At 39.3% G+C, this 283,849-nt stretch overlaps 32 protein-coding genes across 47 annotated transcripts in view; 19 read left to right on the top strand and 13 right to left on the bottom strand.

Moving 5' to 3' along the window:
* The window catches only part of LOC137578774 (TOM1-like protein 2), a 4,395-nt gene extending 1,402 nt beyond the window's left edge, over window positions 1–2,993 (bottom strand). Inside the window, exons 1-3 of one of the 2 annotated variants that reach the window (XM_068292337.1) lie at window positions 2,749–2,993; window positions 756–1,207; window positions 1–692 (exon numbers count right to left, since the gene is read on the bottom strand). The exon at window positions 1–692 is cut by the window's left edge and continues 57 nt beyond it. In XM_068292337.1, coding sequence (XP_068148438.1) covers window positions 1–692; window positions 756–1,207; window positions 2,749–2,815 — 1,211 coding nt within the window. In that variant the 5' untranslated portion in view covers window positions 2,816–2,993. The remainder of the gene's footprint in view (window positions 693–755; window positions 1,208–2,748) is intronic. The other variant, XM_068292336.1, reaches the window with a different exon arrangement.
* A 389-nt stretch (window positions 2,994–3,382) lies between these two features.
* On the top strand, window positions 3,383–5,174 carry Nf-YA (nuclear factor Y-box A). The gene is made up of 2 exons (XM_068292312.1): window positions 3,383–3,525; window positions 3,666–5,174. Exon 2 carries the CDS (start codon window positions 3,720–3,722, stop codon window positions 4,911–4,913), a length of 1,194 nt encoding a protein of 397 aa, XP_068148413.1. The 5' UTR covers window positions 3,383–3,525; window positions 3,666–3,719; the 3' UTR covers window positions 4,914–5,174.
* On the top strand, window positions 3,385–6,941 carry Bet3 (blocked early in transport 3). The gene is made up of 3 exons (XM_068292313.1): window positions 3,385–3,525; window positions 5,588–5,998; window positions 6,125–6,941. The coding sequence occupies exons 1-3, from the start codon at window positions 3,487–3,489 to the stop codon at window positions 6,209–6,211; spliced, it is 537 nt and encodes a 178-aa protein (XP_068148414.1). The 5' UTR covers window positions 3,385–3,486; the 3' UTR covers window positions 6,212–6,941.
* Window positions 6,622–14,475, bottom strand: MTF-1 (Metal response element-binding Transcription Factor-1). 2 transcript variants are annotated; one of them, XM_068292310.1, is made up of 5 exons: window positions 13,294–14,475; window positions 10,316–10,436; window positions 9,780–9,882; window positions 9,317–9,467; window positions 6,622–9,205 (listed from the first exon to the last, which is right to left on the bottom strand). In XM_068292310.1, the coding sequence occupies exons 1-5, from the start codon at window positions 14,223–14,225 to the stop codon at window positions 7,366–7,368; spliced, it is 3,147 nt and encodes a 1,048-aa protein (XP_068148411.1). In that variant the 5' UTR covers window positions 14,226–14,475; the 3' UTR covers window positions 6,622–7,365. The 2 variants fall into 2 exon arrangements, with proteins under 2 accessions (XP_068148411.1, XP_068148412.1); XM_068292311.1 differs by lacking the exon at window positions 10,316–10,436 and having other exon boundaries at window positions 13,878–14,475.
* A 462-nt stretch (window positions 14,476–14,937) lies between these two features.
* Window positions 14,938–16,513, bottom strand: RpS9 (ribosomal protein S9). The gene is made up of 4 exons (XM_068292410.1): window positions 16,412–16,513; window positions 15,948–16,176; window positions 15,495–15,681; window positions 14,938–15,203 (listed from the first exon to the last, which is right to left on the bottom strand). Exons 2-4 carry the CDS (start codon window positions 16,168–16,170, stop codon window positions 15,026–15,028), a joined length of 588 nt encoding a protein of 195 aa, XP_068148511.1. The 5' UTR covers window positions 16,171–16,176; window positions 16,412–16,513; the 3' UTR covers window positions 14,938–15,025.
* Window positions 16,514–38,884: 22,371 nt separating this feature from the next.
* On the bottom strand, window positions 38,885–40,354 carry Ir67a (Ionotropic receptor 67a). Its single transcript, XM_068292926.1, has one exon. The coding sequence runs from the start codon at window positions 40,352–40,354 to the stop codon at window positions 38,885–38,887; it is 1,470 nt and encodes a 489-aa protein (XP_068149027.1).
* Window positions 40,355–44,805: 4,451 nt separating this feature from the next.
* Window positions 44,806–99,018, top strand: LOC137579033 (capon-like protein). 6 transcript variants are annotated; one of them, XM_068292705.1, is made up of 10 exons: window positions 44,806–44,990; window positions 50,497–51,259; window positions 79,779–79,850; window positions 81,275–81,370; window positions 81,431–81,598; window positions 90,072–90,279; window positions 94,042–94,151; window positions 94,687–94,857; window positions 94,935–95,057; window positions 98,242–99,018. In XM_068292705.1, exons 2-10 carry the CDS (start codon window positions 51,158–51,160, stop codon window positions 98,593–98,595), a joined length of 1,404 nt encoding a protein of 467 aa, XP_068148806.1. In that variant the 5' UTR covers window positions 44,806–44,990; window positions 50,497–51,157; the 3' UTR covers window positions 98,596–99,018. The 6 variants fall into 6 exon arrangements, with proteins under 6 accessions (XP_068148806.1, XP_068148804.1, XP_068148805.1 ...); XM_068292703.1 differs by lacking the exon at window positions 98,242–99,018 and adding an exon at window positions 95,348–97,688 and having other exon boundaries at window positions 44,811–44,990; XM_068292704.1 differs by lacking the exons at window positions 44,806–44,990; window positions 98,242–99,018 and adding exons at window positions 45,012–45,405; window positions 95,348–97,688.
* Window positions 99,019–103,339: 4,321 nt separating this feature from the next.
* LOC137579221 (radial spoke head 1 homolog) lies at window positions 103,340–104,434 on the top strand. The gene has a single exon (XM_068292925.1). The coding sequence runs from the start codon at window positions 103,340–103,342 to the stop codon at window positions 104,432–104,434; it is 1,095 nt and encodes a 364-aa protein (XP_068149026.1).
* Window positions 104,435–104,572: 138 nt separating this feature from the next.
* LOC137579061 (MORN repeat-containing protein 5) lies at window positions 104,573–105,790 on the top strand. Its single transcript, XM_068292743.1, is given in 2 exon segments — window positions 104,573–105,012; window positions 105,014–105,790. Coding segments are annotated over 2 exon segments (933 nt in total). The 5' UTR covers window positions 104,573–104,691; the 3' UTR covers window positions 105,626–105,790.
* A 1,889-nt stretch (window positions 105,791–107,679) lies between these two features.
* Tmc (Transmembrane channel-like) lies at window positions 107,680–119,264 on the top strand. The gene is made up of 19 exons (XM_068292924.1): window positions 107,680–107,735; window positions 108,252–108,292; window positions 108,371–108,679; window positions 109,121–109,248; window positions 109,646–109,750; window positions 110,291–110,479; window positions 110,578–110,708; window positions 110,924–111,034; window positions 111,667–111,761; window positions 111,853–111,949; window positions 112,027–112,119; window positions 112,185–112,340; window positions 112,407–113,130; window positions 113,315–114,460; window positions 116,240–116,344; window positions 116,413–116,594; window positions 116,681–116,857; window positions 116,964–117,286; window positions 117,456–119,264. Exons 1-19 carry the CDS (start codon window positions 107,680–107,682, stop codon window positions 119,180–119,182), a joined length of 5,895 nt encoding a protein of 1,964 aa, XP_068149025.1. The 3' UTR covers window positions 119,183–119,264.
* Window positions 119,265–120,449: 1,185 nt separating this feature from the next.
* Window positions 120,450–129,972, top strand: LanB2 (laminin subunit gamma-1). Its single transcript, XM_068292605.1, has 10 exons — window positions 120,450–120,536; window positions 123,322–123,825; window positions 124,186–124,319; window positions 124,377–124,504; window positions 124,581–125,195; window positions 125,592–126,003; window positions 126,120–128,708; window positions 128,767–129,103; window positions 129,175–129,475; window positions 129,543–129,972. The coding sequence occupies exons 2-10, from the start codon at window positions 123,595–123,597 to the stop codon at window positions 129,752–129,754; spliced, it is 4,959 nt and encodes a 1,652-aa protein (XP_068148706.1). The 5' UTR covers window positions 120,450–120,536; window positions 123,322–123,594; the 3' UTR covers window positions 129,755–129,972.
* A 599-nt stretch (window positions 129,973–130,571) lies between these two features.
* Or67b (Odorant receptor 67b) lies at window positions 130,572–132,392 on the bottom strand. The gene is made up of 9 exons (XM_068292796.1): window positions 132,187–132,392; window positions 132,031–132,130; window positions 131,836–131,974; window positions 131,569–131,763; window positions 131,393–131,497; window positions 131,159–131,327; window positions 130,997–131,102; window positions 130,669–130,926; window positions 130,572–130,613 (listed from the first exon to the last, which is right to left on the bottom strand). Exons 1-9 carry the CDS (start codon window positions 132,321–132,323, stop codon window positions 130,572–130,574), a joined length of 1,251 nt encoding a protein of 416 aa, XP_068148897.1. The 5' UTR covers window positions 132,324–132,392.
* A 1,276-nt stretch (window positions 132,393–133,668) lies between these two features.
* On the top strand, window positions 133,669–135,672 carry Cyp40 (Cyclophilin 40). Its single transcript, XM_068293193.1, has 4 exons — window positions 133,669–134,038; window positions 134,157–134,401; window positions 134,466–134,786; window positions 134,882–135,672. The coding sequence occupies exons 1-4, from the start codon at window positions 133,957–133,959 to the stop codon at window positions 135,395–135,397; spliced, it is 1,164 nt and encodes a 387-aa protein (XP_068149294.1). The 5' UTR covers window positions 133,669–133,956; the 3' UTR covers window positions 135,398–135,672.
* Window positions 135,570–202,685, bottom strand: fry (Protein furry). The gene is given in 30 exon segments (XM_068293187.1): window positions 135,570–136,198; window positions 136,265–136,631; window positions 136,692–136,937; window positions 137,012–137,971; window positions 138,118–138,168; window positions 138,826–138,855; window positions 139,317–140,099; window positions 140,208–142,305; window positions 146,704–147,054; window positions 147,121–147,226; window positions 147,290–147,461; window positions 147,523–147,657; window positions 147,720–147,818; window positions 147,895–148,028; window positions 148,095–148,214; window positions 181,979–182,142; window positions 183,540–183,694; window positions 183,776–183,886; window positions 184,034–184,188; window positions 184,257–184,426; window positions 185,250–185,399; window positions 185,539–185,645; window positions 185,647–185,707; window positions 187,406–187,549; window positions 189,767–189,949; window positions 190,009–190,261; window positions 190,333–191,819; window positions 191,887–192,227; window positions 192,309–193,918; window positions 202,145–202,685. Coding segments are annotated over 30 exon segments (11,043 nt in total). The 5' UTR covers window positions 202,254–202,685; the 3' UTR covers window positions 135,570–136,007.
* LOC137579029 (serine protease 1-like) lies at window positions 142,670–143,533 on the top strand. Its single transcript, XM_068292696.1, has one exon. It carries the CDS (start codon window positions 142,670–142,672, stop codon window positions 143,444–143,446), a length of 777 nt encoding a protein of 258 aa, XP_068148797.1. The 3' UTR covers window positions 143,447–143,533.
* CNMaR (CNMamide Receptor) lies at window positions 159,277–173,821 on the top strand. Its single transcript, XM_068292587.1, has 7 exons — window positions 159,277–159,337; window positions 159,617–159,759; window positions 159,853–160,142; window positions 160,976–161,097; window positions 163,376–163,494; window positions 163,853–163,920; window positions 173,382–173,821. Exons 2-7 carry the CDS (start codon window positions 159,749–159,751, stop codon window positions 173,477–173,479), a joined length of 708 nt encoding a protein of 235 aa, XP_068148688.1. The 5' UTR covers window positions 159,277–159,337; window positions 159,617–159,748; the 3' UTR covers window positions 173,480–173,821.
* Window positions 202,686–202,828: 143 nt separating the features above from the next.
* On the top strand, window positions 202,829–204,325 carry LOC137579420 (UPF0046 protein C25E10.12). The gene is made up of 3 exons (XM_068293194.1): window positions 202,829–203,006; window positions 203,076–203,537; window positions 203,596–204,325. Exons 2-3 carry the CDS (start codon window positions 203,134–203,136, stop codon window positions 204,122–204,124), a joined length of 933 nt encoding a protein of 310 aa, XP_068149295.1. The 5' UTR covers window positions 202,829–203,006; window positions 203,076–203,133; the 3' UTR covers window positions 204,125–204,325.
* A 304-nt stretch (window positions 204,326–204,629) lies between these two features.
* On the top strand, window positions 204,630–206,317 carry alphaTub67C (alpha-Tubulin at 67C). The gene is made up of 2 exons (XM_068293188.1): window positions 204,630–204,791; window positions 204,923–206,317. Exons 1-2 carry the CDS (start codon window positions 204,789–204,791, stop codon window positions 206,306–206,308), a joined length of 1,389 nt encoding a protein of 462 aa, XP_068149289.1. The 5' UTR covers window positions 204,630–204,788; the 3' UTR covers window positions 206,309–206,317.
* Window positions 206,318–207,289: 972 nt separating this feature from the next.
* Window positions 207,290–221,500, bottom strand: Prps (phosphoribosyl pyrophosphate synthetase). 4 transcript variants are annotated; one of them, XM_068293190.1, is made up of 9 exons: window positions 221,344–221,500; window positions 218,596–218,821; window positions 213,858–214,041; window positions 213,011–213,079; window positions 209,812–209,910; window positions 208,342–208,466; window positions 208,080–208,278; window positions 207,730–207,864; window positions 207,290–207,654 (listed from the first exon to the last, which is right to left on the bottom strand). In XM_068293190.1, the coding sequence occupies exons 2-9, from the start codon at window positions 218,811–218,813 to the stop codon at window positions 207,562–207,564; spliced, it is 1,122 nt and encodes a 373-aa protein (XP_068149291.1). In that variant the 5' UTR covers window positions 218,814–218,821; window positions 221,344–221,500; the 3' UTR covers window positions 207,290–207,561. The 4 variants fall into 4 exon arrangements, with proteins under 4 accessions (XP_068149291.1, XP_068149290.1, XP_068149292.1 ...); XM_068293189.1 differs by lacking the exon at window positions 221,344–221,500 and adding an exon at window positions 219,875–220,142; XM_068293191.1 differs by lacking the exons at window positions 213,011–213,079; window positions 221,344–221,500 and adding an exon at window positions 219,875–220,137 and having other exon boundaries at window positions 209,812–209,923; window positions 213,859–214,041.
* On the top strand, window positions 208,503–209,543 carry LOC137579149 (sperm flagellar protein 1). 2 transcript variants are annotated; one of them, XM_068292850.1, is made up of 2 exons: window positions 208,503–209,318; window positions 209,392–209,543. In XM_068292850.1, the coding sequence occupies exons 1-2, from the start codon at window positions 208,605–208,607 to the stop codon at window positions 209,407–209,409; spliced, it is 732 nt and encodes a 243-aa protein (XP_068148951.1). In that variant the 5' UTR covers window positions 208,503–208,604; the 3' UTR covers window positions 209,410–209,543. The 2 variants fall into 2 exon arrangements, with proteins under 2 accessions (XP_068148951.1, XP_068148950.1); XM_068292849.1 differs by having other exon boundaries at window positions 209,389–209,543.
* Window positions 221,501–223,606: 2,106 nt separating the features above from the next.
* Window positions 223,607–225,626, top strand: Ubc4 (ubiquitin conjugating enzyme 4). 2 transcript variants are annotated; one of them, XR_011032776.1, is made up of 4 exons: window positions 223,607–224,085; window positions 224,207–224,359; window positions 224,573–225,271; window positions 225,419–225,626. XR_011032776.1 is itself a non-coding variant. In XM_068292592.1 (3 exons), the coding sequence occupies exons 1-3, from the start codon at window positions 224,023–224,025 to the stop codon at window positions 224,954–224,956; spliced, it is 600 nt and encodes a 199-aa protein (XP_068148693.1). In that variant the 5' UTR covers window positions 223,607–224,022; the 3' UTR covers window positions 224,957–225,626. The 2 variants fall into 2 exon arrangements, 1 of the variants encoding a protein (XP_068148693.1); XM_068292592.1 differs by having other exon boundaries at window positions 224,573–225,626.
* Window positions 225,627–225,957: 331 nt separating this feature from the next.
* On the bottom strand, window positions 225,958–229,467 carry LOC137578955 (SANT and BTB domain regulator of class switch recombination). Its single transcript, XM_068292591.1, has 6 exons — window positions 228,305–229,467; window positions 227,555–228,228; window positions 227,205–227,485; window positions 226,913–227,135; window positions 226,610–226,847; window positions 225,958–226,550 (listed from the first exon to the last, which is right to left on the bottom strand). The coding sequence occupies exons 1-6, from the start codon at window positions 229,327–229,329 to the stop codon at window positions 226,097–226,099; spliced, it is 2,895 nt and encodes a 964-aa protein (XP_068148692.1). The 5' UTR covers window positions 229,330–229,467; the 3' UTR covers window positions 225,958–226,096.
* Window positions 229,468–230,130: 663 nt separating this feature from the next.
* On the top strand, window positions 230,131–231,083 carry RpS17 (ribosomal protein S17). The gene is made up of 3 exons (XM_068292633.1): window positions 230,131–230,288; window positions 230,491–230,642; window positions 230,722–231,083. The coding sequence occupies exons 1-3, from the start codon at window positions 230,286–230,288 to the stop codon at window positions 230,960–230,962; spliced, it is 396 nt and encodes a 131-aa protein (XP_068148734.1). The 5' UTR covers window positions 230,131–230,285; the 3' UTR covers window positions 230,963–231,083.
* Window positions 231,084–231,615: 532 nt separating this feature from the next.
* On the bottom strand, window positions 231,616–233,759 carry Shc (SHC-adaptor protein). The gene is made up of 2 exons (XM_068292632.1): window positions 233,314–233,759; window positions 231,616–233,237 (listed from the first exon to the last, which is right to left on the bottom strand). Exons 1-2 carry the CDS (start codon window positions 233,502–233,504, stop codon window positions 232,082–232,084), a joined length of 1,347 nt encoding a protein of 448 aa, XP_068148733.1. The 5' UTR covers window positions 233,505–233,759; the 3' UTR covers window positions 231,616–232,081.
* Window positions 233,760–233,932: 173 nt separating this feature from the next.
* On the top strand, window positions 233,933–235,767 carry LOC137578905 (uncharacterized). Its single transcript, XM_068292518.1, has 3 exons — window positions 233,933–234,065; window positions 234,132–234,655; window positions 234,722–235,767. Exons 1-3 carry the CDS (start codon window positions 234,027–234,029, stop codon window positions 235,494–235,496), a joined length of 1,338 nt encoding a protein of 445 aa, XP_068148619.1. The 5' UTR covers window positions 233,933–234,026; the 3' UTR covers window positions 235,497–235,767.
* Window positions 235,768–236,309: 542 nt separating this feature from the next.
* Window positions 236,310–239,394, bottom strand: LOC137578904 (protein FAM91A1). The gene is made up of 2 exons (XM_068292517.1): window positions 237,410–239,394; window positions 236,310–237,347 (listed from the first exon to the last, which is right to left on the bottom strand). The coding sequence occupies exons 1-2, from the start codon at window positions 239,175–239,177 to the stop codon at window positions 236,341–236,343; spliced, it is 2,775 nt and encodes a 924-aa protein (XP_068148618.1). The 5' UTR covers window positions 239,178–239,394; the 3' UTR covers window positions 236,310–236,340.
* A 457-nt stretch (window positions 239,395–239,851) lies between these two features.
* Window positions 239,852–244,147, top strand: Ube3a (ubiquitin protein ligase E3A). The gene is given in 9 exon segments (XM_068292795.1): window positions 239,852–240,339; window positions 240,400–240,705; window positions 240,766–241,288; window positions 241,290–241,743; window positions 241,816–242,057; window positions 242,122–242,727; window positions 242,795–242,976; window positions 243,035–243,527; window positions 243,625–244,147. Coding segments are annotated over 9 exon segments (3,189 nt in total). The 5' UTR covers window positions 239,852–240,295; the 3' UTR covers window positions 243,964–244,147.
* A 631-nt stretch (window positions 244,148–244,778) lies between these two features.
* Window positions 244,779–250,091, top strand: LOC137579246 (uncharacterized). 2 transcript variants are annotated; one of them, XM_068292953.1, is made up of 6 exons: window positions 244,779–244,965; window positions 245,040–245,460; window positions 245,559–245,770; window positions 245,830–246,426; window positions 246,494–247,322; window positions 247,394–250,091. In XM_068292953.1, exons 1-6 carry the CDS (start codon window positions 244,879–244,881, stop codon window positions 248,923–248,925), a joined length of 3,678 nt encoding a protein of 1,225 aa, XP_068149054.1. In that variant the 5' UTR covers window positions 244,779–244,878; the 3' UTR covers window positions 248,926–250,091. The 2 variants fall into 2 exon arrangements, with proteins under 2 accessions (XP_068149054.1, XP_068149053.1); XM_068292952.1 differs by having other exon boundaries at window positions 245,520–245,770.
* A 1,240-nt stretch (window positions 250,092–251,331) lies between these two features.
* Window positions 251,332–253,205, top strand: tap (Basic helix-loop-helix neural transcription factor tap). Its single transcript, XM_068292923.1, has one exon. The coding sequence runs from the start codon at window positions 251,931–251,933 to the stop codon at window positions 253,203–253,205; it is 1,275 nt and encodes a 424-aa protein (XP_068149024.1). The 5' UTR covers window positions 251,332–251,930.
* Window positions 253,206–260,642: 7,437 nt separating this feature from the next.
* Cad74A (cadherin-74A) lies at window positions 260,643–274,568 on the bottom strand. Of its 3 annotated transcripts, none has more exons than XM_068292627.1 (9): window positions 274,431–274,568; window positions 273,195–273,556; window positions 266,264–266,628; window positions 264,700–266,200; window positions 264,373–264,634; window positions 262,690–264,310; window positions 262,327–262,629; window positions 261,122–262,263; window positions 260,643–261,055 (listed from the first exon to the last, which is right to left on the bottom strand). In XM_068292627.1, the coding sequence occupies exons 2-9, from the start codon at window positions 273,349–273,351 to the stop codon at window positions 260,929–260,931; spliced, it is 5,478 nt and encodes a 1,825-aa protein (XP_068148728.1). In that variant the 5' UTR covers window positions 273,352–273,556; window positions 274,431–274,568; the 3' UTR covers window positions 260,643–260,928. The 3 variants fall into 3 exon arrangements, with proteins under 3 accessions (XP_068148728.1, XP_068148731.1, XP_068148730.1); XM_068292630.1 differs by having other exon boundaries at window positions 273,195–273,383; window positions 274,431–274,562; XM_068292629.1 differs by having other exon boundaries at window positions 273,195–273,453; window positions 274,431–274,557.
* Window positions 274,569–274,867: 299 nt separating this feature from the next.
* LOC137579217 (uncharacterized) lies at window positions 274,868–277,202 on the bottom strand. Its single transcript, XM_068292922.1, is given in 4 exon segments — window positions 274,868–275,120; window positions 275,122–275,541; window positions 275,584–276,983; window positions 277,065–277,202. Coding segments are annotated over 4 exon segments (2,211 nt in total).
* Window positions 277,203–278,947: 1,745 nt separating this feature from the next.
* LOC137579216 (uncharacterized) lies at window positions 278,948–280,993 on the bottom strand. Its single transcript, XM_068292921.1, is given in 4 exon segments — window positions 278,948–279,196; window positions 279,247–279,462; window positions 279,464–280,953; window positions 280,987–280,993. Coding segments are annotated over 4 exon segments (1,962 nt in total).
* Window positions 280,994–283,849: the final 2,856 nt, after the last annotated feature.

The following is a 283,849-nucleotide window of genomic DNA, read 5'->3' as shown; positions in this document are numbered from 1 at the left end:
CCTTTTTGAGCTGTAGATGCCGCAGCAGCTCCGCCACCAGCACCAGCACCTAAACTGAGCTGGGCAAAGCTTTGGGGCAATTGTGGCTGCTGCTCTTCGCTACTTTCAATCAAATCAATCAAAAGCTGATCACTTTGGGGTGTGTTACTAGCGGCAGCGGCAGCCGTTACGGCTGATGATGCAGGCGGCGGAGGCAGAGTAGGTGCTGTTGTTGCAGCTGCTGGAGGTACGCCCATGGCAGCGCCCAGCACTGCCGCAGGGGATGTAACTCCTGGCCCGGCTCCGCTCTGACATTGCTCACGGTTCTTTTCGTAACGCTGATGCCGTAGGAATAGATTATTGAGCTCATCATTGATGCGCAGAAATTCGGCGGTTAATTCATCATCCTGAACGCGACCAATTAAATCTACAATACGCGACTGCATCTCCTTGCAGGTGGAGGTCAGTTCAGTGAGCAAGGCATAATCATCCGGAGACTCGTAGCCGGGTTTTAATACACTCAGCATTTCACTCAATATGGACATATTATTGGTCACTATTTCTAATTCTGCCCGCAGCTTGGCTGCCTGTTCCGGTGTCAGATGTAAGGGCCCAGTGCTGCTGCTTGGTGGCCCAGTGTTAACCGCAGCTGCCACCATCTGTTGATGCTGTGGCGAAACGGCATGATGTTGTGCATGGACCTCCGGCACACTCTAAATAGAGAAACATAATCAATCATGATTCGATACGATACTTATTATCATTATCACACTTACCCTTTGTGGCGTATAGATCGGAGCCATGGCATCCAAATCGGTGGCTGGAAACTCAATTCCCTTGTTTTTTAGTTCCATGTACATTTGCGTTACGCCATTGAGATCCGGTTGATTTTTAAAGGCATCTGCCCAGATTTGTATAAGACTTAAAACCTTCTCCTGCATTATAGCCGGCGGATCATTTTTCGGTCCAATCAATTTGACCAGATCATTGATGAAGTCCTTTTGGGATACCAGCACATGGAAGGCCTTGCCGCAGTTCTTCACGCAGGTCTCCAGCACAGTGAGTGTATACATTATCACCTGATTGTTTTTGCCGGCATTCTGTGAGAGTCGTTTCCGTATGGCACGCATGGCATCGCGGGCCGTATCGGAGGATTCGTTTATCATATCGCAGATTTCCATATTGGCTGCCCAATTCTCGGAGGCCAAACTGGCATCGGTGGCAGCCTCTGGAATTATGAAAGACATTCAATAATCACTAACGGTTGTTTAAATTAAATTTAGCCTTTTTTTTGGTTTTGGAATTTCAAATTCGGCTAGTAAAATTGCCAGCACTGAAATGCAGCGGTATTATTTGTAATAATTTGTTTTTATTTTTTTGTATATTTTGTTTTCACTGTATTAGTGATGGGGGTCATTCTCCCTCTTTCGGGCGCGCTCTCTTTCTCTTTATTGCAACAACAATATAATTAGAAAGATTTTGTAATCTAATCAAAACATAACTGCACTGAATATAAGTTAAGAGTGAATTGGAAAGAGACAAAAGCAGTCGCAATAAGCTAGAGGGAATGAAACGGAAAAGGCATGGGAAGATTTTGGGGTAAAGGGGAGACAAAAATGAAGCAACAAATTAGCAAGGCAACACACACACACACACGCAGAGACAGAAAAACGCACAAACAAATATATTGCACAGTCATGCCTAAAATGAGTAGGAAAATGGAATGAAATAAATTCACACATTTATTTTATGTAACTAAGTCAAACCAAAAAAGCTATGACGAATTGTGTTGCCTTTAGTATTCCTATTAGTAGAAAAATAATTTTGGGTTTAATAGGCCAAAAATTAGCGGAGAGCGGGCGTGCCGGAGGTAACAGGAGCGCGCTATGAGCTGTAATCAAAAAAGCTGCGGACAGGTGAGCAGGAGCAGCTGGATAAGAAGGAAAGTGAAAAAATAGTCTCAGGCTTGAGGAGTCTTAAGGAAGGAAAACAAACCATGAGGCAATAAGGCAGTATGGAAGTGTAAAAGCCAACTGACTAATCGTCATCAAAATGGACTAATAAAAAAAACAAAAACGTAATAGCCCAATCATTCCCTTGCCTATGCCAATAAGTAAATACAAAATATATATGAGTTAATATTGATGAGCAACAAAGTACTCACACATACACAAACCCAACTCCGTCCCAACCAACAACCGCCAACAATTTCAAATGTAATCTTATCAGAAGAAGCCAATTGCCACCAACTTGGCTCATACTCAGTTACTGAGAGATTCTTGCGGTGAATTTTGCCATTGTGATACGTACATATGTATGTATGTACGTATTTATGTACATATGTACATATGTATGAAAAATAAAAAAAGAGGCAACAACAAATCCATTTTCCATTTTCCCTTTACTTTTTAGGCTTTGGTTTGTTGTTTCTTTTTTTTTTTGTGGTGGGCGGGCGGTTTAGGTGCAAGATGTGTGTGCGTGCCACATATTGGGGCCAGAATGAAAGTTGTGAAAATTCAATTTTCCAGTGTTCCCTCGGCCCGTCAGTCAATTTAAAGGAAATTCTGGATTTTTTGACATTTCCAAGCAAAATTAAAATGCGCAAATATTTGCTAAATAAATACATATATAGTGCAATATTGTCAGAGCATCTGGATTGAATCACTCAAACACCCCCACACACACAGACATTAGCAGCGGCAGCAAAGCATGGCTGGGAGTGGAGCGGGGCAACGTTCGTAGCTTTTAGTTTTCCATTTCCCCACTCACCGATACGTTGTCCTATGGGAGTTGAGAATACATTCCCCAGAGCGCCCACATTGAAGAACGAAGCCATTTTTGAATATTATTTTAACTGTTGTAGTCTTTGTTCGCGCACTTCACCTGACACTGGTTCGAATAAAAAAAAATTATATGTTTCCAAAAAATTTCCGTATTGTTTTTCTTATTTACTCTGCTGACACCTGGAGCTCTGAGCAAATTGTTTATACGCTCTCTGCGTTGTTGTTGTTCTGATTGTTGTTGTTGCTGTATGTGCTCTAATCAACGCAGGGTTGATTTATTTTGGGTTCATCGCAAGCAACATAAACGGAAGGTAGCACAAACAAATGAGGGCGCGAGACCAGACTCTTATTTTGATAATACATCATTTTTCCTGTACGGCTAGCAATTAGCAGCGAGAATATTTTCAATTTAATAGAAATTGACTTGTCCACAATAGTTGGTGTAGGTGCAAACCTAAACAACCCTATACTGGTTGACGCCTCTTATTGTTGACGTCACACTAACGGATATGTGTGGCGCTCCTTTGAATTATCTTCTGACATTATCCAGAGACTTCGTCACTAGAAAAACTATCGATATATGCAGAAACAAGCACATGCAACCCTGAACCAAGAACTGTACCTGGCAACTCTGTATGCTTTGCGTGAAAATAGGAGGAAAAACTGACATTTCTAAAAGAAAACAAAACGCCGTCTTACTGCACATAAAAAAAACAGCACAAAAATGTCGCGACAAGCCACTCGACTTGATGCCAAAAAAGTGGTAAGTTAAAAAGAGAGTAAATTGTTAAGAGAAGAGGGGATCCTAACTATAGGTTAGCTTTAGTTTCGGCTAGTTAGTTCTTTTTTTTTTGTCAAGTGACACCTCAAAAATCGGCTTCATATTCCGTTCCGCTTTTCCAGTAAGTTGGTAAATGTGTGTAATGTGTGAGAGAGGGACACGAAACGAGGAAACACATGGAAAACCATTTTAACAGTAACCAACAACAACGTACCTCAACTAACGGATCAGCGCTTAGAATGAGCTCCGCCGCAGCCGGTAACAGCAGCACCAATAACAACAATACCCACAATCAGCAGCAACAGCAGCAGAACAACAGCAATGCCGCCGCCCAAGCTGCCGTCGCTGCCCAACAAGCTGCTACTAACGCTCAACCCATACAGGTGATTCCGATGCCATTGCTGCCGACAGGGGCGGCACAAATCATAATTGGACAGCAACCGCAGACACAGACGGCCACTGCAGGACTGCAGCCGCAGTTGATACCCTTGCAGGCCAATCAGATCATGCTCCAGGCGCAGCAACAGCCGCAGATGCAAGTGATGCAGCTGCCTGACGGCCAAACCATATTTTATCAGGCCCCTACTATAGCCGCCTTAGATCCAAATGCAGCAGCGGCAGTGGCTGCCCAACCCACGCCCCACTATCTCAATATAAATGGTCAGCTAGTACAGATAACACCAGCCGCAAATACGAATCCAGGAGCGCAGGCTGGCGGTCAGCAGATCATAATGGTTCCACAGACAACCATGGCAGCAGTTAATGCAGCCCAAGGGGGAGCCGCCAATGTGATCACTCAGCAGCAACAGCAACAGCAGCAGCAACATCAAGTCCAGCAGGTGCATCAGCTTCAAACTCAGGTCCAGGCAGTTGCAACCACCTCCACGGCAGGTGTTGGTGCTGCTTCCGTCGTTGGTGCTACCGCTGCAGCTGCCGCTTCGGCGGCGAATAACATCAGTGCCGATGTTAGCACCAGCACCACTGGCACCAATACCACCAGCGAAGACGAGAATTCTAAGGGTGAAGCCGATGAGGAGCCCCTCTATGTGAATGCCAAGCAATACAAACGCATTCTGATTCGGCGGCAGGCCAGAGCGAAATTGGAGTCCCGCATTCCCAAGGAACGTTGCAAATATTTGCATGAATCTCGCCATCGGCACGCCATGAATCGGGCGCGGGGCGAAGGCGGTCGCTTCCATTCCGCCCAAGAGAAGGGCGGCGATTCCAGTGGTCTAGACGGTGGAGGTAGCCTTCAGATGGCCCCAAGCGGCGGGGCCACACTCAGTCGGGGAACTGCGCGCGCTCCCCCAAAACTGATTGCTCCACATCAGACGCCAAGCATAACGATAACGGCCATAAAGACGGAATAACAGCCGGATAGTTCGTTCACTCGTTCGTTTAGACCGTGTCTCTAACTCTTCGCCTAAAATACAGCTATGTTTGTGTAAAATGTATATTTATCTCTTATATTTAGTTGTAAAAGCTGATGAAATAGTTCAAAACAGATAACAGATATCCATGGAATATTATAATTTTTAACTCTCTATTATGTCATTAGATTTAAAACACACATAAGAAATCATCAGAAAAATTGTATAAATAATAAATCAAATTATATCGAATCCAACAAACTGCAAAGTCTTCTCCAAACTGTTGGCTAAAACCTTTTTAATTTTCAAACTCAGAAGAATTGTTTTCTCGCAGAATTCGGACAAATTTAGCATTATAAGAATGCATCCGGTTTAAATTTGGCTATATGAAATAGTTGCAAACTTAATAATATTTTATAACTACAGAAAATTCAAATAATTCTAAGAAACTGAGCCAAACGACTCAAGTACATTTTTAAATGGAGTTTACCTTTTTTTCTTATCGTGCCCAATCCGATTCGAGTAATCAATAGTTCCATTCTTTTTCTATTTTTCTTCTTCCAAATTTGTTTTTCAAATTTTTATTTTTTCTTTTATGTTTTTTCTTTCCTCTTCTTTCCATTCCATGCCGTTATTTGGTTTTTTTCTGCCTACTTCCTTGGCTCCTCTGGAAGAACTCCGAATTCCTGACCCTCACCTATGGCGCTCTGGTCACCCAAATGCTGCGTGACTTTGAGAATGTCGAGGATGTGAACAAACAATTGGAGCGCATTGGCTACAACATGGGCATGCGTCTGATCGAGGACTTTCTGGCCCGCACTTCGGCGCCCCGCTGCCTGGAGATGCGGGAGACAGCCGATCGGATACAGCAGGCATTTCGCATATATCTCAATATACAGCCGACTATATCGAATTGGTCGGCGGCCAGTGATGAGTTCTCGCTTATCTTTGACTCGAATCCATTGACGGAATTTGTTGAGCTGCCAGCGGACTTGACCAATTTGCGTTATTCGGCCATACTAAGTGGTTGCATACGTGGTGCCCTGGAGATGGTACAATTAGAGGTGCAGTGCTGGTTTGTACAGGTAAGGATGTCTGACTCTCTCTTTCTGTGTGTATGGGGGTGTGGGATTGATGTGTGTGTGTGTGTGTGGATTTTGTGGAATACTTTTTTGTTATCTTGAATCTTCTAATATTTGGTTTCTTGGCAGGATCAGCTCAAAGGCGACAATGTGACGGAGTTGCGCGTAAAGTTTGTGCGACGTCTCGAGGAGGTCATACCAGCTGGAGAGGATTAAAACAATACAAAATATACAGAGAAGCAGATCAGAAGAAGAACAACAACAACAACAACAATGAAGGAGATATATATATATATAGAGAGAAAATTTGATAATATGTTTAAGACGTTAGGCAGAGAGCTGGCTGGAGGCGTTAGAAGAAGCTGCATTCCGGAGCAAAAACAACAACAACAACAAAAAACAATAAGTTTTAGTTTTATGTTTTATTCGACTTTATACAAAAAATGATTTCCATTTTTACTGGATAATACCATAACAATATAATATAGTAAAAATATATATACACAAAATATATATATATTTAATAATTTTTTGCATATAATATACAAATTATTAATTATGTGTATAGATGTGTATATATATGTATAGAGATATACAAAAAAGAAAAATCAACAAGTATCGAAATAGAATTAATTGTACGATTAGTTTTTTTTTTTTTTTTTTGTTGCAAAGTGTTATGATGAATTTCATTTGGTTTTTTTTATTTGTTCGGAAATTAACAATAACAAATAGGTAAAATTTAGTTTAAAGCTCAGTTTTTAATGGTTAAGGTTTTAAGGAATAATTCCCTATTTTGGTTCTCTCGGTTTTTTATTCTCTGATTTCTTGATTGGTTTACTCTCTGTCTCTAAATGCATTTTGCACAGTCGTGCAAAAGATATACCCATGGCTAACTGAAGAAAAATGTGATAAACTTTGCTGTGTATATATACAATTAGTCAGCCGACTTCTATGAACATCGCTTACCATTATCATTATTTGGGTTAATCGCTGTACTGGGTAAATGATTAAGTTCAGCTAAATGATCTCAACATTTTGCTTTATTTTACTATAGATAAGCAAGACTGGGAGCGATTTCTTGATGTTTGTATCTTTGTATCCAGCTGAATGAGTTTCACACATTGTCATGCCACTTTTTCTCAAACTAAATCAAACGGAAGCATTCTGAAACTACATTAGCCCGGACAATACTGTATATCTTTGGTCAATTTGCCAGATCTACGATCAATTAATTGGGTGAGGAGATATTTTGATGGCCTGTGGTGTGTGGGTTGGATTGGGATAAGTTAGTTAACTAAACCAACTAAATTGATCACTTGCTGATAATAGTTTAATTGAAGAGTTGAATTACGGGTTGGTTTACGATTGGTTTAGTTCTGCTGTGGACAAAGCATTAGGTTTAGATTCCGGCGCGTTAGGACTTTGCGTAGAGCTTGCAGCGTTTTAATGCAGATTACAACACAACAGCCATTGGCCACGCCTTCGGCAGGACTCTTGCAGGTGCACGAGTTGCTCTTTATTGCGGTAGCTGCAGCAGTAGGCGGGGCAGATCTGCGACTGGAATCGGAGTTGGCGTTGTTTTGATTTGACTGCTGGCAACAGTTAGAGGAAGCTGGTGAAGTGGTAGTAGCTGGTGCCTTCTGGCCACAGCAGCCAGTAGAAGCAACAGCAGTAACAGGAGGAGGAGTAGTAGGGCTGGGATTAGATACTCCGCTGCAACAATTGCTAACTGGAGGAGGTGCAGGCGGAGCAGCAGCAGCACCACCACCACAGCATTTGTTGGTGGTGACGGGTGGAGGAGTAGGCGTCGTCGTTGCACAGCCACAACCACCGCTCTTGGCAACAGTGGCCGTTGGTGGCTGCGGTGTGGATTTGGCACCACCTCCACCGCAGCAGCCACCGCCGCTGGCTACCTTGCCAGTCCCCATGGAAGCCAAATTTTGCAATAGCAAAGCAACATCCTCGATATTCTGATTCATTTCCTCTTGACGTTTACTCACTTTTTTGCCGCACATGCGTTTGCCACCAGTGGCAGTTGTGGTTACCTTTGTGGTGACCTTGCTAGTGGACGCCCTCTCACTGCCGCCAGCCGCCGCTGCTGCACCGCAGTCTCCGCCATGACAACTCTTCGTTTGATCACATTTACAATTGGTGCAATTACAGATGCCCGCATCTGCTGTGATCTGTTTGAGAGTCGGCTTATTGTCCCTAATATCCAGCTCAATCAATCCTGAGGCGTCGCTGGGCACTTGGGAAGCCTGATGCAAGGTCGCTTGGAGTAGCGCACTATTGTTGTCAATGGTCATTAGGATGTCATTGAGCAGGGATTCCGTTTCCATGTCCTCGTCATTCTCAAAGCTATCATCTTTCAGTAGTTCATCGATATTCTGTTGAGTCAACTCCAAAGGTGACGACGTGGAGGCAGCATCCACTTCCATTTGCCCACTGACCGCGGCATTGCCATAGCTTGGCTTCAGATCCACAAAACTGGGCATCTCGGTGGGCAGGGCCACCCCGCAGGTGTCTGTGAGTGGAGCCATGGGCATAATGGGTTTAGGTACAAGTATCGCCGCATCTATCCAAGGTCTGGGCAACTCCTCCTCGGCAGCATAGGACAATTGGAAGGCCTGTGATGTCTCTGCTGGCAGGCTCAAGGGCTGCTCTTCCTGCAGCACAAGCACATTGTTGGCAGTGGGTATCAAATCAGAAGGCATTTGGTCCATGATCGTCCCACCGGGCATGCTCTGGACAACGACCACACCACTGTCCGAACTAGTGCTCTCTGAATTGTGACTACCGGAATCCAGGCTTCCATCCAGTGGCGCTTGCTCCTGATCCAAATCTTGCTGGGCCCCTTCTTCGTTGTGGCCCCTTTGGCTATTCCGTTTCGATTTCTTTTTGCCCTTGTTCAACAGTTGCCTCTGATGGGTCTTCTTGTGCGACTTCAAACTGTGCGAGGTACTAAAGGACTTCTGGCAACTGTCTTCTTGGCAGGGATACGGCTTCTCCCCAGTGTGAGTGCGCCTATGTGTCTTTAGATGATGCGATGCTGTAAATGCCTTGCCGCAATCATCTTCCGGACATTTGTAGGGACGCTCCTGCGTATGGGTGCGCATATGCTTCTTCAGGTCACTGAGCGTGGTGAAACATTTCTGGCACGTTTCACAATTGAATGTCTCGCCATTGTGTAGACGCAAGTGGGCGTGCAATCTGATAAGAATTTGTTTATACACATATAATACCTCGTACATACATAGTATACGTATATTTACTTACACATACATGCATATAAATATCAGTCTATAGTCATTTCTTGCTCACCTGTAGCGTGTGTTGAAGGCCTTATCACAGCCGGTGACTTCACACTCGTAGGGCTTGACCTTGGTATGGACACGTACATGGATTTTCAGGCTATACGAGGTGAGGAACGCCTTATTGCAGCCCTTCTCTGTGCACTTGAAGCTATAGTCGCCTGAAATGAGGGTCGCCAAGAAGTGGGTGAGCTGTCTTGAAATCTCTCTTGGCATCTCAATAGAATACATTAGACTATTCTTTTTCTGACACTCAAGTGTACTGAAACTTCCGAAACTAAGATAACATATCATTTTTATTAAAACATTGACTTGATTTGTCCAAAAACATTTCAAACTAAACTGATACCGAGGCTGATAAGTAGTTCTGAAATGAATTCTGATATCATTTCTCTCTCTCTCTTTCTATCTCCCTTCATGACTAAAGAGGATCTACGAACGGAGGATACTGAGAGAGGATAATGAGAACTTACCTGTATGTGTTTTTAAATGCGTACGCAGATTCCCAATTGTACTGTAGCTGCGATAACAGTTCTCATAGTTGCATCTATAGCGACTGAGGGCCTCATCGGAACTCTAGAAAAATGTGTGTAAACTAGATATTAGTTGAGATAATTTTGTTGTTTGCTTTGAGTTAAAAGAAGAACACTATATACAATAGTCCTTTGGGTAGGTCATGTTCTAAATCTTCGATTGTCATTTTTGTCATGCATTTGAATATGTTTATGAATGGAGAAAGAGGGAGATAGCGAGAACGAGTGAGATAGAGTGACAATTATGCTAAAACTACGCACCACAAGTTAAGGCTTAACACAAATTTGATTGATTCGATTGACTGACTGACTGATTGATTGATTGGGATTGATTGCCTCCTTTAAACGCTACAAAAAGCATTAGTAAAACGGCAAGTTAAGTTAAAGAAACAAACATAGACACTCAATTAAAAAGAGAGCCACAGATCGTTTTGGCGGAATGCGGTGGATTGGTTGGCGGTGTGCAGGGGGTATACCTCATAGGCCATGGCCATAAGTTGATCCTCATCTTCACGCTCCCTATGCAGTTCAACCGGACGTATGCAGTGAGCCAAATCAACATCCTCATCGTCGGGCTCATTTGTATCATCTACATAGCTATAAAATATAGTATCACAAAGATCAAAATATATCGCCAGAGAGATATACATACATATGTATATACATATGAAATATATATAGAAAGCATTTAGAGTCAATATGGAACACAATTTGCATACAATTTCAGTGGGTCAGTGGGAACAAAGTCTATATATGTATGTACATACATTCATACATACATATGTACATATGTGGATATAGACGAAAGTCTAGCAGATTAGTGACATTAATTTTCTGTTTTGGTTAACTTTTCACTGTAAGCCTTTTCTAATCAGATTAATTAATATTTAATATTGTCATGGCCAAAAACACAAAACGAGCAACTCAAACAAAAATAAAACAAAAAGAAAAGCGACAGAAAAACTATAAGGCAAACAAAATTAAAAAGAAAAACAGCAATAATAATAACAACAACAACAAGAACAAGTGCGTGGGCGAGCCGACATCTGACTGACGGGCAGCGGCATGCGCTTCACCACCCCCTACCAATCCCGTCCCTTCCATTCTCCCGCCATGCTATACTATCGAATACCCTACAATTCATTGCCAGCTGGTCGATACCCTTCCTTCCTCTCTCCCTCGTCCACTCCCCCCAACAAATATGATTGAGATGGGAACCAACTCAAAAACTACTCATACCGATAAAAATAGACCCCCTTAACAAAAAATATAGAGATAGAAACAGAAACAGAGAGGAGAGTGTTTTGGGCCACGACACAGCACCGTGCGGGGGTGTGAAAATGAAAAATTGAAAAATTATTGTACTAAATACAAAGTAGAAAAAAAAACAAAAAACAAAAAAACTAGCAGAAACCGAAAAGATGACAGGACAATAACAAAAATCTAAAGTGAAAAGTTGTCGGACTGACCAAATTATTGAAGATCATTTAAGGGGTCCAATTTGATGAATTATCATAAAATATAAAAGATCGCTCAAAGTAACAAGATTTCTCGGGCAACACAATGATTAGATCGTCGGGGTCACCATACACTATCTGTGTTTAACAAGGCGCTAAGCCAAGTTAGCGAAGAGACGCTTAAACGTTCCAACATTTTGTCTGGAACATGGAGTAATATTTGAACTGATTTCACAACTTTATGAAATTTTGTATAATGTGTGTGTGTAGTAATTAGTTTGAATAACACTGTGTTGGAGTGCCAAGAGGTAATTGTTTTAGCTAACCAGTCGAAATTGAAATAAAATAATTGTTTCAGCATTGATAATTGTAATTGAATGTGAAACTTATGAACTTTTCAACTGGAAACCTTTTTGTCGCAATTGGTCAGATTTACACTGTAACCAATCGATTTCGAGAAACACACACGCACACTCAACACACACCCTCACACACGCACACACACAACCCTCAAAAGCGAATGATCGAGAAAAGAATTTCACAATAGTTTCGAAAAGAAAAACCGGCACTTCTTTTTACAGCAAGTGTGAATGAATTTTGTTGGAGTGAAGAAGACAAAAAAAAAAACACAATAAAAAATGTTTTTCAAAGTTTTTTTTTTGTTTTCCTAACATACAAAAATGTATTCTTGTATGTACATATGTACATACATCAGATACATATACTATATACATATGTACTTATATAGGGACCAACTTTTTGATGTGAAAGGGAAGCTTGTGGGGGGGAGGTAAGGAGGTGGCTGTAGCCAAATCTAAATGTGTTCATCGTCGTGAACTATTTTTAGGCCAAACAAACGATTTCTATATAATCATCATCACGATAATTATCATCATCATCTTAATCATCATCATGATGATGAAAAACAGCAAGAACAACAACAGGAAAATTATAAAGGAAAATCCGCGCGCAGTGGTCGCAGCAATATGCAACCGTTAGAATTTCTCCCCATTGCCAACCAATAAGAGAGAAATATGAAAAATCATATATGTAAATTGTTTTTGAAAATATATATTAACACACACACACACACATACATATACGTATGTCCATATACATATCTGTATGTATGAATGCTTGTGTTTTGCATTATGGCCAACACAAATCAGGCAATTAGCAACAACATGCAATCATTTCGGACACTTTACGAACAGTTTGCTTGTTGTAATAAGTGGACAAAAAACTAAACGCAAAAGAAAAAAATGAAACAAAAATGTTTTTCAAGAATATTGCCAACAATTTTCGTTCAATATTTTGCTTCTAATTGGCCCACCAAACACACAACAAACAAAAAAGAAAGAAATACATACATACATATGTATGTATGTACATAGATGACTCTAGACACGTCACGCCAGACAGCGCAGAATTCTTGCCGTTCTTCGATGTTTTGATGGTGATGATGATGGGAATGAGTGTGGGCAGTGGAAAAATTAGCTGGCCCTGAGCGGGGGTCAACATTGGACAACAACAATTATAGGGAATGCAAAACTTAGGAACAACACATGCATACATAGTATGTATGGACGTTCAAAAACAAGGTTCAGTGAACGGTTGCTCGCAACGCCCCGCAACCCATGCCAATCCCACCATCAGCCATTATTTAGTTGGTACTCATCTAACAAATCACCATGCTCATATCACACACCTGTCAACGATGTCATCATCTAATACACATACATATGTATATACGCACAAGTACATACATACATATATGTATGTATGTATGCCTATAATCCCAATCTCAAAGCTAGTCACCTTTAACGTATTCTTAGATTAAAGACTCTTTGACGAAGCCAAGGAAATTTTGAACCAAAAGTTTCCCGAATATTTCATATCCTTAATAGTTAACATATTAGTAGATAAGGTAAGTCAGGCATGCAAACAGAAGAAGCAGCAGCAAATAAACAAGATGCACTGGGTGGTTCAAGAACTACCTGGATGTGGTCTCAACGGTAAAATATGTTGGCGATGAATCGTCACAGGATTGTGTGGTTGTGGTCATTGTCTCCGAATTAGAGGATGAGGCGGCCAGCATGCTGAGCGAGACCACAGTGGGTGGCTGGACTTGGACAAGTTTTTGATTTTGAAACTGATATTCCAAGGTGAAGCATATGTCATCCAAATTATAAACCTGTTCCACTTCCACCTCTACTACGTCCTCGTCGTCGTCGTCCTCTTCCTCCACCCCCTCCTCTGTATGGTTGGTTAACAATGACAAATGATTTGATGATACGGATGCGGGTGTGGATGCGGATGATGGTATGGATAGGACAGCAATGGGTATGTGGTTGGTGGTTTCTAGTGTTGCAGATGATTCGAAGGTCGACGTTGTCGTCGCAGTCAGTGGTCGAAGCGTAAAGACTTCATCATCATCATAGTCATCCTCATCGTCTTCGACTTTCGCTACATCCGGACGTTTCGTCTCCAATAGAGCATATGTAGCCGCTTGTAGCTCATCTGCCGCCGCTGCTGCTGTTGCAGCCTCGAATGTTAAACTTAAACTTATGGGATGCAGCACCTGTTGCTCGTTGTTGTTGGCCTCTGAAAGTGATCCAGATACGGATGTAGCAGCTGTTGTTGTGGCGGGCATCATAAGGTTAGCCAATAGTGGTTTCTCTTCAATGCTGGCAAAATCCAATTGCAGCTCGCTGCCGGATGACGCAGCGGGCGGCGAACCCGATAGCGAGGTTCTTGTTGAATTTGTATCATAATCCCTGCTGTCTGATAAGGAATTGCTATGATGGTTGTGGGTGTAAAAATGTTCCAGCAGTTGTGGTTGTTGCTGCTGCTGTTGCTGTTCCTTCCAACTCCCATGATACCATTGATCGTGGTGTTGTTGTTGTTTTTGCCTCTCATCGGTATCCATTTCGTTTTATTTGCCAGCCCACTCAAACACACACGTACAGACACAAAAAGAGAGACCGAGACCGAGTGAGACGAAGAGAAACAATCGCATGCAGTTCTTTACTTATATATATCACTTTGCAATGCTGCTAACTGATAGATACATATACGTTCGCATTAATACATATGTACACATGTATCATCAAATGGAAAATTAGAAAATACAGATCGTGATCGGGGATCACAGCGAGAATGAACCGAAAAGCACACGTCCAAAGCGAACAACAACAAAGATAACAATAATTCTAATTGGAACGATACACGGCAATATCGATAGCTTCATCGATAGTTCCATCCGATATATATCATTAGAACAACTGACGAAATCGATAAGATTTAAATTTACCACCCTGTTGTATTATTTTGATTTGGGCTCGGGCTTTTTAGACATGATTAGGAGATTTGTTTACTTTGTTGAACAATTAAATTTGCCACCATTCACCCACCAGACTTATATGGACCAATCTTGATCACATGTGTTTAAGTTCCCCTCAATAGGAAAACAATATTTGAAGCCGAAACTTCCCAAAGCAATAGCATGCCATCCCGCTCTTTTTCAAACAAAAAAGTTTCTGTCCAAACACAAATAATCAACGTCCCTCTTTCAGGTGACTACCACATACGACAGATCATTACAAATATTTGTAAATAAAGTAAATAATATACAAAGACAATTGTTATTAATGACATTTTACACTTTTAATTTGTAAAATATATAAGTTTAGCATTACAAAACATTGCTACGCAGATGCGCGCTACTGCTTAGTCCTCCTCTTCTTCGGCAGCACCACCGCTACCACCCTGGTTCTTCTTCAGATTCTTGCGCTTGACGCGTCCAGGACGGCCGCCACCGAAGGGTGATTTCAGCGAGAAGTCAATGTGCTTCTGAGAGTCCAAACGCACCACGAATGATGGAATATTGACGACTTGCTTGCGCACACTAAAGGAGGAGCGAGCGAGGAGAGAAAGATAGTTTAAATTAAATGCTGAATCTCAATATAACGGTTGATAAGGGAATGGATTTGGTTTATATTTGGAATAAAATGTTCAGTGCAACTTACGCTATGCGGGATTTGCATTATGATTGGAGTGAATATTATCAAAATCAACTGCCTAATCAAAAGACGTTGAGAGCCGGTACAAGGCAATGCTTGTTCGACTCCCAAGTGGTCTTACTGAACAATCAAATTAATTCTCATTGGCAAAACGCCATTGGCCCAGCGATATTTACCGAATGTGACGCTGACGGATCAGCACACGGGCATGATGGATGGATTTAGCCAAACCCAGCTTGAACACCTGAGTTTGCAAACGGCGCTCCAAGAAATCCTCAATTTTCAGACCCAAAACGTAATCGAGCTTCATGCGAGATTCATCCAAGACACCAATACGCACCAGACGACGCAGCAGGGCATTACCTAGAGAGAAAATTCACAATTAGTAAAACAATTCAACATATTTCGCTTTGCACATCAACCATGTGCTTTTCTTCAGTACATATTTGTTAGCGTCAATGTATTTATTCAGACAAGAAGTGTCAGAAATTTAGTTTTTAATATAAATCATCATTTAATGTATTAATAATACACTTAAGGAAAACAAACGCTTTGGAGGATGTCTGCCCATCAGTACCTGCCGTTTTTTGATAGGCAAGATACATAATAACAATGGAGGAAACACATACCTTGGAATAGACGTTTCTCGTCTTTCTCGTCCAATGTCAACAGCTCACGGGCAGCCTTACGGATCTTAGCCAGGGCGTATTTAACGCGCCACACCTCACGCTTGTTACGCAGACCATATTCACCAATGATCTTCAACTCCTGATCCAAACGCGCCTTTTCGTAGGGGCGACGGGGAGTCACATAAGTCTTCGAGAAGACCGACGGTATGCGGCCGTTAACCATATTTCACTGTGGGAAAAAAGGAAAATATTCATTTAAAAAATGTTGTCTTTCATTTAGGTGTCTCAAACGAACATTGAGGTTATGTGGCATGTGTCGCGTGTCTAAAATACGACCAAAGTTTCAATATTCACATGTTAATTACTGTTTCACAGCGTATATTTCTAGTCACTTTTATATTAACTATATTAAATTTAACATTTTAAAACACACAATTAAATTGATTTCAAAAAATTTTCCTTACCACGCTTCCGCTCAGTTGAGACGACCAAAAGAAAAGAAAAAATTTATCGCCATGCGGTAAGTTGTCACTATTCACAGAGCTGCATTCTACTCGATATCTCTTCTACTCGATATCGATACTTCCAAATATCGATTACAAAGTTGCATTGTACTCGATACTTTAGGCGCCATTTTCAAAGAATGGTCTAGTAGCTTAAAATGTTTTACACTTTACACTATTTTAATTTTTTTTATATAGATGACCAAAATGATCTTTAAATATATTGATTTGTATAAATGAATATTTGATTTTAGGCTGAAGTGATGAAGGTTTACACGATACTAGAATGAGTTTCCAATAATGTGGCAGCTTTCTATTTGTTTTTTAGTGAATATGGCAACGCCATTTAGGCATAACTGATTTTTTGTGTTTTGCTGATTTACTAAAAACTCTTTAAGATCCTAAAAAAAACACACTGATCTAAAATTGCACAATAACAATGATTTATAAGACTATGACTATGCACAGTGATGCCATTTCTTAGTTGTCTGTAGAGCCAAACACTGCATGTTCAAGGGAACACGATTAGGACCTTTGTTATTTATGTCCTTAGATATGAGTTGGCCAGGTCTAAACTTTTGCATTTAAATTTTGTAATGGAAGTGGAATGGCCATTGCTAGCATTGCTAGACGCAAAGAATTTATGTACATATATACATACATATGTATGTATCCGTATTTTGCCATGACGTGGGGCATGTTTTTTATTTAATGAACTTAAATTTGAAAAAAAAAACTGTTACTTGCAGCTTTGTTACAAACATACATTCCCTTAAACCAAAATTTATTAATGAAAATCTTTCGAAAAAACTTGAATAAAATAAACAAATGAAAAATATAATTTTTTTACTTTATATATCACCCGAAAAAGTATAGATATAGTATATAGAGCAATTTGGTATATCTATTCAAATAGATATTGATTCAATTATCCTTGGTTACATAGATATTAACTTCGGCACGCCAAATCTTATAGGTAGCCACTCGTAATTGTAACATATAGTCACCGATTGGTATGGGAAAATCCTTTAATGAATTTTTATCGTATATCATGCGGTCGACTTTCAAATCGTGCTTAAATAATGAAATCGAAATGCAAGTAAGCAATTATTTTCAGCTTAAGCTGATCGAGTATGTATGTACTTACATCGTAGGGGCAAGAATGATTTATATTCGAAATAGCCATGAATGTCTTATGAAACGAATGAATAAATGGATGGGCTTTTGGATTTCTCATATAGTAGCAATAGTCCAGACTCTGATTGAATAGGAATGGCTGATAGCCGTTTGATTTCTTATGAAGAGACAAGTTGATGTAAATACTATTCACTGGAATCTGTTTCAATTTGGCATTCATATCGAAAGCGGCAATGCCTCGACGAACAAGTTTCATCTCACACCGACTGAATTCAACATAGGATGAATTAAATGTCTGACAAACAACATATCTAATACGAAATGCTTCAACTTGATGGTAGTTAGTCTTGAAAATTTCACCAACAATAGCCAACATGAGAACTGCTAAATATATGCTAAGCTTCATGTTGTTCTTACTGATAACTACAGAAAACTGTTTAAATCGTTTTAATACCTATGTACATATATGTATGTATACATATTTTATTTCGCTTCGTTTCGACAAGACCCATTAAAATCGAATCACTTTGATTAACATCATCTAAGAACTCAATTAAATGCATCAAATTGTAATTAGTATTGGGAAATAAACGTGCTCATAATGGTATAGAAACGTTTAATGACCAAAAGCGAATGAATTTGAAAGTTCGCCCTCAGTTTGAGCTGTCTAAAAATGCTTGCAGTAGTTGATCCATTTTTAACATTATTTTTTGCATACATATGTATGTATGTACATATTTTAAGGCTCTTGCCCTTTGAGCTTGCAATATCTTCCTACAAATGCTACTAACCCATTCTGCCAATGGGTTTTCGTTAGCTCTTTCCCGTTGACATTAATCAAATATTCTGCGAACGGATTACTTTCAAACCATTGACAAGGTTTAAGACCATTCGGTTTTGTTATCCTTTTGCTACCATTCAATCATCAGGGCTCGTTGTGCCCACATAACTGACGTTTACCCGACGTTATCAGAGCACATCCTTTACATTTCTGTGCAGATGGAGAGAGACAATCGTTGACATTGGTGAGATTGCAAGTAAATGCGCATTTTATGATGGCGGGAACATTAGAAGGCAAAGGATATTTAACAGTACGGAACAGAAGAATGATGGGAAGGGTAAGGAGGGTAAGGTGAGGGCAACTGTGGTCGGGACATAAAATCGATTTCAAAATTGGCACTTTAAGTGCACGGAACTTTCAATTGCTTGACGTTGCAATGCCTTTTAAATCACATGTCTACATGATTTCGAATTACTGATGATGAAAGACGCGGAGTCGTCTGATTCAAGAAAAGAATGTTTGAAATAATCAATAAATTTCCTGCAACTTCTTACACAATTAAATACAAATAATAAATAATTCTTGAATTTACGATCTCCTTCCGTTATATTAATTAACGGGCTACTTTATAACCCATTTGGCAGTTCTAATTTATTTTAATTGAAAAAATAATTTTGCTTTGACATTTTATTTTTACTTATCGATTTCTGTCAAAATCCTTATTTATCGATAACTGAACGATTGTCAAAATCGAGCACGGGTTTTTCCCTATAAAAGTCGAGAAATATTTCAACAAAAATTAGTTGCTCTTTGCAGCTCCGACTGTTCAGTTTGTTTCCTTCCCTTGCCTTTGTGACTTACCTATTTAAACTTTAAACTTGGTTTTTTTAAATTCTGAAGCCAATTTAAACATTCTAATAAGGTATGCAAGCTCTTTAAATACCTTTTAAAGATGCTTTTAAAAAAGGGCTAATAGTTTGAGATGCAAACCTTTAAAATTAATTTTCCTTAATTCTATATTTGCCTCATTTTAAAATAAAACCGCCGGGAATTTACCATTTGCAGATATCATCCGCCGAGCCTCCATTGCTTCTACTGTAAGCATATTGGACATTTGTAAGCTTCCTTAATTCTATATTTGCCAAAGCCAGCATCGGCTACTCGAACATCGGTTGAAATTGGGTTCTGTAACTGATTCAATTCGTTTGATATTTGGATACAGCAATATGCAAAATAGCGGCCGCAGGAGCTATCGATGCACTTGTCCAAATGAGTTGCAAAATGCGTTTACACTAATTGAAACCGCGTTTCGAACTTAATAGTTTGAGATGCAAACCCAAAAAATTTATTTTTCTTAATTCTATATTTGCGTCATTATAAAATAAAACCGCCGGGAATTCACCATACCAGATATCATCCGCCGAGCCTCCATTTCGACCTCTAACCACCTGGGTCAAATCCATGCTGTCTGTTATACTTGTATGCATCTTCATTTTGCATACATCAAGCCTGCAATCTTAATAATCATAGGAAATATTGCCGCCGTTAATAGTATTTTTATTTTCCTTTAATTGTTTAATTGCCTTTAAAATAAATTTTCCGCATTCCACAACATGGAATGTTGGGAAGTTCTGCTAATTCTTTTTTAAATCGTGCCCTTTTTTCCCATCCACTCATTTAATTTTTTACATGATTTGGAGCTTTCCCCACTTTCCACGTTCCCATTAAGGGTACGTTTTGGCGTTTGGGAGGTGTCTCCTTATTCTTAGGTAATATCTCGTGTGTATCTAGTTATTCACAGAACGACTTAAAGTTTCTTTTGAATCTTTTTAAAGGATCACCTTAATGAGTAAACCCTCCTTGTGTTGTCCGCACTTAATATGGAGTAGAAATTAAGCAGAGATAACAGAATAAATCTCTCTGGGTGAATGTAACAAGAAATAACTTTGTTATAATAGACAATCGTAGCGTTTGTTAAATCAGAAATAAAAATTTGTTTGTCTGCATTATGCAGCCAACTGAAATTGCTGATGTTGACTGCAATCGAATTGGAAAATAAATTAAAATGTATATACATTTGGCTATGCATGCTGTTGCAGTACACCCATTTCCCATTCCCCCCAACTCCCCGCAATTTCGTTTTTTATATGTTTCTATTATTTTCCATTATATCTGAAATGCCATTTGATGGCTGCGGCACGTCATGACGTTTGCTCATTTTGTGTGCTTCTATTGAAAGCATTTTGTAAATGTCAATTATACGAAATGTTTTATGTTTCAGTTTGATGATGACGATGACAACGACGTCAAAGTCCGGCAGGAACAGTGGTCAATATTTAATGACAGCCAAATGCAATTGGAATTGATTTTTACTCGAATGCACTTATGTACAGATAGATATAGATATAGATATAAATTTATGCTGACCGCAGAACAATCATGCGAACCAACATGAAACTATGCCATTGAAGGGGGTATAGAAAGAAAAGTGTTAGAAGTTAGTCGACCTGTTCGGCAAGTTTCTTCAAGAATTTGCATCTTCACTTTCATTGAACGCACAAGTAAAATTGTTCCACCAAGAGACATACTCAAATAACTAACTATAAACAAGATGGTGCGGCTGCTATGGCAATGAACCTTAGAATTCCTTTAACTTTTATGCTGCATCTCAATTCCAGCTTTGAGCGAGCTGTCAAACTAGTTTTTCTGTTCCAACGAAACTGAAATGAAGCTGGTTTCTTGCCAGTCTCTGTATATCTATCTCTCTCCTTCAGTCTCTGTATGTCTCCTTTGTGTGGTCTCTGTGGTATACAACACACTCCGTACATGTTGCATGCCACTTGCCACACGTTTTCTGAAACTCAATATTTAACAATCTTAAGTGGCAAAGACAGAGATGGAAAAGGGAAAAGGAAGCAAGCATCGTGGTTTTTGACCTTTAAGGATAAGAAATGATAATGTTACATTCTAATACAAATAGGATATGATATTGTAGCCTATGGGCCGAATGCATATAAATGAGACTTCAAATGAGCATTACGAAAATGTGAGGGCTGTGCGAGAGAGCCACATAGCAGTCATATGCACAGAGAAAAACTTATGTACATATGTACACGAACAATAGTTATTTTGATTTTGTTTAGTACGCATTTCTCGGTTGGACCCAAATAAAAACGATTGTGTGATCGCAAAATTGATATCAGTTACCATTACACTTGCTTTCATCTGCGCCCATGGCTATCGCATGCACCTTAGTCAAGTACGAGCTAGAAGCATTGACATTTATTCGATGTTTATTATTATTACTTTGTTTCACATTCTTTAGTCGATTTGCCAAATTTTATTCGCTTTCTCTCAGTGCAGTAGCCTTGAACAATGGATAGCAGCATAGAAAACAATCAAATGGCAAGGCAACTGTCTGAGCTTAAAGTAAAAAGGGAAACATGCAAAAGGACTAAAGGCAGAACACGCAAAACATACGACCACACAGAGACATACACATATACACATTAACATTGAGAGATATGAGCCAGGAGAGCGAAAGGATGGCTGCTGGCTGCCAGACAAAAGATTGCTTTAGGTTTCCTATTCATTCCGTTCATTCATTCATACATTCATTTGCGAGATGTCTCCTCTTTGCCAGTGTGTTAGTGTGTGTGTGAGGGAGCGAGTGTGTGCATGTTTGTAGTGGGCGTATACGTTATATTTTGTACTGCTTGTGTTGGCGGCTTTTGTTCAACATGACAAAGACATGACAGCAAGAAAAAATGTTGCGCTTTTCTCGATCTCTCTCTCTCTCTCTTTTTTCTCTTTCGGTATCTATTTCTCTTTCCCTCTTGCGTTTCTGTAATGCTTTTAATGCTTTTCAAAAAGTATTCCTCCTTTTTCTTTTTAATTTTTTTCCTCTCTTGGATTGATTTATGACAAGAGCCAAAACATTGACAAATCAATAGGCATCAGGTCGCAGAACAACCGAAACAACCAAGCAGTGAAAAAACTCTACTCGGTTGAGCATTAGCTCAAACTGGATGATTTTTGTGGCTTAAAATTGATTGAGTCGAGTTGTGGCATGATAAATGTGGATTTTCATTCTCGTCCTTTTCGACCACTCGCTTTGCGTTCCCTTTTCTGTCATTTATCTATTCTGCTGCTTGACAACAGCAGCACTAGTCCATTTCCATTCTCATTTTGAAGACATTCATCAATTTCACTTATTTTTGCATTTTAATAGAAAAATGACAGAGAATGCTCCATCAAAACGGTGAATATATATCCAAGAGAGCATGAGCATTGGTGTCGTAATCAGAGGGCATATCAAAATGAGTATAATAGGAAGTTTGAGAGAATATCTAATCATCTATGGCTTATCAGGTATACGTAATGTTGCGTATACGAAGGGTATGCCAACTGAACCATTAAGAATGAAACACTAAATACCATGGGAAAAACACCAAAATGATCGAAAATTTCATTTTTTAAGGCCGAGGGTGGAAAGTCTACGCCCCTTAGCGGAACGGGATGAAAGTAAACATTTACTTTTTCTTTTGCTTTTGTGTTAAAACTTTTCTTTTATGCTGCTGTCAGTAACATGAAATTTATGTAGCTGATTTGCATAGAGAACAACTTGTTAATAATGCCAAAAAGTAACAGTTTTTCCAGCTATTCTCACCACCACCCACAGACCTCTCTCCCTCCACTCGCTTCTTCCCTTTCCGACACAAACACACACACACACAGACAGAAAGCTTAGGACAGGAAAAGTTACTCTGATTGAGTTTTTGACAGTTTCGGTTTGAGGGATTTCCCTCCAACTCGAAAACCAGAAAAAAAGGGAAAAGTTACAATTGCTAATTATTTGAGCTTAATTCTGCTCATAATTATTTTATGTTTTAGCATATTTTTTTTTCGGTTGTAACCATCAGAAATTCACGTCTAATTAGCCAAAGAATGAAAGAACGTAAAGTAAAAGAAAGTTACCGAAAATTGTTTGGCAATTTGCATATATAAATTTAAATGAATGCCTTCAAATTTTGATTCTACGTGGTGGCATGCTTTTTTAATTGGTCTAAAGGAAAAATACTGTCCAAAAGGCTCCCACAGAGTTGAGTGGGTCACTGCAGAAACAAAAGAACAATCAAGCAAATCTTAAAAGAGATAGTGCCCAACCTTTATCTATTGCTGGGGAAGGGTATTTTTAGGTCGTCAAAGTTTCGCAATATTGTCTACTTTACTAAAATTATCGAAGGAATACATACTTTTAATAGAACAATGATTAAGAGTAAAATGTACTCATTTTTGTACTCAGAACAAATTGCTGTATTATTAATGGATATCGATCCAATATACTTTATTTATTTTATTTATGTACAGTTAACTTACAAAAAAACTTAAAAACTTGGCAAAAAATGCTTCAGGCTTGGACACACAACCAAAGCATGCAGTAAAGAAAACAACATTGCCACAACTGCTCCTCCGATCTGCATTCGGAAGACGAATTATTCAATAAACCAAAATTTTGCATCAACTGCAAGTATGACATCAAGACACAAATTTCGCAGCATTTGTTAAACAAAAAAGAATTACTGGCAATCAAAATAATAGATTTCCCTAACGAAGCTATTAGGGATTCTATGTGGTCGTGAAAGTTGTATTTGTTGTTGATGTTGATGCCTGAGAGTTTCAAGCAGTTAACATTTGTTAACTGATAGTTAGTTGTAAGGATGTGGCATGAGCAGTGGTGTTTGCGATAGATGTGTAGGTGTTTGCATTTCGAAGGGGATAATTGCGCTCCAGAGTAATCGCACCGTTCAGATATTTGTGAGAATAGTGTGGTTAGGTCAGCATATGCGCTTACTTGGATGTTTTTGTGAAGGGAAATGATTGAGTTGAGTTTGTTGAAAGCATTGGTGAAAGCAGAGAGAGGGGAGCCTTGTGGGTCTTCCTGCAACAAATTTATCAAGAACTTTAGATAAGCAGGGGTGAAATTGGTCGGTAAGAGTTTAATTCGGATGGTTTAAGCATTGGGGTAATTATGCTACTCTTGTACGATTGTGGGAAACAATTTTTTAGGACTGAATTTTGAAGATTAGAATTATGTACCTCTATGTATTTAAAATGGTATCTTTGTTCAGCAAAAAGACGGGTAATGGAAACAGTCGAGTTAGTTTTTTTAAAATCCCACCCCAGTGAAAAAAATATATATTTGGAAAAATAAAACGCTTTAAAAACAATTGGAATACATAAATGGGTGGGAATTAAGTTCGAAACGCGGTTTCAATTAGTGTAAACGCATTTTGCAACTCATTTGGACAAGTGCATCGATAGCTCCTGTGGCCGCTAATTTGCATATTGCTGTATCCAAATATCAAACGAATTGAATCAGTTACAGAAACGAATGGTACAAGCAATGGAGGCTCGGCGGATGATATCTGGTATGGTGAATTCCCGGCGGTTTTATTTTAAAATGAGGCAAATATAGAATTAAGGAAAATTAATTTTAAATGTTTGCATCTCAAACTATTAGCCCTTTTTTAAAAGCATCTTTAAAAGGTATTTAAAGAGCTTGCATACCTTATTAGAATGTTTAAATTGGCTTCAGAATTTAAAAAAACCAAATTTAAAGTTTAAATAGGTAAGTCACAAAGGCAAGGGAAGAAAACAAACTGAACAGTCGAAGCTGCAAAGAGCAACTAATTTTTGTTGAAATATTTCTCGACTTTTATAGGGAGAACCCGAGCTCGATTTCGACTATCGTTCAGCTATCGATAGGTAATGATTTTGACAGGAATGTCAAAAAAGGTGTGTTTTACAATACTTATTTAAAACGAATTAGTGTTGTCAACTGTGCTGACAGAATTGCTCTTAGGGAGAAAAGAATTAATTATATTCAGATCGAACAATGGATTTTATGAAAATTTAAACTATCTCGTTTTACAATGATTCCATCAAAAGAAAACGAAAAATGTTTGAATGGGCGGAAAGCTTACAGAATTTTTTACTGCGTATCGTGAAGTAGCCTTAAATACCTTAACCGCCTCATTACCTTCTCATTCATTGCACAATGTGACATTTCAATTGGCCCATGTCGGGTTAAAAGTGCGCTCCATGACTACATAAATCCCTCAGCAATAACCCTGACAATCTCGCAGACACATCCCCGCAGCACTTCATATCCCACATCACCACACCGCATACCGCACTCAGCTGCTAAGCGAACAAACTACCTCGACTCTACGTTGCGGCCGACGCCTCATAAGTCAGCCCAATGCACTGCACGTATCTCAAAAAAAGGAAAAAAATGAAAACGTACCAAAAAGATAGGGAATGGCACAGCGAAAACTGCGAAGTATTTCATACTCTTTGGGTAAATGCAAAAAGAACCCTTCAGTGAGAGTATCGCAGAAACCACACTGTAAACTGGCAGCAAACTAGCAAAACGTGTAAGAAAATCAGCAGCTAAATTCGAAGAGGAATGAATGTAGGAGAGAGAAAGGCGAAGGAAGCCAACTGTATGGCGGGTGACCTAGCACATTTCGCTACTTAAAGCCACAAAAGCCACATGGAACACACGTACCAACAAGATGCCACGGAGCATGAATATTGTTGATGGGTCCAAGGAGGAGTGTAGCGGGACAAGGGCAATGGCAATGGCAACGGCAACGGCGTCTTTATCACCGCCATTGTTGTTAATTTTGCCAGGCTAACGGAAACGGAAACTAGAAGCACTTGCTTCACATGTGTATGTATCTCTGTGTGTGTGGGTGGGTGTGTGTGAGTGTATGTACATATATGTGTGTATGCAGCATTTACAGTTGAATTATGAGCCTGACATAAATAAAATGTCGTTGGTAACGTCAACGGCGACAAAATGGCTGGCTAAAGTTTCCGTTTTCGCAAATTACCTCAACTATAAAAAATCCATCAGGCAAGTCGAGTATAGACTACATACATACATTACATACATATGTATGTATGTTTATGTATAATCTAATACGTAAACCCCCTCCCACCCAGACACATGCAAACCATCACCCCCACCGCTAGTCCATATTAAGGGGTGAAAATGAGTTTGATAGAGTGATTAACTGACTGACTGACAGGCAAAAACCAAAAACCCTTCAACTAATCCTATTATTAGGTAAGAAAAGAGCATTATGTAAATCCATTAAAGCTGTCAAAATCAGTTTTTCTTCACATTTTGTTTCTTTTTTATCGTTTTCGCTCTCTGTCTTTCTGTTGCGTTTTGTTGCTTTTTCCAGTTTTTGGAGAAATAATGTAGAGTTTGCGGTGGGGTGAGAAAAAAACAGCCACAGACAAAGGTTAAATAGGAAGGCAACCGCAGGGCAAAAGCAATCCTTCCGCCTTTCTTCGTCCTTCGTCCCCTCTTGGTTGTCTCTTTCATTCTGGCCACAAATAAAAAGGGTCTCCTCTCTTTTTTTTTCACCCCAGTTCCAAAATATATTTATTCTTAAAATATTTACATTTTATTGCTAGATTTCAAGTGTTTTTGATGAATATAAATTTGAACCCCAAAATAATTTGTTTCGCTTTTTTTCCAGACCCTTTTCTGTCTCGCTTAGCACTCTTTCAAAAGAAAGAATTACATTACCATTGGGGAGCACTTTAATTTGGAAATATGTTAGCCAATTCTTAATCACCATCATCAGAAGCAATAATGAGAGTGTAAATCATGAGTAGGACTCGGATTAATAAATATCTTTAACCAAAAAGTGTTGTCAGAACATGGCTTATTCGGTGTAGATTTTATTAACTTTGATGCTTTGATCCTTTTGGTTTCCTTTTTTTTTTTGAATTGATTTTCGCTATTGAATTTGTTTTGCCATTTTAATAAAAATGCAAATCTTCAGACTGTGAAAATTTGCTTATTCGCTAAATGCTTTAAGGTTGATCTCTTTTCCCATAACCGAAATGGAAAAGATGGGTCAGTAGTTGGTAGTCATGTGTGTGTACTTACATACACATATAGATATGTACATGTACATATCTATGTACATAATTCGATATTGTTTCAAGCTATTCTCAATTTACTTTTACAATAATTCAGCAAAACGCGGAAATGGCAAGCAATAAATTTGTGCAAAACACACACAACACACACGAAATAGAGAAGTAAGGCAAACTAATGGAGAAAAGCAAAAGAAGGGTGGGTGTAGGGAGGTGTGGCAGAATGGAGTTCGAGCGATTTATATATGGCAACAAACGATTTACTTTCCACATATGTATACATATGTACATATGTATGTATATACAAAAATTTATATAAAATGTAAACTTTTTTATTTTTTTGTATTTTCCTTATTGCCCACTCGCAATGGCAATTTATGTTATGCCATTTTCAAGTTGAAAGCACAACGCAACGTTGTGTCAGACTGTTTTATTACCCTCACATATGGCCAATATTCTGATGAGAATCTGAAGTGGTTAGACAAGTGTGACCTAAAAGATAGTAAGTCTAATTTATAAGCACTGTTTGACAGTTTACCGAATAGATCTCCCTGCTGGAGTTGTATTTAACCTTTTCGGATCACTTTAACAATCTAACAAAGCTATAAAAATCTGTCCTAGGCACTTATCATCTGTATGTAGATACCCATCACTGAGAAGGGTATTGACAACAAAAAGGTTGCTCTCTCTGGGTTTCGTGTTGGACAGTGTAAAACAAATGCTGACAAGTGCAATTATATAGTAAACAACGCAGAATAGAGGAGGAGAGGAGAAATAGAGAGAGATACAGATGAAACGGGACAATGAATGTAATGCCGGTAAATGGTAAATGTAAGTGAGGTCGAGAGAGTCGAGAGTTGGTGTATAGCGAGTTAAGTGGAAATTTAAAGGATAATCGAAAAAAATAGTCTCTATGACTCACGGGAAGGGCATACATACATGCATATGTATGTATGTATGTATGTACATACATATGTATACTGTACATACATATACATACATAAATATGTACATCCATATGCATGCTGGCTAGCAATATTTAGAAATTCCAAATAGTTGTGTATTAAGTTGTTGTTGTTGCCTCTGTGGGACTAGCCATAAAAAGTTGGCTACCAAAAAAAATTTCAAAATGAATTTATGTCATTGGCACTTCATTTCGATGGGTATATATAGTAGAAGGAGAAGGGAAGAGGGTAGGGCAACTAAAGTAAAACTACTTTCGAACAGAACCTAACCAAAGTGAACCGTTTCCATGTATCTCTCGCCGTGAAAGAAGTTTGTATCTGACATTAAATTAATTTGTTGCCTACAACTTTTTGCTGCAAGCCAGGCAAATATAAGTACTGGCTCTATAGTAGTCCTTAGAATTGTACAGAATCCTACCCTACACACATACACACACACACACATATACATACACAGTCAAAGCAAACTTGTTAAAGACAAGAAAATAACAAGAAAAGTTTTAAATCATTCGCAGTGTGCCAATGTGGCAGAAAGTTTTCCCTGAAAAAAGGGATACAAAAGGAGCTAGAGATAGAGAGAGCAGAAAAAGGATAAGTAAGAAAATAGAAAACAACTTTAAGCGAAGTAAGAGAATCTTCTCAAGGTTAAAGTGACTAAAGTGAGTGAAAGAGAGCAGCTGGCAAAATGATAGCCCACACAGAAAACACATAGAGGACGGACGAACGGACGACCGACCCATAAGACCCATTGGGGAAAACGGAATTTCTGTTGCCCTAGGCCTATAGCCTCAGCATCTACTCGTACATTATCATGTGAGTGTGTGTCAGTGTGTGTACGCGTTTGTTTGTATGTTTAGTTATGTTATGTCTTGGGGATCTACTAAATCTTTGCCTTAATAGCCCCAACACTTTTGGCAAATGTTTATTTAACCCGCTTCACCCTGTAATACAAATGATTCACACCCGGACAAGGGTTATAAAGCAACAAAAACTTTTTTCACATAAAAGCGTAGCGAATCTAAAGCAGTTAACTAGAAGTACCTATATAGATTTTAACATTTTCTCATTTACTGCACGGTTTCGAATTGAATGTGCTATTAGCACCTTTCATAAATATCTTGATAGATACATATCTTCAACTAGTTAGGGGCGGGGTGAAACTTTTCATAAACGTAAACGTAATTCTCGGTGGATTTCCTTCCTTTTTGTTCTCTCTTTATCTCTTAACCAATTTGCTGATCGTTTGCCAGCACTTGCATCACTCCAACGCCACTCAAGCAATTTTTCAAACTATTTTTTGTTGTTGTTTTTCTTGTGCAACAAACACAACTTCATTAAAAGAACCAACACTGGTCCTGGGTTGCTGCATTGGAGTAGCAGTAAACCAATTACAAGCTCACACAAAATGTGATTAGAGATGCTGCTACAGCAATGTTGAAGCGGAAACCAAGAGCAGCACGACTACAGACTGGCATCCGGCATCTAAATAGCGAAGTCAAGTTGGGCGGGAAGGGCTAAAAAAAAAGGAAGCGGAAACTGTGACTCAACTTGGTTGAGTTGACTGGCTGGCTTGCTGGGTCGCTGGCCGCTCATAGCGCAGACACATAAACAATTTTACGAGCAGAAACAACATTTCTAAGCGAGCCAGTTAAATGATTTAGGAGGCCAGACCATGAGCAGAAGCAGAACAGCACGACCTGCAGGAGGAACAGCAACAGGACAACGAACGCTTATGGACCAGGTTAATGTCCACCTGGCCATACTTTAGCAATATGCGTTGTATGACATGCACTTAAATCAATTTATAGAGCGAAATTCATTCAACTAGCCATAAACAACAAAAACGTAAGGATACGCAGTGAGAACGAGAAAAAATTGTCTCTGCAAGCAGATGCAGAGTGTTGACTGATTGGATACTCTCTATGCTTTCTTTCTATAAAAAATAATATTTTGTAGTATTTAGTTCTATGTAATTTACCAACACTGTTACCCAAAACGGTAACCATTGTGTCATTGCCAACACTATTCCGTGAAGCATTTATGAACATTACTTAAGTAAAGTATTAATATTTCACTTGATTTTTCCTACAAAGCCTTTGTGAGCAAATTCAGCAAGGATGCGTGGACCCGAGACTGGGTAGACGAGATGTGACAGGAAAAAGCTATTAAATTGTGCACCATCAACATTGACATGTTGCTCCATTTCTCGCTGTGCACTTTGCAGTAAATTAAATTTACCCATAATAGACTACTAGCATGAGGCGTCGTATGCGAAAGGAGAAAGAGCGGTAGTTAGAGCCGGATGTTGATGCTACTGTCACTGTGAATGCTGCTGCTGCTGCGTATCCTTGGAAAAACTTTTGCATATTTTTAGTGACAACATTTCCTCTTTCCCCTGACATCGCACTTTCTACCCCCTCTGTCACTTACTCTTTCACTCTATCTCTCTTTCCCGATGTTGGTCTTTTCCCTATCAGTTTCTTTTACACTGCGTGTGCCTCTTGCTTCTGTCTCTCTTGTCTTCTCCCTTCTATTTTGGTATGCGTCCCAGCTAACGCACAAAAGTCGACTACGGTTTTTAGTGTTTTTTGTTCTACGGGGCAGCTGCTTTTCACATTCATTTCAGGGGTCAGAAATTGCCCTACGTTTCCTCTCTCTCACACATGAATGTCACTTTTGTTTTCCTATTAGCCAACTACAACACTTCCTGCTGGTGTCGTGCATTGTCTGTTTCAGGCAGAGACAGAGTAAGATAGAGTGAGATAGAGAAAAAGGAAGAGTAGAACTAGAAAATGTTTTCCACTCTTTTTCCATTTTTCTTTTGCCTCCAGTTGACCGCATTTCCATATATCCATTTTCCTGCTAAACTTTTAGCACTTTTAGCAGACTTTTAACTATGAAGCGAAATTCTAAAAATGACACTTCCTAAGAATGAATCAAATGTTCGGCTTTGCATATACTTAAAACAGTTTTTCATGTCGTCTATGGTTACTATAAGCTTCGATGTGGTTGAACAGGATATCGCACAAAATTATGTTAGCCATTAGGCCACTGCGCCCATTGGGAGCGCTGATGAAATTTATAAGCGAAATTGCCCCTCATTCACCTTGAAACCACTGTTTGGTGGGCGTCATAAAAGCCAAGGCCATCAACCATAATTTGTGTTTTATTCCCTTCACTAAGTATCGTTGAGTTACAACAAGCCGATAAGTAGCTAGCAATGGTTGGCAGTAAAGAAAATAATGGGTTTCGTTTTGAATTCCGGTGAATATGTGTTAAAGACCATAGTCGAAATAATTAATTACTTTAGTAACTTCGAACTAAGAATAAAATTTTATTTATGAACACATTGCGTATGTATTATTTTAATCTTATCCATATCTAGTTTACTTTAATTTTTTTAAACTTGTTTTAGACACTAACATAGAGAGAGACAAAAAGAGAGAGAACGCAGTTGACCCTAAGATACCTGAAAAGGTTATTCTTATAAGGACTATTGAACCTTAATGAGGTATCAATTCAATACGCACAAGCTATGCATTTCATCATTTACGCACGATTAGTTCGAAAAGGGGTCCATCGCATTCGAGGAACACGGTAAAAAGGATTAATTAGTTTAACACACATGCACACAATCTGTTATACCAACACGCATTACGCATACGACACAGTGGCCTCATTTGGTTACAAGATTGATGACAGCTTCAGCTGCAGCTTTTATCAGCGCCTTTCGCATTACCCCCCACTACTGTTTTGATTGATTGTGGGTCCAAAAATTTCGTTAGTTGAAACTTCAACAGTTTGTTGCTAATCATCAGCCATGCATGTCTTATGTATGTACATTGCTTTTTCAACTATTTATCAACATCTGCCCACTATGAGTTGCTTCCTTCCCTATATGCTATCTCCTTTGTTTTGTATTGTGTGTGTGTTTTTTTTTTTTTTTTGGTATTTAATTTGCGCTTTTTGCAGCCATTTTCATTTTGTTTCATCAAATGCCAGGCATGTCCTTCACTAGTCTCATTCATTTAGCCCCGAAAAAACTCGTTAGAGCTGAAAAATTCGTACTTAATATGCATTGCACGTTCCCGGTTCCTTGGGTTTTTCACAGCAATTGTTTTGGGAGAGAGAGTAGGATTTTGGGGTCGGAGACGTTGGGTAACTATTTGTGACAGGCTGAATGTTGGCGCCATCTCCACTGACGCTGCCCCAGCCGCCGTCGCCGTTCTCGTATTTAAAGCTGTTAAATTTCACGCTATTTGGCCAACTTTTTTAATTAGCAAACAAAGTTGTTTTTAGAAAATTTTCAATGAGCTTTAATGTGTGGGTGAGACGGGGTGAGAAAGGCGGCGTGAGATGTTAGCGCGATAGGGCTCTGTGAAGGGAGAGGGGCATTATACAAAAAATGTATAAGCTACGATGTAGATGCCAGGATGTGGATGTGTATGCCAGGCACGCGTTGCCTTTCAAACTTGGCATTAAATTTCAAATGAAATTGCTGTCTGCAATGCGATACATGAAACACCCCCATACAACTGCCCACCGTTCCCAACCTCCAATACTCTGCAACATGTGTTTGTGTGTGTGTGAGTGTGTGAGTGTGTTTGTATGTGAAAAAAAACAGCGCGCTGGCAACATTTGTCCACATCACGTATACGTCAAGGCAACCAAAGAATGAACCAAAACCAAACCAGAAACTTGTCAATTTGACGCTTAACTTAAAGCCTTACGCTTTAAGCATAAAATATGTTCTCAGAAATAAAAAACGTAATAATTGTTGTTAAATACTTAAATCTGTTTCAATCCGCCATTGATTCGATCATTGTTTTTTGGTGCTAGAATCTCAAGTTAGGTCACGGAATGTTCTTCTTACACTTTAATTTAAAATTGGTATGCATTTTGGGCCTTTAATCGGGAAGAAAACAAACAAAGTTTAAAACTTACATGTTGGATAATAATCTTATACGGTTGCTGTCAAAATAAATATACATAGATACTACCTACATACATACATACATCTGTACAAAGGAAGATGCCTAAATAAAAGCGGCATGCAAATGTCAAAAATGTTTAAAAAATAAAAGCCCATCATCATCGTCTCTCCAATCTCCATATCATCTGCTCATGAATCCAGCATTCAGCATCCACAACGGCATCGTCATCATCATCAAAATGTTAGGGACAACATCAGGGCAAATGTTTGTCAAGGTGCAAATTCAATAAAAATGAAAATGACACAAAAAAAAAAAAAAATCCAAAAAAGCAGAAGATGGAGTGAGTGGTCGGGCAAGAGGAAGTTAGCAGACAGCCTTATCGACTGACTGTCACGCCCCTCCATCATAAAATGTATATTACTTATCATTTATTTGTTGTTGTTGTCAGGCCTATGAGAATTATGAAAAATATGTCCTTTATGGGCGGGTCGGGAACATAAAATACTAAAATTGTATCACACACACACAGGGAGAGGTAGAGGGCCAGAGGGTAAGGAGATCGGACGGAATGAGATGGTTTTCCAGTTCAGTGACAGGCTTACTACAAGCAAATAGACCAAGTTTTTAGCATAAGAAAGGAAAACACACAGCAAGGGGCCAAATGGAATAGAATGCTGTATGGCGAATGGAAATGGAGTTGAGGATGATGGTGAGAGGAAAGGTAGGGTCAGCCGGGCCAAAAGGGGGTGAGGGAGTGTTACTTCTAAGTCGACACAAGTTTTATCTTTCCACTTGCCTGCCCTTGCGGCGGAAACAAAGGCGAATGAAACACACACAAAGTAAATTCTTTGGCAATGAAGTGTAAAAATAACAAAAGCAGCTTTCTGGCCAAAAAAAAAGGACTTGCTTGCCTTGCCCAGGTAGGTCCAAAGCATCTATACCGTATAGGAGGAGTCCAGGAGGACTCCAACATAGTTGGAATTTAATTTCACAACAATAGCTTTTTGTCCTTGCACTGAGACTCAGACTCGGCAGACCCCACACTCCCTTCCCCTGGAAAGTTGACCAAAAACTTTCGGTTTAAATATTTCCTTTTTAAAGCCATTTTACAGTTTGTTCATCTGCTGCTTCTGCTGCTATGGCTTCTTCTTGCCATTGTTTGCTAGCTGTTTGCTCCTGTTTCCTTTCAAGGCACATTAAGTTGGAATGTTTGGTTGGTTGGTTACTTGGTTGCTTGTTGTTGTTGTTGCTTTTAGAGTTCCTCCTGCGAGAGGACATTTCTTATGGCCATTTGGCTTTTTATTGACTCTCTCGCGTTGACTTTTTCTTTTTGGCCAGGAGTACGTTTGTCGTTTGTTCGCTCGCACAGTCACGTGTAGATATTTTAACTTTTTTTTGCTGGTTACTGTATTTGTTTTTCCCTTGGGTAAGTGGCCGTTGAATCTAACCTTAGCTCTAATTTGACACGTTCGCCCTTTAAAGGCAATTAAATTTGTTTTAATTAGTTTTAATGACTAGCAATTTGCACTTAAATCAGCAAAAAAAAAACTTTCCAAATGAAGTTAGGCAAATAAATTGTCTCTCACATTTAATTTGTCGAGATAATCAAAAAGTTTTGCCTCCATCCATCTCTTTCTGCTATGTTACTTTCTCTCATTTTCTCTCTCACACAAACTATTGAGGAGAGTGCCATCGTAGATGTCGAGAAACTATTTCGATTTCAAACGTATCGATTGCAATGACCTAAATAGAATCAATGAAGAATGAGTAGAACAAATCTTTGAGAGCTTACCTGTGTTAAATGGAGATGATCAGCCAATTAAGTCTCTATGACCGATCGCAGCAAAAGAGCTAATTTAAGATTGTAAGAATTAGATTGAGTTATCTGTTATTAGCTATCATTTGGCTTACCTGTATTTAATCCATTATCAATCTCGAAGTTTGTGCAATTCGTTTAACACTTTTTGATACTTTTAACTTGATTATATTCATTGTTATCGAAATTAAAAAAAAGTCCATTTCTAATGCCCTGTCATTTTACTGTGCCCAATAGGGCAGATGGTCCTCCTGGAACTTTCTGTCAGCTGGCAACCAAGTAGAGTTAGCTTTGAAGTGGCTGAAGCTGTCATGTTTGTTTGCCAGCTTGTTGGACTATCAAGTATTCCATATGCTTGTCAAACGTATAAATATATATGTATCTATTATATACTTATATATTGGTAACAATTGCCTTGGCTTGGCTTGCCGCAATGTACTCTAGACATCAACTTGAATGTGTCGACACTTGTTCACCAATGTTAAAATGTTGAAATTGTTGAGGGTATTTCATATTTTTTATTGCCTGCTTTTAGGTACTCATAAGAGGATGAAACCAAACTCAGATATAACTCAATTAACATGCTTAGATAAGCATACACAGGCACAACACAAACGCACACACCCATCACATTATTGGGCCAACAATGAGGGAGGGGTTCCACTAGTTCTATATGGACAAGCAAAGTCGACAAATTGGCTACCAGGACAACGAGAAGCAACCGCACAGCATCCTCATCACCATCATCATCGGCATCCTTCAGTAAGGGACAAACAACGAAAAGAATTAATAAACCGACTCTATTTTATGGGAGATGGGCCCTCAGTTAGATGAATAAATATGAATGATCCCCAGAGAAAAGTGCTCTCGGGAAACTGTCAATTCAATCAACGTCAAAAACTAAGAACAGTTGACGGTCACAATAAACCGCCCTCTCTCCTACGCTTTCTACCTATCCCTCGTACATTCTCCTAAAAAAAATAAATAAAAACAAAAAAAGCAACGAAAAAAGCATATTTGCCAAATCAAAAATTGCACTCAGCATGGGTGCCTGCTACTCCTGCTCCTGCATCACCATCTAGACCGACCAAACCATCAGAGGCGCCACTATCCACTGGATCCACTCAACTGCAATAAATTCGATTTTATAACTCGTTGCACGTCAGAACTGACTAAGTGAAAAATGCAAAATGAAAAATGCAAAAACCAAATTGAATTCGAAACGCGCAAATCGAGAACAAAATTGTTTAGTGACTTTTCGAGTGCTGGGCAAAAATGAAAAACAATTGCTCAAAAGATTGATTGAGCCAGGCAACGCTCTGGCATTGCATGTCACTGAAATTAAAGTAAAAGCAACGCACAAATTGTTGCCCAATTCGGTTCAATATAAAGGAAGATGAAAATGCTACTGGAATTTTCTCTGTCACACATAACACGGACACTTGACCATGACCTTAGGCGCATTTTCACACGAGCAGAAGAAAACAAAAACAACACACACACACACACACACATACAAACAAACACAAGAAACAGACAAAGTGAAAGCGTGGAAGAGACAGAGAGAAAAAGAGAAAGAGAGTTAGAGAAAGGAAAAGGAAGGCGGCCAACAAAGTAATGGCAAAGTGACAAAATTGTCAAGGATATAAGTAACAAAACTCAAGTCCAAATACACTACTAATTGTGTATTGAACACGGACAAATGAAAGTAGAATGAAAGTATTGGAATATTGACTTACCAATTACAGTCAAAAAAAGGGAATTTTTCTCGGAAGTAATTACGCTAAAAAATAAGATTAAATTAATTAAAGTCAGAAAACGTTATTATTAGTCAATAAGTTGAACAAGTAATATGTTTATAAGCTTTATAAAAACTAATGCTTATTTTTCTCTAAAAACGGATCAAATAATGGCCACTTTTTCGGTAATAGAAAATGTTAAAAATGAACCCAAAAAAGTATGCTACATATTTTGTACATGTAAAGCTACAGCTATAAAGTAGAAAATCTATGGTAAGTATAACCATATATAACTACTGGATATGTGTGGGTGTATATTTGTCAGTGTGCGTGCTTGTGTCTGTATGCATATGTGGAATAGTTGCCAGCCACATATAACTTCATCAAAACTCAGCCTCAAGCGGACAAAACATATGCCTCAATATGATACTCTCCCTTTCTCGCGCTCGCCTTACACTGATGGGGGGGAAAACATTTTCTGGCACACACACAGATACTCGGAAAAATCCATTATTACATTTTTCACGCCAATAAAAACAAATACAAAACTTTTTCTGGCAACAGGGCCAATTCTTTGGCATTGACTTTTCCTTTTATTCTCTCTCTTTTTTTGGCAATTTCCTTTTTATGCGTCGCCATCTCCGGCTGAGGTCGACGACAGAGTTCTTCGACATTTCTGGTCACTCATCACAGCAAAAAAAAAAAAAAACCAAGGAAAGGGAAAGCACAAAAAAAAAAAAAAAAAACGCAAAAATCAAGAGAAGAGAACGCAAATTGAAGAGAATTACTGAAATTCTATATCCGTTTCCCGGTTGCGACAGTCGCTTGGTCGGTCAGTGGGTCACTTATTTATGACAAGTCCTTGAACTATCTCACATCACAGAATTTCACTATTCAATTTGTAGTTAATACAAATCTTTCTTCCTATTCACATTGAAATGCCGGAAATTAACTTCAAAACAGTTAAACAGTTTAGGTTTGCTTTAAAAAATTAAGTTTGTTAACCGCAAGTATATATTTTTAAGCCAATAAAACTAAGAATTGTTGTGAAATTTTGCGATTGAAAGAGAAAAAAAAACGTTCCAAAAACAAAGGACATAATAGAAAGTGTATTATTGTTACGACCCTTATGCTCCAAACAGGTTAGGTTGGCAAGTATGTGGGACAAGAGACCCATTACAAATGCATCAATTAGTAGCCAGAAGGTCCTCAATTTTTGCTACCTTCGCTTGTTGTTATGATTATGTCCCGCAGTTTGGCCAACCCCTTGACCAAAATGATTAATAATTCAAGCATCAGCAAAAGTTGCTCGCGTTTTTTTTTTTTGCCCGCTTTCGCCTTAGCGGCGGCACTTTTACAAGCTGGTTTCCTTTGCCCCTGTTCTCACTTGCCATTTGTAAATATGTATGTACCTGTATGTAAGCAAGTTTTACAAGTTTCCATCAACTTTATAATTTGTCTAATTAAAAGTTTTTCGACGCTGATTAACCTGGCATGTTTACAATGCATCCTGTTACGGCTAAAGTTTAAGTGATGATAAGTCTCAGTGGAAAAAAAAAGCACAAAAACAAAAACTATTGACCAGCGGGGGAATAAGACTAGCTGGGTCCCATTACACAATAAAACAAATCAACAAATGGAATTGGGGTTGCAACTTATATCTGTTGCGGTCACTCAAATGTGACCCAAAGTTCCAGTTTCATCTCTCGAAGCGGCAAGCATGGCATGTACATTGTTTTGTTGTCATTTTTACGTGCATTATATTGCAAAAGTTTTCCTAAAACGCTGCTCTGTGTGACAAGGGACACAACTTTATGCCACAACCAACAATGTTAAATGTATACATAGTGTGTGTGTGTGTGTGTGTGTGTGTGTGTGTGTGTGTGTGTCTGTAGACAAAGGGGTAAAGACATTAACACAACGACTAACCACAACACTTTAATTTTGAATGCATTTTGGTTTACATGGATCTAAATGAGAGATCTACTCAATTAAAGCTTATATAAATGCAGACATAAATGGTAAATCAAGCTACATATGTATATGTATATATGTATATGTATATATGTATGTATTTTTTTTTTTATGAATGATTGTATTAAGATCGTCGGCCAAAGAGTATTTCAATTACAAATGTGATTATTCCAAGAATAAGACCCGTCACTAGACATAGGCCCACATAAGCCAAGTCGGCCACTTTGAACTCATGGAACTTTTTGTAATGAAATGGATCTTTAAGACTGATCTCGCCCAGCTCGGTCATTTTTCGAAGAGTTTGTTCTTTCCAGTGGCCCAAAAGTCCTGTGGTGTGCACCCTGTGTATAAGACGATTCAATGGTCGCTCGTATATGGAGTTGGCTTGCATCGGCACGGATAACAATATGAAGTTTCCTATCATCAAGCCACTATGGGAGCAGTGAAATGGCTTCTCGAACAATTCCTGACGTTTTGCCGTTATCAGCCACTCTCCGGTTGAGGTGGAGAAGGCTCGGCTTCTATTCAATCGATTACGCAGAGCAAGAAACTCTTTAGTCTGGCGATAGGTAATGCGTGAACGTATAGTATCCATGGGTCGAGCACCATCAAACATGTTGAGGTAGAAGCGCTCGGCTTCATCGAAATAGATGCTAACATCATGGCGATTTCTTAGATCTTCAAATGTGGCAATCTCCCGTTGTGTCGGTCTCTTAGTTAGCAATGTCTTTAAGTGGGCAGCATACAGGGTACTTATTACGAGGCCCAGAAGAAAAAGCAGGGCGTGAGTCACCCTAGAGCTTAGCATATTGTGGGCATTCAGTTTGAACGATTGTCCCATCATACCGGCAATTAAACGTTCGTTAAACCACAGATTACTACTCCAGTTGAATTTCTTCTCGAGCAACAACCAGCCAAAGCAACTATCCAACAAGGCGAATATAAAATAGCATCCAATCAGAACTGCTAGAAGCTTTAGGCTACAGATCACAATGTACACTTCAGCGGTGGGTATCTCCTGGGCACATGGGACCATGATGAACCATTTGGAAAAATCGTAGGGATACGAGAATACTCCCATCTCGCTGGGTGCCTCATACCCACATAGACTTAAAGGCAAACTTATCGTTCGATTCAAAGTCATGTTCCGCAATAGAATCAATGATAATTGCCGTTCAGGCTGTATGGAACGTTCCCAGCGCAGTGTTATATTGTAGCGCCTCACAAATTCCTCTATCAGTTTTGTCACATAGCCAGTAGCCCGAAGATGCTGCCGCTCTTTGTCATAGTAAACTAGCGAACGTGGTGGAAACTGATCGGGCAAAGTTAGTAATAAATTACCCTGATAATCATTCACTTTCGAATATATGAAACCGTCACGAACTATATGCCACCTATTTTGGACAAAGAAAGGTTTCAGCCTATAAAGGGTTCTTCCCAGTATGGCAGCCACTTGTAAAAATTGCATTTCCTCGGCCATTTGGGCAATGAATTCAAGTTGCTTTTTCTCCTGTATAATGAACATCAATCGTACATGTCTCATATTCTGCAGATTCTGATCCAGGGCCACCCACAATTCAATATTTCTGACCATGTTTCGGTTTATATAAATCAGAGCGACCATTTCGTTGTTATAGCTAGAAGTCAGCGGGTACTTCCCTTGCTCCGAAATCCTTAAAACGGGATGACCGCTTTCTAATGGTGTCATCTCAAAATTTTCTGTACTTTGGCTGTGTTTGAGTATTAAAAGTGTTTTAAAGGGTCGCTCCTCGTAGATTTTGAATAAAGTCTCGTTTAATTGCAGCTGAACTAGAATAGGTAGTACCAACACTGAGAACGTCCACATGTTGACTGACCACAAGAAGCAAATATACTTTGTCCATAAAACCAGTTTCTTATCTCTAGTATCTAGCCTTAATTAGTGAACATTGTAAATGATTCATTGTCGCCATCATCATCGACATTGAGTTTTACAACTCAACTTAAATGGCCTTTACTCACTTACAATTACCAGGATAGATATCTGTCAGAAACGAACGATTTTCTCAATTGCATATGGACATATCAATTTTGCTTTTATATGCCTCAAGTCCTGTCTATGCTTCTATCTCCGGCTGAGCAAATATAACCGGACTCTAACATTCTGTCAATTTATTTACTTAAATTATATAAATTTGTCTCAATTTCCTGAATACTCATTTCAGAGGTAAAACATTTGCTTTGCCAGAGGCCTGTGGATAAAAAGGTGGGGGGTTCTCCATTAGAGTGGTAAATGGCATCTTGATGAAAAGTGGAAGGTGGAGAGAAGGCAAGGGCAAACTGAATTGATTTTCTATAGGGCAAATCTAAATTGTCGCCACATCCATATTTCATTCTATTCATCTTAAATTTCCTCCATTTTTTTTTGTTTTATCCCTGGTTGTTTGCATACATCTGTTTCATATTAGATCTATGAATATTATTAGCAGTGTCTCTCTTTTTGCTCTCCCTGTTTGTCTCTTGCTCTCCTTGTCTTCCTCTTTTTCTCTTTGTTTGTTGATCCCTTTCCTACTTTACCCCATCTGTTTTTATTTTGCATAATTTAAAGTCGATAATTTCTATGTCGAAAATTGTTAATTGGTGTCCCGTTTTCCCTCCCGTTTTTCACCTTTTTTTTCATTTGGGGGGATCGGAAAAGTATAGGTGGGGCAGGGCGAAAAAAGTTAAGCTCTTTCTAAAAGTTTTCCAACAATTTCGCTCCACTTCCGGCTCACACACACACACTCATATAGTTGTGTATATATAAATGTTTCTTCAATTTTCTAGTTAAACATAATGACGATGATGATGCTTGATGATTTCTACGTTTGCACTTCCATTTTGTTTGTGTGCCATTTTTCATTGCTTTCAATTAAACAAGTTAAGCGAATGAGAGAGAAAGATGAAACACGGCAAAAAAAAGAGCGTAGGAAAGTACTAAAAAGGAAGGAAAAAATTGTGAAAATAAAATTATGCATAAAGTGAATGTGAATATTGTGTGAGTCGGCGGGTCGTATGTATGTATGTCTGAGTGTTGTACACATTAATTTACACGCCAGTGCATATTTGATTTTTATTTTATTCATACATTTTCTCCATAAGGAGTAGCAGCAGCAGCAGCAAGTGTGGGGCAGTGGGAAAGGGAGTTGTAGGTTTATGGTAAAAGATGTCGTCTGGCCTCTTTTCACCGTGTATTTGCATAAAGCAGGAGCTGCCTCCGCGCTGCTCCTCTCCTCTGCGTTGATGTGCATAAAAATTGCAAAAGAATTGTTGCCAGCAAGCATAATGTACGCACAACAACAACAACGACAACGAGGACAATTTTCAATCGTCTGGAAGATGGGCAGGGCTGGTGTTTTTTTGCGGGGAAAAGGACGTTGGGATACAACATGCCGTATACTTAATGTAACATTAATTGTATTTATTTGCTTTGTTGATTGATTTTTCCGAAGCTCTGCCTACATTTTAATTTCCTTTCTTCCTTCTGTCAGACCATTTCGTTTAGTCAAAGTCAAAGTCGAAGTCAAAGGCAGACAGCCACGCCCCATGCCTCACACACATACCGTTCCGGCTGCCCGACCGTCACATAAATTAATGCAAATTTAACGAAGCGTTAAGACAAAGCACAAAATAAGCAACAGAACGACGGAGCAACACAGCAGCACGACATCACAACAACAACAGCTGTGACAAGAAATTTATTGCTATTTATGGCTTATCAAATATGTTCACATCTCTTAGATGAACAAGAAGAAAATGCTGCCTGCTTTTAGGCGCAATTAATTGATTTGACTTTAATAACAGAGAGAGAGAGAGAGAGAGAGAGAGAGAGAGAGAGAAAGAAAGAGAGACAAGGTCGGTCTTAGCCATTTTCAAACTGATTCCGCCATTTTGTAGTTGGCTTTTTAATTAAAGACAGGACCGAAAGAAACATAACAGAAAATAAGAAGAGGAAAGGAAGAACAGCTACCTAAGATACTTGTACCACATTTCCGTCGAGTTGTTTTCTTTTATCTCATTTGTATATAGTACGAATACACAGATAGGAGTACATGCATATATATGTATATATATTTAGATATATATTTGATTGCTCTGTACACTTTTCGCAGCCAATTTCGGCCAAGTTATGCCCAGTTTAGTTTTTGCATGTTGTATGTCGTCCTTGGCGGTGGCATTTGTCATCATCGTTCCGTGTCGTTTGCTTTGCTCTGATCTGGCGCATCCTTTTCGAGTTTGTTCGCCTGTTTGTCATCCTTTATTTCTTGTTTTTTTTCCCTCTTTTTTTTTTTTTGTTTTCTGTACTCTGTGTGGTTGGTCTCCTCCATGGAAAATGATTGCGGCTGCCAGGCGAGGGTTTTTGCATATTTCCCATGAATACATCGCCGTCGCATAGAAATGTCAGCGGCTGGAGCACAAGGACGTGGACATGAAAGTGGTTGTGGACGGGTTGAGTTATGCGTGGATATATCCACGCAAATATGCCAAGTGAGTTGTTCTGACGAACCTCACACTCAGCTCGGGCATATGATGAGATTGTGGCCAAATGAAAAGAAGCTGTTACACATTTTTGCCGCACCCCCTTTGCGCATTCCTTGCCTTAAGTATGTGCCTTAAGTAGATGCTACAATAGTTGGCCATGTGCGGTTTGCAAATGCAAAAAATTATGATCCACACCTTTATAAATAGGACTGTGGTTCACCTTTTGCTGGACTCTCTTGAATGGCTTCAAAAACCAGCATAAATGTAGATAATACGACTTTCAGTTTATGGATAGAAAAAGACGTTTTGATTTATTCCCGTGCAATACAGCGCTTGGAAGTGTTTTAAAAACTGTTGTTTGCGACATAGAGTCCCACATTTGAAGCACCTATTTAAAATACTAATTTCCTTTGGATAAACGGAATCCTATAATTTGGGCTAAGTTAAGTACATACATATAAAACAACACGTTCCTAAAATACTTGAAATCTATCAAAATTGCAGTATTCGGAACAAAAGATTTACAGTAAGACAATATAATTATGTGAACGTAATCAGTCATTCATGGTTTATCAAAGACCATATTCGGTCATAAAGGTTACTCTTTATTCTGATTCTAAGTCGCATTGTATCCTAAAAATATTAGATCTCCTTGGATGTCGTAGGATTTCCCATCTAGTATGATTCTCTGTGTGATATATTTCGCTTCGGGCAAACTCAATATCTTATTCAATTAATAAATAAAATTTAAAGTAAAGTTGGTAAAGTTAGCATGAAATAACTATTGGTGTCTTTTTCGCTATGAGTACCGCAACTAGTTCTTGATTTGAGGATCACATAAGATAAAGATATTAACAATTTGACGGACTGAAATGTGCCTGAGATTGTACACCCTGTATATAATTTTTTTGTTAATAATAAACATCTTCTTAGATGTTTGTTTAAACAATTTAGCTCGCGAAGTGGTAAGAGAGAAAGAGTAACTAACACTTGATGGAAAACCAAAACAGAGAGCAGGCAGCTGACGGGCAAGCAAGCGGGCAGGCAGATCACATTGGCTTCGGTCTGGTCTCGTAACGGTAACGAAACGTAAGCAAACCAAATTCAAAAGCACGTGGAATTCAAGCCATTTGATTGGCCAATGGCTTTCGCTTTCGCATATCCGCAGACAAAGAGAGCAACACAAAGAGAGTGAGAGAGAGCGAGAGAGAGGGAGAGCCGATATATAAGAGAGACACATCCGAGACACCCGAAACACACACACACACGAGTCAAAGAGAAACTGCCTGCTGCTTTTGGGAGCCACCGCATGGCAAACTGGTTTGCTGCTGTTGCTGCTACCAGGAACACCCTGTATACATACGTATATGTATACACCGACAATAGTAGCAGGCAAATCTGCTGCCTGTTGTTTGGCGTCGCAATGCTTGTTTCTTCGGCTACGCCATCGGCATCGGCATCGGCATCGGCAACGCGTTGGCAGCGCGCTTCAGTTTGTGTTCGGCGTTCGTTGTGGTCAGTCACAGACAGTCGGTTGGTAGCGGCGTATACGTAACGTAAACGTGAATAAAGGCGTTTGTCCCTAAGAAAGCTTCAAACGACGAAAATCTCTTACACGAGAATTATAACGTCCGTTTCGTTTGTTTGTTTGTTGATTACCTTATTTTTTTTGTCACATTTTTTTGTCGTTGTTCCGTGGTGTTGTTCATTGTTGTTGTTCTTGTGGAAAGGTAAAATATTATAAATCTTTCCGTTAAAAATCGAAATTTAAACAATTCTAAAATATTCAAAGTGACGAGAGTTATACAAAGACAGAGGGATACAGAGTGCGAATGACAAAGAGAGAGAGTGAGAGAGAGAGATAGACAGAGAGACAGGGAAAAGAAACTTCCACAACAAGTCAAACAAAAGGCTAAACATAGCAACAAGTCGGCGTCTATTAACATTTACTCTTGGTCGTAGAACCAAGCGGCGTCAGCGGCCACGGCAACGGCGTCGTCTCAGTGTCTTCTTCCAAGAATTGGCAGTTAATTTTTAAACCTACCAACAAAATAAAAAAAGCCCACAAAAATCACATATATCCAAAAAGGAAAAAAAACAAGAAGAAGGAGAAGAGGAAACAACCATATGAACCTAAGCCAAGCTGTAGGTGTTTTTGTCTTTGTTTTTGTATCTGTGTGTGTGTGTGAATGTGTTTCTGTGTAATGGTGTGTGTGTATTTAGCATAACTGTGAAATTATATGACTATATAACTTACTGGCCATAAATAAAAACGAGCATCGCTTACATGCTAAGTAAGTGAAATTGAAAGTCAGCAAGCTGATTACCCACTGGGAGAATATGTTCTAAACGGCAGATCTATTATTTCTCTCTCTCTCTCACACACACTCAATTTCTCTTTCTATCGCTCTGTCTCTATCTATCTGCCTCTCTCTGCATTTTGTCTCTATCTGTTGACTGTGTGCCAAAAAACTACCTAAAACAGTTGCCAATTTACCATTGTGTTTATTATTATTTTTATAAGAAATATGCCACAAAATATTAAAACGCAAAAACGCCACGAAAGATTTCGAATGTGTTTTGATCCAAAAAACAAAGAAATGCATCTGTGAGATACACATAACCCAAGACAGCAGCAGCAGCAGCAGCACCAACAGCAGAAGCAGCAGAAAGAGCAGCATAATCAATGCTAAATATGAAGATAATGACAAAATTGCTGATAGCTTTTTTTTTTCTGCATTCATTCTCCATGCCATTCCATGCCCTTACCAAAAATCGGGTCCAATGATTTAAAGCTTGAAAGTCCAAAGCCATCCTAATTAGGTTTTAATCCATTTGATTTGTAAGTCTGCTTAACCCTTTCCATCACGACTCAATGGATATAAAAATTGTTTATCTGCTTATTGCGATGAGAAGAATGAAATGGGTCTTTTGTTTTTGAAAGTACAGCTTAAAGAAAAATCCGGAAAATAAACTTTACAGGCCAAGAGTATTTAAAACATTCATAAATTATAAATAAATCAAAAGACGAAAGAAGAAAATCTTTGCTTTTTTAGAGTATTCATACGTCATTGTTGCCTTAATGTATATTTATTTATTGTTGTAGTTTTTCAATTTTGTTACCTTTCGTTTTTCGCATTGATCGTTCATTTGTGTTGTCGGCTCCTTTAGCTTAAAGTTATGTAAAAGAAGTTACACATGTTTAAGAACTAGTCAAGGTTACTTCGACTAAAAGACACATACATACATATAGCGAGAGGTACACAGAGACAGAGAGAGAGAGAGAGAGAGCAAGAAGAGAAAGAAATATTTATATGTAGAACATTTCAGAAAAATTTCTTAACTAAAACATTTATTTTGCAATCGTTGGAAAAAAAATAAAACATTCATTATGCTTGAGTGTGTATGTGCGTTTGTGTGTGTGTTTAGAGGTGGAAATTCTAGTGGCGATGCAGGGGCAGGTTCAGGTGCGGGAGTGGCCGATGACGAGATGAAGAAGGAGAATGAGGAGAAGGAGATGAGCCGTGTGGCTGCCCCGATTGCTATTTATAGGCGCGTAACACAAATGTTCATTCCGAACAACTACAACAACAACAGCGAAAAGTATCTTATACATACACAGAACGAAAAAGTTTTGCATTGCTCGACCAGCCTCCTTTCGCCCCTCCGGTAGCGCCTCCTCATCCCGTTTTGTCTCGTTTCGTATAGTCTCTCTTCTGGCTGATTCAGTTTTGTCTGGGCATCATAAATTTATACAAAGACGACAAAGGCGATCGGGATAAGAAAACAACAAAAACGAAAACAAGAATAATACAGGGACAGACTCACAGACAGATAGACAGAGCAGGAAGAGACGAAGAATGTGATAACAATAGAAAGAGATAGCTAGCCACAAGAGACGATTCCCATGTTTGAAATCGAAAACAAGATTGATGCCTTGGCCATGAGAGATTGGCCAAAAAGGAGATGAAGCAGCTGGCTAGCTGGTTGGCTGCTTGGCTCTGTCTGGTTTTAGCCATCTTTTTCTTGTTTTTTGCTTCTTTATAATTGGTAATCACATATGTTTATTTGGCAAAAAAGAAAAATTTGAGCAATTTTCCTTTCAAGTTTTCCCGCAAAACGCAAATAACAACAACAACTCGTTTTCATTTCATTCCGTTTCATTTCGTTTTTCTGTCTCTGTGCCCACCCCCTGTGCATCCACACCTTGTGCCTCCTCTCTCTACTGTGGTTGTTGTTGTCTCCTTGCATAATCTGCAGCAAGTGCAATCGATGCACGGGTGCGCGGGGTGGATGCAGTGGTAATCGGGCGGTTAAGGCTGCTGCGACTGCGCAGAAAATGTAAAATATTTTCAGTTTCAAACAACATAAAACCCGATTCCGCATGTTTTTTTTGTTTTGTTGCTGTTTTTTTGCTACGTAATTACCAGAAAGACTTAGAGTTAAATAAAGAGAGAGGAAAGGGAAGGGAAAGAGAGGGGAACAGCTACAACATCTACCACACACAAACACACACACACACACCCCTACAAATTGCAGCTGACTGCAGTTCTGCCTGCAGCCTTCTTCGTCACAGTGCTCCAACGTTGCAGCTCTTTGGCCCCCTCTTTGTCTCTCACTCTCTCTCTCTCTCACTGTGTCTCTCTTACTCACTTACACTCTATATGCAAGAACCGGAAAGGAAGTCTGTCGTCTGAATCGTATATGTTACCAAGACTTTGACTTCGACTTGGACGACGACGACGCCAAAGAGGCAGAAAACCGGTTTGGTCTGGTCTGAATGCTTCTGGGCCCAAGTCATTCACTTGCAGGCGATACAAGTTTTTGATTATACATTTTTCTATCTTTGTCCCTGTCTCTCTCTCTTTCTCTGTCTCTTTTCCTTCTTCTTGCCACTACTTGCTTTGTCGTTCTTCTGCTACATGGCGCAGGCGCAGCAGTTGCAGTTGCAGTTGATAGCAAACAAAATGCTTTTAAAAGAAAAAAAATAACAAAAACAAAAAGAAAGAAAGAACAGAACAGAACAGAGAGTAGAATATGAAACTAGAAAAATACTTAACTAGGAACGTGCGTGGAATAGTGTGGAAACAAAAAGAAGTGGTAACGATGATCATCATCATCATCATCTTCACCATTTTGAGGCCAGGCATTGCAGCAGGAGGTTGTGAGACGGGTGGGTGTTAAGTGCTCCTCCACTTTTGTGTACCCCCATCCTCTGAGCTTCCCCTCGCTCTCATTCTCTGTTCTTGAGGTACTTGAACCTTGCCTAGGCTTAACCATTGTGCGTGGTACTAAGTGTTATATAGGTTCTATCTTCACTATGTCTGTATCAGCGTGTGTGTGTGTACAACAAAATGGCTAACAACTACCTAGTTGAACTACCTTTATATTTGAAACTCTTTTCTTTTTTGTTTTTGTACCATGGATCAAGATAAACACCTAACTATACATATGTACATAGGTATATACTAAACAAGGTATTCGTAGGCAGCTCAATGAACTTTGCAGGACTTGAAATGCAATGCCAGAAGTAAATCAAACAACTGTGTCGAAAACTTAAAGCGTTAAATTGATCAGTTTAGTTCTAAGCGTTATTTAGGCCTTTGTTAACTACAAAGGGTTTGTCTTTTTGTTTGAAAAATTTTGAAGCATTTGTTTGACCTCTCCTACCCCATTTGTAATTCCATTTAGAGACCTTAATCCCACATTGAATGCGGGCCAACAGAAAAAATACATATGCATACAAGTATATACAAAACAAAACTGACCTCTCTATCTTTCCCTCTTGCTCTCTCTTATTTGGCCTCCCTTTATTTCTATATCATTTGCTTTATAAGCCAAAGCTGATTTATATGTCGCGCCCCGAAAAAGTGTCAACCTATCAACCCATTGCCCTCGATACTTAAAGTTGGTGGCATCAGCTGAAGCCGTTGCTGCTGCCGTTTGCAATTTGAACTCAATCGACACCAAAATTGATAAGTTAATGTGAGTCGAGAGTGTCGGGTATATCTTTTTAGGTGGCTTTTCGAAAAGTTTCTTCTCGCTGTCCCTTTTTTTTGGTTTTTTGTTTTTGTGGTTGTTATGCCAGGCAATACGAGAGACATTCGAGACTCGAGATGCCAGATTCGTGGCTTAAGAGGAGGCAAGATACAGGAGGAGAAGGAGAAGGCAGCTGGTAGATAAACAAATAAACGAAACAACAACTTTTGGAGGCAGTTTATTTTGGTTTTTGCTGTTGTTGTCTTTGCTGTTGCGCTTTGTCATTTACATGGGTAAACGTCCATGACCCTCTGGCCTGGCTTTGAAAATTGTCGCCACCATTGAACCAGAAGATGGAGGAGCAGCAGCAGCAGCTGAAACCGAAGGCAGCCAAAGATGATGTTCGAAGGCTGGAGACACCAGCAATTGATTTCAATTCAGATTCAGATATTTCCTGTTAAACAGAGAGTACAATTTTTCTTTTATTTTATTCTTTTTTTGTGTTATTTTGCGGCAGACAAAACCTTATTACAAATTCAGCAAGCAAATTTTTAAGCTAGACAAACCCCACGACCACGTGTGTGTGTGCGTGTGTGTATGTGTGTAGGTAGCAAGTAGGTGTCATCTTCTTCGACACTTGAAGAAACTCCGCCAAAGTCTAAAGTTCGTTTTGTCAAGATGTTCTTGGACATTGTTACGATCGATTTTTGTTTTTTGAAATGTTATCATTTGACTTGCAATGATAAATATGATTAACTATCCGTATATACAATTATTGAAGCACGATGGAATATAAAAAATCAAGCTGATTGCTAGTTTTATGGAAACTGTTTTAAAAGTTTTAAGGTCAATAAATTGACATGTTAAATCGTTCAGTGGCGAGATCTAATGTTATTTTTAATGTTTACCATTATTGCTTTTCAATCGATATCGATTACCACGCTTTTTCTGCGAGTGTAATTTGATGGCTTTGTCTATTTTGTGATTCAATTTGTGGCTCATGATTATTAGCATGGATTTCCAATGAAACACCGCTGATTCAAAGCATTAGCCCCAAAACAAACGTACGATGAATCGTACGAATGGGGAGAAAATAAAGTTCGCTTAAATGACTCACTTTAATCGAATCGAGTCGACACAAAGTCAAAGCGATTAGGCTAGGTCTACGATTGATTACAACTACAACAACTCATGGATTGCCTTTCTAATTTTCCACACGTTTTCAATGTTCTTTCATTTCGATTTATTTATTTGCAGGCAGATATACACAAATTGCCAATGTGAATGAGCGGATTTCATAATAAAACGCAAAACCCAAAAACAAGAAGAAGCAAAACAGTAAAAAAAAAAAACGAAACAAGCCAAAAAAAAAAAGAAAAAACTAAGGGGGAAAAAGTATCCCGCGAAACCAACTGACGCAAATCAATTTACCAAAAACCGCAAGCTCATAAATTGAGATTAAGCAAGAGCTCAACTCTCTCAGCAGATTCTTGGCTACAAAGAAGTGGGAAGAAAAATCATATATATATATATATCAGATATATATATATATATACATATACAAAACATAACAAATCAATCACAAGAAACACAGAGCGCGCTTTTCGCTCGCTTTTCAACGATTTGCATGAACCAACAGACCAACATCGCAACCAGCAGCGGCACCACAATAACTAGCACCACCAACATCAGTACCACAACCACCAATAGCGCCACTACAACCGCTGGCAGCGGCGGCATCAACCAGCAACAACAGAAACATCAGGCAACGAATCATCAGAGCCATTCAAAGCGGCGGCCATCAAGTGGCATTTTATGGCAATTGCGCCATCAGCTGCACAAGCGTAGCAATAGAAAAATGAAAACAATTTCATGATACTACAAGTGGTCCGAGTCGGTGCTATTAAACTATCTGAGAATGCCATCGACACCATATGATCTGGTACAAGATGATCAGGATTTGCGTGTTCCGCTGCATGCCGAGCAGGCCTTCTTCCATGGCATCACATTTCAGGCCAAAGTGAGTATTCAAATGAATAATCTAACAATCGGAATAAACATAGACGTTGAGATCCTTTAACCAGGTTCAAAATTGCGTTTGTAAACGCTGAAACACATCAATGAGACGTTTGATTTAGATTCGCAGTTCATTGACCTACATAAATCCAAACCTAGACCAATAGCACTTGGTCTATTTCAAGTTTATCAATTTATATGAAATTTTATCTTATATATCATTGAAGTTGAACTGAAAAACGATTAACTATAATTAGCAATGCTTCGGTAAACAAAATGAACTATTAATGATGATTTTCTACTACTTTAATTGGTTGAAGAACAACTTCTCCTCCGTCTCATTCATTAGTGATGAAACCTAAAAGATAATCCTCATGAATAGTCAAGAAGATCGTATATACATATGTATGTATGTACATATGTTTAGGGGCTTAGGGAAAGCCTTGCATTTTATTCCGAAGTCCGAATGAACTCAACTTTTTAAGGCTATTGCTTTTTTTTTTTCTTCTTAGTCTTAAAGTTTGTGCTTTAACAATATTTTGTGTGAATTCAGAACTTCGTAAGATTTTATTGATTTTATTAAAATAAGCTCCAAGTTGCTCAGTTAGTTAAACTTTCTTGTGAAGAATGACAACTTCTAAATGATATTTTGATGGATTTACGTCAATGTTGATTAATTTTTTGTTCATATTAAAGAAATAACTAGTAATAATATATAAATATATATATATATATATTATCGGCAAGAGGTTCTTAGTGGTTGTTAAATTTGCTTTCCCAAAATTTATGGGGCAGAGCAAAAATTTTGGATTTTTCGAACAAAAGATGATTTCCATTTGCAATTGTTGCATATCATTGGAAATTAAAAACAATAATAAACAATTTAGAAATGCCAAATTGCAATTAAATATATTTACCGCATTTTCTCAAAGAAGAGAGACACAGAGAAAGAGAGAGAGAAAGAGAGAGAGGGAGATGGAGACATTTTGCAGCTGTTTGTTGCCACTCATGACGGAAGCCAACAAATAAAAGAGTTTTTTTTTTTTGTTTAGTTTTTCGAGCTTTTCCCCCGAGTTTTTCAGTCACGTTAACAGTCAGCGAGCACGAGTTAGTCAACTGTCGCATTGACAGTGAGATTGCATAGATGTTGGCAGGGGGGATGGCAATGGAGAGGGTAGCCAGAGGAGGGGGTGGTTAATGCATGCAGAGATGATATTGTAAATAATAAAATTTCCATTTTCATGTTCAATTATTTAGACTCTCGCATTTTATGAGCATTTGTTTAGTTTTGTTTCTCTGTTTTTGCCTGCTTTGCTTTTGGCTTTTTTATTGTTTATTATTTTTGCTCAATGTGTGGAAATTGTTTGCGTGCCAATTGTTGATTTTGTGCCCGAGTCTTCTGATTCTGATTTTGTTTCTGTTTTCGGGTATCTGTTTCTGTTTCTGACTGTGATTGTGATTGTGATCATGGTTAGGTTACAAGCGGTTGACCAAACAATTTCAATTAATTTTCCTCACTGGCCACAAATTCATTTAAAAACCAACCACAGAATACTGCATTTAGTCTTATTTTTTTTGTGCTTTTGTTTTATATGGGTCTAGCGTATGTAACGACTGCAATTTACCCTCTAATGCCAGCGGCGATCATTATGATTTTCAATAATGATTTTCATCATTCATCCCACTTTCAAGTTTAAGTAGATTGCATAGTTATTTCTATATCTATAACTTGTCAATGAGTTTCCTCGATATACCCGTTTTTTCAAATCTACGGGGTATTTAATGTCAGATTTGGTTTGTCGTTGTTTTTCTTTTGAATGAACGGTTCAGAGTGTGGAAATGATTTTCCGCCAGTCAGGTTCAATGAGCTTTGATTTTTCCAATTTTGATTTTCCTTTTTTTCGTTTGTTGTATGAAAATCATATATTATTCTCACGTATGCACACAACATGAATATGAATGTTGGTATGCAACAATGTCTGGGATTAAAGGCATTTTGCATAATTTCTTCTTTTCCTGCTGCCAAAATGGCAATTAAATTCACTCAATTTTTCACATACCAATAGAGTTATATACATACATACCTATGTATGTAGATATAGTGAGAGACAGTGGGGCAAATAGTGGGGAGACAGCCAAACAATTTGCATTTGACAATAGATGAAATTGCATAGCCATTCAAAGCATTGGAGGAGAGTTTTTCCTTTTACACGTGTTGGCCTTTTCCAGGCTCGGAATACGAGCATAAAGAGCCATAATTATGGCAGCATTTTCTGGACTTTCGACACAAATGTGCTATGGAATAATTACTATTTTCAGGCCAAGTGAAAGCTTGCCTAAAGCTGAAATTCGTCCTTTCGCCTAATCCTTTTCTGTTGCCTGTTATTTTTTGGCCCCTTCCTCAATAGGTCAGAACCGGACCTGATTGTTGTTGCTATTGTTTTTGTCGTGGGTTTGCCTCCACCTTCATAGTTAACTTATTTGCATATTTCCATAAACCAAAAACAAAGTTTTTGCATTTTGTTTTTCGTTTTCTTCGTTTTGTTTTCTTGCACTTTTTGTTATGCTTTTGCAGTTTGGCGTTTTGTTTATGCTTTTCTCAGTTGTTGTTTATTTGTTTTGTTTTGTGTTGTGTTTCTGTGCTTTTAGCCAAAAACAGAAGAAAACAAAACACAAATGTCCATACATATATAACAAGGGGGGCAAAGCGGGCAAAAGGCGAGGGAGGCAAAAGAATACCGTTAACGTTACTATATGCTTGACTTGAGCCAACCCAAAAAAAAAAAAAAAACAAACACAAAAGACAAAACGGTAGATGGAAAACGACTGGGGGAAGCGATGGATGGATGAATGGTTGAATGGAGCTGCAGTGCCTTCAGTTGATTTTCGGTGTTTTTTTTTTTGCATTGTCAGCATTTTGCTGCATCTTTACTTCATTCATCTGATTCATCTTGAAATTTGTGTGTGTGTGACTCATTTGTGATTTCGATTGGCTGATTATAAATGTAGGAAGTATATATGTATATGTATATTGTATATAGGTAGGACAGGACACCAAAACTTGTTAAGACCTTAATGAAGTTAGCCAGGCTATAACAGCATTTGCTCTTGCCACTTGTCGACTGATGCTTCTGCTTCTGCTTAGATTAATTGAATTTCACGCTTTGGAAATTGCTTTTTCTGCCTCGCCGCAGGCCTCGACGCATAAATCTTTCAAAAGGTGTATAAATTATTTGCTCACGCATGGAATCAGGCCTTGTTTCGCTTTTCTTTTTTTTTTTTGTTGTTGTTTTTTTTTTTGGTTTTTGGCTTTTGTTGGTTTGTTTCGTTGGCAACATGGCGTATGCTTAACTTTATCATACCCTTAAACCCGCCGCATACATTTGTACATATGTGCAAAGGGTGTTTAGGTGAGCATATCCAGTTCAGGATATTTGAAAATATGACCTAAGAGGCAGTTGCTGACCCAGCTTTGACCCATCATCATCATTATCCCATGGTTGCACAGAGTTTGACATTTTTCTTAGCCCATATGCTCTTCACATTTGTCTTATCTCTGCTCTGTAGATGATTGAAAATTCATATTATGGGCAAATATATTGCTGTGGTTATATGGGGAGATCTTTGAATTTTGCTCCACAGGGTGTCTTGAAGTCGATATCCATCACTTTCAGTTTGCTATATAGAAAAGTTGTGCTTTTTCGTCTTCTTTGACTGTTTAGGTTTTTTTTTTATTGTGTTTTGCTGTTGTTCTTGTTGTTTTTTGTTGTTGGTATGCTTTTCCTGTGATTTTTCCTTTTGTTATGCAGCCGACTCTCTATCAAATATTTATTTAAATGCCCTTTTGCCTCTTTCGGTTCATGTGGATTTATGTTGGCTAAACAACTTCCGACTTTTTGCTGAGAGATACTAAAGAGAACAAAAAGGTTAAAGGGGCGAGAGAAAGAGAGCCAGAGCAGACCTGAGGGATCCAGGTGAATTCATCCTTTTCTCTCTCATCAATTATTTGAATGATTCTCTCAAATGGTTTACACACACACACACACTCACACACACACACACACACACACACACGCATGCATAAATAAGCCAACACAAACCTCTTGTGGCAGATTGTTTAAAGTTTTATCACTTGATTTAGTTAGGGACTATTTATTTTAGTTTTAGGTGAAAATTTATGAATACTTTTATATGTTTAGAAATAAAGACAAATATTTACACTGAACGATAAGACAATTTGCCACATAAATAATGGTTAACATTTTCCGGTTTCCTTCTCTTCTCCTTCTTTTGTTTGTGGTTTATTTAATCGGTCTTCTTTCGTTGCCCATACAATAAATAAACATATCTACAGATACACATATAGGTACATATATTTGTACATATTATTGTCAGTCAATAGTTGAAATCTAATTATTATATCTATCGTTAGCCTCCCTGTGAGAATTGTCAATTGTCATCAACAACATATACCTATGTAAAAATATTTCCCATACTTTTCATTTTAAATTAAATTTTACGCTCATTATAAAACCGTCCCGAAATAAATGGAATAATTAATTTACTATATTTAATTGAATTATTTGTTGCCCAGCTCGCTAGCCGATTCTTCTAGCCAATTTCCCAATTCAATTACAAAAATATTTGCGCCTCGTTTATTGTTTATTTTTAGTTAAATAACAACAAAAAATAAAAAAAATAACACACACAGAAATAAGAGGAAAATGTGGAAAAAATTAATACACAAAATATTAATTAAGGCGAAGGTGAAACGCATGTTTTCCAATTTTCAACATCACCAAAATACAAAATCCAACAAAAAAAAGAAGATGAAATTTTAAATATATAAAAATACATTTATAAAAACCAAAAAAAACACAAAAAATACCAAGGAAAATATGAAACCATAAAAAGATTGAGTAAATATTTACCATCTCTGAAATCGAAAGCAGCCTTTAACTTAATGAATGAGATTCACATTATGAGATTATGTGAAATTTAACGAAAGGTGCGCCCCTGAAGTATCGAGTGATCTTGTATTGATCAAGAATATATATAATTAAAGAGAGATAAAGTTGTGATCAAAACTGATAAGCTGCTTCTTTTTGTGAAAGGGTATTAAAAGATCATCAGATAAGTCCAAGGCAAATCGCCTCCTTGTGGCTGTCTTCTCAGTTTGTTAGTTCGTGCTACGATCCACGTGCTAAGATATTTGTTGTATGTGTGTTAATGTTTCTGTGATTTAAATACCTCGCACTTACAGTAGCCTAGAGAACTTCATATCAATGATCTCTCAATCGAATTCATTTTGATCGACCAACACAAAAGAGAAAAAACTTTTGGTTATATTGTCAGGGGCTGGGACAAGTAAGCGTTACTTGAGGGTAACTCAAAGTCGTATACTCGCTCGGATATTTTCTGTTTTTATGTAGAAGCCAATATTTTGATATTTTGTGGGGCCATCTTCGACCACATCCTCCACCTCTTTCCATTGGCTCCCGTCTCATCCGCATCGTCATCGTCGTGGTTGTCGGTCGTTGTCTGGTTTGCTTTTGTTTATCTAAGGCAGCAGGCATCAGCCTTCGTTTTATGGACCCCAACATGGTTTTTCATCATATATCAATTTCAATTATTTGGGGGGCACAAAAAAAAAACGAAAATAACAAAACAAAAAACCAAACGAGAGACAGAGAAACAGACAGAAGAAAGGGCGTTTTCATAAGCATTTTCCGTCATATAATTTATTGGCTCAACTTTTACACAACGAAAACGAGAACGACAACGAAAAGCGAAAGCGACAAAAGGACATCAACCAGAAAACCCTCCAAAAAGGATTATGCGGCCTGCAATTTGGAGCCTGCTTCTGGCTTTTATCAGTCCCCAACTGACAGAAACAGGCAACCAACAAACCAACTGGGGAAAATCTGCCTGTAGGAACAGGAAAAGCAGGAGCATCAGAAGTAGCGGCAGAAGAAGGCGTGAAAAATGAGTCATAAAATGCAAATAAAAATTCAAGTGTCCTTCTGTTCGCTTTCTCACTCGACTTCTTCTTCTTCTTCGTTGGCCTGTCATTGTCATGGCTTGGATTTGAGTTTTATGTCTTTAAGAGTTTTTCCTTTTAAACAAATTTCCATTTTAACTTCCACCCTAATATCTCCCACCCAACCTCACACACACACACACACACACACACAACACACACACAATCACACTCACACTTGTGCATATGTTTGCTTAACCTTTTGCTTAAAGTTCAATTCGCTCGTTAATATTTACCCCAAATCAAGCGAGAATTTTCTTCCTTTTTGGCTTTTCGCCCAATTTTCCAGTATGTTTAGATTTTTGTCTGGTTTACATGATGCATAATTAACACGCCTTATCGCTGCCTCGTTCTGCCCCCTGTGGCACACACACACACACACACACACACACACAATTTTGATGGCCAACACTTTGGCATCCAATCGATTCTCATTGGAATCGTGTGATCGACGATCTCTGGACATGACGGCATGGACCAAGGCAAGCAATTTGTTGAACGCTTTCCACTCTAAGTGCATCTTCGTTCTCTCTCCCTCACTCTTTGACACTCTGGTTGACTCGATTCTGCCTCTGTTGCTGCTACTGCTGTTGCAATCATTGCTGGATGGCTGGCTGATTAAAATTGCGGTTGGCAAATGCAAACAACAACTGGAACAACCGGAACAACATTGGCATAACGCAAACAAACCATTTGCATTTCGATATTGAACTTTATAAATATAACAATAAATTTTTAATGTTATGGCAACGTTTCCCCTCGTCCCCTTACCCGCGTGCTCCTCGTACTTACCCTACCATTTTTTTTCCTCTCAACTCCTGCTACTCATTTTGTGAATGTGTGTGTGTGTGTTTTCTGCTTTGCATCGATTTGCTGTGGCTTCACCCAAAGAATAATAAAATTTTCAATATTTCCAGTTACTTAAAAGTGTAATAATCTCTTAATACCCTGACAATAGAAAATGGCCATATACCTTTTTAATCGAAATTTCGCCCAAACGAAAAGAAAAGTTTGTACCTGTATTTGATAATGGTAAGTGAAACTTGGCTAATCGATTAAATGCCAAAGGGTTTTAAATATATAAACATATGAAATGTCTTCCGAATATAGAGTAATACAATATTCGGTGTTTGGTGTTTTTAAGTACTTTTGTTTGCGGCAAATACACGTAATCCTTATTGGATTCAGCAAATAAAATAAGAAAAAAGTAAATAATACCATTTTCATTGCAAATTATCAGCTAAATGTTTTTATGGCTTGCTTTTCATTCGGGATTTTGGATACCATCTATATTCATACCTATGTATATAAGTTTATATGAATCTGAGTGTATTCATTTTGAAATCGGTTGGCTTATGGCGTTTTTATTGAAAATAATTTTTAGTATATGGATTAGTAAACTCTTTTTTACCAAAGATAATTTCGTGGATATAGACAATAGGAAAGTTGTTTAGACATTTGATCTTCTTTGAATGTTTCTATCTGCAAGTCCATCAATTCAATTTGAATGCAGAAATTGTTTAACCTCTGAGGCAAAGGATAATGAAGAGCGGCCTACAATTCAGGACTTGGATGAAGGCTCTCTCTTTTAGTATGTGTGTGTGTGTGAGTGTGCGAGTTTTCCTTTGTATAAACTAAAATACAAAACTTCAACTGCAGGTCGTCTCTTTTCGCTTAGCCCGTTTCCTTTCCCGTCTCTTTGTGAGGCTTTGTCTATAGAGTTTTATGCCCTATGCTGTCGGGCAATGTCAAAGGTCACAGTGAACGGCGGCCCATAATTGCACTTGACAGCAAATGCTGCCAACAGCAGCAGCAACAACAACAATCCACAAAGCAATAGCAGTTCCAGTAGCAACATAGCTGACAGCAGCCAAGAGACAAGAGGAGACAACAGAGACAAGATAAAGGCAAAAGCCAAAAACTTTAAATCGAAAACTGTACAAGATTTGGCATAGCAAAATGAATTCAATTGCATTGCAATGGAATAGAGTAGAGTAGAGTGGAGTGGAGTGGAGTGGAATGGAGAAGCTGCTGCTGTTGCTACTGCTCAAGCTAAAATGCCTGTCACTGATTAGACTTAACGGCGATTGCAACTGCAACTGCAGCAACAGCAGCTCGAAAGGCCCCTCGGCGCAATCGTTTGATGCCAGAGCAAAGATAATTTTCAATTTTAAATTTTTATACCCCTTTCAGAAAGATAAACAAATAAAAAGGGTATATTAATAACGCTTGAGATAAAGTTGCTCGATTTCTGTGTTTGATAATTATTGTTGATTTTTGCTTTCATTTAAAACCAGAAGTTATACTATATCTCTTGTTAGTTTACTTAGCTTTTAAACGAATTTGTCATTGTTACAGGGTATCATGGACAAGTCGCTATGGCTACCAATTCGTGCCACTTACCCTATTCCCTCTTTCGGTTTCATTTTGGAAACGTGAGCAATGGCTAAGTTTAACGAGCTATCTCTATATTACTATATACACAGAGAGACCATGAGATCGACAAACGATAGAAAATTTTTGTTTGTTTGGATTTTTGTATTTTTTTATTTGGTGCTGGTTGATTTGTTTTAAATTTTGGTTATGGGCCAAGCCCAGACGCAGGCCCAGCTGTCAGCGCCCATTCAGGTTGGCAGGTCTGAGAAAGGGTTGAGAGTTGGGTTTTGGACAGCAGCAGCAGCAGCAGACTTTGTGGCAGCTGCTGTTGCTGCTTCTGTTGTTGCAACTTCCGCAATTGAGCGCTTCGCTAAGCAGCAGCAACTTGCAACAACAATTGCAATTTGCGTGCGTTACCCATTTGTGGAATGGAATTATTGCTGCTGGACCCCTTAGTAAGTTATATGGTTGTGGGTGAAGTGTGTGTGAGAGAGCGGTTGCGGTTTGTTGTGCCTGACTCACACTTTATCGATGCCGTTGTGGTTGTTGTTGTCGTTGCAGCTGTGCCAGGTGGAAAATTCATTCTACAATATATTGTAATTGCGAAATTCGAGTGTGTGTGTGTGTGTGTGTGGGCCAATTTGGGCATAGAAACAAATTATGTAATACATAACATAAGAAAATGTGTGGACAAAAAGACAGAAAGACAGACAGACAGGTTTATGCTTCAATGATCATCATCACCCTTCGGAATGAGTCATGGGATTTATTCGTATGAAAGTCCATCAATAATTTAAGCGTAGATAAAAACATCGGACATTAGCTCCAAAGACCATAAGCTGCCTCAAGTAATGGCCACTTAATCCTTGACGACCAGCATTAATGTCGCACTTGACACACATTAAACGCGCCAAAATGCCAAAGAGAAGGGGGAAAAGTAGAAGAAATGTGGCTAGAACTTTGGAGAAGACGTCGCGACGTTGAAGAAAATCGTTTTGGGTTTTCTTTTTGCCCGCTCTGGAGAATAGAATGGGTTGTGCCTGCCGCTGATGGTGACCCAAGTTGGTCAGTTCTTTCAGTTTCGTAAAGTGCAAAGCAAATGCCGTCAACTGATTGGATATTGGTATTGGTGTGTTCAAACAGACAGAGAGAGGGAGAGAAAGAGAAAGAGAGAGAGAACAAGCAAAATCAAGTTATTGACATAAAGAAGATGTGGGACAAGTTCTTCAAATAGATAACCTTTTAAGGGGCCTAAACAAAAATCCACCACAAGAGAAATTATTTACCAAGAAGGGTTTCAGTTTTACTTTTCTTACTTAAGATACAATTTTAGATTAAATATTTTTCTAAATGGATGTTTTTATTATTCCTTTAGTTTCCTGTTAAAAGCAATCAAAAATCTGTTGCCATTTGAAATTGAATTATTACTGTAGAAATCTCTGCAAAATTTATATGACCGCAAATATATTTATTATGCCAAAAAAAACTATTTGTATAATATTTCATCAGTGACGTAATGGTTGGATTAATTTATTTATATCGTAAATAAAGCATATATCTTTTCTGTATTCATACATATATTTATAAAGATATATGTATGTATATATTGTCATGGCATGATCTTATGCCATTCTATTTGGTCATTTGTTGTTTGGTATTCTTTGGGTTTTCATTGGATTTTCCTATTCTTTTTCAAGAGACCCTCTCTCTCTCTCTCTCTCTCTCTTGACAAAATAAATTTTCCAAAGAAAAATATTAAAAACACCAAGAGAAGAGCACATTTTTGTCATGCCTTGAAAATTGTTTGACTAAGTTGCGTGGGCCACAACCTTAACCTTCAAACAGAACATCTAATCAAAAGACGGCTAAAAGGAGGGAGACACTCACACACACACGCATATATTTATTTACAGAGAAAGAGAAGAGGAGAGATGAAAATGTGTTTTGTGTAAAAATTGTGGGCTGTCAATTATTTGGACATTAATTAAACACTTTGCTTGGGTTTCCTCTGCCCTAATTGACATTCTTTGAGAGATAAACAGAGAGAGAGAGAGAGAGAATGTGTGAAAAGCATTTGGACTGGACATTGAAATTGCTTTTCACCTGGATCGACCTCCTGCTCTCCTGGCCCATAGAAACGCCTCTGCGCTTGCCCTTAGGGCAGATGTATTTTCCCTTAGCATACAATTTATTTAACATTTGGCGTAAACTAATTTGCATTCTGTGTGTAGACTTGCTCGGGTTGGGGGCTGGGGCTGGGACCGGGGCTGGGACCGGGGCCGGGGCCGTGGCCGCATGTGAAGTTAAAAGTTATTGGGCCATAAATAACGCCATGCCAAATTCTAAACAAACATTTTCCGACACTGTGAAAGTTTTTCCCGGCGCCATCGTCATTTGACGCTAATGATAATTATCATGATGATGATGATCATGCTGGTGAAGCTGCTGTTGTTGGCTTCCTTCTTCCTACTCTTTTAGGTACTGTCTGTTGGTTACTGTTCCGCTCTGTTCTTTTGTGGCTTTGAAATTAGCATAAAATGTTTTTTGCAGGCATCGTAAAAATGTTAAAAAATTGCACATACGCCACACACACACACCCAAACATTTCGGCCATAAATGGCCTAATTTTCATTTTTACGTTTATATCTTCAACTGGCAGCTGGAAAAGTTGCAATAGGAAAAGGAGAGGGGCTGAAGCGGAGCGGAGTCAAAGGGATGGAGGTTGGGTCTTTTTGGGGATGCTGGCACATAGACCACCATAACCGCATTAATTGCTTAATTGAAAGCCAAGCCAAATTAATAATTGGCCGCCAATTGCCGCCTAATTGTTAAATTATCAACGCGGTGTATACGCAATGTATTTGCCTTTGTTTTTGCTTCGGTTTTCATTTGACCTTTGCTTCACGCTGCCACCGACTGCCGTCCCCGCTGCTCGCTGCTAAAAAGCTTTTCAATTAGCTAACCTAAAAACAAACCGAAATCATCAAACAACATATACAACGACAAGAATAAGCAATAACAAGAAATTCATTTGCATTTTAATGGTAAATTATTTTGTATTGCTTTTAAAGGTTTTTAACAGTGCCAGCGAGGCGGAAGGCGGAAAAAGGTCACAGAAGAGAAAAAGGGATTAGCTGATTAGGAAACTATAAGATTTGCCATACTGAAATCATCTAAACTAGAGCAGCTCAAGCAGTGAACAGTTTATAAATGGTAGAAATTATTGACTCACCTCACTCTTTCTCAAGGACTGTTTGATACATTCTGCCTTTACTCCTGACATACTGAACAACTTTTCGGCATGCCTTTGTGACAGACTCTTCTACCAGTCTCACGACTTTCAAAAATAACAATTTACATACATATACAAAAATTTTTGTTTCGTTTTGATTTTGTTTTTTTTTTGGTGTGGGTAAAATTTCTTGAATTTTAATTAAAACTAAAACGGAATTTAAAACAGTTAACAGGATTTTGTATATAGAGTCGGTGAGTAAACTAAGCTAAACTAAATTTCAAACTCATGGAGATGAAAATGCTAAGTGGCTTTGGCACTTGTTGTTATTCTTGTTGTTGTTGGGCTTAACAAACATTTTTCTTATTTTTTAATGAGCTAACCGAGTGCCCGAAGGGCAACCAAGAAAGTGACAGAGAAAGATAAGGAGAAACAGAGACAGAGAGTTAGTGAATTTAACTGGCAATGAGAGGTAGTGCTTCTTCCAAGAGACTGAATGCCAGCCTGCCAGCCAGCATGCCTGGTTGCTGGTATCTCTTGTTATCTTTGTGTGCCCTTCTCTGCTAGAATCTACTGTAGATGGCAAACCCTTGGCCACTTCATTCAGTTTTTTTTTTTTTTGTATGTTTTCGGCCTGGCTAAGGACTTTTGCTTTTTCTGTTATTAGTTTGTCAAGCTGTCGCCAAGGTTTGCCTGTAGGCGTGGCATGGTGTGGCGTGACTGTTGGGTCTGTGTGTGTGTGTTTATCTTTGCTTTATTTGTCTGACTTTGGCTTGCTTTTTGTTTTTTTTTTTTCCATACACATTTCATTTTTACCCTAAAAATAATGTAGCCTATTTAAATGGCGTTTCCTTCAAATGGGCAACAGCTTGCTGAGACAGAGGGAGAGACGGAAATATGGTAAAGAAGGGGGGCCTAAAAAGGACATCTGTTTTTCCGTTTGCATTTCTTCTCTCCCACTCCTACGCTCTCTCTCTCTCGCTCTCTTTTTCTCTGTGTGTCGGCCTTTTAATTATTCAAATTTATTTGTCAACATATTGGGCCATATAACAGGAAGGAAGTGCGAATATGTGCGTGTGGCACTTCGTGTGTGTGTGTGTGTGTGTGTGTGAAGTGTTGTGCGTGCGTGTGTGTGTAAAACCACAGCGAAACTTTTTAATGAGTTTCGATTCATTGCACACCCACACACCCTAAGGACATCCACTTGGTCGGTTCCTTGCAATCAGCTTCCTTTTTTCTTTCTTCCTTTTCTTCGTCATTTTTGTTTTTTTTTTTTTTTGCCTTTTCGCTTATTAATTAAGTTTGCTTAACCGAGTTTTCTTGTGTGCCTTGTGCCTACGCTTTGCCAGTTAAGACTAGGAGTCTCTCATCTCATCTCATTTCGTCTTGTCTTTTCTATCGTTTTTGCTTCCTGGGTCCCTGGGTTCTTATACTTTATACTCAGATCTTAGCCAAAGACAAATACCAAACAAAAATCAAAAGGGCCCGAATGACTTTTGTCTACACAAAAACAAAAAATAAATGAATGACGAAATGACAATACCCTGTTAACGATTTTCTCCATAATCAAGACAGCATTAAAATTAGCTACTTTTTTCGTGTAAGATTAAAGAAATTCTTATGATATATATTAAGTTGATCCAAATTGATCGACAGTTCCCCATGCTTTAATTTGTTCCCTTCAAAGGGTATTGGGAATCAAATGGCAATCCTTCATCCTAGTTTTTTTTTTTACCTTATCCATCCGAATAGATAGATATAGAAAGGCGAGTAAGAATACGGGCGATAAGGGAGTTAAAGTGGCATGGAAAATTGGGAGAGGGGGGAAAAACTTTTACTTAACCTTGGGGCAACTTTTGCACGTGGCTTCTTTAATTGCTTTGCAGTTTGTTTTATCTATCCCTCTGCCTGCAGGGGATGAATGGATGGATGGATGAGTGGAAAGCAAGTGGATGGTTGGTGGGTTTGTTTGTTCGTTCGGAAGAAGGTTGTTGGAACCTATGTGGGAAAAATTTCCTTTGATTAAAATTGCTTTTGATTAGTTAAATGAGATTGAGTGCGGTTCAAGCAATTCCATTTGTAAAGTCAATACGACAACGACAAAAGGACGAGAAAGTGGCACACTGGAAATCGGTAACTTGGCAAAATGTGTCGATAATTCTCATTCAATTGTTTCTGCCCACAAAAAGGATTCTTTCTCTGCTCCTGTTTTGGCACTTGGCCAAAAGGTCCTTTCGCCCTCTTTGCCCTCTCTCTTTCGCTGAACCTCAAGAAACGTGTCAAGTGCAATGCAGTATCTGCACTTGAATGCCAAACCAAGCGAACAGCCAACAGACCAACCGACCAAAGGCCAAAACAGGAAAAGAAAAAAATTAAATCTAAAATACATTTGTAAAGGGCCCAAAAAGTGCGCTTGACTGTTCCTTCGCCACTTTGCAGCTCTTGTGTGGCGGAAGTTGTTACAAAATCTATGCCGCGCACATAAGCCATACACACACACACACACACACACACACACACACACACACACACACACACCTCATAAATCATCTTTCTAGGTTTATATATACGAGAGAGTCTGCTAGAAAATGGAAATTCACTTTGATATTTCTTTTCGGTTAATATTAGTATGGGGCCTGAACATTGTGTCAGCAGTCGCTCAATGGCGCAAGAGATAAATAAATAATCGTCCAGTTTTTGCACCGGGCCGGGGCGGGTGAAAGTGGTGCGGGGCAGTGGCTTTTTCTTTTTGTCGGGTGGACACGGACATGTGCTCCATTTGCTACTAAATCATATAAATATATATACGATATGGATTTTGGCAACCTAAAAATGTGCCGCCAGCCGTATAACCAAACAATGTCTATTAATATGTATGTCTATACGTTTGTATATGGGCGGGCGCACACAGTGCGTATGAGCAATGTTTGAAATGTCATAGAAAATGTTGTGAAAAAGATTATGTATGGTTGTCCCCCCGGGGTGGGTGGGCCAAGACATCACCATGTCACCATCACCATGACGGCAGCGGATTAGCCAACAATTTGTTTGCAAAAATTGTGAGACAAAAAAATAAAACAAGTTGTAGTATTTGATAATGGAATCAAACATTTTGGGAAAGCTCAAAACAAAAAATCAATCAAAAATACAACCATCAGATAAATTTTGGCTGAATTTGTTTCCCAAGAAAACAGCGCCATGTGATCAAAATGAAATACAATTTGACATTACTTTATGTACCTAATATTTTTAAGTCTTATTGAATCCGCTTCATTATCTCTCCGATAGTCAAAGCGTTCGCCCAACAATGGCAAATGGGAAACAATTAAAATACAATAAAGTGGAAAAAAAAACATGTCGTCGATCTATTCATTTGTTTTTCATTTTTCTCATTTTCCTGAACGAAAGATGAGACCCCATTGTCCAGTAACTGTTAAAATGTCCTTCCATGCCCACTTCTATTCCACACCAAAGAGCGCTGCAATGGAAGTTTATTGTCAGAGTCGAGTCGAGTCGAGTTGAGAATCGAGTTGGCAATATTAAATTTCTCCATTACAAAATTCAATTTACGAATTGCCAAAGCTCTGACAGCCATTATTTAATTAAGAGTTCCACTTTTCAGGGTGTCTAGTGTTGATGCTGGTGCTGGGTCTCGCCCGCTCGTTCTCGTTCTCGTTCCGTTCAGTTGTTCATTCGTTCTACCATTTTCCTTTTTCAAATGACATTTTCCTAGCAATTAAGATAAATGTCAGTTTTGGGTGGGAAAAATGTTAAGCAACATTTTAATCAATTTTGTCAATTAAAATAAAATGAAGAACAGAATGGAACAGAGTATAACAGAGCAGAAAATACTGACAACAAACATTTTGCTTGTCAGCCAACCCCTCTCCTTCCATCAAACAAATTTAATTAAAAAACTGGAGAAAAAAACCGAGAAATTGTGAAAATTCTATCAGCCATTTAAAAAGTGTTTGAATCGTACTAAAATGTAAATGTAAATGCAAATGCAAATGTAACTGCTCTAACAAAATGCCCTTAATTGATTTTCACCCGCATTAGATTAGGAAAGGAAAGCCAGAAAAGAGAAATAACTTTTTTTTTTGGTTTGATTACTTGATTCGTTTAAGGTGAATGTGAATCTTATGAGTCATTTTTATGTGTGTGATTGCCAGTTTCGTTGTGCCAAGTTTCATAAATAATTAATGATCAGTGAATATTGTAAACAATCAATAGGAGGCCCATGAAATGAGGAGAAGGATGAGAGGAAAAACAATCACATGCCTATTGCGAGGTAGGCAACAAAGGTTTGGCCACCCAATGACTTTTTGAAGCTAGTTTCCACAGATGGAGTTCTCGTCAAATTTAATTGAAATCAAACAAATAGTAGAAGAAGAAGTCTTTTCGAGAGAAGCAAGATGGAATCTGTTTGCCTTGCGAGTAGTTTCAGTGAGTATTAAGTCCAAGTAGGCTTCATTTGCTTTATTTTCAGAGCGTCTCTCGGACAGACAGTAAGTTAAAGTACACAATCAGTAGGCCGCCGATTCATTCAAGCGAAACGGAAAAAATGTTTCTATTTAGCTAATCGAAAAATTGCTTAAATGCCTTCGATAGCAGCGAGGAGACACCTTGACATTGACTTTTCTCACGACGAGGCAACACGCGCAACGCAACGCAATGCGGCACGAAAAGTTGCAATGTCCTTATACAGCTTATAAGTGGCAAAAAACTGAACAAAAAAACTGGCTCACCTTCCCCACTACGTTTCTCTCTCACACTCTTTCTGTCATTTCATTCAATACTGTACATATACAGAAACATTTTCAAATTGGTTGCAAAAGTTTTTGTTTTGTGTTTTTGCGAAAGTCGAGCGCAAATTGCTAGATAATGTGCGTGCCCTCGTTTTTTTTCTTTTCTGTTTTTTAGCTTTTCTTTTCGTTTTTTTGTTTAGCGATTTTCACTTGAAAAGTATCATTAACCGTAGACCATATAGATCATTCATGGAGCTGACTTTTCTCTGAAAGGAAAATGCGTGCACACATTGCCTTTTCTTTGGCCACACCCTGACAAAATTTCCATTGCCATTGGGGGCCATAACTTCTAGGCTATCATCTACCTGGTGCGTGTCATTAAACATTTGTTTCATTTTTTTTTTTTTTTACCGAAAAGGAGCAACTAAACGAAAGTAGCTTGTACCACATAATACCCTGTAACTTTAATGAATTCGAATCTATTTACAGATTTATTAAAAACTCCCTACTTATCGATATACATATGTCTATAAAATTAAGTCCCTTTCGAGCCCCATCAGATGCATTGTTATTCACTCTTTGATACAAACAAAAAACCATTATGATTAGTAATCGATAAGTAAACGATATTTATTAGAAACTAACGAATCAAATGTCGAGTATACCCATCTACTCACTTGTAAGTAGGGTATTGGAAAAATTCACGTTATTTTTATGACTCATAACTGAATAAAAAAATGAACCACCATACACATTTCCGTTGTGGCTATATGTCAAGCATATTGATTTTGTGTGTGTGCTCCTTTTTTCAGTTTTTTTTTGTCGATGTGTATTTTAGATGAATTTTAGTTTTAGTTTAATTAAAGTTAATCCAAAGTCATCACAGTTAACATTCAACTTCAATGAAGTGTACAAATTTCGTGTCATTTCATTTTGAATCGAAGAGAAAGAAAGAAAATTGCTGAATGTTGTAATGTGGGAAGGGGAGCGGAGCGAAGTGGAGGTGAGGTACCTAGATGGAGTTGCCTCTCTTGTCAGCAGCTGTCAGTATCTGTTGATGAAATGTTTGAACATTTATCTTTTTACACACACACACACATACCCAGATCTATCTATTTGGCCAAGGAGGAGGGCCATTTGTCATAGATATTTGAAAGAGACTAGGCGGGGAGGTGGGGTTAAGGAGGAGATTGGAGGAGGAATGGTGGTGGTGGGAAAACTGAAACTTTCTTTTCTCATTCGTTTTGGAAAAATGCAATTGTAAACCGTAATTGTTACCTGGCTAGTGTAATTCCTTCCTTCCTTGCAGTTATGTATAATACGTATTTATATGAGTCATATAATCTTTCTACTTGCGGCTGGCTGGTTCTAGGCTCCTGGCTCCTGCATCCACGTGTCCTGGCTTCATGTTGTATTGCATAGAATTTAAATTGAAATTCAAATCTCTGCGTATGGCAGCTGCATTCTATTGTCTCTCTATGTACACACATACATCTGAAGCCTGGCATAAATTGACTTTAACATGCATTTACCACAATAAGCGATTGGGATTTGGTAGACTAGAGGTTGAGAGTAGTGTGGGGCATCATCTCTCTTGGCATTTTTGTTTGTTGCCCCAGTTGGTAGCTTTTAGTAATTATATTTACTCTCTGCTGCTGTCTGCTAATAGGCGTAGCATTTACAGTAGATTTGCTTTTGTTCTAGATATACATAGTTAGTTAGGCAATTGAAGCACTTCTTCTTCTTGTTCTTCTATTACTCTAGTCTAGCTAAATTAGTTTTTGCTTGAAAATTGAATATAATTATGGTTTTTGCTACAACGGATGCAACCATTTTGTCGACAATGGCTGTGGCTGATCCCCATCCACACTTTCCACTAACTCTGATTGATGTTGGCAGATTGTGAATTTCTCTCACTCCAGCACCATTGGGGTTTTTTTTCTGCTTCTTGCAACTCGAAGTGAAATGCTCGAATGTGATACATGGTCATCAAATCACTGCCCAAGTCAAGTTAACAGTTTACGGCCTCCAGCTAACAGCTCCCAGTTTTCTTCACACACAAAAGAGAGAACGAGTGAGAGAGATTTGGTCAGGTACATAAGTCGGAGTCCAAGTAGGTTTTTGGTCTATCTATCTGGGCGTATGTCAATTCTCAACTCATCCCCGTATAAGAAAGCTAGCTTTGTCCTTTGATGGCATTTCTCTTTCACGTTTCGTCGTCTTTAATGTTATTGGCTGGACTTCTCTAGTTTACCTGGTTGTGAGATTTTTCTCTTAACTTAAGGTACAATCGTTTGATTACTACAATTCGTTTGTTTCAGTTTAATAATCAATTTCAAAAGTGGATCACATACCTAGCATATATTTTTGCTCAAGGATTGATTATAATTGGTCATAATTGCAAGTTAATTACAATGCAATTTCTTACTTAAAACCAAAACCTAACAAACGATAACGCGTATTTTGCGCTGACCTTCAATTATGAACTGCAAATCACCAAATGGTATGAATTCGTAAACACTTAGGCAACTTGGATGGAGTAGAGAAGTCTAGGGTAGATAAATGTGTCTGAAATGGCAACATCATGTTGAGATAAGACTATAAAATCAACTGAACTTGAAAGCATGGACATGTCTTTGCTAGTTGCACTTAGTTAGTTGATCCAAATGATAAATTTTAATATTGTCGAACGCAATGAATAACTTTTTAGTCTATTACATAAGGAACAAAATTTCCCTAATTTTATGGCCCTGATGATTATTGTATTACTATCACACCTGAAAAATCAATATGAAAATTTCATTTCTAAAGCACTTTAAGATGGAAAAATTACAATAAAATACAAACACAACAACGTTGGTTGGGAAGGAGACTAAAAGGCAATATAATATTTATTTGAATGTGGAATTGCAACCCCTTGGAACCCAATTATTTATTGTACCAGAGCAGAGTTCATTAACCTTGTAAGTGAGTAACTAAACCCCCCAATGGAATTATGCCTTGGTAACCACTAAAAAAGCCACCCCTCTAGCCCCAAAAAGCGCCCAACCCTCTCAAAAAAACATCCAACCACCTATTTTGCCTAACTCCCAGCTTCGAGCCTCAACCGCAGGACTCAATTTCGGAAAAGTAACCACAACCAACCGGCACATTATCAACTGTAATTAGGGGCCATACAATAATCCGCTGTACTGTATAAGTATATGTATGTACAAGTAGTATGTGTATGTATGTGTGTATAACCAAAAATCGGTTAAATTATATAATGGATCACTTTAAATTGGCAACAAATTGGAAATGTTTAGCATGTGTTTGTTGAAAATTTACACCCAAAATGATTTCGTGTTTGCTTTTCGTTTTTCAGTTGGTTTTTTGTGTTTTTTTTTTTTTTAAATTTATATAGAAATTAGCACGCACATAAAAGAGTGATGGTGGTGGAGGAGGGGGGAACCAGCAAACGGAGAAGAGCCGAGAACGCTGTGGAGGGGCGTGTTGGGGGGTATTGAGTTGGTTTTTGGAGCGGGGCAAGGGAAAGATACGTTGATTGAATTATTAAAACCGCTAATTAAACGCTTCCGCTCGTTTAGTTGTTGTTGTTGTTGTTTTTGCTACTCTTGTTATTGTTGTTGATGTGTGTGAAGCCACGCAATTTATTTATTATATTTGAATTTATGTTTTAGGCTGCGCTGCTTTGTCTTTTTATTTCTTTTTGCTGTACTATTTGTGTAGAAAGATTTGATTATTATTTAAACATACAATAAAGAATGAGTATAAACTAAATCTTGTCACTTTATTTATCTCAATTGGTGAAGATATATCATATTGAAATTGCTCTCATATTGAAAGTTTTTTTTTCCTTAGATAGATAGATATGTATCAGCAGATGCCGACAAATAGTTACACCCAATAACATAGGTAAGACCTTTCAAGTCTATATAATGAATGTGAAACTCGAAGACTTCTTGAGTTATCAACAATAGCCAGGAAAAGCGAATAGTAATCCGTTTAGGGTATGTGCGATGTCGCATAGTTCTTGCTTCTTGTTGGCACTTCTTTTCCTCTTCCCTTTTAGCTAAAAATTGTTACTGTAATTGCTTTGCTTGTTGATATCTAAATAATCATCTTGTGCTAAATTAGACGCCACTTGTTATTTGGTTCATTTGCGGGGCCGGTTGGGGGGTGTTGGTAATGGAATGAATGGGATGTGGTGAGGTAGAGTGGGGAATGGTTAAGAATGATAGCATCCCATTCTAAGAGTACCCAGAGTCAGAAACCTCTCTCATTGTTTTTCCTCGTTTTGGCCCCCTAAGTTTCGTTTGTGTGTGTTTTTTTCCTTTGTTTCGGTTGGGGTAGGCTGTGAATTCTCTTTCATTACTTTTCCTTTCATTTCTGCCTTCTCAGTTCCTTTTTTTTTTTTTTTTGTTTTTGTGTGTTTGCTTAAGTACTTCCAATTGATTTTCTGCTTTGTTATTATTGTTCAACTTTTATACGGTTTGTCGCCCTTTATATATTGGGTGCTTTGTTTATACATATACTTGAGGATCCTGAACAGTGGTTTATTGCCGGACAAAGGTCGCAATGAAGAAGGGATTTTAATGCTTATTGTAAGTCGAAAAGGTCGATTGTTTATTGATTTTATTTGGAGAGTTTGTTGGGGGTCCAGTCGAAAAAATTGATGCAACAACTTGAGCTAAATTAGTTTTATAGACTCGCAAAATCAAACAGAACGCTTGATGTATATATATTCTATATTATTTGTTCTTATAAGGATTCGCTAATAATCTAAATTTTGCTGTAAAATATAATTTCGATTACACTGAATGAAAGTAAGATCGATTCACATTTTTATTTCGATTACGATAACAAGTACAGCGATTCAGTTTAAAGACAACCTCGTGAACGTATGCGATTAGATTTCATCCATGTGAGATGAATCGTTTGAAAGAGAAGAATACTGTTCCAGTTACGACTCGTCAATTATGCCTTATTCTGTTCTTGATATCTAAACAAAAGCATCTTAATTGCTTACATTTCACTTAGGCATGACACCCACACACACACACACACACACACACATGCAGATAATCATAGCATATGAACCGACCCCCAATTGGCTTCTCCTACTCTCCTCATAACGAAATGACGACCCACATCAGGTCCAATGTTTGCCTCATCATAAAAACCCAAACAAATAGAGAGAGAGACAGAGAGAGAGAGAGAGAGGGGCAAAAAGTGCCGGTAGCGACAAGGGAAAGAGAAAACTAGATGCCAGCTGCATTTGCATAATGCATTTCATTTGATTTTTCATGCCACACAAACAAAGAACCAAATCCAAAATCAAGAGTCGATTTTCAGGTCAATACTGGACAGCAGCAGTCAACGTAGTCGAATGAAATGAAACATTTCTTTTTTCCATTTTTTTCTTCTTTACAACTTTTACTTTTCATATCAATTGATAATGATGATGAACTATGCGGGAAGAGATACACACAGAGAGAGTAAGACAGAGCATTGAACTGAACTCTAGCTAATAAAACTTGACACTCCACCACTTCAGTCCTCCAGTAATTGTGACTGGGCGGGAGGGAGGTAGACGGGGAAGAGTGATATAGAGAAATGTTGCCCCAATGGAGATAGCGAAAGTTATATACAAAAGAACACAAAGAATGCAACTGTCTCTTCTCTTTCTATTCTTTGAACATTGCCCACCTCTCGGCTGATGGCTTATCTACCACGAGACTTTTCTTTGCCGCCTGCCCATTTTATGCATTATTAGCTTTGGGTTTTTTATGTAGGGACAAGTAAATTTTTATGCGTTTTTAAAGTGTGTCGCCGGAAATGGCTTATTACACCCCAGACACAAAACCGTCGAACCTACGATATACAAATGCACGTATGTATCTATGTATGTATGACTAATATGACACTTTGGCTGCGGCTCTGAACTTACATTTTCAATAAAAAAATGAAAAGAACTCTTTGCACACAAGTCCGGAAATTGTCTGAGCTTTCAACTTATGCAAATGTAAACGAGTAGATAGAGTTCCACAGCCAAGAAGAGACATGAAGAGTCTTTGATTTTTATTACCTGTCCCCATTGGAAGGCGGGGTTAAAAGTCAATTTTGTGCCTTTATACATTCCTTCTTCTTCTTCTTCTGTATTCCGCTCTCTCTCTTTCTTACTGTATCATATACATATGCAAATTCTAAAGGCCACTTGATGGCCATTTTACTATTTGCCATTCCTTCCTTAAGACAAGAGAATAAAGTTAAATTTAATAACAAAAAAAATTGCAATACGATTAGTGAGTTTGTCTTTAACCTGCTTTCAGTTAACTAAATTATAATCATTAAACAAAGAAACTATAATTTAAGAGAGGGCTTAATTTAAATGGATAAAATTCAACTTGACTCTAGGTTAAACTGAGCGTATTCATTTTGACGTTAAGTTTGTTTTTGAGGACCCAAAAGAACGATTGCCAAATCTAATTGAAATCGATCTACACTAAAATTAAATTTGTTTGTAGTTTCTGCCAAACATTTGATGAAATAAATTTTGATAATTCTTTAAAATTTAAAAGTTAAAATTCTTTTTTATTCTTGTTTTTTATTAAGAGGAGCATGTGTTTGTAAATATACATATGTGTAAAAACAGAAGGGTATTGTTTAAATTATGTAGACCGAATAGTTGAATTTTTTTGCTGTAAAGTTTTCATTTTTTAGCTTTTTGAATGCTTTTGGGGTTTGTCTAACCTTTGATTTTGGTTTTGGTTTTTTTTGGCCCGGCGGTCACTGGGGCCACTTACAGCTCAGCTTTAGTCAAATAATTGTTTTAAATTAAACACAAGCCAAAGTGCCTAAAGTTATGCCAAAACATAAAGAGAGAAAAGAAGAAACATAAACCAAACCACAAGAGAGATACCGAGAGAAAAAGAGACAAAGAGATGAGCGAGAAAAACTTTTTGCAGGCCATCTCATTAAGTTGGCTCCTGGTGTGGCAGGATGAGGCTAATGAAATGGCCTGCCCAGCAGCAGTAGAAGGAGCAGGCGGCCGGCGGTAAAGGAAGTTAAGTTGTGCCTCCAAGAACAATGGCATGGGAGGGGGAGAAGAAAGGAAGGAAGGAAGCAACAGCAGTAGCACCAAAAACTAAAACTCGAGATGAAAGCAAAACGAAAAGCAAAACAAAAAGTACGAAAAGTGGGTGTAGGAGACAAACCAGTGAGATGCTGATTATCTCTAGCGGTTGCATAAAGAGTCTGTGTGGCAACAACACGACCAGGGAGACTTAAGAGCTGGTGGGTGGTGGGGGCGTGGCAGCACTTGCTGGAGTAGGTGGCAATGGAATTAACATTATTAGCGGAAATTCTTGGGCTGTTTCTCTTGACTCTGCCATTGCCACCAACGCACTCTGTCTCCCCTTCGTTTTTTGTCCTTCTCGCTCTTTCTTTATGCCATGTTTAACTTTGCTCTGTTGATTTTCATTTTTAAATGTTTTTCCGCTGCTTCTGCTACTGCTGCTTGTTTTTGCTCGCTTAAAATATATGAACTCAGTTTAGAACGGTTTATTATGCTCTTAAAGTGCGTGTGAAAAGTGCTTCAACATTTTGGATGTACAACAGTAACTGTATACGTTATTTTCCCCTCGATCAATTAAAAAAGTGGCCAATTAAATGTTCCAATAGACAGGGAGAAAGGAACAAAGAGTTTATTGCTTAAATTGTTGAAAATTTAACAAATTTTCATTTGCCTAATTTATTTCACAGAGATGAAAGCCCTTTTTTTCCTCCTCCCATTTGCATTCTTTCGGTTTCTATTGCCACTCGGGTTGCTTGGCCAAATTTTCATATGCAGCCTAAGAGTAGGCAGCGTTTTATTTTTAAATATTTGAAAAATATAAAAAAAAGATTGTGTGTACATTTGCCCCACAGCAATGCGGCAGCAGCATCACGAGCGAACAAAAAAATTCTGAAAATACCAATAAAATGCGTAAACTTAAGGAATCGACCACTCAGACACTCTACTTCAAACGACCGTCAATTGTTTAATTATAATTAAATTTATTTCGTATTTTATTTTACTCGCTTGTCTTTTAAAACGATTTTCTTTAAATAAAAACTTATGCAGAAGTTTGGATCATTTGTAAAACATTTTCTCCAATTGATAATCGTTATTTGAGTTTGATTTAATATCAGTATACGTAATCTAGAACTGTTTTAACTGAGGGATATAATCTGTTTATGTCTAATACGAATTCGTATTTAAATAAAAGTCTTACAGTCAGTAGTCAGTAGTAGTCAGTTATTTTATTGCTACTTTAGGGTGCACAGCCCTACGTCCGAATATACCCGTTTTTTTTCGCATGCTCACAGGGTAAATTACAGTACAAAACGCAGAATTATGCTTTCAACGGCAATGTTGCTGCTCCTGCTGGTGGAAAAAAGCTGCTGCTCAAACAAATGTTTAACATGGTTATGCAAAAAGGCCAAGACCAACACAGCGATGGCAAAAGGGCCAACGCCAACGTGAAAAAATATATAACGCAAAAATAACAAGAAAAAAAATAATAAAAAAGGAAAGAGCGAAAGGATATACATGTGTGTGTGTAGACGGTAGCCAGTTGCTGGCGGGTGAGGGAGAGAAAAAGAAAAAGGCAAGTGGTCGTCGAGCAGAATTCGGGTAAACGCCTGCAGCGCTATTAGCGCCAACGCCAGCCAGTGCCAAAAAGCAAATCCTTTGCGCTTGATTTTTATATGCTGAGATTTTCCCCTCCATCCATTCGTTCTTCCACGATTCATTCAGAAGTTTTTTGCCTAAGCCAAGCTAATCTGTTTGCTGTTGGTCATTCCAGTATTCATTTTGCCCTCCATATTAATCAGGCTTTACCTGAATATAAATTATATGGCAAGTGAAATACACTCACACGCACACACACATAGACACTTTTGACGTCATTAGCCGCAGACATAGGCCAGTTTTTCTTCTTTTTCGGACTTCTCACTTGTCTTTCATCGTTGAACAACAAAAAAAAAAAAAAAAAAAACACACTCACACATATAAAAATAAACAAATCAAACAAAAATAGCATATAGCATACATACATATATACATATTCGTATAGGAATACAGTGAAGAAAAATCGATTGCAGTTGTTGGTTGGCGTTTTTGTTTATTTTAAAACATTAACAAAAGAAGGTCAGAACATTAAGTTCCTTTAGGAGCCATAACATTTCCCCCCTCTCTTTTCCTCGCTATCCCGCTCTCAGGTAAATTATGAAGTAGATAAAACCAACCAACGAAAAAGAAAAAAAAACAACCAGGAATAATGAGAGATAAAGAAGCAAACGAAGAAAGAACGAAGGGAGAAAAAAGGTTGTTAGATCCATTTTCAGCCCTGGGTTTTTAATCAAAGCAAATGAATTTAAACGAAGCGACGAACACAAAAAGTCTTTGGGCTATTTGCATAGCAGCGGCGGTAGATCCCTTTCCCTCGCGCCGACGTCGCCGAACATCATAGTGAAATGGTTTCTAAGTGAAAAAAATAAAAAAATGAACCGAATGGACCAACAAATGAACGAAAGGATACCAGCTACACCTAACTACCCATCTACGAACTATATCTACTAGAACGAATGGCAAACAAACAGCAAAAAAAAAGATGAAGAGCCAGTCAAAAGCGCTTAGCCGCTCCATTCTCAACTAACTCTGAAGAGCATGAAACGAGGATACTAAAGTTGGTTTTATTTGGCGCGGGGATTTGTTCGGTTCCACAAAGATGGAGATAAGGGGGTGGGCGAGAAGGCGAGGGGATTGTAGCGGGAGCATAGAGGATAAGCGCTGTTTGTTTGGTTGTATCCTTTTATCCTTTTGTGTTTGCATGAATTTAATGCAATCTAAATATTTGTGGGTGAGAGTGAGAACGACGACGTTTTATACCGCCAACGTCTCCGCTGCCGTCGCATCCTTTTTTTCCTCTGCTTCTTTTGCTTTTCTGCTTTCCTTCTGCTTTGCACATTTTCCATTTTCCATTTCTTGTACTATAAATGGCTTTTTATGGGTTTAAGTGCTTGATAGCTAAAGAATTTTAAAGCTGCCTTTTTCCCTTTGCTCTACTTCAGCAAGCCAACTTACAGGGGAAGGCAGCGCTCTGCAAAAGGTGGCAACGAGTCTGCTGATCTAAACTGGCTATAAATATTTCCATTTTCGATTCATCGCCAGACACAGAGATAGAGAGAGAGAGCCTCTACCACTCAGTATGGCATCTAAGCTAGGTCTTATACTTGTAAGCAATCAATCTCCTAGAGTAGCATTCCTTGATGTAGACCTTTCACTGCGTGATAAAATCAATTTCAATCCAATTTCAAGAGTTCTTTAATAAAAAGATCGTTTAAACATGAGATGAATGGTTGTAATTGGTGGATGCATTCTTGACTTGACCAATAGAGGTTCTTGACTTCTGACTCTGTTTTCGCGGTAAATTTCTAAGCTTAGTTTTCTTTTCCATACTTCGTTCTAATGACTTGTAGTTTATAAATAAACAATTATTCTTTTTTTTTGCTTGGTTCAAATATTTAGTCAGTTAATGAACTTTTCTTTAAATATGTTCGCTTAGCATACATATGTCAATTCATTTTTGGTGGGTGGTTAGGGAAAAACAGCAATGTGTTTAAATTATAGTCTGCTTTTTTACCGTCGACTTATGATTATTTCTTCACATACATTTTGTTTTTTTTTTGGTTCATCTATTTTCTGCTAAATTCAATTAACTGTTCTATATTTAGACTGGATTTTCGACATTGATTTCTGATGAAGCGTGGCGTTGCCTGGGCGGCATCAAAGTCGTAATCCTCCTCAGAAATCGTATTGATCATATTAAAATTATGATTCGTAGAAAAATAAAAATTTTTTCGACAAGTGAAATTTTTGATTTGTTTAGAATAAAATTTGACATAGTTCAGATGAATAATGTGAGCGTGGATGATCTGCAGACCGCAAATGAATATTTATTTTTATTATTACTGTGCGTTAAACCGGTGGTAAAACGGGGGGAGTGTATGGATGTGTGCGTGGGCGTGTCACATTCAACTGCTATCTCATGCACATTTTATTACCGACAGTTGACAATGGCATCAGGCATCAGGCATCAGCAGCATCGTCATCACTGTCACTAAAAATTGCTGCTGTCACTGTAATAAAAAAGTTGCGAAAGCAAGCGAGACAGAGACAGGGAGTGAGAGGGAGAGAATAAATGCGTATATCTAGGTCCATATCTTCGCATTTGTTATCCTTGAGCTGCATTCAGAATACAACAATTTACAATTTTCGTTTTATTTCTTTCGAACAACAATTGTGCAATTTGCCATTAATTCGTATACCCTAACAGAAATTGTTTCCTCACTATGGCCAGTAGTTTGCAAATGCCGAAAACAAGACCTAAAACTGAGATGACGTTGAATCTTAATAGAGCAAAATCTTTTAATTTGCAAAATACTCTTAAATATTAAACATCTTCAACAAATGGTAAGGGTATTAAAACATCTGCTTTACTTATGAAGCTCATGGTAAAACCAAGTCATAAATTTATTTCATCTCAGGTCCTCAAGTGTTTCTACAAATTCCAAATGAAATTAATGACGTCACAGAAAAGGGCAGATTTGCAATCACAAATTGCAAAATTAAAAGAATAGACTGCAGAGAGATAAAAGAGTAGCGAAACGGGGAGCCGGTAGACAAAAATTAAGAGAAATTGTCACACTAAAAATAATGTTTACTGTGTCGAGGCTATGGACTGACTGCATATAAACACACACAAGCATACATACATACGCATACATATATGTATGTAAATAACTAAATATAGAAAATTTCGCACACATAAAATGCACACGCGCCATAGAAAATTCACAAAACTTATAGGCTCAGAGGGTGTGAGAGAGAGAGAGAGGCGAGTAGGAGAAAGTAAGAGAGAGAGTGTGGGGTATGGTGGAAAGTTTGTCCCGCGACAACCACTAATTTGTTTAATGCTACTGCACTTGAATTGTAGGGCTCTTGGGCCCCACTTCTTTGTACCACAAAACACACAATAACATTACAAAATTATTCCTCTCTACATCTTTTTCTTCTTTGCAGTTTGTTGGCTGGGAGGAGGTTCAGCGACCAAATACGCGAGCGGAAATCGTTCAGGCCATGCGACGCATAAGGGTAAGTACATGTCTTCTTTGCCATCATTCCTCCCTCCCAACTCCCCGCTACTTCAATCTTCAATTTCTATATATTAAGCATACGCCCTGTGTGTGTGATGCGTAGGGAAGGCGATTCTCATTCTACTTTCTACGTAGTTCTCTTACCCTCAGCCACTGGCAAATTGAAATCTAACAAGAAATGTTAAAGCCCGCATCTCAAACACACTTGCACACACGCACACACACACACACATCCAGATGTTACGCATATCTCTCTCAGGCTGCCAATTAAAGAAACTTTTAGCCGGGCTTTGGTTGGCTCTTCTTCTGCCTTCGCCATTGCCTTCTGGGGATTTTAAATTCTTTACTCCGAAAAGCAGGCAACATTTTTTTAAACACACCCTTGCAACCACCAATTGGGGGTTGGGGTTAAGGGCATGATCACCATTCCGACCCTCTTATGGAAATATTATTTCTTAAAGACACTTAACATTTCTATAAGAAATCCCTGATATTCCTTTTAATACCTGAAAGCGCTTTGATATAAGTAAAGATTGAGAATTTATAGGAATGAATTTATTTGACTTTAACATAAATGCTTTCAGCCATATAAGTACATATGTATATAATAGGATTTGTAAAATAGCTAAGCCGATAATAAGTGGTTATTATTTTTGGTATATTTGATTAGTGGTTTCAATTAATCTCTTTATACTATATATTTTAGGGGCACAGATTGCTGTGTTTTCATGAAGATCGCCATTTAAAGCCCTAAGAGATCGCTCACTTTAGGTTAACGATGATAAATGATTTGAGGTCCTCAAGCCCCTAGGCTTCCTGAAATTGTGTTGAATAACTGAGCCTAAGGGGTACTACATATGTCGAAGCTTTTGATTGCATTTTTCAAGTTTTTTCAGCCGTTTTTGCGTTTGTGTGTTCACCATCGTCACATGCTTTGATTACAGTTACAAGCACATACACTCTTTCAGACACCCTCCCCACTGGCCGTTGACAAAGAGGACGACAACAACATGCAAAAGGATGAATGGAGGAAAAAAACCTCGTGACGGCATAAAAAGTAACGAGGCTTGTTTATCTCCTGTCAGCCAAATACTCCCTGCGAGTCAGTTCGTGCGTGCCTTGGCTTAAACATTGTTAGCCTGGTTGTGTTTGACATAAGAGTATGTGTGTGTATTCGCGTATTAGCCTCGTCTGCCGCGCATTTCAAATAAGTATGGCGTTTGTTATTGTCATGTCTCTTGCCATTAGGCAGTCAAATGTTAATTGAAAAATCACAAATCAAGCGAAAGCTCCTTCAGCTTTGGCTTCGGCATCTTCAACTTGCTGACTTTTTGATTTTTTTTCCCCTCGCACCCCTCCCTCGGCCCACTTTTTGTTTCTTAATCAAAATCTATCAATTCGTGTTGTTCTTTCTCTTTTTAGTACGAATGCAAAGTGCAGAATCTAAAGAAACGCAAGGTGACCATACACATATCGGTAAATGGTGTACGTGTTGTGCTAAAGAAACGTCGCCGAAAAGTAAGTGCTAAATGAATTATTTTGTTTTAATTTAATTTTGAATAAAACTTTTAAACTTAGAAAAAAAACTGGACCAATGATCCCGAGGAAATCGAATTGCTCAATCATCCCATTTACAGAATCTTCTATGTATCCCATGATAGTAGCGATCTCAAGATATTCAGCTATATAGCGCGCGATGCCAGTACGGATACATTCAAATGTTCCGTATTCAAAAGTCACAAAAAGGTAAGTCGGTCAGGGTTTATGATGCAAAATTTGAACACTTTAGAGCAACTTTATACCGCAATTTGTGAGAATATGTCAGATAATACTATATGCACATATTGTACATGTGACTTACTGTAAACCTATTTGTTGTATCACTCCCCCCATCTGTATCCCACTCTGGATGCCTGATTTTCGTGGTCGTGGTCGTGCGCGCTCCTCCTCCTCTTTTATCCATATGTGAAATTTTCTATAAATAAGCAAAAATATCTATTCGATTTGTATGCATAATTTTTGGCTTGCATCCAGAAACATTTCGGAAAACCGAAACGAAAACAACTAGCGAATAAACAAATAAGTGCGATATGGACAACAGAAAATACAAATCATTAAATGCGCTTTCCATTTATATCTTAAGAATAGTATATATTTGAAAATTGAGATGAAGTTAAGAACTAGCGATAACAATCGGATAATCATAATTTAAACAAAGGTTTTCGGTTATTTAGATTGCATATTTACTATAATTGTTAAATAAAATAGTTGAATCCTAGCAGCAGCTTTTAAAGCAATTCAGTTATATCGGTTGTTCAGGTATCAAAATGAAAAATTGACGTTAATTCAATGTTCTAACTGATAAAATTTTTGTTCTTAACCCAAAATAGTACCTCTTGCCTTTAATGATTCTGTAAGCTCGAAATGCTCCGGAAACTAGACCAATAAACCGAATGATTTTTCAGTTGTGCTCCCCTTGAATAATTTAGAGGAATTACATTCGTTGGCTGCACTTTCTTCTTTGTATCAATCTGAGGTCTTGTACGCCCAAGTATCTAACAATTTATGACCATATCTCATTAGATCAAACACTCGTCAGATCGACTAACATCAGATCCAGACGAATTGTTCATTACATGGTAAGCACATTACAGCGCACATTAGAAACTAAATAAAACACTGCGAGTCTCTTGTATGTGTGTGTGGAGGGGAGCGAAAATGAAAAGTAACGCGCAACTACATAGCCACATTTCCGTATGATGGCCAGACAGACCCGAACCGAACCGAGATCTAAGATCTTAGATTTTAAATATCTATATACTATGAATATTATACGTACATACATACATACATATGTGAAATATATATGGGAAATATTTTCATTGCTGCGACAAAATGAAATGGTTTTGGATTTGGCAAATGAATAAATCAGTTTTTTTTTGGGATTTTGTAGTTTAATTTTATTTGTGGTCTCCCTGTGGTTTTTTTCGGCCTTCAACTTCAATTGGTAGACAATGTCAACCAGTCAGCCAGCCAGTCAGGCAGTCCCACAGTCAGCCAGGCATTGACATTTTCCTATTTCGTTTTTGGTTTTCTAATTAACAAGCGAATTTTCTAGGAAAACGAATGACATGCCGAGAGACATGAAGAAATGTCTGACAAGACTTGACATGGACAAAGCCGAAAAAACGAGAAAGAAAATTAGGGCCAAAGTGAAGTCAGTTTGGGGAATTTTTGGCAATAAGTGGAAAAATGGTGGGGAATACGGGGGAAAAATGCTGCCATGCACGTGTGAAAAATTGCTGGCGTCACCTGATGGCAGGTATCCCCGCTCCTTCTCTTTCGCTCTATCTCGCTCCACCGTCTTTAACAATAAACAAATGATGAAAATGCAACGCAATTCGCCTAGATAAAATTTTGCTGCTCCCCCTTAATGCTTCTCTCTACATGATGATGATTTCCAAATAAACACTAAGAAGTTAAGCAGATCGAATGGGAGGGACCAGATGAGACACAATGTGCTGAAATGTAAATGATTTATGGGCCAAAAAACCACAGAAAATCCCCACGGGCAAGTGAGAAGAGAAGAGCAGAAGGCTAGAGATGCTTAAAGTTCATACATTGTTGTTTACTTCCTCGAATACACACATACACACACACACACACCGACAATGGTGCAATGACGTCACAAAATCTGTTAACTGCAATCACCCATACGCCTAGTTGACCAGCCAAAACAAACGCAGCATGACGCTCTCAAAATGATTCCCCACCGAATTTTTACTGAATTTCAGAATTTTATTGTTCAAATAGCACTTCACCTTAAACCAGCTGAGCGAGAAGCAAAAAGCTTTATCAGATCGCCAAAAGCTTCTCTCCCTATTTAGCCGGCACTGGCACTGATCGAACGTCAGATCGGCAAAATGCTATATATACATATATATCTTTTGGTATATATGTATAAGTGTGTTGCTCTGCTCTCATTTTGTTTCTGGCTGCTTTGTCCAGTTTGTTCTAGGCGCCGCGCCTTTGCAGACGTGCAAATTTGTTCGACAAAAAAACACACACACATACAAAAATAAGAAGAAAATAGAAGAAAACTTCACTTGTATGATTTTCTTTTGCTAATAAATTGTTTTTTTTTATGTTACTAAGTGATGTTGTTAATTATGCAACTAAGAAAGTGAATATAAGTGCAAAAAGTGACAAAGAAAAATCAACCAACAATCTTAAACTGTGCATTCAATGTAAAAATTCAAGTGGGAAAAACTAAGCTAATATCTGCTGCCTTTGCATAGAAAATATCTGAGAGAACGGCAAAGAAAAACAACACTAAGAAATGTCACTTGGAATTAAATTAGAAAATAAATCACACACACACACACACAAATAAATATATATATAATCAGATAATCAGAGATCAGCTTTAGCAGTCGCATCATCATCATAATCTGCGTAGAAAGAAAAGTTGGAAATCATCTTGAGAACTGTTTGTCATGCCTTCTCCTGCTGCTGCTGCTGACGTTATAATATGTATATGCATCTGATTTATAGATATATACTTGTTCAAGCAATTGATTTAAAGAGTTGCGAAATTTGTGAATAAGTTATTCATTGAATTGTCGACTCATTCAATGTTTCAGGCCTTCATTAACACAATAAACAAATTAACTTACTGACGCACTCAACAACAATAATAGCAACAACAACAATAATAATAATAATCAGGAAAATTGAAAATGAAAATTTGTTGTTTATGCGCGCATATTAGTTCTTTCGCCTCTGCTTCTTCGACTTCTCCTTTTTGACCATGGCCATAAAAATTACCGCAATATCCCAGGCCCAATACTAGGTCCCAGTCCCACGCAACCAAAACCAACAAGAATTTAATGAGCTAAATTCCCCCCAGGTAGCACCTAGGCAAAAAAAAAAAAAAAAAAAAAACCCAAACGAAGCAACACGAAAAAAAGAAAAACAAAATATTGAGAAAACTCTCGTATAAATAAATAATATTATAGCCAATATACATATATTTGAAATGAACACACAACACGTGATATTTAGATTGAAATATTTATGATTTCGCTTTGCTTATTTTTAGTTGAAAGTGAACAAAGAGCAAAAAAGCCAAAACAAAATCAAAAGCCAAACTAATAAATCAAACTAAACAAGACCACAATAAACCAAAAAGCTCTAAATCGAAGTGGCAATCGTAATCAGAGACCAGGACTCACTTTCTCAATTGTATTTTCTTATGTACATACACATATTTGGAGTTTAGATAAATCTTAAATCCTATTATAGAACAAGAGCTCACAATCTAAATTCTAAATACATAAGTAAAAGTATTTTCTACTTTTGTGACAATTCTAACCAAGTTAAACCGAGTTCTTAATTGCTGAAAGTATCCTTGAAACTTCAATTTGGATAAGCTACCTAAACACTGACCGTGTGAAAGTTATCATAGGACAAAATAACAAAGAGGTTCTTCTTTTTATAAATACCAAACCTAATCAGTTTTAGAATTACAACAGAATATGAAAACAATATAGTAGATATGTTTACTCATACATACATAAGTTCATATTTAGGTGCCTGCTAATGTATTGCAACCTTTCTCCTATTTTCTATCCCAAAATGGCTGCTACGATTGTCCTCTCTTTCTCTTTCTCCATTTATCTATGCTTTTGTTGTTCCTGTCTCATTTTAATTTCTGTGTCATTTTATTTACGCTTTCTCTTTCTTTTCTTTTTGTTCCACATTTTTCCCTCTGGCTAAAATAGATCCATTATTTTAATAGCCTTCTCTAAAGTATTTCAAAAATCGAACAACCAATGGAAACGGCAATAGTAGAGACACAGAGTCAGAAAGCTGGAGGGAGTGGTAGAAAGGGTGGCGGGAGTCTTGGATGGGAGGGCTGATGTGTGTTTCGCTATGCTTGCGATGGGCTACTTGAGGCTAACAAGAAGCAAATTATAAATACATAAGCCAATTTCTCGCGCTTGAAATTTAAAATTTAATAATTAAACCCAAAAAAAAAAGGAAGGCGAACAAATTTAAGTGCAATTTTTCATGTTCTGGTTGTTGTTCTTCCTTTCCTTTATTGTTGCCTTTTTTTTTTTTGTTGGCATGACTAATGAAAAGTTAATTATGTAGTAACAAGATGCATAAAGAAAAAACTGAAAACCAAAAGCGAAAACCACGTGACAATGTGCAGAATTTATGAGTAGACACAGATGAAACTGCAGTAGAGACGCGGTAAATTGCAAGTGATGAAGACTTTCATGGTGTGTAGTGCAGTGCATGGGGTGTGGTTGCTGGTTGGTGGTTGGACGGGACTTGGTGGGGCTCCTTATTGCAGATGCGGTTTCAGTGGCGGCAACTGATGAGTAAACATGGCTATAATTTGGCACGTCGACGGCAGTAAAAACAAGCAACCAAAACAAAACCTCCATTCTCCTCCTCGTGTCACTCTCACTCTCCCTCTCTCGCTCTCTCTCTCTCTCTCTCTTTTTATTTCTTCGCATTGGTTAGTTTCGTTTAAACGAACCATTAAACAGTTTACAGAACACATTTTTCCACATTTTTTCCTTTATGTTTTTTGTAAAAAAAATTCCCTTATGACAGACAAAGAAAATAGGAAAAATGCGATGGAAAAACAAACCAGCTAAAGATTTCATTGCAAAAAACACAAAATGTAAAATTGGAAATTAAAAATTTCAAATAAATACATAAAACAAAATGCCAAAAAGAACGTTTATTTTGATTTTTCCCTTTATTATTATTTGTTTTTTTTTTGTGTTGTGTTTTCGTTTGTTTTTCGTGTTTTGTACATTTTAACGCCATAAATTTTCAAGTAGTTTTCCACGATTTGTTCTTTTCGCTTGACATAAGCATAGGGTATATATGTAGGTATAGCTATATAGCTATACCTTCATATGAATATGTACATATATTCTTGATCGACACGAGCTATCATTACATTTTACTGATAATTACCCGTAGTCTTTTCTATTTATAATCAATAGAAGCAAACTTTAAGATTATCTATCTTCATATTATGTCATAATTGGTGACCTTTAAATGAAATTCTTTTGAAAAACTCTCTTCCCGATATAACAGGGTATATAAACTTCGTCGAGTCTCTTTCATCTTCGATCTATCTCTATTCGTTTCTGGTCTGTTAGCAAATGTAAATTGCCACAGAATTTTTATAGTTTGTGATTTGATTTATGCGAAATTGCACAAGCGACTGGATATATATACATATATAGACGTTGTATGCGGATAGGGGGAATGGGGAGAGGGAGAAAAAGTTATGTATGCATAGGATAGCAGATAGACAATCAGTTGGCACCTTCATTTGCCACTTCGTTAGACAGATTTCCCTTATGACTGCCGCGTGGGGCACACGTGGCGTATACTCAATGTCTGCTTCAAAATGCCATTTTTTCGCCGTGTTTTTTTCATTACTTTTTATTTTCTCATTTTTGAATTGTAATTCAGTACATTTAAATTGCACATAACACTGTGTACATGTGTGTGTGTGTATCTTGTATGTGTCATTTTGCTTGTCAAAATAATTCAAATTGATGTCTGTCGTTAATGTCGTTTGGGCAAAATGTCTGCTCATTGCTTCTTGGCTAATGGTTAATGCCTGTCGGTTCAAAGAATAAAAGTAGCCCCAGCCCTTCATGATTTTTCTATTTTTGCACACCTTCTCATTGACAGCAATTTGTGTGTGAAATGACCAAAAGCTTGAGCATTATGAGGCTGATTCATTTCGTTTAGGATTTTTTGAACATTTAAACACTGTAAAATTGACATTTCCATTAGACAATCGCTTTCGTTTAACTAACTCATTACCTTCTCGTCATTCTTGCTTAATCAAAATGAAATCTGAAGCACAAAACATCCACAAGATTTGATATAGTACTTATTTGCTTAGCTGCTCGAATTCTCAAATCTAATTTAAAAATAGACTTAAATTATAAAAATATAGATAAATATTATTGTTGAAAATGCGTTCAATTGTTTTGTGACCTTCGGTCCATAAACTTGTGTCAATCAACTGACTCATGATAACTCAAATCAGTCAAATGAAAAACCAATTTTTGACATGCAACAACACAGCAACAATCAGAAAAGAGAAGAGAAAATTGACAGGTCTCACTCCTTTAGCCCCTCTCTCTCACAGTGAAATGGGCAAATATTGCAGAAATATGCAATCGCAGCAGAAATATTAGTGAAAAGTCGACAATCCAAAGACCAAAAAAAAATCCCAAAACAAAAAAATTGGTTTAAAAATATATACATATGTATATTTTTTTGTTTTTGCCAACCAACAGATGAGAAATGAAAAAAAATACGGAAAGGTGTGAAATAAAAATGGATATTTTGGCAATGTGTGAACAACCTGGATCAAGGAGGCAATCACCGACTGACCGCAGCAACAAAGCCAAGTGGCAAAAACAATTATGAAATTAATTGCTAACTAATTGCCAAAGATTATTGGAACAAACAGCCAACAACAAAACCGAAACCGAAAAACTAAATAAACAAATAAAAAAAAAACTCTTGAACATTGAACTCGAAAAGTGAAAGTGCGTGAAAAGTATCCCTCTCTCTCACCCTCTCCCTGTGCGTGTAGATGAGTTTTTCTTTGAAATTGTTATATTTGCTTGCGTTGACAAATTGCTAAAAAGAATTGGGAGAAACCTTCAGGAGGATCGTTGAACGTAGTATGACCATGAAGCATGAGAAGACGACCAGCCTCAGCATGGCAGCAACACCACAGCAACACCACAAACAGCAGGGAAACCACCTGACCCACCAACATCATCAGCAGCAGCAGCAAACACCACGCAGTCCCATTACCAAGGCCTTTGACTTTCTACCCTGGACTCGAAGTCGCAGCAAGGTGAACATGTCAAAGACCCCAACGGTGGACAAGGACACATCGGGATCGATAGCCAATGCCAACGCCGCCGCATCGTCAGAGGTGCATTATCATCGGAATATATTTCGTAGTGGTGGTGGCCTGATTAGGGATATCTTGGCTGGCGGTGATAAGGAAAATGGTGGTGGTGGTGTTGGTGGTCATAGGCCACCACAGTCTCCGTCGAGTAGAAAAAAGCAAAAGCACTTGAGTCGGAACAAAAGCTTAGATATTAGAGAACTCATCGGTTGTGTGGAGAATGAAATGGAAGCCAGGCCATCATCGGTGGCAACAAGTGGTTCATCGGGTGGTCGCTTTCTCGATGACACCTACATCGATCACAAACCAAAGCATATATTATTCAATGACGATGAGAATACAGTTTATATTATTAAAAAGGATTTGCCAGTCCAGTCTAAGGTGAAGCCCTCGAATGGTTGCGACGGCGACGTGCTAAAGGCTCGCTTGAAATTTAAACGTGTGCCCAGTGGGGATCATTATGCTGCCTCACCGGAGGCACTGCGTAGGGCTCACCAATTGCATCAGCAGCGTCATATGTTGCAGCGAAGAAAGAGTTTGAGTGATCAGCAAAGTAGCTCCAGCTTAAGCAGCGGCAATGGCGGCGGGGGCAACGAAAGAGGCAGCGATAGAGCAGCAACAGGAGGCATTATGCTGGAGCGACCAAAGACCGACAAGCCACGCAAAAAGCTATCCTTTCGGGAGCCCATTGTGGCGGCTGAGCAAGCTCAATCGATGGTAATGGCCACTGAGCAGCGTCAGGCCAGACAAAGAAGACGCAGTTCGCCACTGGAACGGACACGTGGGTGTGGTGGAGCATCTGTTGCGGCTGCTGCTACTGCTACTGAAGTTGCGGGAATTGGAATCGGAATGGCAATGGGTGGCTTAGGTGGCATCGCTGCCATGGGTGGATTGGGTCCAATGGGTGGTTGTAGTGGTGGCGGTGGAGGTGGTGGAAGTGGTTTAAGCAACTGTGATAATTTATGCAATAATCATCGCACAAAGGATGCAATTTCCTGCAGCGATCCCGAGGTGGGTTGAAAGCCATGGGGCGTATACGCAATTTGCATTATGCCTTAATTGTCCCACCCTTTTTGTCCCTCCTGTGCACCCCTATTCATCGTTATTCTCCCCTTCATCCATCATCCAGTATTGTTTTATATATACACACAAACACACAGACATACACACATGTAAATGAAAACAATTATATTAATCTTGTCCCTTTCCTCTTTGTGTTTCTCTCATCTCATCTTCTTGCAGTCTCAGGCCATGCGCATAGTTCGCACTGTGGGACAAGCCTTTGAAGTGTGCCACAAATTTAATCTTCATAAGAATTCCCTGGAACCCAATGACGAACGCTCGGATATATCATCATCTGAGCTGCTCGATGTAGAGCAAATCAGCGAACAGCAGCAACTGAGCGAAGATGGCGGTGGAAACGCTGACGACAATGAGACGCCAAAGAAAGGTAAATGCCATATACGAGTAAGATGGAAGGCAAGGGAAGGAACGATTGGGTTGGGCTGGATTGTATCGGGTAGAAGGAGCACTCGAGTCTCCGCTGGTCGTTGCCTGGCCAATAAATAAATGAAAAGCTTTTGCTGTCGTTTCGTTACGTTTCGTCCAGCAGCAAGGCAGCTGCTTCCTTCCCGGTTCATCCAATTGATGGCTGGCTAGCTGGTTGCCTGGCTGACTGCTGGTCGACCGACTCACTGTCTGTCCGTCCGTCCGTTGGTTGGTTGATTCGACCCCGTTGCTTTCTCGATGCTTGCTGCATTAGTTTGCTATTCATTTTTGCATTTCAATGCAAATTTCTTTGGTGTTTAATTTTGAATTCAGTTCAATGCGGCGCGTTCAGTGCAGCATTTGCATTTAAATTGCATTGGACGAAACGGACCAAAGGGAGAAAACCAAGGTGTTCGGACATCTTATATATACATATATATACATTTATATGTATATTTATATGATGAAAGAAGGGACTGAAAGCAGCATTAAGGGCTTTAAATATTAACAGCAATTAACAAGGCATAAGAACAAACGGAAAGAAGAAGCATCAGCATGCGAAATTTAAATCAATTTAATACGATTTTAAACAGCAATTAACAAGGCATAAGAACAAACGGAAAAAAGAAGCATCAGCATGCGAAATTTAAATCAATTTAATACGATTTTAAATGGAACAAAGAAGCTTCAAATACTCTAACCAAAGTAAAAGGCATTTATAAACAAAAGTCAAAGGAATTTGATTTCTTAGTCACAATGCTAATAGCGCCAATAATTTTCAACCATGGTCACCAAATGCATCATACTCGAAATGAGGAACAAAAAGGTGATTTGAAACATATGAGAAACATAACTGCGCATATACATATGTATATATATACAAACAGACAGACAGACATACATAAGTATATGCATATACACTTGAAGCAAGAACAAGTGAAAAGCAACAAGGAGAAGGGGCAAAAAGCGGGAGGAGAGATGTTTTTTTTTTTTTTTTTTTGAAAAGATGGCAGAGCTGCTTTCGACATACTTGTTCGTACACTTCACTGCGCCGTTAAGCAATTTCCACGTATTGCTTCAATTTTCAATAATCTTTGCAGAGGCTTTTCATTTTTTTTCCTCAGTTTTTTTCTTTTTGTTTCGCTGGCGTTTGACGTCATCAACGAATATGTCTGTCTGTCCGAGAGCGAGAGAGATGGTCCACATATATAATAAGTATGAAGAAAACCTCACAAATTCAATTCTTTTGGCATCTAAAACAAGCAAACGACATCATTCGTGGAAAAAATATGTAAAAGGCATCAAAAATATATATCTAAATATACGTACATATGTATGTATAGGTATGTACTTCAAAAAATATAGAGAACATGCCTTTGGGGGCAAGATGGATTAGTTAGTAGGTAGATGGATTGGTTAGATTGACTTGCTGGTTGGTGGAATTGCCTGCTATTTTCATCATAGCCATGGCATCATCTCTTCACACACAGATGATATCGCTGGTAACGCAAAACTGAAATTATTATTATTATTACCGTCGTTGCTGTTGTTGTTGTTGTCAAGTGACATGACACAGGAACACAGGCAGAACCAAAATCATTAGGCACGACTGCCTCACGTGGCCGTGCGTCGCCATTTCCTCCTCCACTCGTAACCCACCTACTACTAACCATCACTTATCATCAACGCCCAAAATGCCCAAAGTCGTGTGCCAAAAATAATTTATCTATTTCCATATATACATATATATAGGCATATATATATTCTTGTAATTCTTTTTACGCCCACGTTTCTCGACTTTTTAATGGCTGGCAATGCCAGTGCTGAAAAGCACTCAAATTATGAATTATTATTGGTTTTTATTTTCGAATTCTCAGACAAATGCCAAAAGAAAACAAAAAAGCCATAACAATGGGGGGGAACACCCAAAAGTATGCAAAGTATTTCGTGAACACCTCCAAAGGTGAGGCAGTACTTTATTCGTGTAACTCTTGAATTCTCATGACATACCGATCTATAATAAATGCATCCCGATCATATCAAGGATTTCTTACGAAATTGTCCTGGAAAGCTTGTCTGATACGTAACAATGTCGAAACCATTGTTGTCCTAGGTTTAATATTCATTTTCATTAAAACTTTGAAACCCTGTCACAAACGATCTGAACAATTTGAAAGAATATAGTAAATATAGCTCTATACAACATTTTCAAATTGGTTTATTCCAGGAAAGTCTCGTAATGAAATATACTCTTCACTTTGTTCTAGAAAATTTTAAAGATAATTCAGATAAATAAACGAAACAAGTGAAAATTTATTGACTTTGGCGGCTAATTACATTTTCCTATTTATTTTGGCACTCATTGAACTTGAACGAACAAATATATATATATGTACATAATATATGTATGTATGTATATTTAGAAAGTCGGATAGCTATGTACATACATCGGCAAAACAACTAAGGCCAACTCTTTGAGTAATTCATTCTGTTCATTCCATCACAATTGACTAGATAATGTGTATTTTGAGCAATGGATCTTTCTAAATGGGTCATTTCGATTGTAAAAATACTGTCTAAAAATAGACAACATGTGTGGCATAAAATTCTATTTTGTTTTTAAATTTGGACGATTCAATCAATTTATTATCCCAACACATTTAACCAAATGCTTAAGCGTAACTTGAATAATATCTATGAAATGCCACATTAATTAACAATCAACAAAAACAACAACAAATATAGAAGCGAACTCATCAGAGCCATTAACACACGTGCGCCCAAGGTGTGAAGCCAAATATCAGCGCAAATATTTGTATGGCAATAATTTTCAACTCTATATACATACATACATACGTCTACATATTTAGTGAATTGCTTGTATTTACACAAAATATTCATAAAGTTCGTGGAAGAAATTTGCTGAAATATTTTCCACACACAAATCAAATTCAAAAACCAAAAAACTGTGGAGAATTTCAATGTAAACAATTTGCACACCATGCCAGGAAGAAGAATCGATTGGGATTTAGTATGCGATCCTCTGATGTGTTTTTTTGGCATGCCGTATTCCATCCCATCCATGGTGGCATGGAGGAGGCAACGGGGATAAATGCCATCTCCCTATCAGAGAATGATTTCGAGGCAATAAATGTGAATAATTTTTCATTTATCTCAGAATCAAATGTATTTATTGAATATTTCAAGTTAAATCTAACTTTTTAGTTTATGGGCGCATTTTGGTCATTTCTATTGTCTAATATCTCCACGCCAGTTCTTTATTTCTAGTTCTCTGTTTCTAGTTTGCCATTTCTTGTTCGTGTTATACCATTCCCTATCAATTTCTTCATGTCTCACCCATGTCGAGATCTGGCCAAGTAACGCATGTTTACATTTAGGAACCATAATAATCAAAATAAAAAATGAAATTCAACCGCTGTAATTAATGGCAAAATAATCGAGGGACCACCCCAGGTGTATGCCTCTCAAGTGTGCGCGAGTGTGTGTATGTGTGTGACCTTGACAAATGAAGGTAACGGCGGTCTGGTCTTTTCTATTTACACACACACACACGCTCAGTCACTTTAGTTGTTTACTAAACGACCGCCGCCAGTGCTTTCATTTAGCCACTAAATTTACTTTTGCTATTTTGAATTTTCTAATTTTCAATTTCGATTTTTTCCTTACACCCATTTTCATTGTTTTCCCCTATTTCTATTTATAGAACACTTGGCCGTTTGCTCACCCGATTTGAATCACACGCAGCCGCAACGACCTAACCACTTGGAGCTAATGCCAACCCAGTCGAGTCTACGCAAATCGACCAGCCTTCTGGTGAGTAACATCAAGTATACTAAACTCATATCCAACCCGTAATCGCAATCATAATCGTAATCATCCAACGGATGTATTTCTTTTTGTTTTGTTTGCTTTCTCATTCTCTCTTTCTGTATAAATGTATTTATATGAGGATAATGGCCAGCTTATTTGTAGAAATATCGAAATATTTATATTAGCCTCGAAGCTTTAAAATCAAAAGCAATTCAAATCCAATTAATATGCCAATTAGATACCAAATTTTTATGAGCAAACAAAACGAAAGATTCGAGAACGTTAAGTATTAAATTCCTACGTAGAAACAACAAATGTTTACACTTGCCTCCATATAGGGTAGGAATATAACTCCGAGTAATGAAAACATCTACTTATGCGATGTTAGGAAATTTCAACAAGAAGGACATAAACTTGTAGTATTCAGAGATTAAAGTTCCGCATAAAAATGTTTAACATTGCAGTTCAGAAAACTGTTGTAACAATCAACAACAAAGTGGGGGAAATGCCATTCTAAAACAAATTTGATTTATTGCAGTGTGATGTGGATGACAAGTCCTTGGGCTCACCTTCATCGCCCCGCACAGAGATTTGCCATCTAAAGGACCAGCTGGAGGCGCAAGCTCTTCAGACGCGTCAGGCCTTGGCTCAACTGATGCTGGTGCGTGAGCAGCTCATATCAGAGACAAATGCGCGCATTGAGGCTCAGGTGGGTGTTGGATCGAACGATCAAAGAATCGAGCAAATTGCATATGCAATTGTTTCAATAACATTTTGATATTGCAGGCGCGCACGCAGCAGCTGCTGCAACAGAATCGTGAGTTACTTGAGCATTTGGCCTCATTGGGGGCCTACAATGAACAGCAAAGCGCTGGACTGACCTCGGCCAATATTGGGATGGCACCACAGGTAAAAATCCTATAGCAATTACAAATTTTTAAGCCAGATTTCGTTGAAGCTTTCAAAATGCCCTCCCAGAAAAAAAGCGCTGCCCGATTTGCATGTGTGTTTCTTTAATTTTTTCTTGCCCATTTTTTTTTTTTTTTTTGCATTTCATTTGCTGCACGTGTGTTGTTTTGTTGTTTGTTTATTATGTTCTCGTTCCTCTTGTTGTTGTTGTTGTGTTTTCTCATCGATATAGTGTGAGGCAAGCCTCTCTTAATGGCCAACACATTTTTGTATTCCACCCCATCCGACAGCAATCGCAATTGCAATTACTGCTTCAGGCAACCAGCAATAACAACAATTTGGCCACAATTAATCAGCAGATCAACAATTTGGGGAACATAAACCAGCAGCTCACCTCACTCAGTCATCAATTAAGCGGGCTGAATCAGCAGAGCCAACATTTACAGAATCTGCAACAGCAGCAGCAGCAACATCAGCAACAGACGCCATCATCCTCTCAGCAGCAGGCAAACCAAATGACACCGGCAACACCACCGCCACCATCTGCTTCTGGTGGTGGTGGTGGTGGAGCCGCTACTGGAAGTGGTGTAACGTATCCAACGTTGGGTCAATTGCAAACTATCAGCAATCAATTGCAGCAGCAACAGCAACAGGATGCGTTGTCCAAGGATCTATTTCAGGTTAATCAGGAGCTGCTCAATCGTCTGCAGGCTCTCAATCTCAATGCCAATTCCACTACGCAGCAGACGCAACAGCAGCAGCAGACGCCATCAGCCTCGCCCCACAATTCATTTTTCTATGTCAATCCATTGTCTTGCACACCAGGTACACCCAATAACAACAACAACAATAACAGCCTGACTGGCGCAGGTGTTGGAGCCGGAGCTGGCGGAGGTTTCAATTTTCTCACATCGCCGTCAACTGGCGGCACTCTTACTCCATCTCCATTGGGTACAATGAATCGCAATTCCTTTGCGGGGAGCTCCTCGCTCAATGAGGATATACGCTTAAGCATCGAACAGAATTTGAATAATCTTGAAGAGCAACTAAAAGCGGCCGTTTCGAATGGCAATTTGGCTGGTTTGGCCTGTGGTGGTTCCACCAGCACCAGGGATACAAGTCGCAGCTCATCCACATTGGACTCCCCATCATCGCCTCGTTTGAGGCATAGCAACAACAACATAAGCCCTGGCAGTAGCAGTCAATTGAATGGCAACAATAATAATGGTAATGGCAATACCAATAGCAACCCGAATGGCAACGGCAATGGCAGAGAAACTCGCTTCAATACGGTTCTGTTGAGAGTCACCGATGAAGCTGGTCATCAGCGCAAACTATCCGCTACGCCCAGTTTTATAACGCGAAGTACAAGTGAAAAAGTACCAAATCGCAGTCAAATGATGAGTCAAGTGCAACGCACAGCCTGGGCACGGCACACAACAAAATGATTATGGGAGAATCAGAAAGAGGAGAAGGCGTTGACAGAGGATGCAGATGTAAATGAATGATGGACCAGGTCTTAAGTTAGTTTTAGTGATTGAGTTTCCCCCCACATACACACCCCCCAACTAGTGAGCGATTAAGTGAATGAGTGAGAACCATGAATGATGTGAATGTGAGTGCGAACAGCTGCTCGATGCATGAATGTGTTGCAACAGTATTAAATTTAAATCAATCAAAAAACAAAACTCATTCTAAATTTAGTTATGCATTTTAAGTTAATAATCACTGTGCCAAATTACTGAGGCAAATGCTCAGAAAAATGTGCCAAAAATACGCATAAAAAACAATTCTTGTATAGCCAAAACAATTTGAGCAAATTTCAGTGTTAGCTCAATTTATCGATAGCAGAAGAAGCAATATGCAAAATGGTAAATAATTAGGCAAAGGAAAAAGAAGAAAGACAAATTGTTTAAGTTTACAATTTGTACAAATTCTGTGAAATGATGAAATATATATGTATGTATTTGTACAAACTATTTGCTCAACTTACAAAAAAAAAAAAAAAACTATAACCGATAAAAATTAGCTCTCAATATACTCAATGTGATTGTTAATTGTCTGTCACCAATCTTTTGTTTCATCAGAGACTTTGCCAGCAAAATGAATGTCCATCATGCGAAAACAATTAAATGTCTAGTCAAGTGAAAGTATTTATTCTAATTAAACATAATTTACATATGGGATATGAAAACCCTAAGCAGCATATCAAATACAAAAACTATTAATAATTGTGCAAAACAAAAAAAAATCGAAATGAAAAAATAATACACAAGTATTTTTCTCTTCCCAAAAAATCCCAAAAATAATAAATATAAACTAAAATTGTATATGAATATTTTTAAATTGTTAAGCCTTGAATGTAAACTAGTGAAAAAGAAAAGGAAAAAAAACCAGATTTAGTTTAAATAGTTTTTTTTTTTTAAATTTTTGTTGTTTTTTTTTTTTAGTTTGAATACGAAATTTCCAATTATGTTTAGCATAATAATAATTAATACACGCGCAAATACAACAAAAAAGAAAAATGTTATTGTATTTTTGTAAATTATTATTTTAATTCTATGCATTAAGTTAAACAAAAACATAAAAATTCCTCTACAACCCCCCACCCCCAAAAAAAAAAACACAAAACAACCAAGAGAACAAACAAAGAAGAGAGCAGACATAATAAAAATGGTTTAAATATATATATATATATATATACATATATACCACATCGGATTATCAGAGTTTCGATTAATCATGGGCAACAATTGAAAGTTAATGCAAGAGTAAGCAATTTTCCTAATGAGTTTTTACACGCACACACACACACACACATCCAAAAAGGGTCAGCAGAGCGTTGGGTGAAAAAGTATAGCATACATTTATGGGCTGGCAGTGCATAAATTTGCGCGCTTGATAAATGAAAAATGATGCCTCCAACCAGAAGAGGACGGATGGGAGGCGAAGAGGTCTATCTTGCCATAAAAAGTAGCAAAACATTGAAGAAAAAACAAGTGCCGCCATTTTTCACTTTACTTTTGTCATCGTTGCTGCTGCTGCTTCGGCTCGTTGTTGACGGTGCTGTTAGCGGTGGGCAGCAGTAGCAAGCATGGCAATTTGCGCACATAACTCATTTGCATAAATTTACACACTGACTTATTCCTCTCTTCCCCCCTGTCACACTCATTTTCATTCACAGCTCTCGTCGACAGCGAAAGTGGCCCGCTGGTTTCAACAGCTACCCTGGCACACAGCTTCCCTTTCACGGCCCGAAAGCGGTTTCGTTTCCGGCGATTCACGTTCTGAGAAATATCAAGAGGATCATTTCTATGGAGGAGCTGGCGGTGTCTGTGTTGGTGGAGTCGGCGGCAACGGCGGCGGCGCCTGCGTTGGTGGCGGTGGTGTTGGTATTGGTAACATTGCAAAGGAAACGGATGATTTATGCGATGAGTTTTTACTGGTCGAAGGCAGCAGCACCATTTGGACAAAGTTAAGCGCCAAAAAGCGTCGTAAATTGCTTGGCATGCGTCTGGGCAAAGTGACAACATTCTAAGGCAATGGAAATGGGAAGAGAGGAGCCCCAAACGCACACACACAGACACACACCCCACCAAGAAGTAGGAGAGGATCCGCCGTAATGTGTGCGTTTATTAGTTGTTAAGTGGTAGATATTTTTTTGATAAATGTACTACTAATAAGTTTTAGCTATCTAATGAAAATCAATAGACTAAATTGACCAAATTAACCCCAAAAATGGAAACGAAACGAAACATGCTCATTGAAATGCCATGCAGCTCACATACAGACACACTCATTCACAGACATTCACAACAAAAAGAAACAAAAAAAAAATATCAGAATTAACTCGACAATTAGTTAGACATAAGTCAATTAGCTAAAGCTCAAATGGGTATTTAAGTATTATAAGAAAACATTAATCATACGCCACGTATAACACACACACAAAAACAGAAAAGGAGAGAGATGGAAGCAGCAGCAGCCGAAGAAGTAAAAGCTTAACTTGGCCAACTTTTCCTTGAAGTAGAAAAACTGGTTATTAAGCTAAGCAACACACACTCACACATCCAGAAACAACTACATACATACATACATCCATGTATACAAACATACATATATAGGTGTGAGAGTAGCTTCTTTGGCCACAAGGACAACAACGATTCAAAATGTAACAAAAAACAACACAACACAAACAACATTCAACATTCATAAATTTCTAAGCATCATTTCGGTTTTTCCTTTCAGAGTTGTTGTTTTTTATGCATAAATCGATTTTACTTTTTTATGTTGTAGGTAGCTAAAAAAGAGAAAACAAAAAAGAAAAGCAACTCTATAAATTGTTCTTTATACCTATTTTCGGCAAGCATGAGTTTGTGAGAAGCAAACGTGAAGGGGGCAGTAACCAGCTGCAACCAAGAAACCTATACACACTAACACACACACACACAAACACATACACTGAAAAGTCTGCGGCATACGTGGCGTATAAGCTATTTACCCCACAAATTTATGTAGATTCCGTTCGAGCTATAAAACAAAGCCTGAACATGAAAATGAAAATGAAAATGTTCTGTCTTTTTGTGGGTCTCTTTTCACTGCGGGGGTTACAGGGGAATGATAGTAGTAGTAATAGAGAGGTAGCTAGTAATCTTCATCAATTTAGTTTTAGTTCAAGTAGATATACATATGCTAAGTTCAACTGTGGGAACAAAAACAATGAAAACGAAAAAACAAGAGAAACAAAACAAAATGAAATTTAAATTTGGCTAGAAGGTGAAGAGAGGGGGAACAGGCAATACCAAATGGATGTTTTTAAAAATTTCTATTTATTCCCATTTATGTATTTTAATCAATGTATTCTTTGGTATAAGAGTTATAGAAGACAGTTGTGTTTATTCAGATCAGCTTAGAGTCAATAAATATACCCTTCAGTACGAGGTATAGAATTGTGGCCAACCGCTGTCTCTCTCTCTATCTTTCTCTATCTTTCGCTCACTTTGAATCTCTCGACAGACTTAACTCATCAACCTAAGCCGAATTTCTATTACATTTTTAAGCTGCTTTTTTGTTTTTATTGCTTTTCAAATGAAAAACGACGATTTACCTAACGATTTTATGACATTGCCACCGTTCCCAAGAAACACCCACTTTAACTCCCACTTCGCCCTCCAGTTAATCTCTCTTACCCCAACTCATTCCCACTCTACCATCATCCAAATCATCATCCCAAAATTTAGGTACAAAATTGTAAACGAATAAATTTTTATGGTTTTAGTTAATTTATGCTTAAAAAGAAGAGGAGAATAAGCCAACGAGCGAACGATGATGAAAAAGAAAAGACAATTTGTTTGAGACTGAAACTGAAATTTTTCGTACTAAGCATAAAACAAAAAAAAAAAAAAAGAAAAGAGATCAAAATATCATTCATATACATTAAGTGCACCCACACACACGTACACATACACACATGGTGTGTAACCGCATTAAATGTGCCGTGTGTGTGTGTATGTGTGTGTCATGCCAGAACAAATGCATTCCACTTGAACATTTACACTTGATGAACTAATTTAAACATTATATTAAGCATAATTTAATATCAATTTTTTTTCAAACACATGTTCTTGATATTTTTTTCTGCATCGTGTTCGTATTTGTAGTTTAAATTAGCCTGTACAATAGAATTAAGTGAATTGTATGTAATAAAAATTCAACTGAAACCTGCTGTGTGGCGAGTGTTCGTTTTGTTGGCAGTTCAATTAATTTAACGCGCTATGCATGTAGGGACAAGCAGAGAGAAGCATGGACATCGACGTGGACATGGGACATGGGATATGGGATATGCTTGAACATCGTTGGCCCAGCGAGTGGGCTTGGCTGCTAGTCAGGCAGTTAGTTAGTCAGTTGCAAGAAGGAGAAAATGTAGGCGAAACCATTGTTGAAGGTGGGCTCTATGTATATTGAAAAATTATAAGGAAACAAGGCAAAGTGTTCTGCGGTTATAATTAAGGACAGGAAGGAGATCCTCCCCCGCCGAAAAACGTAATAAAAAAAAAAAAGAAGGTAACTTACTAATGGTAGGAAAATAAAAAATTAAAATTTTGCCCAAACACACACAGACACACGCGAAAACAGAGAAAAATGTGACATGCGATATTTTTTGTTGTTTGTGTTTGTGTGTGTGTAATAACTGTTGACATTTTTTGGGGCCTGGACACCAGACATAATTACACAAAGGTAGGCAGGCAGCAGCAAGATGACCCTGAAAACAGGAAGTTCACTTTGCTATATGGCACATAGCACACATACACACATAGACGAGCGTACACGCAACATGTGAGCGATGTGACAGCAACAAGAAACAGTTGAAAGTGCCGCATGTCCTGTCCAACGTCATCCTTCTGCCACACAACACACACTATACTCCTCCTAGCTGGTACTACATCATCTACATTGGAGCGACCCATTCCATAAGTACACCGAGCACTCACAACAACTCACATATATTCGCGCGCACTTATCGCGTGGGTGGTGCTTTTAATTCACATTTTATTTTCAGCGTTGCGCGCGTAATTGTTGCTTCCATGGCTCCTGGACAGGACATGGATATAGTCAGTTCGCGTTGGCGCTGCACAGCGGACGTGTGTGCCTCGAAAAACGCGCATTCATAGCTTATAGTTTAAGTTAACTATTGCGAAATTGCTTCTGCGGCCATGCAAAACGAGGCCAGTGAAAGTGTGGCGGCAACAGGAGACGATGGTGGCGGAGCACCATCACCCATACCCACACCCACACCTGCTCCTCCACCGCCTGATCCTCCGCGTCGTACGAAACCAGGAATTTTACGCTTAGACATCAGTAAACCACGACGTTCATCAGGTGGTTCTGTCGATTTTCGCAGCAGTGTGTCTTATGGCAGTGGCACTTTTGCTGCTCCTTCTGGTGGTGGTACTGGTGGTGGCGGTAACAACACCACTGGCCCCAACAGTGAGGTAAGTGAACATGATTTACTGCACGCCAGGGAGTGCTTACGATTTGGTCGGGGCACGTGCAAGAACAGCAGCAGCGTTGCCCCATAAAAGGTGAAAAGAATGAATGGAAGTTGGTTCGCCAATGTGTTGGCTGTTTGGTTGGTGGCTTGCCAACACAAATGCCAATGCCAATAGCCATGCCCATAAACACCAGTAGAGAAGCAGAGCAGCCGAGTCTCACTTAACTTGGTCGACGACGCTTGGATTAAGCAATGCAGCCAGGACATCCAACCAACAGTCAGGACAGCAAGATAAAATCATTTTTTATGCAGGCCACTGACTGAACAGTTTGCCAAAGGCATTTCCAGAACATTTCAAACGACCTTTAGTTACTCTTTACGACTATAAGGAGTTTGGAAAGCGTGAAAAGCATTTCCCAAGAACATGAAAACTATGAAAAGATTTGAAAAGTCAAAGTTTGATTGAGAAGACTTAAAGGGCTTTGAAAAAATCTAATTTGCTTGAATCCACTTAAAAACGGTACTTAATTTTGGCTGTGGTGTTGAAAAGTTTGGGTTATAAGTCTTGAAAAAGACTTATATCAGAACTATAACAAGCATTTCGAAAGTCCTTTTTCTCTTAGCGAACTCTTAGATCGTTCTTGTTTTTCCATAGTCCCATTCCACTTGTAGGCTTAGTAAAATAAATAAAAAGAGGAAAATTATATGGCTTAAAATAAAATGTGCTCTAAAAATCTGATATAAATGTTTTATACTTGACCATAAACTCATTATGTCCGACCATGGCAGCACTATGTCTATGTGAGAGAAGAGTATGTTTAGAGAAAATGTTCATTTGAAGAGGAGACATGCGACCGAAACTAAACGCTTAATGACCCGACAGTTAGACAAACACACGAATGAATGGCCTGGCCTGGATGCGGAGTAGAGTGGAGTGGACTTGTTGACCACACCCATACCCTCATCTACACGAAAGAGACATGTTTATTTAGTCATAAAGCTGATACGTAATCTGAACAATGCTAGGATAGTCTAAGCCAAGTAAGTCAGAGTCAGCGTGAGTTTGAGACATTTCAAAATTTGTTAAATTTTTCTTCTCTTCCCGTAAAAAAAAAAAAAAAAAAAAATACACATAACACACACACACACACACTGTAAACATATTAATAAAAAAGAAATAAAAGGAAAAAAAAGGAAAACGAGTAAAGTGTAAAGTACACGAAAGGAAACGCCAGTCTAGAACTAGTCACCAAGCCACATCCGACTTGACGAAAGTGAAAATAGGAAGATAATGTCGCAGGAGAGCTTGGAGGTAACGCCACTGAGGACTTTCATCACGCATAGCTCGTACGAGGGTGCTTGGAATAGTGCGGTCAATATGATGGATGGTTTCGGTAGCTATCGCTATCCCGATGGCAGTGAATATCGCGGACCATTTGTCCAGGGTAAATTCCATGGCTTTGGCCATTTGAAACTAGCCCAGCCGTATAGATTTACCATAAAGGGCGAATTCAAACATGGCAAACTTGTGAGCATCGAAGATATGTGGTTCAATGATGGCCTACATGTCCAGGGCACTTTCTCTGGATCGGAATTCAAATGCGATCAATGGGATTATCTAACAGCCAACGATCGCCGCTACCAGGCGGAACGGCGCTATGGCCAGCAACCAGTGGGGCCCACATCATATTTGACTAACGATCTAATGGCTCGTCCCATACCCGATGGCTGCTATGACGTCGAAGAGGGTATCTTTAATCCCCGCAGTGGTTATCTACTCAATCGCCCGGCTCCGTTTCCGAGTAACACCTATGTGGGTTGCACTGAAGAGCGCGAGTGGATCGTGCATAATTGCCGGCGTGCTCGAACGGATCACATAACTGAACCGTTGCCGAGTTTCTGTCGCGGCATCACTCAAAATAATTTGTGGACCGAGCAACAACAATTGCCCGAAATAGCTATATATGCGCCCAATGAGCGATTGCCAAGCAAGCCCTACTATCACAAGTTGTGCAAAGAGAGAGCCAATCAGAAACATGGTGACGATCAAAAGACTAAGAGCAAGAGCGCCGACGGCGGACAAATTGGCCTAGCTAATGCATATAACGCTTCTGCATTGGAAGCTAAAACGGATCAGAATTTAACGGAACCCTATCGCCAGTGGACTAGCTCTTCAGATGTCAGGCGTTTAGGTTCCGACTATCAGACTAGTTGTCCATTGGAAAGCTTTTCAGACGAACAGATACGCATGAATGTGAAGGAGGCCTACGATAATGTCAATCTTATGAAAATCAAGAGAACAGCTGATGATTTCCATGTGGTGCAGTCGAATTTGATGCGTCCTGCAAGTTTTGTCGATCTTACACGTTCCGTATTCGAATTATAATCCACCAAACAAAAGAAAACGAATAAAATCAAATTAAAGTCAATAAGCAACGCTTTTTTAAGAGACAAACAAACTCGCCTGAAGAGTAGTTCATGCTGAAGTTCTCAAAATTTTACTTCAAACTGGAATATAGTAGCTAGTCATTAGTTCAATTTAGCTTAGATAACAGTCTAGTAGACTTTGTGTTACAAGGGTTTATACATATTTATATATGATATCCAATTTCAGAATACAAAATATTAAAATTGAGAGGGAAGATGCCGCAGGTTTCGTACAATGCAAAATATCCCACCGATTCAAAATTTTCTGGCGTGAATGATGAGCTTGGCATGCAGGGTTATGGCCTCTATGTATACCCCGATGGAACTCGCTACTTGGGTTACTTTCACAACAATCGTTTCCATGGCCTGGGCTGCATTACAATACAGAAACCGTACAATATGAGCTATCAAGTGGAGCATTTTCACGGCAAGTTAACTAAAATCATCGACATGGTTTTCAGCGATGATTTGATGGTTGACTTTAAGATGGATGAGAATAATACGACAATGGCATTCGATAATTGGTCGTATTGCTCGAAAAAAAGATCGTCGCTTTTGTGGTGAGATTCTCACACCGTTGACGCCGGTGGGGCCCGATAAATTTATAACAAAAGATGGTCCAGTTGCTCCACATTTAGATAGAAATATTTTCGATTTGGGTTTTGGCCAATTAAATCAACACGGCTTCCTTATGGATGTACCCAATCATATGAGCGATATGTCTAGCTTTTATATAGGGTGTAGGGAAATTCGTCGTTGGATTCGAGAAAACTGCCGCCATGGGCCATTGTTCGATTCGCACATTAAGCAGCAGATACGAGCAAAATATGCCAGACAGATAATACGCAACAACATGGACAATCAGGATGATCTGAAATGTGCGACACAACATCAGGAAACACGATGGCACAAATCGCCCATTTGTCGGGATCGATCAGACAAACCGAGTTCCGAATCAGGAAAAGCGGTTAGGGCACACATGGCAAGCACTTCGGATACTTTCACCTCCGAGATGGATAAGGAGATAAAGCGAGAGTCGCGTGGAAAGTGCAAGGATCTAAAGTCAAAGCCTCCACAATCACTTTATAAAAGTAGAAACCTTCAAGTGATGCATTTAACCAGCGAGAGTGGTGTCTGTCGCATTAACTGAGCCCAATTCGTGTTAGTTACACACACACGAGCACACATACATACAAACACACACACACACACACACACACCTACAGTTCATACTTTTACCGATTGTAAATTAAAAAACGCCATATATTCTTTGACCTATTATTTGACCTAAATATAATAGAGAATCCTTATATGAGTTAACCCCATTTTTAGATGGGGCGTGGGCGCTTATGTTTAGCCTAAAGATTTATGTCTCAACTTTTCAAAACTGCAATCGAACATGGAAAGCCACTTAGGAGACACACACACAGATTGTCGTTGTCTACCATGAGTGAGAATATAGGCTACTGGAGGGTAGGTAGGTGACAGCATTTGGGTCAGCGGCATTGAACCTTCATTGGCTTAAACTTCATTTCAAGTTCATCTGCACCTGTGTGTGTGTGCGGCTAATGACGCTCAACACGTGCGAGCGAAACACGCACAGATAAATTTGATGTTAATTAAAGTAGCCGAAAAAAAACACAAATGGAAAAGACTTTATTTAATTAAAAGGCATGAAAGTGAAAATCAGAGGAAAACATAGCAAAACAAGTCCAAGAGAGAACCAAAAACATATTTCAATAAGGGGTGCGCCGCGAAAAAAAAAAAAAAAAAACACAGAAACAAGAACCAGAAATGACTAGAGAACCCCATGAGTGGGCATAACCACAGGCGCCGGCCAAATAACCCATATTATTGATAAAGGGACTCAAATGCAGAGCTGCGCATGCATAACCGGCGAGTCATCCATAAGCAATACCAAGATCACTACCTCTGTTTTGCATTCCAAGTGCATCACTTATCTGGGATTTCTTCACAAACTCAATTTCTTGGACTCAGCATGTCAACCGTCTGCGTTCCTTTTCGTTTTTTTTTTCTTCTGTTTTTAAGGTCTATCTACGCCCATGCTTAGAAATTCGCGATTTTCTTTATCAAACCTTGCATGTTTGATTTTCATTTACATGGGACCAGGCCAAGAATACCAGGTGACTCAATTCCAGCACACACACATATACACAACACACGGAGAGATAGGGACAGAGACATTCACCCACGTGGTGTGTGAGGGTAGTGAAAACTCCTGTCCAGCAGGTCTAAATGGACATTCGAAGTCCTAGTTCTCTGGTTGTGGCTGGACACGGCATTGTTGTTATCACATGCCTCGGGCGATTTTTACACTCATTCGTCTTCGTTTCAACTGGACGGCGGGGAGTGGGGCGGCCGTGGGGAGTGTTGGAAATCGCCCAATCCAGACCAGTTCAGTCCAGTCCATCCCACCTCATCATCTAGCTAAATCCTCGCGCCCCACTCTCTTCCTACCTCAATGTCGTGGCGCGTGTCTATGTAAATTCCTTTACGTTGCTCCTTTTCAATGTGTTAGTTTTGGGCACGTTTTGGCTTTGATAAGTTAGCCATGTTGGGTTGGGTTTGGATCTGGGTTCGGATTCGGGTTAAGGTTCTCGGGCTCTAGCTTCATTCATATTCATTCATTATTAGAAAAAATTTAACTCTCGCTCTACATATCTCCTAGGTGTGTGTGTGTGAGTCTTTGTCTGTGTGTGGGTTTGTCCTGTCCTGCTTTTTTTACGCCTTGCTGGAAATGGTCAGCCACTAAGCCGTTCAGTCTGCTCATAGGGCTGCTTCAAAGCGTTACAACGGCTAACCAATAACTAAGAACTAAAATTAAAATATCGAAAACTAAGATATTAGGAAAATGTATTAGTGCCACATTTCTTTAGCCGTCGTCGTTGATATCATACATATTTTTTTGCAGTTTTTTTCTACCGTCCCCTAATTGATAAGCAATTGCAAAGTATTAACTAGTGATTAACAATTCAAGTAAACTAAACTAACTAATTAGAACGTGACCCTAATTTGATAAGCAAACGATAATTTCTACGCAATTTACTAAACCTTAAACTATAAGCTAAACATAAGTTGCAATATAACAATTTGTAGAACAACTCATCGGGTGTTACATCGCCCCATCAATTATCTGTGACCTGGGCACCGCCATGCGACTTAAGTAGAGGCGATCATTGGCAAATGCAGAGTAGTGCCGACGCCAGAAGGGAATATTACAGAGGCCAAAGGGGCAGAAGGTAAGCCACTAAGTTACTTTAAGCGGCGCAAAATTTCAATCACAAAAGTAGAAAGTCATTTTGTGTTTGTCTTAAGTTTTTATAATGATTTTCCTTTTTTGTACTTGATGCTAATGGCTGAGTGGTGAATCTAGGATGAACTTTGCCCCCTATCGTATGCAATACCTAGTCTAACACTCAGTTTTTTTTAACAAGTAATGAAATTTCTGAATGTCCTGCGGATAAAAACTAATACGTGAAACAAACATTGTTTATGGAGAAATAAATACTTTTGTCACCTATTGCGTACTCTAAGGGGCAAAGCTCTTTCCATTTCTAACATTTTTTCATTTAAATTGAAGGATTTTTGCTCTTTGACCTTGACATTCACTTTTGACTAATAAGACAGATATGTCACGGTTTCTGATATGGTTACACTGAGTGTAATCTATCTGCAGTGTAAATTGTTAGCAAGACTGTTGAAAAATTGTTTAAATAATTTGCAAAATTCAAATTTTTCTTTATGTTTTAAAGCAGAACCGCATCACAAGAGGAAAACCGATCGTACGAGTCAAACGGTAAGTTGTTCTTAGCAAAACACGATAAACAAGTCGAATGTGTTTCCATTTCTTCTAATTTTTTTTCATTTACTTCAGATTACCATATACAGAATCAAAGCTGCGACGGCGAAAGCCACTTCTACCACCAGAACGAAGGCAGTTTTGCACACCAGTCACCACAGTCACAATCGCAGTTTCAACTAAGAGAAGATGGCATCAACGGTGACATTGACGATGAGGAGGACTACTCAATTTCCGTATCGGCAATAATGCAAAGACGTGCCAGTGTACGAGGCTATCGAGGTAAACGTGGCAGTCGGAATTCACGGCGAGCATCGAGTCCCATGGATCACGTGCTGGATAGTGTGGAGCGGCGACGCTCTAGTGTCTATACGACTAGTTCAGGCAAGTCACCTACAACATCAACATTTCCCCTAAGCGCACTTTGCACTCATCCCTTTGCATCCCACCCACCTTCTTCACTTCTACACTCCTCTCCATTCCAATGCTCATAACTGTTTAGACAGATTTAGCATTTTGCTTAACTAACGAGCCACACAATAAGAGAAGTGGGAGAGAAGACTGAATTGGAATTGGAAATGGTCCTCAAGTGGCAACGGCAACGGCAAATGTGGCGGCGGAATCGGCAGCAGCAACAGCCTAATCAACGTCTGGGGGGCCATTTGTAATTTTTCATGCTACGTGCAGCCATTTAGAACGTGGCCAATGCGGCGTATGTGTAATATGAGTGTGCGTGTGCTTTTGCTTTCGCTTTCGTTTCCACTTTTACTTTGTTCTTCTTCTGACTCTCTGCTTCTGTTTCATTTCTTTTGTTTTTTTTTTCAGAGGAGGGCACCAATCAGGAGTCCACGCAAGAGCAAATCTTTGAGAATATACGCCTTCACAAGGAGGTTATACAATCGGTGAAATTACAACCATGGCCCATACGCAAGAAACTCAAGTTGGTGCGACAGGTATGTAGAGTGTGAGGCTGGCCAAACCAAACCAAATCAACTCAAACCATACCAAAGCAAAATCGAAGCCCAAAACTGGGTGCGTTCATTTTCACGCTGCTTGTCAGCTCGTTGAAAATATTACGACAAAAGGGGCGTCCTCTTGGCCTACTCCATTCTCGAAACCCCATTAAATTCTTGAACAAACTTTTCGATTTTATGCCCAACACTTCTTTATCTTTCTCCTAACGCCTCTCCTGCTACCATCATCAAATCGTCGTCCTTCTTCTCGACGTCGTCGTCGTCATCGTCATCGTCGCCCATGGCATTTTTAATGATGTTTGGACTGGAATTTTTTCTCTTTCTTTTTTTTTGTGTGGATCTTTCCTGTTGCCACCATGTGTGTGTGTGTTGACAGGCCAAAACATATGTGGCACGCCACGAGGGCGCGCTCCAGGAGCGCTTTGCCATGTCACGCAGCACCAGGGATTTGTGGGCGAGGTTTAAAATTTTAATGGCAGCGGTAAGTGATTTCCCCCATCAGCAACCAACGAATAATTCAGCCCAGCAAACATTGCAAAATGCAACAAGCTCAAGGCTAGCCGAAAAATTGTATTATAGGAACCAGAAACCAAACAATATGCAGATACACTCGAACAAATTTATGACAAAAAAGCTATGAAAACTAATTGTAAGATTTTCTTAAGTTGAAAACTAAACTTGAAAATACATGAGAAAGTTTTCCTATTCAGTGTATGTATGTAAGTGTATATTTAATAGGTATGTGTATGTATATATCTATGTAAACGTTTACACAATTTATGAGCAACTTTTGCAGTGACCCGGAAAAGCACAGACGACATACAATAAATCAACACTCGCATAATTCATAACAAAAGTTATGCGACATTCTGCCAGGCAGAATTCTCTGTGTCGAAAACCAATTAAAATACGAAACCAAGTTGCATTTGCAGTTGCCTCGAAGGCAACCCCAAGCAAAAGCAAACCCAGACCACCAACCAACCATCCAACCAACTCTTGTTTCACTTGGCCTCTTTTGCAGCGCTGGCGACATTGGAAACGTGAAACGGCCAGTTTCCTTACCGTCCTCATACCCTGGGAGCTGCGTATTAAGGAAATCGAATCGCATTTTGGCTCTGGGGTTGCATCCTATTTTACATTTCTGCGCTGGCTCATGTGGGTCAACATTATGATAGCCATACCATTGGTGGCCTTTGTCATTGGACCGGAGGTTCGAAACAGAAATTAAATATGAATTTATTGCATATACTATATATTATGTATCCTGGGTTATCTTTAATTTCCCTCTTACTCTTCCTCAATTCGCAGTATTTCGCCACCAAGCATGATGAAACGGATCCACGAAAACGCATGTCTGAACCGGAATCCAAAGTTGCTGGAAATCTTTTTACATTTTGGGAGTTCGAAGGATATTTAAAGTATTCGCCTATGTTTTACGGGTAAGTTGTTTCTTTTTCAGCTCATTCTTCAGAGAACTTTAAATAAAATCGTTCAGCTTAAATTGTGTTCGGTTAGTCGTGTTTTTGTAAGTCACGAGTCATTGAAAGGTTTTAAAAATGTTTAAGTATAACATAATATTTACCTACCTTCAGGCACATATGTCCTGTCGTTTAATCAAAATCTTAATTACTCTTGTTTTTGTTTGTATTTGCAGTTACTATTCAAGCACATCCGGAATTAGTACATCCGGCTATAAGTTGCCCTTAGCCTATTTTCTAACCGCTGTGCTGGTTTATGTCTATAGCTTTGTGGCCACATTAAGAAAGTGAGTATTCTCCTAGATTCGAACAACGCCTCTTCCACCGTCTACTAACGCTAATAGACAAATCTGTGGCCATCGAACTCAGAAATGCTTGTTAATTAATTAAACCGAAACTGAAGGGCTGATTAAATAATACAAAAATCTTGACACGAGGCGTGACCAGACAAAAACAGCAGAAGAAAAAAAAACTGAACGAGAAAGTTGCCCCTTATGATTTACACACGCACACAATCAGCAGAAGTGTAGGAAGGCGACTTGTGAGGCAGGATACGGAAATGGCAAAACGCCATTTTGGCCCTACCCTCGGTCTTAGGCTGGGGCTGGCTGGCTGCTGTTGCTGCTCCTTTTAATGGCTTTGTCGGCATTATGTTGATTTCGTAATTGAACAAAGTAGCAATGTCAACATTTGGCACTGACCTAGCCACTTGGCACTGGCGCTCTTGGACCCGTTTCTGGTCCTAGCCATGCCTCATCCCGTGGCACGTGCTTGGCCTGCGTGAATTATTTTTTCTTTTGCTTATGTGGCATTAGGCTTCGTGGCATTGTCAGGATTTGAGGGCAAATTATGACTACAAACTTTTTTCTTTCCCTCCCTCCCTCTTTCTTACACACATTCCCTGCACATCTCTTTGCAGAATGGCAGAGAATTCGCGCAACTCGAAACTTTCCTCAAAGGATGATGAGTGCGTTTTCTCATGGAAATTGTTCACCGGCTGGGATTTTATGATTGGTAAGTGCCAGGCAACAGCAATCTGATGTTGATGCTGAGCTGCCATTACATCAACTTTTCTCCTTTCTCTCTCTCCCGTGAAATCCCACAGGACATGCGGAGACAGCCCATAATCGTATTGCATCTGTTGTGGTGGGCTTTAAGGAGGCTCTGTTGGAGGAGGCGGAAAAGAAGAAGGACAATCGCAAGTAAGGCGGCGGAATTGCGATTGCCTGACCAACAATTTAAAATAAATACTCATTCAATACTATCATCTTTATTGCAGTTGGCGTGTAATTTTACAAAGAATATTGGTCAATATATTGGTTTTGGTTTTGCTGGGTCTATCGGGAGCTACAGTTGTCCTTTTAGTAAATCAGTAAGTAGATTGAGAAAAAGCGGTTTTCTTTGTCAAATAATCTACCCCCTCCGCTATAAATGCAGTTCAGAGGAATTGGCTAAGCATGACAACTGGATAAGTCGCAATGCTGTTAATGTTACCATGACTCTGTTATCCTTTTTTCTACCCATGATTTTTGAGGCATTGGGTCTCTTTGAGAACTGGCATCCTAGACAACAATTACGCTTGCAATTGGCGCGGTAAATAAAACCTATGGATGCCATGTGTGTGTAGTGATTTATTTGGTTTTTGTTTCTCGCCTTTAGAATCATGATCTTGAACATGCTGAATTTGTATTCCTTAATGTTCTCGTTCATCTACAAAATCAATAGCAAAGAGAAACCTTTGCAAATGCTTAAACTGGAGAATGAAACCAATACCATGGAGCTGCAAAGCCTAATGAGCTCCATTGAGGCATTGAAACAGATGACCACAACAACGCCTTTATATAGTGATAGTACGACAGATGGACTCTTTGATGAATCAATATCAGCATCATCGACCGCCTCCCTATGGGGTGGCGGTGGAGGTGACGATGGTATTTTCTCTACCACAACGGCGGCTGCATTACTCTCAACCACAATGCAGCGCATTAAATGCTATAACATGACTGTGAAATGCTCAAAACCACGAAGGATAATGATCAGTGCTAAGAATATAACCACTGCTTTGTTGTTACTCAATTTGACGACAACTGCAATGGTGCCAACACCAACGACAACAACAACAACAACGATGACTACTACACCAGCAACAACTCCCACAACAACCACAACCCAAACGACGACGACGACCACAACAACAACAACACAAAAACCAACTACAACAAAAGAAACAACAACACAAACTACGACAGCAACCACCTTGCCAATAACCAGTCCCAGTCCAACGACAACAAGTTGGCTAACAACAACAACAGCAACCACTGAGGAGCCGACAACAACAACAATTACTTCAACTTCAGAGCCAAACACTACGACTACCAAAAAGGTAATATTTCTCATCGCATAGTTAAAATTGTAAAAAGTAAACATTAGTGAGACTAAAATAGATCTTAATTAGACTTCGCGTCTTTACCATTCCATAAAAATAATTGATGTATACTTTTAGGCTGCCAAGTCTTTTCTCTTATCCTAGCCACTAGAATCATCAAAATTTTTTTATTATTTTTTAGGTAACACCCACAATATCAACGCTAAATAGCACCACCAGCACAACAACAACAACAGCCAAACCAGATGATAATTTCTTAACCACAAATGAAGATGATGATATCTATGATTATGGAAGTGATGAGCCAACTGGTTCGACTCCACCGTCAACAACAACCACAGCGTCACCGGGCAATGATAGTTTCTTCAATTATGTAGATTACTTTGAAGGTATTGCTTTACCAGAGGCTGGGGAAGATGAAGTTGATTATTATGAGCAAACAACGACAGAGGAAACACAGGATTCGTTGGTCAAAGTGCTAGACGAACTGCAAGTGCCCAAGCATCGCAGGAAGAGAGCTGATGCAGCGGATTCACCTATTTATCGTACTAGTAAATATAGTCGCAGACATCGGAATGATACCGCTCCACCCATACATAGGCCACCACCGCTGTATCTGGCACCACCACCAGTTAGACCCGCTTGGAGTACAACCCACAAACCACCGTCTAAGCCGCGTATCCTAACTAAAGAGGAATGGGAACGTCTATATAATCGACCATTGACCAAAAAACCATCAACAACACCAACCACAACAAGTACTAGCACCACCACCACGACGAGGAAACCCAGACGTTTTGTGTTTAGAACAACCACCGAGGCGGATATTTCAACAACAGGTGATAGTACTACAGATTGGAGTACCTCAACTAAAGAGGACACAACTACTACTACTGGCAATGATGAGGCAGTAGATGAGGAACGGAATGAGAACCGGGATAATGAGGATCATGGTGAAGAAGAAGATGAAGGTGATGGTACTACACCGTATTTCATTGACTACCGAGATATATCAGAAATCGGTGGTCTCAGCTATGATATGGATACCGAGAATATGGGAACATGCATCATAACTGTATGCCCCAAGGGAACCGAAGATGATTTTCTTTTCAGTGGTGGTAGCACAACCGAAAGTGGTTTGGGCGGATCCACACAGAGCAGTGATAGCAAACAGTTAACCACCATTAAGTTGACTCCTTTGGAACGGCAAATGGAACGTCTAAAAGAAGTGCATTTGGCAATATCCCGAACACGAACAAATTTAACAACCATGTGTTGGGAGACTTCCCTGGGCCAAGAGCTGTCAAAGGTTATCGTTTTCGATGGGGTAAGCAGAAGGAAGAGAGAGTTGGGATGGGGTTAGCAGCACCATCCACAGCTGTCCACACAATTTAAAGTAAAATTTATCATCATCATCATCTGGGGCCATCATCTTTAGCTATCAATTTCCCTTTGGCACACACAGACAAAGTCACAAAATCTATTTAACTTAAAATATGATTGAACTTAAAGCCCTTCCCATGTCGTCCCTGCCTCCGCCACATCCCAGAAAAACATTTTGAGCATGAAATCCCGTTTAGCTAAATTATCCGGAAAATTTATCAACGAACAAAATTTATTTCCATCGCGCTAAGAGAATCTTGCCATTTTTGTTTCGACTAGGAAAACCGACAAAAAACCAAGCCAAGTAAAGTCAAATCAAGAAAAAGGAAATATAAAATAGAAAGACAAGCGTAACGTAACGAAAGTAAAGCAAAAGGAAACGAAACCGAAAAGCATTTTATCATAATAATCGCTCTCGGGAGTCTTTACTTGAAAAACTTCACCAAACAAAAAATACAAAAAAAACCCCCAAAAAATATATAAAGAGATGAGGCAAAATTTACATAAGCCATAAGTAGCAGAAGAGGCAGCCACCAACAACAATATCAATGTGAACTTTTGACTTCGATTGCCTTCAAGAAGAAGAAGTTTTTGTTTGCCCATTTGCATGGCTGACTAATGTGTCGATTGGCTGCCGACTACCTTCCAAATCCCACCAACAATCCGTATCGAAATCCCAATCCCCCAGCTTCAATTCCCGCATCCTCTTTAAGCCTAATCGCAAACAAATTCATTGGCTTTTCGGCGAAAGTTTGCAGTTCAGGGTCAGCTCTGTGATACGCGCAAACACATAAAGGGTATTCACTTCTCGCCTTTGATTTAGATCTTGCAGCTCCAACTCTCCATTTTGTATTACATTTTTCAACATTTGTCCAACAATCTTAAGAAACGAAAAAAAAAAAGGACAAGCAAATTTGATTATGTCACCCCCCGAAACATGGCGTACATAATCTCTATTAAACGATTTAAGCACATAAATTAAACAAGTTACGATACAGGAGAGGCAACTCCGGGGTCAATGGTAGGGAAACCGACCGGGTAGGTAGACGGGACGGACTTAAGCGTATTTATGCTTAACGCATAACAAAATGTTCGTTAAAAAGGGAAATTGAGTTTGGTCATGTGCGGTTTCGGTTTTTGGCTTAACTCAGTTTTCGGTCACGTGTTCGTGCATGAATTTGGGAAGCTCTATGGGGGATGACCGATGGGGGGGTTCTGAATGGTGGCCACAAAATGAATGGGTTGATATTGGTCGAGATATACAGATACCCAGAGTTTACACAGCATAGTCTACACAATAAAGTAACTAAAATCACAGCCATGGTCAGTGGAGGGGTCCATTATAAATGTGTCATTTTTCGATCTGGGAAATAAAATTGGTCAATAAAGCCTAAGACCATCTTCTGTGATGCCTTCTAGTCTCTCGGGGTAAAGTAAACTCTAATCAATCATATTCCATTTCCATTAAAGTTTACTCTCAATTAACACATTCGTTTTATTTCGCTTGTGCCCCCTTGTGACTACACGCCCATGAGCCCATAGACCAAACAAATCAGCCGTAAACTTTAGCAAAAGATGCAGAAGTGAACACGTGTAGAAACTTTTAAGCAGTATTAGCAAGCAAGTAAGCAGCATGAGCAGTTGTTTGGGTTTTTAGGGAGTTGCACTTTCCGTTTATTAGGTTGACGATTTTTTTTACCTTTTTCTCATTTTGCCCTTGCAGCTAATGTCCATTGTGGCACCGCTGTGCATCGACTTTTTGCGTGCACTGTTTGTGCGTTATGTCAATCAAAACTGGTGCTGGGACATGGAGAAAACATTCCCACAGGTGAGTTGACAGCATTGTGACTAATACCCTAATAATATCTCGTTTAACCACATGGTCCCCATTTGCAGTATGGCGACTTCAAGATAGCTGAGAATATTCTGACTTTGATTAATAACCAGGGCCAGGTGTGGATGGGCATATTCTTTTCACCTGGTCTCGTGCTAATCAACCTAGTTAAATTGATGATTATGATGTACTTTAGATCCTGGATAGTTTTGACCTGCAATGTCCCGCACGAGGTGGTCTTCAAGTGAGCAATTCAAGAAATTGTGGCTAACAGAAATGTGAAGTAAAATTGAAACGCTCCTTGGTTTTTTTTTTTTTGTTGTTTGGCAGGGCCTCCAAGTCGAACAACTTTTATTTGTCGCTGCTGCTGACCATGTTGTTCCTTTGTGTTTTGCCAGTGGGTTATGCCATTGTTTGGCTCCGTCCTTCTTGGCATTGTGGACCCTTTTCTGAATACAATCGGATTGCCGAGTTCATCACAAATACCACACGAAATGCTTTGCCCAAGTGAGTTCTCAAAAAAAAAAAAAACCAAAATAAAACAAAATCATTTGCTCTGCTTTAAACCTTTTTAACTGAGTCCCGTTCTCGTTCTGGTTTTCAATCACCGCAGGCAACTTCATGAACCATTGGACTATTTGACTTCATCTAGCACAGTCATTCCCCTTCTAGTTTTACTCATACTCATCATTTATTATTTGGTCTCGCTGACTGGAGCATTGCGTGAGGCCAACCAGGATCTACGGACGCAATTGCAAAAGGAACGCGAGGAGGAACGTAAAAAGATTTTCAAAGTACCGGAGGTCAAACAGGCAGAACCAACGGCCACAACACTGACAAATCGTTGGCGTAAGGTCTTAGAGGCATCATCGCCTGTAACACCCACACAGCCTCCCGATTTCGACACGGAGGAGTACAAGAATCAGGCCAGAAAAGGTAACAAGTCATTGCACACACATACACACACGCACACACACACACACACACAGTCAGAGACAGACCAATGCGGAGAAAAGATTTTTCTAAAGCTCACAAATCATTTGGTTCTTTCTTTCCATTCATTCTTTCTGTCCTCCTTTCCTCTATTTCTTTTGTGCTCGCTCAGAGCTCATCTCGCGTATCATGAAGAAGGCATTACGCAAGGGCTCGGCCACCTCCGATGAGGACTCTTTTGTGCGTCGCGATGACGACGACACGGACACTGAACACCAGGACTCACTGCCCCATGACGAGGAGGCGAAGGATAAGCGCTTTGGTCTGTCACGATTGCAGCAAATTCGTCGCACACGCAAGCCATCCCTAGTTGACATTGTCCAGATTGCCAAGCAAGAAAGGGCCCGAGCGGGTTCGATTGTCCAAGCCAGTGGGAGTGCCAGTGCAGATGCAGCAACAGCACCAACTTCAACATCAGGTGGTGGTGGTGGTGGCAATTTTCCCATAAAAGAACCGCATCCCAAAAGCCGTTTCAAAGTTGAGAAACACGAACGCCGCAACGAGAGAGGCGGCAGTGTAAAGGAGACCAAAAAGGATGCCGGTGCTGGTGGAAGCAAATGGCATGGGAGACAACCTCCACCTTATGAATCGCCCAAGGAAGGAGCCAAGGAACCCAATGAACATGATCCGGATACAAATTCCAGAATTGTCAGCGAGCGACGAGCCAGTTTGCTGAGGCGTAGAAGGGAACAGGAGCAGGAGCTGCAGAATGATAATGAAAACCCCAATGAAGAGCAAACATCTTCCACCCAGCCAACACCAGAAACGCCAACAGGTTCTGCAGTTGCAGCAGTCGAGACAAAAGCTGAGACCTTGGACGAGTCTTTGCCTAGTAAATTTCAAATTGTTGATGAAAGGAAGCCGCCATCGCCATCCCCACCAGAGGGAGGGACTGTCGACCAGAGTGAGAAACCAGCAAAAGAAAGTGGCAGCAGCGGTGGCGGTGGCCTAAGTAAATTTAAATTTCGACGTAGTCGTATCAAATCCCACCACCATCCGACAAACATCGTCAAACCGGAGCCAGAAGTCTTTAAGTTCGATGATAAAAGTTTGGAAAAAAGCAAATCATCTGCATCTGTATTAGCAGATCCTGCGCCAACAGTTGTCATTCCCCTAGCGGAGGGTGATGCTGTAGAGGCTCTTAGCCTGCCATCGCCGACACCCAGTTTTAGCCAGCATCAACGGCAGTTGGCCAATTTCTCTCGCCAGGGACGCAAGAAGATAGGCTCCTTGTTGGCCCTAGTGCGAGAGGCCGTCAATTTGAAAAAGGATGATGTGGAACAGGGTTCCGACGAGTCACCGGGCCCAACCACGCCCACATATTTAGCCTATACACCACCACCGCCGCCATCAGTATTGTCGAGCAATTCGAGTGCCACGGCTCTTGAGATGCCACCGACACCGGAACCGGAATCACCCACGCCCAGTGCCCCATTGCATTTTGGCAGTAGCTCTACATCCTCATCATCCAGTCGACCAGTCGTTAGTAAGCCACCCCAGCACCCAAATGCTGCATCAACACCCACTCTGGCCACCTTGGACGATGATTTAGAGGAATTGGATATGCCAGGGCCCATCACATTTCCCAAGCGCAGCGCCTCCCAGCGACGACGTGCCATGAGGCAGGATTCACAGAGTTCCATTTGGTCGGATAATATACCCACTATAACCATTAGCACCACGGGAAGTGATGAGTGCATTGTGGAACCACCTCCAGCACCAGAAGCACCCGTAATCAATGGCAGAGATTCCCCACCCACACCAAATGTGAATATTATCAAAATCACCATTGAAGATGATCAGGATGATGTCAACGATGATGAGAAAAGAAAGAAGTAGTTGTGTTTTTTTTTTTTTTTTAATTAACGCCAGATTGTCTTCTTCTTTTACTACATAAACTAAACTTAACCTAAAGCTAAACCCAAAGCAAACTAAACTAATAATTTATAGCTTGAAAATCTCTAGAAACTTATTCTATCTGCATTTTATCTAGTCAACAAGGAAAACACAAAAAAAAAACTCTATACCAAATACATATTTCCCTCTATGAAAATGAAATAAAATCAAACCAATTAGCAAATAAATATCTAAAGAATCATTAAATTTAAAGACTTTCAGACTTTTCCTTTACTCGAAATAAAACTTCCTTTAACTTTTAACAGCTTTTAGCCAGGTTTCTTACCGGTAATGTTAAAGCTTTCACACTTACACAGAGAGAAAAGTTTTTGGGCGCTGAGCTTGACCCAAACAGGCAATATTCTCTATAAATTCGTCAACCTATTTTAATTTCGAAACAAATTTGTATGGGTAAAGAGGGTTAAGGGTAAAGAGTTTTCTTTAGGAAAAACCCTTAACTTTTTCGAAAGATAACTCTGAACTTCCGTTTCCGTTTCTTCTACCAGGCATAAGTTATCAATGTATATGCATGTATGTAGGTGGCGCCACCTTGGAATTTGGCTCCAAAATTTGATTAGGATTATCATTTTGTTAGAGAGAACAAATCCAAAGTTTACATTTACATACAAATGAAATTCTATAATTAAACATGAATCTTTGAGTTCCTCAATGAAACTGAAAGTTTTATTTCAGTCTCGTTTCAAAGTTGTGTGTGTTTGTGTGTGTGTGGTACAATAACCTTCTTATCAGCTTCTATTCCCGATAACCTGCTAACTCCAAAAACTACAAACTAAGCATAATAAGTAGAACACAGTTCTCGAGAATAAGATGGAAATGAGATGAATTTTGTCTGGGCACGAGTTCTCTATGCATACATAACATATGTATATAGTAATCGGAGATTATATATGCCTGGAATGTTGGCAAGTGAGGATCGATGGATCATATGTATGGAAAAGCTTCCGATTGCAGAGCCTCAGAGGCCCAGATAGTATGTTGCACACACAGAGAGATAAAGACAAAGCCGTAGCAAAACAAAAAACTGAACCACATATAGTCACATAGAGTTTCACTCAGTGGGAAGTGGCAAAGACAGGGCATGGCAAGGCATGAGTCGAGTTGAGCATGATCGTGATCACGACGACGACGACAACGCGGACGACGGCAGCGGAGGCGGAGGCAACAAACAACAGCAAAGATCGTTGAATGAGTGCAAGTGCGAGTTGTGTGGTTAGGTAGTCAGTTGAGCATTGGACGTCCTCGTTAGCGGTTGCCTGTGGTGTTTTGTGCGGACGGAGTAAGTGAAGATCATCATCGACGACGACGACCGACGGGTCGGTTTCCGCTTGGAGTTTTCTGTGCGGAGGAGTTGTCGTCTCAATCTCAAGTTTTCTTGGGTCACCTTCTTCTTGTGATTGTTGTTGTTCGGTTGTTCGTTTGTTTGCTTGTAAAAGAAAACCTTAAAACAACAACAAAACGTATCTTTCCTCTTCATTTTTTTTTTTTTTTTTTTTAATTTAGTGTTTACCTAAAAAAAAAAAAAAATTCTTGCCTTCAATGTGGTGATTCAATTACACACGGCAACAATTTTTAATGAAAACTTAAAGAAATGAGGTAAAGTCAGCAGAAAAGTGAAAAACTGTGCTAAAGAGGAATACAAAAAAGACCAAAATAATACGGACAAACCAAATGCAACAAGAATTAATATTCTAACCAAAAGTCAATTTTTTGCTGTAAATGTGCAGCATGTGTTTTTTCCTGATGTTTTTTTTTTTGTTGTTTCATTTCTTCTTCTTTTTTTTTTTTTGATGCAGTTGGAAATACAGAAAATGTATCTACACAAAATGAAACGAAAATAAACGCCCTAAAGCATCTGTGAGATACCAAAAAAAAAAGAAGAAAAAACCAAAGAAAACGAAGTTTTGTGTAAAAGTATCTGCCGAGTGCAGTTTTTATATTTTTTTCCTCCTTCTTTTTGTTGAGTGATTTCTTTTGATTTTCCTCTACCTGCTCTTGAGTGAGTGTGCCTGTGTGTGTGTGTGCGTGTGCGTATGTGAGTGTATCTGTCGGTGAAGAAACAGTGGATAAAAACAAACACTGCAATAAAGATACACAGCAAAAGGTGACATCCAAAATATGAACGTCTTTTTACGTTGTTCCCCATACAAACCACGAATCAGTCTGACTGAGATGACTTACTTGCCCATTTGTACCCATAAAAAAACAGAAAAACTATGTATTTAATACGCGCCCCGCTCTAGTTCGTAGACCCAAATTCTTATCGCAAAAGGAACTCGTGTTCGTTCATAGCCGCGCGCGCATATCTCGTCGACAACTTGGTAGATGCTCAAGAAAGAAACACTAAAGTAATGAAATGAAATCTGAATGGAGCGGATGTGTTCGTTCATTCCGTGCTATATACATCTATATGTACATATATATATCGCTATGTGTTGGCCTCAGCTGAACTCAACTCAACTCAAAGCAGCAGCAAAGGGTTCATATGGTAGCTGAGAAATCTGAGACCGGGACTGGGAGCAAGACCGAAACCGAAATCGAAACTGGGACCTGACAACAATCAACTAAAAATATTCTTAATTCTAATTTCTGAAATTCAAACCAGAGATAAGAACCAAAAAAAAAAAAAAAAAAGTCAAGCAACAAAAATTCTTCTAAAAGTCTCAAATCCCCTGATCAACAAGAACTGTGTGTGTGTGTGTGAGTTCCTCTCTGAATAGTTGTGTTTGTGTAATAATCATTGATAAAACAAATTCTGATAATAATAATTACGTGAAAACAATATTGAAGTCCTTTAAACCCAGCACATGGAATAGAACGAGCTAACATAATCTTGAGGTTTTCATAGATTTAAGTAAAACTTATGCTTATCCCATCTGGTCATATACATATGTATTTCAAAAAATTTGATTGCAATAAAACAAGTCTCAACATTATTCAGAACACCTTACAGAAGGTGCGGACTATAGAAAGACAGAGACTAAGAGAAAAAAGGAAATCGATTTCTTATCTAAAATATACTATATTAACTCATTCAGTAAAAACTAGTCTAGTGCAATACTTTAAGTGGATTAAAATTCGATATATGTATGTATGTATGTACATATGTATGTATACAGCACATTCCGATAAATCTTGGGATGCACATGATCGTCGGGTGTTATCAATGCCCTTTTGTTTTTGAACCGATTTCGACTCACAAAAACTGGAATTTTCTTGTATTGAAGGAAATGAATGAGTTAAACAGATGGATTTGGGTTTGTTGTCAGTTCGACCGTCTTTTTTGGCCATCTTTTTTAAAAACTCAGTGATATCATCAGCTTTATTAAAGTCAACATTATTACTGTACTCTACAAATATTTGTTAATTAGTGCCTCAACTTAACTGAATTCATACATAAAACGAGATAGAAAGAAAGAGCATCTTAAGTAAAGACTTTAACTAAATGAATCTAACCTTGTTGTACGAGGCAAGACCAAGTCACTAAAATGCATTACTAAGATATCAAAAATAAAAAACCATTCCAACTAACCTAAATGTGCCTCCATGTAATTGCTGCAAACATTTAGTGTCCGTCTGTCTATGTATGCAAGTGTGTGTGTGTGTGTGTGTGTGTGTGTGTGTGAGCGGAGTAGATGAAATCATCGTTGAGAATTATTTCAAGGTTCAAAATAGCTTAGAGCACACACATAGACAACCCATTCCGAGGGAGGCACATCTAATATAGTCTTCTCCTATAGGAAATTTCAGCTGTTAGCTCATTTCCAGTTGAGTTTGTTTTGCCTTTTTTTTCATTTGCAGTTTTTTTCTTTTTTCTTTTGTTTACACAAATTGCGGCAGACAGACAGAATGGAGAGTAAATAGCGGGGGCAGAGGGAGATCGGGTGGAAGTAAAGTTTATTTGATGAACGAAAACTAATTAAAAAATAAAACGAACTGAACTCAAAGCAACAATATGGACAACATATGCTAAGAGATGCGACTGCACACATACATACATACTTATGTATATGTATATATTTATACCCTCTGACTACATATTCAATCTCTAACCATTCTTTCAGCGTACATATGAGGCCGCTCACAAAGCAAACACCACCAGAAGAAGAACAGAAGATCAGATCAGCTTCATATAGGAAATGCAATTGAAAACAAAATTCTTAATTATGAATTGAATCTGCGTGTAACTTACCAAAAAAAACAAAGAAGACTTTGAGAAAAACCACAAACAAACAAAGACCTTAAAGCAAATATTCGTGCCACAAAACTAAAACAACAAACATAGAAGAGAAACCAACCCACCTTTAGCTAGTAGACTATTATTCCCACCCAGTAGAATGAAGCCTAGCAAGAGGAGTCTAGGCGGCTCCTACTCCTCCTCCTCCTCGTTCTCCTCGAGTTCCACGAGTTTGTCTTTCCTGCTAAGTGCCCTCTTACTGTTAACCTGTTGGACATCATTCACATTAGCAGTTCAGCGACAGCCCATCAATTCAGCGGGTGGACATGAGTTGAGAGGAACCACATTTATGCCGGCTTTGGAATGCTACGATCCCTACGGCCGACCGCAGGTGAGTAGAGGGGGAGATGTCTCTATCATTGAGTCTCTCCAATGTCTCTCGAGTAAATTTCTTTTGTCCCAAAACAACCAATTGAAGCGAATTAAGCGTTAATTTAAATGAAGACATACAAACTAATTGAGCATTCAACATGGAAGTAGATAATGGGGAGTCGGCAAAGCCATATTCCATTTTCACACGATCGCTCAATTCCAATTCGAGCATCCGAAAACATCGAACTTTATCCATCTCATTTTTTGATCAATTTTCCCGTATCCTTTGGAGAACTCAACTAGAAGTGACTGTAATTGGGGGAACAGCTGCCTAACTATCAACTAACTCCCCTTCTTCTACTTCTCTCTCATCTGTTAGAAATGTTTACCAGAGTTCATCAATGCTGCCTATCAACTGCAAATTGAATCCACCAACACTTGCGGCGAATTGGGTGACAATCATTTCTGCATACAGACCATGAACCCGAATCACAAGAATTGTGAATTCTGCAGGTAAATTACTTAGATTCTTTGCGAGGAAACAAACAAAATAGCTATATAATTTTGCAGATACGAAGATCACAATCCTTCATTCCTCACGGATCTGCATGATCCACAGAATCCCACCTGGTGGCAATCGGAAACAATGTTCGAAGGCATTCAACATCCGAATCATGTAAATTTGACATTACATTTGCGTAAGTTCAAGACAAATGATCCTACTCGATCGAAAGATCAATTTTATATGGTATTATTTGATGGCTTATCCAACAGGCAAGTCGTATGATATAACCTATGTGCGCATTTTGTTCCGCTCACCGCGTCCCGAATCGTTTACCATCTACAAACGAACATCGGAGAATGGCGCTTGGATTCCGTACCAATATTATAGTGCCACTTGCCGGGATACGTATTCATTACCCGACTCTCGGGCCATCCGTAAGGGGGAGGGCGAGGCACATGCTCTCTGCACCAGCGAGTACAGTGATATCTCACCATTGCGCGACGGTGAGATTGCCTTCTCCACGCTGGAGGGTCGCCCCAGTGGCATTAACTTCGAGCGTAGTCTCGAACTGCAGGATTGGGTCACTGCCACCGATATACGCATCACATTGGATCGCCTGAATACTTTTGGTGATGAGCTGTTTGGTGATTCACAGGTACTCAAATCGTATTTCTATGCCATCAGTGACATTGCTGTGGGTGCGCGCTGTAAGTGTAATGGACATGCCAGCAAATGTGTGGCCAGCACCGGAATGCATGGTGAACGCACCTTAGTCTGCGAGTGTCGTCATAATACAGATGGACCGGATTGTGATCGCTGTTTGCCGTTGTACAATGACGTCAAATGGAAGAGGGCTACCTCCACCGAGGTGAATGAGTGCAAAGGTAGGTAAAACTGGTTTGCAGGAACGTACACTTGAAGAAGAGCACAAAGCATTTGGGCACAGGTTACTGAGACGTTGGCTAGTTTTTTCTTGGAGTGTCTATTCTAAAAAAGGACAATCCACTTTGCCGTTACTTAACAGTTGAACTTGTGGTCTAGTCACTCTTAAATCGCCTCAGTCATGTTAGATCTGTGGTGGTGGCCACTTGTTGCAGTTGGCTATCTAGTGGGATTCACTCAAGGCTATAAAGACTTTAGTCTTGAAACAAATCTCATAGCCTCTGGTACCCAATGGTATCTCATCAATTGTAATTAACCGCCCACCCCGAAAATCCGTTCAAGGAATCTACGTTTAATACAATTTTTCTCTCTCTATCCTCCCCCGCCGCTGTGTGTAGCCTGCAATTGCAATGGCTTGGCAGACAAATGTTACTTTGATTCACATCTCTTCAATTTAACTGGCCATGGTGGTCACTGTTTGGACTGCCGTGAGAACCGCGATGGCCCCAATTGTGAACGCTGCAAGGAGAATTTCTACATGCGGGAAGATGGCTATTGCATCAACTGTGCCTGCGACCCCGTGGGCTCACGTTCCCTGCAATGCAACAGTCATGGCAAATGCCAATGCAAGCCTGGAGTGACTGGCGATAAGTGTGATCGCTGCGACAACAACTACTATCAGTTTGGCCCACATGGTTGCCAGCCATGCGGCTGTGATGGACGTGGCTCTCAGGATAATACGCCAGCTTGTGATGCGGAGAGCGGCATTTGCTTCTGCAAGGAGAATGTCGAGGGCAGACGATGCAATGAGTATGTTTTGCTTTTAAGAAACTTCTAAAATTTACACGGACAAGATTTTCTACTCTTCATTGAGCAATTGCTACGTGGCACTATCTCATAGAACTGCATTCCGCTTTTTTCCCCAGATGCAAACCGGGCTTCTTCAATTTGGACAAATCTAATCGATTTGGCTGCACACCCTGCTTCTGTTATGGTCACACCTCTGAGTGTCAGACGGCTCCTGGTTATTCGGTTGTTGCGGTCACCTCGAACTTCAATAAACACAAGGAACGCTGGACAGCAATCGATTTAAATCGCCGTGATGTCGATATCAAATACAATCAATATAGCCGTAGTATAGGCACCACAGCCCAGGGCAATGAATATGTCTATTTCCAGGCGCCCGATCGTTTCTTGGGCGATCAGCGTGCCTCCTATAATCGGGACTTGAAATTCAAATTGCAACTGGTTGGTCAGGTGGGACCGAGCACAAGTGCCAGTGATGTGATCCTCGAGGGAGCCGGCAGTAAAATCTCTTTGCCCATATTTGCCCAGAACAATGGCATCCCAGATCAGGGAGTCAAGGAGTATATGTTCCGTTTGCATGAGCATCATGACTACCAATGGCAGCCAAGTCAATCCGCACGGGGATTCCTTTCGATTCTATCGAATTTGACGGCCATCAAGATACGGGCCACCTACTCGGTGCAGGGTGAGGCTATATTGGATGACGTGGAATTGCAGACGGCGCATCGTGGAGCAGCTGGTCAGCCGGCCACGTGGATAGAACAGTGTACCTGCCCAGAGGGTTATCTCGGTCAATTCTGTGAGTCTTGTGCTCCGGGCTATCGCCATAGTCCGGCGCGTGGAGGACCTTTCATGCCCTGCATTCCATGCGATTGCCATGGACATGCGGATATCTGTGACTCGGAGACAGGTCGCTGCATTTGTCAGCACAATACCTTCGGGGACAACTGCGATCAGTGTGCCAAGGGCTACTATGGCAACGCCTTGGGAGGCACTCCCTACGACTGCAAACGATGCCCATGCCCCAATGATGGCGCCTGTCTGCAGATTAATGGCGATACGGTAATCTGTACGGAATGCCCAGTCGGTTACTTTGGCTCTCGATGTGAGCAGTGTAGTGATGGCTTCTATGGCGACCCCACCGGGCTACTGGGCTTTGTCCAGACCTGCAAAAGCTGCGACTGCAATGGCAATGTCGATCCGAATGCAGTGGGCAATTGTAACCGCACGACCGGTGAGTGTCTGAAGTGTATCCATAATACAGCCGGTGAGCATTGTGATCAATGTTTGCCCGGACACTTTGGCGATCCGTTGGCCTTGCCGCATGGTAAATGCGATCGGTGTAGCTGTTATGCCGCCGGCACAGAACAAGATGAACAAAGCATTTCCAAGTGTGATCAGGTCACTGGCCAGTGTCAATGTAAGCCCAATGTTATTGGACGCGATTGTGGTGAATGCCAGCCGGGTTATTTCAACATACGTTCGGGCAATGGGTGTGAGAACTGTTTATGCGATCCTGTGGGCAGTTACAATGCCACATGCGATAGGTATTCCGGTCAGTGCCATTGCAAGCCCGGAGTGGTGGGTCTGCGTTGCGATCAGTGTGCCAATTATTTCTATGGCTTTTCGCCGGAAGGTTGCAAGTCTTGCGACTGCGATGAGAGCGGCTCAAAGGGATTCCAGTGCGATCAGAATGGTCAGTGTCCGTGCAACGATAATGTCGAGGGTCGTCGCTGTGATCGATGCAAAGAGAATAAATACGATCGCCATCGCGGCTGCGTCGATTGTCCAGACTGTTATAATCTTGTGCAGGATGCCGCCAATCTTCATAGAGCCAAATTGGCAAACCTCAGTGCAACTCTGGATGAGATTGCCCGCACTCCGGTGACCAACGATGAGGAATTTGAGGCCAAGTTGAAGGCAGTGCAAGAGAAGGTTGCGCTCCTGGCTGAGGATGCTCGCGATAATTCGGGCGAGAGTGGTCAGACTTATGTGGAGGTCATTGATGATCTGCATAAGCGTTTGGACAGCATGCGTAATCATTTGGAGAGTGCCGATAAGCTGCAGCAGGATGCTAATGAGGAGATTGCCAAGGCACGACGCAATTACACCGAACTCCACAGCATCATTGAGGATGCCAAACGGGAGCTGCAGGAGGCCATTGATCTACTGAACGAAGAGGGATCTCAAGCACTAGCCAAGGCCAAGAATAAATCCGAGGAATTTGGTCAGCAATCGCAGCAAATATCGGACATCTCCCGTGAGGCACGTGCCCTGGCCGATCGCCTCGAATCGGAGGCCCAATTCGACTTGCAGAATGCCAAAGATGCCAAGGATGCCGTCGAGAAGGCCCTCTTGTTGGCCAAGAACGCCATCGATCTGCAGCAGAAGGTCAGTGTGGAATTGAAGTCCGAGGTGCGTCTCGAGTTGAATCAAGTGAAGCAGTCATTGGGCGCTGTGGCTCAAACTTCCAAGGAGGCTCTCCGTAAGGCCAATGAGGTTTACGACGCCGCCTTGACGCTTCTCAATGATGTCAATCGCCAGACCCAGCCCGACATTGACATAAACCAATTGAAAAAGGAAGCTGTGGCAGCCAATGAAAAGGCCGACGAACTCCTTAGACAGATAAACGAGTTGACCAACAACAATGGAGAAGTCTATGCCGATTTTGAGAATGAACAGAAATTGGGCACATTGCTGCTGGAGAGGTAGGTGGACACTAATTTCTATGACTGGGAAAAAACTTAACAAACATGTCTATTTCAGGGCCGCTAAACAGAAACAAGATGACATTGATCTTTTGGAGCGGGCCAAGGCAGCCTTCGAAAAGGCCACCAAGGCTGTAAAACAGGGAGATAATACCCTAAAGGAAGCCAACAACACGTACAACACTCTGGCTGGCTTCCAGTCAGATGTGGAGGCATCCAAGGAGAAGGCTGATCAGGCCCTACAAACGGTTCCCAGCATTGAGCAGGAAATTCAAAATGCCAAACATCTGATTAGTCAGGCGGATGAGGCTCTCGATGGTGCCAATAAGAATGCCAACGAAGCCAAAGAGAATGCCCAAGAGGCCCAGAAGAAATATGCTGAACAGGCCTCAAAGGTTATTACCTCGATAGATTATGATGGCAGAGAAATGCAATTAATTTGGTTTTTTTGTCTTCTTTAATTTAGGATGCCGAACTAATACGTCGCAAGGCCAATGAAACTAAGGTGGCTGCTCGTAATCTACGCTATGAGGCCGATCAGCTAACATATCGTTTCGGATTAACCGAAAACGACATATTCAAATTGGAAGAGAACTCTACCAAAGATGATAATCTGGTCGATGATGCCAAGCGTAAAGTGGGACAGGCCAAGGCTGATACCCAAGAGGCCCAGAAGCAAATTGAAAAGGTCAATGCGGATCTAACTGCCATTAAGGATGAGTTGGAGAATCTAAAGGATATCAATACAGCTGATTTGGATAAATTGGGTAAGCCATTTGGAAAACTTCAAGAAGAAACTTTATCTATAATATATATGTATATTAATATTCACAGAAAATCGTCTGGCCATTGTGGAGAATGATATTATTCGTGTCAATCTAACGGGTCGCATTGAAAAGTATCGAGAACAAAGAAATGCACAAAAGAAACTGATCGATAAATACGAATTGGAGTTAACGGAACTTATACACGAAGTGGACAATATACGTTTAATATCCGATGCACTGCCCGATGGCTGCTTCAGACGTAATCGCCTAGAGCCATAAAAACAAACATAAACAAATGCCACATCTAATACTAAAATTGAAACAACAACAACAAAAAATACCAACTACTTCAATTATCAATTAAGTAACACAAAACAAGACGAACAAATTCGGATTATAATAGTTTAGAGCCGTTGCAATGAAATTATATGTAATATTAGTTCTCCTTTTAGTTGAATCATTTCTCTCTAGACACCGAAACCGAAAACGAACCGAAACGGAAACAAAACCTAAACTCAAATCAGATGAACATACAAATGAAACGTAAAGCTTTAAAGCCTGATCGTTTTGCATACTATATGCCATATACCAACTAAATTTATCTATATTAATATATATACATACATACATATATGCATGATGATTCGTAACTATGAAATTTTTTTGTATAACTGCCAATTTGTGCTTTATGTAGATCCAATAGATCCATGTAGATTGCCCAAAAGTCGCCAACTGGACTGTATTAAAAATCTCTCCCTTATCTATCGGCAAATTCCATTTGCAATTTGCATTTCACCCTCTCCTCCGTAATGATTCCTCTCCCTTTCCCTCTTGAATTCTATACCATATTCTCACTCTAATATATATATTAATATTATTAACATTTACGTTTAATGTGCCAATTTTTATACAATATTTTTCCTTTTTGCCTATAAGTTTTTGCCTAAAATGAAAGTGTTTTTTTTTTTGTCTCCTCTTAAAAAAAAAAAAAAAAAAAAACAAAAAAAAAAGAAAAAATAAAAAGTTTTCGAACGTTGTAACTTTTCTCTGACCTTATTATCAAACGAATTTCTCTTTTTTCTATTTGTTGTTCATATTACGTAAAAGTAAAAAAGAAATTTCCACTTAAGCGAAAGACCTTTGAAATATTCAAATTTTAATATTGATTCATGAAATTGCGGTACGAAACTTACCTGAACCAAAAACTTATGGGAGAGATTGGTAAATCCTCCGACGCTTAAAACAAATGTGCGTCTTGAGAAAATCAACATCATTTTAATGATGAATCGAAACTCATTTGTTTCGCTGTACCAAGAGCAGTTGTACCAATCGAGATAAAGTAATTCACTTTGCGTTTCCACAATTTGGGCACTCAGATTATATAGGCTGATCTCCAAAGTTATGGTTACAAAGTATGCCATGATCATGCCCATCCATACCCAGCCAACATCCTGAAAATATACCAAAAAGAAATGAGCTGGCATTTGATTCCTCGAATTTAGTCTCGGGTTTCAAACTTACCAAAACTGTACTAATCTTATAGAGCAACATGCATATTAATATACTGCTGACAGCACATTGTACCAAAATGATGTACTTGAAAAGATTCTCTATTTGATTGTGATGCCTGGAGATCATACTACATTACAATACATTTTTCAGGAACATGTTCACGAGTCTCACCTGGCAATGCGAGCAAAAAGTCTCACACAACATTGCAAGTAGTTGACTCGCAAATGCTTTGGTACAACAGCATCAGAGGTCGAATTTTGTACCAGATATCGAAGAATCTGCAAAAGTCCAGCCTCATGTCTGGTTAGGATTACAAAGAGGCTATTGAAACCAAAGACGGCTGCAAAAAAATAAAAACAAAACTTTATATTATACATTGGCTTTTAGTCAAATTTAACAACTTACCAAAAAAGCACCAAACAGGACCTGACTGTAAAAGAAAAAACCTTATGGCATATGAAGGATATTCATGGTTACCCCATTGAAAATATGGCACTATGGCTGGATAGGCTTTAAAAAGTTAAGGGCAATAATTATTTAATTGATAGATTGGCATCGATTCTCAACTTGAATTGACTTACTCAGTGTCATTTCACAATAGTCATCTGCCACGATATAACAATCGTAGATATATTGAAAATATGGCCTCATTGTATAATATAAAACAGGCATGCAGACAACTTTAAAGAAGAACATCACTTGCCGATCGATAATTAGCCAACTTTCCACAATTATTGTACTCAAAGATTTGCTTAAGAGATGTTTTCTGGGCAATTCTGTAAATGTAAATTACAAAATTAGTCAATTTTAGGTAAGTTTTATCCCTCAATACTCTTTGTCTCTCATACTCAAATCGAAGAGACCCAGCGACTTGAGCACATCTCCTGTTTCGGTGGCATAGACCAATTGAATGCAGGACTCTAGGCAATTTTGAAAATGAAACATTTTCACAACACCCACGGACAATTGAAAGGTAAGCAGGACAGCCTAAGTTGGAAAAATGTCTATAAATCATATAATATTTTTATTATAGACTCACAAACCTCAACATAAGCCTCAAAGGACACCTGATAGTTGGCCATAATAAAAGCAACCAAACTATAGATGATCCACAAATTGATTAGCACTGCAAAGGTTCGTATACTGAAAATGGAAAATCATTAGAGTTTTCGTTCAGTTTTTCGGTAAGACATTCTCACAATGGCATTGGTTTAGAGCTGCGCTTTCTTGGTGCCAGATTAATGCCCAGAGCATAGGCACTGAACTCCACCCAAGCCAAGCCCAATTTTGGCTGCTCATCAATCCTCTCAAGTTCCACTTCAAGTACGTTCTGCATATCCTTAAGAAAAGTGATTGCCAACTGTTTAAGCAGCACCTAGAGTCGTAGACTTTTATGCCATGTGCATTTGGGGTTCGAAGTCAACTAGGAGTCGAAAATTATATGTTCGGACAACAGCAAATTGCTATATTGTTATGGACATTGTGCAACTCTCGGGTTAGAGAATAGAAATAATTATGAAAATTGGTTGGGCGTTGCCTAAAAACATTAAAAATTTAAAGCTTCCTCCAGGCTTCCACAAAAGGCTTCTTAATGAACGAAAAAGAGACTGAGAAGGTAAACTATAAGCAAATTACATGAGCAATCAAAGCCTAAACACCAATTATAATCTCAAAAGTGCTTATTAACGGAAATGAGTCAATAAATCAAGGTTTTGAATTTAAATTTAAGCCAAAAATTGAAAGTAAAACAAATAAAATACAAGTGTACATATAAACAAGAGAACAAAGGAATTTAAAACTTCCACATGAAATATTCTATAATTTTAAGTCTTTTTTGCAAACTTTATTGATTTCAAAACAAAATAATTATTTCTTATTTTTCCCTTTTTAAATGGCGCGCCAAGATTTTTTTGTTTGCTATCGTTAATCGATACATAACATGGATTCTATATATATAGATTAACATGTTATTAGTTAACATTGCTGTTAATTAACATTCCTTCAAGTTTTGCAGATGTTAGTCAATCTGATTATTATCCTTTTTTTCAATTATATGATATTAAGCTATCCAATCAGTATTCATTCTTTCTGCTTTTAACTTGTTGTTAACTTTTTTCATACGCAACAACAGTTTTGCGTTACTTTTCCAAACTGCCCATAGGAGCCCCACATAACGGGATGCGTTGCCCGCCAAATGTCTCACCTGGTCCCACAATGTTTTGTAAATATTTTCTTCTCCTTCCTTCCCCCTATTGCCATTGTTAGATAAACACACTTCTTTGCTAGTAAACGCAATTAATTTAAAGATCACAAAGCTACTAAACCTTATTATATTTCACTTTCTTAAACGGAGAAAACTTTTTAGCGCAACGTACTTTTTATAAACTGAGCGGCGTTGCCAACATTAAAAACGATCTCGATAACTATCAATTGTTGGCTCATTCATTTAAAATTTATATGGAAAACAAAGTAATGCCAAAATGGTATAATAAAATGTGATTCTAATTTAATTAATTCTTAATTTATTGAGTGTCTATTTCAAAATGTCTACAATCTTTGAGTGCCTGAAATTTAAATAACGGCGCGCAACAAGTCGATTTATCGAACTATCGAAACAAGCCACCGCCAAGCAGCTGATTGGCAATGGTATAGCTGTGGTGAGAATTGATTGTATGTGGGGAATGCGTATTTATTTGTTCAGTGCGGGAAAATTACTGTTAACACAGTGTGGCGACTTTTGAGTTTGCTTGGATTGGGTATACGTTGGTTAGGTACACGCATCTGCTGGCAAATACCCGGAACGTGACTACCCCCCGTGTGAAGCGACCTGGATCCCTGGATTGCGCCAATTACTGGTGTACTCCAAAGGGTGGATACCAAGGTATCCTCGCACTGAAGTACAGGAATAGCCCACACAATATTGGAACTGTTGCCTTAATTGACCAAATAGTATCGTGTTTGTTTCTCCAATGGAATCCAAAAAGTTGCTGGAGCCAGTGAAGTCCACCAATCCAATTGTGTTTTTGGACATTAGCATCGGCCAAGAAGATGGTGCGTATACGCAATCTATGGTTAGGATCAAAGTTCTCCTTCCACTATCTTTTATTACCCAACCCCCCTACTATGTATCTTTCCTCCCCCTAACTCATGCTCTCAATCTCTCCCACAGCGGGTCGCATGATAATTGAATTGCGCAAGGACGTTGTACCCAGGACAGCGGAAAATTTTCGAGCTTTATGCACAGGCGAATGTGGCATCGGCCAGCTGGGCAGGCCACTGCACTACAAGGGCAATCGTTTCCACAAGATAAAGCGAGTCTTTGCCGTCCAAAGCGGTGATCTGGTTAAAAATGATGGTTCCAGCGGTGAGAGTATCTATGGACCAGTTTTTGAGGATGAAAACTTTGACCTAACGGTATGCCTTTCATGTTAGCCTGTGTCGACACTATCAACAATTTCGTTTTTTTTTTCCTCTTTAGCACAACGAGGAGGGAGTAGTCAGCATGGCCAACTATGGCAGACCAAATACAAACAACTCACAGTTCTTCATTACGGCCGTGGGATGTGAGAATCTTAATGGTGAAAATGTGGTTGTAGGTCGCGTCCTACGTGGTCTGGGCATTGTGGCCGAAATGGAGCAAAACTGCAACGATGAGGGCGATCCAACGGCTGAGATTGTGATACGTGACTGCGGCGAGGTGCCTGCTGGCGAGGATTGGGCCATAGAATGCAGTGATGAGACGCCGGATACATTGCCACCATATCCGCAAGATTGGACGGGGAAATTTGATAAGCCGAAGGTTAGTCTCACCTCTATATAGAATTTATTTACTTACTACTTACAATTTATTTTATTTTTCTCTCATTCTCTCTGTTTTTCTCTCGCTCACTTTAGTGCGAAGTGATTGTCTCCCTGCTCACTGGACTGCGTCAAGCGGGTAATCATTTCTATCAATTGGGGCGTTATCATGAAGCTCGAACCAAATATCGCAAGGCCAATCGCTATTATATATATCTACGCAAACACTACGAGTGGCAGCAATTGTCGCACTTTAAGAAAAAGTTTGATAATGGTGGCAGGGATACGGAAATCCGTAAGATCGATGCCTTCTCTGTTGTTAATAACATAAATATGGCAGCTGTGGATCTAAAATTGGGCAACTATTTGAGTGCCAAGTATGATTGCTCCGAGGCCATAAGACTAGATGCCAATTGCAGTAAGGCATTCTATAGACGAGGTCAAGCCCAACGGGCCCTACGCAATTACGAGGAAGCGATTAATGATCTAAAGCGAGCCTATGCTCTCTTGCCCGAGAACAAGCAAATTCTTAATGAATTAAACAGCACCAAAAAACTGCTAGCCGAATATAATCGACAGCAGAGAAATGCGCTCAAGAATCTATTTGCCTGAATAGTAGTAGAGTAGAAAGAGGGACAGAGAGAGGAGGGAAAAGCTTCCTGCCTTTCTCTTACGTTTTTAAATCGTGTGTGGATTAAATGTGAGATTTTGGACTAATTGCTCTATTTTTACCCCATAATTTTAGATGTGTAAAGAAAAAAACAAAAAGAAAAAAACTATTAAATTAAATGTGGACCTGAATGACATATATATAGAAACATACAAACTTATATATATATATAAATGTTATATATGTATATATAAATAAACGAGTTTTGTTTTCATAATCTGTTCAGTTTTCTTAAAACTAAGTCAAAAGTATAAAACAAAAAATACAAAAAAACCCATTGTTCGGACTAGAAGCAGCATTCGGATTCCTATTAGAGAAACAGAAAACTGATTCTTTTTGGGTTTTTGTTTTTTAATTTTAATCAATACACAATTAGATCGCATGTAAGTAGTAGATAACCTAAACTAACATTCTTCTCACTTGTAGATAATAATCGGCTGCTTACAAGGTTTTTTGCTTAACTACTAGCAATTATTTCATATGTATATATGTATATATATATATGTGTAGGTATATATATATAAAAAAGTATCTTAAAACTATTGCTTAGATCTAGAGATTTGTCACAATATCCTGTTCGCTGCGCAGCAAATTGCCCGTTGCCGTGCCACCTCCTGCTGCCGTATAGCTCTTCATGCTGATTTCCATATTTGTCAGAGCACTGGAGACATGATATAGATTCTCCGACAATATAGCATAGACCTCAAAGAGCTCAGAGTCCGATTTGGAGACAATGAAAGCTTCTGCAAAAGAAAAGTGAAGTTGTTAGATTGCTTGTTGGATGGTTTTGAAAGATTTTACAAGCTAACCTGTGCGATCCCTCATAATGCTATGCGCATAGGCGTTTAGTATTATGGACATTTCATCGAATTTCAAACGACTATCCAGATTGCTGTAGCTAAATATGGTCAAACTCTGTTCCCCGCTTGAGGTCAGGGTAGAAATGCGACGATATTGACGCACATGGGAGATGGCGCTGGGCCAGCGCTGTAGGTCGATATGCTCATTCAAAGCGAGTTCGAACTCCTCATGGGTCATGGGCAAACCAGGTGATGGTGTCGGCGTATGCTCGCCCTCTGTGGAGGTAGAAGATTCCAGGCAATCAAGCTCTGCCTCGCTAATACAACGCACCAAAGCATCGCGCACCAAAGCATAGAGATCGGATATGTCATGCATCTGGAGAAGGAATCGAAAAAAGTTAATTAATCAAAAAACAAATAATGAAACTTTACTCACGTCTTCATTGATACGAAAATGATTGACCACATTCGAGGATATTTTATGATTCGATTCGATTAATAGAAGCAATTGGAACATGAGCTTATACAAGGAGCGTCCCAAATCCAAGACGACCTCAGTTGACGCCGGATCGAATGGCATATAGGCAATGCTGGAGCTACTAGGCATCTCCAATCCCGAGGCAGCAACATCCGATTCGTTGAACAAGGACAATTTGCAGCTGGTCTTTACAGCATCCAAACACTGCAATTGAAAACAATTATTAAAGATTTGGTATGTACATACATTGTAAGCAATTCAGTTTGCCGCAAACACACCTCCAACACTTGATCCTTGCGATCGAAGAAGGTCTCCAAGTGCTCTTGCACCTCCAGCACATTGAAACGCAGCGTCTCAAAGAGCTTTGGCGTGGTAGCCTGCTGTTCGCTGCACCAAACCCTGGGAGGATCAGCCCGAGAGCTAAGCAAATCCGTGAATAATGATATGCGATTGCCTAACTGCGAACCGATGCCAGTGAAGAACTTCTTTGCTTCTTTCGATATGCTTATGGTCTTAAAGGTTAGCTCTTTGATCAGTCGATAGAGTTGGAGCAGCAATTCCGAAGTGTGAGCCGAAGGCTGGTTAACCAGCATAGCCTGCAATTGACGTCGCCAATTCTCCTCCGCCTCGTCGTGAATGGCGGCTCCGAAACGTATAATGCCAGGCAAATGCGGTGAAGCATTGCATGGTGTTATATCACCCAAATCCCCAGCACTTGAGCCACTTGTATCGCTGCGGGAGACCGAATTGCGACGTCGCCTTTCGCGCAGGCTCAAAGATGTTGGCGGCACTGCGCTGAATCCGGACTTTAAGAATGATTGCCGATGGTCCTCATCTAATGGGGATTCGGATTCGGCTTCTTCGTCCGATGAATCATCGGCCGTTTGCCTTTTACGCTTGCTCAAGATGGGTGTCTTATCGCTGAAGCTATCCTCCAGGGCCGAGGAATGGCCACCCTTAATGGAACCACCAATGCCGCTGCCACAATTCAGGCGATCCTCATCGCCTTCGAATAGCTGATGACGTCGTACACCCCAATTGAAGTTATCGGTAGATTCACCAGCTATGCTATCTTCATATTCCAAGAAATCAAAGTCCTTGAATACTGTGAAATCGGGTTGACCATCATCACGACGTGAGCCACTGCTAAGATCACCTTGTGGCCCGGAGGTCTCTTCGGTGGATGAGGCGGCCGACGATTGACGTTCCATTAAATCGGAAGATTGACTGAAGATAACCTAAACGAGGGGGAAGAACAAAGAGAGAGGGACAGAGAGATCGATTAGAGAATTCAATTTAACATCTTGTATGAGTTAGGGATCAGCAGTAAGAGACATTCAGGTGAGTTTAAATATTGTTATATATGTATTGAGATAAAGCTTACGCTTTGTCTGGTGGCCATTGATCCCATTAGTAGTAGTGACGTGCTCAACGACTGAATGTGTGTAAAGATTAAAAAACAAAACAGTAAAAATAGGTACAATTGAAACAAAACGCATGCAATCACCACATGCAACAACAACAACAACAAAATAACAGACAGCAACACTCGCACGCCAAAATCGCACAGTGGGTTAAGATTCTCGAAACTCTGTAGGCTGGAAACTGGACTCTCCCATTGGTTTAGTTACAAATTTATGCATATCGGACAATAATAAAGAAATAAGTGCAGATCCAGGTAGGTTTCTAATAACACATAGTTCCAGGATCAAGCCCCAGTTTCCTGTTGATCCATGTTGCTGCTGAGACCAGGTCACAATTGTCTATTGATCTATATATGTAAGTACATTGCTGTTATGATTGAAATAAATGTTGGTTGCTCCTAGACCAAGTAAGTAACAATTCACCATGGATCCATTTGATAAACTAACTATCATTTAGTCTAGAGGACCTTGTCGAACTCGAATTTCGTGGTCCCACTGTGCAAGTTAAACGAGAGTGCGGCGGATGATGAATACTTATGTATGGTTAGTGGGATAAAATTATTACAAGCATTTCAAAACAAAACTACATGCGTAAGGAGCAAGCAAATTATGGAGGTAGATAGAGTGAAAGAGAGAGAAAGAACTGAATACTCGATTATGTCCTTTACCTTTGAGCAAATTGAGTTTATGAAATCGTCCTAGAAATTGGTTTAATTTCAATTTTTTTGGTTTCGGATTTTTGTTTGTTTTTTTTTTTTTTTTTTTGGTTAATGATGATGGATGGTTTTTTTTTTGGTTTTTTTGTTAGTTTTTTTGTTTTGGTATTTTACATGAAAGAAAAAAAGTATTAGAATAGTAATATAAATAATTTCGTATGCTATTTTGAGAGAGATGAGAGAGCAGAGGAAGAATAAAAAGTGGGAGGAATGGGGTGATGCTGTTGGTGGTTGGGGTGGTGGGTAAAGGGGGAGGGGGTTAGGTTGGGAGTGGGCTGCTGTTAGCTCTAGTGGGTAGCCTAAGGCATGCTCTTGGCTATTTACAATCTGTGAAGAGGGGCACATCTTTTCCTTTACCGTGGCCCCCTCTTCTATCTTCTCCTCCTTCTTCTCATCATCATTCGAATCGTAATTCTCATCGTGAAGCTTTCTTCTATACTTACCGATGGGGACTTGGGTAGACCAACACGCTGTCCACAGGTGGTCAACAGATTGACCAGGCACTCACGCACACGACACTGTGACATCCATGGTCGTTTCCAGCCGCTCAATGGCACTGTGTCGGCTGGCGAGAGACTTGCACTACGTCTAGGGGAATTCGGTGTACCAACGACACTGCTGCCGGCTCCAATGGCATGTTGTTGCAGCTGTTGTTGTTGTTGCTGTTGATGTTGTTGCTGCTGTTGCAGATGTTGCTGATGTTGCTGCTGCAATTGCTGATGCTGCTGTTGCTGCAACTGTTGATGTTGCTGCAGTTGTAATTGCTGCTGCTGCTGCAATTGTTGCTGCTGCTGCTGTTGAGATGTTGTTGTTGCTGTTGCCGCTGCCGCTGCAATTGCCGCCCGTTGCTGCTGTAGATGGAGATTCGCCTGCTGCTGATGCTGCTGTGAGCTTTGCGCGATTGTCACTGCCGTGGCATTGGTCAGTGTGGAATTGAGCGACGAGCTGCCCGTTATTGATGCATTTGCACTAACAGCCAATGATGGGTCATCCGATTTCAAAAGTATACGTCGTCCGATCAATGGGGTTTGGCTCACATCGAATGTGAATTCCATGGTGCGTCCAGCCAGTTCCTTTTTACAGAACATATCCGAGTCCGGATATGCGCCATAGAAAGAGAACGATAAGCCAGCGCTACTGCCGTCGCTAGGTGGCACCACTTGTAGCGAAGAACTGCGCGTTACAATAAGTTTCAAAATTTTCAATGAATCCTTCCAGTTGACCGTCTAAAAACGCCCACACACACACAGAGAAGCAGAGAGAGAGAGAAAGAGAGACAGAATGTGAGAAATCGAATGGGAAATGGAAAAACGTCAGTTAAAAGGACAACTTACGTCTAAATATTTGCCTATGGCTCGTAATAGATCGGCATTGATCGTTTGTGCCTGGGGCGCTGATAGGTCTACATAGTGCAACATGCAGTGGATTACATTGAGCACCGGCACCTGAACTTGCTGCGGACCCTTCTCCAGTACTTCAATAAGAAATGCCAGCATATGAAGACCCATGTGGGCATAAGTGTCGTGCAGATATTTCACCACACATTTGGTCCATTGGAACGATTCCTTGCAGAAGGTCTTGCGACTATAGAGGGTCATCACTGTACCCAGGTTCTCCAGTTTGGCACCCAGCTCGGTGGACACTTGGGCTATATTCTCGGCACTGCGTATGCATATCTCGTTGGCGTCCTCGTAATGAAGCAGCATGTAGGGCAGCAGGGCGATCACATTCATGGGAAAGGCACAACTCTGGGTGGGATCACAAACGGGTAGCGTGAGGAGTGGTGCGAATTGTGATAGAAGCGTTATTGTCGGCTCATAGGTCGAACTGTGGGTGCATCCTTTCAGAAGTAGAGCATGCACACCTGGATAGGCCGACCATTTGAGTTGCTGTTGCAATTTCTCGACCTTATCCCTGGCATCCGGACGATCCAGTGGCAAGCGATGCAGGACCCGTGTCAGCAGACGCAAAGCCAAAAGAAATTCATGCTCATAGTCCGATTCAAGCAACGACACCGACAACCAAAATAGCTGAGCCAATATGGTCATCTTATCGTCTTGCGTGGCTGTATCGCCCAGCATTTTCAAGCTCTGTGCGCTGCGGGAACGCGACAAGGCTGAACCGCCGCCAGGTGCAAATTTACAGACCACACTTCGTTCCAGCTCAATGCCCGATGCTCGATTCCTTAGCTCCACCTGTTTGTCGCAGGGCGAATTATTGGCCTTGCGACCACAATAGGAGACCGAATAACTTGTGCTCCGTCCGTGACTTGGAATCGAATAGTTTGAGGATTGTGGGGTCATGCCCGAGGGTGACTTCTTGCCCGGCAATATGGAATTCGGACCACCATCTTTATTATTTAAATTGGGTGTACTCTTAAAGATATCCTTCATCACATCCAATGGCCGGAAATCCGAATCAAGACTATCCACTGCAGCTTCCAGAGTGAGCAACAGCTCGGTGACATAACCTTGCATATCCTCGCCCTGTTCGGCCACTGTCTCGACCAAACGTGATAAAATATCCGACAACATTCGCGAATTGATGGGCACATTCAAGGCTCGGAAGATTTGCAAACATCGTCCTGCATAGTGACGCGAGGAGCACGATAGACCCAATTGCAACGCTGTCTGAGCCCATCTCTCGGCAATGCGTGCCTGGGGATAGCTATCAGCAAAGACCTTCACCATATGCTTGAGGAAACAGCTTAATTGGTCGGCTGACTTGACAGCCCACACCTTGGCCGTGATATCCTCGTAGTTCCACAATGGCTGGCAAGTATCCTGGGCCAGGAACTTCAGCAAGCTCTTGATTACATGCGCTATAGGCATTGTGGGACCCGGTTGCGGTGGAGCATGCTCATCAGCATGGATCAGCGGAACCTCTGAATTCTCTGTATTGTTCGGATTTATCTGCAGTGCTGCAGGCGTTGCAGCCAAAGTGGCCGTTGTCGCAGCATTCCCTGGCCCCATCTGCCCAGTGGCAGCGGCAGGCGGCAACTGTTGTACATTCGCTGGAGTCGTCGACTGGTGATGGCCCGCAATTATTGTCGAACTCGAGAGATTATGATGCAATGCATAGGCAGCTGCTGCCGCCTGGGGACTTACATGAAGCAGATAACTATCGAATTGTTGATGCAACTCGGTAAAATTATTATCAATCACAGGCAAAGCGGGCACTGTCAGACCCAAATCCAATTTGCTTGTCTCACTATTCAACAGAATCCGGGCCACTGTCAAATGATCATTGTGCTCGGCCAGAACGATGAGTAGATTCACGCACAATTGTTTGCAATGCTCCCGCACAATGGGTCGCGTGTGATCCAGACCCAGGAATAGTATGTGCAGCATCAGTGGCAAGTGCAAGGTCCAATCGATTCCCGGTATTCCATCCACAACAATATCTGTCAGCAGCATAACGGCCACATTACACCTAAAAGTGGATAAAACAAGGATCAGTACTAAACCAATGAACTCCTTAAACTAATTCTTCATTAAAGGTACATCAAAATGTATCTCTGCGATGCCATTTTCTAAAGTAAACGTCGAGGACTAATCTCCCTAAGATTTATGCGAAAACCCCATTAGTTAGTTACCTAATAACTGTCTACGTCCACGTTCCCTAAAATCAATGGATAAAAGCCCATGATGAGCTTTATCTTTCTGTTACTAATTCTCAAATATATTAGCAGTCATTTGACTATTTACCTAGACAGCTCTGTTTTGTTAATGGTTAAATTAGCATTTGTCGTATATACATATAAATAGAGTGACTTGGGCTAGAGATCATCATAACCATGAAGCTTATATTGGCATTCATATCTTTGGTTGTGGCCTATACCAATGGCCAAAGCCATACCGCCACCACTGCGGGCCCGAGTCCAATAATTGTCAATGGATACGCAGCCTACGAAGGCAAGGCTCCATACATTGTCAGTTTTGCCATTCGTACCGATGGCAGCAATACTGTTGCAGTTGGCGATGGAACTATAATTGCCAGTAACTGGGTTATAACAGCTGCCCATTGCCTGACGACGGACTATGTGGTCATTTACTATGGCTCCAATTGGGCCAGGCAAGGACAGATTAGCCACACCGTGAGGAAGGAGAACTTTATTCGTCACCACTTGTGGCCAGGTACCAATGGTAATGACATCGGACTGATCCGTACGCCAAGTGTGAGCTTCAACGACAGGATTAATAAGGTGGCCCTGCCCAAGTTCAGCGATAGAAACAATGCCATGGTCAACTGGTGGACTGTGGCCTGCGGTTGGGGCGCCATGGCAAATGGAAAACTGGCCGATTGGCTTCAATGCATGGATGTGCAGATCATTAGCAATGACGAATGTGGCAGATCTTATGGTAATCTTCCCTTTGGCATTGTGTGTACCAGGGCTGATAACAAATCGGCTTGTGGCGGAGATTCTGGTGGTCCTTTGGTCACACACGACGACCCCAGACTGGTCGGCGTGATCTCTGTTGCCGGTCAGAACTGCAAGGGACCAACGGGATACACTCGCGTTGTGGCCCACCTCGATTGGATCCGCGAAAAAACTGGCATTGCATATTACTAATACATATGTCGATATACTTTGATGTTTGCATATATTTATGATATTTTTTTTCAATCCTTAAACTCAATAAATATATTTCAACTGCAATCAATACGTAAATTATTTTCTAGCAGGAAATAACAATTTAATTTTAAAAGTAAAACTGAACTAATTTTAAAGAAGAAGATATAATACTTGAGATTCCTGGCTAGCTAATAAAAATCAGGAAAACGATTTAGATCAATTTTCAGAAGAATTGTCCTTTACTATCTTCCTTAGTCCCTTTTTCACTCTGCAGACTAGAAGAGGAACTCTTTGCTTTGAAAGAAGTTCATTCGATTGTTGTTTGAGCTAAACAACTTTAAACACTTCTAATTCGATATCCCTTAATTTTAGTAAGAATGTGGAAACCAAATTGATTGAATACCCTTAGGAAAATGCAAATGTAGTATAAGGATTCCAATTAAAGGAACCCAAAGAGCGATACCAGTATTCATTTTGACTGTTTGCGATTATGACATGCTTATGATGTCTTGAAATAGAGTGAGTATTTATTCAATCTTTATTAGGAACATCTTAAATTGAATCCAAGTGCTGATCAACGAAAAAACAGAAAAAAGGCCTTCGAAACCGAACGAATACATAAAAAAGAAAAGGAAAATTAGAAACTAATTAACTGATAATTTCCTTTTTGCATTTGCATAGCTAATGAATGTATGATAACGTGTATCTCCGATTTACCTAGGTAAAACACAAATTTATTAATTTTAAGTATAAATACAGCCAGTAGAGAGTCATTAGTGCATTTCCGAGTCAATATGAAGCTCCTTCTCACTTTGTTCCTGTCTCTAACTGTTGCGTTTGTTCACGGTGGTAAGTGGATTACGACCACCACGCCACGATCAATTCCTGACGATAAGGAACCCGTTGACGTCATAACCCGAGGCTATACGGCAGCCGATCATGAAGCACCCTACATAGTCTTCTTGTTTATACATAATGAGGGCAAGAACGTTGGAGGCTTATGTGGCGGTGTCATAATTCACTCGAATTGGATCCTAACAGCGGGACACTGTGTTGGGTCTGATTGGGTGGATATACATTATGGTACCAACACAAAGTGGGGTGGCTACGTGCACAAGGTGGCCAAGAGTAATGTCTACAAACGTGATAAGTACGATATTGCTCTCGTTCGGACTCCTTATAATGCCTTCAATGAATGAGTAAATAAGGTGGCCCTGCCCAAGAGAGAAACCTACAATAATCAATGGGCCAAGGCCTGCGGATGGGGAGAAATGGATGTTGGACAAAAGAGCGATAAATTGCAATGCGTTCAATTGCAGATTATCAGCACAGAAGAGTGCAAGAAAACATTCGGTTTCGTCTTAAATGACACTGTCTGTGTAAGTACACCGGGGGGAAAATCTACATGCCATGGCGATTCTGGTGGCCCATTGGTCACACTCAATAACCCTGTATTGGTTGGCATAACCTCATGGGGCGATGCTCGCGGATGTATGGTGGGCAGTCCAACTGCATTTGCCCGTGTCAGTTTCCACTTGGACTGGATACGTCAAATAAGTGGTGTTACTGCTTAGAGAAGAGCATGGATTTCTTACCCCAATTTTAAAAAAGGAGAAGAATAAAAATAAAGAAATTTGCAAATTTAAAGAATATTTTTGTTTTGACCTTGTATCGTCTTAGCTTATACAAAAAAAAATGTCAAGTGGAGTCTTAAATTAGTCTCAAATCATTTTGGCCTAAACATGCTATGTTGCTCTGCCGATCCTTTGATCGTCGAATGAACTGTGTTAACTAACCCAAGCTTGTTGTCTTTTGAGAGCTTTAATGCTTTAAACAGCATATTTCTAAAGACTTAGAAACTATCATTGTTGTAATTGTTGTTATACATATAAGCTTTATGGTATCGAAAACGTCTTATACTTTCTGCTACAAACATCTGACTAATTTAAAAAAAAAAAACATCAGTCAAGTTTTTATTATCGATCTTTTCTATGAAATTATTTACATCGGGTGGATAAGAATTATCTACAACAAGACCCACATTAGTTAGAAAAGTTAATCTTCTTTAATCCTTAAGATCTTTAGACTTAATACTAAAAATATTAAAGAATGGCTGGACCTGTAAAAGGATTTTACGCCCAACCCATAAAAGCACTGCTTTTCCCTTGCAATGAATGCTCAGTAAATGGGGCATATCCAGTCCACAAAGAAAGAAAGTGGAAGAGAAGGCAGAGAACTTGAAACTAATTTACTGTTAATTTCTTTTTTGCATTTGCATAGCTAATGAGTCTAAATGTATGATAACGTGTATCTCAGATTTGCACAGGAAGTTAATTAGTGTTGAAGTAAGATTTTAAGTATAAATATAGCCAGTAAAGGGTCATCCGAGCATTTTAGAATCACAATGAAGCATTTTCTGACTGTGCTCCTCTCTCTATCTGTTGCCACCGTTCAGGCTGGTAAGTGGATTACCACCACCACGACCGAATCAAATTCTGACGATAAGGATCCCGTCGATATCATAACCAATGGGTATACGGCAGCCGATCGAGAAGCCCCCTACATAGTTTTCTTGTTTATACACGACGAGGGCAAGAACGTTGGAGCCGGATGCGGTGGTGTCATAATTCACTCGAATTGGATCCTTACAGCTGCACACTGTGTCGGTGCAGATTGGGTGGATATTCATTATGGTACCAATTCGAAATGGGGTGGATACGTGCACAAGGTGGCCAAAAGTAATGTTTATAAACGTGATAAGTACGATATAGCCCTCGTTCGGACTCCTTCTAATGCTTTTAATGCAAAGGTCAATAAGGTGGCCCTGCCCAAGAGAGAAACCTACGCTAATCAATGGGCCAAGGCCTGCGGATGGGGACGAATGGCTGATGGCAAGTCGAGCGATAAATTGCAATGCGTTCAATTGCAGATTATCAGCACCAAAGAGTGCAAGAGTGTCTACCCATTTGTCTTAGATGATACCATCTGTGTAAATACGGCAGGAGGCAAATCTATATGCAATGGCGATTCTGGTGGCCCATTGGTCACACTCAATAACCCTGTATTGGTTGGCATCGCCTCATGGGTTGACGCACGCGGCTGTATGAAAGGCACTCCAGCTGCTTTTGCTCGTGTCAGTTTCCACTTGGACTGGATACGCCAAATAAGTGGAATAAGTGCATAAAGTAAGCCATAGACATTTCTCCCCAATAAACAAATATGCAATATTAAAGAGCTTTTTTTGTATTACTTACCGATGAAATCCACTAATGGGCAAACTGACATCTGGTAGAAATTCGGTGAGTGGTGCAAAGTAGCCACCGTACTCCGGCATGGGCAACGGATGCAAGTGTGCATTTGGTGGCGCCTCCGATTGTCCGCCGCGTAATTCGACATTCTCCTCTTGCCTTAGTTCCGGATCATTGATAAGTATATCTTCAGGTCTTGGTAGTATGGAGGGTCCAGAGGCAGCTCGAATTTTATCAGCACCACGGGGTGGACGACTTCCACTGATATTTGAGGTATTTGGTGTCGTAACAGCCGCTGCAGCAGCGGCAGCAGCTGCTTGAGTATAAGCACGAATACCGCTGTCCGACTTGCAGGTTCTATGAACATAAAAAACATTTTCGCTTGCTTTAGTTTCTCTTCTTCCATTGTATTTATTTACTTACCCAATTTTAATTGGATCCTCGCCACTATGGCGTTTTGTGTGAATTGTTCCCTTTTCCACAGCCAAATCCTGAATACGTGAATCGTTAATGCCGCCCACCACTTGACCTAAATCACCAAAATGACAATTGATTGTGAATGTTAATCTAGTTGTCTATCCATTTATCTTACCATCTGCACTATGACTCGAGGCTTTGCGCATGCTGGTCAAACGATAAAACGGCGGGGTCTCAGTCCTTTCAATCAGGCAATTGAGTGTTTCCACCGTTTGCAATTCGGCCATAAGTTCATCCAACAAACGATCCGGACAGCTGCGGGCCAGATAAAGTGCCACACGCTTGGCCTACATTGAATTCAATATTAATGGTTTTATTTGGATATAGGAATTCCATTGTTCTACTTACATAAGGCAAAAGTTCAGTGGGTGCCATACCACTCATTATGACCAAATAGCGTAAAATGACTTTAAGATTGTTTGGCCAAAATTGGCATAAAGTGCCCCACAATTCCTCAATATCTCGAGGATGGGCATCAGAGAACTACAAAACAACAATGATTGATTAATAGCCATCAAGTTAGATGAATGAATTCCAAATCCTACCTTGGCTGTTATATAGAATAGATTGTTAAGAATCATTTCCGTAGCCTCTGTGGAGCCAGTACCCTCGCGACGTCCCCTTGTGCCGGAATCGGGGAAATACTACAAAGGCAGGGAGATGGAAACATTTGAGTTTAAGCGAGCCTGCCAATGTCTTTTCATTTAGCACTTTACTCACCATTATGTATGAAAGAGGTGTGGCTGGTGGTACACTAGTGGCCACCAGTTCCATGTTCTGTAGCCAAGGTAAAAGGCATTGCAACAACAAGGCTCGCACATCCTCTCGTGCACTTTGAAACCGATGCGTGATTTCTACACCAAAACAAGGAAAATCATTAAACCTCAGAGAAAAGGGAGCCATCTCAATAATAAACTTACCGGAAAATATAGACATGGTCAATTCGGGACGCAGCTGGGCCAATTGTTTTGACAGGAAACGCTGAGAACGGCAGTAGGCATTGCTTAGCAGGACATCCAAAGTGCCAACTTTATCATCTTCTGAAATCAAAGCGAAGTGAAACACAAACTATATAGAATATTTACACAATTGGTAGAAAGAAACAAAGAGAACGAGGCGAAAATAGATATATACTAGATATAGAATGTAACGGCGGTTGCTCTTCCGTCATATTGGTATTTTGTTTTGGGAACTGAACTGTAGGAAAGTCCAGAGGCAACTGAGCCGAATTTAACAGCCAACCATGCCTTCTTTCCAAAGCTTTTCTTGCTTGTTATTGTTTCCTTCTCTTTTTTTTTTTTGGGCTAGAGTGGAATATTTTGTTATTCTTTTGAATTGAATAAAGTGTCATCCGCCAAATGATGGTAATAGTAAAAAGTTAATCTTAGTCGATTCTCTAAAGACAATATTTGTGTCACTTTCTTGCTCTATTGGTTATACCCTGCTGCTAATCCTTGACTGAGATTGTGTGTTGATTATGACCACTTGTTGAGGCTGGTCCGTTCACCATACTGACAACGACCCTGACCTTGCCACCTGTTGCATGTTTATGAATGAAGTGACGATGCATGGCCATTGCGCCGACTCCAAATTGGGAAAAGCTTTTTCGTTCTATTACATCCGTTTCATACATTTTTTTCTTCCGTTTTTTGGCGCCTTCCACGAATTGTGAATTGTGCGGCGAAAGCCAAAACATCGGCACTTCTGTTTACCTATATATAAAGAATCTTTGGCCATTGTCTCGGCTTAGTTGCGCGCTTATTGTCCACAAGGCAAGTCGAATTTTGCCGCCAGGACACGAACACACACAGACAAGGACAACAAATCAAAAAACATAAACTTGATAGTGATCGACGGTTAAACAAGTGTTTATAATTTTTGTTTTTTTTTCCCCCATCAAATAATAAAAGTGAACAGAATTTCTGAATTTTTTTTTCGTTTCTTATAGGATTTTAATCACTTCTTTAATATTTGACACAAAGTGTTATTCAAATATCTTTTTTTGCCGGTTAAATCCCATTACGCGAAAATATCTGCTTATCTGCTTCTTTTTTTTAATGCTTGACAGTAAAAAAAAAAGATGGTTTCTTTGAAAAACGTGAAAATTTAAATGCTTTTAACCATAATTAATTCACAAGTGATGAAAATTTATGACGAACAAATTGTTGTTATTTGATTACATTTTTTTGTGCGAGTTTCAACCGAATCCAATAAAATGTGTGTGGAAGTTGTTCAGATTTTTTCTTTATAAATTGTTTTTAATAAAAAATTTAACAGTTTTTGAAACAGTTAAATGATTTGCCAATTACACACAGAGCTGAAAGTTAACTGATTTCAGAGCTCTGTAGTCGTTAATGAAATTGGTCTTTACATTTATTTAGATGAAATATGAACACTTTTGTAGATATTTTATAGTTCTGAAAGTAATTGGATTTCGTTCGCCACTTTTGAAAACTCTAAACTTTAAACTCGAATTTTTAAAAATTTAAAGGCAAACTGCAATCTTCTTAACAACAATTATTAACAACGAAACTCAGTTTAGAACTTACTGCCATATTTTGATAAGGTCTTAAAGTTGGCACTTGAAGTGTCCCTCTGCGCCATTTGCACAGCTAATTAAAAATTTTTGGCTTAAAACTTACTTTAGCAGCTTGTGGAAAAAGGATGAAAACTTTTGAAGAGTGCAATATGCAAAATGTACATTTGCCAGTAAATGAAGTGGAAAAACTTTGCAACACCAAGTACGGAGTCAATTAAATCATAAAGTTGTTTATTTAGTTTAGTGCTAGATGATTGCGATTGACAAGAAAAAGAAAACTTAAGAAGATCGAGAGCCACAAAAAATAAAGAAATAAAGAACATAAATAGTGCAAAATAGATGACGAGGAGAAGAAGGGAAGTGGAACTTGAAAGGCCCCAACTAAACTAATAGCCAGACAATGGCAATGGCATTGGCACTGGCAACAATGACAACCACAAGTGAGACAATAGTAACGGATATGGAGGAGCTTGCCACAGCAGCAGCAACAGGGGCAACAACTGCGGCAACAACGGCAACAACAGCAGCGACAGCAGCTATAGTAGCAATGGCAGCAGCAGCAGCATCGGCCGCAGAAGCAGCAAGAGCAACCAACACATCGTCATTATCATCATCCACCGCAGTCGCATCATCATCGTCCTCATCATCATTAGCGACAAGTACATCAGCCTCCTTCAACAACAGCAGCAATTTAACCAATTTTTACGATTTGGATTTCACCTCCTCCTCATCCTCGGCCTCCTCATCATCGCCGTCATCCATTGCCTCCTCCTCCTCCCTAGCACCATCGTTGGCTGAAAATGATGATGTGGTTAATATGACCTTTCTTATTGGACATATTGTGCAGCAATATTATATACCCATATTATGTTTCACTGGCACAATTGGCAACTTGTTGTCCGTATTTGTCTTCTTCAAGACAAAGCTACGCAAACTATCATCGAGTTTCTACTTGGCCGCATTGGCTGTGAGCGATACTTGCTTTTTGTTGGGCCTATTGGTTCAATGGTTGAATTTCCTAAACATCAATATCTACAATCTGGATTACTTTTGTCAATTCTTTACATTCTTAAGCTATTTGGCTAGCTTCTGTTCGGTTTGGTTTGTTGTCGCCTTCACCGTGGAACGATTCATTGCGGTCATATATCCGTTGAAGCGTCAAACTATGTGCACTGTCCGTAGGGCAAAAATGGTATTGGCTGGTCTCACATTGGGCGGATTTTTGCATGGACTGCCCTATATAGTGATTGCCAAGCCTGTCTATGTTGAGAAGCTGAATAATACAATTTGCGATCTGAATACGGAATATGAGGTGAGTACAAAACACATTAAACATGAAACTATTTGGCCTTTTGATGTCTGTCTAAGCGAACTACACACACACACACACACACACACACACAAACGAGCTCACATCACCATCATCATCATTATCATCATCAAATGCATATTTGTAAGAGGGATGCGACTCGAGTCTGAGTTGGGGTCTGAATACGGGTCCGTCGTTTGGTTGCCCTTGGCAACTAGTCACTGGAAAAATTCACTAAAATCAAACCGTAAAACCGAAGCATAACCCAAACCCAATCCAACACACACACGCACACACACACACACACACACACATATGCAAAAGGTAACTAAAAAGTGACAGCAGCAAATCAGGCAAAATTCTCAACATTATTCAAATTCAAATTCGAAATTCTGTCTGCCTTTCCACTTTCTGGCCTCTTCCATCCCTGCCAAGACCTTGCAAAGTGTCTGTGTGTGTGTCTGTGTGTGTGTGTGTGTGTGTGTGTGTGTGTGTGCTTGGATATGATGAAAGAAGACAACATTTATTATTATTACTTTTTTCTATCAATAACATTTCAAAGGTTTCTCGTCCTTCCATGTTTTTCTACTCAGGCCACAAAAAGTTTTCAATTCAAATTTAAATATGTAATTTTAACTTTTTTTTTTTTTTTTTTTGGGGTAGTAAAAGAGTCAACAGTGGAAATGGATATCAAATTTCATAAATCCAAATGAAGGGGTCATGCCCATAAGAAATTCATAAGTCATTTTTGTTGAAATATTTCGCAAGATATATATTTGTATATCTATGTATATAAAAGAAAGGCAAAAGAAACTGGTTTATTAACTACTTAGAATTGAGCCTTGGGCTGTGTTAAGAACAAAAGGCAAGTAAATGTAGGTTTGAGAATATCTTTTAAAGTTCTTCTTCTTCAAAAACAATTTGGTTATGTCCCTTTTTTCATCTCCTCCCTTGCAACATCTCAAATGAATCGACTTTTTCTACTTTTTTTTTATCTAATCGTTCTTATTAATTTGAATTTACATAAAATATTGTAGGCTGAGCTCATTAGCGAACCGTTTTGTGAATAAAAACTAAAATATTTCTTTGCATTTGAGTTTTGAATGGCAAATGGAAAGACAAATATGTAGGTATCAAATGGAAAAAGCGTATTCAGAATTAAATACAGACCTAGTTGACATTTACGAGGTTAGATATAAATTTGATTGTTTACTGTAAGAAGCATTCAAGTTTGTCAGCAACATAACAAAAGTGAAAAGTTAAAGATAAACGCAACTTCAAATGGCTTAAGTGTTGCTGCTGTTGAGATCTGAGAACCACATCACACATACGACATGTTGTACAATTAAATGTCATTAACATACATTTCGAAACAGTTTAATTAGCCTCTGCTAATGAACTAATGAATTAACGACAGCAACAACAACAAAAACTATTGCCAAATGCAAAAAACAAGAAAGTTCTTCAGCACCTTCTTTTGGAGTTTGAGTTTGACATTTGAGGCGTAGAAAGCAAAAAGCAAGAGAAATAGATCAACAGTCTATATATAACAATACTTTCTTTTTGGTTTTGTTTTGTTTTGTTTTTGGCAATTAATCAAACCCACACTGAGAGGAAACGGCAAACTGCTGAGTGAGTTAAGCCGCAAATTGACAATTTATTAAGGACAACCACCAAATTAATAAAAACCATCCGAAAACTATACTTATATGTATAAACCAATATATGAACGAGGAGACAAAGGACAAATATTTTTGTTGACCCCAAATACAAAACCAAAAAAAAAAAAAAAAAAATGAAAAAGCCAAAACCTTAGACATTAGAGACAACAAACTAACAACTAAGCCACGCACTAAACTTGCCCTAAGTGCGTGATACCAAATTTCGGTTTTTGCAGTTAGGTGTGTCCCTTATGTCCCTTATCTCCCACGCTTGCTTTCCCTGGGCAACTTCTCATCTTTCTACTGCTCTGTCTCTCATTCTTATTGTGACGATGACAATTTTCTGTTTCTGTTCTTGTTCTTCTGATAAATCTCGAATTTCATTTTGTTTGTTTAAGATTTTTATTTAGTTTTCTTTTGCGTTTTCTGTGTATGTGTGTGTGTGTGTAAAGGAAATTCAATGCTAATTTAAAACCAAACAAGGTAAAATGAAAGTAAAACGACTGGAATGAATGAAAATGTTGTACGCTTGCTTTCTTTATATTTCCTTCTGGTTTTCAGCCTATTAGCCAAATTGGCTACATCCAAGCGTAAAGTGTCGACGCCCACAAGGCATTCAACTGAGACAAAGCCATATCCGATGATGGATGAGCAGCTCAATGCCTAACTGCCTATCTGCCTAACTGACTGACTGAATGACTGAATAACTGACTGGGTAGGTAGGTGGAAATTCAAATTCAATCAGCAATTGTATGACTGATGTTTGGCAAGTTTTAATAGATGTCGTCGCACTTGCCCCAAGATGAATGGGGTTCTTACTATCTTCTTTTTGCATTGACAACACTTGAACATCAATATGTGTATGTTAAGGTGTCCCCTCTCCGTCTACCCTTTGCCATTACACTTGGTGTTCTCTTGTATGGAGGCCATAAATATATATGTGTATTGTGTATTTGCCGACTCCAAGAAAATTGAAAGAAACAAATCATTGTGTAATGGCTTTTGTCTTAATAGCAGCAGTAGAGCACTACATAACACAGCACTCGGTACTAGGCACTTGGCACTTGGGTTGCCGTCGTCTTCTTCGCCTGTTCGCAGATGTTCAAAGCGTTCAAATTTGTTATAATGAGAAACAACTCTTACCATTCATATTCATACATTCAGACATTTAACAAATTTATATACATTCGGCTTCAGTTTCTGGGTTTAAAAGTTAAATTGAATTGATCTATTGGGCGCCTTGCCTTTGTAAATGACCCAGGCTTTACCACAAAACTTGTATCTTTAGGACAAAGTTGCAAACACATCAAAGTTTGAATTATCCTTTATATAACAAACAAAAAAAAATACAAAAACTTTCACTCGATTGATAAATGGGTAAACAAATTGGTAACTCTTGGAACTAAACGGTTTTTCAGTTAACTCTTGTTAATAAGTTATGCACAAAGTCCAAGTGAACCTGTGACTTTACTTAGGCGAATAGAGGCAACCAAAGAGTACCTAACTAAGTAAAGATTCACCTTACTAGCCTCAAGTGGTAAACATTCCTTGCTTAACTTACTCTAGATGGACTAGTACGATAGAATAAATATATTTGCAAGTCACTGTGAGCCATTTCAAGTGTAAAGATAGCGCAATGAGCAGTAGATGGAACGTTGCCCCCTAAACTATGCAATAAGCAGTCTAGGAATTCTTGTGAATCAATTTGAATGATTGAGAATCGAGGGGCCTTTTAAAGTGGTCGGCAGATCCACATACATAATCTATTAGCAAATAAAATATCTCTAAAAGTGGCTTTCAAATTTTGTGCACGACCAATTGATAATACACCAAGTTCACTCATAAAAGTTGACATTCAATGGCAACTAGATACATCCACCAAGTTGCTGCGAAGTGATGCATTAGCTTTATTGGGTCTATTTTTACATTTATTTCTTTTTTTTGCGGTTGCAATGAGCTGAAATAAACGCTTTTGCCAAAATGCAGTCTGCAGTGAATTTATGTCACTTTGGGGAGGAATAAAAATATACATTTTGTTGCAGAGTGCACACTCACGCACACACACACACAAATCAAATGGTTCTAAGCTAGCTAATCAACTTGTTCCATCAAGCTTAAAAGGAATCTCATTCCAACAAAATGACAGCTGGTGGTCAAAATATTTAATAAACTTTTTCAGCATGAAATGCAGCAGCAGAAGCAGAAGCAGCTGCAAAATAAAATTGAAATTGGTCTCTGCCATTTACAGGAAACTACTAGTTGTCAGTTTATTAAAGGCTTATGACATGAGCGGCTCTCTACTTACCCCCAAACACCCGCCCACTCGTCCACACACCCAAAGTGAGTGACGGACAGACAGATAGTCAGAGTCAGTGTGAATATAAGGACATTTAAACGACTCAGTAAAGCAATTTAAAGTGTTTGCCTGGACAAGGCATTGCCAACGAATGTCATCACTCTTTTACATGCTAATAAATAATAAAATAGTTTTTAGATTTACAACTTGAGCTAGATAGTATATAATACCTACTATTTCATATCTGGAAAATGTAAATGTAAAAATTTTTTTTCTTTGCTTTTTCTCGTAAACATTCGATTTACGTAACCAAAACAGCGGCGAGTTTAGTTCTATATAAAATAGAGACTTTGCTTTGTATAACGAAACAGTACCATGAAGACATTTCTGGCAATTTTAACGCTAGCTGTAGCGTTTGCCCACAGCCATCACTACGGCATTGATCGGACTCAGTGTTGGGAACGTGGCCAGGAGGGTAGTCCCAATAACATTATCAACAATGGATATGAAGTCAAGGAAGGAGATGTGCCATACATTGTCCATTTAAGCTTTGGCGGAAATTCTGTATGTGGTGGTAGCATAATTGGAAACACTTGGATTTTAACTGCTGCCCATTGCCTATGGCGTAAACTATATGCAACGATTTATTATGGATCCAATCAGTGGGAGTCAAATACATTACACAGAGTGCTTTTCACTAATTTCATTATACATGAATTGTATAGGTCTCATCCAAACTTAAGATTCGATATTGGTCTAATCCGTACACCACGCATCGAGTTTGGTGAGACAATTAGCAGGATAGCTCTTCCCGCAGTGAGTGATCGGTGTGAATGGATGGTGGGCGATGAGGGTAAAGTTTGCGGCTGGGGCCTCAAATGCAATTCCGGACCTCCCAAAATACTGCAATGCATCGACGTGACAATTATAACCAATGAAGAATGCTTTAAACCGCCTAAGGAAGCAATTATTACAGACAGTTTGATCTGCACAGGAATAGACAAGGGGCAAACAACTTGTTCTGGCGACTCTGGTGGCCCTTTAGTAGCTGATTCACATCCCCCCAAGTTGATTGGAATTGTTAAAGGCAGCTTTGACACGTGTAATTCTAATTCCTTGTATACCCGCGTTAGTTCATATTTGGAATGGATTCATGAAAAAACTAATATTCCTATTTCTGACTAAATGTATGTATCATTTCATTTGTATTAGCTTGTAGAGCTTTCCAGAATAGTAAAAAAAAGGGTTCGCCATTCGCCATAGTGTTATTTTCAATAAATCTGGCCCTGTTTATAATAAATCATTGCGATGAAATTTTCACAAAGTTAATCGAACAAAAAAAAAAAGGGGGAAAAAAAAACTTTCAAGTGCAACATGCGCTTGCGATAGAAAAAACCCAACAAAGGAAGTTACGAGGCGACGTCGACCAGTTGAATGGTTAGGACGAGTGGTGGAACCCTTGTATCGTATACAAACATGGCTCAAGTGAATGGAAAATTTACTAGCCATTTGGCTCTGATCCATTTGACAAACACATAGAAGAGGCCGGACCCATAAAAAGTGCAAACTCAATACAAATAAATAGGAAAAGAAACACACAACAAAATAAACGAAACGAAACGAAACGAAAAGAGCAAATAAATTTAATGCCTTTGGCTTGGTCAGGCGGCACACATAGAACGACAGCGAGATGTATAGAAGCAGAGCAGCTTTTCCATTTTACTTTATGACGGGCCCATTTTGATGGATTTTCATGGGCAAGGTGTTTATTGAACCAAAAATGCTGCTGATAAGTGATAGACGGAAGACGACACGAGGACACAAGGAAAAGAAGAAGCAAAAACTTGAAGCACAAGTAAATTAAAAATAAATGGCTAAACAATTTATTTGTCTCTTCATTTTCTGATGATGATGATGATGGCCGATAAAAATCAATTTGTGGATTGTGTTTTTTTTATTATTATTATTATTGTGGCAAAATCAAGTGGAAAAGTTTTTTATGTACCTGAAATGAATTTTCATGCAATTTCAATTCAGGTATGAATGGAAATTTAAATTGACACCCATTCACCCATAATATGTGGCTGAACTATGAATTTCATTTCTCTCTTTGCAGGGTATAAGCAACATTTTTTCAGTTCCTATCTATGTAAACTAATTTTTTAGTCCTACAAAACTAAAACGCCCATAGGTGGTATGAGTGTGAGAGACACAAATTTATGCTTTCCCAAAAAGTGATATTTTAAGGTCCAATGGCAAACGGCAAAGGGTATATAGACTGTCGCATTGCTTACCGAGCATCTTTCGCATTTAAAATGGTAAAATTATGTTAATTGCATTGAGAAATTATATAAAATAAAATTTAATGCGTAATATTTACACGGATTTTATGAGCGGATTCTATGCTGAAATTCTTAAATTAAAGTAGTCTCCGGCGCTTCTTCTGGTTAATCTCATTGACCCAGACCAGAATGAGAAAAAGAGACAGAACTGGTCATTAATGTAGCTCTAATTTAATTTGGCTAATTTGATAATTGCTGCGCAAAATGGAATTGGCTGCTTTTTGGTTGTTCTCTTATTAGCTTTTTGCTTAAATCAAGCTTTATATGTGACAGCCGCACACTCAAAGTAAATGGGTCTAGAACTAGATAATATCCAATGAATTTCCACAATAAAGAATGTGCTAGAAGCATTAGAGACATTCCTAAAGACTTCCTGTGTACTGGGCTGGTTGGCAGAAGTTTCCTTGAAAGCTCTTCATGATTTTGGGATAATCTTTAAGTCAAGTATTTTTCTTATCACCGAGCTAGCCATACTTATGGAAAGACGGAGCTAAATGTTTTTAGCGCTATAGTTTTAAAACTGATTTGAGTAATTTATGTTGAGGCAGACAAATGGAAATGGCTTTTCATTGAACAGTACACTGTGTCATTATCTCTCTACTAGCAAATGAAAAAATTCCATATGCAAGGTCACCGAGGAAACATATTCGAAATTTTAAGTTCACTGCAATATAAAAGACGCATTTTGTCTCAAATGTTCAGTAAAATGAAGATATTCCTTGCCTTCGCAAGTCTGGCTGTGGTTTTGACAAAAGGCCATCCTAACTACATTAATTCAAGTCTGAATGGGGATCAGGACACACCGACGAACATTATCTTTAATGGATATAAAGCGTCAGATGGGCAAGCACCATATATTGTCGTTTTACGCTTTACGTACTTTGAATTATGTGGGGGTAGCATAATTGGAGAAACTTGGATTCTGACCGCTGCTCATTGCCTGATCAATCGAATTTATGTGGACATTCTATATGGCTCTAATAATGTGTGGAAACCAAAGGTAGTCGAAAGAGTGGGAAACGAGAATTTCATTTCCCATCAACTATATAGTCCTGGTGGCTCTAGCTTGAACTATGATATTGCCCTAATCCAAACACCACGAGTCGCATTTAGCGATAAAATTAACAAGATAGCTCTACCGAAATTCAGTGATAAACTTAACAGCTTTGCGGGCCAGAAGACTACAGCTTGCGGTTGGGGTCTTATTTCTCATTTCTTATTGCCCAAGTATCTCCGTTGCATTGATGTGGAGATCCAGAGCAATCAAGACTGTGCTAAAACCTATGATGCTATTACAGACGACATCCTGTGTACGGGGGTAGTCAGCGGTAGATCAACTTGTAATGGCGATTCTGGTGGACCCTTGGTGACCCGCACGAATCCACCGATACTGGTTGGTATTGTGGCTTTTGGCGACATATTGTGTAGGTCAGATTCCTTCTATACTCGAGTTACAACACATTTGGAATGGATTTACGATCAAACGGATTTTTTCGGATTTATCTAACAGACTTTACGACCTATTCGGAAGTACTTAAGTATTTTTTGTTGGTAGATAGACAATCCATCTAATCGTTTTTCTGGATGTATATAGTCCCTAAAATATGAAACAATGTTACGTGTATCCAAAGAGTAACAAGAATTCAAATATACTTCTTCATCTCCACCAAATAAATCATTGTCTGTAGAGCTAATGAAAAAATTCATTTGATATAATTTTTATAATGAATCGACAGGTAAGAAAGCAAGTTGGATTCCATATAAAAGGGAGATTCCTGTTAACCTGTTAACTCATTTAATCATTTTGAATATATGTATTTAGTGCAACCCAAAACGAAACAAAAAGAATGGGATTCGTTTTCTTTTTTAACAGTTTCATTTAGTTAAAAAAAAATGCGATCAGATAAGTGAACTGCTTGCTACTCTGAGGGCGATGCACGGATGTTTCCCTGGAAACACATTTGTATACTTTTACATGCATTTGTTAAATGAAATTAAGAGTTCCTTTAATAAAAGGTTTGTACTTTTATTTTATTCACTTTAATTAATTGAATTATTGAAGATTCAACTGCCAACTGAAGTCAAAATATAGCGTGGTAGATAGTAGTCAATTAGATTAGGCATTGATTTTATTTGTGGAAAAAAATGGATTACGTATACGCCACCAAACCACAAAAAAGAGAACACGCACACATACAAACACATTAAAACGTCAATCAATTTCTCAGGGACATCAGAGCCAAAAGCAATCCAATTTATTCTTGCATTAAATTGTATATGAATATGTATTTCCAGGAACTGCAAAAACTCTTTAACTATTGGGACTCAATTGTTGTCTATGCCGTGCCCTTTACAACAATAGCCGTGTTAAACACCTGTACCGGATGCACAGTATGGAAATTTGCCACAGTGCGCCGAACATTGACAATGCATAAGATGTAAGTGTAGTAAGGAACTTGGTGACTGACTAACTTACTGGCCGGCTGACTGACTGATTAATTACATTTTCAATGTTTCTCTCTCTTGCATAGGAGACCCCAACAACAATCGTCGGCAACAGCAACTGCAGTCCCATCATCGAATTCAAGCAGTTCTGGTGTTAATTCATATCGCATTACATCGTCATTGAAACGCCAAAAGTCAACTGGCACGCATCCAAGTGGACAGCATAGTGTTGCCTCAAGGCAGCAGCAGCAGCAACAACAACAACAGGAAACTTCTCCACAAGCATTAGAGAAACAACAGGAGCATGAGCAAAAGCAACAACTTGAGCAACATATAAACAGTTGCCCCCATCATTGTGAGATAGTACAGAAACCAGGTGAGTGAGCATAGACAATCAACAAAGTGAACATAATAGAGAGTAGGTCTGAACCCTCGAGATGGCCACATGACATAATGCCATTTGATATGGGAATGAAATAACAGAACATATTGCTGCTGGCAAAATGAAAAGTTTGCCACACCAATGTTAAAGTCAACTCAAACAGATGAAACTTTTGTGTTGGTTGTGTGTGCTTGTGTGTGTGTGGCCTGGCAACTAAATGCTCAACAATTAACAGCTTCTTTTCGCTCAAATAACTTTATAAACATACGTGCCCCAATTTAATGCTTATTGCATGCAAAAACCGAAGATTCAATACCCTAGCATTAATATCAACTAATTGTGAGTTGTTGATATAGGTACAATTAGCAAATACTTTCCTTTTTAGCAATCCCAAAGTCAATTTTGCATCTCACAATTAATATTGGCATTTAAATAAAATATCCTCGCTGAGAGAATGAGAGTGAGGCAAAAAGGGTATCAATGAAGAACAAGAATGGGCAAAATGTTGAGTGCTGTCAAAGGTGGCACACAAATGCTGTGCTATGCCATGCCATGCGTTGCGATGCCATGTGAAAGAAAGTTTTCCAACTGTTTGAACAGACACTGAAAAATTTTTCACTGAGTCAGTCAGCCAGTCAGTCAGTTTATCTCAAAATCTAATTAGATATGTCATAAATGTTGTTGTCAGACTTAAGAGCCTAAGCTGAAAAACCCATTAAAGCCAACATGGCCAAACTTATAAGCCTTCTTCTTTTTGTTGTTGTCATTCACCCAATATCATCTCACCTCACATCGCCTCTCATTGATTCGTATTTTTCGTATTACAGGACGTCGCAAGGTGACAAATTCTTCGCAGCTTAAAGTTACCAAAATGCTATTGATTGTCTCAACTGTATTCGTTTTTCTCAATTTGCCATCGTGTTTACTACGCATTCAAGTCTATTGGGAGGTAAGTGAACTAATACTTTTGACTTTGTAGTGAGTGAGTTATGGTGGGAATAGGATTTAAAAGCTAAGCCTTTAAAATTGGATTGAAAAGGGGTAAAAGACGCACACACACACACAAACATAGACGCACACATTCACACTTATATATATGTATAAATTAACAAGTTTTTCGGTCTAAAGGAATTGGGCTACTTGTCTGTTGTGCCTGAGTTGGGTTTGGTTGTCATGGTTGAAATTATCTCTATGAATCTCATTGAGGTTTGTTCCTCTGTTTGTCTTCCTGTTCTGGTTTAATTAAAATAATCGAAATGGCTAAAACAGCAGATGTTCTTGTTGTTGTTGCTGTTAGCCAAACTCGTCTTCTCTTGTTGGTTTATTGTTTGTGTGAAAAAAAACAAAAAAAAATCAGAAAAGAAAGAAGGAAAAAACGACAACAACAACTTTATTATTGCTTAGCCAGCATTTGTTGTCAACTGTGTTAATTAAACTTGGCCACAGATGCCATTTGCAGTTTGCAGAGTTAGCAGAGGCCAAGCAGCCAAGAACCAACAAAAGTACGGACAGAGTCCAACAACAAAAATGAGAATGTAATGAAAACTAGTTTATACGATCTAAAATTAAATATATGGAAGCGACGAATCCAGGATGGGTCATAGGAAAGGAAACTTTTTAAAAGCATTTTATGCTTAGGTTCAAAAACTCTTCGAGCTGATAAGCTAAGGATCGCATCTAATAGGAGTGTGTTGGTCATTGTTTTTATAAATTCGGTAGCTCTATTCATTGCCTTTCACTCTGATTTATTTCGCAATGAGAAGGCTTTTAGAATGTAGCAAGCAATTCACATGATAAAATGGCCATGGCAATGTCCCCAATTGTCCCAAGATGCTGCAAGCGGTGGAGCCACGCAGGCAGAAATCAGAAAGCGAAAGGTGTTCATGTGATGTTAATTAGGCTTTAATTAGTTTGTGCACTTTGGAGTGACATATGAGAGAAAAAATCATAAAAAAGGGCGCAAAGTGGAAATATAAATAAAAGCATAATCATCTAGGGATTATGCCTAGCAAATCCTTTTCAGTTGCCAAGTGTTACCCCCACACACAAACACACACAGAAAGAGAGAGAGAGAAAGGAGACACATAGACAGTTAATTACATAATTAATGTTTTAACTGGGCTATAAATATTGTTGACTGTAAATACGTCAATATGTACATATATGTATGAAAAGTCAGTGGCATATGTAAGTAATAGAAATTTATTACAACTTTTCAGCATTTCACTCCTCCTATAGGATATTAGTTTATTCTTGATTATTCATAAACATTAACTTTGAGAACTATTTATTTACGTTTACTTATGAAGTAGCCCTCGCTATGAACTTTAACTAATTGAATAGGCGACTCAGTGACTTTTGGTCTATGGACTTGACTATCTTGGCGGGCCAAGAGAGAGTTTGGACTGACATTTCGTCCTTTTTGGGAATTTTCTTCTAGTTCTGTTTGTTTTGGTTTTTCTTTTTGACAAGGTTTTTCTTCGTTTCTTTCTGTCTGTGGTATCCTTTTCTTTTCTTTGCATTGCTTTACTTTGCTCTGCGTTAACGCCACGTTTTGTGCGTTTTTTGGTTATGGGTGTTTTTGGTATGCAAAACATGTCAAGAGTTAAACTGTCTACAATGTTTCGTTTCGCTTCTTGTCAAAAGGCAGGCTGGTCGGCAGGCTCTGGTTTGGTTTGCCTCGGCTGGTTGATAGAGCAAATGAAAATTGCTTTTTTCACACACACACACACTCTGACATGAAGAGGAGGGGGAAATGGAAACATTGATTGCGACAGCAAAATTAATTGAGTGGAAAAGGTTTGACAAGACACCAAACCAAATTATTTTTTGATCCCAAGCTTCAAGTAAACTTTTCCATGCTCAGCAGTAGCAGCAGCAACAGGCAAGCTCCTACCACAGCATGAAGGGGATGAGAGGGTTATAGGTTGGGGTTAGTTTTTGGGGTCACGGCGGGGTCGACACGTGTGCATATCATAGGTTATTGCTGCTTAATCAAAAAAAAAAAAAATCAACCACACACAAACAGACATATCCATTGACAATTAGTTATTTATGGGGAAAATTTTGCACAATAACAGTAATATACATTTCCAATTTCCACAAAAGAAAATGAAATTCAAATTCAAATTGCCACGGCAACATGTGATATGTTTTCTTTGAATATTTGTAGCCCATAATCATATCCTCATATCATCTCTATAATCATTTCTTTTACCATCTTTCAGAGCAAAGCGGAACATACTGAAAATTTAACCGTCGCCCTGCAATACGTTTTCCATGCGTTATTTGTCACCAATTTCGGCATCAATTTTGTGCTTTACTGCGTGAGCGGACAAAATTTTCGGTAAGTAGGCAAAATGCCAGCCAATTAATGGGAATGAGTAGATTAAATAAAGGGTATCGGCCTACATGGATATGGTGACAGGATAACTTTTTAACTGGAAATTTACACAAAAACATTTTCGGATTCACCGGGTAGAAGCATTTGAATAAGAGTAATTCGTAAATTAAGTGGCCCTCAATTCGTATTGGCTATAAAGGGTCTAAGCAAAAATTCAAATTATCATATTGATCATATTCTGTATATTTCATTAAATATATCATTCAAACAGCTTTTATATATATGTGTATATATGTATATGTATATAACTCTAACAATATGCAACACCTGCTTACTTGCCTCTCAATTTTGTCATTCACAGCAAAGCTGTTTTAAGCATTTTCCGACGTGTCTCATCGGCTCAACGGGAAGGCACCACCCAAGTGACAGGTAAGAAATGAGTTTCACTTTTTCGTTTTTTTCCCCCCCACTCGTACTTTTATATTTTACTTGTAAAATGTCGGCTTATCACTGGAAAGAAACTTGGTAAAAAAAAAAAAAGAGGCCACAAATAACAAAGTTTGGCCAAACCCATAACGAAGTTTTAATACACTTTTCATAATCGAAGAAAGACATATTTTATTATAATTTACCAAGAGTCGACAGACAGGTAGACATGAGGTAAGGTTGTATAGACTTTGCTTTCTATTTCGTTTATATAAAATCGTGATAGTCTGTCATCTTAGGTATTGCAATCTTGTCGCCATAATTTATATATCCTTTTGTTAACAAAGGGTATAAAAACAGACAGAGAACGAAGCAGAGACGACAACGACAAAAAAGAAAAGAATCTTCGTGAACTCGTTATAATAAAGAATGACAATCCCAAACAAACTGTAATTTATGTTTATGTCTTGATCAAAGACAATCTAGAGGATTGGGAGGAGTTTCTGCTATTCTACTCAACCACATCGTAATCTAATTTCAGTAAACTCAAAATTTAGTAACCACAAATCGTCTCAAATGAGACTAAAGGTTTTTTTTTAAGAATAGTATAATTAAATTGGAAAGGTTTTTAAAACAAGAAAAAAAAACTTACGTATTCTAGAAAATTGGGCTTGATTAAGATGAAGAATCTGTGGGTTAACCCCTACACCAGTCAATGGCTTGGCCTTTATGTTAATGTCATGACATTCCGGTAGAAGTGAATTCCCTGCCGATTAAATGCCATTTAGCATATTTTTTCAAGGCTGGTTAAGTTGGAAAAAATGTAAACGAAATAAAAAACAGAAAAAAAAGAAAGGATATAAATGAACCAAATACAGTCTAATCACAAATTAAGCTGGGAAATTACAGAGACAAGTGCAAATTTTCCAGAGAAAAGTGAGTTAATTACTTGCAATATTTAATTAAGTTCATCAAAATTTACAATATGAGCAGAGAGAGAGAGAGAGAGACAGAGAGAGAGAGAGAGAGAGAGAGAAAGAAAAAGAGAAACAAGAGTAAATGGCAAAGGATTTGACATATTTTTAAGAAACTTTTGGGTTTTCTTTTTTTTTTACATATTTTTCATTTTTGGTCAAAAATCCCAGCTGCAGCAGCAGCTAAAGCAAAAGCTGGATGGGAAGGAACAGCGGGAGCTGTCAACAGCAGGAGTCAAAAGTTTCTGCAACTGGCAGAGGACTTTAAGCTGCTTCTGCCACAAGTTGTCCATGGAGCAATTAAAATTCCGCTTGATCCAGAGTCGGTCATTTCCTTGGTCAGCATAAAGAGGCAGCCAAGCAGAATCAGGGCAGGGTTAGAAGAAGAATGAGAATGGGTTTTGGCGAAAGTTGAGCAGCTTGATTGTCGTGTTTACTAATTGCGGGCGGTGTCGTTGTCCTTGTTGCTGCTGTCCTACTATAACAACTACTACTACTTCTACTATTTGCTGCTTCCATTGTTGTTAACCAAGAAAAAGTTTTTCAATAAACGCTTCGCCAGACACACACACACACACCATACACACATACACTCTACACCATACACCACGGCACATAAAGGACACTGAGAGACAAATCAGCGCTTGTGCTGCAAGAGGACATCTAAGGCAAGAGGGAAACCAACACAAACGGCAAATAGACAATAGCTGAAAGTAAAAGTAAAGACAATGTTCACCGTGTCATATTACACAGACTTGACTTGACTCGGCGAGCGGGATTGACACCTTTTCCTTCTCATGAATCATCTCATGCAAAGGTCTCGGTAAGGCTAATTGCTGACACGGCTGAGGTGAACAAAAGGCAGACAATTAAACACAAGTGGTTCAATGCTCACACCAAATTGGCTGCAAATTGGAATGTGTTGCCGAAAGGAAAACATAATGGATCCCTAACTCGGAGGGGACAATTACAATGATAACTTTTATGTTTGTATCAATTACATTTGATTAATTTCATAAAAGCTGATCACTCCATTAAGTCAATGACAAACTTGTTAACAGGGATTAAACTATACTTCATGAATGAATCGAATAAGCTTATTGGCATCACAAATTAAAGACACGACGACAATTTAGTAAGGCGCTTTCTCGTTTCGGCGTATTAGACGAAAGCTTCACATCTCGTTTCTAACACTACTCCTAGGCAGTTGACTTGAAATGACTTGGGTCACGAATGTTTATGGACTGCTGGAATGGTGACCTTTTACTTCGATATTTGCGTGTCCTGCAGTCAAGAAATACTGACCTGTGCTTGAGTTTGTTTTAAAGTTTCCCAAAACATTTGCATTTTAAAGTTGACACATTTTTACTGCACTTGTCGAGTTGGCCGAGAGAGTTTGATCAATCTTTTAACTCGATTCTAAGGTCACTACTCGGCGACGAGATGGCCAACTCACCTCATAAAAATCAAAAAGCAAAAAATATGCCATTAAATTTAGTTTTTTACGATGCCATTGGGGCATACCTCAATGGGGAGCATAAATTTTTAAATATGCTTTAGGAATAAAATTTACTCAACCAGAGCGAGAGAGGGAGCAAGCCAGCAAACCCCGCTTCACCAACTACTCCCATCAGCGACTTCTTCGTTAGTTTATTGGAAGTCATAAAAATGTCAAGTCTTTTTTGCTTGAGCTTGAGTATTTTTTGCTTCTTCTAAATTTCAATTAAAAATGTATAAAATACGCATACATACAAACATATATATATATATATATGAATGTATATACATATGTATGTACCTCTAGAGTATTTGTTTTTTTTGATTGCAAATTGAGTAAGGACAAAGGACTCTACGTATTTCCAGCGAGTATGAAAGATTGAGGGAAAGAGCGTCTTGCATCACTTTCCTTTTTTTTTTTATGAAACGAAATGTAAATGAAATTAAAGTAAATGTTAAAAGTTGCCCACGGTAACCGATAAAAGGCAAAGGTGAATGAGTGACTGAAGTGGAGTGGAGTGGAGTGGAGAGAAGTGCCGTGAGTGCATGAGTAAGGGGGGTTCACACTCAGAGTCGCATACCCTGACTGTGTCTGTGGAACATGCAAATATTGACGATAGGCAAATACAAGGTGCCAGCAGTTCCAGATTCCAGGGACACTATAAGATTTCTGTCATATTTACAATTACATCAAATGAAATTATCTCTTCCACTCATATCGCTTACACACACGTAATCTCTCTTGCATTGTTGGGGACTTATCAAATATATTTTATTTTTGTTTTTGCATTACTTTTTGCTCGCATGATTAAAGATTGTGCACGCAGGCGGACACAAGTGAGCAAATGTCCTGCTTAAGGATTATCAACATATTTGCAGCATATACCACAATGAGCTTCAAGCTAGCTTATATTTTTGCCAGCAAACAGAATTCGTTAGAGAAATAAATAATAGCCTCTGGCAATTTTACTGTAAATTAAAGCCGAAACCCACTAGATACATACATTGACGAGAATTTACTTCTTTACTTGCTGATAAATGTGAAAAACAATATGTATTCTTAAAAGTTTTGCTTAATCAAAAGGTTAAGTCGATTGCGGCTACTGGCAAATTTTAAACAGCTTTCATATGATACATACATGATTGGGAACTTTATTTACAATACCCGTATTTTGTAGTATCCATTCCAAATGATACGACACGCGAGCATAACCAGAATCTCCAAAACACCTTTTTTCGTTGAAACTATTGACACCAACTAATATGGGAGGGTCTGAAAGGGTTGCTAAAGGTCCACCAGAATCGCCATCACAAATTGCCTTGCAATCGATCCTTCCTGTACAGAGCATGTCGTCATAAATAGTAACAGTATGCCGTTTATCACATTCTTCATTGCTAATTACATTGACCCTCATACATTGCAGCTCTTGACGTTTCTTGTTAGGGATAAAAAAACCCCAACCGCAAGATCTAACCTCCAAGCCCACCAATTTATCATCTCCAATCCAGTGTGGAAGAGCTATCTTGCTGATGTCGTCGGAATATTCAATGCGGGGAGTGCGGATAAGACCAATATCAAAGCTTAATGAATTGGATGTGTTGAACAGTTCGTGGTAAATTATGTTTTCTATTCCCACAGTATGGCTTATATTGGATTTCCCAAAATAGTTAGATCCATAAAAGATTTTCACAAATATTATATCAGTGAGACAATGGGCGGAAGTCAGAATCCAATTTTGTCCAATTATGCTTCCGCCACAAACAAAGGAGTGTGTCCCATTGTTTGGTTCCAAACTGACAATGTAGGGCACAGAGCCATAACCGGGGGTATATCCATTGTAAATGATGTTGTTCGGAAAATCATGGACACGTTTCAAATTCTGAGTCCGATCAATGTCGTAGGGTTGGCCACTTGCTAAACCCACAACTAATATAAACAATGCCAGAAGTGTTTTCATCATACTGTTTAATTTTTCGAAGCAACGCTCTCTCTTTTATTTGAATTTGAACAAAGAAGTTTGGTTGTATAAATCAATTCATTTCGTAAAAAGAATTTTTTCTATTAACATTTGTTAGATAAAGTTTAATGGCCTCCACACTCCACCAATCACTGATATTAAGTTTAGAGCCACGTATGGTGAATTAAAATAAAGCAAGTAAATCGTCTCGCGGACTTAGGTATACCATACACCAGTAAAGCAAATCTTTAAATTGTATTAACCATATCTCGCTCACTCAAGCACCGATTTTGATCAAATTTGATATTTTGTTGGATATTAGTATCAAATTTAAGTGTGCCAAATTTGATTGCATAAGGTAGAAAAATACGGAAGATAATTATGTTTTTTCAGATTACGGGGGCGAAAAAGGGCGTGGCGAAATGTGCGCATTTACTAAGCAAATATACATACCAAATATGGTGTCTCTAGCTAGAATAGTTTTTGAGATAAACGCTTTCTTTAAATTCCAGGGGCGGAAAGGGGCGTGACAAAAATTTGAAATAAACTTTATCATTTTACATACTACACGAGTCTACATAACAAATTTGGTGGCTCTAGCTCTTACAGTCTTCAAATTCTAGGTGTTCATACGGACAAGGCTACATCGACTCGACCGTTGATCCTGATCAAGAATATATATACTTTATGGGGTCGGAGAAGTTTCCTTCTGCCTGTTACATTCATACATTTGTTAATTAAAGTTTATTAGAAATACTTCCGGTACTGGGGATTTTATCTATGATAAGTTGAAACGATCTTGCTAATTAAAAGCATTTGGAATCTTTAACAATCGCCTTTTAAGCCCAATCACAAGAGCTGAAAATGTGAACTTAAATGAAAAAGTCAAATGCAAGTCAAAAGCCGCTTCTTAGCCGCTGTTTATTTATCCCAGACCCAGCCCGGACGATTTCCCGGTTTGGCTTAAAAACGCCTAACGAAGATGTCCGGATAAGATGCCGGTTTGCCTTTAGTGAGCCAGTCAGGAATATCGTGACCCCTAATATAATAGTCCGGAAGTTCGTCATCGAATCTAGCCATGTAGCCCGGTTTGTTAAGGCCCTTTTTGAGGTAGTCTTCAGGCCAGTTCCGTTCCAAATCCTGAGTCCGCTCAATGCCGGGATGGCCTCGGACTAAAGCCACAACTAATATTAAGAATGCCAGAAGTGTCTTCATCGTACTGTTTAATTTTTCGAAGCAATGCTCTCTCTTTTATTTGAAATTTAACAAAGAACTTTGGTTGTATAATTCAATTGATATCTCAAGTGGAATTTTTTCATTAGCATTTGTTAAATAATCTTGTTAATAGTCGCCACATTCCGCCTATGATTGGTAATACGTTTGGAGCTCGTGCAGTGAGTTATGTTGATTAAAAAATTCTCAAATGAATTAAACCTTAGATTTTGTTCGGTTTAGAGTCATGGGACCTTCGACACCCAGGCAATAGATTTGTTTAGTTTTACAATTTAAGTAAACCGAATGCTTGATATACCAATCTTAGTAAACAAACAAAAAAAATTCAAAAAAACTAAAATCAAATAATCTTAAATCATCCAAATGACCAGGCATTTTGTTCACTCGTTGTTTGACGAGTGACGAATCGATTGACAGCCGAAAAATTGAATGAAATCGGCCTGCCTGATGATGCCATGATGAATGGTAAATTGCTATTTGCAGACCACACAGAGAATGGCATCACACAGTGAAATATCATCTGTAGTATGTGATGTCTGTATTAACGAACAATGTGAAGAAAACTTGATTCATTTGAAAACTAGCCAGCAGCAACATTAATTCCAATAGTAGTTAATGAATGTTCTTTAGGCGATGGACCCACTCGACAAACCCAACCAAAAAAGCCCACCTACCAATTCTCGGATACGAAGAACCTAATCATAGCTGGCAGCTATTTTGGTTTAGTTTGAGTTTTACACGTTTCCAATACATTTTTCGTTAAGCCTCTGCTGTTCCTGTGCGTAATTTTTTTTTTTTTGTTTTTCACGCACATTACTCATACGCCGAGTGTGTTACGTGCGTTGAATGAAATGCAATGGCGGTAGCAGCAGCAACAGCAGCTAATGGCCACCGCAACTCTCGCGGGTGCACAGTGGTTCAGAAGTTATTATGAACATTACTTGGAAAATTCACAAATTGCTGTTAGGTGGCTAATTGCAAAAGAAAAACCTACAACAGACAACAGAATGGAAAACTGTTGTTAATCAAAAGTTATAGGCAATTTTCTTGAACTTCATTTCGAATAACAGTTTGCTAATTACAACACAATCGAAAAAGGTTACCCAGTGTTTGGTTTGGTGTTTCTGCCTGCTCTTCCTCCTGCATCCTGTCTACAGAACGGTCCCTATCATTACGGTGTTGCTTATTGCCCATAAATTACTGAATGGCTTTCCACACAGTCACGCGTTCTTGCCAGCAGCATTCTGCTTGGGGTAATTGTCTGTCCCTTTTGGTTTTTTTGCCAGTCTGTCGCCTGCTTAAGTCAATCAGTGCTTTTACTCTGCTGAGGGAGTGCCAATCCCGTAGGCAAACATAATAGAATGATATATAGATAAAACTTCTTGCCTATAAATTAAGCTAAGCCCACTTAAGAGGAATCATAACTGATGGAAGAGAAAAAGCAGAGAGCAAAAGAATAACAACATTTCACTTAGTTTTCATACTCAAGAAATGAATCTGACGCGCGTTTTTCTTTTCCAAAAAAAAAAAAATTTATTTTTCGGTTTTGCTTTTATTATTATTGTTGTTGTTATACAAACTGTATAATTTAGTTAATAATTCAGTTGGCGACAGTCAATGAAATGGCAGAACACAAATTGGCAACTTCCTTGGTGGCATTCCTGTCTTCTGTGTTTTTGTTTTTTTTTTTTTTTTTTTTTGGCAATCAAAAGACACAAGAGCAAAAATAAAAATAAAAAAAAACAATTCCCATCTTCAATGAAAAGTTTTTCAGCGAAACACATTTGTTGGGAATTTCTCTGTTCTTTCTATTTATTTATTGTGAGTGTAGATTTATATGTATGCCTGTAAAAACATTGAAGATTTGTGTATACACATAAGTATGTCTGTTCTTCGCTCGACTTATTAAAAATAATTAAAAAGTTTAACCTTAAGGGCATTGTGAAAGAGGCTTAAATCTGCTGCAGATACTCGTAATTTATAATTACTTTTGTACCTAAAACGAGATGTCGACTTGGTGGTATCCTTTGAAAAACAACTGCAACTGCAAAGTTAACTTGGTTTGAAAACTCTTCGATTTTGCAGGGAAACCTAATCACACCTTGCAGACCTTTGAGCCTCTGCTGATCAGTTGAATATATTTCTGAATGCTTTCTATAGTCACACACATTTAATGATTAGTTAATATGCCAATCATATTTTGTATATATGATAGAGGGTATGAATCAGAATTAAAGCTGCAAAAAGGGTTTCGTTTGAACCTTTTTCTTTTCTCTTTTTGTTTTTGGCTCAGGCATAACTCTTGACGCTTTGCATAAGATATCCAAACGGAAAAAAGAGCGTAAAATAAAAGTGAATAAAAGCGTAAAAAAAATAAACAAAGTGCAAACAATAACAATCACGCACACACAGGGAGACAGAGACATACAGAGTGGGAGAAAGGGAGAGAGGGAGAGAGAGAGGTGATAGAGACGCTTACCCATCATCATCATCATCGTTCTGAACCATTTTATCAAATTTCAATTGAAATTTTTTTCCCCGTAAAATGTATTGGCACTTCCGTCCATATGTGTCTGTCTATCCATGTATGTGAGTATGTGTGTGTATGTGCGGGGTACGGGTATGTGCTTGTGGTGTGTGTGTGTCCGTCTGTCTGTGAATGGATGATTGATTGGCGCAGATTGGCAAGAAATATAATACACCAGACACAAAAACATATAATAAAAAAATCGCAAGCAAGATTAAGCCAAACTGAAAAATATAAAATACTCTCTCAATTTAGTCTTTCTCTCTCCCTATCTTTCTGTTTTCAGTGCTTATCTCCTTCCACTTCGTCCTCTGTGCGTTTCCATACTGCCTGGCGTGTTGATTGTTTTTCCTAAGAAATTAACTTTTCATATAATTGATGATTATGTAAAATTTCCGCATTTTGTCAAAATAAAATTATTTATAGCATACCTTTAAGGGCCCTAAGCAGAATTACACTAAATGAAAGAGAATCTAAATAAAGCACATGAGGAAGAACAAGACACACAGTAGGGCAAAAAGTGTAGAAATGAGAGACAAATTCAAGAATTATTTATATTTATGAATAAATCCTCAGGATAAATGGCTCTGAATGGGGAAATGAAATTCTCAAAGTAAAAAGATTTCAAAACATTCTGTACAAGCGCTCATTCTTGCATAGAACATTAATTATATCAATAATCGATGCATATCGAAGAAAGAACTAATCTTTTGCTATTTTTAGAGTTATCTTCACCAAAAAATCGTTACACAAGTAGATAATTTTTGGGGTACGTATAATTAATAACTTTGAAGTTGGTACATTAAGTTTTTTCACAGATTCATGAGATTATGTCATTCTCTAATAACCTGGCAAATCCTTGGTGATGAAGTTTTCTCGACTTTTGACAAGCAAAATTAGAGAAGGACATGAAAGGGGGAAAAGATGCACAGAAAAGTTCAACTCAAATCTGTTTAAGAAAAACTGCTGCAAAACATTTCTAATTGCATTGCATTTTAAATGAAATATAAATAAATTAACACAGGAAAACGAAGATGATAGAGGGGAAAAGTGTTAAACCCTCTTATGAATGTACAAAATTGTGTAGAGAAGAAGGGAAGCAGTTGGCAGGGGGTTGGCAAACAGCTGGGGAAACATCATGGTAGCACATTTCAACTCTGAGCAGAGTTGGACAACTTAATGAAATTCTCTGCTCATTGTGTCAAATTGTCTAACATTTCCCTCTCTCTCTCCTATTTTCTGTCTCAAATATTCAACAATCTGCCAATCTTTCAGTATCGGAATATTCCCGCAACACAGGCACATCAACCAGGCGACGCATGATGACCCAACATTGCTGGAATGAACTGCACGAGCTGCATCCACTTAAATGAACAACAAAAGTGACGGAGAATCATCCATGAGCGAATGCGAAATTTGTTGCAAAATTAAGCAAAGAAAACTAACCCCCAGGAATTTTTTTTCCGAATTTTAATTAGATTTAAAAGAATGCAAAAGATACTATAAGATAAAAAGCAACAAAAAAGGAAACAAAAAGCGAAAAAAAAATTGCATTTTGCAAGCTACAACAAAATGCAAGGGGCAACAAAAACAAAAAAATGTTTGTGTTTTTTGCTGTTGTGTTTATTGTTTCTGTTTCTGCCAAAAGTAAAGGAAGTAACTTTTTTAAATTGAAAGTAAGTAACCTGAAGGGAAATCTGGTAAGCAAATTGCAATGCAACACACCCACACAAACACACAAGGAAGTGAAAAAACCTTGAGAAGTAAGTAAAAACAGAGGAGAAACAAAGACGCAAAGAAGAGCAACTTAAGCAAATTAAAATTTAGAATTATTTGATTAATCAAAAGCAAGCATTGCATTAAAGTAGTCAAGCGAAGTGTTTGTCTAATCCCTATTCACTTAATTTGTGTGTGTTACGAAAACGTAGTTTAATCAATATTACACAAAAACAATTTAACCAAAAACCGAATTTCAGCAAATAAACCCTATATGTATGTATCTATAATAATTATACCTATACAAATAAAAAAAAGTTGTATGCATAAATTGTAAGAAATGATAGTTAAGAGCAATTAACAAGAATGGTTATCCTTACTTGCTGTATGACGAAAGAGTTGAGAGATCTGATGGCGGGCTTATAGTAAAATATATAACACATCTTTTTAATACAAGTCAAATGCTGGAAATGCTGGGTAAAAATTTCTAATAATCGCCAAGTTGAAAAGCCACACAGCAGCAAGAGTGGCAAGTTCATTATGAAAGAGTGAGGTTAGGAACGAACGGTGTTATCGGTAGGAGAGAAAAGTTAGGTTATGAGTGACGAAGAGACGCACAAACAGCTGACTACAGGTTTAAAAAGAGATCATTCACTCTGGAATGTTTAATCTATATTCTGGAGCTGTTTATGGTTTTATTAAAGTAGTTCTACTACACACTAATACATAGAAATAGGGACAAAGTGAGGTTATAAACTCTTGAAAATCGCCCAGGTATCCTGGTTTGCTTGTGTGACTAGTAGTAGAAGTAATTATTTGAGTTAGGAACAGCTCTAATATATACTTTAAATAATAATAACAATTAATTGATTTAATGCAGTAAAGCCCTTTAAGTACCCACAGCAACTCAACTTACAAGAAACATAATCTATTCAAATTTATACAAATATAATGTATTTAAAATATGTATATTTATATAAATATACATACATATATAGATTGAATTCACTTTGACCGCAATTGCTACCATTTTTAAGCTAAGCCCCACAAAAATAATTAAATGTTAACCACCAAATAAAATCGAAATCAAATCAAATCAAATTTGTTCTATGCCTAAGTCCCCACACAATGTACTTATGAGTGTAATAAAAGTTAATTCGGTTAATTAAAAAACCACAAATCCATTGAGCATTTTTCTCTATCATTTTGAAACACAACATTTAATTGCGTTAAACGGCAAATTGAACAATTTCCGATGGCTCAATAAATATTTGCATTTTATTTGCCAATTGTACAAGTTTATCCTTGCCGAACCGAGAGTGCGACGACAAATAGAAGGGGCTTATCCAGTTGTTCATTGACCTATTATAAGTAAGTCGCTTATATTAGCATAAATCTGTTTGACCTTTTTTTATTTTGTTCTCTGTTTCTTTTTTTTCCTTTTCATCTTTCTCTTCGTTTCTCTGGAATGATAAAGGGTCTGTCCTGGTCAGGTGGCACCACCGCCAACAGCAGCAACATAAACATCACAAAAAACACAAACCTTAAGCAGCTTAACATCAGCAACAAAAAGGTCAGCAGACAGTTTGTAAGCCAAAAAAAACAAAAAAATACCTAACCCGGAAGGAAGTCATAATATGTCCATGTCGCAACATTTATACCCTCGCAGGTTAACGATGCAAGTTTTATCGAAAAACGACAAACTCTTTCATATGTACGACATGGACCTTGAATCATCAGTTTAATGGCAGATTTCAGATCTGGTTTGAGTGCCCTAGAATCAAAATCTACTGCAGGCCATCAAGATTCTTTGAACTATCTGCGCTCTAGCAGAATTGCTTACCCAGCCCAGGAATTGGATTGATTCCTTTTCAATCTACCCCTCAATGATATAATCGAGTGTAAGTTAAGCCGGATCTCAGCCGCTATTTATTTAGATTTTTTGCCTTAAATGGCAATACCGGTTTTTTCGTGAATCCATTTAAGGAAATACGAAACTCGGGCATAAACAGATGGTGATAAGCATAAAGAGTCGGCGAAGGAAACAACACCCACCAAAGTGGGAGGATTTGAACGGGTTACCAAAGGTCCACCAGAATCGCCATAACAATTTCCTTTGAAATTGGCAAAATTTGTGCACACCATATCGTCAGTAATAGAAAACCTGTTAGCACATTCTTCGCTGCTTATGATATTCAAATCAACACATAACAGCTGGTCGGAATGGAGGGAAAAGAGCGTCCTACCCCAACCGCAGGATTTAGTGTTCCAGCCCACCATGCTATCAGCTTGATCACTTAACTTCGGAAGAGCTATCTTGCCTATTTTGGCGGAGAACTCAATGCGACTTGTTCGGATGAGGCCAATATCAAAGCTAAACCCGGAATGGCCATACTGTTCATTGCTAATAAAATGTTCCTTTTCTACTGTATGGTGTATTTCCGATTTTCCAAAAAGGTTTAATCCATAAAAGATTTCCACTGAATCCTTTAGGGTGAAGCAATGTGCGGCAGTCAGAATCCAGGTATCTCCAATTATGCTTCCCCCGCACCGACTGAAGCCGCTGGCATTTCGAAATTTCAAACCGACAATGTAGGGCATAGAGCCTTCAGCGGCTTCATATCCATTGTATATTATGTATTCCGGAAACCAGACGTCCACAGCAAAGCCCCCGGTCTAAAGCCACAGCTAACGTTAAGAGTGCCAGTAGTATCTTCATCGTACAGTTTTGCTATTCAAAGCAATGCTTTCTCTTTTATTTGAAATGGAACGAAGAAGTTTGGTTGTATAATTCCATTGATTTTGTGGGAGGAATTTTTCAATTAACATTTGCTATGTAATCTGTGTGGAATCTTGTTTAATAGTCGCCACATTTCGCCGCCGCCTTGAAAATAGTCAATACTTTTGGGTGACAGAACCTTCGATACCAAAGCAGATTAGTTTTGCAATATAGATGAACTGATTGCTTAATATACCATTCCTTGTAGGCAAAAGATGTAGACACATGTTAATTGGTTTAAAAGCTTTAAACTTTCCAATGTGGCACAGACTCTCACTTTGGCTTTGCTGTACTTGACCAACAATTCATTTATAAAGGAACATTAATTACCCATGCTACACACTCTCCACACATTTATGGCTGCCATTGGGAAGTGGCTTATGGAGAAAAAAAATTATTCTTAAATCAACAAAACGAAAGGAAACGAAAGTCAATGAAATGAGTATAATGGGATGGGGGCCTGTTAAATTGTGTGCGTGTATATATAACATTTATGGCCCAGGGGCAAGGAAAGTTTTAAAAGGAAACGAAAATCAGACAGCCCATTGCAAAAAGTGTTAACGACCTTCTGATACCCTCTGTATATAGATCATTTAGAACAGGCTAGTTGTTCTTAAAATCTTTGAAATTGCTGCTCAAATCAACAGATAACCCGCTATATGATACAGAAAAGGCTCGTAAAGAAAAAGGTTTTCACTCTGTGGTTTAAAATGTTATAAGGTAAACATGATAATCTTTCCGACCGCGCTATTTACTAGCCTAATATACCCGTAGAGGATGCATTCCGTGCAGGATATCGCGAAAACTACCTTAACAAAAAGGAACTGGTGGAGGAAACATCTGAATCGTGGTTGTTGGCTCATGCATGCCGCTGAGAACCTTCAAATAAATTTCAAATTCAATCAAAGAACACCTACAGACACACGTACACACACACACACACACACACACACACACATATATATATATATAAAATGAAGTGGAAGCAGGCAAAAATAAAAATGATGTCAAAGTTTAATCATGCCGACATTTAGATACACTTTATACCCTTGTATATTTGTCAATCTTGGTATTTCTAATATTTGTATATTAGCATTTTGAAAATTAAATATATATCAATTTCAAGCAAAATGATATTGTAAGAAATGTTAAATTCAAACATAAACATTTCGTCACTGAGTCGCAAATGAACCCATATACTCGGTGTTAGGGTATCTCAACAAGAAAAGAAATAAAGATATTAGAGCGAAACGTTTTATGTGGCCGTATCCGTGTCCGTGTGTGTAACGAAAGCTGCTTATATAATGAAATAAAATTTTCAGTAAGTATAACCACAGGACGAGCAGAGCAAGAGCAACAGCAAAAACTTCAAAGTATATACAGGTATCCGTATAAAATTTAAATACAAATAGCCACAACAAAACTGATGCATTGGATAATACAATACAATTTATACAGATATTTGTATGTATATAATAAATATTGCACATATTTCTGATTACCTTATATCTTTTGTGTCGCAAGCGAACAAACATAAATTCGCAATTGTAATATCTAGTGTAGATAAAAATGCCTTAAGTGTTTAAGTGAATGCGTCTCTAGACCGTCTCCGATCCCGCCTCCTTCCCCACACCAGTTCGATTCTGTATTCACTTTGCAAACATACCCACACACACAAACACAAATACACACCAGCACGATTGAATAAACTCATTCCTTGTAGGCATTAAAGGACCAAGTGAGTGAATGTGAATACATCTGTGCATTTGTCATGGCAACAAAAGTTGAATAAATATTTCAAGCTCATCATAATGAGGCAACGCATTAGAGAAGCAAGAGAAAGACAGATAGACAGAGAGAGAGAAGGGCAAAGCGAAAGTGTGAGTACATAAGGAAAATTGATGCTGAGTTATCGATTTTATTTTCTTGGGCCCCCCAAAAACTTCACTCATGAATAAAAACTAAAGAAAAGTGAATATTAATGAGCACAACACAACTTTAATGTCCGAGTCCCCAACTAAAGCAATCAAAGTAATCATTTAATGACACGACGACTCTACAAATTAAAAGAAATCCTTGCATTGCTTTAAATTTGACCTACCAGCAAAGTCAAACATTATTAATCTCACCAAATAAAACATTAACTTGCTTAGCACTTTGTTTTATTTCGTTTCCCCTACAGCGAAGAGAAGCTTACAACAGCGGCTTAAAGTGCGTGGCTCAGAAGACCTAGGAAACGTCCAGCAGGAATACTGCTGAAAAAGATCTAGCACATTTCTTATTACCTCATTTCATGATCGTCAAATTGATGATTTCTAAACCTTGATGATTCTTATCACTTTTATTAAATAGTCAAAAGAAAGTTAAAAGCTGAAGGCATACACATTAGGAAAATCAAGTTAAAATGGGAATATCGGTTTTTTCATGAATCCATTTCAAGAAATACGAAACACGAGCATAAACAGATACTGATTTACAGTCAAAGCCGCCGAAAGAAACAACACCAACCAAAGTTGTAGGGTTTGAACGGGTTACCAAAGGTCCACCAGAATCGCCCCTACAACTTCCTTTTCCATTGGTTTGTGCTGTACAAGCCATGTCGACGGTAATTTCTTCGACAATATTATTTTGAGACAACGTTTCAAAACATTCTTCATTGCTAATAACATCAACATCCATGCATTGCAGTTGCTCTGGGAAGTTTTCTGTGGTAGTGTCACCCCAACCGCAGGATTTAGTGTTCCAACCCACCATGCTATCAACTTGATCACTTAACTTCGGAAGAGCTATCTTGCCTATTTTGGCGGAGAACTCAATGCGACTTGTTCGGATGAGGCCAATATCAAAGCTAAACCCGGAATGGCCATACTGTTCATAGCTAATAAAATGTTCCTTTTCTACTGTATGGTGTATTTCCGATTTCCCAAAAAGGTTTGATCCATAAAAGATTTCCACTGAATCCATTAGGGTGAAGCAATGTGCGGCAGTCAGAATCCAGGTATCTCCAATTATGCTTCCCCCGCACCGTCTGATGACGGTGGCATTTTGAAATGCCAAACCGACAATGTAGGGCACAGAGCCTTCAGCGGCTTCATATCCATTAAAGATAATTTTGTGTGGATATCCATGAGGGTAAGCCCAGGGTTCCACAGCCATGCCCCGGTCTAAAGCCACAGCTAAAGTTAAGAGTGCCAGTAGTATCTTCATCGTACTGTTTGGTTATTCGAAGCAATGCTTTCTCTTTTATTTGAAATTGAACGAAGAAGTTTGGTTGTATAATTCCATTGATTTTGTGGGAGGAATTTTTCCATTAACATTTTTTAGATAATCTAGGTGGAATTTGGTTTAGCATTTCCCACATTCCATTCACAAATGAATTAGTTCTTGTATATTGTTTGGTTTGAGTTAATCGTAGGGCTCTACGATATCCAAGCACATTAGTTTAACAAAATAAGTAAACTGATTGCTTAATACACCATTCCTTGTTGCCAAGAGGTCTATGGTCTAAAAATAGCTTATACATATATGTACATATGTTCATTAAAAGTCTAGCAAGAATAGTCCTATAATTGATAAGTGCAGTTAGTAAGTCAAAACTATCTAGCGAATTCTCAGATGAGCGTCAATATGATAAACTGTTAGCTTTTAGAATGTTTATCAATCGTATTTTGATCCCAACCGCAAGATCTATGAACACGATATTTGAATTCTATAATTATAAAGAAGGTAGCTGTAATAACTAACCTTTGATAAAGCAAAATGTTTCATAAAAGTTAACTGAAATGACAATGTTGCTCATACGACGTACGACACAGAACTTAACTTTTACCTAATACTGTTTGAAATTGATGCGAAAAATTAAATGTATACATGATTAGCTCCCCACGGTCTCATTTTGAACAGTAAAACTCACATCTAGTATTGCAAACCAAAACACAGCTCAAACACATACACTCACAGACAGACTCTAAAGGGCAACAATGACCTTTTCAGAATGCAATCAGGCCATCAAAAGGCATCAGTATGTGTTTGTTATGCATATTGATTACCTGCCATCAACTAACCAAAGAAGCAATTCTAAATGGCAAATGCATTTTGCCAATTTTCAATCACACACAAACATGCACACACCCACACGCAGACACACAAATCCTCTGTGAGAACAAGAGGCAAATTCAAGGAATTCCACAATCCACAACAAATTGCCTTATAAATTACCTATAAATATATACTCTACAAGGCGACACAAGAACTATTCACAACATGAAACACTTTAGCCCTAACTAAAATATATTGTTTTTAGGCCATTTTAAAGTGAAAACAAAGTTGCATACTCAGCTTGGAAAAAGCTAAGCCATTATGCAATTATTTTTATTATTTATTTGTATTTAAGACCCAAAAAGAACAACTTTTGAACTTTATATCAGAACTTACATATCTACAAAGCAAACGAGAGGCTTCTTTTTACAAAGTGTAGAAACTTGAAGTCATTAAGGTTTTATTTTGGTTAACTTTTGATTCAATATATCATTATAGTAAGCTGACTCTAACTCAACTTATCTTTAATAAGCTGTCTCCTTGTTTGTTATTTTATTTCACACATTTAACTAAATAATTAAATTGATTCAAGCTTTTCAAATTGATCTCAATTAATTGATTCCGTGTGTTTTTTTATTTGGATTAGTATCAATGGGATTAACATTAAAGTATAACAAATTATATTAAACTTACGTAGTTGAAAAAGAGGTCTTATAAGTTTTCCCCCCTCTAAAAAAAGCTTACCAATCTTTCTATAGTTTGATAAATAGTTCACTTTACAGTTTGTTTAACAATTTTGTCTAGAGTTTTGTCTTACAAAACTTCTTTTCAACTTGTTTGAGTAACTATTCATAATTAAAATGCCTTTCAGATGAGAAACTCAGAGGGTTTGGGGTTTTAAAGACAATTTCTTTAATTTAATTGCAGTCGAATGTATTACCAATTAGTGTAGGTCTATTATGGCGCCACAGTATGGCTTTGGGTTGGCAGCAGGACCCTGTTTGGTTATTTATAGTCTTAGATTTAGTTTCACCTGTTTTTAAGCCGAAGGGCAAAATTTAATAAATTTTCATGGCCAAACACCTCACACACTCGCCCAGCTACCTGGCTGGGTTCCCTAGACTAAAGTTCACCACAAAAATGTGTTAGAGAAGATTCTCTTTTTTGCCGCCTAAACACTTGAGGCGAAAGGAAAATCCTTTGTAAACAGGAAAGTTGCTTAAAAATAAAGTTTCAGTTGAATTTCGTTCATTTTGAATGTGTGTGTGTTTTTTTCTCTCTTTTCTTTTTTGTTTTTATTAATAAACCCATCACCAGTTAGTAGTGTTAGTTTGGTTACCTTTCTCATTCTCGCTGTGGAGAGTGCCAACGATGCTGCCAAAGAAGCGTTTATCCAGAATTTGCAGCAATTGCAAGGCCGTGGCATGCACCTCAACGCGTGGGCAGCCGGTCATTAGGAGCGTTACAGTTATCACCGATGTATAATGGTCGCAAGGATACTCCCTGCAACAAGATAAGAGAAACAAAAGAAAACAAGTTCTTTAAGGACTTTTTGCCGGATATTGTGTTTACCGCTGCACCTTAAGAAAAAGAGTTGATAATTTACAAAGTATCTTAATGAGTTATTTGCTTTTTTTTTTCCTTTTTGTAGCTGTGGTCGCTGCGGTCTTTCTGTCGAACGGTAAGTGAGTGGGCGGAAGCATTGGCAAATGTTAGCATACACACCGCACAAACACACACACACACACACACACACACATATACGTTTTCGCACGTATCCCACAAAACAGGAACGGGAGTTGACAGGAGTGCAAAAACCAATTATGCTACCCCTTCTCTCTACAGTCCTGTGACTAATCCAATCCCCATGATGTTCATATTCGTATATTTTCACACCTGCATTGAGCAAAAATGTTGCAGATAAATCGATTTTTATCGTCGTGAAACGTATTTCGAAAACCTTCTACTCTGCTCTGAGATTAAAGACCAATACAGTTGAGCAACTTGGCAAAGTTTTTAAATTGTACAAACTATTGCACAAAAATATAAAGTTTTCGCCATTTAAGCATTAAAATGTGAAATCTGTTTTGTTGTTGTCATTGTTGCAGCTGTTGTTGCAAGAAGAAATAAAATATATATACATGGGTATAAATAAAAATATATCACAAAAAACAGACAAACAAGAGAGAAAATTAATGCAACAAAAAAGGAGCAGAAGAAGAAGATAGGTAAAAACCGATAGCTGTTTGTGTGTGCCACATGCAAGAAAAAGGAAAGACAACCCGATGGGCAGAAGGGGGTGTGTACAGGTGACAAAAATATAATAAATAAACGCATATATTTAATTGCCAACTGGACACACATTTACAAAGACGACACGACTTTGCCATACCCTTTGCTATATCCCTATTGCAAGGCACACGAGTCAATACAATACTGCATACTTTTAGGTATGTTTCTTAGACTTTTTGGATTTTTAAAGCTTCTTGAAACTTTTGTCGCCTGTGTGTGTGTGTGTGTGTGTGTGTGTGCGGTTGTGTGTGGAGAGTGTAAGCAAGTCATAATAAACGCAATAAATGCAATTTGACATGCAACTGTGAAAACTGCCAAGTACACATGTCAAAGAGATATAAAAATGAAACAAAGACTCGAATGGCCATCATCATTATCATCTTTTGAAGGACTCGTTGATGGCAGGCAATCTGGCCATTTAGTGGTAGGTAGATAGGTTTAAAACGTTTTTCACATGATATGCCACTTAAGAGTGTTCAGTTTTCTTTACTCGCATTACCGTATCGCCTCTTTTGAATGCCCATTCATGAAATCAAGCAATAAATAAGTCTTCTGCATCCTTTCGCTAATGACATGGAAGAGCACATAAAGAATGGTATTCAACTCACTTGGCACTGAAGATCGAGGCTAGAGCCAAAAAGCAAGCATCCGCTTCACGTGGACTTGAGGTATAACACCGATCGATAACCCATTCTAACAATTGTCCCATATCCGGATTGGATTCAAGCAGTAGGACAACTGTATCACGTGCCAGCTGATAGATCTGGGTAAAGAGAAATCGCAAGAAATGACAAACTTTGTCCTTAGCATATTGACCTTTCAAGTTATTTTGTAGCCTTCTCACCTTTTCATCCTTGGACGTTAGCAGGAGATCCAACCATTTATAGATAATGCCATCATCCTGCAAATGTTGTGCGTAGAAAATATGACCGCAGCATAATAAAGCGGACATGGCCTGTGTGTGGGAAACAAAAACAACAGAAAAACTTTTTTGTAAAATATTCTTTTTTTCGCTCACTCTTTTCACATCAATCATAGAGGATGGATTGCTAATGCATTCGCGGCATCTTTATGCCTTTTTTTCTCTTTTGTGTTTACTTGCCTGCAAAGCACTAAACTGCAACTTTTCCTCCTCAAGAGTTTGTCCAATTTGTGAGCTTATACTCAACGGCTTGGAGAAGCTGCCACACCATGTGGCAAACAAATTGAATAGATTACGCTTTAATTCTCGCGACAGCAACGTGGCACAGGATTCCACTGAGAGAAATGAACAAAATTATAAACATTGACACATTGTGTACCGATGTACGCAAAGATTGACTTACATGAAAAGTTTTTAATCATTTTCCTTATGAAATTGCAAAAATGAGCCTTTACCTCGCGTATACTGAGATTATCCTTATCGGTTTCGGCCTGCAAATAGACCATGGCACCCTCAATATACTCCACGAATGTAGGGTGCAAGGACATTGTATCACGTTCCAAAACACAAGTGCTGTAAAAATGGATGGACCAAAAACAAAACCCATTAATATTGACATTTTGCTATCCTTAATACAAGGCCAGCTAAAGTCGGTGAAGTTGCTTAAAAACTGTTTCTGTTTGGCTTTTAATCAATTTAATGCTTTCATTTGATTGCCAACACTAAAAAAAAACATGTCATATTGAGTATTTATGATTTGAATGGCATTTAATTAACTCAAATGTCATTTACATGGCCCTATTAACAGTTTTTTAAGCCAACTAATCAACAAACTGCATATGTATTTGGCCCCAGGAATTTTAATTTATTTTGTTTTTCTGCTTTACTTGCAATCTGTCCTCAGGGGGCATTAAGCAAATATATAAAAAATTATACACGACATGAAGTTAAAAAGTATCTGGAATAATTTGCATATCTTTTAAAAACTTAACTAAGAGTTTTATGTGGGAAGCATTAAATTTACATTTAAGACAAAGTAAATCAATAAATGAACTCAAAAAAGATTCAAAATGTTGAAATAATTAAGTGTAGTTCTTACATTAAATTGATGGCAGATGAAAAAACGTTTATATATGTATTTTGAACATCTATTCAAACATGGTATTCATATGCTGTAAGAGACACATTCCATGGCACATGTGTTTGGGTTCGCTTTCTCACAGCTTCAAAAGTTCCATTATGCATTGACCCGTAACCATACGCAAAGGAATCTCGTCTCGGCATACGGACTTTAACATTTAATACCCGCTAATAAATCAAAGAATAAAGGAATTTCCTTTACCCACACACACACACACACACACACAAAAACACACACTGTGAGACTCAGACTTACCTCACACCGAATGTACCGTTTTCGGCTATCTTTTCAAGGACCCTAACCACTTGCAAGCGCAAAGCATCTCGTCGTCGTCGTCGTCGCATATTTTCCTGTTTGCGATCCACAGCTTCACGTATATAGACAACAAGCTCCTCCATTAAATCTCTGTCGAAAGCAAAAAGCATTAACACATAAAATCCTCACTTCTGTTCACGGTTTATATCCATTCCGCATCGCAACGCATTGTATGTACATCGCATCGCAACGATGCGGAGGAGAAGCGAATCTTGGGGAGGTAACTCACTTGAGCGCATCATGGTTTATCATGCCCAAGGAATTGACAGCCGCATCCCGTACATCAACAACTTCACATCGCAGCAGGGGCACAACCAACTTATATAGGGCCTGCGGGGGAAGCACTGCCCATTGCTGATTTGTCACTACGATCGGCATTCAGGGAATCGGGTGATGAGCTGTAAAATAAAAATTTATGACCATTTTGAATTTTAGTGCTCCACGGTAGCTGGAATCGTTTGCCATGGTAGGCAGTGGCCAAGTATATTAGTCAGGAGGAAGGGAGAACTGGGCTGGGATTGGTTTGGTTTTCTTTTACTTATTTTTTTTTTTCGGGGCTATTGAGGAATCATTGTCTCTTTCATGTCAGGAGGCATAAAATTTATATAAATTTAAATTTATATTGATGTTAAGCATTTTTCTTCTTCATTTCTTTCATTTATGTACATAGGTCCTCAGAAGCTTTCCTTCTCCCTACCTGACTCATTCTCAGCCAGCCGTCTCTCCCTCCGTCTCTCTCTCTCTCTCTTTATATAAACATTATGAATATTAAAAGTAAGGCAAATTTTTCAATTAAATAACACAAAAAAGGAACCATAGTAATTATAAATGGCAGCAAACATATTTCGCCGCGTACAAAAAAAAATTAACTTCTCTTTAACAAGAAAAAAAAAAAAATAAAAGTCTTTGACAGACGTATAGAACAAGTCACGAGCAAATTGTGCGGCCGTGGCCCAGGTCAGAGTCAGAGTCTAGTTGCTGCGAAAAGTGTGAATGGAAATAAAGAAATGAAGAAAGAAAAAAGGATAAAAGCACACACAGAATAATACAAAAAAAGGAGGCTGAAGAAAACAGGGGCAAACTGGGGCCAGGTAGAAATAAAAAAATATGAAAAGGAAATGCCAAGGAAACTTTAGTGCTTAAACATTTTGAAAGCCACGAACCAGAGTTACCTAACAAAACTATTAAGCTTACTTTAAAATTATTTTCAAAGGAGAAGCAGAAACGAGAGAGAAGAATCTGAACTCCAATTAGACTTAAACTGACTAAATCCTTTCAACAGATTTCCCTTGAAATTAAAGTCAAAGTCCCTTTTGAATTTGCTTTGCAACCCTTTAAGCAATTTCTCCGCCAAAGGGCCAAAGTCCCTTAAGCAGTTGTAATCTGGGTTCCCCCCAAGCATTATTCCCACATATCCCTTGAGCACAATTTGCAGTGACCACAAATGTCCGTATTCGTAATCTTTATAGAGTGAGTTTAATTATTAAACAGCAAGCAGGTACGTCAATTAACTTCTAATAATAACATTACCATGATTAAAAATACCAGAAGTAAAATTCTCATGTCTCAACGTTTTTAAGTTCTGAGTTGTATTTTTCTGATATGTCAAATAGTTAATTTTCGAAACTAGAATAAAATTGAATCTTTCAAAGTTCGGTTTACTTTTCTTTTTGGCAAGTCTGGTTCTAGGCTGGAAATTCTGCAAACAAATCTAGAGCCGTGAAATCGGAAAACTTTGTCCCTAAAGTATGCAATAGACAGCATTTGCTTTTTTAAAACATAATTGCATACTTCAAGGGACAGAATCCGCCTAAAAAAACCCCTAGCAGTGCACATACATAGGAGGTAAATACATATATTTGTTTAGGTGAGTGTGCTAAATACTAAAGAAAGGAGTTATAGTCACATTTAATCAAACATGCTAAAAACTACAAGATAAACACACAATTACACACACACACACACACACACATAAATATATATACACGCACTGATAATAGTTTAAACAATCAATTGGGGGTGGTTGCTTTTTTTTTCTTAGTTATTTAGTTTTTTTTTTTTTTTGAGGTATTTGAAATTTGTTGTTTTTGCTTTACCCAAGTCGCTTTTGTCGCGCCTCTTTGCGTCCATAGGAAAGCGGCAATGTGAATCGTGTGACAATTCCCTCGGGCCCAAAGACATTGGATGGTATATTGTCCAAAGAATCGGATAGCGAACGTGAGTCCGATTGATCTTGTAAACTAGATATATATAAATAACAATCCATACGTTTGTATATATGTACATACATACATATAGAGAGGTTAAAAAAGGCATATATGTATATGTATGTTTGTGGACTGATATACTGTACGACTCTTGAGATGTGTACGAAGTATAGACAAGTGATGTGAGAGATTTTTTTTTGTTTTTTGTGAGAGGTTGCCACAAGTTACCCATGAGTTAAATGTTGTGTTTGTTTTTTTTTTTTCTTTTCTTGTATGTGTGTGTATATGCTTTTTTATGGACACGCAAAACGACAAACTACACTAATTATTTAACTAAATAATTGGCTAACAAATTAATTAACTAAATACATATGTTACATGTGTAATGTATGGATTTGTGTGGCCGTCATCATTCATGAAATGAAATGGAATCTAAATTAAATGTATTAATAGCTTGACCTTAAAGTGGACTTAGTATGAATTATACAAGAACTGAAAGTTGGATACAAATAATATCGATTATTTACGCTTCACCTTCGACTAAACACTAACAGCTGGGCTTGAATAATAATAGCAAACAAATTTATGTTTTTGAAGTCCTCCTTTTGCTTGTTGCTTAGTTATATACAAATACGTATAAACAGAAGGACACCCTCAACCTTCAGTTTTGACTTTTGTGACAAAAAAAAAAAAATTCATTTATGTCATAAACTTGGCTGGATAACTTTGGATCCAGTAAGAAGAAAAATGGTGTCTGAAGATTGTGAAATGTTTCTCGCTTACTTTGCCTCAAAATAATATTAAATCTGAACTGCTTTGCTTCAAAATTGGACTTAAAGCTAGAATCCTCTCAAGATTTTCTCTTAGTCCTCTGTGAATTATCGTTAAATATTAACATAAATAACATAAATACTAAAATCATAATTAATTTTAGTGTAAGAATATGTACTTTTCCAATCCCATAAAACAATGCCTTTCGAAAGCAATGTTAATAATCTGAGAATTGTCTGACTACAATCAATCTAATGTTTATGCATAAATTTACAAAAACTTTTCTTAATTAGCCGTGTTGTGTTTTGTTTAAACAATAGGAGACATACATATGATCTAAGCAATGCACTTTGTTGTTTTCCGCACTTGCATTTTGCTTTGCAAACTATTGCATTGGGCAATAACATTTAAATTACACTAATTAGGTACATACATCACTCTCGCTCTCTTACACACACCCACACACACACACTGTGTGTCTTTGTGTCACTTTCTCGCTCTTTCTAATGTTTATGTCCAAATTTATGCACATAATAATGTATTATGAAAATATTTAGTTTAGATCTGATGCCACATTAAACACATACAAAATACTAAATATATATAAACATACATACATATGTATATGTATATTTGTAAATATATAAATCTACATACATACATACATACATATATTTAGGTACATGTATACTATATACAAAATGTAGAATGCATGAAATCATTTATAATTGGTGTAAGGTAAACACAAAATATGGAAATCTAAAAATGCTAATCAAATGCAAACAAAAATACATACATATGTACATACATATTTGTATACAGATAGATGATTATATATGTATATAAAGGGATATACCAACAGCCCACAAAACATTTGTCAATTATGGTGAGGTAAGTGCTTGATGGGGAGGGGGATGGTGAGCCGACTGTCGATTGCCAAATTATTTCGTTGCATAGTTTATCCTCTCTACCTCTACCACTACCTCTACCTCTGCCGATTGATTTTAATATAGAATTTTGAATTCAGGTGTATCGACATGACGGCGGGAGTGGAGAGGGTGATGGCTCGGGGGTAGGGGCTGTGAATGATTGAACGTGTTCATATGCAGGCTACTGTGATTACGCTTGACAAACACAAACACACCCAGACAGGACTTTTCCTCCTGGCAACATGACAACAATAAAATGTCATAATATTCAAATGGATTTCCATTCGGGATTTCGAATTCAATTTTGAATTTACACACACACACATACACACAAGCACCCATACACATAGAGAGAGACAAATGAAAAAGAGTATCCACTCGTGCGGTATGATAATTGAATGCAAAATGTTAATCAAACAAAAGTTATTAAACATGTTTCATCTGGGATACACACAGAGAGTAGAGTATAATGGATGACACTGAGAATTGGATGATCATGTTGATGATGATGATGATGATGATGAAGAGGACGGGGATATTTGACGCATACCTTAAACTCAAATCGGGTGAGGCACAGCGCACTGCCACACTTGGTATTTGCGGTACTAAACGCATGGCACAGGCCACCTGATTGCGCCATAAACGTAAATAGGAATTCTTTTGACTTTCGGTGGGCATCTTTTTGGTGGGTGCTGAACTGCGTAACAATGAGGCGCGATTATCGCTAACGGGGCTGCAAAGAAAAGATGAATTAATGCTTTGCAATGAATGGTCAACACTGGTTAAACTTACGTGGGATCTATCACACTATATAAAGCATTTAAGCGGGCATAGCATATAGGCCATGCCTGGGCCACAGCCGAAGGACATTGCTGCAAAACACGTTGACGTTCCAATAGACCAAACAAACAATAAGCCCAAGCATCGAATGGCGGCTGTGATGCCGCACCACTGGCATTAGCATTGGCATTGGCATTAGCATTAGCATTTGATGCTGAGCTAGTTTGTGACAGATTTAAAGTCGAAGTCGATGACTTGGAGTTATCTAGAAAATAAATTTTATATTTATATCAGTCAATAAAGCTTATCCAGAGTTCACTTAGAGTCTTGACTCACCATCACAGACTCCTGTCAGCCACGTGCTAGTGGAACGCTCAGCTATCCATTGCAAATCGATGCAGTTGGCATTTAAGACCGCTTGCTTCTCGGTCTGCGGAAGGAATAGGAAACCTTTCTCTATTATCTGTGGCACACAACGATCCATGACATCGATTAGGGGCGGCTCTGTTTCTGGGATACCCAGAGCACGCATCAAATTCTTGACCTCTTTAAGTATCATGGCGGCCAATTTACGTAGATATGGACGATAGTTGCATAGCAAGACTAGAGCAAATCCCTCAACAAAATGCAATGTGGTGGCCAAGGGTATCTCATTCTTTTTGGCCAAGCCATCTGAAGTCATATTCAATACGGTATGCTGTGTGCTAATGCTAGACATGCCACTGGATGTGGTAATACTAGAGGCAGCACTACTGGCTGTATTTAGATGCTGCTGTTTGGACAATTGGTTGGAATTGGATGTATCCTTACTGGTAGCTAAATTCACTGGAATTGCAGTAATTGGTGCAACAGCTGGTACTGTTGTTGCTGTTGTTGTTGTTTGTTTCACTGTTTGAATAGCTATAGTTCCACCAGTTGCTGTCGCACCCGGTCCAGGTGCTGTTGCTGTTGCTGCTGCTACTCCGCCTGCTCCCCCTGTTCCAGCATTATTCCCACTAATTGCCGCCGTGCCACCATTTGTTGCATTTACATTTACATTCACATTAATCGCACAGCGCCATATATTCAAAAAGACAAACAATATACGCGTACAATTCTCCAATAATTGCGGATAGGTGTCGGTGACATCGCGCACTAGAAACTGTGTGTAACCGTGCACAACATCCTGACGCCAATCCGGAAAATCAATGACCAGCGTCTGCAGCGATTGATGCGTCAATATGCGCAATTCCTCATCCATATGGACAGTTAAGCGCGACAATAGATCGACCAGCTCTTGGGCAGTCATTGTATCGGGTATTAAACGTGGCACGGCAGCGACACATGTACGAAAGAGATCAATGCGTGGCTTCCTTTCCCCGGATAGCATCTCATCTGGCTCCTTATTCTGATTCTGTTGATTGGTCATCATCAATGGCCTACCATAATGGACATCCAATGCTCTCAGTATATCAACAAAAACCCTACGAACATGTGGAAAGTATGTAGACATGCCAATACTTCGGGCGGTGTCGTCAGTTAACATCTTATTGATGTAGGTCTTCTTCACGCGTAACGTATTGCCCGATGGCAGAACCGGCACCGTTCTCGGCATTGGCGGCTCTCCATCCTTTTGCTGCAGCGAATCGGCTACCACTAGAAAGGCTCTCAGACCAATGCTCATGCGTTCCGGATTCAGTATCAATTTGATTGATCGACCCACACATAGCAAATCGTATACAATCTCTCGCATAGCGAAATCCAAACGCTCTTGGGCAATAAATTGTATGATTTTCACAAAGATATTTAGCGGAGTATCACGCGGCACCACACCCTTCGATCCTCTAAAAAACAACAAGAGAGAATGTTTTTAATGTAATCGCTTTATAGGGAATATAACAATTTACTCACTTGGGAAATAGAGAATTTACAATACTCTGGAGACGTGAATGAGTGGCCGAATTCGATTCACATTTAATGCGTATCATATAGACCCAGAGCAAACGATATAGGGACTCCAAGGCCACTCGACTCATTTTCGCATCACGATTCTTTAGATTGCTCAAACACATGGCCAGAAAGCAATGCCAATTGCTTAAGAAAAAGGTCTTTTGTGACACACAAAACAAACAGGTGACCAAAGGGAAGAGAGCCAAACGATGTTTCGATTTTGTGGATGCATCCAATGTCTGCATATACAGCAATTCCACAAAATTCTTAACACAAGGAACATTAACCTCATTTTTCACAGCCTGCAAAGGGAAAAAATATAAACATTCTTTTACTTGCAACATTAACAGTGATTATGAATTGAACTATGGTGGATGACTTACCGCTGCCACTGGCACTAGAATTTCCACGAATAGACCAGCCAAGGCATGTTTAATATCCTTATCTTTGACCTCTTGGAAATATTGGCCACATTCATGCATAAATTGAAACGAAGCCTCAAATTCCTCTATGGGCACCATTTTGACCCGAAAGAATTTCATGCCCATCAAAAGACTAATGATGCTTTGCGTGGTCATCGGTGATGCCTCCTTGGCGCGCAACTCTTTCAGTTCGCTCATGAAACGTTTGCGCACCGAAGCGAAACGACTTTGGGCCAGGACACCAATCACTTCGGCATAGAGATCAGCTATCATGTGGATGTTGTGCGCATTCGGATTATTCTGTAGGCCATCTTTGTATTTGAAATGCTTGAAGGCCAAATTTTCGATGCTTCGCACAAGATCCTCATGGCCGGGATGGAAGGGCAATTGCTTGAGGATCTCGATGAGGGCCAAACAGAAAATGAATTCCACAGCGGCCTCGCGTCGCTGTAGTTGAAAATCCAAATCTCCGGCCGGTGGTTTGTTTTGATTATTCGAATTGCCTTGAGAGTTGTTGCCACCACTCGATCCGGAAACACCACCCGTACCTCCATGCGATGGCTTCTTGAGATCATTCTTAATCTCCATATCGGAGAGCTGGCGACGATGCCAAGCCAATAGAGTGTGCAACAGCGAGGGTAAGCAATGTTCTGCCACGGATCCCAGAGCGGAGAGCAATTGATCGAATTGCTGGTCCTCGCCGCGTTGCAACAGCTTGGAGAGATTCTTATCCGAACTCTCAAGCATGACCAATTCGATTTTCTTTTCAGCTTGATTGGTGAAATCACTGAAAAGATTGCGCATTACAATCTCACCGGGTCGTGGGGCTGCTGTAAGCTCCATGCTGCTGGCCACACTGGCGGCCAGAGCATGCATTTCCGCCTGAGTATAGCTGGGCAGGACGTTGATGATTGAACTGCGTGAATGCGAGCCCCAAGGTAAAAGTGATTGGCGTTGTGGTATTACCAATGCGGGTGGAGAATTATAACTTTGGCGATTCACTGGTGCCGAATAGGTTATCGATGGCGACGCTGATGGACCTATACTGCTGACCAATTGCTCTAAATTGGTCACTGGCTGATGTTGTTGTTGTTGTTGCTGCTGTTGTTGCTGTTGCTGTTGTTGCTGTTGTTGTGACTCATATTCAGGATACTCATCGCCAGGTAATTGATAATTTATGGGCGATGTTGTTCCACTATTGCCATTTCGTTTTGGTGTCGAAGAGCCACCATGACGTTGCTGCTGGTACTGATGACTGTGATTCAAGTCCAATAATTGGAAATCAGTACTGGGCTGATTATCATAAGCGATATCGCCACTGCCTGGCAAACTAGATTGATAGGCATCTTCTATTGTATAGATACTACGCTGTGGACTTTTAGTGGGCGTGCCGCTGCCACCCACTCCAGCTGCAGCTGCTCCTACTACCCCACCACCACCACCACCAGCAGCAGCAGCAGCAGCGGCGGCGGCGGCCGTAACAGTTGCTGTTGTTGGTGTTGATGAGCCACTGGCAACAACAACTGTTGTAGACTCATTCACATGTGCCTCATTTACGTTTTGATTTGTGCCTGCAAAAAAGATAAAAACCATTTGTTCAAAGTTTTTTCCTTATCATTTTTGTGTGTGTTGTTGTCATTGAAAGCATATTTATTTATGTACATATGTATGTAATAATTTGTTTTTTACATCTGATGATTCATTTTCTAGCTTAGCTCATCATTTGAGTTTCTTTTTTTTTTTTTTGTGAGAATTGAGTTATGATAATAAATGGTTAAATATTTTGTTGTTGTTGTTACCCCGAAAACTTGGTTCTAGGACACGCCTATAAAACTAGAAATCTGTAAATAGAAATATCATTCATCATAATAATTATCAACATCTTCATTATGATTATTCACATCATGGTCATCATTATGTGTGCGATACACACACCTTAGTTAACTAGCAAAAGAAGTAATTTATATATACATATATGTATATATGTACATAAATATAGAAGAAAAAATATCAACAGTCAACCCTTTATAACTCTCTCTCTTTCTGTCTCTCTCTCTGTCTCTGCGTATATGACCATGTTTCTCTGTATTTATATCTTAATTGCCCAACGAACGCGATAAATTTCCTAGGAACATGCAAAGTTTATCATCAATATATATATATATATATGTATAGGTACGTACATATGTATATTCCCATATATACCATATAGCAATCAATATGTAAGTCAACTATTTACTTTTCAATATGCAAAAATAAACAAATTGCAATGTTTCGTTTCACGTTGATTCTTTATCTCAATTGTGATAACATTTTAGATGAAATGTGCGGAGAATTTTTTTTTTTGGAAAAAACAGAAAAAAAAAAAACCCTAGCAAATTTCCTACCAACAAACAAACAAAAAAACCATGTCTTAAGTGTAAGTCAATGCAAATTACTCTATATACTTTCCACGCCCCAAACTATACAAAATTCCATTCCATATATATATATAGAGAAATGCCTTCAATTGATTTAAAACCAATCGATCACATAATAAAATGAATAAATAAAAAAAGAAACAAACATGTTATCCTCGCCCTTCTTCATGTCAAATTCAATGTGTTGGCCTTTTAGCTTGTCAAAGAAGACAAAAAAGGTAAAAGTCAAACTAAATAATAAATGTTAAAGGAAAACCTTAAACGATAGAACTACATATAAATATATTTGTGTACGTATGTATATGGCATGTGGGAACGACTACAACAGCTGATGTAGAAGGAAAGTGTCCTTAGACTTAAATAAAGCCAGGACTTTTGTGATACCCATGACTTGAGAATCCTTGAGTGTTTCAATTTGTTTGAAAATAAATCGAAAATCTTGTGGAATTGGTTTCGATTGACAAACCCTTTATTGAAAAAACTATTAACAATTAACATTTTCTACATTTATTTATTGCTACATTTGATATACCCTTCTACCATACAGTTAGTGTGTTTGTGTTTTTACAGGGTACACCTGAAAAGTCAAGGCAAGTTAAGGTCAGGGCAAGGATTCATTCTGTTTGCTGTTTGCATAATTAATAAAGTTCAAGTGCGAGGCAAATACGGAAGGAAGGATGAAAGTACAAATGGATAAAGTAAAGGTGACCGAAAGGGATTTAATGAAAAGTCTAAAAACTATTAAATAAATACCTATTTAAAAATAGACGCACACCAAAAAGCCAACGCAATTTGGTTCAATCGAACCCAGAGAGGGAGAATAGGGGGTGGTGAGAAATTTCGACATCTAAAAATGACATGACAGCCGCAGCAGCAGCAACAGCAACAACAGTCGCAGTAGCAAAGCAAAAAGAAAATGCGCAGAAAATCAACAGAAGAAAAACACATTTCCAATTTCTACAAAAACAAAACCTCCTTCCATATCGAAACCAAAACAAAATATACACAAAAAAAAAAACTTGCCCATCGGTATTCACATTTGTATTATTAATAACATATTAACACGCTCTGCTCCACCGCAAGTCGGGCAAACAAATCTTCCTACCAATGAGCAATATTCTTCCTATTATAAAAGCTCTTTGGATGTGTCATCCAACAGCAACAGCAACAGCAGCAGCAGCAGCAAACAACTGCCACTTGAAAGACGTGTGACGAACACGAATGTCTCATCCTCCTCCTCCACCTACTCTCCCTCCCACCATGCCAGCCATTCCTCACCTTCTCCAAAAAGCATATAAGAAAAGAACACGAATGTTGGAAGAAAAAAAAGTGCAACAGCAAACAACACACTGGCGCAGAGGAGACAACGGGACCACAGTTGGAGGCCCTTGTTCCTCATCGATCAGTTCCTTAACTTAGCCATTCCTGTTAATATTGTCTTCATTTTTGACTCTAAATGAACAAAATTATTTTGCACACTTCTGAATCCCATTATTTTTGATAATTATCCTGATAAGAAATCATAAGTTTTTGAGGTCAATATACTATCAACAACGTCGATCGTTTCAAGCGCTTTCGATTTTGCAATCCCTTTTGATGCCACAGCCATGGTGTCTAGAACATTTTATGGTTTGGATAAACAGCAAATGGGTTTTCCAATTTTCTAATTTTTCTTCTTTTTTGTAAAGAAAAACTTATGTCTATGGCCCGCGAGAGAGATTTAGATTTAAGTGGAGTGGAAAATATTTTTAGGTGATTTTTATAACGTTGTTGAAAATTTCAAGTATGCAATAGATTTTGCTAAATAGAAAGGAAAGAAAAATATGGCGGGAAAGTGGGAAACCTCTGTTAATTTATGGGGGAGAAAACGAGAAAGAAAAACAAAGAGATCAATGGGCTGAAAATCAAAAAGAAATCAACAAAGTAAAGTTGGACGCAAAAAAAAATGAAAAAAAAAGCACAACAACAATAACAGAAGAAATCACACTCGAAAAATCGTAATTGAACAGGAACAGAGAATCATAAAACAAATTAATGATGATAAGAATAAACAAAGAACAATCACGAATTGTATAAGATCTATACAATTGATAAAAACAGTCGTTCATTCGTTCGTTCGAACGATAGATCGATCGATCGTTCATCAGCTGTTGTGTTTTGTTCTGTGTTGTGTTTTGCTCTTCGTTTCTAATGACTTGAACATAAACTGATAAGTTACTCCCCATTTTACACTTACAACAAAACATGATTTAATTTTCTTCCCCATGTTCGAATTCTCACGGTAGCTCTAAAGTCCATTTCTATTCTTTTTGAGAAGTTGCTGTTACATTACTATATAGATAATAAAAACGCAGCAGACTATATAATATCGTTTAGCCAATGGTTTACTTTAATGAGTCACTTTTATGCATTTTTAGATGGGCCTTTCGCCTTTTTGTGGCCAATTGTCGTACGATACTTTTGCCATTAATAATTATCAGTTCTTTTATTGGATATATCAACTTTACCGTTAAATAGATGTCCTTATGTTCGTAACTTGACTTCAATCGAAACTTTGCTAGTTAGAGCTTTCATATTTGTTTAGAAATTTTATACTTAAGACGACTAAAAATATATTCTTTGAAGCTTACTGATGGCATACCAAATCGAAAAGGCAGTGCCTATGTCTTCCAAAGGAACAAATTTACTGTAAATACACATTTTAACTGTTTGGAAGCCCGATTGCCCTGATTGCTCTTCCCGAATCCGATCTCGAAATTTAATTTGTTTTTTGATAACTATTTTGGAAAATCAGTAGAATAATAATAATTCAATGTTTCTCTCTCTCTCTCTTTTATATTTAGATTCAAGTTTGCCTCTCACCTTTTAGTTTTTTTGGTGTCCATTGAAAATTCCATAACATGAACTTGGCGCATAAATTTGTAAAATAATTACAATTTGATAAATGATAATCCTCCGATTTTGTGGGAATCACAATTAAGAATAAAGCTAACCAAACGGAGAGACTTGCCACTTGCCGGCTGGCTGTGGGTATTTTTTTTCGGGAGGAGTGGTGAGTTGATCAACAAGTGGGCGGGGTCGTTTTTTTTTTTTTTCTATTTAGCGTAAACAGACTCAGACACACAACAGCTCACAGTTTAAAACAAATTAGAACAGATTATTGTTGAATATAATAGAAATGACTTTGTGTTTCTGTAATTGTAATTACAGGCACGTGATTATACACACAAACACACACATACGCACAGCTGAGTGGAGTGGAGAGTGTGTGTTTATTAGTTGTAAATTATTTTGGCACTGTTGTTGTTGTTGTTATTGTTATTATTTTTGTTTGATAAGAGAGCCTCTTCAATAAATGTGTCACTGGGCCGACTTTTTTTATTAGAGATTAAGCAAAGTCTAAAAAAAAGTAAAAATAAAAACGATTTTCGTTTTTTGGTTTCTTTAAACCTTTTTTTGTCGTATTTTGCGCTCTTTTTGTTTTGTTACTACCGATTTTTTTTGTTTTATGCTAATTAGTCAAAAATAATGAGCTCAGCATTGGCCAAACAAGAACCAAAAATGGGAGACGGGACGCGCGTTAAATGAGGCAATTCCGAAATTATTCCCAAACTACTCTCTATACATATATATATATATATATATATATAAAATTTGTATATGTATATGTATGTATATATAACGAAAGATAAATAGATAAATAGATATAGATATATATAAGCGCAGACACCAAAATCGAAATCGAGAAACACAAAAATTCTCGAAAACAAAAACAGAAAAACCGAAAAAAAAAAACAGGCAAAAAAATCAACCAAATTTCAAACGACTCGACGGCGACAACGACGAATTTCAACTGCGGCGAAAATGAGAGGCCGAAAAAAAAAAAAAACCCAACACAAAACACAACACCAACATCGGCCAAAGCGGGCAGAGCAGCAGCAGCAACAACAACAAATACGGCAATAAGTAATATTAATAAAACGAAAAAAACACTAAGCAAAAGCAACTCGCGCACGCTCGCAAATTGAAAGCACAAAATCAAAACAAACGATTATTGTCTATTTAAAATTATGATTAACTATGTGTGAGAGTGAGAGGAAGGCAGAAAGATAGAGAGAGAGAGAAGCGTGTGAGAATGAGAGATGAAGAGTAAGAGAGAGGGTGGGGAGAGCGAGCGTTTATTAAAAGCTCTAAAACAGCTGTTGCTGTTCCCCCCCAAACGTATCAATAATCAGCTGATACCACCCCCATTGGTCTTATTGCTCATACGACATGTAAGCCGGCTACATTCTCTACAAATAGGCAAGGATATTCGTTAGGGTAAGATGCAATATTCCTTATATCTAGACAAAAAATCATATGCAACTCAAGATGATGCCCTTCATTTTAATGTTCAATAAGCATGTGAAAAATTGCGCATACGACGTGTTGCCGGGAAATTTGATCATTTTATTGAAAAGAGTAGCTCGAACATAAGGAGAAGAACTACAAAGAGTGTATCCGAATCGATGTACCTAACGTTTGCTTCCGGTATTTTTCTTTACACAATGTATTTAGCGTAAATTAGTAGCAAAAACTATAGGAAGGCCGATGGAACAGTGTGTGTCTGTGTGTGCTTGTGTCTATGTGGGGGGTGTGTATAATTGTAACCAGCATGTGTTAAATGAGAAAACTTTCCATCCTTAGGACGCCATGTGGTAAAAAGTATTGAGTAAAGGTTTGAAACAATTTTTGACCTTTAAGTGAAGTGACAGCAACAAGGTTAACCAGTTTCCAGGATAACAGAGTTGCGTTCATTTTTTTAAGCTTCCCACAGATGGTGTTGTGTCTTTAAGGACTGCTGAAATCTAGTGTCACGTAAATACTATCAATCCAATTGCCTCTTGGGCGAATCGCTTTACAGATTCTTGTCATTTGACGTAGGACTTTTGCATAAATTGTTAATTAACGTAAAACGACCATCCCTGTTTTTGTTTTCCTCTTTTTGGTAACCAAATTGAAAGCGATTGCATTTCTGGTTTTGCAAAATTACAAAATCGAACAAATAAACAAGACAACAAAAACAAAAATTGAAAGAAGAAAAGAGAAAAACCCCAAAGAAGCAAACAAACAAAAACAGGGCCAGCTGCTGCTGCTGCTATACAAAATCGAAAATCGAACTGAGGATATATAAGGTATATGTATATATAGGTATGTACATATAATAACTGCCAACAATTTGCGCAAATATATGAGAAATTAGCACATGCTTGAGAAGAAGACACCTCTTCTCTTGAGTCTCTCCTGCACAAAGCACTTTCCCATCTCACAAATAAACAATATACCCAATGTATATATTGGTTAGTAATATTAGTTAACTGCTTTTATAGCAAATTACATCACGCCCACGCCAAATGGGCGAGAAGGGTATGTACATATGTAGTGATAGAGAGGGGGGCGGTGCTAGAAAATTATAGTAAAGCACGCAAAGGCTAAAAACACGCCACCGGAACGCACTTTACACCCGTCAAAATGGTGGGAAGGGGGAAGGGAAATGAGTGTACTCGAAACACTTGAGAATGAAACGACGCGATGCCGCAACGCACTGCAGTTCTTTCTTTTTTCGTTTGTTACTTTTGTGTGTGTGAGTGTGTTGTGCACAACACTCGCCCCGGTCGTTCTTAGCGGTTTGAAGGCGCGCAAACAAATGAGCTTGTGCGACGATGGTTGTTTGGCTGGCCAAACTTATGCAATTTTGCACAGGTGACGACGACGACGTCGACGGACTACAGCAACAGCAACAACAACAACGACTACTACTACACACAACAAACTACAAACTATAATAGTACGACGACTCGACATTTGACTCTTTGGCAAGCAGTGAAATTTTCTAATTTCTGTGCCACACTGAGCTACAATCCGTTGGATAACTGCCAGGTTGTGCCCCCTCCAATCCATCCATCCACAATACACACACACACACACACACAGAACACCACAGAATGAACCCCAAAAAAACCCCAACTGACGCCAGAGCTACACAGAGACAAAGAGACACAGAGACAAACCGACCAACAGAAAGACAGACTGACATACAGACAGAATGTTGAATGTCATTATCAAGGTTTCTATATACACATATGTATATACATATGTATAATTTTTTTGCGCGCGTGAGTTTTTTGTGAATGAATATTATGCTAGAGAGAGAAAGGGAGACGGTGTGCGTGTGAGACAGAGAAGCATGCCGCATGTCAAACGCTAAATCAATCTCTTAGCGAAAACAAAATTTGAAACAATAAATCTTGATGAACAAGAATTATGTAGGAAATTGTAAAATGACTTCCACACACTATAAATGAAATTTAAGTGACCTCAAACAGTGCCCCAGTCACACACACGCACACACACAGATAGACACATCCTTCGGCAAGCCAAAGCTTATTTTTGTTTTGAGACAATTGCCTTAAGGCCTTTCGAATAAATTTTCTTCCATTACTGTCGATCAGAGGGCATAATCACATCCTTTTGTTAAGCTATCTTAATATATAGTCCTTATGAGTGGAGAGAGGGTATGGGACGATTCATATTTGCGCTAACGACTTAAGTCATAACCTTTTTGGTTCTCCTTGATTAAGTTTGACTTATTTTAAACGCGTTTTGGTTCTCAGTAAACTCCAACACCAACGAATTAATTTCCATAGGGAACTCTAGGTGAGTCTGCTTCATTTTCTTATGCAAATGCTAAAGATTTGGTCATTTAAATTTAAAGTGAATCATCCATTCCACTTAAGAAAGAAGAACTTAATTCAAGCCAAAGGCAAGCATCAAAAGGGACATAAAGACTATGAGATACCCTCTATCACCTATCACTTGTCAAGTGATTCATTTTTACCGCAAACAAAAACAAAATTCTTACACTTTTGACCTAAACCTGTATCATAACGATAAACACGAAAATTCCTGGTACCTGAGATACCCTTTCTTAGCTATCAACAGTTAGCAGGGTAAACCGAAAGTCAACGGGACTTTAAAGCTATTGAAAATGAAGAAGCAGCTGAAGCCGACCAATTTATCGCTGTTAAAGGAAGAGGAAGGAAGAGGAAAAAAGAGAAAGGGGGATGCAATAAATTGGGAACACTTTGTAGGTGGGCGTAAACAATTAGCAACAATCAAAACAACAACAAAGAGTTGTTGCTGCTGCTGCTGCGCCCAGACAGACCACAAAGAAGATGATGACGATGATGTAGAAGAAGAAGAAGTAAAAAAAGAGGCACAACCTGTGTACCCACATACAAAAATAAGTTTTTATTGGATTACAAAAATAGAACCATTTACATTATTTTGTAATTGTTGATGTTTTTACTTTATCAGAGAGGCCGAAACTCTACTCACCTGCACCTGCACTTGCCCCTGCCCCGACTCCTCCTGTTGTTGCAGCACCTGCTGTTGCGGCAGCACCTCCCTCCGCAAACAAATCGTCTTGCAGCTCCAATTGGTCCATTGAATGTTTACTGATAGTACACTACAGCTGCGACTCGTCTTAATTAACAATATTTCACTTGGTTCTTGTGCAAAAACTTTGCGAGTTCATTCATTTTCTTTTATTTTCTCTTTCTCTCTCACTCACACTTGCACAAATTAAAATTATTAAAAATTAAAATATTTATTTTTGTATAGTATTTTATGTGTCTTTCTGGTATTTTATGTGTTTTCTGGTATTTTTCTGGCGGCCATCGAGTTAGCATTCTACGAGACGGCACCCTTTGTCTAGTCTTGTTTTGATTGTTTTTCTTTAGTCTTGCACCAGATTTTTAAGTTTGATGCACCTTTTCATTGCACTTTGTTGTTATTTTATTTGCTTGTTTGCACTTTTATTTTGATTTTGTTAATTTATTTTACATTTAATTAACGCGACACAAAAAAAAAAGTTCAGCAAGAAGAAGCACAATCTTAGACCAGCTGTTTTTTGTTTGGTCTAAGCACAGGTAATCGTTATCGAAATAATAATTATCGAAAAAAAATTACAGCTGCTCTAGCAACTAGTGATGCCAATGCAGAATTTAGCATTAATTCAGCCAGTATGACAACACTAAGAAAGAGTGACGTCAGAAAAAATCAGCAGCAGCGACAGAGGCAGCGGCAGCAGTTCACGGTATTATTTTTTATCTATTAAATACTTGAATTAAAGTAATCTCTGTTGACCAACAATAACAATGGCAACAGTGGCAGTGACCATGAACAGTTAAACAATTTGGTGAGTATAGACAACTAATAATCATTTATTTATATTTTGTATTCTAACAATAGATGTTCCAATTTATAGTCAATTACCGCCATACACACAAACACCCCCACACTGAAAGCCTCAAATAGCCTTAACCATGGCCAGTGCCTCTAATCCCTCAATGGAAGTGCCCGTACATAGATTAAGCCATGATCCGACTGCCGCTTGGCGAGACATTAGCAAGACGCAGCGCGTCATCAAAGTGACAATGAAGCCACCGACCACCACAGTGGCACCCAATAAGGCGCGGGTGGTTTGCATGTCGGATACACACTCATTGACACCCTATATCAAATTTGATATACCCGATGGTGACATATTCATACACGCCGGCGACTTTACCAAATGTGGCCAACTGGAGGAAGTTGTGGAGTTTAACAATTGGATCGGTGCCTTGCCGCACAAGCACAAGATTGTGATAGCTGGCAATCACGAGCTTAGCTTTGATAGCACATTCACACATCCCTTTCAGAATAAGCAAGGCAAGGGACACAATGAAAGGTGAGTATCCCTTCTGTCATCGTCCATACAATCCAATCTCTAGTCTCTCTGATTGCAGAACCAAACACACCGGCATGTCGGTATTGGATGACTTGCCCACGCTGGGTAATGCCAAGGAAAGTCTCGAGAGTGCAGTTCAAACGCAAAATATACGTCAAGTTCTTACAAATTGTCGCTATCTGGAAGATGAATTGCTAGAAATCTGGGGACTACGAATCTATGGGACACCTTGGCAGCCGGAATTCTGTCGCTGGGCCTTCAATGTACCACGCGGTACAGCGTGTCTGGACAAATGGAATCAGATACCAGAGGCCATTGATATATTACTCACTCACACACCACCCGTAGGACATGGCGATCTCTGCTGTTCGGGCGTTAGGGCTGGCTGTGTGGAACTACTGTCCACGGTGCAACAGCGAGTCCGGCCCAAATACCATGTCTTTGGACATGTGCACGAGGGCTATGGCATCACCAGCGACGGACGCATTATCTATGTAAATGCCTCCACATGCGATATTAATTATCTACCCAATAATCCTCCAATTGTGTTCGATGTAACGTTGCCGCCTGGCATTAACAAGATCTAGTTCTAGTCCAATCGAAAGACAAATGGTGAATTATATATATAGTTTCATCTTTCATTAGGTCACAAACTCAGAGAATTTATTTTTTATATACTTTAAGAATTATTTATAAACCAGAAAAAAAAACACCTTTTGTTATGTAGATTTTTATTTTCAAAAATCGTTTGAATTGTATAAAAAAAAGTGCTCATAAAAGCAAGACAAGTTGTTGGATTTTTCTTTAGTTCTCAGAATGTTATAATCAGAAGATAAACCGATCCAATGGCAAAAACGTCGGACAAGTTCTTATGTAGAAGTCTTCCTAAATGAAATCTTGGTACTTAAGTTATATTTCTAGCTTTGTTTAAAATGTTATGAATTCCCTTTGTATCGTAAATTGCAAGGACATTCATTTTAAAACTTTGCGCCCCCGCTTAGATTGGGGGAAATGCAACTCTGCTTGGCAAAGTTTGACATTCCTTTTTGCTCCCGATTTGAACGGTACTTTTCCATTTGCTACCCACCGAGATCTTTTTTTGTGGAAGTTCTCTATTACGCGGCGTGACTAGGAGGAAAAAAAGATCAGGTCAACTGATCGAAAAAAAAAAAGAAAGGGGTTATAAAACAAGAGAAAAGTTTTAAATTGTTGTAATATATAATTAAATAGAAATTTAAATTATTGTCTAAAATGGTAAGTTTAAGCATTAAAAAAAAACTTGACTAACAAACAAAGATGCACGAAAAGAGGTTAAAAATCCAGCAGAGAGAGAGAGAGAGGAATGGGCTTTTAATGGCGACCCTTTTTCTTTGGATTCCTTGCAGCGTGAAGTTATATCCATACAAGTCGGTCAGTGCGGCATTCAAATCGGTAATGCCTGCTGGGAGTTATATCTATTGGAGCATGGTATCAATCTGGATGGCAGTCTAAAGACCAAGGAGGAGCTCACGGCCAGCGGGAGCAGTGCGAGCAAGGGCCACGATACCACAGCGAATGATGCGCGGACATTTTTCACTGAAACTGGAAATGGCAAACAGGTGCCACGTACAATTTTTGTTGATTTGGAACCATCGGTTATCGACGGCGTACGCAACGGAAGCATGAAGGATCTTTATCATCCGGAACAATTGATTTCTGGCAAAGAAGATGCAGCAAACAATTACGCACGAGGACGTTATTCGATTGGCAAGGGAGTGATCGATAAGGTCACTACACGGCTATCAAAACTTGCCGAGCAATGTGATAGCCTACAGGGATTCCTTATCTTCCACTCATTGGGTGGTGGCACTGGCTCCGGTTTCACCTCATTGCTGGTTGAACGTCTGTCGACGGACTACAGCAAGAAATGTAAACTAGATTTCGCTGTCTATCCATCACCGAAGGTATCCACAGCTGTGGTGGAACCGTACAATGCTCTCCTGACCACCCATTCGACCATTGAGCACTCCGACTGTGTCTTTATGGTGGACAATGAGGCCATCTATGATATTTGCAATAACAGCCTGAATGTGGATCGTCCAGCTTATCTCAATTTGAATCGTCTTATAGCCCAAATAGTCAGTTCAACCACTGCCTCCCTGCGATTCAGTGGCTCCATGAATGTCGATCTGAATGAATTCCAAACAAATTTGGTACCATTCCCACGCATCCATTTCCCCCTAGTTGCCTATGCCCCACTTATGTCCGCAGACCGTGCTGCCCATGAACAGCATGCCATTACCACGCTAACAAATGCCTGCTTCGAGGCCTCCAACATGATGGTGAAGTGTGATCCTCGTGCTGGCAAATACATGGCCTGCTGTATGCTCTATCGCGGCGATGTTGTGCCCAAGGATGTGAATGCCGCCGTTTCGGCCATCAAATCGAAACGGCATATACAATTCGTTGACTGGTGTCCCACTGGCTTCAAGATTGGCATCAACTACGAGAAACCCGCCTTTGTGCCCGACGGCGATCTGGCGCCCACATCGCGCGCCTGCTGCATGCTATCGAATACCACAGCCATCAGTGTGGCCTTCTCAAATCTGTCATACAAATTCGATTTGATGTTCAAGAAGCGTGCCTTTGTCCATTGGTATGTTGGTGAGGGCATGGAGGAAGGCGAGTTCACCGAGGCCAGGGAAAACATTGCCGTTCTGGAACGCGACTTCGAGGAGGTCGGCACGGATAATGTGGAGGATGATGGCGATGGCGACATCGATGAATATTAACAGAAACCTCCACCAAACCAAGCAGAAAATTTGTATAATAAAGCAGAAATAAACAATAATAAATACCAAAAAAAAAAAAAAAAAAAAAAACATTTATGAAATGGAAATCGTAAAACAAACAACCAAAACCGATCGATCTACTTCACATACATACTTATTGCAAGGCAAGCGAAATGGGAGAATCTTCTCTTAGGGAAGTCGACAGCATTCCACATTCTCGGGAGTTGGGGGATTCTCGTCGCTTGTGTTTTTTGCTGACTCCGCGATCAATGAAGAGTTTGTTTATTTATCAGTTTTCTGTAATCTTTTTTTTTTTTTTTTGGTTTGTATTTCGTTTAATTTTTTGTTGTTGTTGTTCTTTGTTTGTTTTTTTTTAACGCCTATTTGCTATGATCTTTCCTTCTTTTTTGTTTATTCTCAATTTGTATTTTATTTTTCTTTTACTTAATTTATCTAAATTTTTTTTGTTTTATTTTGAACTTTTTGCAAGAAGTTTGCGTTTGTTTTGTTTTGTTTTTTCATTAAAGATCTTATAGATTAAAGAATCATCAAAAAAGATTGGTTGTGGTTTTTGTTGCACAGTGTAAAATTACAATTTTTGTTGTATGCAAGAGTGTGTTTTGGGTGTGTGTGTGTGAGTTCTACTATATATGATATATGTATATGTAAATTCCTAAAAATCTAAAATTTTCTCTCTAAGAGCAGGCCAATGTTTTTTTTTTTTTTAGAAAATTTCGAAACCGAAAAAGAGTTAAGGAAAGCAAAAAAACCAAATAATATTATAAAAAAAACAATAAAAAGGATATATGCGTGTAGTTAGGTAGCCATATACATATGTATGTATATGTATATATATATGTATATATGTGTGTGTGTGTGTGTGTGTGTGTGTGTGTGTGTGTGATAGAAAAAGACCTTTCGTACTTTCTTTCTGGATTCAATTTTAGGCTTTCACTTTTTAAATGATGTGTATTGTTGTGGTTGTTGTTGTATTTAGGATCTATTTTTAATATAATTACATAATGATGATTTTTGTTTTTCACTCACAAATTTGTTTGGAAAAGTTGTTAAATTACAATAGTTAAACCATAAAAAATATATAACGATGAAATGAAATGAATGGCAAAAAAAATTTTATTTCTATATATAGAAAAATGTTTTGCAAACTGTTGTTGCTTGGGCAGCTGCTGTTGTTGTTGTTTTTCTTGTTGCTGCAGCTGCTTGTGGTGTTGTTGGTGTTGATTGTTTACTTTTTAATATGGAACATTTGAGAAGAGATATGAGACACTCTCGCCATTATGTGTCCTTCGTACTGCCTCGGCGAACATCATCGATACATCAATGCACTGAGAGCAAGAGGGGAGAAAATACCAGAGAATCGTTTAGATAATATCGAGTGAGTTTAGATTATTTTGACCTACCTGTATCTTGGGACAATCACGCATGTGTCCATCCTGTGGTATGGTATTGGTCACAACAACCGCCTCGAAGCAGGCATTATTTATACGCGAAATCGCCGGTCCCGAGAAAATGCCATGCGTCAATATGGCATAGACCTAGAAAGAGGTTTACAATGATTTTAAGACTCCATGATATTTAAAGTGGGTGCGCCTAAGGGTATGCAGCAAAAACTGGTGAAACTTCACCGTCTGTTGCCTTTCCAATAATTTATTGTTTCATTTTCAAAAGGGGGAGTGCTGAGTGGGATTAAGGTGTAGCCCCTTAAACTTAGGGACTTCACGTTCGGACGGAAATCATGAATGTATATTACCTTAGTGGCACCGGCCTCCACAAGACGATCGGCAGCATGGACAATAGTGCCACAAGTATCGGCCATATCATCAACCAATATGGCAATTTTATCCTTAACATCACCAACCAGAACCATTGAAGCCACCTCATTGGCCTTTTTGCGCTCTTTGTGAATCAAAGCGAACTCCACATTCAAACGATCGGCAATAGAAGTAACACTGAAAATCGAAAATTTATATATGTTTCAATACAGAATGGAATGAATGGAAGAGAATACCTACCGCTTGGCACCGCCAGCATCGGGTGAAACAATAATCGAGTTCTTCCATTCGGGAATGTTCTCCTTTATCCATTTGAGTACTGCCGGTTCGGCATAGAGATTATCAACTGGTATATCAAAGAAACCCTAAACGGAGAAATCATATTCGTTTGTATTTTGAGACAAAATTCCATTTTTCAATCACATTTTTACCAAAATTTTTGTCGTTTTATTTTTGGAAATTTTTGAGAAAAAGTAAAGGGAAAACTCTTACAATTAGCTAAAATGTCTTATGCTTGCCGCAATTTAAAGAGTTCCGAGAGGAAAGAGTTGGCCAAATGGCTAAAGCTGCAGAATTTGAGCTTGGATGGACGCATGCGACGAGATCTAACGGATGTGGTGCCAGTGGCAAGAATATTTCAAAGATTCCATTCAAAGCTGGTGAATATGCATTTATATACGCACAGAAATGGCGCCGATATGAAATTGCAAAACTGGAAGACTTTCAATCAAAGGGTTTTAGTCAAATTGGGTCTGGGTCACAATAGACTCGGTTTGGATCAATTGGCCAAGGGTCAGGTGGGGGCCATTGAATCCCTGCTTTACGACCTCATGTCAATGGGTCGATCAAAACGACCCAATGCCAAGTTCTTCAATCAGCGCTCACAGAAACAAAGATATGCCATTTCCACCGTTCAGATGTCAAAGAAGCACTCGCAATCCAACAATTCTCTTACACATGTACCACAATTGGCACGCATCGTTTTGAGGAGTCCCAGCGTTCAGTGTGTGGACGTGGAAAGAGTCATAAGGGGCAGGGTGATCAATGTGCCACAAAAGCTTGTTGCCCATCAGGACTATTTGGATGCATTGCAGGAGTTGCGAGAGAAGGACGCTTGCATCAATTCTATTAGACACAAGTCGCAATATCTAGAAAGTCTTATCAAGGTTAAGGACGAGAGAATTGACGATTTGATGAAACAATTGGAACACATTCAGGTAAGTCTCCAAGAAGTGGTTCGCCTATCTATAATGGCCAATAATAATCATGTATGTATTTATTTTTTAGCAGCAGCAGCAACATCAATAATTTTAATTACATTTTAATTATTGCAACTCAAAAGAAATTCTAGGCAAACAGACTATTGTTGTTTACTAATAATAAAACTATAGAAATCTCCCTTTGGCCCTCATCATTAATAAACTGGAAATCAATAAATAGTGCTCGCTGCGAGTGTTATTTCTTATCAATAATGGAACTTCGGTTGGATAAATGTTTAATTGATTGATTTGTGCGGTAAATGTCTTTGAAAAGTGCAACGATCAGCAAACAAGAGATCCCAAACTGAAAAGGGCTTTTCACACGATGGATCACTCGCACCCTTCTTAGGGCTTAGCACACTGATTATAGGTTTAAGAGTTGCCACATTGATTTAAAAAAGGGCTTTCTACACTACTTAAGTTTAGCATTTTTATTATGTCTCTTACTCACCTGAATCTGTGAGGCATGCAGATCCATGGTTATAATGTGATCCGCTCCGGCCACTGATAGCATGTTGGCCACCAATTTCGCCGATATGGGCGCACGACTCTGCGCATTGGCCAGCGTAGGTAAAAAATGTTGAGGGGGGAAAGGTGAAAGGTTTATAATTAGCGTAGTTAGTAAAATAGATGATCTTAGGACTAAGCCTTCTCAATAATGAAAGTTAAATAAGAATTACAATAAATCAATAATAATAATAAAGAGCACACCAATGGAAATCATAATTAACATGGACAGAGAGACACACACAAGGTATACACACATATAAACACAGTTCCGAATAATATTGTGATCAAGACACCCAAAAAATAAGTGAGACAGACAAAAAAAGAAAGAGGAAGAGATAGTAGAGCGAGACAGACAGAGAGTGAGCTTATGTAAGTGCCATCAGGTGTGGAGGTGGAAATCATGGAAGGAAATGGATTTGGGGCTTTGATGTTTTCATATATACATATATATATTTTTTGAGTTCAGAAAGGAGTGCAAAGAAAAGTAGAGATTTTTCACCGATTTTGCATTAGATTTCGCATTGAATTGAACAAGAACAAACTCGAATAAACGACAACACAACGAGACATGCAATCAACTTGGTAAAGAACTCAATATACCCTCTCACAGAGCAAGGGTATCATAGCATATGTGAAATGTCTGAGAGTCAGTGAGTGAGTAGGTGAGAGAGTGTGTGTGTGTGTATGGTGGGGGGAAAGGCAACTTTTTTTTTTTTTTTTGGTCAAGAGAACTCTCAAGCGAAGGTGGTGAAGGAGCAGGAGGATCAGGAGGACCAGAAGGCGGCGAAGGAGTGGGAGTAGGAGCAGAAGGCAAAGAAAAGTAAACTCAAAACGTTAACAAAACGCAACAAAGCAAAGTCGTAAGAAAATATACAAAAAAAATGTTGTATTTTTTTGAATTCTGTTTTTCGTTTATCCGACGACGACCACACAGTCTCGATAACCTCTATGTCTTCTATATAGAGAGTCTCGACATTTCTCTACTCACAGTATATTGTTTGGCTGAAAACTCCTAATACATACATTCATATGTATTCATATGTTATGTATGTTTGTCGGTAATGGAAAGATTGGTTTTAATTCATTTTAATTTGTTTTTTTATTTACGGATTTCGGTGGTATTTCGATAGGTATACGTTTCGGTTTTTGATTTTGTATTTCGTATATTTTTGTGTTGAAAGATCGATCGAAAAAAAGAAAAGAAAAAAGAAGATAAAACAGAAAACGTTCAGAATAAAAGGTTTTTGTATGTTTTTTGTCGGTTGTTTTTTTTTTTTTTTTTTGTGTATTTTTACAATTAAAAAATAGAATAGAAGAGTAGCAAAAGTTTAAGATCACAAAAAGGTCAGATTAGGTCTGGACAAAAGGAGGTGTTTTTTATTTTTTATTGGTGGTTAGTGCCATAAAAAACAGATACATATGTAGCTTGAATATTAAATGTGAATTGAAGCAACACGTGCTGAAATTTATATATGTATATGTACGCATAAAGTTAAGCTAAATTCTTTATTAATGTATGCATGTATGTGCGAATGCTCATGTTGAAATATTTTTCGAGATTTATATTCTTTTGATGCATTTAATTTATAATTTCATTGACCAACACTTTATATAAGTGTGAACAGCTTTAAGTGTTCAGTGTAGGAAAACCAAATAAAGAAACTTCAATAGGGAGTCAAATTTCTGGAGAGATAGGATAGGGTCAATACATTTATGGAGTTACACTTTCTTTTTAAGAAACATAAGGATCTCTAAGAGAGAAAAAGAGAGATGGCGAGCGAAAAAGATCAGGGAACTGCATTGTACTTTATTCACATATTCATATTGATCGACAAAAGTCTGTAATCTGAAATATTTGCATTAATCATACGATTTGACTTGACTGGAATGTAAGTCAACAAACGCATTGAAAGGTCATTGCAACTGCACTTGTCTCTGTGGGTTTTTTCGTTTTCTAGATTACACAAATTGATGCGAAGGAAAACAAACAAATGTAACCCTAGGTAGGGTTCATCTAGCATCAGCTGACGTCAAATATGACGTCTTTATAATGTCTTTAAATGGGTTATCAATAGAGAAAACAAAAAATAACAAATCTGTGTAATTATATAGAAACCTATATATGACTTGAATCCGATTAGAACTTATTATTTCACCCTTGAAACGGACCTGTTGCTAAGACAACACACACACACCCCTCAAATGTTGGGTAAAGGAGAGGGGACTTATCAACATGGTTACACACACACACACACACAAATACACACGCATAGACTATATATTAAAGAAGAAAAGTGCAAAAAAACAACATCATTATCATCGTGATCACGATCAAACAACATTTTGACAGACACAAAAACATAAAGCAAAAAAAAATAAATTAAAAAGAAAAAAAAACATTTGAAAAATAAATATTGTTAATAATTTTTGTTTTTGAAGCAACGCCAACAAATAAAACAGAAATCAAAACATCAAATTAATAATCAAAAAAAAAAAAAAATGTGGAAAATTTTGTAAAATTTTTTGAGTTGTTGAGAGACGAGATTTTGCGTTTGATTTATATTTGTTATAGTTAGTTAGTATAAGGACATGCAATATTATAATATTAAAATATATTTAATGAACCAAAAAGCTTTAAGTTTTTCGCATGTGTTTGGCCAGATAAGTTTTCAATTGAAGCCCCAAAACAAAAACTGAGTTTGAATATTTTTTACATATATATGTATAGGGATTCCTTGGTGGACGGGAGAATGAGTTTATTGGAAATGAATTAGTTTTGTCCCCGATTTTTAGTTGAAGAAGAGCTGCAAAAGTCACCCTCAAGATTCGGTTTACATTTAGGTCTAGGATTTAGTATGATTAAACGAGGGCTGCTCCATAAGTTTTGCTGAGATCAAAGAAGGCTTCTGCCCTTGTTGGAAAATTTTGCTTAGAAACTTATGTTAAGCCCTCGTGGGACTTGATAATTTCAATATTTTCAACTCGAAACCGAAAACAAGCGGTGTTTTTGTTGGCCCTAGTTTGAAGTGAGATTTAGAGAGTTTTGTGAGTGAAGTTAAACAAAGAGAAAAGTAAAAGTTGTACTAAAATAGAGAGATAGAGAGAGAGAGAGAGTGAGGAAAGTAGACGATAGTAAATACCCTAAATTTCCAATCGTAGTTTTTCTTGGCAAGCTTCTTAGCTTCAGCATTATCCTCACTGCCAGGTAACTATATATCGTTGGTTTATCGATTGGTCGGGGAGGTCGGGAAGAGTTTCAATCGGTAGTGGTAGTTGGTAGTTTGGAAAGAATATAGCAGAGAAAGTTATAGTAGAGAGTTTGAAATTATATGTAGAGCAAACAAGAGATTTGAAACCAAAAAAAGAATAACAAAAAAAAAATTAATTTTTAAACAAATTTCAATCAATTTCTTTTCGGTTTTTTGGGGTTTTTGTTTTTTCTCTGGCAAGATTAATCACAAAAATTATGTTTCACAAATTTTCCACATTTCTTTCAAATTAGCTTAGCTTCTTTTGCAAAACCAAAAATAATAATCAAAATCAACAACTTGTGTCAAAATGCATAATAAACACTTAGAAAGAGAGATTTAAAAAAATGTATAGCCAAGTTATATGTATATGTATATATAAAGAGAGGGGAGGGGAAAGATATATAGAGAGTTATCATATATATTTATTGAAAGTATTATCAACTCAATTTAGATAAAAAAAGGTATATATATACACATTTATAGTAATATATTATTAATTAGTTTTATTTTGCTTTTGTTTTTTCTTTTTTTTTTTTTTTTGCAATTTTCTTTGCACGTGCTAAGAACGAAGGATATAAGTATATATATAGAAACAGGATCTCAAAGGATCAATTCAAAAAAGGTGATATTTGGTAAGGGGTTGGTGGACAATGGGAGAAGAGGAGACTGTGTATAGGCTTAAGGAACTTGGAATGGATAGGATATTATTGTCATTATGTATGTTAGGCAAACCTACCTTATCTTTTTTATCTTGGCGGGCATATGGAAAGCAAGGAATCACAGCTGTAACACGAGATGCTGATGCTATTTTGCATGCATTTATCATAATGAGAAGTTCCATTAAGTTATCATTGATCTCTCCGGAACCGGATTGCACAATATAAACATCTTCACCGCGCACTGATTCACCGATTTCCACACTGAAATTGTAGAAGAGAGGAAAATTTTCTGTGAAAAATTGCAATTGTGAGTAAACAAAGCAAGAGTTTCTCCTCGAATGTCTTTGAAAAGCCGCCTCGCCATCCAAACCTCTCAAATTATGTTTATATAAATATTAAGTAATCGTCTGTCTATGATCTATGGCGACAAGACGACGACACAGACACTCTGCTATCACATATCACAATGAAGGGATGGTCAACGGGACAAACGAGAGGGGGAGCTTGAAAACATACGAGTCCTTGCATTGCACTTAGAAGAGCCCTTGCCTTTTGTCCATGTATGTAACACACTCTCCTAAGGCCATCGGTGCGTATACGTAATATGTAAAATTGATTAAGATTTCAGGGTATAGATATATATATGATATATGACTTTTTGGAACTATTTGGACCATTTCTAAGCCTCTGGTTACAATTCTTCTTCAAATATTAAGTATACGCCTCGTGGGGTCGCACACACATAGTTTATTCCTACTAAGTTATATTCCAACAGCTGATTGAATGAAAAGTAAAAGTCGCATTTCCCTTTTAGACACGAAGGCTCTTAATGAACTTTATGTTGATTGAGTTTGCTCTGCTCTGGTCACGAGATACATATGTACATACATATAGACTCTATGATGATGGCCAAATGGTAAATGGTGTTTCAATAGATCACAGCCAACCCTGCACACTATTTGTCTTTCCGTCATAGTTTTTTGTGTTATTGTTTTTGTTTTTTTTACGCTATTCAAGGTTAATTTAATTACAAATTGTGAGAATATCGATTGACATAGACAGGTCTCTTTCCACTTCCCACTCTTGTGTTTTCTCTATCTCTCTCTCTCTCTCTCTCTGTCTGTGACCAACAAGAAAGAACAACAAAACAAATCATTATTAATTGTTACTATATTCTATACTATATATGTACATATATCTAGTTGATGAAATCGCCAATCGCGTGCAACAATCGTGTAGTAAAAAGAAAAAAAAAACACACCAAATATATATATATACACATAATAATAATAATAATAATAATAATAATAATATTACTAAGCTTATCAGAAGAAATACTGGTACTATTGACCGCATTGGGCAAAAATCTTATCAGGCTATACCTCCCTCTTAGTCTGAGGTCTGGCCTGCGTCTGCGTTTCGGTATTATTTTGGATGTCAGCTGTTTTTTTTTTTTTTGTCATTTCGCGTCTCTTCTACCTGCATTCTGGGAAATGTTTTGTGGAAATTTTCAAGCAATTTCATCATTTTTGTTGCTTCTTTCATTTGAAAAATGCAGTTGGGCGTGAAATTGATGCATTTTTAGGAGGACTTCTTTCAATGTTGCTGCTGCCGCTGCTTCTGACATTGTTCGAATGCCGCAATGGTTAGGAGGGTTGGACGGATGGTCGCTCGGTCGGTTGCTTGGCTTTTTGGTCTAACAAATTGGCCTTAAGCCAGAATTTTTTAGCATTGTCAGCCAGCTGTTTTTGTGCCTGTGTTGTCGTTTGGCCGGCGTTTTCATTTTCCCTTTTTTTTATATTTTGGTTCTCTTTCGTTTTTCTATTTAATATATATACGTAGAATTTGTTCAAGTTCTTTTGTTTTATATACGAGTATATATTTTTATCTCTGGCAGACAAAACTCATAGTTATGTGTATCTCAATCTTTGCATGTGTTTGTGTTTTTTTGATAATGTAAACTAAAAGATTTAGACATCCTCCATAGACTTTGTCGCGGAGGGACCCTTTTAAAATAGCTTTCTGATCTAAAATAGAGAAGTGCCTCATTATCAACAAGTTCATAAATATTTCAAACTAAGGTTTTGTAAAATTGAAAAATAAATCCCAGCAAAAAAACAAAAACAAAAACAATAAACTGCTCTCTCATTGTCAATCTTTTTTATTTTGAAAGTAGTTTTCAAAAGGCTTATCTAAATCGCTTTCGCTGAGTTTCATTGTATCTTATCAGTTTTGGCCAGAGACTCCACCAGTCCGGGCCTCTTTTAAAACGACCCTTTTTCGTTGTCGTATTCTTGTTCTTGTTCTTGATTTCTTTCGTTTTTCGGTTTTATAGTAAACACGCAAATTTCTTATCGATCAAACTTTTCAATATGAAAATGGCTTTGTAATTGACATTTGAAAGGGGTTGGAGGGGATGGGTTGCGTGTCCAGGGACCTTCAAATTGTCGTAACCCAATTGCTTTTATAGGTTATTGAAAAATTGCATTTTGCCTACCTGCCTGGCCTGTCTGACTGACTGATGGAAGGTCTTGAGTTTTGGTTTACCTTTACCACGGCTAAAGGTCATTTGTTGGTTTATATTGCTGAATTGTGTGGTTTGTCTATTAACTAAGTTTATGACACAAACTATTTATCTATGTCTTAGCATGATTAGACAAAAAATAGTATTATTAAATGTCGTGGGCGTCTCCCGTTTAGCCAGATAAACTATATGCATTCATATAAGCAGAGGAATAAGTACCCTGTATTCCATAGTCAATAAGGTGACTTATTATTAAAAGTTATAGGCGATTTGCTTTTGCATTTTGTATGCATGTAAGTTGACCTACTTTTCATTCTCTCCCGTTCTCTAGCACTCTCTCGCTGCTTCTTGTTGACTAAACGATCCTCGCGTAAGTTTGTTTTTTTAGCGTACGGTAATCTTTTGACTTTTTGCCTTTCATATAACCTTTCAACCTGTTTAACTGAGTAGTTAACGTAATACGTTTTAATGATGTCATCTGAAGTTTTGGCGCCCTTCAAGTCTAATCTGTTCTATAACTTGATCTCCGACCCAGGCGTAGCAACAGCTAGTTAGAGCAGCAGAAACAACAACAAATCAATCAACGCTTGAGGAATGACCCGTTACAATAATAAAATATTAGATGATACAGTAGTAACAAGAAAAAAAACATGGAGACGGAGAGGGAGCGAGCCACCCAAAGCCGACAAGTGCCACTAGACACACGTGGGGGTCTCGAGAGACAGACCAACAGAGAGAGAGTAAGAGTAAAGGAAAATGCAAGAATATTCAAGAATACCTAAGGCGAAGAGAGGGAGTATAAGACAGAGAGAGTGAGTGAGTGAGTGAGGGAGCTTGATCCAACATATGTGTGTGGGGGCGTCGACGTTAGTGTAAACGTCAACTTCTGTCAGTGGAGCGCTCTCTTTTTGTTTTCCTCTCACTCTCACTCTCGCTCTCGTACTCATTCCGTTTCTTCTCCATCTCTTATTCTTTTGCTTCGCATACCGAAAAACGTGACAGAGTCGTGATGTGTTATTGCTTGTAGGCAATTTTTTTGTTTCCTCTTTCTTTCTTTCTTTTTCCTTTACACTGATTCTTGCGAGGTTACCTTTGTGTGCGTTGCCATCCACCCCCTCCCCTTCTCCTTAACGACCATCATCACCCTTTGGAGCATAACAACAACAACACACGTTTACACACACACACACACACACTCACGCATGCCCTATCATCTCAGAAAAAAAAAAGCTTAGCGAGCATTATAACCTCTATTTCAATTTCTATCTATCGTTCGTCTGCTTCTTTAAATTCTTCATTTCGTTCGCTTTGTCGTTTTTTTAATTGTTTGCTAATTTTGCGTTTCTTTTTTTTACGTTTTGTTTAATTTTATGCCAACAAAAATGTTTCTAGGTAAATTTTTTTTTGTCTTGCTGTTTTTGATAAGGCCTAATGCTGTTGTTGTTTTTGGAGCAGCAGCTGACTGTCTGAGCGTGTGTGTGTGTAAACGTGTGGAACCCAAGGAGAGAGACAGAGAGCCAAATGAACGAGAGCGAGAGACGACGGCATAAGGTGAGGATGGAGCATGGCAGGCCGCCCAGTCTAGACATTTCACACACAATATGCTAATTTAATTATGTATAGTTTAATAAAAATAAAATTTACATATAAAAATTTAACACAACAAAATTTAAATAAATTAAATTATTTTGATTTCTTTAACTAAAAAAAATATTCAATTGCACGCGACATTGGCAAAGCTTGTTGGCATGGGCTCTATAAGTGTCTGTGTGTGTGTGCAACTCACACACACACACACACACACACACACACTAACACACACAACGACCACCGCAAAAGACGGCGTACAGTCCACTTGTTAAATCAATAAAAAAAAAAAAAAAAAAAAAAAAAACGGCAACTAATATACAGTACACATTGTTTTCAAGAAAATCATTTTTAATAAATAACTGAAGGCAACTGAAGGTAAATTTGCTTTTACACTGCGAACGGAACGCTTGCCACAGGGCAACCTTCAGTGAATGTCAAGGACCAAGCAACCTTTGGGCAGGAAGGCAGAAATAAATCTTGTTATAGTCACTTTTCCACACACGCTCACAGGACGACGCACTTAAAAAAAAAAAAACACACACACACACATACACGCGCGAGAATTATCCTTGATTGTCTTTAGCGAGGACCTTCTTGGGACTTGCAACACTTTTTTACGCACTGTTTTGTTTCTTTGTCTTTATTGTAAATGATTTTGTTTTTTTTTTTCTACGTAGGAATTTTAGGTGGTAGGTACTCACCATGTTTCCAAATTGCTAAATTTCTTGGTAACCACCTTGCCCAAATCAATGCCAAGGCGATCCACAATGCGTTGCGCCAAATCCGGATGCGAGGTTCCCGAAAACACTTTAATGTTCGGCATTCTGGAGTGTATTAAATTTAGACAACCAGCCTGTTTCTCCAAATTGTCTCGGATCAAACTTCTAGCGCGTATCGGATTAGCAGAACGTACTGGCATCACACAATCTACGAGTACAAGTTTTTATTATAAAAAAATTCGCTGCTCAGTCGCTGAGACGCTCACTCTCACGCTCGCTTACACTCTCTCTCTCTCTCTCTCTATGTCTCTCTTCTTTTGACCATTTCCTATGTGTTCGGATGTGTGTGTATAAGTGGGAAGAGAGGGCGAATACACAGGAGAATGACAGAGAGAGTGAGAGAGCGCGAGTTTGTAACACTAAATATTCATTCATACATTGCAAGGCAGAGTAAAAGACGTGGACAGATGCAGAGAGCAAGAGAGACAGTTAGAGAGAGAGAGAGAGAGATAGAGCGGAAAGTTTGTGAACATTTGTATGTGTCTGTGTGTGTTTTTTGGGGGAAGAGGGCGAGAGCAACAGCAGAAGCAACAACAACAAAACCACCACAAGCGCCAGCCATGTGATTTCTTTTTGACGTTTGTCAGTTGAAAGTGAGATAAAGCTCTCTTGTCGACAACATTGAGAGAGTGAGTGAGAGAGAGGTAGGTAGAATGACAAAGAGAGAGGACAGCATAGAGCAGCCAGATCGCTTGCTTCAAATGGAAAACTTTACATTTCGTTAAGGATATTCTAAGCTAAAATAATGAGACAAACACTTTTAAACAACGATCACAATTACGATTCGATAAATTTTCAGCATATGTAAAATGTTTCCTCCTTGCTAAAACATAATGAATTATCCTTTGTATTGACATCCGGCAACTCCAATGGGCTTAGGCTATGCTCCTTTAGTTGCAGCCTTACTCTCTAAATAAAGTGCTCTCTCTTTTTCTCTCTACATAAAAAAATATGCTGGCATGCAAACAGGCGCGCGCCAAAACACAAAACGACGAATATGAAAGCTTTTGAGCACGAACAGCTGTTCGTCAAGTGTCCCGAAAATGGCCATGAAAACTAAACCCCACAAACATACACGCACACTCACACACACACACACAGAAAGTCAGACTAAATTCTTATATATTCTCTTTTTTTTTTTTTTTTTTTTTGCTTTTTGGTTTGTGCAAAAATTGTTTTCCAAAAATGTTCTATTACGCACCATTTTGTTCGATCTCCGAGCATTTCTTATCTGGCATGCCTGACTGAGTGGGGGGAATCTCTGCAGTGGGCTTGAATTTGGTTTTTACTTTCGTAGATGCAGCAACCTGGCTCTGGCTCTGCTCAGGTGGTGGTTTGTCAGGTAAGCGGCAATTGACGACTGACTGAGCGAGGGCGATTTTGTTGTGGCACGCAAACGGAATCCGGCAGAATGTCTCAGCTGTTGTTTTTTATTTTTGTATTTAGTTAAGTCAGTGCAATTTGTCTAGTGTGTGTATGACAAGTTGGAGAAGATAAAGCAGCGCGGTGGCAGCGCCAGCAGCGAGCAAGCAAATTCAACTGAGAGGAGCCAGAGCAAAGCCTCGGACAACATGGCGTATGCATTACAAATAACACACATACGCAGCGCTGCACACACATGCACGGCACAGCACAAACAGACGCACAGATGAAGAAGAGGGTGCCTCTGCCTCAACGAAGCTTTTCAATTGCCGCAAAAAATTCACTTATAAGCTAATGCTCAGCTGTTTTGCAGTCACGACGGCTCTCTCGCTCTCTCCCATATTCTCTTTTCCATCGACATAAAAAAGGGGTGAGAGAGTGCACATTGGAACAACTATCAGTCAATTAGAGTGTTTATACATATGTGTTTCCAATTTGTTATATGTATGTATTTGTATAAAGTAATATATTTAAATAAAACCACAAACAAATTTTAGGAAAACTAATCAGAACTAAGACATTTTTAGAAATATGTAAAAAGGATCAGCAGGTTTATAGAGTTGACAGGACATTTTCATCACAACAGGTGGTTGCACACTGCATTCAGTTATAGAACTCAAGAACATCAAAGAATATATATTTGCAAAAACTTACTACATTAAAAACTGATGAATATTAAGAATATAAATTTAATTGGCACTTTTATTTGAAAAATTGTTGGAAATAAGAAACAAATCATTCATTTGATTTTGAATGACTCAATTTATATAGTATTTTGTACATATGTATGCATGTATGTACATATGTATGTATGTATGTACAGTCTCCGCTTGCCATTTAAGCATGACCGGGCGGGGGGGCTCGTCTGTTTTCAGTGCCCTTTGTTGTTGTTTGGCATTTGTTGTACAACTGTACTTAAAGATGCTTAACGTAGTGGATGAGAAGAAAAACAAGAAAATAACAAAAGGAAATGCCATTTGTATTTGTCAAATTGTTTTTGCATTTGGCTAAATTTAAATCGAACTAAAGGCTACACAAAATTTGCTGACGAAAGCGAAAAGACGCAAATTGCGTTGAAACAACCAACCACGTGCCACACCGAACTCACACGTTTTTCTCTCTACTTATAGCCACGCCACACCACACAGCACAACAATAACAATAGACACACACACGCACACACACACACACACACACACATCCACACACTGTTAAAAGTTAGTCAGTTAGTTTGTTCTTTAAACTTACCTGAAACATGTGTTGCAATTAACTTGTTAACAAATACAAATCACAAAAAGTTTAAATAAATGGATGTTCCTTTGTTTTACCGATTTTGTTTTTAACTTTCAACTCGAATTGCAGCCGCTTTAACGAAACTGCAAAATCTGAATGAAGGCTAACAAAGTGTGAAGTTTGTACAGAGCACGTGAATGAGAGACAGCGAGAGAAGCAGAAAAAGAGAACGAGCGAGAGTTCAACATGAGAGCCACAGAACAGCAGGCAACAACAAGAGAGACCGGCAAATGTTTAGTTTGGGAGCATACATATAACGGAAAGGGGAAGGGGGTGGCTTGGGGACTGTGTCTGCCAACACGTGTGCCCCAACAAACAAAATATCAACATCAAAACGAGTTGATAACATTCGACATAGTTTTTGCTTAAGGTTAACACAATCATAAAAAATAATAAAGTGAGTCTTTAAGATTAGCAACATTTTTATGATTTAAAACGAGCAGCTTTCCGATATCCTTGCTGCAAGTAAAAGTGTTGCCTAGTCTTAGGCGCCAACAACATAAATATGTTGCGATCGTTTTTTAGAAAGGTTTTCAAAGGACTTTTTTGGTCACTGATTACCCTGATTGACAAAATGTTCATTGGGTGTCTTGCTACACATGAAGCCTGATCTTAAAGTCCAAAAAGAAGAGCCAGAACTATAGAGAGAGATAGCGAAACAAAGCGATAGAGATGGCAGAGAGAGCGAGAGAAGAGAAGAGAGAGTGAAAAATTTCGGACACGTTTTTTTTAATTGGCTTTGTTTCTGTCATTATTTTTGTTTTCTGCTACCCATACCCTTCTGGTAAGGGTATATTTATTGTGGCAAGTGCTTGGCCTGCAATTTAATTTAAAAGATCTAAAGGATCATACAAAATCTATGAAATTTCTTGTCGTTAGGCATAAATGAAAGGTGAAAAAAGTAGAGCAAGTGGATTTATCAAAGAGCGTAGAAACTGCGGCAGCAAACTGTTGCTTTATAATTTGCCATTTTGCACAAAAAACGTGAATTGAAAGGCAATAAAATGGGCATCGTGCGTGTGCGTATTAATACATACAAACCTATACATATGTACATATGTACATACATATGTGTTTGTAGACATCTGCACATATGTATGTATGTATATCCACTCATATATATATGTATGGAGATTTATGTATGCATAGTTGTGTGATCGGCCACCTAGCAGCATAATTAACCAAGTCTATTTGTTGTTTTTTCAAAGCTGTTGCCAAGCAGACAAAAACCAACCCACTCATATACACATACATACATGCTAGGAGACCTTTTTCAATAATATTTATAATTATTATATACATACATATATCAACTGAAAACGAGTTTCAAATTTCAATCCCCTCTACCCCGCACACTCACCATCCCATTGGAGCAGACAAAACGAAAATAAAACAAACCCAGAGACCCAAACATTAAGGCGTAATAAGAACCACGTAACTAAGGTCGAATAAAGTGTCGATTGTTCTAGGGCTCAAGATCAGAGTAGCAATGGAAAATAACCTTCAGTCTGTACCAAATAACTGAAATGATATGAAATGGTACGATATGTATGTCTACATATGTATGTATGTATGTATGCATGTATGTGCACGCATACAGTTGCTTAGTTAAAGGTTCGTATATCTTTTAAAGGTTTCGATCTCAATCGTTACCATGGGCATTGTTTAGATTCATCTATGTATGTATATATACTTGAAGATTTAATCAAATTTCATTTAAATAAAGTTGGATACTCTTTAATGTGAAATAGTTATGAGAGCCGTCGTATGTACATATTTATCTTTGTATATTGCGGCTAATTGATAAAAGGTATTTGGGTGGAGGTTTTCTGTCTAACAAGTTCAAATTGATCTGTCTATGTGTGTGGGCAATAGATATGTGTTTCCATGGCCATTTAATCAGAGAAACCAAGAAAACTCAAATCGCATAAACAATAGAAGAAAAAAAAACATTTCTGTTAGAATTGATTCCTAATTTAAACTTGAAACTCTTTGACTAACAACAATTGTTTGCTTTCATAATTACTTGATTTTGAAAAAGGGCATGTACATAATTGTGTATCGAATTCGAAGAAAAATTATGGAAAAAAAAAAAACGCAGAATTTGAAACTAAGCGCCCAATTGCAGTGCTTATCGATAACTGTTACTTCAAATTGGCCAGATTATAGCTAAATCGGCTAAGGTGACCAGCTTGACGGGAAAATAGCCAAACTAATCAACACTGGGAACAGCAGCAGCTCCCTTGTTTTTTTTGACCGAGTAAATTTAACACAAGAAGCAAATAGTTTAAATTTAAGTTTTCTAAATCATATAGTAGTTATATTTTTCATTTGAAATGTTATATCATATATTTATTTAGCAATTTTTTTATACAAAACACACCATTTCAATGTGTGACAAATAACACACACAGAACACACAAGAAACAAACACACACACAGACACACACGCTCGCACAAAACGCCTCTCCAACAAACACAACAACACAAACAAAAAGAAGAAAGGAGGATTTTACGCAACGCTGGGGAAAGAAAGGCCAAAAAAAAGACACGGCACCCGGAAAACGGCACAAAAAATATTAGAAAAATAGAATCCAGTACAAAAAGGACAACACCGACAAACAAAAAAACATCATGGCGAATATGGCTGTATCACGTATTAAGCGCGAATTTAAGGAAGTAATGCGCAGCGAAGAGGTAAGACTCTTAGAAGAAGTTAGTGCAAAATAACAACCAAAATTGGTAGGATCACACAAAAATATATGCACTCCAACCCATAAGTACATATATCTAACCAGTTCTTAAATATATTCGTTAGATAGTCCAATGCTCCATAAAAATTGAACTGGTTAATGATAGCTGGACAGAGCTGCGCGGCGAAATAGCGGGACCACCGGATACACCATATGAGGGAGGCAAATTTGTTTTGGAGATCAAAGTGCCGGAGACATATCCATTCAATCCACCAAAGGTAGGCTAAAATTCCCAGAAGAGAACCGACATTCGATATCAATCGGGTTTTAACCTCAATCAAGAAAGAAAAATTTGTCATGGGGTTCCAATTTCATCTAACAGTTGTTTGTGTCTGTCTAACGGCAAAAGTCAGCAACAATCGTAATAGGATTTCCATCGTAGTTTTAATTAAGCTTGAAATCGTCTTTTAACTAATTTTACTTTACTTAAGGTTCGCTTTATAACACGCATTTGGCATCCAAATATATCATCGGTTACCGGCGCCATTTGTTTGGATATACTCAAGGATAATTGGGCCGCTGCAATGACATTGCGCACTGTGTTATTATCCCTGCAGGCGTTGCTGGCCGCTGCCGAACCTGATGATCCACAGGACGCTGTGGTGGCCCATCAATTCAAGGATAAGCATGATTTCTTTTTGTTAACTGCCAAACACTGGACAAATGCCTATGCCGGTGGTCCGCATACATTTCCCGATTGTGATTCAAAAATTCAACGTCTTAAGGATATGGGCATTGATGAACATGATGCCAGAGCCATTCTATCCAAAGAGAACTGGAATTTGGAGAAGGCCACAGAGTGCCTGTTTAGTTAGCTTGCTTAACAAAACAAACCCCAAAAAAAAAAATGTCACCTAAAAACAAAAAAAATCGTAACGTTAGACCAGTCTCAGTCCATCGCTAGCGTCAGTAGAATCACTTTAAATTCGGCAAAGCAAAAGAAATCCAAGAGTGCAAAGTTTATACTTGAGACTGAAGGACCATGGCGTATCGCAGCAAAGTGTGAGTGTGAGTGTGAGAGAGAGAGCGAGAGCGGGCAAAAACTATCTTTATGCACATATAAACAGAATCGCAGCCATTTCCCCCGATTTTCCGCCCTCCCGTTTACTCTTACACTTCTCTCCTTTTCGGTAAAAACACAAAAAAAAATAATAAATTGTTCGTGTAATAATTGTTTCATGATGTTTGCATGTGTGCATCGTATTTTTCTGTTAAAATATTTTGTTCTTTGTGAGAAAAAAAAGCTTACAAAAATTAATGTTGATTTCCTGCTACAGGTTGAGCCCAAGGCCTTTTTTTATATTCAATCAATCGATGATGAGTGGAACGAATCCTCAGGGTTCTCCCTCCCTCCCTTTTTTATTATGATTATTTTAAATTTTAATTTTTTTGTGTCGTCAATGCATTTTAGTTCAAAAAGGAATAAGAAAAAGTTTAATGATTTTTCAAATCATCTATAATGATAAATAAATAAATTAAAATTAACTCTTTGTAAATTGCGTTAAGTTAACACATAATATTTAAATACAAAAGAAAAGAAAAACAAAAAGAAAAAAAAAACAAAATATATAAAATGAAGAATAAGAAACAAAGTGCATAATAAAATAATAATGAAAATGATTTCCATTTTAATTCGATTTTTAAAGGATCAAAAGAGGAGATGCATGTAAAACTAGTAAAAAAAAAAAAACATAAACCAAACTGACTTTATATATAGCGTAGTTATTGATCGATCATTTTGAAGTTAGTATTTCAGCCACATATAACAATTTTGCTCTCCGTCTCTTGCCCTTCAGAGAAAGCTAGATGACAATGATTTATTACTTGTGTTATTTTAATACAGGTATATTAAATTTGACTAGAACATTTCGACTATAAATTTGTGCCTACAAACATTTTGATGTTTCCTCACTACATTTTGTGTATTTAGCTAGTTAAAACGGGGAATACCTTTTTTACTTGTGCTTTTGCTTGGACATTGAAGGGGCACTGGAGCCAAGGTTGGAGCCGCCACAACCGCCCATGCCACCTAAGGGCATGGAACCGCTCATTAGGGTGTTGCTGCTGCTGCTTAAAATGCTGCCTGCGTTGCCGCCGCCAGCACCACTGCCTCCGCCAGCAGCGCCTCCAGGTCCACCGCAACCGCCACCGGCAACCCCAATGGAACTATTGGTCAAATTGTGATTACTATGACGCTGCTTTAGCATCTCTTTCCATTCGGTCTCGAGACGTACGTAGGTGCCACCCAAGGGTTTAGCATTCTGCACTAGAGACTGATCGGATCCGGTTTTTTTGGTCACATAGGTGGCCACTTGTTTCATAATCTTCTCCTCAAAATCACGCTGATGATCCTGATTGCTACGGGCCGACAACTCACCGGACCAAAATCTTCCCGACACTTCAGTGGGCCTACAAAGCACAGAAACAGAAGATTCAAAAGCGCAAGTTAAGTCAGGATAAGGACCAACCTTTTTCGTCCTTTCTTGCCACGTGTTTTTCTAGGAGGCGGACGATGATGATGCTCCGATTCACAGCCATCGCTTGATTCACTGGAATCATCATCATCATTATGATTCATGGCATTGCGCATTCTGGGACGCAACGAACGGGCATCTTCCTCGCTTGTTGATGTGGTCTCCGAATCGGTGCTGGTATCGATTTGATGGCGAGATCCGCGCATTCGTCGGCTTACCCTGTGATTTGTCACTGCAAAATGGAAGACAAATCGAATTGAAAACATTGTCTATGCGCAAAATATTATTTAAACCCACTGTCCATGCAGAGTTGTGGCAATAGACCTTGCCGGCAACGTTGAGGGGTCAATGAGATGCCCTGCCAACTGGGATTTATCTCCCCAGCGGCAGCCAACTCTTGGATGCGCAATGGTGGCAATTCGCACAATGCAAAATTCTCAGCTACAAGCTGAGCTATAGCCAATATGGCACGTTCTCGATCGGTTTCCACCAGAACACTATGCTCACGGAATTGACAACCCTTTTTGGGAGAGGGATTAGAACTTAAAGTGGTACAGAGATTCACTGGGTTTAGGGTTGGGATACGTACATTGGGTCCCGGCAGAGTCTCATATCTAAATGCCTGCTGTCCACAACAGGCATAACGGCCCGCTGGACCGGCATTGCCCACTGGTCCCAAGAAATTCGGTGCCTCCGGATGATAGCGACACCAGTTCATCTGGTAGACTGGAAAGTGTGCCTCACAAGTGCAACAATAGAGATAGTGACAATGTCCCCATAGTTTCCAATAGACTTTTCGCCACGATTTCAACTCCTTGAACAATTGCATTATATAGATATTTAAGTCCCAATTGGGATCGCGCACATGACCTGCGAGAGAAATTGAAAAAGTTACATATGTAAGTCGATCCCACCATGCAAATCATCTCAGGCACACACCACTCATCAGTTGTCCCCAACGATTTAAACGTATGTTGCTTGGCGTACAATTCATGTAGGATTTCATGGTATTGGTCACACAACTGAAGCATCGAATGCAACGAAACAATCCCGACATACTATAGAAATGACCACGAAGAGCCTCCGGCTCCGGCTCACTCAAACTCTGTATCAATTTGGTCCAGAGACGTGGCGTAACCCTCTCCTTCTTATCGCGCACTATTTCCAGCTCCAGATTGGTAAACATGGCAGCTAAACGGGTAACCAGGGCATCATTCAAGCACGAAAGATTCGTCGATGTGCGCACCACTTCGCTGAGATGGGCATGACAAAAGGTAAGGCATTCCAGCAGTAAGGGTTCCATTTGCAAAAAACTCGCCGAAACCAATATGGGGACAACATTATTGCCATCCAATTGAGGTCCCGATGAGGCGTGATTGCTTGTTTGACTGGGATTCGGTAATTCCTGACTCTGTGCACTATGTTTGATCCACTTCATAAGCCAATCGAAGATCAAAATGTCACAATGCACCGATATGTCCATCTCTTCGAGCCGCTGGCCAGCTGTCACATCGGCAAAATAACCCATTTTGCTGACCAACAAACTCTGCGGGCAGGTAAAGTCACGTGAGGTGTTCTTTACCTCATCGCAGACATGGATGACCACCTCGGGCCTAAGAGAAAATAAAAAAAAGAAATATTAGAAGAACTTGGTTTATGACAAGGATGGGTGGAAAGGACAATGCTTACTCCCTTTTCTCCTGACGCAAATGTTTGCTATCTTTGACCAAAAGAAGAGATTTGCGGCGTCCTGTGGTATTCATTGATCCCTTGCTTGTGCTTGGCTCTTTGACCATGGCACGCATTAAATTATTGGATGTGGAGGACGATGCAATACCATCCATTTCGGTTACCTGCTGCTGGAGGGCTGGTGCCGATGTCGTCACCGGTAACGATGAATTGTTATAGGAAGACATATCGGTCATAGATTTGGCTGCACTTATAGCTGGAGCTGGATTCGTGGGCAGTGTTAAAATTTCTTTTGCCGCTGGCGGCATATGTGGCTGTTGTTGTTGCTGCTGCTGCTGCTGTTTGGGTTTATTTCTAGCATTGGTGGCCAATGGTACGGGCACGGGCACTGGACAAATGAACGAAAGAACCGAATCGAGTACTCCCTCATTAATAACCGCATCCAATTGTTCACTTAATTTGGGATGTAAACCCCTATAGGTGGCTAACGAATCGTGACGTCCACGTCCTCCTCCGCCATGCACGTGTCCTGGACCAGAACGAAAAGATTTGGTTTCATTGCCAGCCAATAACAAGTTGGTTCTACTTTCATCACGACTAGAGCTTGTGGTGGCAGTGATGCTTGTGGTGTTAGTATTGGTGGTGGTAGTAGTGCCGCTGCTGCTGGTGGTGGTGGTGGTGGAATGTCGATGATGCTTGAGTCTCTTAAGGCCCAACAGCTCGTTGACCAAATGATTCTCCGCCAATGTATCAAAATCGAATTCTTCGCGCTTTGTCTGACGTTTGGCCTGATTACCACCACCTCCGGCTCCCTCCATGGGTGGTATTGGCTCTCTTGTGTGTGACTTGCCCATATCTGCCTTCGCTATCATATCGTTAACATGACAAGAAAGTTTCAAAAATTCTAGAAATTCATTTAAATTGATTTGAAAATCAGTGCCAGAGTTGGCATCGATCGAGCATTTAAATTGCTGTTGCTGATCATTTGTAGCTCCACCAGCAGCTCCATCTTCGTTCCTCTGCATGTTCCACTTTCTGATTCGATATGCATTGTTTTTTATTTATTGATTGGGTGCAATTTGGTTGCGAATGACAACCATAACCAAATAAGTTCAAAGAAATGCGCTGATAAACGAAACTTCCCACTAACATTTTAAAATTTTCCTTTAAACATTGTTATCCGCCTTTTTTTAGTTTTTGTTTCTTTTTTTCGATTGCGGGAAAAAGTTTAAAATGCATAAAAAACCAAAACAAAGGTGAAGAAAGTAAGTCGTCTCGACGACTTCCGTATACCATGCACCAGGTGAAACAAATATTGCAAGTTTCGAACACACCATTGAATGTATGTCATTGAAATTTTTTTGAAGATCGGTTCTATTTAATCAAGAATATATATACTTTATGGGGTTGGAAAAACTTCCTTCTGCCTATTACATACATTTTGGCGATATTAAAAAATATATAAAAAGTATATAAAATACTAATTTGAACTTTATTAATCTTTATAAAATTTACTTGGATCTTTTAACAATTTAGTTCAATTAATTTTGTCGAAATGTCATTTGTAAGTTGAATGATTTCCAAACTGGATGGCATTTAATATAAATATTAACAAATTTCAAAAAGTTGTTTAATGGCGCCAACTCGATGTCGCAGCTCGATCCAACATGCAACTCGATCCAAATCGTGAGAAATGGTTGGAATCGAGCAAAGGAGTCAGACCCAACCATGCTGTCGAGCCTTCGCCGTGACTTTTTTTAAATAGAGATGGACAATAAGTCGTAGTGATGGGTTTCCACCAAGTGAAAACCCGATAGGCGATGACAGCTTTTCAGAGATGAAATCGTTCATTTAGATTTTTGCCATCACCAGTTCTTTTGCCGTCCCTAGTTCTTTTTCCGTGGAGCGTTGTCCCGACACGTTGTTTTTTTGCTGGTCTGCTTTAATTTTTGATTGAAATTAAAGTGTAAATTGATTAAAAATGGTAAGTAGTGGCCGTAAACATGAGAGAATCATGTAGCTTATTATTGGAAACATGAAATAAATGCAATTTGAAACGAAATCCGATTGTGTTTTGTGTCAACCTAACCTCAATGTTGAAAATTTATGTTGATTCGCATGGCGAATGCACATTTTCGGTATGATGATTTTAACTAATTTGTAAACTTCCCCATTTTATTTATCAGGGTCGCGTCAGAACCAAGACAGTAAAGAAGGCCGCCAAGGTCATCATTGAGAAGTACTACACACGTCTGACATTGGACTTCCACACCAACAAGCGCATCTGCGAGGAGGTTGCTATCATTCCCACCAAGCCTCTGCGCAACAAGATTGCCGGGTAAGTTCCATTAGAGTGTGTGTTTGTGTGTGAGACAATGTTACTATATATTCATATATATATTTACCTTTACTTTCAGTTATGTTACCCATTTGATGGGCCGTCTGCGTCACTCCCAGGTGCGTGGTATTTCCATCAAACTGCAGGAGGAAGAGCGCGAGCGTCGTGACAACTACGTGCCCGCCGTTTCCGCTCTGGAGCAGGACATCATCGAGGTCGATCCCGATACCAAGGAGATGTTGAAGCTGCTGGACTTCCACAACATTCGTGGCCTGCAATTGACCCAGCCCAACACCAACAATTTTGGACGTCGCAATTAGAATCTTCAACTATTCTAACCAGAAGTGAAGTGGAAATGATGTCTCTTATAAAAGATAATTTTTTTTCTGTTTTTCCCTGGAAGCACAATAAAGAAAAGTGTGTGTGAAAGTGTAAACGAAATCCGGATAATTGTGTTTTTTTTTTTTTAATTTTGTTTAATATGCATATGTCTAAATCTATCTATGCATGGAGAGATAAAGTCTGAGATCACTTTTATATATATTGTGTCAATATCTTGCCTCTATTTGGAATCGGTTTTTAAATGGATAAGGCTACATTTATAGGTATTGACCATATATATTATCATGAAATGCGATATGTTTTTGTTTATTTGTACTATATCTATTGATGAATGTATTAATTCTGTAAGATCAATCCATATCTAATGGATAGATTGCCTACTTTGATCACAGATAAGTCTGTTACCATCACGACAGCATATTTCAGACAAAACTGATTGAAAATCTTGTACAATGAATGTAAATGTTTCTTTTTCTGTTCAAGTTAAAATCTTTTCAAAAATGTAATTTACCCCCATTGAGGCTCCTCGAAGTCGATCTGTTTGATGAGGTAAAGATCATACTGAAGTATTAATGGATACATTTTCTAATTTGATTTGAATTTTAAGTAATACATATTTTGTTTTTGGGGATTTGTTTGTATACTTTTATTTTCATTCGAATGAAAAATACTGTAGACACATGCACATATATATAAATAAATATTTGTTTGTATGTATAAACCATAAATAAATGGTATTTTGTGTATGGTACGACGATATATAAAAGATATTCTCTAGGAGTGTGCAGCACATTACAATCTAGAAAGTGTGTACACAAATACATGTATGTATATAGTATATAATTTATATATGTATATGTATGTATGTATATAGATTTGTTATGTATGTATATGAAGAATTCTTTGTATGTTTGAGAGAACTTAGTGAGAAAAATCCAGAAATCGGTAGGATACTTAAAAACTAATCCCAGCGTACTTGATTTTAGTTCGTCTTGTTCTCGTTCTCTCTCGCTCGCCCTTTCTATCTCTCTCTCTTGTTCGCTAGCTCGCTCGTTGTAAGTTCTCCTTTTAACCGAGTTTGTTATTCTATATGCAGTTTAAGTTGCCACAGCTTGTTGCTGTTGTTGTTGCTGCTGCTGTTGATCCTGTTGTGGGCGACGCACTGGATTACGCAAGACCAGCTCCGAATCCTCTGATATGATGGGCAGAGCATGTGCATAATGATAATTGATCAAATGGCTAATGCTATCGAATATTCGATCTTTGGTACGGACAACACCCTCAGGATCGATGAGTAACAAATGCTTGGGTGTCTTACCCTCGAGGCCAGTTAGAACATATTGTCCGCGTTTGCCCTGAGACTCGCGGACCAAGAAATCCCCGTCCTGTTGTAAACGCCTTTCTGCTATGGGCCGTGATATGGAGGCATGAAACCATATTTCGGCAGTTAACGGACACTGAGGACCATCGAAGACATCGCGTATGTGGGAGAGAGGGGCAGAGGAGTTTGCTCCGGAAGCCAATAATGATGATGTGGATGTGACTGTGGAGGAGGAATTGGCTGCTGTCGCCTGTTGCAAGGGATCAAAATTGCCCAGGGAAAGTTTGTTTGTTGTTTGATCAGGAGGCGGTGAGTTTAGGTCAATGAGATTACTGCTCAATCGATCGCGCGGCTTCTTTAGGTTCAATTGGGCCACTCGAGGGGCATGTGGATGCAGAGGCTGCTGCTGTTTTTGCGTTTCCTGCTGCTGCTGACTGTTGGCGTTGGGCACTTCTGGTGGCAGCTTGTTCGGTAAATCATTATAATACTCTTTGACATTCTCTTTGCAACTTTGATTGATATTATCATGGCCAGCGGCCCCTGTATCATTGAGACGACTCAGTGCATTAAAACGCAAAACGAATGCCTTGCCAATGGTTACAATTAGATCCTCACTCTGCCCGCCGGCGCATTCAAGGACATAGCATGCCCGCCACTCATCCTCATTTTTGGCTATGTAAGCCAGAAAATCGAGAGTGTCGTTATCACCTCCCGATGCAAAGCTAATCCTTGGCATATTGTGATTAGCAATGACCTCACCCGTCTCCACATTACTCAACGTGAGGGCGCGGCTGGAGACGTTAATGATAATATTGGTGCCAGCGTGTTTCATGCTGGGTCGATCCGATATAAAGGTACATAACTTCTTATCCAATCGTCTTTTGCTTGCCGACTTGAGACCAGCAGCTTCGCACACTCGATTGATGCATTCCCTAAATGTTACAAAAAAACAAGAGCAAAGATAAAACACTTTGGACAGTGGGCGAGATGAGGGGGATGCCGCCTTACCGTGCCAACATTGTGCGCGTCTCAAAGTCCAGCGATTTCATTGACGTCTTGACCTCAACGCAGCCAGTATAGCGGACATTGAATGCAACTCCCACGCCCATAATTTCGCTATCGGGATAAATGCATCCGTCGCTACTGGTGCTAGCAGCGGCTCCACCACCCAAATTGCCGTCCTCGCCATTCCTTGGCATTGTGTGTGAGTGTGTGCGTTTGTTTTGGATGGTCTGTGTTAATTTTAATGATCCTCTCGAGTCCTTGTCTTTGTTGGTGTTGGTTGTTAGTCAGTGTTTTGTGCTACCGGATATTTAGTTGCCCCATATCTGGCAACACAGCCAGTCGCAGAGTTGCCAGATGTGCTCAATAGTGGCTGCCAATCGTTTCAAGTGTTCCAAAATAAAAGTAACGGTATGTATTGACGAATCAACACATAAATTCACTTTTGCTTTCCCTTCTTGCATCTATTTGGTAACGTAACGTAAAGGCTTGCAATCAGGTCATGCCTTTTATGTGTCCTTTCAAACAGACTGCGCTACCAGACTGGGTGGTTTGCGAGCCCTCTTGCTGATATATGTACATATGTATATCTGGCAATAAAACTAGCATCAGTGCTGCCAGATGAGTCCAATCTAGTGTTGCTAAGCGTTTCAAGCGCGAAAGTCCCGTTCAAAAAAACTGACAAAGCAAAGCTTCAATTTAAAGCAAATTAAGTGAAAATGTTTGTCAAAATTAAATTTGAACCGGGCAGTGGCAAGGTAAGTCAATTAGGAATAAATACATATCCACCCTAAATTTAAGACCCATATAATTTTTCTATTAAGCCGAATTTCTTCTCATTGGAAGACAATGCCACAATTCATGATTTGAAAATCAAAATGGAGTCCATTATTGATATACCGGCGGATTGCCAAGAGATTCACACCTTGTCCACATCGCTGGAGAATGGTGTTGTCCTCTCTTCTATGGTGCAGCCGAATGATACAATATCGAAGACTCCCGTCATGAATGACAGTGGAATTGGGATCAATGGCGCCGCTATATCCCTATATAGCAACAACAAATTCATTTGCTTCCTTCAGTTTTACAATGAGGTCGAAGGTAATATACAGGGGAATTTCTTTGATCAGGTCGAAGGTGACAATGGACGTAAATTGCCACCCATTGATCAGGTGCCTCAATATACTGAAACTCTGGACACCGACTCTTGCCCATCGACGTGTTCTAGTAGCAGCAGTACTTCTGACAGTTCTGATAGCCTTGATGGATCTACCAGCGATGAGAGTAGTTCAGGAATCTTAATTAAACGTAAACGAAAGTTGGACGACGATTCGACAACTTCCAAAAGGTCACTTTTCTCGCATATGATTTCAATTCCGAATGTTATTTACAGTTTTTTGCATTCCACCTTTAGAATTTGCAATGCATCATCGGAAAATCCCATGCCACAAAATCAGGCGTCTAGCGTCAAGGTTGTTGAATGTCCCAAAAAGACACTAGAGAACTGCTCCAAGCCCAATGAGTCCAAGTCCAATGAGTCGTCGCCATTGTCGCTGACGTTCTCGCCGTCGTTGGCTTCGTCGCCGTTGCCGTTGCCGTTGCCGCCAACACCTCCCTATGTATGGGTCGATCCAGAACATCGCCATCTCATGCTGGTCATCACCACAGATTTGCCTGAGAAGGATTTTAGTGGCCTACTTAATTATTTCTATACCCTGTTCGAAACCTCTCTGAATTGTAATCGCTTTCAGTTTAATGAGAAGCATTCTGTTGCCAAGTTCGATGACAAACTGTGGTTGACATGCGCCAACGAGGATACCTACGAATGGGTAACCCGCAGTCTAAGCTCACTAAGCAGCTATAAGTCCACATCCTTTTTGGAACACTTCAATTCCATTAAATGCAGTATCATTTTGCCAAAAGTTGCGAAGAATAAGCCTTTGGCCAGTGTGTTTCAACTGCTGGAACTCCAAAATTCGGGACTACAGACAGGCAAATGGTGTGTGTTGCAGCGGAAGACGCTACTGACCACATCAAAAGATTACAAGGAAAAGGCAATTACTTACATTTGCGACAATGAGGAGGTTATACTCCGGATTGATCAAAACTCGATAGATTTTCTTAAAACCAAAGAATGCAAACTGAAATATTGTTTTTGGACAATTAATTGCCCTCTGTTTTCAACCTAAAATCGAAATTAAAATTCGTTTGTTTAAGAATGTCCCCAGTGAATGTAAATGAATCGGCATCTTAGGGATCCTAGAGTTTCGTAATGAATCCTCATGAATGAGATTGAAAAATTAAATCAGTTTAATGAATATATGTGCTGTCCTTCCTTCAGAACCAAATAATATAAAGGAAACGATTAATACATATTTTTTTGATCAAATTAACACCAAGTTAAAATTGTTTTTTCTGTTTTTGTTTTGAATATACATTAAAATAATGAGTTAACAATTAGTTTTCCAATGATTGGTTTGGTTTTCTTAGTGTGAATCTCCTGAAGCTATTCACAGATCTCAGTTCACACGAAATAAAGTTCAGATTTCGCTCAAATCACAGAAAAAACGAATGGATTTCTCATGGAAGGTTTTAAAATTGCATTTTATTCAGATAATACAATTATATATTTATATATGTATTTTAATGATTTCATATATATTATATATATGTGTGGTATATACATACATATATACCATTATATATATATATAGTTAGTATGCCTCTCTCTGAATGACATATTGCCAAAACGCGCATCTTACAAAACTAATAAAAAAATAATAAAAATACATTCAGGCGCTATCGCTGACTAAGATTTATCTATATAAGTATATGTATGTATATAGATATATGTAGCTATGTATATAAAGCATTTATATATGAGGGAAGGACTCAAAACTGTACAAGGACTTTGAAAAGGATTATTGGTTGTCTGGGAGAGGGTTAAACAAATACTCTGCAGTTAATGGGAGTTTTTTTTATGGGCTGCGGGGTGGTGGGGGGTGGGGGGAATGTTATTGTAGTAAAAACCTTTTAGCGTCCATTCCAATAACCAACGCGACCATTCTCAAACGCCAGATTGATGCGCGGATGTGGCAAGGGACGTGCCGCTTGAAGTGGTTCATTTAATTGCACTGGCATCGATGGATCATTCTCAAAGTACAGACACTGACGCACAAACTCAAGGAACAGCGTTTGCGTCTGTTGGGCGGCATGAACGAGACTCTCCAGATTGCTATCCGAGCACAAGTCACGGACCAAATGCTCACAGATCCGTGTATTTGTGTCCACATCGAAGAGGGGCACACCAAAACTAACGTCCAGCAAGGTCCACTCCTCGGCCGTCTCCTCCTCTTCGTCCCCGTCGTGCTCGATTAAGGACCTGGCTAATGGTATCTCTACTGAATTCTGGGATACCAAGTCACCAGTGCGACCACTGCATTTGGCCAATTCGCTAGCCAGCACTTGATTGCAGTCGTCTGAAGTATACTCGTTAGCCGGTCCATGATCTGGCGTAGTGGCAAAATGATTCTCATCGGGACTCTTGAGTTGTTGTTGTCCCTTCTCTTGATTATTTGGCACATGATTCAATTTGCTGCTGATTTGCTGCTGCTGCTGTTTTTGCTTTTTACCGCCCTGCGGCAATTTCAAATGCACCTCCAGTTCATAGTCTTCGCATCCGAGATCATCGACACCCGTATTGAGGAATGTTATATAACCGCATTGATGACGCAAATCAATCAATTCCGACAACTTTTGCACGGCCCTGTGTCCCGTCCATTTGGCCTGACGCTCATCCTTAGATGTGGAGAATGGAAACGATTCGTATTGCAGTTGACCGGGAGCACGTATGCCATAGCCTTGGAGCAGAATGCATCCATTCTTCAGCTGATCGTTCAGATTGCGAAAGTTTTCCGAACTGAGTACATATGAATCGGAATGTAAGATATTAACCAGAAGTTTGCCATAGCCCAAAAAGAGGCGTGGCAGTGATTTTAAAACAGTTCCACGGCACAACAACAAACTGGGTGGACCATAGCCTGGCAGGGATGAAAGAGGATGATAATGATTAATGGAACTTGTTTGGCTTGATGTCACTCACCCGTGATATGATTGTAAAAGAGTTTACTCCACATAGGTGCCACATCAGAACTGCGTAGAAATTGGCCAAAAAATGGAATGCTAAATGTATGACTCAATTGAGCGGTTAGCGGGGAGGCCGAAATGATGAATTTATATTTCTTTTCCAAGACACGATCTCGTGTCTGTCTGTCCAATCCCTCGAGACACTCCAGACGTAAGAGATCAAGGCCACCGCTTAGGATATGACGCAGCGAGCATATGGTCGATCTCAAGATGACTGCATGAGCAAAATAACGTGACACATCACCTTCACCCTCGGCATCTAGCAGTGAAACCTGCTCCAATTCGGCTAGAAAGCTATCCATACTCTCCTCACACAGTTTACCCACCTCAAACATGGTTACGGCATGATTTTTAAGACCAGGCGAGAGATTGCCCATCATAAGGAATGCAGTAAGTGTGGAATCGAATAAAAAGCCTACACGTTTGCCACTTTTGGGTGGAGCAGCAGCAGCAACAGGAGCAGCAACTACATCAACCAGATCTTCCTGATCATCACTGGTTTGAGGATTCGCTATTGAGGGGGGCGTCACATTCATATGAGCAAAGCTAAAGTCACTTGTATTGCCATCGGAGGAAAGATAGCCTATGGAACTACTATCCTTGTCCTTGTCCCTTTCTCTCTCGCCCTTTTGCGGGGTCTTGGGACTTGGACTCGGCTGTTCGAAATCAAAATTATTATAATTCAATGGCGTTATCTGTGGTGTCTCTGGCACTTGTTGTCGCTTATAGTCCGCCCAACTGGCGTGATCCTGTGGCTGCGCCTGTTGCTGACCCCCAGCTGGTGTTAGTTCGTCCTTGCGCTGAGCAAATCCCAGACGACATATAAATGACACAGCCTGCTTGACCATATCGAGCTCTAACTGCAACATTTGGGCCAATTCCGCTATGGTCATGTGCTCATCGGCGCTAACAAAAATCTTGTATAGCAAATTCTCAAAGTAATCACCACTCACACGGTTCATTACAAAATTTCTCAAGGGTGGTATGCAAATGCGATCCTCGCCAGAGATGGGTACGTCCAAATATATCAATCCTTTGCGATAGAGACTCTGAACGACTTGATAGTCACATTTACCAGCCGGTTGGGCACCGAAATCAATTAAATCATCAATCAGACTGCGTTCGGCTGGCAGGAGGTATCGTATATCCGTCTCCAAGACATAGCCAATGTCCAGTCGCCACCATGGTTCGATGTGCACATGAACGGGAAAACGTGGCAGAAAATCCAAAGGATTTGGCTTCGCACTGAACAGTATGGAACGCGTTGTATGCGTCTTTAGATCACTAATTAGAGCCAAATACTCATTCCGGCCGATGCCGAGGACGCGTAGACAATCGGCAGCCGTGAAATTGGGCAAAGTATCGTAGCTTTTGTCGCTACGCAGCAACTGACTGAGCACATCCAAGTAGTAGTTAAATGGCGTCACGCGTAAGCCCTTTGTAACTATATCGGCAAGATGATAAGGAAAGACACCGAGTCCATTGATGTTCTTCTGGATGAGCAATTCGTAATAGCGCTGCTCCTGCCGGAACACCTTTGAGGCCAGATTACCACGAAATCGTAGCTGGTTCTTCAAACTATAGTTGAACACATATTTTTCATAGTCGCGCTGGTTGTTGTTCAGCATGGATCTCAAATGAACGGGCAGCTGCTGCCAACTCACATTTCCACGAATGCACAGCTGCAGCTGCACCTCAACCTTTTCCTTCTCCTTTTCTGTCATTTGCCTTGGATTCTAGCACTTGCACGTATAATTATTATGATATGATGTGTGGAATACGGGGTGCACTTCACCCAGAGCTCACTTTATATTGCACATTCCGAGGTATCTTAATCTTCTGAGGGCAAAAAGAAACAGGGGAAACTTTTATTACTATTTTCTATTTTGGCAGGAAAAGTGGAAAATACGACGACAGCTGATAAGACCGTCCCGTCGGACTTATCGATAAGTGTATGACTAAAAACTGAAAACCCTTTGCAGCACTGTCCGAAAGCACAAAATGCACTGGAAAAAAAAAAGTATTTTTTAGGAGATCGACAAAATTCGTAAAATGTTAATATAGATCCACTTTAAATGTTTTATTTTATTTATTAACATGTTCAACGCGAATTTCTTAAAAATTAATTTATTTGTGGCTTTTTATATAATTCTTAGCGCTTACCAAATATATTACAACTTTCGGCAGGCAATGTGAAATTATTGTACAATAATTTATATATATATATAAGTGTTTACTAAGCCCGTTTTTGATCAAATACTAATAATAATATAAAGTTTATTTAATTTGTTAACGTCTTGTCTGTCTGTATCGATACTTGTAAGTTGCCAGTGCTATAAACGACAAAAGTTATTCTAGAGTGTGACCGTAGTTCACACATACGGATGATATTTCAATATTTTGCTTTATTTGATAAACAACACATTTGTGTTTTTCAAGTCAAATCAAATCAAATCAAATTTTTGTTATGAATAAAAGTAAATTCGGTAAATAATATTTTTAAAACATATACTTGCTGGTAAGAAAAGGCAAATGAGCGAAAAGCCAACAATATAACCGAAATTAAGCTAATAGCAACATAGTAACGGAAAGCAAGGAGCAGCAGCTGTGAGCGGTGTAAAGCGAAAAAGATATAGTGAAGGGGAGGGGAAGAGAAAACATTGAACATCGATTTTTTGCACCCTTTTTTCGCCACGCATTTTTGGCACAACAAAGGAAACTTGACATCGGCGCAGCAAACAACAAGAAAGAAAAAAAATAAGGTGGCAGCGGGAGAGCCAATAACCGAAGCCAGCTACGAGAAGGTTCTTATTTATTTGGTGGACTCAGAACAGGTACCCAAATGAGTGGCGGAGGGGATGATCAAGAGCAGAAGGCGCCGTCAAGGTGAGTTATTCGAAACAATGTCGAGAGCAAACAAAAATTCTATTCTCTATTTTATTTTAGCGCCTCGGCATCATCTTCTGCATTTGTTGCGGAAAACGTTGCGGAGCAAAGAGCCACGCCCGAAATGAAACGCTCGGCTGTGCGCAGCCTGATTCACCGTTATTTTCATCAATTGCAATCCGGTTGCGGTAATGCCCAATGCACCAACGCCAATTGCGCGTCCAGTGGAAAAGTGGCTCCAATGACTCCAAATGAGGTAGCCGCCAGGGCCTTGCAACTGTTCTCACAAGATGCCCAGCTGTGTGACATCTCCACCCAGTCCACAGCAACTAGCAGTAGCAGCAGTTCAAGCGAACCCACTAACAGGTGAGAGCTTAAGGTCGTCTTGGACCATCATGGAATGTAAAATTCAAACTCTTGTTACAGTCCACAGCAACAGGATGTGGATATGTTGTCACCAAATGATAGCAGCAGCAGCAACAGCAGCAGCAGCAGCAAAAGCACCACCAGTAGCCATAGTTCCACTACCACAATCACCTCTGCCAGTTCCAACAGCATTCAATCACAGCGAGCTCTGCCACTGCTCACAGACACTTCCACAACAGCAGGAGTGTTGGAGGCAGCTGTGTCTGCTGCACAGCCTTCATCCAGCTCAAGCTCAGAGACGCCTACATTGGCTCCAGTAGAATCCTTAGATGCTCATGTACTAGAAACACTTTATAAGAAAGGATTTGATGCTGATAATTATGATCGCATACACCAGGCAATAAGTGATACCTTCTCTAGTATAGAGAGATTAAGCAAAAGCTTTAATAAACCCATTGAGGAGCAGCAGCAGGAGCCTCCTCCCATACCAGAGGAATCTACAACATCGGCGTCGAAGGAATTGCAAAAACTTTTAGCCAAATCTCCGGTAGCCCTGAACAAAGAGCAATTGCGTACTCTGGAGGAGAGAGCATGACAAAGATGAGGATAGTACACAACAGCAGGAGGAACAGGTGCACGAACAGGAGCAAGAGCAAGAGCTCGAACAGACCGAAATCCATACAGAGACGACTACAGAGGAACTACAGAGAAACGAAGACATTTTGGATGAGGATGAGCCCATGCTTAAGCAAGACGATGAGACATCAACTGAGGGGGAGGAGGATACGGAAGAGGGGGAGCAGAAACCAAAGCCAAAGCCATCGGAGACAGCGATCTCTGGTGACACTCAGTTAGATTTCGAAGGATTGCGCCGGGTTCAGCGTTTAATTTTCTCTGCCCCATGCCGTTCATTGGCCGAACAGCTAACGATTAGCGTTATCAAATTGGCCGATTGTATGCGCTATATGCGTCACTATGGTCCCGATTGGGAGCAAGTGCTCCATTGCCTGGTTATTTGCTTCGACATGGCCACCAATAGTGAGTAGTAGCCTGAAGCTATATTTACACCCAACATGATAAAGATTTAAATGCGCTCTTCTTATTTTGTAGCTAAAAACAGTGTCACTGACATGGAATACTTGGATCGTGCCCTGCCAAAGCTGTGTCATGCTGCTGCCGTTCTGCCTGTCCGGTCACAGGCGCGTCTGGCACGCATTTGGGCCACACATTGTGCAGATCAACTAAAGGCTTTGGTGGCGGCGTGTCAGCAACAGATTACACTGCAAGTCCTTCTCGATGAAGAGGCAGTGCGGGAGAACGAGCATATCATAAGTGTGACCAAAGTGCTCAAGGTGAGATGAAGGAGCCGAATGGATCTCAATTGAAAAATATTTCCTATTCACATTTTTTCCTCAGATTGTTTTCTATGCCAATATATTGGCTAGTGAATTGGAGATACCATCTTGCCGCTTACCGCTCGATCACGATGAGCTAGAGTCGGCGCTCGGTCAGGAACAAAGTGCTGCTGGTGTCTCTTCATCGACATCAACATCTGCTGTTGCTGCCGTTGAGGATGACTTCTTTATATACAGCTCACATTTAAATCCACACATGCCGAAATTTGCCGAAGATCAATTAGAGAAGACATTGCAAGTGTCGTGCATAGATTGCCGGAATCCTTTGGTGCCTCTGGTGGAATTCTACAATGATGCTTTGAGTGATGGCATTCAAATGCATCACGATTATGTATCCTATAAGACTCTGGCCATGGAGAGCGAACTGGGGACTACAAATAGCAATTATTTTTCTTTTATGCTGTATGCTTTTATCTTGACGCCGGCGACCAAAGTGGACGCCCTCTACTATGACAGTCGTATGCGTATGTACAGCGAGCGATATTCATCGCTCTACTCAATATTCCATAATTTAAATCATGATGGCGATCAGGATGTAGCCCCACCGCGGCCTGATCTCAAACTAAATGTGCGTAGGGATCAATTGATCAATGATGCTCTCGTTGGGGTAAGCATAGATAATGGAATAAATATCAATTTGTTAATTGTTAATCAAATTATTATTCTCTCTCCAGCTGGAATTGGTGGCCATGAGTAATCCAAAGGATTTAAAAAAACAATTGGTCGTGGAATTTGTCGGTGAGCAGGGCATCGATGAGGGTGGCGTATCCAAAGAATTTTTTCAACTTATTGTCGAGGAGATATTCAATCCGGCTTTCGGCATGTTTGTCCAACAAGAGGAGACTAATAATATGTGGTAAGATTCTTGGCACTACTATCCTTTACTCGCTATTTGATAAATTTGTGTGATTCAGGTTCAATGCCACACCATTTGAGAATGGTGCACAATTTACTTTAATTGGCATTATCATCGGATTGGCCATCTATAATAATGTGATTCTGGCTGTGAATTTTCCCATGGTCGTCTATCGTAAGCTAATGGGCTATCGCGGCACCTTTTACGATCTGAGCGATTGGAGTCCTACGTTGTATAAGAGTTTAAAGTCCATGCTGGACTATCAGGGTCAGGATATGGAAGAGGTATTCGATCAAACTTTCCGCATCAGCTACAGCAATGTTTTTGGTGAAATGGTCGAGCATGACCTTGTCCCAAATGGCAAGGAATTGGCCGTGGGCCAACATAATAAGAAATTATTTGTCAATCTATATGCAGATTTTCTACTTAATACGAATATTAAGCAACAGTTTAATTCGTTTCGTAAAGGTTTCGAAATGGTAACCGATGAGTCGCCATTAAAGTTACTCTTCCGCCCAGAGGAAATCGAAATGCTTGTCTGTGGTAGTCGGGTAAGCAGTCATTCAAAATTCATGATTTCTTTTAAGTCTCATTGTTTTTCTGATGGGTAATGATTTTCCTTCTTTTTTCTATTTATTTATATGCCAGGAATTTGATTTTGTAGAACTGGAGCACTCGACAGAATACGAGGGTGGTTACACAAAGGAGACGCAAATAATTCAGGATTTCTGGGCCATTGTCCATGGTATGCCAAATGAGTCGAAGCGCAAGTTGCTCGAATTCACGACGGGATCGGCGCGTGTTCCTGTCGGTGGATTAAAGTGTTTGCGTCTATTGATCACACGACATGGACCAGATAGCGATCGATTGCCTACATCGCACACTTGCTTCAATGTCTTGCTATTACCCGAATATAGTAGCAAAGAGAAGCTAGAGGAGCGCCTGCTCAAAGCCATTAATTACTCGAAGGGCTTTGGCATGCTGTAAGTCAGTGGCTGCTACTGTTGCTGCTACTGCTGTGTCCTGCGTCCTGCATTGTAACTGATACCACCTCTCTCTAGGAATCTCTAAGAATGAATGAATAACGACTTTCAGTTTGTTTTTAAGTTTCGCCATTTATTTTTGATATAACCTTGTTCAAAGTAAGACAATATACAAGATTTATATGGGAGTACACTTAAGTCATGGCTCAAATATATGATCTAGTATTTAGTTGATACATTGAAGTGAAAAATAGTTTCATGATATTGTGGGGAGTAGATAATAGCTTAAAACTCGATAAGCCGCCAAGCTGCTCATACCTCTAGTTATCGATAACTGTTTCCGGCAATATTTGCAATTTACCAACACTGGTCATGTTACCCAAATGTTATCGATAGTGACTTAACTCGACTGTTCTCCCCACTGATGAATTAAACTATCGATAGTACCGATAGTTCTATCGAAAATTTTAATTTCTTATAATAGAATACTTTTTCATTAAATTCCATTATACAATCATTTAATTATAATAAAGCAAAACATAAGTAATCGGTTCTTTATGTGATGCTTGTATATAAAATAAAAATAAAAATTTTATATTTATTTGTAAGCCCACAAAATTATTGATACTTTTTGATACTTGAGATTATCAAGATTTGCTTTTGCACCAAATATAGCGTTAATGATTGAAGTTATTATCTTTTCGTGTTGAGAGGAGTGTCCTTTTAGTACCTCCTGACAAAAATTCAAACAGTACACTATCGATAAATAAAAAAACATCGATATATCGCCAGAGTTTAAATCTATCGAATGTATCCCTCTCACATCCTGCAAAACAAACCACAACAAACAAATAAGAATTTGTTGTTGTCTGACTTATTATTTAAAGAAAACTGGGTTCTCAAAGGAGTTGGGCTCAGGATGGAGATCATCTTACCTAGGAACCTGCTGGACGAGCAAAAGTTTCTCCAATGCTCCTCCCAGCTAAACTATGATGTATTTTCAGCGGTAAGTTGACCGTGAATTTTTCGGCTTATTTCATCAGTTTAATAAAAAAAAAAAACTCCTGTTGCTCCCCATAGAAAATGTTTGTCTTCTTCAACGGCAGCTGCGATGTGGATGTTTATGAGTTAATGGCTAATAATCGACTCCTACAATTGATATACGGCTGGGAAGTGTGCCAGCTGCAAAGTAAGGAGCAGATGAATGAAGAGGCATTGCGTCATGTGGTCAAAGTTTTGGCCCATTACTCACTGCAGTTGCTCTTTAGCCAAGAATGGAAGAGCTGCTCGAATAGTCTTAAACAAATGTTGCTATATTATCTAAATGTAGCCCGTCTAAATTATGCTGACATTGCAATGCTAAAAGAGGTCGATTGGCCATATATATTAAATTTTCGTGCAAAACCATGGAATTTGCCATATCTGCAACAATTGTTTGTCAATCTAAAGAACAACAAACATCAGTCCATAGAGCATGCGGTGCCTGCAGGCACTCCAGAAGGTAAGCCGAATGGAAAATACATTTTTAACTATTTCTACCAAAGACTTACTTTCGTTTAGATATCACATTCTATAAACAAGAGGGTCTTCTTTTGATAGTGTTGCGTCTAGTGCAGCTTTTTAATGCTGGAAATTGGGAGGCCGTTAAACAGTTTTCACTACGAATGATGGCCGCTTGGCTCAAGGCCAATGCGAATACTAGCTTTGAGTCACTGCAAAAAGATCAAACGGCCATTGTCTTAATTGGACATCTCTATCTCTTGACTGTCTTTGTGGCCGATGATAATCGTGGCCATGTCATTGATAATATGGTAAGAAAGTGGATGAACATTGAACATAGAAAACCATTTTATCAATTTACTCTTTACAGATGTTCAACATTGGTTTCTATGCACAGAGCATGAAGGATGCACCCGTCGCTTATGACATAACTTTCACACCAGCTCGTCTCATTGCCCAGATTTGTGTACTATTGCGTTTGAGCAAGAGTGACTTCTTTAAGGAGATTGTCTTTAAGCAATTTACTCTAAATATGGTCACCTCATTTGCCGTCATGTTGGAGGCGTATACAAGTTATTTGCTGGGCAATCAATTGTTGGAAATAATGGCTCTAAATGAGACTGATTTTCTTACTCAGTGGCCGCAATTCAAAATTCTTATGCATCGCTATGTAGAGGAGCGTGAGAATAGCGAACGGTTTCTTCTTAATGAATTACAAAAATTCGATTCACAAAACAAAAGTCATGCCCTGCCACATACGGTCGATTTGAACCTAAACTATCAGCAACAGATCTGCAAGGGGAATCGTGCAAGTAATATTGGCAACTACAAGAACTATGATGATGATGAGAAGAAGCCGCTGTCAGATCTCGAGGATGAAATGGATAGACAAAGTGATCCTGTATTCCAAAATGTTCCCAATAACGAGGAAGTTTTGAAATTTGTCTATCAGCTACTAGCTCAGCGTGTAAGGCTATCTCTCTTTCTCTCTCTTTTTCTAGTTTAACCTAATGCTGTCTTTGTCTTTATTGCAGAAATTTCGTGGCTGGCAATTTGCTAAAATTGTTTTATTGCTAAAGATAATTGGTCAACAGCTAAATGCCATAGAAATCTGGCGCTATCATCCAGGTCTAACCATAGATTTCATGCTAAATTTAGAGCACAGTTTGTCGGATAATTATGCTGCTTTGGCCAAAGAGTTCAATGAGCATGCTTTTATGGAGGCCGAGTTCTGGCTAACTGCCTTCTATCTGCATCCCATTTCCATCTATTACAATGAGGTGAAACGTTGCTCACGCATCAAGAAGAAACGTCGAGAGGATGAGGATTCCAGTAGAGCAGCGACCACAGCGGGGACAGCTTTCAATGTTAAATACGAGCTGCTTAGCTCCACAATCGATGTAGATGAAATTGTGACCATAACGAATCATGAAGCTCCAGTCGGGGACTATGATCCCATTTATCAGGCGCTTCTGGCACTGCGTTTACCACGCAGCGTTATCAAAGATCTCCTGACTGTGGCGTTTCAGCCGCGTAATAAACGCTATTCCTGGGCCCTGGACTGGAATATGCTGCACGAGCGCTGCAGTGCGTTGCTAAAGAGCAAGGACTTAAAGAATAAATTTGTGGCTCTCAACATGGCCGAAGCCAATGATAAATTGCAATTTCTTAACATTGACTATGACAAGTATAAAAATCGTCCACAATTGGACTATGGCAGCATCGAGGAGGGCTATGAGAATGCTGCCAACTTAGCGGAGGCCGAGAATGAAGTCAGCGCCGATGAGGAGGAAGTAGAGGAAGCGGAAAAACCGCCACCACCTCCAACCAAACGACGACATACACGTAAATTCTGGGATGAAGGTAAAGAATTTTGAATAACTTTTCCCTCTTCATTATTTTTGCAAACTCATTTTCAATCGTTTTGCTTGCAGTTGTTTTCGAAGACGAAGAGGAGGAGGAACCGGCCTCGGATGAGGGTGATGAGAATTTCACCCTGAGTACTGGCCGACGAACTCGCAAACGTGCTGCTGCCATGGTGGCCAATGCCATGATCTCTGATATGGATAGAAGCTTGCGTAGTGGTCGCCGAAATTCGCCTCTTGCTGATACTCCAACCACTGCGTCTCAAAGCGCCGCCTTATCGACCGAAATCAAGCAAGAGAAAACATCCCGAACGCCCTCACCGGCACAACAAGTGGAGCAACAAGATTTGCCGCCACCAGCAAAACGTTCGTTTGTCGAGTTACTGGAAGCCAGAACCAAATATAGTAATGAGACCACCGGGTTTAAGGCATTCGCCGACATCTGGAGCTATAAGACTAACGAACTGCAGAGTGTGGAAAATAATGATGTTAGTGGGAATCTCTTAATGGAAAGCAGTTCTTTGCTTAGTAAATTCAAGAATCTTCAAAATTTGAAAAAATTAGCAAAGATAAAAGTACCGCCACCAGCTTCAGTCCCAGTCCCAGTTGCAGCACCAGCTCCTGTCCAAGATCCATCACCCACTCCAACAAATCCAGTTCCAGCCCCCGACCAAGAAGTGATTGTAAAACTGGAACGTCGTGATTCATTTAGCATCTCGGATACAGATCAGAGTGCTGGTCAATTCAGTATGCACGACTCCAATGATCACTCTAGGGAGTCCCAAGAGATGGCTGAGTTGGTCAAAAAAGAAGAGTTGATTGAAGAATCGATTGATCCCCTTCCGGAAGAGAAAGAGAAATCTCAGCATGCGCAGGAGGAGACTTACGAATCTAAACAGGAATCGAAAATCCAAATCGATCATCAACAACAATTGCAACTTGTACAGGAATGTCTCACACGTCAAGTTGTGATTTGTCTGAACCGTCTTACTGCCAACGATATACACCAATTGCGTGACTTTCGTGTGTGCATTAAGCGTCTCACAATGGAGTACATTCAGAGGCGGATCAAACGCAAGCCGAGTCGCAGTCCCACCAATGATAATAATTCATCTGCAAGTAATTCATCAGATCAATCGCAATCTGGCACAAAACGCAGGAGATTTGTCCATGTAACATCCGATTCGCCGGGCAAGTTATATCGACCTGCATTTAAGCATATTACCTCGGACTCGTCAACCGATTTGGATGATGCACCTCGAGGATATACAACAGCACGTGAAATACGTACTATACGAGGACGTGGTCGCGGCGGAGGCGGAGGCGGTGGCCGTGGAGGACGTGGTGTACGTGGAGGTGGTGGCCGTGGCGGTGGTGGCAGTGGACGTGGTGTTCGCGGTGGGCGCGGAGCTAATCGTACCGGCCAGGTTAGTGGAGGACGTGGTGGTGTAAGTCGAGGCTTACCAATACAGGAGCCAGGATCGGGAACTGGCCAATCGCCAGATGTTATTGAATTATCCTCAGATTCGTCTTTATCACAATTTAACACTCAGGTGGTCGAATTTGATCCACTATATGAGGAGGAAATTGTTCCCTTTTAAGACGCATTGCCCTAGGGCCGCCCCTCCCTCTCTTTCTCTCAGTTTCAGTCTGCACACTTTCTACGTGCTCGGAACGAATCGAAGCATTCAGGGGTTGATAACAGAGAGAGGGAATGAGAAAGAGAGGAACAAAATTGAATTTGCCTCGGTTGTTAGAATGCAATTAGCCCAAGGCACACTTCGCATACACACACACACACTCACACATTTAATATTTACTTTGCTTTACAATACTCATGGAAATCATACAAATTCATCCATTTATGCATGTATACATAAACATATATCAAAAGTCTGTGTGTGTGTGTATGTACATCTGTTTATACGGAAACAAGATTTCTACGCCTAAAGGCCCACTACTCAACTCACTATATAAGAATTGGGTTGACATTGGTCCGACCACTTTATAATTAACTATATAATTGATATGCATTAACGCATTGAAGAAACAGCCACTGAAATTGGTCACACGTGTCGGATGAGCAGCACTTGAAATGGCTAAGGCTATTAACAAACACGTGGCGGCTCCTCTGATTTCTGACATCCATGAAAAGTGATGATGATAACCAAGATTATGACGATGATGGTGGTGTCCATTTGTTCGGTTTACCATTGATCTATATATACATATTCAAATATTTTTAACTAATTGCCACAATTGCCATAGTTAGTTAACAAGTTTGAAAAGTTCTCTTACAATTTAATTTTAAGATTCGGCAGCTTTAGCATAAAGTAGTAATATTTTTTAGATATACAACTAAACAAAATCATTGGATTTAAGCCAAAAATGCCCAAACAAAGCCGATAAACAGGAAACAATTTTATATCAAAGTCGATTTTAGTATATATACTTTTTTCTCATTCTCTCCTGTCACATAATGATTTTAGCAATAAATGAAAAGTGTATTATATTTAGTAGACCGATCGAGACTTAATTTAATTGACAATTTCAGGAGGCGTTTAGTTTGGTCGAAAATACACTAACAAGTTCAAATAGTTCCAACTTTAGCTGATCCAAAGTATATAGCTTTATTTCCACTTGATTTGGCTTTTGAAAAATTTTACTATTTTAGAAAACTGATTTGAAAAATGAAGAAAAACTGATAAATACTGTAATTTTTTCTTGTTAAAAACTAATTTTAAAAAATTAAAAAAAAGAACTGAAATTGTGTTGTCTTTTTTAAAAAGATTGGGATTAGTCTGTAAACTTGAGTAAAAGTTTCAGTTCCCTGTGATTTATTTTTAAAAAGGATCGGGAAACGAAACGAAACCATTTAAATTTGTCCTGTGCGTGATGGAATACCTTTGCCCTGTGGAGATTTTAATGAACCATAAGCATTAAAAGATAATGCAATTTCATGGCTAATAAAAGCAGCTGAAAGATCCCACACTCACGCAAATTGGTAGCCCAATGACTCAATTAGTATCCTTGACACTCTTGAAAGTGTCGCTGGCTCGTGCCACATAATTTGACCACAATTGGCTGAGATATCATAACAAATTGCACGCTTGCACGTGCTTTCCCAGTTTGATGCAATCCCAATCCTTGCTCATCTTCGGCACACTTGGCCACTTGAGCAGCCGTTAAGCTAAGGCTTCAGGTCACGTGACCAGCAAAGCCACAAGCCTGAGAAGTGGATGTGGATGTGGATGGTTGTGGTAGTCCTACACATGTTGCCTTTTCGGTGAAGGTTTTTGCCGGTTGGCCACGTGGCAGTAATTCGCTTAGTGACAGGCGTAAGCCCTAAACGATTATTGCGGTTTATGGGCCAAAACAAAACAAAGAGTTGCGGGTAATTGAAACCTCTTCACCACTTGCGACACTCTTTCACTCCCAACCCCCAAAAAATATGATGATATACATATGTATATATATTAAAGTATGATAAAATATGATTAAAATATGAAAAAGGCTCAAGTAGATAATTCGATGTCTACTTTATAATGTCTACACAGATGAAAAAGTATTTAAACATTTCAAAACTAAACGAAATTCGAGGATTTTGTAGGACTTGTTTAGACATTCTCTGGGAATATGGGTTATACATACATATGTAAATCCCTAAAGGGTTATGTTTTTTCCATTTTGAAAGCTTTTAAATAAAATGGAGCCTTCTTCCCAAAAATTCTTTCAAATAATTGTAAATGCTTTAAAAAAAAAACGTGTTAAAAATGATGTATTAAGCCATCAATTAGCACTAAGTTATTGATTGGAGTTATCAGCTTTGCATTATCACTGGAACTAGAGATCATTTAGCAAATTATTGTATAAAATAAAGACCGATGATCGAATTGCTTATGTACGATTTTTAAAAATGCCCAATCGAGAGTCTTAGTTAGGTTAAAAACTGATCAGACCCATTTCCAGTCCATATCTCAAATAATTTCCTTTGAAGACTGCCGGAAAAATAAGCCAAAAACTTAGTAAGTATCCATCAAAAATATATTGCTTTGAACTTTGCCACTTTACCCCGGTCACTGCTGGCGTCATTGCTGATCCTCGACGCAGACATCTTTCCGATTGGCTTAGAGCTTAGAGGCCGCTGGTAGAGCGTAAAAAATGCTCGTATTTTAACTGGTAGCGCGTAGCTGGTAGAACGAATCTGTTTACCCTGTGTATGTGTGTGTGTGTAAGTGTGTGTGTGAGTAAAATCAACCCCCTGGCGACAATCACGGCGCGCATATCTTTTGGGATTTGTGTGCCATGGCGCCGTCACGACCGACGACAATGCGTCGAGGGTTGTTACCCATTGCTGCTGCTGCTGCTGCTGCCGGGTCTAAATCAGCGGGCTTACTGCCCTAACACTAATGGCTCTGGGCACATAAAACCGGTGCGCACTCCTTGCTAGCTTTTAGTTGGTGCGGGCACGCGAAACGAAACCCAAACGAAACGAAACACCCAGCGAGTTTGTAGTGAACGAAAAATGCGCGTTGAAGTTAAGCGGCAAGTTGGAAGAATATAGCACACTTTAAAAGACAGAGATTTGAGATCAACTTCTGGAGACATGGCCGCCTGCTATAATCCATATGGAGCTGCTGCATCGCAAGCCTTCGAGTTCGATGACGAGGACGATGATGCTTCATTTGATAGCGGCTATGAGAAGAGTTTCGAAACCGAGGCGGCTAATAATGTTAGCTCGAGTTCAAGGCGCCGCTTGGATTTTGATGAAAGCTACAATAGTTCGGCAAATGCCACGCCTCCAGTTCCTCCAACAGCGTCGGGGGCGGGGGGTGTATATGCTGGTAGCTGGGAAATGGGAACAATGGGAAACTCACCGCCACCAGGATTTGTGGGTCTACTGGATACTAGCAGCAATCACAGCACACGTAGTGGACGCACTCTGGTTGAGCATCTGAACAGTCGTGCAGGATCGAATGGATCGAATGCATTTGAGCCACAATTAACAAGCACTCCAGTAAAGTCACCCGAAGATCCGGATGCACCGCGTCAGAAGCGTAAATATGCCGTCGGCAAGAACAGAGTCACACGATCGCGTAGTCCCACCCAGGTGGTTCGCATCAAGAAGTTTCGTCGCATGAAGGCCAACGATCGGGAACGCAATCGGATGCATACTCTGAACGATGCCCTGGAGAAGTTGCGGGTGACACTCCCATCGCTGCCCGAGGAGACGAAATTGACCAAAATCGAGATTCTGCGCTTTGCCCACAATTATATATTCGCTTTGGAGCAAGTTCTGGAAAGCGGTGGAACCATCAATTTGGATCTAGAGAAGCTACAGAATTTCACATTGAGTGGCGAAAGGATAACCAAAGATTTGTTTGATGCACTATTTGTGAATCCGCAACCATTTCCCATGTTTGGTTGCGGACGCATGTTTCCCTATGCTGCTTCTCATCCATCAGCTGCTGCAACATCACCGCATCATGGACATGGAGCACAACAACCGATGATGCCGCCATACCACCAGCACAATTTGGACTATCAACCTCAGATGCAGAGCCAGCAGCATCCACCTGGTTTTGACTTTGCCAGCAGCATGCGTTTCTATCAACAACACCAGCAGGATCACATGCCACCCGCTGCTCAGACTTCGACAACGACTCCGACCCCGACTCCGACTCAAACTCATTTCTCGCAAGAGAAATATGATCTGTTCCGTGGCAGTTTCGAGGCAGCTGCCAATCCCATGGAAACGGGCCTACACCAGCAGAGCAGTTTCTATACCCAGACGCCACCATGGAAGGACTATCCCGAGGAGCAGCCACCACAACATCAACCTCCATCAGCCACATTCAAAGCGTTTCCCCATCAGGTATAGCATAGTTTTGAGGGCACTCAAATACGTTTTTTTTTTTTAGCTATTTTGTGTGATACGAGCATATAATTGAGAGAATTTCGAAAAAAAGGAAACTGATTTAAAGGATATATAGGAAAAGTCCATCAAGTGCTTTCTTTTCGTTTTTTTCTGTTGGAATGTAAAATATATTCTCTAAATCACTTTCCTTCTACATATAACACAAACAAAACACTCGAACAATCAGGCTAAAAAACAAACAAATTTACTTCTAAATTGTGTTTCTCCTTTAGAGCTAAGTTTATAAGTAAATTTGAAAAATGAAAGCAGATCTGCAAATTGTTAACCATTTGTGGTTAACCTTTTCCAGATCTTAAGCCTTTCAGGAACAACCAAGGATAGTTGGGACCCCTAAATAGTTTGTGGTTTCGCCTACTTGTATTTGTTCCTGAAAGGACTAATAATGCGCAGAGAAAAGACAGTTTATCCTTCAGACTCTAAACTCTCTGTTTCTCTTTTGTGTTATAACAATAATTAAGAGCTCATCGCGAAGACCTACTTCGAGTTGGAATTGAAGCTAACTAAGTAAAGAATTCCTTTTCCAAGTTGGTCTTTGTAGATGAAATGATTGTTCATAGATTCTTAAGTCAGAGATTCTAACCTATGTACCTTTTTTTGTAAGTTTAGGCAGTAGCTAAAATTTGAAGAGATCTACACACATATATATATTTATTCATATTGTACTATATATACACAAACAAGTTATTGCCATTGCAAGTGCAAGAAAAGCCAGCTAGTCAGAGAATCAGGGTCTACTATATACAAAACAAACATTAAAGTGATAAGATGAATTTCGATGTAACACGATTATTTTGCTAATAAAGTTGATGGAAAAACCAAAACCAAAACAAAATAAAACTATTCTTTACTCTAGATATCGGTTGTTTGTATATACATATAAAAGAAAACTAAGAAGTCAAGGCAAAAGTAAGTAGTAGCCAAAGCAAACAACCCTAAGCTGGGTGTGTGTGTGTGTAAGTGTGTGTGTGTGCGGATTTCAGATTTCAAACAAAAGACTTAAATTCAAATAAATATTGTATATTGCAGTTCACATAAAAATGAATGACTGTATGTGTGTGTGTGTGTGTGTGTATATTGCAGCTTGTTTTTATTGTAGGGGGCATTTTTGCGCCCTTACAATTCGTTATGGGGTGAGTTCGAGGTCGAAACAATGGAAAGATTGCCCGTCACCTGCCACAGAATTACAAAACGAATGTACCAACTGAATGTAGAGGAAGCAGCAGCAGCAGCAGCAACAGCAACAGCAACAACAACAACAACGAAGGATCACAAGGAAACGTACAATCATGAAACATGAGCCCAAACAGTCAGTGGACCTGCATGAATGGCACTCAAATTATTTAGTTGAATGAACCGGCAAGAGTCGACTCACTCACTCACTAACTGACTGAATGACTGACTGACTGACTGGCAGACATTTTCCGTTACCCATTTACCTACCTAGAGGTAGAGAGAGTGTGGAGAGTGAGATTGCGGAAGGGTGGTGGAACTTAAGATGCAGAATGCATACCAAAGTTGTGATTATTTCTCTGGACTAAGCCGTTAACACAGCTGCATGTCTTTTACTTGCTTTCGGTTGTTGGCTTTGCCGCGTTTGTCATTTGGCCAGCTTTGTTCGGAGGTGTCGGGATTTATCTTAACAATAATCATTATTATCTTCTCTCGACATGTTTTCTCGCTAGCCTATATTCTATTCCATTGTATTCTGTATTGTGTCGCCCCCCTCTTAATGCTGCTTTTTGTGTCCTCGGCGCAAATACGCAGCGGGCGAGCTGGACTAAGCTGCATTCAATCTATTTTGTCAAAAGAAAAATGTCAACGAGGGATGCAACAAGGTCCGTTTGGGGATGGAGGAGGAGGAGGGAAAGGGCCATCATTAGTATGGCATTGCCATGGGGTAGCTAGATTTCTATAGAGATGGCTATCTTCGGATCAATGACGGCATTACGCTCTGTCTCTCTCCCTCCCCAGTCCTTTGCTGACTATGCTAATGTTGCCAAAAAAGAAAGAGAAACAGAAATAATTTAGCGATTTCCCTAAGTAGATAAGGAAAACCCAAAATGGAAACAAATTTGTTGTCGATATACATGCTAGAAGGAACAACTACAATGCGCTCTGGCCGCGCCCTCTTCTTTTTGGAACGGCGACAAGTGCAGGATAAAAGTCGTCCTTGGGGTGCACTTGCGAATGCGGTTATTGAATAGATTTCCTTTTAGAGTCTGTTGTAGATGGCTTTCATAGATTACTAATGACGCAAAGATGAACCGAAACAATTACAATTCATAACTGTAAACCGCATGCGATGATCTTTTATCGGGTAATAACCATAACAAAAATCTACAAACCGAAACGGAGTCACTCCTAGGTGGAGCCCCTTAAAGTATGCAGTAGGCTTGAAAAAGTTGTATAAACTATAAGCTAAAGACAACAAATCGATGTATAAGCTTTCGATATTGCCCATTGAAAGAAGGGTTAAGGTTTGCTAGAAACCGAGTGAATAGGGCAGAGACCTCACGTAATAAAGTATTGACTTGATACGGGCAACACACATAACTCCATGATAGGCATGAAATGCTGCCAAGTCCATATATCATCGAATCGTGCCAATAAGGCCATTTCGCAGATCGAATTTTATTTGCCGAATTGATTGTTTTACGCCTTTTTAGCAAAAAAAGTTGACACACATTTTCATTTCCATTTCGCCTTCACAGTGCATCAGGATGATGGGTGAGGTTCAACCCTTTTGGGCTGTACCACGTGCACGTCCTGAAGGTTTACCCCTTTTCCTTTTTTGTGTGTGTGTGTGTGTTTGTGTGTGTTTCCCCCCTTTGTTGGTTTTTTAACAGAGATTCGATTTGGTGTTGTATGAGCAAGTTGCTCGACCTTTTTACCAATTCATTGCCCTGCTCGAATTGGTTTATCTGTGAAATCTGTGACGTTGTGTTGTTGTTGTTGTTGCTGCTGTTGTTTGTGTTGCACCGAGGGATAAGGGCAGCTTCTCCGAACCCTGCTACCTTACTCGTTTTAGAGTTTTTCTGTGTGCTCATCTAACCGAAAAACATTGGATAAACAAACAGCCGTTCGAGTATTTTGTTACATTTATTCAGCCAGCCAGTCAAACAGGCAACCGACCTATGTATTCATTTCTCAATAAGTTCCCTAACCGAGGACCAACGTGGGCCAATCTGTCGCATTCGTGTGCATGAGGATAATCATCCTTCTCTCAGTCTCTCTGTCTCTCTTATACAGGCGCAGTTTGAAACTGTAAAAGTGTAAAAATGTTATGCAAGTTTTGATTGCTAATCCGATCACAGCGGTTTTAGTCAAATTTAAGCAGATTTATGTCACATTTCAGGGCGCCCCATATAATAAAAAAGGAGAAATGTAAACACATGTAAATCAAAAATCAGCTAAGAACATCAATGGCTCTGAAGATGCGGTTAATTGTTAATAGTTCTCTGATGAGAGTAAGAGAACTCCATGAATTTGGACAGCGACGTCTTACCTTTGTCCTAGAAGTCTCTGAGAGAGAGATAGAAATGCCTGTCAAGGAAAGAGAGAAATATTTCCATGACAGAAATGGAAATGCCTTGATAGATCATTTGTTGTTTGGTTGTTAACACACATTGTTAACACATTGTGAGTGACTCATAGAGATAGGAAAAAAACAAAGATTTACTTTTGGGTCGTCTTCAACTTAATGAGATATTTTTTGCTAGTACGCGTATCTTGGCTGCGTTTCTTGAGAAGAAAGTCGAGACTTACAGCTGAAGAAGTGAGATTCACAGAAGCGGAGATAAAGACTCAAGACTGTAAGCTGAAGAATTCAATATGCATAACAAGTGGGGAAGTAATAATAATAAATAATAAGAAAAAAACCAGTCCAAAGATAGTTAAACAGTCACGTAGAGAAAGCGAATGCGTATGTGATTCAATGATTCAATTGCAAAAGATTCACATGGAACAGATAGCAAGAGAAATGATTACATATTGCATGAATTCGATTATATTCTGGCATTTGAATATAACTTTTCCTTTTTTTTTCGCCACATCATTTCAATTGAATAATGAATTTACAAATAAAAGATGCAAAATTACTTTTCCTTCGACTGGGGATCAACCCCGAGATGATAGATATGTATATGTATTCCGATTTCATATTTCGACTCTCACTCTCTTTCGCTTTTTCTGTGTTTCCAAATGAATAAACTGTTAGACAAACAATACATTAAACTTTACAACTTCACACCCGCTGACGCTCTGAACAGAACGGATAGATGGTAACCATTTAGAGTTCTGATGCCAACCCTCGGTGGGTTCGGTAGTTGGTTCGGTAGTTGGAATCCGCGTTGGGCACTGCCACAAACGACGAGTTGATTGTTATGCAAATGAGGACACAACCAGGACGAAAGCCAGTGAGTGCACATCCCCCGGACTGACTGACTACTGCTACGTCTACTGCGTTCGCTGCAGTTCATCAAGTGGTCATAAATATATTTTCGAATACGTGGAGAGAGGATGCTAGCAGGAGCAAGGAGCTGCCTAATTACTATGCAGCGCCATGTGCATAATGAATGTGACATTTGTAATTTATGGTTGATATTTGTTAATTCATTTTTTTGTTTCTTTCATCTGAATCTGTGTAAAAGGTTGGCCCTAAACTGTAGACAAAACAACGGTTTCATGCCCAGTTATGGCTCAATGTAAACATCATTCAATGCATTTGCAGTGTAAGAACACATAGTTGGGGTGGCTGGGAGCAGGGGACAAAGGCTTAAGCTAAGCTACTACCATTCAAACAGCTTCCACTTCCGGCTTAACTCAGAGAAGATCGCGCGAAAATCCGGCTATTAACGCTCCTCTATTGTGACGCTTACAAAAAATTGCGAAAAATTCGTCAAAAAATTCGCAAAAAAAAATTACCCCAAAAAATAAGGAAAATTAAATGAATTTTCGTCTAACAAGTAGTTAACTACAATTACAATGTGGTGCAAATGGTGTTCAGGGTGCGTTTTCCCTCATTTTTTTCACGTCCTTTTATGACACCTAGTAGGTAAAAGCGACCGTTATGATTTCATTTTTATTTAATGCCCTTTCCCAAAAAGTGGAGTCCATTTGTTAAGCAATGTCAATGCTTGGAAATGCTTTGGATGATGGTCCGGAAGTAAATGTTATATCTGTTCAAATCATATCAGTTTAACAACTTAAAAACACTTCCAATGAAGGAACAAATAAACTCTGGTCTTGGTAGAAGGATATCCAATGAAATAAATGTCTAAATGGAAAAGACTTAGTTTAAGGGGTATAACAATTTCGGTTATCTAGGAAGTTAATGATTACATTTGCACGCGAGGTTTTTTTTTTTGGTTAAAAATTTGTTGCTCTCTATTTGAGATAGAGGAAATGAAAATGGAATGTGCTCGCTCAGTCATTAATTGTTTGCATTGTTTGTCAGTTAGGACATCTGGCCCGACTGTCCCCTGACTGGCTCACTGTCTAACTGAATGGCTGACTAACTGTCATGAAATTGAATCTAGGGTAAAAAGTTGATTTAGGACACCTGCAGAGTGAATGATTGAGTTTATTTTCCAGTTTAGCTTTCTTGTGGCATTTGTTTAGCCAATGTTTTATATAGACTTTTTAGTTTTAGTTAGTGGATTGTAGGATTGGTATAAAGCTTTTTTTTGGCGCCTTCCGTAGATCCCTCTTGCTGCATACATACATAGGTGGTATTAATAGGTGATCAATGTTTATTTGCTGGATTTGTTGTTGTCGGCTTTGACAATTTGAAGAGTGATTTATGAGGATGACATTGCCAATGAGAGCCCATCATCAATCAACGTTCAAGTGGGAAAATGAATTGGCAAAAAAAATAGTGGAAACCAGTCAAAGAAGAAAAGTGGATAGACAATGTAGTTTAAATTTTATGCTAATTGTAATCAGCAGAGAAAGGGCGAGAGTTGGAGATGAAGAACTTGCTTTGATTACTTTAGAGGACAGTCAAGTTGAAACGAGTCCCCAACCCCCGGTTCAGGCTTTCCCCAGCCCTTAGATGACCCGTACACAACACTTGATTTGACGCTGTTGTTCCTGTTGATGTTGTTGTGTTTCGTTTTAAAAAGTTATAAAAACAACAGTTTCAACTTTGCCTAGTTAACTACCAGCACCAGCACCAGCAGCAGCAGCAACCCTCACTTATTCAGAGTACATCTTTGGCACCCTTTCAGATGCATTCATGTGTGTGTGTGTGTGTGTGTGTCAGTATGCATGTGCTGTGTGACCAGCATCATCCCTTAGCCTTGTCAGTCTCGTTGCCAGGGGCTAATGAGCGCCGCACATTAGTTTTAACAACATTTATTATTTATGGGTTTTTTTTCCTGTTGTTCGTTATTTCTTAGTGTGGTGTGTGTGTGTGTACTTTAGACGTTACATTTACATGCATAGTGTAAGGCTTTTTGAAATCTTTCTTTTTTGTCGTTTGCAATTATTTTGAGCTCACAAAATTTTAATTGGAAATGACCAAGCAACTTGAACAAACGATTTGAATTACACTTAAAAGTGTTTAAAATAGGAATATACCAAGTATACCCAGAATGTGGGCTGAAGAGCGGCTCATCTTTCGAATAGTTGAAATTCGTAAATACTTTTTCAGCCCATTGCATACTTCGAGGGGCGAAAATTCCCCCATTTCACATTGCTAGTAGTCTAACTAGCTCTTATGATCTGGGTAAGCCAATATTTCATGAGCTCAGAATTTCGTCTCCAGAGAAATCAAAGAGAACCTAAATTCGTTTCTCATTTCTCTTCGAAGCTAATAAAACTTTATCCTTTTTTCATACTTACCAACATTAACTGAATGTTTAGCTTCCGATTGATCGACAGATCACCCACTTCATGTGTTTGAGTATGTCATATCTAAAAGTTTCTCTGTTTAGTTAGGTACTAAGTAGTTATTGTATTGTATTTAGTTTGTTTGCAAGCCATTTGCACTATCGTTTCACACGAATAAATGTTCCAAATCCCTTGGAAAAGTGAGTGTAAAGGTCGCCGCGCGTTGGCTTTTCATTTAGTCAGTTTTAGTTGATTTCTACACGTAAATTTATTTGTAGCTCTAGTACACATTTATTTGCACACATGTTCACATTTAATAACAAACTACTTACTCTCGTAATATTTATATATATTTACTTAATAAGCAGCAGGGAAATGCATATACATATGTAGAGTAGGTAGAATATGTGTTTTGTTTTTTAGGCAACACGCGAACCAAAGTTAGCCTCTGGGCTAGAGGAGGATAAAATTGAGTTATATTTTTTTAGGTAATATTTATTTTGCACTTGTTCGACATGCTAAAGGCAAATAAATGAACGATAAGATAAATATTGTAAAAAATTTATATATATTAGAGTTTTCATATATCGAGAAAAAAAAAAACTATTTTTATAGGTATAAATGCAAATTGCTTGGTCTAACTACTCGAATGAATGACACAAACGAAATGACTCGAACTCGGATTTAAGTCTAGACTATATATACACACACAATCCTAAACTAGATCACGATAACTTATATATGGACTTGTTTGGCTTGATCTACTACTATTTACATGTAGATCTATCAATCTATCTATCTATATCTATCTAATTGTGCAAAATATTAGCTGCGGCTACAATGGACCATAGATGGGCTCCGAATAGAGAACAGCCGGCATGGTGTAGCTATAGGATGTTGGCGTATGCTCTGTAGGTGTTCGCAGACTCGCCTGTAAACTGCGTTTACTATGCCTTTTGAATCTGCAAATGAAGGAGAAGAATCGGTTATTAGTCGCCAATTACTGCAAATGGTCTGCGGTCGCTTACTTTTTCTTTAGACAACACGCCGTGCAGAGAGACACGAGGGCGGCCAGTCCTATGAGGGCCGCCAATATGACTAGCCATGCGCCGGCTGAGGTCAACATGCCAGCAAATATTGCTGCTGTGTGCGTCCTACGGATCGAACATGATTCCACCTCACTCACTCCATAGGCAGCGTAGATATCAATCAATTCCTGACGCAATTGCTGTGAATTCATCAAACGTTGCATTTCGTTCAATGACAAAGCAGCCCCATTGCTAAACATTTGAAAGCATGAACTAGTCGATGTGAAGTCCAGACTCATATCGGGCCGGGTAAAGACCTGTGTGTCCAGCACATGCAGTTCCAGGCCCAGAGGTTTCAATTTCTTTTGCAATTGCTCCTGGAAGGGTCGTATATTGTGCTGAATCTCATTCGGTGGGCGAGCAAAGACAAATTTCAGCAGAGATTTATCTCTGATAACAAAGATCTTGAGGTTGCTAAAGGTCTGACGTTTCGATTTTTGAGAATTATTTGCTTTCACTTGCATCAGGAAATACCCGTCCACATAGTCGGCAAAGGAGCCCCCGGTACGTAATTCTCCTGTGTGATTATTGAGAGTAAAAAGACCCTGCAGATTTCCGGTGGCCAATTGGCGACTTCGCTTGTAGAATTGTGGCACAAATGTGACATTCTCAATGGCCAGCGAAATGGGCGGCGCCTCGGCATCAGCATCTCGGGCTCGCAATGTGGTGACCACTGTGTCGATGGGCACATTAATGCGTATGCCCACAGTGGGATCTTTCTGTTCGAATTCGGGCAAATTGTCATCGATATCCAGGACTTTGATGGTCAAACGAAGATGCGAAGGATCCTGACGGTCATAGGCATCACCAATGAACTTGTAGCCAGGTTCACCCAATTTCAGGCATTTAATTGTCAAGCCATATGACTCGACTAGCTCACGATCAATCGGTTGGTTGGTCTTCAATATAGCTAGACTTTCATTGGTTCGTTCGATAGTGAAAATCTGCTCATTGTTACCCTCAATGATTACATAATCAATGGCCGCATTCTCGCCGATGTCTTCGTCAATGGCACTGAAATTGCCAACTATTGTGCCAGCTGGTTCCTCTTCCTTCACCGACATGATTAAGGGACCCTCATCCTACAAAAAATAGTCCATTAGTAACCTAATCTAAACAGGGTGTCTAACGTTGCTGTCTCTTACAATCTCTCGTGCGAATCGGGGCTCATGATCATCCATATCGAGGACCACAATCTGTAGAACTCGAGTTACCGACTGCTTCGGTTGTCCATTATCACTGACTTCTAGGAGAATTTTATACATGTTCTTTATCTCACGATCCAAGACCTGTCTGGTGGTTATTAGCCCTGTGTGGGCATCTATGGCAAATGCCTCAGCGTCTAGAGTATCCGGCAATATGCGATAGGTTATGCTACCCGATGGCGTATTCTCATCATCTGGATCATGCGCAATCACCTGAAAGACTGGAGACCCGCTGGCAGCGTTCTGGCAAAGAAGAAGGAAAACGATTAAAATCAAGTCTGATTGATTAATTTCTCTGGTTACCTCTGATACATTGGCCATTTGACCCACACGTGGAGCCACAAAGTAGGGAACCCCATCGTTTGCACTCACATCGCCAATGAAAATGATGACATCAATGTCTGTGGAAAGAGTTGGCTGTTTCGGCACCTGACTGCCATTGTCCTGGGCACGGACAATCAAGACATACGGTTCGGCACGTCCTTTACCCGTTAAATTGCGACGCGTTGAGAGTAAACCGCTCTGAGGATTGATCTTGAACAGGCCATTGGCTTCACCCTCGTTAACCAACTCGTATCGCACTTCACCGCCGGGTCCCTCGTCGGCATCTAGGGCCTCTAGTTGCACTACAAATGCATCTATCGGTGCATTTTCCGGGATGACAGTGCTATATTTTTTCTGCACAAACTCCGGTGCATTATCATTGACATCGAGGACATCGATCAGCAATTCGACCACACTTTGTTTAGCATCTGTGGGCTTGCCGGGGGAGTCCTCAGCCTTCACCTGGAGTCGTATGTGCGGTGTACGTTCCCGATCGATTTGTTGATGGCGGGCCACAACGACTTCACCGGTAAGATTATTGATCTCGAACAGCATAGCATATTCGCCTTGCAGGGAATAGATGATCTTATGATAACCAAGTTTCTCATCGCGTGCCGTGAGCACAGCATCCTTATCCCGGGCCTTAACCCGAACCACACGCTCCGGATATGACTTATTCTCAACAATTGTGGCATGATACGAATTTTGATCGAATGTCGGGCTATTGTCGTTCACATTCTCCACGGTTATATTGATTCGACTAATGGTTGATCGCTGGCGATCCGCACTATTGGCACGCACTTGAAGCTCGAATTCCGGGCCGGTTCCACTCTCTGCCAGAGCCTCGTAGTCCAGGCGTTTCTTTAGTATAACCTCACCAGTGCGTTCCGAAATCTGGAAATATTCCACTTCCTTGGGCTCAATCAACTCGAAACTGGTAATTGGCTGACGTGTAACCGGGTCCTCGGCTTGCAATATGAACAAGGCGCTGTCGATGGGCATTTCCTCTTTGATTTTGATATCTACAACAGGTCTGGAGCTTGTCCAACCGGGATTCTTGAATATGGGATTGGTATCCTGGAACGATTGCACATAAACGGTCACCTCGGTGGTATCCACCTGACCGTCAGGGTCTACTTCAGCATTCAAATCGCGTACAGCCACCGTAAATATAATAATGGCAGCCACATCATGACGCAGTGTGCTATTTACAAATATCTCACCGCTCTCTTGATCGATTCGGAAGGCTTCCTGGGCGCGGTAGTTGCTACGATTGGCTATGCTTACGCCCGCCTTAGTGGTGGCCTTGACCACACCCTGCAGACTGTATTCCAGGCGGGAATTCAAATCCTTATCGATGGCCTTCACACGCAGCACGCTCTCACCAATTGCCGTCCGTTCCGAGACATATGCCGCATAGTTGGCCTGCTCAATTTTGGGTTTTTCATCATTAATGTCCTTGACGTTCACATAAACCGTAGTGGTGGCTGTCTCTGGTATGGGAATACCCGAATCGACAGCATTGACAATGATCTCAAAACTATTCATATTCGAGTCACGATCAATGCGAGCCTGTGGTGAGACGGTGATCAAGCCGGATCTAGAAAGAGTAAAATAAATGCTCAATTAATGGACTCACAGCAATGGGCGATTTTGGCTTACAGTTCATTGATTTGGAAATTATCGTTGGCTCCAACAATGCGATAACGCAATAGACTATCCAAGCCATCGGGATCATGGGCAGAGACTGTGGTTACATTGAAGCCAGATGGGGCATTCTCCGGTATGGAAACGCGATAGCTAGGCGGTCCAATGATGGGTAAATTCTCAACATTTTGGAAGTGACCCTTAAAAATGGGTCGCTGATTGCCCGAAATGCCAACGCGGACAAGAACTCTGGTGGAATTGGTCAGCGGTGGAATGCCTAAACAGATAAAAAGAAGAGCATATACTTTCGAGTCGTGCAAGAAAAACCCATTGAATACTTACCAAAGTCTGTGGCTGAAACTACAATTTCATATTCACCACGCTCTGTGTCCATTGATCTAGCTGCCTTTTGGATGATAATCTCACCAGTTTCGGGCTCAATGCGAAACACATTGCCGGCTATGCTATTCTCGGAAACAATATCGTACTTGACCCTGCCATTACCTTGACTGGGGCCATCTGCATCGCGGGCACGTACAAAGAACTGTGGCTCAAAGATCGATGCGCCCTCCCTTATGGTGCGACTGTACTCGTTGCTCTCGAATATGGGATAGTTGTCATTGACATCGACGACATCGATAAAGAGATTGGCATTCGATTCGCGTCCACCGCCATCAATGGCCACCACAGTTAGGCTGTAACTGCTTTGCTTTTCATAGTCCAATGTCTTGTGTAGATAAAGACCCCCGGATTCGGGATCCACATAGAAGTTGTCGGCCCCAAAGCCCTTTAGTACATAATGGACATCTCCGAAGGCACCATCGTCGGCATCTGAGGCACTCACATGACCAATTAAAGCATCAACCGGCATATTCTCGGAGGCATTAAAACGATATCCAGCGGGCTTAGCAAATATCGGAGCATTGTCATTAGCATCTAGTAAATGAATTTCCACACGTGCTTTGGCCTTTTCCACGCCATGGACGAGGGCCACAAGATCAAATTCAAATTTGCGTTGATCTGGCACAGAGACATCGTAGTCCAGGCGACTGGAATTTAATACCCTTACCACCACGGGTGTGCGACCTTGAGCCTCTGTGGGCGAAATGCCAAAGACCCCGGCCGAATTGGAGACATCCCGCAAAGCCAACTGATAACGGCTATTCTCACCCATATCACGGTCGTCCACAAATATTGAAAGTCCTGGCAATGGCATCCCATTGGCCAGATTCTCCGTAATCGAGACATTGAAATGAGAGGCGCTAAATGTGGGATTATGATCATCGACATCGGTAACGACAATTGTCACCCGGGTGATTGTATGTTCAGCCGGTATGGCTCCATCAATCAACTCTGTGGCTCGTATGGAGAAGACATAGACACCACCATTTTGTAGTATTTCTGGATTTTCACGATCCAATGGCTCGCCAGTTGTTTGAAGGATTGCTGTACCGTCTTTGGGATCGCCAAATGGCATCAAATCAAAGTGTCCGAATGGTTCATCTTCCAATGAGAGGAAAATATCTCTCGGTATGGCCACATCGCCATCAATGGCCTTTACCGTGAGTATACTAACACCTGCTGGCGTATTCTCCGGGACAGTGGCCGAGTATGGGGCATTGGTGAAGACCGGCGGTTGATCTTGTATATCAATTACATTGATTGAGACAGTAGCAAAAGATGTTAGACGATTCTCCAAAGCACTGTCCGAAGCGGATATGGTCATTATGTAGGAGGGGCGACTCTCAAAATCCAGCGGCTTCTTTAGTGCCACACGTGCTGTATAGTTACCCTGAGCCAATTTCACTGCACGCACTTCAAAGATATCGCATATATCGTTTTCCTGCAAGGAAATTTTAACCCTAAGATAGTGTTTTTACCAAAATTGGAAACAAAACTATCTTACCTCAACACATTTCATTTGAACTTCGGCATTGATACCCTCATCCCGATCGATAACTATTATGGGTGGCTCAATGGTCAAATCAGAACCAACGGGCAGCGATTCGCTAACCTGAACCGTATACGGTCTGCCAAAGAACGTCGGCTGATTATCATTGTAGTCTCGAACAGGAATCTCCCGACGTTGGGATACGGTATTCGGTTCAGTGCCATAGACACCCTCATCGGTAATGCTGATAATCACCTCGACAGTGTCTTGCGATTCGCGATCCAATTCCTGACGCAATCGCACCACACCCGTCTCGCGATCCACTGAGAATACTGGCCCAGATATGCTATACTTCAGACGGCCTCCCTCTGGGTCTATGCCTGGGTGTGAAAAAAAAAACAACAACAAAAAACAAAATAACAAATTAGTTGTCGACTTAAAGCGGTTTGTCGGTTTGTTGGTTTCTCGACCAATCCAACGACCACCGACCGACCTCCTCCTTCTCCATTTCCTCCCCGACACGACACGCTTACCGCTTTAATTACGAGTAATCTCAAGTTAACGTCATAACGTCGGCGCTGTCACTTTAGTGTGGAAGCGTGTGAAAAATGCTAATGAAGTTCCCACAACCTACTATAGACCTACTATGCAGCGCACCTTACTCCTCCTCCTGGGCTTGCTTTAGTTTCTTTGGTGTGGGGCGTGGAAAGTAGAGCTCTGCGGGTGGACTAAGTGGATTGTGTCATTCCAGGCAAAAAAAAAAAAAAACACACACACACACATACACACAGAGATGTAGAAAATTTCTCTTTCTCTCTCTTTTTGTTTTTCGGTGTACTCCAACTAATAACAGGAAATATATTTAACCCAAAACAGAAGATAACAAAACAAAAGAAGAAGAAAAAAACTACATGCGACTTGAGGGCGAAGAAAAACAACAATAAAATATTAGAAATATGTAGAAATTCTACCAAAGAAAGCTGACAAAAAACTTATGAAAAAGTTACAGTAAAAACTCGCTAAATGAACAACTCTATTGCTTGAGCAAAGGCAATTTCCCTGTCATTAGCATGTTATCCGTTTTGCCAACGATCACTGACCGTTGGAAAGAGTTTTTACTGTAGTTGGAAAAAAGGCTGGAGACAAGCTAACCAGACAAGATTTTTCAAGTTTGCTCTAACCGTTTATGGAGAGTTTGAAACGATGGTAAACGGGAATGAGGGGGAAATCGTTGGTGGTGGGGCGAACGTTTAATGGGGAACAACAATTGCAGCACGACCAGACGAAAAAAAATTAAAACCGGGAAGCAAACAACAGCAACACGTTCCTCTAGCTTACGCTTACCAATTGCGGTCACCAACCCAAGCCCAAAACCCAACCTCAAACCCGAAACCCGGCTAGAGGCCCCCATCAAACCACCTCCTCACCCAGTCTGGCCCCCTCTCTCTTTTTCTCTTGGCGCGTGAGTGGCCGTTTCCACATTTTTCTTTATTTTTGTTCATTTTTTTTCTTCTTTTTTCTTTTAATGTACACAATCATTTCTTATTTCGGGTTTACACACATCTTTTGTATGCTGTTGGTTATGATTTCTTATGTACACCAATATTTGGGGAGGGAATGGTGGAAATTACCAGTAGAAAAAGTACACAGCGATAAAAAGCATTTCTACTTTTCACTTTACCTCATAATTACCGACGACTCCCCAAGCAAAGAGGATGTTTTTTTTCTTTAATTTTTCTTGTGATTTCATGCTCTATGAAGCATATTTGTTAATATTTTGCTATTTATTACACACACACACACACACACACACATACATACATATGTAAATACAAATGGTGGGGAGTGAGTGTAACAATTATAAACCAATTATTCTTTTATTTTACTTTATATTTATATGAATGCACGAAATATGTACATACATACATACATACATAAACATGTACTCATAATTTACTCTCAATTATTAATTAATAATTTGAATTTACATAGCGAAGTGTGAAATATAAAATGACTGAAATGCACATTACTTACATATGTATGTACAAACACATGTATGTACATATGTATGTAAATGAGATGACAGATGAAAGATAACCAAAGGATTTGTTCTAATTCAACTGTTCCTCCTACAAGGCACACACACACTCGCATACATACATGCATTCATGTAGACCACCCCCATCCCATCGTTCCGATTCATTTCTAATTCGCCTGTTGCTGTGTTCGGCCGCTTAAATTTGCATTATTTTGTTTACCCGCTTTTCATTCTCATACTAAATCGGTCAGTGTCCAAATTATAAATATGCAATGGTGTAGTGCTTTAAATGTGTATAATTTTGGTGTTAACACAATCAAAGTCCGTCAAGTGCTTCGCGATTTATTGCGATTTGGATATTGCACAAATTTTCTTTTCATTTTTAACTGTTCTTTTGCTTTGCGAATGTGGTGAGCGACGACTTCGGCTTCTGTATGTGTGCGAGCTACACAAGCTGTGAAAGATGCGTTAAAAAGAGAGGCATATAGGAATGGGGAATTGGCAAGGAGAAGGTAAGAAAAGGTAAGAAATATTTACTCAAAATAAATATTGGAAAGCCAAAAAACCTACAAAAGTTAATAGTTGAAAACTTTATTAAAAGTACTTAATACAGTTTTTAAAATGAGTAAAAACGACTGCTTAATTTGAATGTATTGTAAATTTGCTACTGATAAACCAATCTTTGAAAAAGATTTTAGATAACTAAACGTATTTTCATTCAATGTTAAAAAGATTCTAGAAATCTGAAGTGTCGTTTCTATTTAATCTCTATGAAATTTATATACGATAAACATTGTTTAAATTATAATGAAAATGTATGAAAAACTTCCGGTTTCTTTTTGATAAGAATCAAATATTAAGAATGTGAACTGGTATGTTTTCGCCTACAGCTTCTTTCATTGAGTTTGTTCAGTTAACTTTTGGGTAGTTTCTGTTCCTTCACAGACAATTTATGCAAATTATTGGCAATAAGCGAAATTATGCACTAGATTAACTTGAGGGAAAACGACGTCGATGTTATGGCAACTGACGTTGTATTTTGGGGTATTTTTCGATTGCTGCTTCCTGGCCTAACAGTTTAGGCCAAGCAATTTAGACGTTTTTATTCAATTTTTGTTGGCTTAGGTTGTTGTTGTTGGTTCATGCCACTTTTGGTTTCAGTTTTGAGAAACGGTAAACGTGTTTTGTATCTCACGGATGCAGCTTGCAAAACCAAGCCAAATGAACGAGCAAACGAATGAACTCAACCCGCTGAGAGGCCGCTCACCCAGTCAGTCAGTCAGACATGGTAGTAGACACATGGCCAAGTCATTGAGCATCCACACATCCACATGGCAATTTGGCACACGTTCGCTCGACTTGGATACACACACCATTACCACCCCCTTAAAGCAGCACCCACTTGCCAACAACCACCTGCTAACCCACAGTTGGCAGGTAAGACAATGCAACAAACATTCATACACATATATTTAGAGTCTTATTTATGAAGTTGTCTGCTGATGAAGTTACACTGTGGCATCAAATTGCAGGCTGTCGACTTGGTAAGTGGCAACTGGGCCTCTGTGTTAAGGTGTCAAGCAGATCGGCAAGTGCCTGCGCCTGTGCCATGGGAGGGGGGAAGGGCAGGTGTGCCAAATCTATCTAACTATATACATACATAAGTGAATGGGACTGTCTTGTTAAATAATCAAATTCAAGTCAATTTCGGCTGCCAACTTTCGTTTGATTGGTCGATAGTCGAAGTAAAAGTTTCTGACATTCTAAACAAAAGTGAATTGGCTCCGATTGCGTTTGTTATTAAACAATAAACATTATTGATTAACTGCTTTCGTTTATCGACATCAATATGTTTAATCAAACCAAGCAAGTCTTCGCAGAGAGTGAGTTTATCAACAAGTGCTACGCACAAACGTGTTCAAATGCATTTCCGCACAATTAAGCACTCTGTGAGATACATTTGTATCTCTCTTTTTTGTCCCCCGGTCTTTTTGTTTTGTGTGTGTTTGCTTACGATTGATTACGATTACAATAATCCCCCCTCCCCTCCTATCACCTGCATATGTATGTATGTACATATATGACCATTTCTTTCCAACGAAAACTTTGCATTCTTGTGCATGCCAAAACGAAACGAAAAAAATCTCATTAACAAATAACCACAACAAAATTTTTACATTGCAATGTAAAATTCTTGCATATCTTATGTAATCAACAAAAGATACAAATGTATCTGCATGCCACACACATTCAGATACATACATACATACATACATATGTACGTGTAGCCACAACAACAAAAAACAAAACCGAAACAAAACCAAAAAGTGGAAAAAAACTCAATACCCCACCCAAGGTTATGCCAAAAGTAGGTGGCTTTGTGGTCAGCCAGGCAGTCCAATCCACCAATAACTGGGCAACAAGATACATACATACATACATATATGAAAGTCAGCAATGGTAATTTGAAGCTTAAAAAGCATTATTACAAAATTATTCAACTATTTAAGACCCAAAAATGAGAAACAAAATCTATACATACAGCTGCGAACTTAAAAATAGCACCACTTGCTGAGGTAATGTATTCAAAGGATTCCCTAGGCTTATTTTAAGGTTCTAGGAACATGTGAATACGTTTTTGAACGTAAAATACTTTGTACTAATGGAAGCAGAAAAAAATTCTGTCAAAATCCAACGTTTTCAAAGATTTTTACAAAAAAACTTGATATACTCAAAAAATACCCGAAACTAAAAATAGCACCACTTGCAGTATTTCGCGAAATACCGTATTATTTACCAGGGTAGCATTGTAAAAAACACTTGTTCAATCGACCCTGGATCAAAGTCAATTTTAAAAGCACTTTTAGAAAAAAAAATCCAAAATATTTAAGAATAATGGGTCGCGGTAAACACTGTTCTGTTGAAAAGCGAAAACTTATCCAAACCCTGATTTTGGAGGGAAAATCTTATCGCGAAGTTGGAAATTTGGTCGGATGTTCCAACAAAATGATCCGTAATGCCATAAAGTTCAAACCCAAGCCCGAAACTCGCGGACGAAAGCCAAAACTGACTCAGCATGAAGTCCGTCGTTTAATCCGAGAGAGTAATAAGGATCCTTTTAAGGCTGCAACTGATTTGAAAAGGACATCAATGTGTCAACCAGTGTCCAAACAGTTCGAAAATACCTTCGGAAGAACAATCTAAAAGCTTGCAGCCCCAGAAAGGTTCCACTTTTAAACGCCAGACACATTGCTAAACGTCTAAAGTTTGCGAAAGAGCATGAAAATTGGCCTTCCCAAAAGTGGAGAAACGTACTGTGGACTGACGAAAGTAAGGTTGTCATGTATGGTGGAAAAGGCTCTAGAGCATACGTCCGGCGTCCACCAAACTCGGAATTCAACTCCAAATACACCCTAAAGACTGTAAAACATGGCGGATCCAGTGTCATGGTATGGGGCTGTTTCTCCTATTATGGTGTCGGTCCAATATACTGGGTGAGAACGATTATGGATCAGCATGTTTATGTGAATATCTTGGAGACGGTGATGCTACCATACGCTGAGGACAATATGCCGCTAATATGGGTCTTTCAACAGGACAACGACCCTAAGCACACCAGTAAGAAAGCCAAGCAGTGGTTCTCAACGAATTCTGTTAATGTAATGGAGTGGCCGGCACAGTCACCAGACCTAAACCCCATTGAAAATCTGTGGTCTGACATCAAAAAGGCAGTTGCTGTTGCAAAACCAACCAACAATGAGGCGCTTTGGAAAGTAATCCAGGAGTCCTGGAGGAAAATTCCGGTCAAACGCTGTCAAGACCTGGTTGACTCAATGCCAAGACGTTGTGCAGCGGTTATTGCCAATAATGGCAATGCAACAAAGTATTAAGTTTATTATTTAATACTATTTTTAATATCTAATCATAACTTGTTCATGAATTTGGTTTTTTCTGTTATTTTTTAATTTTGAGTAAATATTTGAAAAGTGGTGCTATTTTTAGTTTCGGGTATTTTTGAGTATATCAAGGATTTTTGTAAAAATCTTTGAAAACGTTGGATTTTGATAGAATTTTTTTGGCATCTATTAGTAGGAAATATTCTACGTTCAAAAACATATTCACATGTTCCTTGAACCTTAAAATAAGTCTAGGAATCCTTTGAACACATTACCTCAGCAAGTGGTGCTATTATTAAGTTCGCAACTGTATAAGAAATTTTTATGTGAAGAAGAGGTCGATAGGGGTCAACAACTAACAAGCTAGTAAAAGTAGGGAGTTTTCCTTTGGTAAGCACATTCCCAGCTTTTCATTCATCATCATTGTGCAAGCAAACTCTGGCAGTTAACGAATTCGAGGCAAAAATCATTTGATCTTTAGAGAATTTGGACTAATTCCGACTGTTGCGGATCTAGATATCGATTTTTGGGGGGTCAAATCGGCTCGATTTACATAAAAGAAAATTTAAAACGGATAAGAAAATCCAGAAAAAATCTCGCAAAATTCTAGATTTCATTCCTACAAATTTTACTAAGTTTATAAATTGTTAACTTGGCTTGAGATACAACTGCTAGAAATGGTCAAAACAAGTTCTACACAAGTTTTAGTTTAATCAAGCTCTTAAAAAAATACTAAGAATTTGGCAAGCAAACAAAAGAAGCAAGTTAAGTTATGATTAAGTTAGTTTCTTTAGTAGAGAGGGTTGGGGGGGTTACGGATCGTCTAAAGAATGGACAAATCCCAATCCCCCTTTTGGTTCCAGGTCTTGCCAACAAATTGCTTACAAGTGAAAGGCATTTGCGTGGGAATTGGGCTATTGTTTTACATTGTTTGCAAGAGTAGGGCAATGTTTTATGTTATGAAATTCCCCTCTTCTGCTCTTCTGCTCTCTTTGTCTCACTCTTGACTTACCTTTCAACTGATAGACGGGACTTCCAACTGGTGTATGCTCCGAGAGGCTGAACCGCGACATGTCTCCAGTGCCGGGTACAAATTGTGGCGGATGATTCAGCAATTGTGCCATGGTCAAGCGCATCAGCAGCAGCATCACTAGCGACGGCAGCAACATGTTGCCGTTGCTAATTTTCAATACCGTTATTTCTATATATATATATGTATATCCGTTAGTCTTCGTTTTGAACGAAAAATTCGAAATTTCGTGAGTTATTTTCTTAAGTATTTAGCACAACGACAACACGAACCAAGAGCACAATTTAAATTTACTTCTTTTTGGTTGTTTAGATTATTAGCTTGTTCTTCTTTGTTTCTCTGCGCTGAAGGTAAGAAATAAACACAGAACAATAAAGAATTTTTCAATGTTAGCCAAAATAGAAAAGAAAAACAAAACAAAACCAGCTCCCGCACCCGCCCTGTTAACCTTGCCTAGCCTACGTTGGGAGCGGGAGAATGGAAGAATTGGTGAATGCAGAAAAAATTTAGTTTAATTGTTTAGTTTGCATATTTTTTGGATTTTACTAGTTTCGTATAATTAAATATACATTTTGCTAATGATCTTGATATATGTATGTATAATGATAGAGATTTTTTCGAAGCAAACAAACTTTAAAATTTCACTTTATGCACATGTGAAAAGTGGCACATGATGATGAGGCGGCATCAGCCATCAGCCACTGGTTGAGTCTGTGTCTGTTGTCTGGGAGTTCCAATCATTGGGCTCTTCTTAACGATTGGCAAATGTTGCTTTCACGTACAAGATACGGGCACAGGAGAGTGGAAAAGAGAGAGAGAGATAGAGAGACACAGACGGACAAGACGTTAAATGAAAAGGAGAGAGAGGCAGAGAGATAGGTAAAGAAAGCAAGCAAACAAACAGGCAGAAGCAAACTGAAGACCGAAAAAAAACTGTGCAAAAGCAGCTTAAATAAATAAAAAGCAGAACTGGTTAAGTCCATGTAGGTATCTATGAGATACACATAGTTTTGACTGGGGCTATGAAAAGGAAGTGCCAATGGAATTTCGTTTCATCAGTGTTAGCCCAAAAGGCTTCTAAAGGAATCTTAAGGCCCGCAATCGAATGTCCCTAGACGAATCGTTGGATGATTAACTTTTCATTTGCTTCACTTTTTTTACACACGCAAAAAAACAACAAAAAAATACTCAGAGATGACGCTAGGGTCGAGTCCGTACCGAAACTTGATCTTGCCAATCGCCGCCGCCGCGTTCTTTTTTTGTCTACTTCTTATTTGCGTTTTTTTTTCTTTGTTTTTTTCCTCGAAATCGTTTTCTTTATTGAAGCGACACACGACTGATCGGAGCAACGCTTGCTCACCTTCTGGCCAGTTACCTGTTGGTCGTTTGTTTGTTTGGTTTGATTGTCGCTCAGAGCTCAGCTCAGCTGGGAATACTGGTTTTGGGTCTTTCTTGGTCTTGGTCTTGCGTCTCGTCGCGTCGCGTTTGCTGGTCTCTTTTTGTTGCCGGTTTTGTTTTGGCTACTCATTTCGCGCATGCGCAAAATCCCGCAAAGCAAAGCAAATAAAAATGCATAGCATACTTTTTGGCTTCTTTAATATACTAAAAGAAAAAAAAAATGTATAGGGATGAGAGGATGAAATTTCTTCTTATTTTTAGAGAGCATCGTCCACCTGAAATTGAATTAGATCCTCAACGGGAAAACGAAAAAGTGAAGCCGTTTGAGCCTCAGCTGCCAATTGATCTATATTTGCACTTTTTGGATAGCGCTGACCCATTCCCATTGCCATGCCCACGCCCACAAGTGGAGCAGGTTGTGGCAACTCAGGCACATCGGCGGCCACAATTGGATGCTCGAAATCGATAAGGGACAAATTATCACTGCGAGATATGGAACTAGAACGATTGATTGTCGATGGATTGGTTTGATTTTTGAGTCGAGTTAGCTATTGTTCCATTGATAGCCTGATGACGTGGTTCTATAGGGCTGGGTGGAAGTGGCAGATCATTGTCTTTGTTGTGGTTGTTGCTAGTAGAATGAATTGAATTACGCTGGAAATTATTATTATTATGAAATGGATTCGTAGAGGCTCTTATGCTCGCGGTAGCCGTTGCTGCTCCTATAGCTCCTCCTGCGGCTGTAGCTATTGGTTTTTGTTTGGGAAACACATTTAAATGAAGCATTATTTGATTAGCTTGAGCATCGGTAACGGGTCCACTTGGCTGTGCGCCATAGATGCAATCATCCTGATGTGGTGGGGGTGGTGGAAATTTATGGTGATGTTGCTGATGATGATGGTGACTAAAATGTGTGGCCTGATCAGGAAAACTCATTGACTGCTGCTGCTGCGGGCTTAGCTGAGAGCTGGGCGGCAGCGGTGGTTGAGTGGGGAATTTGAACGGGGTCTGCTGATAGATGCCTCCACCACCACCAGCTGCTGTGGGTAGAGCATATTCTGGGTTTTGGAAAGGATGACGCAAGGCTACCGACATAGGACGCGATGGCGGTAAAACAGGATAAATATCCAGATTCACCTTAAAGGGCACACGCTTCAATTGCGGCTGACGTGTGGCATTTAGAGTGATGATCGGTGGAAAGTGATAGGGATCGGTAACAAAATGTTGCTGCTGCTGACTACCATGCTCCAGCAATAGATTTTGATTACTCTGCTGCTGCTGTTGTAGCTTCTTTTTCTTCTTCTTGGAGACTGGCTTGTGGGCTGGCAGGGGCAACGGTTGCATGGCCAACAGATTAATATCCTGCGGGGAACGTGGTTTATATGGATACAATTGCTCAATGGCCACTCGCTGATGTGGTCCCGATGGTCCATACAATTGCATTGGCATTGGCATCGGCATTGGCATCATCATAGGCATGTGACCCAATGCCATTGGCAATGGAATACTAAATTGCATTTGTTTTTTTTGTCGCTTACCACGAAAAAAGTTACCAATTCCGCTGGACTTGAAGTTTTTAAAACTGCCAGCAATATGTAGCCCTGTGGGCATCATCATCAACGGAGGAGGCAACTTACTTGCCCCATTTGCAATATGCAAATGATGTAGAATATCTTGTATATTATTTAGCTCGGGGCGTTCAGAAGCATCGACAGTATGTCCTCCTTTGTGGAATTGCTCGGGCAATGGGCCATCGAAGGGAAAATGGAAAGGTTTCGGCTTAAAGTCATCTTGGCGCTGGGCTAGAGTTCCCGGTGTCTCGGAATATTGACGACGAAGCAATGCTGTCGATTGAGGGCCACCGCTTGGTGGTGGTATCTGGGTGGCTAGGCGTGGCGGACGTGGCATCTGATCGCGTAGAACCCCCTTTAATGGAGTCATAGTGGCAGATCGTTTGGGCAGGCGCTCATAGAGATGATTATCATCCACTTCGTTGAGCGAGATGGCGTGCTGTAGCAGGGGTCGTCTCGCTTTCGTGCGCCAAGTGCCATAAATCGGTGCAGGCGGCGCAATGTCGTCGGCACGCTCCAATAAGTAGGCATTCTCTCCTGCCGCTCCTCCGACAGCGCCACTAGCCACTACTTGTTGCATCTGTTGCAGGTGTAGTTGCATTTGTTGCTGCTGCTGTTGTCGATATTGTTGCTGCTGTTCGAGTTGCAATTGCTGCAACTTGGCACGCATCTTTTCTATATCGCTGTTACTTTCGGTTCGTTTATCACCTTCTAAAGACTCAATGTGATTAAGTAGTTCCTCTTGTTGTTGTTGCTGATACAATGCTGCTGTCGATGCGACCTTTACTACCATAAGAGACATCTGCAAAAAAAAGAAAAACAAAAGATGAAAACCCCTTTTTTCATTGCTTTTCGTTCAATCCGATTCCCTCCAGCCTCTTACAATTGTGTACACAAATATCAGGCCCATAATCCAATCCGTGGGCCTCCTTGCGATCCTTTCTGGATCCACTTTACGATACCGGTAACTGATTAATTCACGTTCTAGTGCTGGTCGCTCCGTCTCCTGCTCCATGAACATTTTTTTTCAGTTTAATTCAGTTGGCACCTGGTGCGACTTCTGCTTCATTGCGAATCGCAATGACGACTGCATGGAGTTTTTCACTGGCAGCGCCTAAAAAAGGTAAGTTATATCTCCTTTCCTCCTCCTATGCGGCGAAGGCTAATGCAACCGCTTAATTAGAAAGTTTAATCGAGTTTGGTTAACGAAAGCAACCAAAACATACAAATAAATTAATTGCTCAAATGATTTTCGTGTTGCCGGCAAGTGGAAAAGAAAGAGATATGAAAAACGCATCGACCATGAAAAAAAAAACAACTTAACCAAAGAAGAAAACAAAAAAAAGAAAAACAATCCTCGCATAGCACAAGTGCAACCATAAATATGTTCAGAAATGCCTTAGCTAAAACTAAATTCCCCTATTCTTCGAAAACAATTCTTAGATCGCTAATCCATTCCCGAGTTCAATCTTATCGGATGGGAAACGGGATGAAAGAATATTACTATTTCCCATTTTCCATTTCGAAAAGTTTCCTTTCGAAAACCTATCAAAAGTATGATAGTTGTTCATTCAATTGATGTTGGTGGCCGAATCACCACTCTTCAGACGTATAGAATCGACATCGATTCGAGCACCTCAAGAAAGTTCACAAGAGCTATTTATAAAAATCTGATGTACATCAAAAGTATGAGAAATTCACCCCATAAAGTAGGAAATTGAAGAATGCATTTTTCGAAAACTTTGAATATTTCTTGGAATAGCCGAGTGAATAAACAATGCATTTCTGTTGTAGGCTACCGAATATTTAAAACGTTTTTTTTATTTTTCAAAAAGGAATCTCTTTAACTGCATTAAGTTGCATACTTTAGGGGGTATTTCTCTAAATAGAGTGGGATAGTATTTACCATACATGTGATCAGATAAGTAAACTGATGCGCCTTTTGGAAAAATGGCATACTGCGGTCGGTGCTTCCGCTTCGCTCCGCTTGTTTGGCCAAGTCACGTCACATGGCGGCGAAATAATTTCCGCTAATAACTGTGAAACTAACTAAACCCCCTTTTCCCCTCCGGAACAAATTCTTTAATGCGAACCAATAGAAACACACGCAAAGCACATTCGAAAAACTTAATTTATTTGATCAGGTTTCAGCGATTCGAAAAAAGATTTTTTTTTGTTGTGTTGTTTATCGTAATATATAGAGCTACATAGTCTTGAGGCACACTAAGCGCTGAGGAGACAAATAATAATAGAACATTTGAACAAGATTTGCGATAGTTATAGGTATACGTAGGTAGGTAGGTAGCTAGGTAGGAAGGAATTGGGATAAGGAAAGAGAGTTTTGAGGATTTCAGTTTTGAGTTGTACAACAACGGGTACATCGGTGTACTGTGACCCTAATGATCCCTAATTGTATGAGTATGCGTTTTGATTAATTCATAAAAACAAACAAATTGAATTCTTGCTGACGCTTCAGTGGCGGTTCAGTGGCTTCATGTCCCTAGCACCATCGTGAAACGTTGAAAAATCATTTAGACTGTATTGACTAGATCTATCTAGCCCTAGACATATGGTTGGTATTGCGTTGCTAGATATAAAGCATCTGATTCATATGCTGCATCCCGATTCTAAGATAGCTTTTTAATTAATTTCAATCGAAATGAAATTAAGCGTCACTCAGCGCAAAAACGTGCGCTGGGTGATCTTGAATAGATAGCTTAGAAATCAAAGGGAATGTTGGGCTTAGGGTACTGGTAACCCTGATGCTTAGTCGGTGCTGGTGGCACTGGGGGTCTGCGAGTTACAGGGGGCTGAGTACGGGTTACTGGAGGAGGAGGTGGGCGAGTTGTACGAACTACGGGAGGCAGATATGTTGATGGGATAGGTGGTCTGGTTGTACGTGGAGGTGGTGGACGAGTTGTTGGTGGACGAGTTGTTGGTGGACGAGTCACTGGTGGCAAGTAAGTTGAGGCTGGAGTACGTGGTGGGGGTGGACGAGTTACTGGGGGAGTTGGTCTACGAGTTGTTGGAATAGTAGCCCTGGTGGTACGAATCGTGGTTGTAACTGGAGGATTTGGGCGATTGGTGGGTGGCAGGTATGTTGGTGCTGGAGTACGTGGGGGAGGTGGGCGGGTGGTTGGTCTTGGAGTGGTCACAATTTTAGTTGGTGGTGGTGGTGGACGACGAGTAGTAGTCACTGGTGGCAAGTAAGTTGGAGGTGGAGTCCGCACGGTTGGTGGACGAGTAGTGGGTCTAGGGGGTAGTGGTCACAATTCTTGGTGGGGTTGGACGAGTTGTCACTGGTGGCAGGTAAGTTGTTGGTGGACGGGTGGGTGGGCGAGTAACTGGTCGTGTTGGTGGTGGTGGTGGAGGACGACGAGTTGTTGCTGGTGTGTTTGGCTTGTTGGTGGGAGGAAGGTATGTTGGAGCTGGTGTGCTAGAACGTTGAGTCGGTGGTGGTGGTGGACGAGTTGTTGGTGGACGAGTTGTTGGTGGACGAGTTGCTGGGGGACGAGTTGTTGGGGGACGAGTCACTGGTGGCAAGTAAGTTGAGGCTGGAGTACGTGGTGGGGGTGGACGAGTTACTGGGGGAGTTGGTCTACGAGTCGTTGGAATAGTAGCCCTGGTGGTACGAATCGTGGTTGTAACTGGAGGATTTGGGCGATTGGTGGGTGGCAGGTAAGTTGGAGCTGGAGTACGTGGTGGTGGTGGACGGGTAGTTGGTCTTGGAGTGGTCACAATTTTTGTTGGTGGTGGGGGTGGACGAGTAGTAGGTCTAGGAGTGGTCACAATTTTAGTTGGTGGTGGTGGTGGACGACGAGTAGTGGTCACTGGTGGCAAGTAAGTCGGAGCTGGAGTACGTGGTGGAGGTGGACGAGTGGTCACAATTTTCGTTGGTGGTGGTGGTGGACGACGAGTTGTCACAGGTGGCAAGTAAGTTGTTGGTGGACGGGTGGGTGGGCGAGTAACTGGTCGTGTTGGTGGTGGTGGTGGTGGTGGAGGACGACGAGTTGTTGCTGGGGTGTTTGGCTTGTTGGTGGGTGGCAGGTATGTTGGAGCTGGTGTGCTAGAACGTTGAGTCGGTGGTGGTGGTGGACGAGTTGTTGGTGGACGAGTTGTTGGTGGACGAGTTGCTGGGGGACGAGTTGTTGGGGGACGAGTCACTGGAGGCAAGTAAGTTGAAGCTGGAGTACGTGGTGGAGGTGGACGAGTTACTGGGGGTGTTGGTCTACGAGTTGTTGGAATAGTAGCCCTGGTGGTACGAATCGTGGTTGTAACTGGAGGATTTGGGCGATTGGTGGGTGGCAGGTAAGTTGGAGCTGGAGTACGTGGTGGTGGTGGACGGGTTGTTGGTCTCGGAGTGGTCACAATTTTTGTTGGTGGTGGGGGTGGACGAGTAGTAGGTCTAGGAGTGGTCACAATTTTAGTTGGTGGTGGTGGTGGACGACGAGTAGTGGTCACTGGTGGCAAGTAAGTTGGAGCTGGAGTACGTGGTGGGGGTGGACGAGTTGTCACAATTTTCGTTGGTGGTGGTGGTGGTGGTGGTGGACGACGAGTAGTCACAGGTGGCAAGTAAGTTGTTGGTGGACGGGTTGGCGCACGAGTAACTGGTCGTGTTGGTGGTGGTGGTGGAGGACGACGAGTTGTCGCTGGAGTATTTGGCTTGTTGGTGGGTGGCAGGTATGTAACTGGTGGCCTGGTTGTAGGAGGACGAGTGGTCGGCTTGGGCAAATCGAACGGCACCTTGGGTGTCGGGTAGAAATAGCCCTCAGCTGCGCGAATCTTGCGCTAAAAGGAACAAAAACATTTCATAGTTGTAGAGATCCCAAGTTACCGCTTACTAGAAGAATAACTAAACGAATGCTTACCTCATGATTATCGCCAGTGGCGGTGGCAACAGCCACAACGCAAAGCGCCAAGACAAAAAGTGCACTTCTCTGTAAAAGAAAAGAACGAATGCAAAAAAAGAGACGATTAAAATTAGCCAAGATTAGGAAAAGAAGAAAAACTCTAAGCCGTTTGCGGTAATTGCCTGATTGAATTATCAGCTAATGCTAATCACATTTTCACGCTCCATTCAATGCTTCAGTTAAAGAGCACCCTCAAAAACACTGTCAACTGCCAATCAGTCGGGCCATAAAACTCTATTGTATAGTTTGCTTGAAAATGTTAAAACACTGCGACGCATTTGGGTTTCAGAAGGCATTCAACTTTGACAGCATGTCTAGGTCACGGCTGGAGAGTTTTGGGTTAAAATTTTCGATGCTTGCTGATTTTACCCACGGGCTCTGATTAAAACATATCGAAGACACAAGACCAATCTGAAGACAACGGACAGCAGACAACATGTCATAAATAACCTGCTTCGGCCAACGAATTAAACGACAAAAAAAAGGAAGCTCGACATCATTCATACATATACATATGTAGGGAGAGTTATGTCTTCCGTTGTGAGGTTGTCAACGAAAAATTGTATCTTTTTATCATCCGTTGATCTTTTATCATTTGCATTTGGATTTGCATTTTCATTATTTTTTGATTTCGACAAGGTCAAGTTAGCTCGCTCACTCGCCTGTCAACGTCAATGAAAGTGATCGCGCTCGATTGGTGAATTGGTTAAATGGTTAAGCGGAATTAATTAGCTGGCCAACAGAATTTTTGTTTTCCTTTTTGGAAATCTTTCGTTTATTAATATATGATAAAAATAGATGATTATGCAAGAAACCGGCTGTGGGCAAATCTCTGTTTTCTAGTTCTATCCAGCATAGTATATACCTCCTCCTTCCTATCCATAATATTATATAATAATCAGCTCAAGTCAAAAGTGAGAAAAATTTAGGAGAGAAGTCTTTGTCGTTGTCTTAAAATTAGCATACGCACTAACGAATTATCATTTGGCAGTCATAAAAACGCCTCTGGTGCCATTTATAACCAAATTTGTTTGATTATAGCATACCCACACACACAGACACACACACTAGATGTGAGCGTGTGTTTAGGGGTTCTGTCTGAAATTTTTGCTAATTTCAATCAACTTTTGTATGTAAATTGAAATGATATACTATAATTTATGTTAATGAACATGAACATTTTTCAATGATCTAACTTGTTTGAGAACTCGAAATTTTGGTTGCTGAAACAATGGTGAGCGATGATGATCTTTAGGAAGATCGAAATTCTATATTCAAAATTCTGGTCTTCGGTCAGTGGCTGCTTTTTTTAATCGCCGTTTTGCCAGCAATTTAATTTAGTGTTGCGAAAGTGAAAGGATTTTTTGTTTTCGGTAGTATCGAGTTCCGCAAACAAAAATTTGAATAGCTAAGTTATTAGTCTTTAGTTGTTTGGCTTAAAACAATTTATACCGCATGTTATATGTATGTATGTATATGGAGCAGAAAGACCTTACACCCATGGGGCCCTCTTGATCTTGAGATCAGCAGCCATTATGCTAATGTATGGCTAATTAATCTGTTTCACACCGAATCGAAGAGCAAATGAGGCCTTGCATTCGCATCGGATGAAGATTCAATGACTATCGCTCATTTAGGTCAAGACCCATATTATTAGAGATAATTAAATGAATCGAACAAATGTAAATTGTATACCTAAATCTGATAATGTCTTTAATGATTTTATTTCAGGGCGTGTCAGATTATAGACTATTTATTTTTCGTTTCTTGTGTTGCATTGAAAACCAATAGACAAATCTCAGACTCTTAACATATTAATAATTCTCTCTGTGTTTGGTGAAACGAATTAGTTTTTTTTTTCCTTCATATCCTAGTCGCACACAAATATTAAACTATTATTAAGCCAATTTTATGGCAAATTTGTGATTTTTTCATTTCTGTTTTATTCGTGTAACCAACAAACAGAAAAAAGTATTCATAAATGTGACTTGATGTCACGAAAATTTTCGTGAGTTTTTCCTGAGCGGAAGCAAATTTGAATGACTTTGAATTTTCATGTTTCCCATGGCCATTTTTAGTGCAGGAAAAATTGATGTCTTTTTTTTGGTGTTTCTGTTCCAAGAACGAAACAAAAGAAGCAAGCATGAGAGAGAGAGAGAGAGTAGAGATTGATTTTTAGTTCTAAGTATAAAACAAAAGACTTAGGCGACAAACTCAGAATTAAAGGCAATTTTGCATGGTCATTGCGCAGCATTTACTGCTAATAATACAAAATGTCAAGTGCCCCCAACCATCCACCTGAAGCTCTCTAGGAGAACGCATGGCGAGAGGGTGCGAAGAGGCAAACAAGTTTCATCTCGCATATCTGCATCTGCATCTCATCAGACAAATCTTATTGCTGACATAGAAACAGCAGCCCAAGAGCAAGAAATGACTTAATATGCAGATATGCAAAAAATGGCAAAGATGGTGCTGCGTGATGCGGGGGATAGGCGGTGGGGGATGAGATGCTCTATGCAGATGCAACTTCGATCCGTTTCGTTGAGCGTGTGGGCGCTCGTGGCGTATGCGTAATATGATCAACTTGCACTCGTTTGCTAGCCTCTCTCTCTCTCTCTCTCTATCATCCTCTGCCTATTTCCACTTGCACAATTTAAACAACGAGACCAAAACTATTTGCGGTCTAAATGTCACTGGGCAATCTAGCAGCTTGTCCAGCAAACTGCGGCCATTTAGAGATTGTTTAAACCAAAACAAA

This window comes from Drosophila tropicalis, unplaced genomic scaffold, assembly GCF_018151085.1.
Source record: "Drosophila tropicalis isolate 14030-0801.00 unplaced genomic scaffold, ASM1815108v1 contig_694, whole genome shotgun sequence".
Lineage (NCBI taxonomy): Eukaryota > Metazoa > Arthropoda > Insecta > Diptera > Drosophilidae > Drosophila > Drosophila tropicalis.
This window is presented reverse-complemented; position numbering and strand designations above follow the sequence as displayed.

Bases quoted from the DNA above. Each gene is read 5' to 3' on its own strand.
- Nf-YA (XM_068292312.1), top strand. From the start codon at position 3,720: ATGGAAAACCATTTTAACAGTAACCAACAACAACGTACCTCAACTAAC.
- RpS9 (XM_068292410.1), bottom strand. From the start codon at position 16,170: ATGGTTAACGGCCGCATACCGTCGGTCTTCTCGAAGACTTATGTGACT. The intron at 15,682-15,947 runs GTATGTGTTTCC...TTTTCTCTCTAG, and splicing joins CGAGAAACGTCTATTCCAAG to GTAATGCCCTGCTGCGTCGT. The intron at 15,204-15,494 runs GTAAATATCGCT...CTCCTCCTTTAG, and splicing joins ATCCGTCAGCGTCACATTCG to TGTGCGCAAGCAAGTCGTCA.
- Or67b (XM_068292796.1), bottom strand. From the start codon at position 132,323: ATGCAGAACGTACTTGAAGTGGAACTTGAGAGGATTGATGAGCAGCCA. The intron at 132,131-132,186 runs GTGAGAATGTCT...TTCCATTTTCAG, and splicing joins AGCTCTAAACCAATGCCATT to TATACGAACCTTTGCAGTGC. The intron at 130,927-130,996 runs GTAAGTTTGAAA...GTATATTTTCAG, and splicing joins ATAAGATTAGTACAGTTTTG to GATGTTGGCTGGGTATGGAT.
- Tmc (XM_068292924.1), top strand. From the start codon at position 107,680: ATGCAGAGTAGTGCCGACGCCAGAAGGGAATATTACAGAGGCCAAAGG. The intron at 108,680-109,120 runs GCAAGTCACCTA...TTTTTTTTTCAG, and splicing joins TGTCTATACGACTAGTTCAG to AGGAGGGCACCAATCAGGAG. The intron at 117,287-117,455 runs GTAACAAGTCAT...GTGCTCGCTCAG, and splicing joins CAAGAATCAGGCCAGAAAAG to AGCTCATCTCGCGTATCATG.
- RpS17 (XM_068292633.1), top strand. The intron at 230,643-230,721 runs GTAAGTTCCATT...CTTTACTTTCAG, and splicing joins CTGCGCAACAAGATTGCCGG to TTATGTTACCCATTTGATGG.
- Ubc4 (XM_068292592.1), top strand. From the start codon at position 224,023: ATGGCGAATATGGCTGTATCACGTATTAAGCGCGAATTTAAGGAAGTA. The intron at 224,086-224,206 runs GTAAGACTCTTA...TATATTCGTTAG, and splicing joins AAGTAATGCGCAGCGAAGAG to ATAGTCCAATGCTCCATAAA. The intron at 224,360-224,572 runs GTAGGCTAAAAT...ACTTTACTTAAG, and splicing joins ATCCATTCAATCCACCAAAG to GTTCGCTTTATAACACGCAT.
- CNMaR (XM_068292587.1), top strand. The intron at 161,098-163,375 runs GTAAGTGAACTA...ACCATCTTTCAG, and splicing joins GCATTCAAGTCTATTGGGAG to AGCAAAGCGGAACATACTGA. The intron at 163,495-163,852 runs GTAAGTAGGCAA...TGTCATTCACAG, and splicing joins GTGAGCGGACAAAATTTTCG to CAAAGCTGTTTTAAGCATTT.
- Cad74A (XM_068292627.1), bottom strand. From the start codon at position 273,351: ATGTTGCTGCCGTCGCTAGTGATGCTGCTGCTGATGCGCTTGACCATG. The intron at 264,635-264,699 runs GTAAGTATTCAA...TTATCTGTTTAG, and splicing joins AGTTTCAGCCACAGACTTTG to GCATTCCACCGCTGACCAAT. The intron at 261,056-261,121 runs GTAAGCGACCGC...CTTCATTTGCAG, and splicing joins GCGTGTTGTCTAAAGAAAAA to ATTCAAAAGGCATAGTAAAC.
- Ir67a (XM_068292926.1), bottom strand. From the start codon at position 40,354: ATGGTCAGAAATATTGAATTGTGGGTGGCCCTGGATCAGAATCTGCAG.
- Bet3 (XM_068292313.1), top strand. From the start codon at position 3,487: ATGTCGCGACAAGCCACTCGACTTGATGCCAAAAAAGTG. The intron at 3,526-5,587 runs GTAAGTTAAAAA...CTCCTCTGGAAG, and splicing joins GACTTGATGCCAAAAAAGTG to AACTCCGAATTCCTGACCCT. The intron at 5,999-6,124 runs GTAAGGATGTCT...GTTTCTTGGCAG, and splicing joins TGCAGTGCTGGTTTGTACAG to GATCAGCTCAAAGGCGACAA.
- LOC137578904 (XM_068292517.1), bottom strand. From the start codon at position 239,177: ATGACAGAAAAGGAGAAGGAAAAGGTTGAGGTGCAGCTGCAGCTGTGC. The intron at 237,348-237,409 runs GTGAGTGACATC...CATCCCTGCCAG, and splicing joins CTTTTACAATCATATCACGG to GCTATGGTCCACCCAGTTTG.
- Prps (XM_068293189.1), bottom strand. From the start codon at position 219,911: ATGCCAGATAAGAAATGCTCGGAGATCGAACAAAATG. The intron at 213,080-213,857 runs GTAGGTTTGCCT...AACGATATATAG, and splicing joins GCCAAGATAAAAAAGATAAG to TTACCTGGCAGTGAGGATAA. The intron at 208,467-209,811 runs GTGAGTAAGAGA...TTCTCCGTTTAG, and splicing joins TGCATGCCTCACAGATTCAG to GGTTTCTTTGATATACCAGT.
- LOC137579221 (XM_068292925.1), top strand. From the start codon at position 103,340: ATGTCGCAGGAGAGCTTGGAGGTAACGCCACTGAGGACTTTCATCACG.
- LOC137579420 (XM_068293194.1), top strand. From the start codon at position 203,134: ATGGCCAGTGCCTCTAATCCCTCAATGGAAGTGCCCGTACATAGATTA. The intron at 203,538-203,595 runs GTGAGTATCCCT...CTCTGATTGCAG, and splicing joins GGCAAGGGACACAATGAAAG to AACCAAACACACCGGCATGT.
- MTF-1 (XM_068292310.1), bottom strand. From the start codon at position 14,225: ATGGATACCGATGAGAGGCAAAAACAACAACAACACCACGATCAATGG. The intron at 9,883-10,315 runs GTATACCCCCTG...ACATTTTTCTAG, and splicing joins TTATGGCCATGGCCTATGAG to AGTTCCGATGAGGCCCTCAG. The intron at 9,468-9,779 runs GTAAGTTCTCAT...CCCTCATTTCAG, and splicing joins GCATTTAAAAACACATACAG to GCGACTATAGCTTCAAGTGC.
- LOC137578955 (XM_068292591.1), bottom strand. From the start codon at position 229,329: ATGCAGAGGAACGAAGATGGAGCTGCTGGTGGAGCTACAAATGATCAG. The intron at 227,486-227,554 runs GTGTGTGCCTGA...TTTCTCTCGCAG, and splicing joins TTGGGGACAACTGATGAGTG to GTCATGTGCGCGATCCCAAT. The intron at 226,848-226,912 runs GTGGGTTTAAAT...TCCATTTTGCAG, and splicing joins GCCACAACTCTGCATGGACA to TGACAAATCACAGGGTAAGC.
- LanB2 (XM_068292605.1), top strand. From the start codon at position 123,595: ATGAAGCCTAGCAAGAGGAGTCTAGGCGGCTCCTACTCCTCCTCCTCC. The intron at 123,826-124,185 runs GTGAGTAGAGGG...CTCATCTGTTAG, and splicing joins ATCCCTACGGCCGACCGCAG to AAATGTTTACCAGAGTTCAT. The intron at 126,004-126,119 runs GTATGTTTTGCT...TTTTTTCCCCAG, and splicing joins GAGGGCAGACGATGCAATGA to ATGCAAACCGGGCTTCTTCA.
- Cyp40 (XM_068293193.1), top strand. From the start codon at position 133,957: ATGGAATCCAAAAAGTTGCTGGAGCCAGTGAAGTCCACCAATCCAATT. The intron at 134,039-134,156 runs GTGCGTATACGC...TCTCTCCCACAG, and splicing joins TAGCATCGGCCAAGAAGATG to CGGGTCGCATGATAATTGAA. The intron at 134,402-134,465 runs GTATGCCTTTCA...TTTCCTCTTTAG, and splicing joins ATGAAAACTTTGACCTAACG to CACAACGAGGAGGGAGTAGT.
- Shc (XM_068292632.1), bottom strand. From the start codon at position 233,504: ATGCCAAGGAATGGCGAGGACGGCAATTTGGGTGGTGGAGCCGCTGCT. The intron at 233,238-233,313 runs GTAAGGCGGCAT...TGTAACATTTAG, and splicing joins ACGCGCACAATGTTGGCACG to GGAATGCATCAATCGAGTGT.
- LOC137579246 (XM_068292952.1), top strand. From the start codon at position 244,879: ATGGAGATCATCTTACCTAGGAACCTGCTGGACGAGCAAAAGTTTCTC. The intron at 245,461-245,519 runs GTAAGCCGAATG...ACTTTCGTTTAG, and splicing joins GCCTGCAGGCACTCCAGAAG to ATATCACATTCTATAAACAA. The intron at 246,427-246,493 runs GTAAGGCTATCT...TCTTTATTGCAG, and splicing joins ATCAGCTACTAGCTCAGCGT to AAATTTCGTGGCTGGCAATT.
- LOC137579033 (XM_068292700.1), top strand. From the start codon at position 88,596: ATGACCATGAAGCATGAGAAGACGACCAGCCTCAGCATGGCAGCAACA. The intron at 89,841-90,071 runs GTGGGTTGAAAG...ATCTTCTTGCAG, and splicing joins TTTCCTGCAGCGATCCCGAG to TCTCAGGCCATGCGCATAGT. The intron at 94,152-94,686 runs GTGAGTAACATC...GATTTATTGCAG, and splicing joins GCAAATCGACCAGCCTTCTG to TGTGATGTGGATGACAAGTC.
- LOC137579029 (XM_068292696.1), top strand. From the start codon at position 142,670: ATGAAGCTTATATTGGCATTCATATCTTTGGTTGTGGCCTATACCAAT.
- LOC137578905 (XM_068292518.1), top strand. From the start codon at position 234,027: ATGTTTGTCAAAATTAAATTTGAACCGGGCAGTGGCAAG. The intron at 234,066-234,131 runs GTAAGTCAATTA...TTTTCTATTAAG, and splicing joins TTGAACCGGGCAGTGGCAAG to CCGAATTTCTTCTCATTGGA. The intron at 234,656-234,721 runs GTCACTTTTCTC...TTCCACCTTTAG, and splicing joins GATTCGACAACTTCCAAAAG to AATTTGCAATGCATCATCGG.
- LOC137579149 (XM_068292849.1), top strand. From the start codon at position 208,605: ATGTCTTATGCTTGCCGCAATTTAAAGAGTTCCGAGAGGAAAGAGTTG. The intron at 209,319-209,388 runs GTAAGTCTCCAA...TTTATTTTTTAG, and splicing joins AACAATTGGAACACATTCAG to CAGCAGCAGCAACATCAATA.
- tap (XM_068292923.1), top strand. From the start codon at position 251,931: ATGGCCGCCTGCTATAATCCATATGGAGCTGCTGCATCGCAAGCCTTC.